Below are 288358 nucleotides of genomic sequence, written 5' to 3' on the forward strand. Positions count from 1 at the left end.
GATGGACTGAACCCCACTCTGATGAAAATAGATATAGGAGGGTTACCCACTCCTCTATTAGGACACCCCATTGTGAGTCAGTGATTTCAAGGGAGTAGGGGTGAAAGTTGGGAACGGATGTAAAATTTTAGGGATGTTTTAATTTCACTTTGAAATGCAAGGACAGAATCTGCTAATGGGATCACCCACATCAGAATGGAGAGAAGTCAAGAAAAAGGAAATGAATTTGTCTTGGACAGTGGTGAAAAACAGGTGATTGCATTGACTTCAATGTGGGAAAAAAAAAAATCAAGCTTGGTGTAAAATGGCCTGCTGATTCACTATCACCCATTTTGTGCTGTTACCCAAGACCCCCGAAAATCGCTACAATTTTTGTCATGACACATCATTTGTCCAATATAATGTTTAATATAATACACAGGTCAATGTATATTAGTGAGAGCAAGTGGTGGGGAATGAGCTTAAATGATCATTTTGAGGAAAGCCCATGAGGCCAATTCTTATTACTAGCCTTGACTTCAATTTCTGTAGCTGCCTTTTTCTGCAGTGATGTCCTTTGGATCTTCAGTGGCTGACTTTGTGAGCAGGGTTGGGCTGATATTTGTCTGTCTCATGCTGTAATATGGTGCATTGGAGAATGTTGCCAGTATGTGGGCAAGCAGTTGGTAATACAATGGGCCATGACTGGCAAGTCATTTATTTCATTGATTAGCCTGGTCAGTTTCACAAAACTTGGGCACATCCTCCGAATAAAATATTGCCACATGAATAATTGTTCCTAAGTTTATCTTGTGACACATACCTAAATGTTTATATTTATGAGAGGTTGCTTGACAACTGAGCTCATTTCAGATTTCAAAATGTGGGAACGCCTGTCCTTGACATCAAGGCAGAATTTAGCAAATTGTGGCATCAAGGACCCCGGCAAAATTGAAGTCAATGGGAATCAGGGAGAAGCCTCTCTACTGGTGGGAGTCATAACAGCAAAAAGGAAGAAGGTTATGGTTGTTGAAGGCCAATTATCTCAGTCCCAGGACATCTCTACAGGAGTTCCTCAAAGCAGTGTCAGAGATTGTGACCTTTAGACGAGAGGTTGGTAATACGAAAGGTTCAGCCTGTCTGATAAAATGATGTTAAAGCTGGGAAGATGGTATAGATGATATTCAGGAAGAATAGGAACAAGTGGGCTGAAAGGCCTTGTTCATCCAAACTGATTCTGTGATCTGGTGCTGTCTCTCTGGCCAGGTGGCACCTATGGAAGCCATAATTTACCATGAGCCCACAGGACAGAGGGAGAAATTGGAAAAGGAACAAAAAAAAAACTATTTATTAACTCATATTCCAGATACACCAGAAGCTGTCAGTTGGTAAACATTGCTGAGTGGCTTTCCATTATACACAGGTGTAGTTTTCCCTATTACACAAGGAGATGGGGATATTGTGAGCCAATTGGTAAGCCAATTGGGTATTTAGAATAATCCAACAGTTTCATGGTCACTGTTACTGTTGCCAGGTTTCTATTTCTAGATTTTTTTTTGAACTAAATTCAAATTCTCACATTGCCAAAGTGGGATTTGAGCTCAAAGTGGAGATAATTTTGATTTTAGGCAATACTGTCACTGGGCCATGACTGGTAGGTCATTTATTTCATTGATGACTTCTAATTGGCCTGCTCCGTTTCACAGACATTTTGGCACAGCCCCTCAAATAGTTGTTATCTTGTTTATGGAAATGAAGCTGAACTTGTGACACAACCCAAAATGTATATATTTACAAGCAGTTGCTTGACAGTTACGCTCATTTCAGATTTCAACATGTTCCAGTACCTGCTCTTGATTCTATGCCTCAGTAAGGATCGAACATGACTTGAACTTGCTTGTTTCTGCTTGTCTGCCAGCCTGAAATGCATTGACTATAAGGAATTAAAAGAAATGGCCAATCTTAAGGCAACCTTTATTTTATGTATTGAATGTTGCTGAAATAATATTTTTTGTTCTTTCCCTATTTTGTGTTTTTTTATCGACGTGTTAGGGGCTATCGCTGCGAGCCCACTCTCAGGACGTGTCATTTCTGGGCAGGAAGCAAACCCACACAGCTGGCCATGGCAGGTAAGGAGACTCCATTAATCCTTAGCTCACTGACTGCACACTATGGAGCAGTTGGAACACAGCAACTCTCTTCAAACCTTGTAGTTTGAGATTATAAAGTATGCAAGGTCTGCTATTCCATATAATATAGTATGCATTTGCTATTCTCTATGAAATATACTTTGCCATTCCCTGTAATATATATATGGCCTCTGCTGGTTGTACGACCCCAAATGCAAAATGCAGGTACAAATGGGCAGAGCTTAAGCCATGCATGCTCTGCTTAGTTGTGCCAGGCAATAAGCAGCCTAACCACAGAGTTTTAAAGGAAGGTCATTCAGTGAAGGCCTGGGAAATTATCAGCTTTTATTTTGCGAGGAATGCTTGGGCAGGGCCAAAAATATTCACCAGTTCACTGCTGTTGCATTTCAGGTAGCTTCCAGGATCCCCACCTCCCTCCCTGTCCCTCCTTCCATGTCTGATCTGCCAGCTGATTCAGCGTAGGAGCCTCCAAATTCCCACCCTCTGACCCGTGAGGGTCACGGGCACCAGTCGTGCAGCTGCAATTCGGCAGCAACATTTAACTGAGGCCCAAAACTGAATTTGGCTCAATTCCAATTTGTCAGTTCTGATGAAAGGTCATCGACCTGAAATATTGGACTGGATTTTCCCAGCCCCGTGGAGATGGGGTTGGGTGCGGTTGGGGGGTGGGGCACCAGGACAATAGTTGGGAGCCACATCGGGACAGCTCCCCGACGTGTGAACACCTCCCGGGGAATTTCCCAAGGACAAGCTGGAAACCGGGTAAGCTGCCCACTCTATGGAAGTAGCAGCCAAAATAGTCAAATTAAGGCCCCACTTCGAGGTCATTTTGAGCCGGCGCCAGTATCTTACCAACACCGGAGCAGGACCCCCGCCGTGTGCTGAAGTCACCTTCTTAATTGAGGTGGCTCCTGGTGGCAGGGCAGGGGGCCATCGCAGTCAGATCTTCCAGGCCCCAGTGACAAGTCACAGGGATGGAAGGCCCCAGCCCTGTAGTGAATATGCCTGCAGATGGTTTCCCCTGCAGCCTGATGGCCTTACTGTCATTGGGAGTCTTCAGTACAGCCGTTGACGAACAAGGGTGCCTCAATGTTGAGGTGCCCTCGTGATCCCCAACTTCAGTAGTGCCCACCTCTCCCAATGGGGCTGCCGATTCTCCACAGCCGTCAGTCCTCTGATTGCACCTGCAGCATTGGTGTCTGCCTGTCATCCTTAATAGGACAGCGAATTCAGAGGTGGACACTTCAGAAGCCGCGTCCAAGAAGATTGCACTACCAGTCACGTTGCTGGCAAGTGTGAGCTTGGAACTCCCATTTGGTCCCATTGTCAAGATCCTAAACCCTGCAGGAAAATCCAGTCCATTAACTTTGTTTCTGTCTCCACTGGGAGACAGGCGTGATGGGGGTTGGTGTAAAAGAAGAGGTGGCATTGCACGATTGATCAAGGAGTCAATTACTGCAGTAAGAAGGGATAATATAGAACAAAGAACAGTACAGCACAGGAACAGGCCATTCAGTCCTCCAAGGCTGCGCCGATCTTGATGCCTGCCTAAACTAAAACTTTCTGCACTTCCAGGGACCGTATCCCTCTATTCCCATCCTATTCATGTATTTGTCAAGATGCATCCTAAACGTCGCTATTGTACCTGCTTCCACCACCTCCACCGGCAGCAAGTTCCAGGCACTCACCAGCCTCTGTGTAAAGAACTTGCCTCACACATCCCCTCTAAACTTTGCCCCGCTCACCTAAAACATACGTCCCCTAGTAACTGACTCTTCCACCCTGAGAAAAAGCTTCTGACTATCCACTCTGTCCATGCCACTCATAACTTTGTAAACCTCTATCATGTCGCCCCTCCACCTCCGTCGTTCCAATGAAAACAATCCGAGTTTACGCAACTACACCCACTCTCACACTCATACAGATACACAAACACTCAAGCAAAGATTGCAATTATAAAAGTAGCATTCATCTAGGTTTTATGATTTCAAGAGTTCTCTGTTACACTTGCTTTTCCATCGGGGTGAAGACTGGAAACGATGCAGGCCTGTAATCCTTTCCTTTGCCCACTGAAGTAAAGCTCTGGAGATTTAGGGGGATAGATTTGCTGCTGTTTTCTGTTCACCGAGTTTATCCAACCTCTCCTCAGAGCTAATGCCCTCCAGACCAGGCAATATCCTGGAAAACCTCTTCTGTACCCTCTCCAAAGCCTCCAATTCCTTCTGGCAGTGTGGCGACCAGAATTGCACGCAATATTCTAAGTGTGGCCTAACTAAAATTCTGTACAGCTGCAGCATGACTTGCCAATTTTTATACTCTATGCCCCGACCAATGAAGTCAAGCATGCCATATGCCTTCTTGACTACCTTATCCACCTGCGTTGCCACTTTCAGTGAACTGTGGACTGTACGCCCAGATCTCTCTGCCTGTCAATACTCCTAAGGGTTCTGCCATTTACTGTATACTTCCCACCTGTATTAGATCTTCCAAAATGCATTACCTCACATTTGTCCAGATTAAACTCCAGCTGCCATTTCTCCGCCCAAGTCTCCAACCTATCTATAATCCTGCTGTATCCTCTGACAATCTTCATTATCCGCAACTCCTCCAACCTTTGTGTCGTCCGCAAACCTACTAATCAGACCAGCTACATTTTCCTTCAAAACACTTATATATATTACAAACAGCAAAGGTCCCAGTACTGATCCCTGCGGAACACCACTAGTCACATCCCTCCATTCAGAAAAGCACCCTTCCACAGCTACCCTCTGTCTTCTATGACAGAGCCAGTTCTGTATCCATCTTGCCAGCTCACCTCTGAGCCCGTGTGACTTCACCTTTTGTACCAGTCTGCCTTGTCAAAGGCTTTACTGAAGTCAATATAGATAACATCCACTGCCCTTCCTTCATCAATCAACTTCGTCACTTCCTCAAAAAACTCAATCAAGTTAGTGAGACATGACCTCCCCTTCACAAAACCATGCTGCCTATCGCTAATAAGTTTGTTTGTTTCCAAATGGGAGTAAATCCTGTCCCGAAGAATCCTCTGATAATTTCCCGACCACTGACGTAAGGCTCACCGGCCTATAATTTCCTGGATTATCTTTGCTACCCTTCTTAAACAAAGGAACAACATTGGCTATTCTCCAGTCCTCTGGGACCTCACCTGTAGCCAATGAGGATGCAAAGATTTCTGTCAAGGCCCCAGCAATTTCTTCCCTTGCCTCCCTCAGTATTCTGGGGTAGATCCCATCAGGCCCTGGGGACTTATCTACCTTAATGCTTTGCAAGACACCCAACACCTCCTCCTTTTTGACAATGAGATGACTGAGACTATCTGCACTCCCTTCCCTCGGCTCATCATCCACCAAGTCCTTCTCTTTGGTGAATACTGATGCAAAGTACTCATTTAGTACCTCGCCCATTTCCTTTGGCTCCACACATAGATTCCCTTCTCTTGAGTGGGCCAACCCTTTCCCTGGTTACCCTCTTGCTCTTTATTTACGTATAAAAAGCCTTGGGATTTTCCTTAATCCTGTTTGCCAATGACTTTTCATGCCCCTTTTAGCCCTCCTAACTCCTTGCTTAAGTTCCTTTCTTTATATTCCTCAAGGGATTCGTCTATTCCTAGCCTTCTAGCCCTTATGAATGCTTCCTTTTTCTTTTTGACTGGGCTCACAATATCCCACGTTATCCAAGGTTCCCGAAACTTGCCAAACTTATCCTTCTTCCTCACAGGAACATGCCAGTCCTGGATTCTAATCAACTGACGTTTGAAAGACTCCCACATGTCAGATGTTGATTTACCCTCAAACAGCCGCCCCCAATCTAAATTCTTCAGTTCCTGCCTAATATTGTGCTAATTAGCCTTCCCCAAATTTAGCACCTTCACCCGAGGACTACTCTTATCCTTATCCACAAGTACCTTAAAACTTATGGAATTATGGTCACTGTTCCCGAAATGCTCCCCTACTGAAACTTCGACCACCTGGCCGGGCTCATTCCCCAATACCAGGTCCATTATGGCCCCATCCCTAGTTCGACTATCTACATATTGTTTCAAGAAGCCCTCCTGGATGCTCCTTACAAATTCTGCCCCATCCAAGCCCCTAGCACTAAGTGAGTCCCAGTCAATATAGGGGAAGTTAAAATCACCCACCACTAAATCCTGTTACTTTTACATCTTTCCAAAATCTGTCTACATATCTGCTCCTCTACCTCCCGCTGGCTGTTGGGAGGCCTGTAGAAAACCCCCAACATCGTGACTGCACCCTTCCTATTCCTGAGCTGCACCCATATTGCCTCATTGCATGACCCCTCCGAGGTGTCCTCCCGCAGTACAGCTGTGATATTCTCCTTAACCAGTAATGCAACTCTCCCACCCCTTTTACATCCCCCTCTATCCCGCCTGAAGCTTCTAAATCCTGGAACATTTAGCTGCCAATCCTGTCTTTCCCTCAATCAAGTCTCTGTAATAGCAACAACATCATAGTTCCAAGTACTAATCCAAGCTCTAAGTTCATCTGCCTTACCTGTTATACTTCTTGCATTGAAACAAATGCACTTCAGACCACCAGTCCCGCTATGCTCCGCAACATCTCCCTGCCTGCTCTGCCTCTTAGTCTTACTGGCCTTATTTACTAGTTCCCCCTCATTTATTTCACCTGCTGTCCTACTGCTCTAGTTCCCACCCCCCTGCCACACTAGTTTAAACCCTCCCGAGTGACGCTAGCAAACCTCGCTGCCAGGATATTTGTGCTCCTCCAGTTTAGATGCAACCCGTCCTTCTTGTCCAGGTCCCATCTGTCCCTGAAGTGATCCCAATGGTCCAGATATCTGAAACCCTCCCTTCTACACCAGCTGTAGAGCCACGTGTTTAGCTGCACTATCTTCCTATTTCTAGCCTCGCTGGCATGTGGCACAGGGAGTAATCCCGAGATTACAACCCCAGAGGTCCTGTCTTTTAACTTTCTACCTAACTCCCTAAACTCCCCCTGCAGGACTTCCTGACTCTTCCTGCCTATGTTGTTGGTACCGATGTGTACCACAACGTCTGGCTGTTCACCCTCCCTCTTCAGAATGCCCCCTGTCCGTTCAGAGACATCCTTGACCCTGGCACTGGGGAGGCAACATACAATCCTGGAGTCTCTTTCACGTCCACAGAAGCCCCTATCTGTGCCCCTGACTATGTTCTTCTTCTTGGGCCTCCTTGTCTCGAGAGACAATGGGTAAGCACCTGGAGGTGGTCAGTGGTTTGTGGAGCAGCGCCTGGAGTGGCTATAAAGGCCAATACTAGAGTGACCGACTCTTCCACAGGTGCTGCAGATAAAATTGGTTGTCGATGCTGTTACACAGTTGGCTCTCCCCTTGCGCTTCTGTCTTTTTTCCTGCCAACTGCGAAGTCTCTTCGACTCGCCACACTTTAGCCCTGCCTTTATGGCTGCCTGCCAGCTCTGGCGATCACTGGCAACTGACTCCCACGACTTGTGATCAATGTCACAGGACTTCATGTCGCGTTTGCAGACGTCTTTAAAGCGGAGACATGGATGGCCGGTAGGTCTGATACCAGTGGCGAACTCGCTGTACAATGTGTCCTTGGGGATCCTGAGATCTTCCATGCGGCTCACATGGCCAAGCCATCTCAAGCGCCGCTGACTCAGTGGTGTGTATAAGCTGGGGATGTTGGCCGCCTCGAGGACTTCTGTGTTGGAGATGCGGTCCTGCCACCTGATGCCAAGGATTCTCCGGAGGCAGCGAAGATGGAGTGAATTGAGATGTCGCTCTTGGCTGCCATACGTTGTCTAGGCCTCGCTGCCGTCGAGCAAGGTATTGAGGACACTGACTATAGAGTCCCCTATAACTATTGCTCTTCTGTGCTTTGTCCCTCCCTGCTGAACAACAGTGCCAGCCGTGGTGCCACTGCTCTGGCTGCTGCTGTTTTCCCCTGATAGGCCATCCCTCCCAACAGTATCCAAAACGGTATACTTGTTCGAGAGGGGGATAGCCACAGGGGATTCCTGCACTGACTGCCTGCTCCTTCTAGCGGTCACCCATCTATCTGCCTGCACCTTGGGTGTAACCACTTCTCTAAAACTCCTGTCTATGACGCTTTCTGCCACCTGCATGCTCCTATGTGCATCCAGTTGCCGCTCCAACCGATCTATGTGGTCTGTGAGGAGCTGCAACTGTGTACACTTCCTGCAGATGTAGTTGTCTGGAAGCGTCACAGACCTCCCGCATCTCACAGGCGAAGTACTTCACCCCTCTAACTCACATTTCTAGCACTAATTAATAAATTAATTTCAAGTTGGCTCCTGGGCTGGAAGCTCCCTTGCTGTTCAACTCTATCCATGGCCATCTGCTCCCATCCCTAACGTTTTCTCCCCCAATCTGCCCTCTTAAACTGTTTAAATTCCCCTGGCTCTTTAAATCAGTTCATTTTAGCCCTATCTAAAAGTTAACAGTTAGTTTAGTGTATGTTACCTGGGCCCACTGCCCTCCCCCAGCCACACCTGCTCTTTGTTTTCTCAATGAAATTGATCCGGATGAAATTGACGAGAACAGCTGCCGATACTTCAATCTCCGATCCTGCTGTCTTCACAGTCCAGAGTGTCTGCAGCCACGGCATGCGGTAAGTCAATTGAGGTGAAGAAGGAGCTGCGGGACCCGAGAGAAGTCCTGTGAAAAGGTGCCCCGAACACCCAAAACATCCACGAACGGCCCCCCCGGCCGCAACTTCAAAGCGCCCGCGGGAGATGGCTCGGAGAGCATCTGCAGCGCACTGTCGGCAATGCTGCATGCCTTTATTTAAACCACTGCAAAAAAAAACCCTTAGCAAATGTAATCACCTCTAAGTCTGCCAAATGATGCTTCACCTCCCGAAGGACGTGGATGAGCTTTCCGGACGTCGATGGTGGGCACTGAGGAAATGGCTGATTTACCTGCACCAGATTCCACCCCCCCTCCCCCCCCCCTTTACCCCCCTTCCACCCCCCCCCACCCCCCGTCCCCTTCCCTGCTCCACCCTCTCAGCTCACCCCCTCACAACCCCGTCCCAGCCCGCCCCCCCCCCGCACCATCTTCACCCCGCACCCCCTTCCCCTGCACCCCCCCCACCCCCTCCCTCTACCCCTCCCCCTTGCATCCCCTCCTCCCACCGGCACCATCCTACACCTGTGTAGGGGCCCCAACAACCCCACTGCCTTGTGGGCGTCTCGGGAGAGACCAAGGCTAAGGGAGTAAACCCGAACAGAAAATCCGGAGCGGAACCCCGTAGGCGGTCATGTGTCACCTTTGGCATGTTTCCGGCAGTTCCTGCAGCCATACTGGTGCCAAACATCGTGTCCTGCACTCCTTTGGACCCCACCAGAAAGGCCGAGAGGGGGGTTTTGACGACTGGGCAACTCTCAACCTCCATAAATTTGCCCAGGCATGCGCCATGGAGAGGTCACTCCATAGTTGCCTCACAGCGACTGAAACAACACGGAAGGCAGCAGTTACGGGTTATAAGTCCAGATAAATTGGCGTAGAAACTGGGCGCCACGGGTTGCCTTTGTCGGTGGGAGAGGTCATTGCACCTCACTGGACAGCTACCGCCCGCCTCAAACCGGGCAGCCCCCGGTCAATAAGGTTCTGTCCCGCCACAGTCTGCCTGCTTCAATGGGTGCTTGGAGCTCAGGGTCATTGCCCGAAAGGTGGACTGATACACCGCACCAAACAACATGAAAAAAGGAAAGAAGGTACCAGCCCTTCGCTTTGCAAGCTGGAACGTCAGAACTATGTGTCCTGGCCTGTCGGAAGACCTTACACAAATCAACGATTCTCGGAAGACCGCCATCATTAACAACGAGCTCAGTAGACTCAATGTGGACATTGCAGCACTTCAGGAGACTCGCCTCCCCGCGAGTGGCTCTCTAGCAGAGCAAGACTACACCTTCTTCTGGCAGGGCAGGGATCCTGAAGAACCAAGACAGCATGGAGTGGGCTTCGCCATCAGAAACTCCTTGCTCAGCATGATAGAGCCTCCCTCAAATGGCTCGGAACGCATACTGTCCATCCGACTGCTCACCACCTCTGGTCCAGTACACCTACTCAGCATCTATGCTCCAACACTCTGTTCCGCACCTGAAGCTAAAGACCAGTTCTATGAACAACTCCATAACATCATTAGCAGCATCCCCAACACCGAACACCTATTCCTGCTGGGGGACTTTAATGCCAGGGTTGGGGCCGACCATGACTCATGGCCCTCCTGCCTTGGGCGCTATGGCGTTGGAAGGATGAATGAGAACGGGCAGAGACTGCTTGAGTTGTGTACCTATCATAACCTCTGCATCACCAACTCGTTCTTTCACACTAAACCCTGTCACCAGGTTTCATGGAGGCACCCAAGATCACGTCGTTGGCACCAGCTAGACCTCATTGTCACAAGGCGAGCCGCCTTAAACAGTGTTCAAATCACACGCAGCTTCCACAGTGCGGACTGCGACACCGACCACTCCCTGGTGTGCAGCAAGGTTAGACTCAGACCAAAGAAGTTGCATCATTCCAAGCAGAAGGGCCACCCGCGCATCAACACGAGCAGAATTTCTCACCCACAGCTGTTACAAAAATTTCTAAATTCACTTGTAACAGCCCTTCAAAACACTCCCACAGGGGATGCTGAGACCAAGTGGGCCCACATCAGAGACGCCATCTATGAGTCAGCTTTGACCACCTACGGCAAAAGTGCGAAGAGAAATGCAGACTGGTTTCAATCTCATAATGAAGAGCTGGAACCTGTCATAGCCGCTAAGCGCATTGCACTTTTGAACTACAAGAAAGCCCCCAGCGATTTAACATCCGCAGCACTTAAAGCAGCCAGAAGTACTGCACAAAGAACGGCTAGGCGTTGCGCAAACGACTACTGGCAACACCTATGCAGTCATATTCAGCTGGCCTCAGACACCGGAAACATCAGAGGAATGTATGATGGCATGAAGAGAGCTCTTGGGCCAACCATCAAGAAGATTACCCCCCTCAAATCTAAATCGGGGGACATAATCACTGACCAACGCAAACAGATGGACCGCTGGGTTGAGCACTACCTAGAACTGTACTCCAGGGAGAATGCTGTCACTGAGACTGCCCTCAATGCAGCCCAGCCTCTACCAGTCATGGATGAGCTGGACATACAGCCAACCAAATCGGAACTCAGTGATGCCATTGATTCCCTAGCCAGCGGAAAAGCCCCTGGGAAGGACAGCATTACCCCTGAAATAATCAAGAGTGCCAAGCCTGCTATACTCTCAGCACTACATGAACTGCTATGCCTGTGCTGGGACGAGGGAGCAGTACCCCAGGACATGCGCGATGCCAACATCATCACCCTCTATAAAAACAAAGGTGACCGCGGTGACTGCAACAACTACCGTGGAATCTCCCTGCTCAGCATAGTGGGGAAAGTCTTTGCTCGAGTCGCTCTGAACAGGCTCCAGAAGCTGGCCGAGCGCGTCTACCCTGAGGCACAGTGTGGCTTTCGTGCAGAGAGATCGACTATTGACATGCTGTTCTCCCTTCGTCAGATACAGGAGAAATGCCGTGAACAACAGATGCCCCTCTACATTGCTTTCATTGATCTCACCAAAGCCTTCGACCTCGTCAGCAGACGTGGTCTCTTCAGACTACTAGAAAAGATCGGATGTCCACCAAAGCTACTAAGTATCATCACCTCATTCCATGACAATATGAAAGGCACAATTCAACATGGTGGCTCCTCATCAGAGCCCTTTCCTATCCTGAGTGGTGTGAAACAGGGCTGTGTTCTCGCACCCACACTTTTTGGGATTTTCTTCTCCCTGCTGCTTTCACATGCGTTCAAATCCTCTGAAGAAGGAATTTTCCTCCACACAAGATCAGGGGGCAGGTTGTTGAACCTTGCCCGTCTAAGAGCGAAGACCAAAGTAAGGAAAGTCCTCATCAGAGAACTCCTCTTTGCTGACGATGCTGCTTTAACATCTCACACTGAAGAATGCCTGCAGAGTCTCATCGACAGGTTTGCGTCTGCCTGCAATGAATTTGGCCTAACCATCAGCCTCAAGAAAACGAACATCATGGGGCAGGATGTCAGAAATGCTCCATCCATCAATATTGGCGACCACGCTCTGGAAGTGGTTCAAGAGTTCACCTACCTAGGCTCAACTATCACCAGTAACCTGTCTCTAGATGCAGAAATCAACAAGCGCATGGGTAAGGCTTCCACTGCTATGTCCAGACTGGCCAAGAGAGTGTGGGAAAATGGCGCACTGACACGGAACACAAAAGTCCGAGTGTATCAGGCCTGTGTCCTCAGTACCTTGCTCTACGGCAGCGAGGCCTGGACAACGTATGCCAGCCAAGAGCGACGTCTCAATTCATTCCATCTTCGCTGCCTTCGGAGAATACTTGGCATCAGGTGGCAGGACTATATCTCCAACACAGAAGTCCTTGAAGCGGCCAACACCCCCAGCTTATACACACTACTGAGTCAGCGGCGCTTGAGATGGCTTGGCCATGTGAGCCGCATGGAAGATGGCAGGATCCCCAAAGACACATTGTACAGCGAGCTCGCCACTGGTATCAGACCCACCGGCCGTCCATGTCTCCGTTATAAAGACGTCTGCAAACGCGACATGAAATCGTGTGACATTGATCACAAGTCGTGGGAGTCAGTTGCCAGCATTCGCCAGAGCTGGCGGGCAGCCATAAAGACAGGGCTAAATTGTGGCGAGTCGAAGAGACTTAGTAGTTGGCAGGAAAAAAGACAGAGGCGCAAGGGGAGAGCCTACTGTGCAACAGCCCCAACAAACAAATTTCTCTGCAGCACCTGTGGAAGAGCCTGTCACTCCAGAATTGGCCTTTATAGCCACTCCAGGCGCTGCTTCACAAACCACTGACCACCTCCAGGCGCGTATCCACTGTCTCTCGAGATAAGGAGGCCCAAAAGAAAGAATTTAAAACAAATAAATACTTATTAAATCCTTACTAAATTGTTATTATTAACTATATGGTCCCTCATGCTAGATTCCTACTATAAATATTAAATGCTAACTAAATACAGTAATCTCCTCCTTCTGGTTTAGTTATTCTACTTATTAATTAATTAGGGTTTTAATCAATTTTTATCAATGTTTTATTTTCAAATTCAGTAAAAATTCGCTACTAGCCAATCAGGTCACAGCTTTCCTGTGACATCACTTTCAGTTTTTTTCTGGAACTCTGCCCTCCGAGTCTTCTCCCTGGATGCAGGCCACAAAACCCTGAGGTACGTTTTTTACACTTACCGATCCGGAACTCCGCCCTCCGAGTCTTCTCCCAGTCAGCTGTGCTCTTTGGAAGCTCTCGACTCCCCTCACTCTGAGGACAGGTCGGAAATGAATGGAGCTCCTCACTCCCGCCTCACCGAACTTCCTCAGTTACCAAACTTCCACTATAGCACTCCAGTGCAAACAAAGTCAGCACTGTAAGATGGCTCACTTTTATACTGACTGACTCTCGCCCCTGAAAACTGGTTTAAGCCAATTCTCTAATTAACAAGATGCAGCTGCAAGCAGAGCCTGAGTGAACCCTGTTTAAAGCTGGTCTGAAACTCACCTTCTCCAACCCTAACAGCAACTGTTAAGTTAATCTGCTAAATAAATGACATTAGATTTAAAATAAAATTAACCCTTAATTATCCTCAGTTACCAAACTTCCACTATAGCACACTAATGCAACCCAAGTCAGCACTCCAGATTCCTCTCATGAGGCCATATGGGCAGAACTTAACAACAAAAAGGAGGCAATCACTTTGCTGGGCGTGTAATACAGGCCTCCAAACATTCAGGGAGAGATGGAGGAGCAGATATGTAGGCAAATCTCAGAGAGGTGTAAAAATAATAAGGTAATAATAGTCAGGGATTTCAACTTCCCCAATATTAACTGGCATAGTCTTAGTGCAAAAGGCTTAAAGGGAGGAAAATTCTTGAAATGCATACAGCAGAGCTTTTTGAGCCAGCACATAGAAAATCCTACAAGAGAAGGGGCAGTACTGGACCTAATCTTAGGGAATGAAGCAGGACAAGTGGTCGAAGTGTCAGTGGGGGAGTATTTCAGGGATAGTGACCATAACTCTAAGATTTAAGGTAGTTATGGAAAAAGACAAAGATGGACTTGAAATAAAGGTTCTGAATTGGGGGAAGGCCAATTTCAATATGATAAATCAGGATCTGGCCAAAGTGGACTGGGAGCAGCTACTTGTAGGAAAGTCTGCATCAGACCAGTGGGAGTCATTCAAAAAGGAATTAGTGAGACTTCAAGGCCAACATGTTCCCGTAAAGGTGAAGAGTAGGAACAACAAGTCCAGGGAACCCTGGATGTCAAGAGATATAGAGGATTGGATAAGGAAAGAAAAAGGAGGCTTATGGCAGATTCAGAGGGCTGAAAACAGCAGAGGCCCCATAGAAAGTGTAGGGTGGTTCTTACAAAAGTAATTAGGAGAGTGAAGAGACAGCATGAAAAAACACTGGCGGACAAGATAAAGGAAAATCCCAAGGCATTTAATAAGTATATTAAGGGCAAGAGGATAAGCAGGGAAAGAGTAGGGCCCATTAGGGATCAAAGTGGCAATCTGTGTGTGGAGCCGGAGGACATAGATGAGGTTTTAAATGACTCTTTTCATCTGGGTTCACTATGGAAAAGGATGATGTAGGTGTAGAGATCAGGGAGGAGGAGTGTCATAGAGTCATAGATTTGTACAGCACAGATACAGGCCCTTTGGTCACCGTTATGATATACTTGAACAAATTAGCACTGAATGGGAGAAGGTATTAGCAGTTTTAGAGGGCTTAAAAGTGGATAAATCCCCAGGCCCAGATGAGATGTATCCCAGGCTGCTATGTGAGGCAAGGGAGGAGATTGCAGGGGCTCTGACACAAATTTTCAAATCCTCTCTGACCACATGAGAGGACTGGAGGACAGCGAATGTGGTACCATTATTCAAGAAGTGTAGTAGGGATAAACCAGGTAATTACAGGCCAGTGAGTCCAACATCAGTGGTAGGGAAACTATTGGAAAAAGTTCTGAGGGACAGGATTAATCTCCACTTGGAGAGGCAGTGATTAATCAACATTAGTCAGCATGGCTTTGTCAGGGGGAGATAGATCATGTCTAACAAATTTGATTGAATTTTTCGAGGAGGTGACTAAGTGTGTAGATGAGGTAAAGCAGTTGATGGACTTCAGTAAGGCTTTTGATAAGGTCCCGCATGGGAGATTGGTTAAGAAGGTAAGAGCCCATGGGATCTAGGGCAATTTGGCAAATTGGATCCAAAATTGCCTTAGTGGCAGGAGGCAGAGGGTGATGGTCAAGGATTGTTTTTGCGATTGGATGCCGTGACCAGTGGTGTACCGCAGGGATCGGTGCTGGGAACCTTGCTGTTTGGAATGTACAGTAATGATTTAGATGTGAATATAGGAGGTATGATCAGTAAGTTCACAGATGACATGAAAATTGGTGGTGTCGTAAATAGTGAGGAGGAAAGCCTTAGATTACAGGACAATATAGATGAGCTGGTAAGATGGGCAGAGCAGTGGCAAATGGAATTTAATCCAGAAAAGTGTGAGATGATGCATTTTGGGAGGACAAACAAGGCAAGGGAATATACAATGGATAGTAGGACCCTAGCAAGTACAGAATTTCAGAGGGACCTTGGTGTACTTGTCCATAGATCACTGAAGGCAGCAGCACAGGTAGATAAGGTGGTTAGGAAGACATATGGGATACTTGCCTTTGTTAGCCGAGACATAGAATATAAGAGCAGGGAGGTTATGATGGAGCTGTATAAGATACTGGTTAGGCCACAGCTGGAGTACTGTGTACAGTTCTGGGCACCACACTACAGGAAGGATGTGATTGCACTGGAGATGGTGCAGAGGAGATTCACCAGAATAGAAACATAGAAAATAGAAGCAGGAGTCGGCCATTCGGCCCTTCGAGCCTGCTCCACCATTCATTATGATCGTGGCTGATTATCCAACTCAGTAGCCTGTTCCTGCTTTCGCCCCATATCCTTAGATCCCTTTAGACCCAAGAGCTATATCTAACTCCTTTTTGAAAACATACAATGTTTTAGCCTCAACTGCTTTCTGTGGTAGTGAATTCCACAGGCTCACCACTCTCTGGTTGAAGAAATTTCTCCTCATCTCAGTCCTGAAAGGTTTACCCTGTATCCTTAGACTATGACCCCTGGTTCTGGACTCCCCCACCATCGGGAACATCTTTCCTGCATCTTTCTTGTCAAGTCCTGTTAGAATTTTATAGGTTTCTATGAGAACTCCCCTCACTCTTCTGAACTCCAACCAATATAATCCTAACCGACTCAATCTCTCCTCATAAGTCAGTCTTGCCATCCCAGGAATCAGTCTGGTAAACCTTCGCTGCACTCCCCCTATAGCAAGAACATCCTTCCTCAGATAAGGAGACCAAAACTGCACACAATATTCCAGGTGTGGCCTCACAAAGGCCCTGTATAATTGCAGCAAGACATCCCTGCTTCTGTACTCGAATCCTCTCGTGAAGGCCAACATATCATTTGCCTTTTTTACCGCCTGTTGCACCTGCATGCTTACCTTCAGCGACTGGTGTACGGGAACACCCAGGTCTCGCTGCATATTCCCCTCTCTCAGTTTATAGCCGTTCAGATAATAACCTGCCTTCCTGTTTTTGCTACCAAAGTGGATAACCTCACATTTATCCACATTATACTGCATCTGCCATGCATTAGCCCACTCACTCAACTTGTCCAAATCACCCTGAAGCCTCTCTGCATCCTCCTCACAACTCACCCTCCCACCCAGTTTTGTGTCATCTGCAAATTTGGAGATATTACATTTAGTTCCCTCATCTAAATCATTAATGTATATTGTGAATAACTGGGGTCCTAGCACCAATCCCTGCGATACCCCACTAGTCACTAAAATAAAAGCAAAATACTGCAGATGCTGGAAATCTGAAATAAAAACAAGAAATGCTGGAACCATTCAGCAGGTCTGGCAGTATCTGTGAAAAGAGAAGCAGAGTTAACGTTTCGGGTCAGAGACCCTTCTTCGGAACTGACAAATATTAGAAAAGTCACAGGTTATAAGCAAGTGAGGTGGGGGTGGGGCAAGAGATAACAAAGGAGGTCTAGATTGGACCAGGCGACATAGCTGACCAAAAGGTCACGGAGCAAAGGCAAACAATATATTAATGGTGTGTTGAAAGACAAAGATTAGGTGTTAATACACTGAATATTGAACAGCAGCAAGTGCAAACCTGAAAAAAAAAACAGTGGGTAAGCAAACTGAGCAAACTAAGATGAAATGAAATAAATGCAAAAAAAAGATTGTAAAAAATGTAAAAAAGAATGTAAAAAAAAGGAAGAAAAAATAACTAAAATTCTCTTTTCACAGATGCTGCCAGACCTGCTGAGTGGTTCCAGCATTTCTTGTTTTTACCCCACTGGTCACTGCCTGCCATTCAGAGAAAGACCCATTTATCTCTGCTCTTTGTTTCCTGTCCACCAACCAATTTTCTATCCACCGCAATACAAGTCCTGTTAGAATTTTATAGATTTCTATGAGATCCCCCCTCATGCTTCTGAACTCCAGCGAATATAATCCTAACCAACTCAATCTCTCCTCAGGATGTTGCCTGGGCTGGAGCATTTCAGCTATGAAGAGAGACTGGATAGGATAGGGTTGTTTTCCTTTGAGCAGAGAAGACTGAGGGGGCACCTGATTGAGTTATACAAAATCATAAGGGGCATAGATAGGGTAGATAGGAAGAAACTTTTTCCCTTAGTGGAGGTGTCATTAAACGGGGACATAGATAAGGCAGGGGGCAGGAGGTTTGGAGGGGATTTGAGGAAGAATTTTTTCACCCAGAGGGTGGTTGGAATCTGGAACACACTGTCTGAAGGGGTGGTAAAGGCAGGAACCCTCACAACATTTAAAAAGTATTTAGATGAGCACTTGAAATGCCATAGCATACACAGCCTCAGGCCAAGTGCTGGAAAATGGGATTAGAATAGGTAGGTGCTTAGTGGCAGGTGCAGACACGATAGGCCGAAGAGCCTGATCCTGTGCTGTATAATTCTATGATTATGACTCTATGATGCTGCCAGACCTGCTGAGTGTTTCCATCATTTCCTGTTTTCATTTCTAATATTTCTCAGTCTCAGTTTCACATACCTGCATTTGTTTTGCTTTTCCTTGATTTTTTCTGATGGCCACCATTACTGCCTGATCCATAACTCACACCAGCCACCCTTCTTCACTGTTTGGCCTCATATTACTTGGGGCATTTTTGGTGTTTATTGAGAGTGCATGTATCTCTGCCCTCCATATTGGATGCTCAGTGCCTTTTATGCACTGAAAATTGGGCAAGGTGCCATCAGATTTTTAAACCTTTGAGTCCATTTTGCACCCCAAAAAACATAATCGTTTTTGTTTTTTTTTGGGTTTTAGATCTCTCTACAGTTTGCTTATGACTTCGACCCTGATTTCTTCCAGCATATTTGTGGTGGATCCCTCATTTCTTCAAATTGGGTCATGACTGCTGCACATTGTATTATTAGGTAAGTGCATTGTTTTAAGCTACGCAATAGGCATTGTGCACAAGCACTTTTATATTGAGGGCATTCCCTTACAGTTTATAAAATAGAATTATAACCAATACAACATATCGGGCAAACATTGGAACATAGGAAATCTAGACAAATAACAATCAAGGTCCATCAAATTTGCCTTCTACCATCCTGGTAATTGTATTGATTTTATGGACTGGAGAGAGGTGATAGGGATTGCTTCCCCTTTTTCACCTCTTGACTGATCGCAGAATGCGTGTTTTAAAAAAGTGTTTTAGCTGCTACGTGCTTTAATTGTCGGGAACAGACAAATGACTGGTTTTGTTGTAAGTTATAAAAGAAAGATAAATGTTTATTGTTCAACCCTGAATGTACAAAGAACAAAGAACAATACAACGCAGGAACAGGCCATTCGACCATCCAAGCCTGCGCCGATCTTGATGCCTGCCTAAACTAAAACCTTCTGCACTTCCGGGGACCGTATCCCTCTATTCCCATCCTATTCATGTATTTGTCAAGATGCATCTTAAACATCGCTATTGTACCTGCTTCCACCACCTCCCCCAGCAGCAAGTTCCAGGCACTCACCACCCTCTGTGTAAAGAACTTGCCTCGCACATCCCCTCTAAACTTTGCCCCTCTCACCTTAAACCTATGTCCCCTAGTAAGTGACTCTTCCACCCTGGGAAAAAGCTTCTGACTATCCACTCTGTCCATGCCACTCATAACTTTGTAAACCTCTATCATGTCGCCCCTCCACCTCCGTCGTTCCAATGAAAACAATCCGAGTTTACGCAACTACATCCAATCTCACACTCCTACAGATACACAAACACTCAAGCAAAGATTGCAATTATAAAAGTAGCATTCATCTAGGTTTTAAGATTTCAAGAGTTCTCTGTTACACTTGCTTTTCTGTCGGGGTGAAGACTGGAAATGATGCAGGCCTGTAATCCTTTCCTTTGCCCACTGAAGAAAAGCTCTGGAGATTTAGGAGGATAAATTCGCTGCTGTTTTCTGTTCACCATAGCAGATTTCTCTTGTTATATTCCAGTCAAGATTCTATGACGAAGCCCTGGTACAGTTATTCAGGTGTCTCTGTCTGCTCAGAATGTTACTTATTAAAACCCATTATTAGAAACCTAGTTTCTGTCATGTGACCAAAGCATCTCTTTCCATTGTTCTCCAAATAGTTTCTGATGGTTAGGAGATTGACAGACAATGGAGTCCGGGTTTCACTCATCCACATACCGTCTTGATAAAGTAGAGCTTTTCACCCATTTTCTGGATTTCAATTTGGGAGTGGAAGAGTCTGCAACAGTATTGTGAACCCAGTTCCCTGATTAATTATCTGGAAAAATGCAACCATTACCACAGAAAGGATTGTTTGCATTTTAATGACATCTAAAAGGTATGTCCAGGAAGGTCATTTGAATTTTAATGACTTCGCCAAGACTTGCCTGGATATGAAAATTAGCATGGGGTTCTTGCAGTTCCATCTGTAGTGGCAGGAAAGAAAGGTCACCTGACCTCTCAACTCCATTTTGTTTTGCAAGAAAATGTCCATTTTGGGGTTCTACTTCATAAGTTCATTAGTTTGTATTGAATGAGCATAACAATGATAATCGAATTGTTGACTAATTATAGCAATCATCTCTATCAATTAGTCTACAACAGACCCAACTTGATGTGAAGAAAACCCAGTGGTGGAAATCATTTAGAACCATAGATCCAAAGTTATGTTCCTCCCAAGCTCACTACACTCATCGTATATCATGTCTCAAATTACTCGTATACTTTCTCACAAAATATTGTTTTCTGGAATAAATCTATCTAATTTGCATTTGAATCAATATTACTTGCTTCCACGACCTCCTTAGTGAGCCAGTTCGATAGATCGACCACCCGCTCTTTGAAATATAGTTAGCTTTGAACTTATTTCCCTTTGAGCACTGGCCATTCTACCATTCTGGACAAGGTGAAATAGCTTATCGTGGATTACATTATCAAGAACACTAAATGCAAAATGAAGGATAATTTGGCATATATTTGGCAGTTGCAGTTACTTTTTTATACCTTGTTTTTGGTCAAAGCCTACAAATTCTTGCAATTTGTTTTATTTCATTTTATTTCCCTTGCAACTTCTTCCTGTATGTAACAGCAGCCCATTAGCCTACTCTCAATCATCAGTAAAGTGATGGAAGGTGTCATCAACAGTGCCATCAAGCGGCACTTGCTTAGCAACAACCTGCTCAGTGATACTCAGTTTGGGTTCCGCCAGGGCCACTCAGCTCCTGACCTCATGACAGCCTTGGTTCAAACATGGACAAAAGAGCTGAACCCAAGAGGTGAGGTGAGAGTGACAGCCCTTGACATCAAGGCAGCATTTGACTGAGTATGGCATCAAGGAGTCCTAGCAAAACTGAAGTCAATGGAATCAGGGGGAAAACCCTCCGCTGGCTGGAGTCATACCTAGCGCAAAGGAAGATGGTTGTGGTTGTTGGAGGTTAATCATCTGAGCTCCAGGACATCACTGCAGGAGTACCTCAGGGTAGTGTCCTAGGCCCAACCATCTTCAGCTGCTTCATCAATGACCTTCCTTCAATCATAAGGTCAGAAGTGGGGATGTTCGCAGATGATTGCACAATGTTCAGCACCATTCGCAACTCCTCAGATACTGAAGCAGTCCGTGTAGAAATGCAGCAAGACCTGGACAATATCCAGGCTTGGGCTGATAAGTGGCAAGTAACATTCGCGCCACACAAGTGCCAGGCAATGACCATCTCCAACAAAAGAGAATCTAACCATCTCCCCTTGATATTCAACGGCATTTCCATCGCTGAATCCCCCACTATCAACATCCTAGGGGCTACCATTGACCGAAAACTGAACTGGAGTAGCCATATAAATACCGTGGCTACAAGAGCAGGTCAGAGGCTAGGAATCTTGAGGCGAGTAACTCACCTCCTGACTCTCCAAAGCCTGTCCACAATCTACAAGGCACAAGTCCACTTGCCTGGATGGGTGCAGCTCCAACAACACTCAAGAAGCTCGACACCATCCAGGACAAAGCAGCCCACTTGATTGGCACCTCCATCCACAGACATTCACTCCCTCCACCACCGACGCACAGTGGCAGCAGTGTGTACCATCTACAAAATGCACTGCAGCAATGCACCAAAGCTCCTTCGACAGCACCTTCCAAACCCGCGACCTCTACCAACTAGAAGGACAAGGAGGGCAAATACATGGGAATACCACCACCTGCAAGTTCCCCTCCAAGTCACACACCATCCTGACTTGGAACTATTTTGCCGTTCCTTCACTGTCGCTGGGTCAAAATCCTGGAACTCCCTTCCTAACAGCACTGTGGGTGTACCTACCCCACATGGACTGCAGCGGTTCAAGAAGGCAGCTCACCACCACCTTCTCAAGGGGAATTAGGGATGGGCAATAAATGCTGGCCTGGCCAGCGTCACCCACATCCCATGAATGAATTTAAAAAAAATTTTTTTAAAGGTGCAGCAAGCTTCATTCTCCTCCAGCATTAGTGCGATCCCTCTTGATAGTGACACACTGGCCAGGAACCTATCTGGCTTGCCAAATGTGCCTGGACTGAGCAAATTAGGTTGGGGTTAGGGCAGTTGTAGAGATGTAGGCAGAGGTCCTGCCTCACTATTCCATCTCAAAGAGATAATCTCCCCTATATTCTTTTGTGATTAAGGCAGGAATTTTATGACCCCCTTCTTCTCGCCTGTGCTTTTCCTCTTTACTGATGTTATCTGCTGCCGCTATATCACCTCTGTGTAATGGCAGGGGCTGCCGTGCCCATCACCTACCTGCCTCTGCTGGTATTCTACCAGCAGTGATTGAGGAGGCAGGTGCAGCCCCCCCCCCCCCCCCCACCCTTAGGTCAATTGAGGCCCTTAAGTGGCCAAATATTGGCCACTTAGTGGCTCCTGATTGGGTACCATGGAGGCCCCAACACCTCCCCCCCCCCCCCACCACCACCCCCGCTGGATGAACCCTCCACCCTCCCAATCAACTTCACCCCCCTCCCCACCCTACGCAGGGGCCTGGCTGATTGACCCCCGGCAATCCCCGAACCCACTTACCTTCTCCGGCTTCATCGCTGGCTAGGTCCAGGCAATGCTGCAGGCTCAGCAGTGTCCATCGCTCCCAGTGAAGTTGATGGGACTGAAGAGCTGCCGGCCCTCTTCCGCCTCAGAGGGACGGAGGCCACAACCTCAGGCAATTAAATGCCTGAGACACACAAATTAGCAATGTGGCTTCCAGAGCCAGTGGAGACGGGCTTCCCCTGGCTTTCCAGCCGGTGCGCGGGGCCACTACCTCCTCGTTAAATCCCAGCCTAAGTGTGGATTTTTATTCCATTTTTTGGGACAAAATATTAAACCAAGACCCTGTCTGTCCTTTCAGGTGGACATAAAAATTCCTATAGCACTGTTTCGAAGACGAACAGGGGAATTTTCCCCAGTGTTGACCAATAAGCAACATCACTAAAACAGATTATCTGGTCACTATCATATTGCTGCTTGTGACAGGGTGCTGTGCACAAATTGACTGCTGCATTTTCCATGTTACAACAATAACTACACTTCAGAAGTCCTTAATTGGCTGTAAAAGTGCTTTGGGACGTCCTTAGGTCGTGAAGGGAGCTATATAAATGCATGTTTTTCTTTCTATTTCTTTCAGCACCCCAGGAAGATTTGCTGTTGTTCTTGGAGAACATGATCTGCAGCAGAAAGGTGATGAATATTTGAGATATGTTCAATTCATCATCACTCATCCTGGATGGGATCCATCTTCCCTCGCAAATGGGTAATTCCGATCTACATTTCAAAATTTACCAGTTTCACCCACATTGAACTATTCTTAAACCCTCTCTCCAAAACAACCTTTTTTTAAAAAGATGTTTCAATGTGTCAGCCTTGGCTCAGTGGAGAGTAGAGGCCTGCTTTAGGTCAGGAGAAAGAACCCGACCGAATCACAGCGGGCCTGAAACTGACCCAGCCCGAGTCCCTCCAATTTTGCCCTGAGCCCGACCTGACCCGACCCGAACCCGCCACTAGTCGGCCCGACCCGAGCCCGACCCAACCATCCCTTTACTTATGTTCCTGGCATCGAACCAGTAAGAAGCTGCAGCGCATGCACGAGACATCATAGTGATGTCACTCACTCACTGTGCAGACACAGTTTCGTCCCTGACTCCCAGCTCAGGTAAGTTTTTTTTAGTTTTAATACTTACCAACAGAGCACTTACCACGTGTGTCCGGCCCGACACGTCCTGACTCGATCTGGACTCGGCCCGACCCGAGCCGAGCCCAAAAGCCCACACCGGAAGATGGGCCCACCCCGACCCAAACCCGGCACATGTCATCAGGTCCGGTCGGGTTTGGGTCGGGTAGCAGGCCTCTAGTGGAGAGCACCTTTACCTCTGATGCAGAAGACTGTGCGTCCAGCCCCACCCCAGAGATTTAATCATACATACAGTACTGGAGGCAATGCTGCCTTGTGAATGAGATATTAAACTGTGACTCTGTCTATCCTCTCAGGTGGACATAAAAGATCCCTTTGTACAATTTGAAGAAGAGCAGGGTGCTCTGGCCAATATTTATCTCTCCATCAAAATCAAAAAAAGATTAACACATTAGTGTTTGTGGGGTTTGCTGTATGCATAGTACCTGCCGCGTTTCCTACATTACATCAGTGATTACACTTCAAAAAGTACTTCATTGGCTATAAAGCGCTTTGGGTTGTCCGATGGTCATCAAAGGCACGATGTAAATGCAAGTCTTTCTTTTTTTAATGGTCTTATTAACCTGCATCACCAATTTTAATGATTTGTGTATCTGTACTCCTCTCTAATTCTCTCCCCCATTTAGACATTTATTTTCCAAGAAGTATGTCGTCCTATATTTTATTGCAGCCCTCCTCTGTATTAACTACGCTCCACAAATTTTGAAATTGTACTTCAGATTTTTAAATCCATATCATTTATGTAAATGGTGAACAACCATGATCCCAGCACAGGTCCTTATGAAACACCATTTCCCACCTTTTGCCAGGCTGAATAATTACCTTTAACCCTACTCTCTGTTTTATGTTGTATAGCCAGCTTGCTATCCATTTTGCTACTTATCCCCTGATTTCACATGTTCTGAACGTAGTCATGGATCTACTATCAAAAGCCTTTTGAAAATCCAAATATATTATGTCAACTGCATGTTTATCCCGCGAGTATCCTAACTTCTACATAACATCAAGCTGCATTTTAATTCCCTGAATGTTTTTGGCTTGAAACTGTTCCACCCATTAGATTATTCCAAACATTTACCACTGAGTAAAACAGATGACCTTAAAACATGTATTAAATTTATATTGATTTTTTTATTATTATTTGTTCCTGGGAAGTGAGTGACACTGGAATAGGCAGTGCCCTGAAGGCATTAACAGTCAACCACATATTGCAGGCCTGTAGTTACGCATAGGCCAGTGTAGGTTCCCATGGTGGCAACCTACAGTTATCAGATTTATTCAATTCAATTTCATAATTTACCATGGTATGTTTTGCATTTTTAACATCCAGGCTGCTAATTCACTATATTAACCAATGTTGTTTCCTTGGCCACTGGTCTGGCATGGGCAACATCAGAGGCAAGCCTGATTTTGTCCTTCCATTTTGGATTCTTTTTCAGTATGTATTAGCCTTGGCTCAGCGGTAGATCTCTTGCCTCTAAGTTAGAAGGTCTTGAGGTCTAGATTCATAAGTAAATAACCAATACTTCACTGCAGTACTGAGGGAGTGCTACATTATCAGAAGGTGGTGTCATTTGGATCAGATGATACACTGCGACACTGTCTGTAATCTCAGGTGGATATTAAAAAGTCCTACTGAATTATTGAAGGAAAAATAAGCAAATTCTCCCATTATCCTGTGCAATATCTTTCCCTCAACCAACCTCATTAAAACCTATTATCTGGTCATTTAATGCATTGGTGTTTGTGGAATCTTGCTGTGTGCAAGTTAGCTGCTGCATTTCCCTACAAAACAATAATGACTTAAAGTACTTTACAGGCTTCCAAGGACTTTGGGACATCTTGTGGTCATGAAAGTCGCTGTATAAATGCAAGTTCCATTTTATTCCATCCAATCAATATCCTACTTTTCAACAGGAGTAACTAAATAGTAACTATTTCCAAGATGGCTCCTGGGCTGGAAGCTCCCTAGGAAGCTCCCTTGCTGTTCAACTCTATCCATGGCCATCTGCTCCCATCCCTAACGTTTTCTCCCCCAATCTGCCCTCTTAAACTGTTTAAATTCCCCTGGCTCTTTAAATCAGTTCATTTTAGCCCTATCTAAAAGTTAACAGTTAGTTTAGTGTATGTTACCTGGGCCCACTGCCCTCCCCCAGCCACACCTGCTCTTTGTTTTCTCAATGAAATTGATCCGGATGAAATTGACGAGAACAGCTGCCGATACTTCAATCTCCGATCCTGCTGTCTTCACTGTCCAGAGTGTCTGCAGCCACGGCATGCGGTAAGTCCATTGAGGTGAAGAAGGAGCTGCGGGACCCGAGAGAAGTCCTGTGAAAAGGTGCCCCGAACACCCAAAACATCCACGAACGGCCCCCCCGGCCGCAACTTCAAAGCGCCCGCGGGAGATGGCTCGGAGAGCATCTGCAGCGCACTGTCGGCAATGCTGCATGCCTTTATTTAAACCACTGCAGAAAAAAAAACCCTTAGCAAATGTAATCACCTCTAAGTCTGCCAAATGATGCTTCACCTCCCGAAGGACATGGATGAGCTTTCCGGACGTCGATGGTGGGCACGGAGGAAATGGCTTATTACCTGCACCAGATTCCACCCCCCCTCCCCCCCCCTTTACCCCCCTTCCACCCCCCCCCCCCACCCCCGTCCCCTTCCCTGCTCCACCCTCTCAGCTCACCCCCTCACAACCCCGTCCCAGCCCGCCCCCCCCTCGCACCATCTTCACCCCGCACCCCCTTCCCCTGCACCCCCCCCACCCCCTCCCTCTACCCCTCCCCCTTGCATCCCCTCCTCCCACCGGCACCATCCTACACCTGTGTAGGGGCCCCAACAACCCCACTGCCTTGTGGGCGTCTCGGGAGAGACCAAGGCTAAGGGAGTAAACCCTAACAGAAAATCCGGAGCGGAACCCCGTAGGCGGTCATGTGTCACCTTTGGCATGTTTCCGGCAGTTCCTGCAGCCATACTGGTGCCAAACGTCGTGTCCTGCACTCCTTTGGACCCCACCAGAAAGGCCGAGAGGGGGGTTTTGACGACTGGGCAACTCTCAACCTCCATAAATTTGCCCAGGCATGCGCCATGGAGAGGTCACTCCATAGTTGCCTCACAGCGACTAAAACAACACGGAAGATACTTGGCATCAGGTGGCAGGACTATATCTCCAACACAGAAGTCCTTGAAGCGGCCAACACCCCCAGCTTATACACACTACTGAGTCAGCGGCGCTTGAGATGGCTTGGCCATGTGAGCCGCATGGAAGATGGCAGGATCCCCAAAGACACATTGTACAGCGAGCTCGCCACTGGTATCAGACCCACCGGCCGTCCATGTCTCCGTTATAAAGACGTCTGCAAACGTGACATGAAATCGTGTGACATTGATCACAAGTCGTGGGAGTCAGTTGCCAGCATTCGCCAGAGCTGGCGGGCAGCCATAACGACAGGGCTAAATTGTGGGGAGTCGAAGAGACTTAGTAGTTGGCAGGAAAAAAGACAGAGGCGCAAGGGGAGAGCCAACTGTGCAACAGCCCCAACAAACAAATTTCTCTGCAGCACCTGTGGAAGAGCCTGTCACTCCAGAATTGGCCTTTATAGCCACTCCAGGCGCTGCTTCACAAACCACTGACCACCTCCAGGCGCGTATCCATTGTCTCTCGAGATAAGGAGGCCCAAAAAGAAAGAAAAAAAAAAGAAAAGAAAAAAGAACTAAATAGTGCTCAAGCATCAGACCCTGACTGATTTTGTTTCCTCTCTCTTTGCCCAGGTGTAGCACTGCTCCTGAGGTCAGCTAACTCTGGATGTGGATCTTTTACCAATCTGATTCATGCATTTCCCTTCTATCCTGTGTTTTGTAGGAATGACATTAGCCTACTCCGACTCGCACAGCCTGCGTATGGTACGCCTGATGTGCAGCTAGCAACCTTACCAGCCAACAATCAGATCCTACCCAATGAGTATCCATGTTACCTTACTGGATGGGGATTAACTCAACGTAAGTCAGAAGAAGGAGGCATAAATATTAGATAACCACGAACAGATCTAATAAAGAATTTAGGAGGAATTTCTTTAGACAGATAACAATGAGAATGTGAAACTCTCAGCCACATGGAATGTTTATACCAGAAAGCAAACAAGAATTTTAAAGGGAGGCTTGATGCATACTTGAGGGGGAAAAAAATAGATGAATACAGGAGGCAGGGTGGAAAGAGATAAGTAGAGTGGGATAAAGTTATTGTGTAAAGTATAAACTAGTTATACTATAAACTAGACTAGTTGGGCCGAATGGCCTGTTTCTGTACTGCAGATTCTATGCAATGTCATAAAGTTTTAAGGGAATGTTCATGATTTTTTTTATATGGAATTCTGCTGGTGTCCATTGTTGGTCTCTCCCAGATTCTCAGGTAATTATTAAGAGTCCAATAGTTAATACTATTCAGGCTGGACAGCTTGGAGGTTATTTTGGTAAAAGTGTGAAAGCAGGTGCTACATGATGTTCACAAGAACACAAGAAATAGAAGCAGAAATAGACCATATGGTCCATTGAGCCTGCTCCGTCATACAATATGATCATGGCTGATCTTGGGCTTCATTTCCACTTTCCTGCCTGCTCCCCATATCCCTTGATTCCCTGTGAGACCAAAGATCTATCTATCCCAGCCTTAAATATAATCAATGATGGAGCATCCACAACCCTCTGGGGTAGAGAATTCAAAGTTTCACAACCCTTTGAGTGTAGTAATTTCTCCTCAACCCAGTCCTGAATGATTGGCCCCTTATCCTGTGACTGTGTCCCCGTGTTCCAGATTCCCTGACCAATGGGAACAATCTCTCAGCTTCCACCCTGTCAAGTCCTTTCAGAACCTTTTAGATACAGATTCAGAATCAATTAGATCACCTCTCATTCTTCTGAACTCCAGAGAATATAGACCCAATTTACTCAGCCTCTCATCATAGGACAACCTCCTCATCCCAGGAACCAATTTAGTAAATCGTTGCTGCACTGCCTCCAGTGCAAGTATATCCTTTCTTAAATGTGGAGGCCAAAACTGCACACAGTATTCCAGATGCGGTCTCACCAGAGCCCTATACAGTTTTAGTAAGACTTCTTTATTCATGTACTCCAATCCCCTTGCAATAAAGGACAACATGCCATTTGCCTTCCTAATAGCCTGCTGCATCTGCATGTTAACTTTATGCGTTCCTGGTACAAGTACCTCCAAGTCTCTCTGAACATTAACACTTAGCAGTTTCACACCTTTTAAAAAATATTCTGCTTTTCTATTTTTACGACCAAAGTGAACAACTTCACACTTCCCTACATTATACTCCATTTGCCATCTTGTTGCCCACTCACTTAGCTTGTCTATATCTCTTTGCAGCCTCTCCATGTCCTCGCCACAGCTTACCTTTCCATCGAGCTTTGTATCATCAACAAACTTAGATACATTATTCTCTGTCTCTTCATCCAAGTCATTAATATAGAGTGTAAATAGCTGAGGCACCAGCACTAATCCTTGCGGCACCCCACTATTCAATGCCTGCCAACTTGAAAATGCCCCATTTATGCCCATTCTCTCCTTCCTGTCTATTAACCAATCCTCTATCCAGGCTAATATATTACCCCCAACACCATGAGCCCTTACCTTGCCTATTAATCTTCTATATGGCACCTTATTGAATGCCTTTTGGAAATCCAAGTATACCATATCTACTGGTTCCCCCTTATCAACCCTATTAGTTCCATCCTCAAAAACCCTAATAAATTTGTCAAACAGGATCGCCCTTTAGTAAAACCATGCTGACTTGTTCTAATCATACTATGCTTTTCCGAGTGCAATGTTAAGACTTTAATAAGTGGGCAAATGCATGGCGGATGCAGTATAACATGGATAAATGTGAGGTTATCCACTTTGGTTGTAAAAACAGAAAGCCAAATTATTATCTGAATGGTGATAGATTGGGAAAGGGGGATGTGCAACAAGACCTGGGTGCCCTTGTACACCAGTTGCTGAAAGCAAGCATTCAGGTGCAACAAGCAGTTAGTAAGGAAAATGGTATGTTGACCTTCATTGCAAGAGGATTTGAGTACATGAGCAAGGATATCTTACGGTAATTATACAGGGCCTTGGTGAGACCACATCTGGAGTATTGTGTGCAGTTTTGGTCTCCTTATCCGAGGAAGGATGTTCTTGCCATGGAGGGAGTGCAAAGAAGATTTACTAGGCTATTCCTGGGATGACAGGATTGACGTATGAGGAGAGATTGGGTTGACTAGGCCTATATTCACAACAGTTTAGATGAATGAGAGGGGATCTCATAGAAACCTATAAAATTCTAACAGGACTGGACAGGCTAGATGCAGGGAGGATGTTCCCGATGGCTGGGGAGTCCAGAACCAGGGGTCACAGTCTCAAGATATGGGGTATGCCATTTAGAACCGAGATGAGGAGAAATTTCTTCACTCAGAGGGTGGTGAACCTGTGGAGTTCTCTCCCGCAGAAGGCAGTGGAGGCCAAGTCATTAAGTATATTCAAGAAGGAGACAGATATATTTCTTAATGCCAAAGGGATCAAGGGATATGGGGAGAAAGTGGGAACAGAGTACTGAATTAGACGATCAGGCATGATCTTTTTTGAATGGCGGAGCAGGCCCGAATGACCTATTCCTTCTTCTATTTTCTATGTTCATATGTAATAGTTTCCAGCAACTTCCCAATGACTGATGTTAGGCTAACTGGCCTGTAGTTCCCTGTTTTCTCTCTACCTCCTTTCCTGAAAAGCGGTGTAACATTTGCCAATGCCAACTTCCAATCTGATGGGACCATTGCTGAATCTAAGGAATTTTTTAAAATCGTAGCCAGCGCATCCACTATCTCTGTAGCTGTCTCTTTTAGAACCCTAGGATGTCGGCCATCTGGCCCCGGAGACTTGTCAGATTTTACTCCCTCAAGTTTCTCCAATATTTTTTCTCAGCTGATGTCAATATCCTTAATTTGCTCACTCTTTTTAGCCCCTAGGTTACTGTTTATTTCTGGTGTGGAACTCGTGTCTTCTACTGTGAAGACAGATACAAAATATTTGTTCAATGCCTCTGCCATTTCCTCATTCCCCATGATGATTTCTCCTGTCTCCGCCTCTAAGGGCCCAACATCTACTTTAGTTACTTGAGCTGTTATAATTGCAGGAGGCTAAAAAAGATAGGGAAAGGAGCCCCTCTTTCCCCCTCTGCACTGAATTCCCACGTGCACCAAATTTCCAAATTCACTCTGGCAATGTTTCATTTAGGCAGATTTCTCCTCTCACTGTGTCAGCTCACTGCATTCAGTTAAGAAACTATTCTGCTTTATATAGAGATACTGATGACTCACTAGCTCAACTTCCTGCTACAATAGTTAACGCCTATTGAACCTAACTACTTTCAATTGATTGACAGATAGTGTTCTGGGGGCAAGTGGGACCTGTACAAGATGGACAGGGTTGCATCTTAGCAGGACTGGGATGAATATCCTAGCCGGGAGATTTTCTATTGCTGTTGGGGAGGGTTTGAACGAAATTGCCAAGGGGATGGGAACCTGAGAGGGAACTCAGATTGGAGGGAAGCAAAACTGGTAGCTTGTCAGGGGTGTGGGAACCAGGAGCAAGTATCAGAGAGAAATACCAAAAGGTGCACAGAATACTGGGGGACGTAAATAGAACGAGAGTGAGGAATAGTAAGTTATTAGGTGGGGTCAGAGTCGGGGAGAAAGAAATTAAGTCTGAATCAGGGTTAATATGCATGTATGTGCAGAGTGTGGTTAATAAGACTGGTGAGGTACAGGTGCAGATTGCCATGTGGAAATTTTATGTTGTGGCTATAACAGAGACCTGCCTCAAAGAAGGGCAGGACTGGGTGTTAAATATTCCTGGGTACAAGGTGTTCAGAAAAGATAGGAAAGGGAAAAAAGGGGGCGAGGTGCCAGTATTGATTAAGGAGAGCATTGCAGTGCTGGAGAAAAAGGATGTCCCAGAGGGGTTGAGGACAGAATCAATTTGGCTAGAGCTAAGGAGCAAATAAGGTACGGTTACATTGCTCGGTGTTGTCTATAGGTCATCAGCTAGTGGGAAAGACGTGGAGGAACAAATTTGCAAGGAAATTACAGAGAGGTGCAAAAATTATAGGGTAGTTATAATGGGGGATTTTAATTATCCAAACATAGACTGGGATAATAGTAGTGTAAAGGGCAGTGAGGGGCAAGAGTTCCTAGACTTGTGTTCAGGAAAGTTTTCTACAATAGTATGTTGCTAGTCCAACAAAAAAGGAAGCACTGCTAGACCTGGTTCTTGGGAATGAGGTGGGCCAAGTGCATCAAGTATCAGTAGGAGAGCATTTAGGGGATAGTGATCATTGTATTATAAGGTTTAAGCTGAGTATGGAAAAGGACAAAGAGCATCCAGGGTAAGAATAATTAACTGGGGGATATACCAACTTCAATGGGTTAAGAATGGAGCTGGGGCGAATAAATTGGAGTCAAAAGCTGGCAAGAAAACCAGTAGATGAACAATGGCCTACTGTTATGACCAGGTGAAAAAGGGGTCATGGAGTCCCTCTCAGCCTTCACCCAGTCTTACTGTAAAAAGGTTTAATTTTTCAAACACCGTTTTTGTTTAGCTCCCCCTTGGTAAATCCTTGTTCACCGCTTTCCAATTATAAGGCAAAGAAATCAGCTCAAACAAGTTTTCTTAGGTTTAAAGAAGAAAAGTTGATATTTATTAAACTTAAACTCTAATGCGGTTGACACCTACGGATACACGACATACCCAGGCTGGCATGCATATGCAATACACGCACGCACATAGAGACAGAAAAGAGCAGGAAAAAAAATAAAGTGGAAAAGTTTGAGGCAATATCTGAAGAGGTTTTGTTACGGTTCTTCGAGCTCACTGTAGAGTCCTTGATGTTAGGTAGATCTTGCTTTTCGTTGGGGCCCAGTATTCTTCTTAAACCTTGTTCGCTGTAGGAGACATTTTTCTCTTGGGGTTCATGTGCCTCCAGTGGACTCAGAGCCTTGTGAGAAAGAAATGAAAGCAGACAGGAGAGATCTTCTCAGTCCAGGAGAATTCTGTCTTTCTGAGTTCAAACTCTCTGTGGCCAGTTCAAAAGAAAATTCTGGAACAGCCAGTTAGTCATATGACCAACTGGTCTAACCAGTCCTGGCCCTTGAGGATTATATCCTCCTTAGAAGGCCCTGGAATGAGCTTCCTCAATTTCAATTTCTGTTAATCTGTAAATGATTATTTCCAACTACGGCTGATCTGTTTGACAAGTCATTTCTTCACTCCAACAACAGTTAAAAATCAATGTTCATGTCAAAATTGATGTGCCTCATTCTTGGCAGATGGGGGCCGAGCATGACAGCTACCTTCAAAGAAGAGATAGTTCGGGCACAGTCAAGGTATGTTCCCTTGAAGGGGAAAAGTAGGGCAAACAAATCCAGAGCTCCCTGGATGACAAAAGAGGTCGAGATTAAGATAAAGAAGAAAAAGTGTGCTTATGACAGATGCCAGGTAGAAAACACTATTCAGAATTTGGCTGAATATAGAAAGTCCAGACGGGAAGTGAAAAAGCAAGCAAGAGAAGCAAAAAGAGAGCATGAAAAGAGACTGGGCTAGGATTAAAGGAAATCCCAAAGTTTTCTATAGGCATATAAATAGTAAAAGGAGGAGTGGGGCCAATTATGAACCAGAAAGGTGATTTACACATGGAGAGAGAGGGCATAGCTGAGGTATTAAATGAATACTTTGCATCTGTCTTTACCAAGGAAGAAGATGCAACCCAGGCAATGGTGAAAGAGGAGTTAAGTCAGACACAAGAGGAGTTTAAAATTGATAAAGAGGAAGTATTAGATAGGCTGTCTGTACTTAAAGTGGATAAAGCACCAGAATCAGATAAGATGCATCCAAAGATGCTGACGGAGATGAGGGTGGAAATCGCAGAGGCATTGGCCATAATTTTTCAGTCTTCCTTAGACTCAGGGGTGGTGCCAGAGGACTGGAGAATTGCAGACGTTACACCCTTGATCAAAAAAGGGTGTAAAGATAAGCCCAGCAATTACAGGCCAGTCAGTTTAACTTCAGTGGTGAGAAAACTTCTAGAAAAAATAATTCAGGACAAAATCAATCGTCACATGGACAAATGTGAGTTAATTAAAGAAAACCAGCATGGAATTCTTAAGGGAAAATCATGTTTAACTAACTTGCTGGAGTTTTTTGAAGAGGTAACAGAGAGGGTTGATAAGGGCAATGCTGTTGATATGGTGTACGTGGAGTTTCAAAAGATATTGTGAACTGTGAGGAAGATCGTGTAGAACTCCAAAAAGACGTAGACAAGTTGGTGGAATGGGCAGATAGGTGGCAGATGAAATTCAATGCAAAGAAATGCGAAGTGATTCATTTTGGTCTGAAGAACATGGAGAGACAATATAGAACAAAGGGTACAATTCTAAAGGGGGTTCAGAAGCAGATGGGACCTGGGTATAAATGTACATAAATCATTGAAGGTGGTAGGACAGGTTGAGAGAGCAGTTTAATAAAGTATACTGTGTCCTGGGTTTTATTAATAAGGGCATAGAGTACAAGAGCAAGCAAGTTATGTTGAACTTGTATGAGACATTAGTTTGGCCTCAGCTGGAGTATTGTGCCCACTTCTTGGCACCGCACTTGAGGAAAGACATGAGAGCATTGGAGAGAGTACAGAAAAGATTCACGACAATGGTTCCAGGGATGAGGAATTTCAGTCATGAAGATAGATTGGAGAAGTTAGAACTGTTTTCCTTGGAGAAGAGAAGGCTGAGAGGTGATTTGATAGAGGTATTCAAAAACATGAGGGGTCTGGACAGAGTAGGCAGAGACAAACTGTTCCCACTTGTGAAAAGATCGAAAACGAGAGGGCACAGATTTAAAGTATTTGGTAAGAGAAGCAAAAGAGACATGAGGAAAATCTTTTTCACGCAGCGAGTGTTTAAGGTCTGGAATGCGCTGCCTGACAGTGTGGCGGAGGCAGGTTCAATTGAAACATTCAAAAGGGAATTAGACAGTTATATGAAAAGGGAGAATAAGCAGGGGAATAGAACTGAGGGAATTGCTCTTTCAGAAAGCCGGTGCTGACACGATGGGCCAAATGGCCTCCTTCTGCACTGTAACGATTCTGTGATTCTGTGAATTGCCACTGCTGGCTGCTTCTTGTTTAACAAGATTGTTTACCTAACCAGGAGATTTAAAGCCTGATTCTTATTCTAAAATTTAAACTAGACAAAAACTTACCAGAACTTACCATGTTCACCAAATTTCCAGATTCATTCTTGCAATATCTCTCACTCAGGCAAATATCACTTTTCACAGCATCCCCTCACTGATGTTCGAATAAAACACATCTGTTTGAAAGTCTGGTTTTAGCACGCATTTTGGTCATAATTTCTGATTGCCATCATTGGAACTTACCTGAAGGTGCAATGAAGTGGTGTTTGGAAGAAATGGCTGGGATTTTATCTGGGCGACAGGAGTGTCGACCACCGGGAAAAGCACCGGCAAGAGCCCCATGTCATCTCCTCTGGGGAAGGCCTGCTGAAACAAGTGCCAATTAGACACTTAAGTAGGCAGTGGTGGGCCATCCCCTGGATCAAGGACCCCAGCGAATGAGAGCTGCCAGCCAATCAGAGGCCGGCAACTCTTTAACCGAACAGCGCCATCGCAGAGGCAGTGGCTGCTGCTGGTTAATAGAATCACTGGTAGCCATGGATCGCTGAGGGACCCAGGCCACAGGTAAGTCAGGGCAGGAGGGGATGTAGGTGGGTCGACAGCAAGGGAAGGGGTTGGCTCTCAGCAGTCCTCACTTCCAGATGCCTTTTAACCCCTTCCCACCCCGGAGTAGGCAAGCAATCCACACACGTTTGCTCAGCATGTTCACTGTGCGGCGACAGGCCCACCCGCCACTGGGCTAATTCCGGCGCAGGAGGGATGAGGCCCTTAATTGGGCATTAATTGCCCACTTAAGGACCTCAATTGGCCTTCCCGCACCAGACTTAATATGGTGTGAAAGTGGCAGAGACCCCCCGCCAACCCGTACCAAATTATACGCTCTCCCCGACTCCAAACCCGATGCAAGGGAGAGCATAAAATTCCCCTAATATTTGTGAAATGGTATGTGTGGCCTCCACTTCAACTGAAAGTGGGCTGGCTTACACAAAGCGGCCTGTTTCAGGATGGCTCAGGGACCAAGTGAGAGGGTACACAGTTTCTCCGGTGCAACATTGGAGGTCCTAATGGAGGAGGTGCAGAGAAAGAGGAATGTCTTTTACCCACAGGGGCGGAGGATTCCACCTCACCCTCTTGACATTCTCTCCTGCAGCAGCTGGTGCTGCTCTGCCTTAGCTTACGTCCTCCTCCCATTCCTGTTGCAGACCAAGGGCGGCCCCTCGCAAGATGCCAATGACCAAGCACTCCATTTCTCCTGGTGACTCCTATATGTTGTCCAATAAGGTAGGGTAGCATGGCACTTAGTCTTTTTAGGTTAAATCTAACTCCTTTGTGAAAACTTGTTTACTCCCAATCAGCTGGTCGCCATTAAGAGAGGGCGTGAGTTCAAGTGCTAACCACCAAAATGCTGTGCAGCCTCCTTAATGAGTGCTAGCAGAAGATTTAACTGGCAACCAGCCCCTTAATAATACTCCTCGGGGCCGCTCCTAGTGCAAGTTTCAGATCCTTTATGAAGATGGCAGCTTGCACTAAATGTGGACTAAATGGCGTTTCAACTTAAAACTCCACCCTGGTCGCCTCAAGTGCCTATAATAGCCAGAGAAAATTACACCCCTTATATGAGTAAAATTCAAGCAAATTTGTAACATGGGCACTTACCACTAGATGTCAATATATGCTTCATTATATTTGCAAAGCATGCCTGACATTTTAGGGCAGACATTCGATCAGATTTGCCTGTAGCTGCACACCATTCTACAACACAATGGCGCAAAAGGAAATTATGGAGTAAAAACAGAAAGTGCTGGAAATACTCAGCAGGTCAGGCAGCATTTGTGGAGAGAGAAGCAGAATTAACATTTCAGGTCTGTGACCCTTCAGCAGAACTTTTGGAAATTATGGGTGAAAATAATATAGCCAATAAATACGCCACTTCATTGCGAGACCATAAAACCGACATTGCAGGACTACAGGAATATCTGGGCCATAAAACTTAAAGAACAACAAAAAATTATTAAATAATACTGATACGCTCTTTTTTTCTTTCAGCTAATGGTTATCCCTCTACCACTCTGCAGCAAGCTCTGCTCCCAGTGGTGGATTATGCTACGTGCTCATCACCATACTGGTGGTCAACCACAGTAAATGAAAACATGATCTGTGCTGGGGGTGATGGTGTGACAGCTGGATGTCAGGTAATGGCCTCTGTCAGTCCTATATATTGTTGTTTTGGTGCAATCTCTGTATTTACTCCACATGAATAGTTGCAGACTAGTGGGTCCTTGAATCAGTATAAGATGGGTTTGTATTGTCGATTGATCAGACACATTTCTGTGTCCACAATTACTCATTTGATTGATTAGCCAATTGCATTTGGACTGCAATGACCAATGGCTCAGCAGGTTGTTGTAGGAAGGCCTTGTTTCAGGCAATAGTGGGTTGTGCGTCTGTATCCACATTTCCCCATTCAGCGATTTATCAATCTTACCCACCCTGAAGGTGAAGGTTTCCAGACAGCAGTGGTGGCAAATGGGTGGTAGTGAATTAGTTGCACAGGAAAATTGGGAGAGCTGTATAACTAGTGGCCACACCACTACCACCCTTATTCCACCAAGTGCCAAATGTACAAGTGCCTACCCCTACGCATTTCCCCAGAGCAAGAAGAAAAATAATGGAGAAGTTTCCTGGCCTCAACCAACATCACTGAGACAGATTACCTGGTCATTTATTTCATTACTGCCTGTTGATTCCTGCTGTGCTCGCATTGGCTGCTGCATTTCCTACATTACAACATTGACTATACTACAAAATTAATTGTTTGATTGTGAAGCACTTTGCAGAGGTTGTGAATGGTGCTATATAAATACAAGTTCTTCGTCATAATCTATTAGTTCAGTTTCCAACAATCAGTTTGAATGTGGCTTGAGTGAGCCATCTGTCTGCTTGCCTTGCTCGGAAACAGTGCAAGGTCTGAATGAAACTTAAAGGGAGGGTGCACGATGTCAATGGATCTTCGATGTGTTACATTGCACAATGATAGAAGACAAGTTTACACCTAAGTAAGCACCAGAGAGAGGCAAAAAGCCCCATCGAAAATCAAATCAAAACTAGACACTGTCCAGAAAGGGAGACAGAAGCTGATCACACAGCAGCATTGGCAGAGGAACTCAGTCTCCAGGCTAACCTCTCTGCTGGGGAAGAGAGCTGGTTAAACAGATAATGGGAGGAGAATAATAAGAGTTCATTGAAAAGATATGGTGACTAAAAATTCAAAAAATATATAAGTGTGAAATAGATCCAAATCATCAGAGTCCTTGATGTCACAGTGTTAATATCTGATATAAAACATGGAGTGGATCAATGCATTATAAACCCCAAAAAACAACACATTGTTTGCTTCATCATGAAATTCCCTTAATCTTCTGAGGGGCAGAAGTAGAAGACTTAGTTCCTCCTCCCCTCAGCCCATACATTCAACCTATAGGAAATTAGTGATGAAAATATGTTCGGCATTGTTCCATATCAACTAACATGTTTACCAAGCATAATTGCTGAAGCGAGTGCAGTTAGAGCTGATGCTGGTTGTCTTCCTATTTATTGAGAATCTGTATACTTCTGTTAAATGAACTGATTGTTTCAAAAAGGGAATAGATAAATATCTGGTTAGGAAGCTATGGGGATTTATATAGATGGAGAAGACCAAACATTCCATGGGGCACAATGGTCCTAGGAGAGAAGAATGCTATCCAGAGGGCAGCAACAAGACTGAATTTTGGAGATGTCAGAACAGGAGCATTTTGGAATTTTTCTTCATTGCTTTTGTGGTGCAGTTTGCATTTATAAATATCCTCAAGATAGGACAGCATCTAAAATAGGATTAATGTTATCTGGTTCATGCAAGAAGCTCATTTCAGCCTATGTTCTTATCTATTTTCTTGCTCACAGGGAGATTCTGGTGGCCCTCTGAACTGTAAGGCTGATGATGGAGTATGGATTGTCCAAGGTATTGCAAGTTTTGCACCAATAAATTGTGTGATTGAGAAGAAACCTACAGTTTTTACTCGGGTATCAGCATACACAGACTGGATTTTCCAGGTAGACCTTTTTGTTATATTACCTGATGAACGGTCACAGACCTGAAGTATTAACCCTGTTCTCTCTTGGCAGATGCTGATTGACCTGTTGAGTTTTTATGGCATTTTCATATTTCCAGCATCTGTAGTATTTTGCTTCTTTGTCATACTTATTATCTGTTCCTTTGTATTCCACAAGCTGCAAGCCCTTTCAATTCAAGAATAACAACAGCTATATAAGCTTTTATTGGGCTTCTGATGTAAAGGAAAACATCATAGAGCTCTTTACAAAATGGAGTAGAATGGCAGTGAGCAGGAAGGAAGGAGGGAAAATAGACAGGGGAGGGTGGAGAGAGGTCAAAAAGACAGGTGGTCCGTTGAGATTAGGAGGAAGAGAAATGGTGAGGCAAAATTATGGGACAGAATTCTAAAGGAAGAAGGTGTGATCACTCAAAGATCTGCCTACAGAATGAAATGGCAGGAACATTAACTAAGTGGCAGAGGAGCTTTACAGCATGTGGGGATGCTGAAGAAGATCTCTCAGAAAGGGTAGGGAATGAGGCCTTGAAGGATCTTTGGAAAGGATTTTTTCAATGAGCGTCTAAAGAATTTACTCTGGAAGAAATGCTTACAAGTCTCTTTTATTCGAATAAATGTTACTGTTGTATTCTATCAAATGCATGATAGGCTAATCCAGATGGATAGTTTTTTATTCCCAAATAACGATCCTGTTGACATCTGGGAGAAAAGAATTAATCATAGCCAGGCTTGCTGTAGATTTCACAAGACTAACCCAGCATTCATTCTTCTGTGCCCTCACTCACAACTGCCTTGCCACTGTCAATATTTTGATTCCAATGCTATGATACACATTCCCAACACTTAACTTTCTCAACTAAGTCCATTAAATTTTTAGGGAGCAATTTTCAGGTCGGCAATGCTCTCACTGCTCAACTTCAGAACCCAGCCTTTGCTGGATATGCCTTTGTCTGCTGGGTACCTGCAGGACTTCACCGAGAATGAAGATTGGGAGAGAAACATAATGGGCAGCTGAATCAATATCACCCATTTTACACTATGGCCCACATGACCCTTGGCCATTCTGCATTAACAGTCAGCCAATAGCAATTGACACTCAATCATCAGATTTTCAATATTAATCAACATATCTGTCCCTTACATGTGTTTTGTACTTTAGATGCTGCATCGACTCATCTAACAATAATCACAGATCATTTTTCTATCTGTGGTCGCCCCAGCCTACTAGTCCTTCAGTCGCAGTCATTATAGTCTTGAGTAACCAGCTACGTGTGTTTCAGCTAAAGCAGCCTCTATAAACTGAGCTATTAGATGATATTTTATATAAAATGTCTATCCTGAGTTCCCTATAATTAGCTGTTTTATGTAGACAGAGGAATGTCAATGAGAGATTGAAAAATGCTTATGAGGATATGGATATCGTTCCATATAATTTTGGATTAAGGGAGTAGCTGTACATGAGCTCCTATCATGACCCACATGCCTTGCCCACCACAACCCCACTTCCCAATTGGTGAGTCACTCATCTCTGCTTTGCAGCAGTACCTCAATATGCAGCTACTGAGTTGAGGTCAGGGTCCTCCTCAGTGAGGGGAATAATAGAGAGGGAGATTTATCATAGGCCTCCCTCAGACACCTTGTATTTTCAGGCTAGCGTAAGCAGATCTTTAGGAGCAGGCCAGCTTTAAGTTATTCTTTAAGCATGGACATTGAGTCATGAGGAAAAACGTTGAGATTGAGATAATGAGATTTATTTAAAAGAAAGTCAGAATCTCATGCTGATTACAAAAATATAACAGCAGGTTACCCAGAAGCTAGTAGGTAAAGGCATTACTGTCATAGAGACCAGAAGCTAAAGTCTCTAGTCGAATTGTGTTCTATGGATTGCGTCCTGCTGTCTTTCCTGTGGTCATTCTTCAGAATTAAGCCAAAGTAGTGAGTGTCGCCAGCCTATTCAACCATGAGGGCAATCCCTCATCATCCTATCTTACACCCTCCAAAAATCTAGGCTCATCCAAAACACTGCGGCCTCTATCCCAACTCACCAAAGTCCATCACCCCAGTGCTTGCTACCTACATTGTCTGACGATCCACTAACAACTCGATTTTAAAATTCTCACCCTTGTTGCCAAATCACTCCACAGCCTTTCCCCCTTATCTCTGCAACCTCCTCCAGTCATAAATCATTTTAAGAACTCTGCGTTCCTCCGACTCTGGCATCTGTGCATTGCTTACTTCCTTCATCCCACCATCGGCCGCTGTGCCCTAAGTTATTGAATTCCCGACCTAAACATCACCGTCTCGTCCCTTAAGAAATTCCCTGAAACCAACCTCATCAACCCAGCTGTTGGTCACCTGTCCTAATGTCTCCTTGTTTGGTTCAGTGTCAATTTTTGCCCGATTCTGCTCCTGTGAAGCACCTTGGGAGGTTTTACTGCAAGTAAATGCAAATACATATAGATGCAAATTGTTGATATTTTTGTTATCACAGCTGAGTCAATCGTGTCCTCCTTCAACATCAGTACAGATACTTTCTAGAAAAAGGCAGTAGGAGCCCTGACTGAATTTACTTTTTCTCTTCTCTATCATCCTTGGGAATTGTCGTATTCTGTCTGTGAACTCAGTACGTACTAGAATGCAATCAAATGTTCTCACAAATAATTTTATATTTGTTACTTTTTTTCAGACTATGGAACAAAATGGTGGCATGTAAGACAATTCCTGCATATTATCAACTGAGTGATGTCAAGCAGAGCCATTCACCTGTTGTGTTTTAACCAAAACTGTCAATAAATATAGAATGATCTGATTTAACCTGTGCTCGTTTCATTTTTCCTTTGCCACCATGTGATTTGCTTTTTTGATAATAAACAGAATTTTAAAAATTCCAACATTTGGGATTCTGCTCCAACTTTCCAGCACAGTTATGTAGAGAAGCGAGTTTCCCAGTATGTCCCACTTTCAGGCTAAATTACAGACAGGGTTCACTGTGACAAATTATAAATTGCCTCCTGACACCAGCTGCATAAAGCTAATGGAGTACAAAATGTAGATCAAATATCACTCCTTTTGTGTGTCTCACTATCACTCTGTGTAGTAATCGACCAATTAAACGGGGCGATCTCACTACTGGCTGCCAGCAAGTCCCCCCTCCCCACCCCCACCCCACCCCACCAGCTCTGAAATGGGCAACATATCTTTCCACTGTCCAGTATAAATAAGTACATTACAACAGTAAACTTGATTTAGAGAAAAGTAGCTGCAAAGTGAAAAGCTCCAAAGCCAGCATTAAATAACTGATCATCCAAACTCAGTACCTTGTTCCCGCTTTCTCCCCATATCCCTTGATCCTTTAGTCCTAAGAACTATATCTAACTCTTTCTTGACTATATTTAATGATTTGGCCTCAACTGCTTTCTGTGGTAGAGAATTCCACAGGTTCACCACTCTCCGGGTGAAGAAATCCCTCCTCATCTCAGTCCTAAATAGCTTATCCCTTACCCTTAGACTATGACCCCTGGTCCTGGACTCCTCTGCCATCGGGAACATCCTTCCTGCATCTGGTCTGTCCAGTCCTGTTACAATTTTGTAGGTTTCTATGAGATCCTCTTTCATTCTTCTAAACTCTAGTGAATACAAGCCTAATCGACCCAATCTCTCTTCATACATCAGTCCCGCCATCCCAGGATTCAATCTGGTAAACCTTCGCTGCACTCCCTCCATAGCAAGAGCATCCCTTTTCAGATAAGGAGACCAAAACTGCACACAATACTCCAGATGTGGTCTCACCATAATTGCAGCAAGACATCCTTGCTCCTGTACTCGACTCCTCTTGCTATGAAGGCCAACATACCATTTGCCTTCTTAACTGCCTGGTGCAATTGCATGCTTATTTTCAGCGACTGGTGCACAAAAACACCCAGGTCTCGCTGCACCTCCCTCTTTCCCAATCTATCGCCGTTCAGTAGATTTTTCCCTTTCGTAATCCATGTTGACGTTGTGCCCTGGATCTTCGTCTAGAATGGCTTAAGTGCAGCAGTTAAGAGTCAATCGTACTGATGCGGGACTGGAGACACATATCGGCCAGAATGGACATTACCGAACCATTTTGTATTTATAACGAAAAGAAAACTTGTAGTCCAGGATTTTATCTGGGCAACGGGGGTCCCTACATCCATAAAAAGCGATGCTGATAACCTCACATTGCCTCTTCTGTGGGAGTCTTCTGACGAATCTTGTGCCAATTCGGCACTTAACTGGACAGTGGTAGGCCTTCACGGGGATCGAGGACTCCAGCGACGGAAGTCCTGCTCTCTGAGAGCTGCCGACCAATCAGAGGACAACACCTCTTCTTCTGAGCAGCGCCACCGTGGAGGCAGTCGCTGATTTTGTTGGAACACCTACCCAAGGCCCAGGAGTGCACTGGAGCTAGGCCACAGGTAGGTCAGGACAGGAGATGTTCCGTGGGGGATGAAGTGGTAGTGAGGCCAGTAGCAGGAGCAGGGGAGTGGCTCTCAACGGGCCCCCTCCTTCCTGATGTTGGTCTCTTGTTCAGGCACTGTGTGTCTTTTAACGAGAACCCCCCCCCCCACCCCCGCACCCCCCCGCCCCACTCCACCCCGGATCCAGCAAGAAGGTCGCAGCCAGTCAACCGTAAAATTGGAGTGGGATGGCCGCCGTCGGAAGGTAAGTTAATTTGAATTTTATTACTGCTTATTTAAATATTTTAATGAAGGTCCCACTGCCTTCTCAACATCACAGGTCATGGCGGGCCACTCCTGCTAGCATTTTACAGGCCCCCCCCCCCCCCCCCCACCGCCACCACCCACAGCATCGAGGTGCTGGTAAGATTCAGCCCAATACCTCTGACAATGCAGAACTCCCTCAGTATTGCATTGGGATGTTATCCCTGACTTTTCTGCTCAAGTGGAAGTTAAGCCTTCTGATTCAGAGATGAGAGTGCTACCAACTGAGCCACGGCTGACCTCAAAAGTAAGGAGATGTCTCAGATTCCACCTTCCATAAGGATATAGAATATTATCCATGAACAGTGCTTCCGGATACGGCGGCACACAGCACAGGAAGGCACAGTGTCAAAGATGTGTAGGGAATGTTTAAAATGGATGCCAAGAAATATTTCTCTACACAGTGAATGATTAGGAGTTGGAATGGCATGTCAGGAAAGGTAGATGAAGCTAGGATACTGGACTCATCCAAAAATACTGCTCGAACTGCAATGGGAAGATGGTGGGTGCTTATTCTGGAAGGATATGATCAAATTGGCTGAGGTGCCTTCATCTGAACCTCAGTTTGTTGAAGAGTGCAGACAATGACCCTGATAAAGGTGCATAGATTGTGTATACTTACACCACATGCAAGGTAAAACTGTGCTTCTCCAGGCATCATGGATGTAAAGGAGATTGGGACAGAGATTGGTATTGTGGGAGTTTCCAGCACTCCAAACCTCCAGTACAACTGAAGAATGTCCCAGGAAACAAGAAACTGGGATGACCATTGGTGCAGATGGTATTTGGTGGGAAGAGAAAGACATGTGAAGGCCAAATTGCCTTGTTTTTCGCCCAGCTTCAGTTATAACAACAATATGGACTATGGTCAGTTAATCCACCTGTTTAAAGGATCAATGTCTCTATATATATTTCCTTACATTCTGAAACACCTTAAATACACTGGAAAAAGCAATGTGTTTTTACTTATATGCTAACAAGCAAAAAAGGGTTAGCCAAGTACATTCCATCAGATATAGCCCCTAACATTGAGGTTACTGAATTGCACCATGGTTTAGAATGCACAAGCATGTCAGCTAATGCTGAAGCCAACCATGGTGTCCCTGCTTGCCAATGCAGCTGAGCCTCGGGAACAAACATGCAATCTTCCTGAGCTTCTATTGATCAGTTCCACAATGGCAAGTTCATCATTTTTTTAACAAGTTTCCTGGAGGTTCATCCAGAAGGATTCAAGGTGGAACTCGAACCAAAACATGTGCAACAAAATGTCCCATGACCATTCCTTCCTACATAAGTCAGCCAAAGAACCAGCTGATTCAGAAAGATTTTGGGCTTAATAGATATGTTTTACTATTCTGAATTGATCTTGTCTGTCTGCTGCTTGAATAAAGGTAGAAATTGGAGCAACCAAAATAGATTTATCTATTAGACATCCCCAATACCTCCAGTGCCAATGGCATGTACCTGAACTGATTGAAAATTGTGATATTGCCTAGTTACACTGAGGGGAGGGTCAGGCCCATGGATCTAGTGCTGTCATAAGCTTTGTTGTACTTACATTCAGTTATTCCCCATTCAATGATATAGGGGAAATTATCAGAAAGCATTCAAACAGGTGAAGTAAGATTAGAAATCTACGCACATTGGGGTACAATAACTGGCACTAGCAGATAAAGCAAAGCAATATTGTTCCTGCAATAAGAGAAAGGACACAAAACAAAGCATTGGAGAGTCAGGTAGGTCCTTCCCTCACTTACTCACTAAGGGGTTTGTAGATACACTTGGACTAAGATGATCCATTAACTTACCAGCCACAACTTGCTGCTGGATTAAGGGATGTTTGCCTGAGGGCAAATAGTGGTGGTTCATTAATGAAGAATTAATAATTTTTTGTTCTTTCATGGGATGTGGGTGTCACTGGCTAGACCAGCCGTAATTGCCCTGATTGGCTTCCTAGACCATTTCAGAGGACAGTTAAGAGTCAATTACATTGCTGTGGGCCTGGAGTCACATATAGGCCAGACTGGATAAGGACAGCCATTTTCCTTCCCTAAAAGGGCATTTGTGAACCAGATGGGTTGTTACAACAATCAATGATAGTTTCATGGCACCATTACTGAGACCAGATACCATGATGGGATTTGAACCTGACCCAAGGGCATTAGTCTGGGACTCTGGATTATTGTTGATTGAAAGTACCACTATGCCACCATCTCCCTGCATTGATGGATACACTGGATTTTATCTTTGGCGTTTCATGGAGTAGTTAGGCAAAGAAAGATTTGTATTAATATAGGACTGATTTTAGTCTTTACCACCTGGTGTTGAGCATCACCTGGATGGAGCACAGAGAGAAAAATCTTATGGGGAAGATTGCATGTTCCTTACTGATCCCACAGGATTTTATATCCATTAATTTAAATTCTCCTGCACAAGACTTTCCTTTTTATGATCTGCCCAGGCAGTGCTTAAAACCCAGATGGAGAAATGGAGAAAAACTATCCCTCAAGGAGAAAAACTACTCTGTATCACTCAGAGACTTAAAGAACTTCATGTGTAATCAATTATTTTGAAGTGTAGTCGCCATAGTTATGAGAGGCTTTGTTAGGAATGTGAATTTTTACGATATTAAAGACAAAGGCTGCAGTCCTGTTCCTGAGAGCCAAGGATGAATTGGCATGCAGTCAAACGCTTGAAGCTTTATTCAGGGTTTAATTAACTTGAACATATTCATGATCAACACCTGAGGTTACATAAGGTGCTGTCATTTAAGCATAACCTGTTACAGCCAGCTGAGCCCAGCTTTACTCATTCTGAAATAAAAACAGGAAATGCTGGAACCACTCAGCAGGTCTGGCAGCATCCGTGAAAAGAGAACTCTGCTTCTCTTTTCACAGATGCTGCCAGACCTGCTGAGTGGTTCCAGCATTTCTTGTTTTTATTTCAGATTTCCAGCATCCGCAGTATTTTGCTTTTACTCATTCTGATCTCCTTCCCCTTTGTGATCATGATCTCACCTCTTTTATACTATTTCTAAGCTGTTCTAATTCATAGCCTTTTGCATGCATATCACGCTAACCACTTTTGTTACGCACCCATATCAAGATTTCAGCTCTGTATGCTCCCAAATCTGCCCACAAAGGGCTAATATTTCAGTTAGAAAGGCCTGAGGATAGAACTATATCTCTAGTTGGAGGTAATGAAATTAATCTAAATGTAAACATGTTCCAGCTGCTCTTTGAGACTTCAGTAATAAACTTTGGTATGGATTCATCGCCAATCTTTCAATGTTGTGGTTTTTAAACTACAGAAATAAACTAAGAAAATGGAATGTAAGTAATTATCTTGTGTAAAATGGTTTCCCTTACCACTTCTTTCAGAGGATTGGGTCTGTAGTGTGATCTGCAGTGGAGCATATTGAGTATGATGTCTAGAGGTAGCATGTGTGATGAGCTGAAGGGCACTTTCTTATTCCATACTTTTTCATATTATGATTCAAATGCTCCTGATATCCACATCATAGACTATTGTTAAGGAGCAAGACAAGCAAATCACTACTTCCTCTGAGAAGCAAACAACTAGGACAAAGCCTTAAATATCTTCAGATTAAAAATGAGTTCAGGTGGAAAAGGAACATTATCTCAATATATCTCTATACCTCTCTCACCTTATTTTAGGTTACTATAGACACCTAGGAAGGTATATGTTGCTCCTTTTGCAAAGAAAACAACTGGGGATTTTCAGTTATAACTTGAGTAACATTAGAACAATTGAAAAATAGGAACTATCTTGACTAACATTACAAAATGTGGTGCAATGTGTCACTAGAATGGACATAACATAAATGTTATTGGAAAATTCCATCAAACAAACGCCAAACTACTTTTGTTGTGGAAGATCCATCTGGACTCTTGAAAAGGGGAAGGGTTTCTTATGAAAGTAGTTATCTGATAGAGCTAAATAACTAAAAAATATTAAGATGATTTGACAAAAGGTCATTGATCTGAAAAGTAGTCTGTTTCTCTCTCCACAGACCTGCTGAATATTTCCATCAATTTTTTGTTTATGTTTTGGATTTTTAGCATCTGCAGTATTTGCTTTTGAATTCTGTATTTTATTTTTATATTTTATATTTATGCATTTTGTATTCTGTTTTTCCTATGTGACTATGACAAAGATAAACTTTCCCTCCCAAACCTTCTCAACCTGTCTGCAGCCTTTGACATGTTTGACCATACAATCCTCCTCCAAACTAACTCCACTGTTGTCCAGCTGAGTGGGACTACTCTCACCTGGTTCCATTCTTATCTATATAATTGTATCCAGAGTATAGCCTTGACTACCTTTAGAAAATGTGGTGTGATGTGTCACTAGAATGGACATAACCTAAATATTGTTGAGAATGTCTTCTCTTCCTGCTCCCACATCATTATCTCCAGTGTCCCCCAAGGATCTATCAATGACCCCCTCCTAATTCCCATCTCCAGGCTGCCCCTATGCAATAACGCCCAAAAGCACAGCACTAGTTTTCACACACATGCAAGCACAGAGTTAGTTTTCACATTGTTACGATCAGGTGAGGAAGGGGTCTCAGGCTCCCCTCTTGCCCCTTTCCTGGTTTGGCCATAACAGGGTTTAACTTTTAAAACACAGGGCTGAATTTTACGACGGGCAGACGGGAGCAGGCCACCGCTGTAAAAGTTGGTGGCGAACACTCATCGGCCCCGCCCGGAGAGCCGACCCACATTTTATGGGTCCCGGGGCTTTAACTGTTCAGAGGCGAGTCTTCCAGCTGCTTGAGGTAGGAAGTCCCACCTCATTGACCTGCCAGCCAATCATCAGGTCGGTAGCTCTCTGTCTCAGCAGTGCCACCAGGAGTGATGGTCACTGCTGGAACTGCATCCCAGCCAAGGACATGGAGCCAGGACCGAGATAAGTTTGGTTTGCCTCGCCAGTCAGATCGGTTGCAGCCCGGCTAGGCAAGGGTAGTCTTTGGGGGGGGGAAGTGAGGGTGGGGGGGGGCGCGTCTCGGGTCCTGGGGATGGTTGGGGAACCAGGGTCAGTCATCAATTGGGCACCCTGTGCCCGATTGTCAAGCTCCCTCCCCCCCACCGCCCCCCCCTGCTGGCACTGTAAGGCCACCAGGTATCTCTGGGCGGCCTTTCACGAATACCGGACGCCTGCTTGGCACAGGTAAAATGCATGTGGAGGTGAGCAAAGGCCCTTAAGTGGCCACATAAGGGCCTCGATTGGCCTGTGGCAGGCGGTCCGTTTCTCGACCCCCTCCCCAGCAGCCTGCATAAAATGGGGCGGAGGCAGGAGCAGGCCGGGAAGGCTCCTGCTCTATTTTACGCCACCCCTCCGTCACCATCCGGCTCGCTGGGGTAGTGTAATGGTCCGGCTACAGTGTTTTGAGTTTAACACCTCAGTGAGTTCTTGCTCACTGCTCTCTAATTTTTATGGTTAGTGAACCAACCAGGCAGGTTTTCTTAGATTTAAACAAGAAAGATATAAGTTTATTAGCCTTATTACTCTAATTAGTTTAAAATTACAAAAATATTTACCAAAGGGAAATCATGCTTGACAAATCTAATAGAATTCTTAGAGGATGTAACTAGTCGAGTTAATGAGGGGGAGCCAGTGGATGTGGTTTATTCGGACTTTCAAAAGTCTTTCGACAAAGTCCCACATAAGAGATTAGTGTGTAACATTAAAGCGCATGGGATTGGGGGAAATGTATTGCGATGGATAGAAAATTGGTTGGCAGACAGGAAACAGAGAGTAGGGATAAATGGGTCTTTTTCTGAATGGCAGGTAGTGACTAGTGGGGTACCGCAGGGATCGGTACTAGGACCCCAGCTATTCACAATATATATTAATGATTTAGACGTGGGAACTAAATGTAATATCTCCAAATTTGCAGATGACACAAAATTGGGTGGGAGGGTGAGTTATGAGGAGGATGCAGAGAGGCTTCAGGGTGATTTGGGCAAGTTAATTGAGTGGGCTAATGCATGGCAGATGCAGTATAATGTGGATAAATGTGAGGTTATCCACTTTGGTAGCAAAAACAGGAAGGCAGATTATTATCTGAACGGCTATAAACTGAAAGAGGGGAATATGCAACGAGACCTGGGTGTTCTCGTACACCAGTCGCTGAAGGTAAGCATGCAGGTCCAACAGGCAGTAAAAAAGGAAAATGGTATGTTGGCCTTCATAGCGAGATGATTCGAGTACAGGAGCAGGGATGTCTTACTACAGTTATACAAGGCCTTGGTGAGGCCACACCTGGAATATTGTGTGCAGTTTTGGTCTCCTTATCTGAGGAAGAATGTTCTTGCTATAGAGGGAGTGCAGCAAAGGTTTACCAGACTGATTCCTGGGATGACGGGACTGACGTATGAGGAGAGATTGAGTCGATTAGGATTATGTTCGCTGGAGTTCAGAAGTGTGAGGAGGGGGTCTCAAGAAACCAATAAAATTCTAACAGGACTTGGCAGGGTAGATGCAGTAAGGATGTTCCCAATGGTGGGGGAGTCCAGAACCAGGGGTCACAGCCAAAGGATACAGGGTAAACCTTTCAGGACTGAGATGAGGAGAAATTCCTTCACCCAGAGATTGGTGAGCCTGTGAAATTTGCTACCACAGAAAGCAGTTGAGGCCAAAACATTGTATGTTTTCGAGAAGGTGTTAGATATAGCTCTTGGGTCTCAAGGGATCAAAGGGTATGGGGTGAAAGCTGGAACAGGTTACTGAGTTGGATGATCAGCCATGATCATAATGAATGGCAGAGTAGGCTCGAAGGGCCGAATGGCCTACTACTGCTGCTATTTTCTATGTTTCTATGTAACCACGCTAGCATGCATACAAGACAAACACACACACAAATAGACACAGGGGCGAGAAAGGGAGGATTAAGTAGGGTTGGCAATAAATAGAATTCAGGTACTGTCTTTCGATTTGGATGTAAAGTCCTTGATTGGATTGCGGTCCTGCAGTTCTCGCTGGGGCCCAGTGCACACTTTCAACCTTGTTTATCTGGTGCCAGAAGGCTGAAGAGGTCCTCTGTCATGTGGTTTAAGCTGCTTCTGTGGGCCCTTGAGACTTTGCTCAAGAGAGAGAGAGATAGGGAGAGAGGGCTTCCTTCTCTTTGGTCTTCCAATTGCAGTCTTCCCCAAATCTTTCTGTGAGGCAATTCAAACAGTTCCTAGTCTGGCCAAAAGGTAAGTCATGTGACTAGCTCTTTGTTTGAAACAGCATCGTCTGCGCGGGTTGTTGATTTTCAAAGTTCTTCAGTCATACTTGGTGGGGTGTGAAGCTCTGGCTCTTACACAGACAAAAAAAGTTGATTATTGTGATTACCCAGACCAATCTTGTTAATTGAATCAGTGAGTATTCCCATTGACTCTCTATTCAACTGTCTCTCAAAATGCAAATATGAAGGCATGTTTCAGCTGTCCAACTCTGTGGTCTTTTTCAACTAGGTTCTGTGCAATGTCCAGCAAAATGATTCAAGTAGTGTTCCATCTAACAAAATTAATATGTTTCCATTTGGCCAGTGTTGTTTCCATCACTACATGTACACTGATGACATCCAGCTCAACCTCACCACCACCTCTCCCAACTGCTCTACTGTTGCTTAATTATTAGACTCCTTATCTGACACCCAGTACTGGATTGCAGAAATTTCCTCCAATTAAATATCAGGAAGACTGAAGCCATTATTTTCAGTCCCCACTCCAAAACTCTGTTCCTAAGTGTTATGAACTCCATGAGACTGTTAACATTAAATTATGAGATGTGAACCCCCACACCAATTTAAAGAATTACATGACAAGGTTTCACATTTTAGGACTTTTATTATAACAACTAAACTAAAAGAAATCCCCATTAACTAAATAGCACTTTGTAAGTAGCTGATATCCCAGATTTCAAAGAAAGGTATTTTCTTTACTTATTAAAATACTTGAAAACCTTACACCACACTTATTTGTTATATGGTCCTTTGTGATGTCAAAATCCTTTGTGGTTGAAAGTCCTAAACTCCTCCCAGTAGCAATGGGTTGGGTCTCCCAGACCTTTTCAAAACTCAATGTCCTCTTCGCTCACTTCTCCGAGCACTTCCAGCCTGGACGTGTATGAATAAGGTGATTCCTGGTGATCCCGCTGGCCTTCTTCTTCCCTGCAAGCTTGAACTTTCAAAACAGGTTGAGTCTTCGCAGCTATCTTAGAATTCTTCAGTGTCCCCTATGGCATAAGCAGCAGCTGCCAACGACAGATGATTTCTTTTTAAGATAAACAATTTTACAAGCCATTCATGTGCAGCCAGGAGGAGCAGGAGTGCTTCTCCTGGCTCCAAAGCTCAGCTGAGAGCTTCTGCTTACCTGCAATCACCACCACCCCTTCCTGCACTTAATTGAGGGCGAGGCAGGCAGTCCAAGATTGGAATGGGCAGAAGGAAAGTTGTCCATGGCAGCATGATGGGCGCAGCCAGCTCGCCCCATTGCTCTGTTGGGAGTCAGATCCTTGCTTGCAAAGTCCTTTATAGCCTTTCCCCTCGCTATCTCTGTAATCTCTCCAGAGATGGCTGCACTCCTCTAAACTGGCCTCTTGAGCATCCCCAATTTTGATTGCCCCACCTCCCTAAATCTTTCTGAGATAAATTTGCCAGCCCTCAGGTATGATGATGTCACCAACATGTATGCAATAATCTGTCCCATCAACTTAATCTTGGCTGTGTTCACCAAGAGCCACTGTGTAGAATGCTCCATCATCACTCGAGAAAGACTTAGCGAGAAGCATTATGACTTCTTAAAACCTGCTGTCCCCATAACAAATACATCTTGGATTCATCAAAAATTAGTTTGAGAAAGAAGAGAACAAGACTTGGAGGCTTGGACGATAGCAGAGAACTTTATTCTCTTCTCATCTTACATAAGCATCACCAAGTTAGCAACAGTGGGGCACTTGGTGGTTCACGAGTTGGGCCAGTCTGAACTGAGTATGTATAATGCATTTCTTTGCTACCTAGTCAGTTACTGAACTTAAATTTTTCTTGATCAATTTTTCTCTTATATGGCTCTACAGGAATACAATCAAGAAAATAGATATACAATGATGACTTAAGTCACAATATCTGTATGATGGCTTACAAGGTCATATTCCTGTGTATTGAGTCAAGTTAGTTGTACAATAAGAACAATTATAAGCAATAAGAAATATTTGACTGGCCAAAACTCCACAAAGATGTGGTGGAGAACTGCAGGAGTTGCCACATGAGCCAGGTTGAGGGGAAACCCCAACCTACAGTGAAATCTGCACCACTAAGTCCTGTATCGGTGTTTGGAGGACCCTCCAGCAGAGGGTTGATGAACTGTAAGGGACCGAGAACAAAAGAGGACAGGCAGGCACAAGGCTGGCAACAGGTTAGAGACGAAAGGGTGGAAAAGGACGAAGAGGACAGGTTAAAAGAGACCTGAGAGGAATCTCAAATGGAAACCTCTACTGTACGGTCAGCCAACCCCAAAATGTTTGGGCCAACTCTGGTGGGGTGATTCTGGTGTCTGCATTTACATAGAAGGCATAGGCCTTCTATGTAAATGCAGACACCAGAAGCACCCCACCAGAGTTGCTCACAGCATTTGCAGAAACCCACAGTGTCAAAGAAAGTCCTCAACAAGGCAGAGGAACCGTGCGGGTGATGCTTCACCTAGTCGAAGTGCTGCAGGGGAGTGTAATAGAATCTGGGCAATACCTGCAAGCAGGAGTGTCCCAGAGGACAAAGAGAAGATTAGCAAAGAATCCCTCCCTACAGTCGGGAGAAAAGGAAACCAACCATCCCATAAGGTGAAAACCCCTTGCATGACTCATCAAATCAATGAAAGAGAGTTCAGAATGGATCCACCCACTACTGACTCTCCTGATCAGAATTCCAAATTAGGGCTAATTAAATCTAAACCTCCCCCTTGCAGACCTCAACTGGAACAAAAACACTCGAGGCAGTCATAGACATGTGCTAACTGAAAAACTTCCCCAAAAGGTCATGTGTTCATTGGGATGCCAAAAAAGGCAGTTTAAAGCAGCACTGCTACCAAGAAAAGACAGGCTGTAAGAAATTTTCAGGATCTCTGAATGAATGAAAGAGATGCATGTGTGTTTTCCTGTACTTACTCTTTGCTCTAGTCTTTTTTAATGAAATGTTCTTCTAAAACTCACATTTCATTCCGTTGGGTGTGGAGGTGTCATGAAGACCCCAGCTGCCATGAATGAGGCATATTAATTTTGTCATATGAATATAATTTTAAACTATTGCTGGACTGAAAAGATAACTTGTTTAAAGAGATAACAGCAGTGGTTGGGAACATTTGCATGCTAAGAGACAGTTGCCTGGAGAGACAATGGAACTGCTCCCTGATCCACTTAACCCAAATGGATTTTGATCACCAGACATTGAATGGATAACAAGCCAGCATTCCATTCACCACTCCCCCACCACCCCACCCCCATCCCACTGCGGGTTTCTGCTTAGATGAAAGGAATCCACAAAAACACAGGATAGTTTGTTAAAAAAACAACTAGCCACATGATTAACCTGCTGGCCAGGTTTGGTTTTGAACTGTTCAGAGAACAGTTTGGGTCAGACTGAAACTGAACTTGAAGAAAAAACCTCTCTCCCTGGCTCTCTCTGTCTCTCTCTCTCTCTCTTTCATGAATTTCACTGCAGCCGCTTAAACCTCAAGAGAGGAGACTCCTACATCAAAACAAGTTTGAAAGCTTGAAAGTTTGAAAGGCCCCAACAAAATAGCACGGTTTAACTGCCATCAAAGACCCTACATCAAACTCAAAGGACAGTAAATGAACTCCAGCTATTGCTTCCAACTTTTCCCCTTTATTCTTTCTTCTTTTCTGTCTCTATCTGCATGTGTGTTTATCGTGTATGCATGCTGGCATGGTCGCGTCACGTATTCATAGTAATTTTAACTGAATTAGAGTTTTAAGGTTAATAAACTTACACCTTTCTTGTTTAATTCTAAGAAAATTTGTCTGGTTGATTTCTTTGCCTTACAATTGGAGAGCAGTGGTCAAGGATTCACCGAGAGGGAGCTAAACACAATGTGTTTTAAAAATTAAACCTTGTTATGGTCAAACCAGGCAAAGGCTGAGAGGGAACCCCTAGACCCCTTTTGCACCTGGTCATAACATTAATATTACCCCCAATATTGCTGTTTGCCTCCTACCAACAGAACAGGACTCACTCTGTACAACTGGACAATTATCTGAGGAGAAAAAATTGCAGGACTATGGGAAAAAGGAAGGGACTAGGTGAGTTGCTCTTGCAGAGAGCTGCCACGGACACAACAGGCGGAATGTCCTCTTCCTGTGCTGTAACAATTCTATGATTCATATTACAGGTACGTACAATTCACAACCATATAATATCTCCTAACTATACAGTTACCTTCACCATAGCTCAATCAGTTCTAAAAAAGGGGTCAAAAAAGACTCATTCCTGAAGGATGAATGGCGAAAGAGCAAAGAGGAGGAGAGGATTGGTCTGTCCTGAGCAGTTGTCAATCAAATCAAGAGCGACAACTGCCAACTACCAAAATGAATCAGCAAAGATTATTTTCTCTGGTCGAGTAGTCAGTGACAAGAAGTCATCAATTAAAAGAGTGAGGAGTAAATTAGGAGAAATGTCTTTATGTAGCGAGTTTTAGAGCATGGGAGATAGTTCAAACAGACACCATTGCATTTTTAAGGTTTAGAGGTAAATAAACATTTTGAGTACAGGAAGATCTAGCGGAAGGTCTGTAGAGAGACTGCTGGACAATAGGTTTAGTTTTGCATTGCTCTTGGAAAGAGTTGGAATCAATAGGCTAAATGACCTTCAACTTGCTGTAAACATCTGTAGGAATATAGTAACATGGAAACAGAAGTTGGCCATTCAGTACCTTGAGCTCATTTCACCATTTAATTAGATCATGGCTGATTGAACCTCAGCCCCGTTTACCCACCATTGCTCCTTACCCTTTTGATATCCTTATCTAACAAAAAAATATTGATCTCAATCTTGAAGATTTCAGTTAACCCAGCATCCATAGACTCTTGGGCAAGAAAGTTCCTGATTTTTTATAACAACTTATATAGCTCCTTTAATGTAATAAAACGTCCGAAGGCGCTTCATAGCAGCATTACAAAACAAAATATGACACTGAGCCACATAAGGAGATAATAGGTCAATGATCAAAAGCTTGGGCAAAGTAGCAGGTTTTAAAAATTGTCTTAAAGGAGCAAACAGGTAGAGAAATGAGGATGTGTAGGGAGGGCATTTCAGTGCTTGAGGCCTAGGCAATGGAAGGTGTGGCCACCAATGGTGGAGTGATCAATATCAGAGATACAAAAGAGGCTGGACAGAGAGGAGCACAGATATCTTAGAGGTTGTGGTGCTGGAGGAGATTCAGAGATGGGAGAGGTGAGGCCATGGAGGGATTTGAAAACAATGATGAGAATTTTGAAATCAAGACGTTGCTTGAATGGGTGCCAATGTAGTTCAGTGAGCATGGGGTGATGGGTGAATGGGACTTGGTGCGAATTAAGAAATGGGCAACAGAGTTTTGGATAACCTCAGGTTTACAGAGGGTAGATGTGGGAGACCAGCCAAGATTGCATTGGAATAGTCAAATCTAGAGGTAATGAAGGCATGAATGAGGTTTTCAGCAGCAGATCAGCTGAAAAAGGAGAGAAGTCAGGCGAAGTTACGGCGGTCTTAGTGATGACACAAATATATCGTTCGAAGCTCATCTCAGGGTCAAAATATGTCAATTGCGAACTGACTGGTTTAAACTCGGTCTGTTGCCAGGGAAAGTGATGGAGTTGGTAGCTATTGTTATGAACGCTGGACTTTGTAACATGATTATGTTTTTAAAATTATGATTTTTAAAAGTTTAAGATAGAGTCTGCAAGGTCAGGTGACCTCACATCAAATCTGCTAAAGGTCAAGACAGATCAAAGACTATTCTGAAAGAAAACAGACTGCGGGGGTAACACCTGATGAAGAATGGCTTTCACCCTCCCAGTCTTTCGGGCCATAAACATGGGGGTCAGTAATGCTGAAGATGCAAATGTATCAAGCAGCTGTTAACACCTGAGAACAATAGAAGGCCCTGGTGGCTCTGTGAAACCAGAGTTTTGGACATTGCATATTCGAAAAGGACAGTAAGCTATTGACTTTTGAGTCCAGATAAATTTAACAGATTTCCTGAAGGCTGACAGGTTGGAAGAGAAGAAACCAGCGGTTCTGGCCTCAAGGCGGGCTTTAAGAAGGGAACCCAGTGATTGCGCCTCAGAACAGACAATAAGGAAAACAACCAGCAGTTGCAACCTCAAGAGAGAGAGAGGGGCACATCTGCTCTCAGAAGCCTAATACAGCCTAACTCCTGGCCTGCGTATTGCAGACCAATTTGGTGCGGGAGCCTAGAGCACGTGTGAGACCCCTGATTTGTATATGTCAGGGACCTAATGCCCTTTTTAGGTGGTAATCAATGATGCTTGTAAAATGGATTGGATATTTTCAGGCGGCTTTGGGGTACAGGATGTTGGTCCCTGAAGTTGGGTCTCATTGTGCCTATTGAGGCCCATAAAATAGGCTTAATCAAATCCAATTTCAACTCAAATTTTTAAAAGCATTAGCTGATTTCCCAAGGAATTACTCAAAGACAAATTTCAAACCCTGGATCAATGAAGAGTGCAGGAGGGCATGCCAGGAGCAGCACCAGGCATTACTAAGAATGAGGTGTCAGCCTGGTGAAGCTACAACACAGGACTACTTGCATGACAAACAGCTGAAACAGCATGCAATAGACAGGGCTAAGTGATGCCATAACCAACTGATCAGATCTAAGCTCTGCAGTCTTGCCAGATCCAGTCATGAATGGTGATGGACAATGAAACAACTAACAGGAGGAGGAGGCTCCACAAGTTTCCCCATCCTCAACCATGGGGGATCCTAACACATACGAACATACGCAATGGGAGCAGGAATAGGCCACTCAGCCCCTTGAGCCTGCTCCACCATTCAATAAGATCACGGCTGATCTGTTTGTAACCTCAACTCCACATTCCTACCTACCCTCGATAACCTTTCACCCTCTTGCTTATTATGAATCTATCTACCTCTGCCTTAAAAATATTTATAAAGACTCTGCTTCCGCTGCCTTTTCAGGAAGAGAGTTCCAAAGACTCAGGACCCTCTGAGAGAAAATAATGTCTCCTTATCTCTACCTTAAATGGGCAACATCTTATTCTTATATAATGACCCCTAGTTCTAGATTCTTCCACAAGGAGAAACGTCCTTTCCAAATCCACCCTTTCAAGACCCCTCAGGATCTTATATGCTTCAAGTCACCTCTTACTCTTCTAAATTCCAGCAGATACAAGCCCAACCTTTCCTCATAAGCCAATCCACCCATTCCAGATATTAGTCTAGTAAACCTTCTCTGTACTGCCTCCAACACATTTACATCCTCCCTTAAATAAGGAGACCAATACTGTCCACAATACTCCAGATGTGGTCTCACCAATGCCCTGTATAAATGAAGCATTACCTCCCTACTTTTGTATTCAATTCCCCTCACAATAAATGATGACATTCTATTAGCTTTCCTAATTATTTGCTAAACCTGCATACTAACCTTTTACAATTCATGCACTAGGACACCCAGAACGCTCTGCATCTCAGAGCTCTGCAATCTCTCACCATCTAAATAATATGCTTCTTTTTTATTCTTCCTGCCATAATTTCACATTTTCCCACATTGTACTCCATTGGCCAGATTATTGCCCACACACTTAACCTGTCTATATCCCTTTGTAACCTGCTTATGTCCTCCTCACAACTTACTTTCCTACCTATCTTTGTGTCATCAGCAAATTTAGTAACCATACCTTCAGTCCCTTCATCCAAGTCATTTATAGAAATTGTAAAAAGTCGAGGCCTCAACATTGATCCCTGTGGCACACCACTTGTTACATCTTTCCAACCAGAAAAGGACCCATTTATGCCTACTCTCTATTTACTGTTAGCAAGTCAATCTTCTATCCATGCCAATATGTTACCCCCTAGACCATGAGCTTTTATTTTCCGCAATAAACTTTGATGCGGCACATTATCCAAATGCCTTCTGGAAACCTAAGTACAGTACATCCGCCAGTTTATCCCCTTTATCCACCGAACATGTTACTTCTTGAAAGAACTCCAAATAAATTGATTTTGCTTTCAAAAAACCATTTTGCCTCTGCCTGATTACCTTGAATGTTTCTAAGTACCTTGCTATAACGTCTTTAATAATAGCTTCTAACATTTTCCCTATGACCATCGTTAAAACTGTAGTTTCCTGATTTCTGTTTCCCTCCCTTTTTGAATAAAGGGGTTACATTTAAAGGCCTGCTCAATTAACAAAAAAAAACCCGACCTAAACCCAATGGAATCACATGGGACCCAAGCCCGACCCGGCCCAAGTCCCTCCATTTTCCCCCTGAGCCCCACACAACCCCAGCCCGACCCCGACCCGACCACCAAAATGTTCCCTTTACTTATCTTCCAACTCCCAATCTGCTGGAAGCTGCAGCATGAGCGTGATGTCGTCATAGAAACACTCACACGTTCACGGCGCAGACTCAGTTTTCCTGCTTGATGTCCCGGACCCACAGCTCAGGTAAATTTTTAACTTTTAACACTTACCTTGCTGTGTGTGTCCGACCTGGACCTGACCTGACCTGGACCCGGCCCGACTCAGACCCGGCCTGACCTCACCCGAGCCCGAAGACCAGACCCGGAAGAGTGGCCTGACCCGACACATGTCGTCGGGTCCCGTCGGGTTCAGGTCAGGTAGCAGGCCTTTAGCTCCATTCGCTATTTTCCAATCTAATGGAACCTTCTTGTATCTAGGGAATTTTGAAAAATTAAAACTAACGCATCAACTATCTCACTAGCCACTTCTTTTAACACCCTAGGATGAAGTCCATCAGGACCCAGGGACTTGTCAGCCCACAGTTCTAACATTTTCTTGAGTACCACTTCCCTGGTGATTGTAATTTTCTTGAGTTCCTCCCTCCCTTCCATATCCTGATTTACAGCTATTTCTGGAATGTTACTTGTATCCTCTATAGTGAACACCAATGCAAAATACCTGTTCAATTCATCTGCCATCTCCTTACATTCCATTACTAATTCCCCAGACTCACTTTCTATAGGACAAATGCTCATTTTGTTAACTCTTTTCTTTTTAAAATATCTATAGAAAGTTTACTGGCTATCTTTCTCTCATACTCTAATTTTTCCATCCATATTCATCTTTTAGTCAGTCACTCTTTGCTGTTTTTTATATTCTGTCCAATCTTCTGACCTGCCACCCTTTGCACAATTGTATGTTTTTTCTTTAAGTTTGATAGTATCTTTGACTTTTTTAGTTAGCTGCAGATGGTACACCCTTCCCCTGGAATTTTTCTTTCTCGTTGGAATTTATCTATTCTGTGTATTGTGAAATATTCCTTTAAATGTCTGCCACTGCATCTCTATTGACAAGAAAGAGAATCTAACCATTTCCCCTCGAAATTCAATGGCATCAAAATCGCTGAATGCCCCACCATCGGCTTCCTGTGGGGTTACCAGGACTAGAAACTTAACTGGACCAGCATATAAATACCGTGGCTAAAAGCGCAGGTCAGAGCCTGGAATTCTCCAGTGAGTTACTCACTTTCTGACTCAGTAAAGCTTTTCCACCATCTGCAAGACACAAGTGAGGAGTGTGATGAAATACTCTCCACTTGCCCAGATGAGTGAAACTCCAAGAACACTCAAGAAACCTGACACCATCCAGGATAAAGCAGCCCACTTGATCGGCACCCCATCCACCACTTTAAACATTCACTCCTTACACCACTGATGCACAGTGGCAGTACTGTGTCCCATCTACAAGATGCACTGCAGCAATTCCCCAAGCCTCCTTCGACATCATCTTCCAAACCCATGGGGGCTGGATTTTACTGTAGGCTGACAGGACTTCGCCACCAAAGTAAAAGTCGGTACCCCGTGCCCGACTGCCATGGCACCCTCCCGGCACGCGGAAAGGCCGACAGTTATCATTGAACACACCCCAGCATACCCGCTTGCCACGGGTAAAATACCCACGGAGGTGGGCAAGGGCCCTTAAGGTGCCATTAAGTGGTCACTTAAGGGCCTTGATTGACCTCGGGTGGCTGGGCCTCTCCCCACCAACCGCCGTAAAGTTGGCCGGAGGCAGAAGCGGGGCAGGAAGGCCTGCCGGAGCCTCCTGCTCACTTTTATGCCGCCCCACGCCACCATCCAACCCGCTGGGGCAGCGTAAAATTTAGCCGGTGATCTCAACCACAAGGGCAGCAAACGCGTGTAACACACGCATGTAAGTTCCCCTCCAAGCTATACACCATCCTAACTTGGCCCTACATTGCCATTTCTTCACTGTTGCTTGATCAAAATGGTGGAACTCCCTCCCTAACAGCACTGTGGGTGTACCTACACACCACATGGCCTGCAGTGGTCCAAGAAGGCAACTCACCATCACCTTCTCAAGGGCCAATGCAGATGTGCAACAAATTCTGGCCATGCCACTGATGTTCCTACACCATGAACAAATAAAAAAAAGCCAGCTTTCTCAGAGTCCTAAACAAAAACGTCACAATACATCATACTTACCAAGAAATGCCAGATTCAGCACGTATAACATTGTTGGACTTGAAGTGATATGAATGCAGAAATCCTGGATTATATAGAAATGAGTTGCACATGTGATCAGATAACTGATTAGTTTGAAAAATGAAAAATTATAGTTCTAAGAAATATTTAATTACTATTACAGCTCTGTGGTCCAAAATAATTTAGATTCATCCATTACTAATGTACTTTCAAAAGAATAAGATGAAGAATGAAAACAAGAGCTTGGAAGATTTTCAACATGTTTATGATGTTGCTGTAGAGTTGCTCAAATTACCACGTACGCATTTTAAATAGAAAATGCTGGTGTCTAGTTTAGTTTAGTTTAGAGATACAGCACTGAAACAGGCCCTTCGGCCCACCGAGTCTATGCCGACCATCAACCACCCATTTATACTAATCCCACACTAATTCCATATTCCTACCACATCCCCACCTGTCCCTATATTTCCCTACCACCTACCTATACTAGGGGCAATGTATAATGGCCAATTTACCTACCAACCTGCAAGTCTTTTGGCAGGAAACCGGAGCACCCGGAGAAAACCTACGCAGACACAGGGAGAACTTGCAAACTCCACACAGGCAGTACCCAGAATTGAACCCGGATCACTGGAGCTGTGAGGCTGCGGTGCGTGCCACAGCGCCACTGTGCCGTCTGCTGAAGCTTTACCCTATTATGAGCCTTGACTCAGTGGCAGCACTATAATCTCTGAGTCAGAATATCATGGGATCATGTCTGACTTCAGAGACTTCAGTACATAATCTGGGCTGGCACTCCCGTGCAGTATTGAGGGAATGCTGAACTGTTTGAGGTGCTGTTTCTCAGTGAAACATTAAACAAAGGCCCGCTCTGCCTTCTCAGGTGGATATAAAAGATCCCATACACTATTTGAAGAAGAGCAGCAGAGTCCTCCTGCTGTCATGCGCCACAGTCATGCCTCAACCAATACCTAAAATAGATAGTCTTGTCATTTATTTCATTGCTGTTTATGGGACTTTGTGCACAAATTGGCTGCTGTGTTTCCAATGTTATAACAGTGACTACACTTCAAAAGCACTGCATGTAAAGTGCTTGAGGATATCCTGAGTTTGGGAAATCAATGGGAATAACATTCTGAAGAGATATCAGACAGGCTGATGATTCTCTATCACCTGTTTTACCCTGTCATATAAAGTCAATATTATTCCCATTGAGTCTGCATTGGGTGGAAAGCAATCAGATTTTGTATGTCTGGATTTTGGGTACTTCCCCAAAATCCATATATATAACTTTCATTGCATTCCCTTTATTAATTTCCTTACAAGAATTAAGTAGCCAAACCTGTTCTTGTTGAGTCCTAGCTGTTCTAAGTGTTCACTAATTTCATCCCATATAATGGGATATGCAACCTTACCCACAGCTAAGGAAAGACTAATTAGCTTGAATTTTTATTTTTGAAAAGGAGCTGCATACTCAATAGGTTTTAAAAATTAGTTTATCTTGCAAACTAGGTAGCTAAATATTTACCCTATCATTCAGGTAAGGACTTAGTGGGGTGAATGGTATACTATCAAGCCATATGGATCAGGAAAGCCACAAGTTCAATCCCTGGTTTGTGCTTTAGTAGCAAATCTCAGCATGGACAGGGCTGGAGACTTTATATTCAGCCCTAAATATCAAGTTAAAGAGGATTTAAAAAAAGACAATAGGGGATCTAGCTTCAGAGTTCATTACAGTCTTGGTCCATAGATGGACAAAAGAGCTGAATTGCAGAAGTGAGCTGAGAGTGCCTGCCCTTGGCAATAAGGCACCATTGCCACAAGTGTGGCATCAAGGAGCCCAAGCAAAAGTGAAGTCAATGGGAATCAGGGGAAAACGCTTCGATGTTTCATCATGTGACCTCTCACCTCCAATCACCCAGTCCAGCCAAACTGCCCTTTTCACACGTTGCCCATATTTTTATGCTTAATTAATGGAAGTATTCAGAGAAAATGAAAAACTATTTTTAATGCCCTATAAATTTTTTCCAGGGTTGATCACCACAGTGTTGATTAATCTTTATCGTATGAGACTGGGTCGACTAGGCCTATATTCACTAGAGTTTAGAAGAATGAGAGAGAATCGCATAAAAACCTATAAAATTCAGACAGGATTAGACAGGTTAAATGCAGGGAGGATGTTCCCGATGGCTGGGGAATCCAGAACCGGGGGTCACAGTCTCAGGATACAGGGTATGCCATTTAGATCCGAGATGAGGAGAAATTTCTTCACTCAGAGGGTGGTGAACCTGTGGAATTCTCTACCGCAGAAGGCAGTGGAGGCCAAGTCGTTAAATATATTCAAGAAAGAGATAGATATATTTCTTAATGCCAAAGAGATCAAGGGATATGGGAGAAAGCGGGAACAGGATACCGAATTAGACGATCAGCCATGATCTTTTTTAATGGCAGAACAGGCCCGAAGGGCTGAATGGCCTACTCCTGCTCCTATTTTCTATGTTTCTATGTTTAATTCCTGGAGGATCCAGGATGATTGTGGAGGGTTGGTAGCCCTACCTGGCCTCAATTTGATTGAAAATGTTCCTTCCATAGATAGAATTCACTTCTGAGCTAACAAAGTTTGCAGTGGTCATGATCCAATTGGCGGTAACAATGGTGCCATGTGTGATAGAACGGACCAGGCTTTGACTGAAATCTGTATTGCAGAGAAGTCTGAAGAAGAACATGGGCGGCAGCAGTTTGTGCTAAACACCATGGTATTGTGTCAGTGCTGAGACTTCAATAAGAGCAGAAACATTTTAGGGACAGCTGTTTTTATTATTTTTCTCCTCCCTTCCAAAACAGGAATTGAAGAAAGCAGAAGATGAGAAAAGAATCAGCTATTTATATTGCTGGTCCAAAAACCTAATACCTCCCTATCATTCACTCCCTCAAAATTTTTATTTATTTCATCCTTGGATTTTTTTCCACACTATTCGAGGCCAAATGGCCTATGCCTGTTCCCAATTTCTTATGTTCTTATAGGCAGTTTTATTTCCGTTTCCACTTCCAAATCATTTCTCTACACTATGAACAGCATACTGATCCTTGCACTATCCCACTAGAGACAGCTTTATCGTGTCAACACAGTTCCAATCACAACCACCTTTTTGTTGGTTTAGCAAATTCTTAATTGACCTCAGAAGTCTGATTCCTATTTTGTGCTTTCCTACCTTGTGATCAAATTGCCTGTGTAGCATTATTAAAAATGAAATATTTCACACTCATAAATTTTCTTCAAAGAACTCCAGTAATTGTGTCAGGCAAAATGTCAGCATAAATCAACGCTGACTGCCTCTTATCATAACATATCAACCTAGTTATTTCATTATGCCTTCTTTCAGGACTCATTCCACTACTCCTGGTGTCTTGGAGCAGCTGGATGGTTTGCTTTGGAGGTGTTTAGGGTTAATCTTGTGGGTTAGGGTCTGTGTTGACATTAGGGTTAAAGTTACAATTCGGATTACGGTGAATTTTGGGATTGTTCCTTGTTATCTTTACCTTATTTTCTATTTTAGCTCTCCCAGCTAGATCTTCCTTCGCTGATTTTTACATTAGTTTTAGTTGACTGTGATACCCATACTTTCAGAGAATGCACAGGTAATGCTGAGGTCACATCCACCAGTGTCCTCAGTTCCCAATGACCCTACTGGAGTTTGCAGGGCCATTGGGCAGTGGCACCATTTGCATTGTGCTGATTGGTGCCTCTGTTACAATGGACACATCTTACCTGCCTCACCGTACTATAAACTCTGGCACCTGGCTGCCATCAAGTGGAGGACCCATCTGCCACCTCTGAGATTCTAGGCACTCCTGTGGTAAGGGGCCAATTCACATCATTGGGGATCCGGGTGCTTCCAGTCTAGGCTGCCCTCACCTGTGTTCTGGCGCCCCATTGTTCACTTCTGTCCTTCTGGTGTTTGATGTGCCTCATTTAACTTGGTCTACCTGCATCCAATTATATATTGTATTCATTATGATCCAGGGTGGTAGAAGGTTGCAGTGGGAAGGCACTTCCACCACTATTGTCCTTCTACATAAGTAGCCTGGTAAGTAGGAGCACCAGGACTCCACTCCTTACAATGTCAAGTGGAATTCCCCACACTAAGTTTGGACCCTAACACATTTGTGTCTAGTGTTTTTTCCGAGGTAATAAATGGAGTTAAATAATAATAAAATAATACTTTAAGCAATACTTTTATAATGAATAAATTTTTAAAAATGAAAAAAAAACACCATTGTTTTATGCCCTATGATGTTTCTCCCACTGTGTTCACAGGATCATCATGAAAAAAAGAAATAAAGACTTGGGACATCCCAAAACAGTTTACAGCCAATGAAATACCTTTTTGATGTGTAGTCACTGTTGTAATGTAGGAAACACAGCAGCTAATTTGCACACAGCAAGCTATCTCAAAGAGCAATGTGATAATGAGTAGATAATCTGCTATAGTGATGTTGATTGATGGATAAATATTGGCCAAGGCACTGGGGATAACATCCCTGCTCGTCTTCAAAATCATGTCATAGGATCTTTTATGTCCATCTGGTAGAGCAGATAGGGCCTTGGTTTAGTATCTTATCTGAAAGCATCTTCAACAGTGCAGCATTCCTTCAGTATCCCCTACTGGAGCATCAGCCTACATTTTTATGCTCAAGTCTCTGGAATAGATCCTGACACCACAGGTGAGTGTGCTACCAACTGAGCCATAGCTGAAACTTAAATTACTATGATTCCAGGACAATCCTGGAGGATTGGCAATCCTAGACTCCAGAAGGCTTCGTGACCTACACCTAGAAAGAAAAGACATTTATCTTGCGCCTTTCACAAACTCAAGATGAAGTACTTTTAAAGTATTGCCACTTTTGTAATGTACTATTCCTATGTTTCTAATTTTACCATATCTGATAATTACATTTAAGTCAGTTTATGATCATTTCAGACATGCCAACTCTCGCACATTTATCACAAGAGATGAGATTTCTATATAAAATTAAGCTATTCCCGCAATCTTGCAAGAGGGCTCTGAAATCTTTAGATTTTTTTTAAACCATGTTTATTTTGGGGTAAGATTGAAGTGAACATGATGTTTATGTCCTTGATGTGTGTCATTGCCCAAGCGGCAGTGCTAAAAGGTCAGAGGTAAGGCTGGCGATGGAGATGGGAAGAATTTATTTGGTGGTAAAACCTGCAGTTGCAGTGAATCAGCTCTGCTCTTGGGAATTCCCTCTCTCTACATCTCTTTCCAGTTTAAAAAACTATCTCTTCGGCCAAGTTTTCCAGTTCATTCCCTTGATTTGCGCTCATTTTCTAATCACTATCTGTAAAGCATCTTAGGATCTTTTTTTATCTTAAAGCTGCTATAGAAATTTAAGTTGTTGTTATTGCCTGTCCCAGGATAAACACAGTCCACGGTTTATTAAGGACTGAGTACAATAAAAGTCAGAGTTCACTAGACTTTGTATCATAGTTATAGCCTCCCACGTGTGTGTAACTTAGACCCCTTGAAACAAGGTTTAAAGCTTGCACAGCCACAATATCAATATTCAGTCCTTAAGAACACTGTGTGGTGTTGCATGGAGCCACACAGGTCAGGAATCTCCCATGTTCTTTTTAAAAAATTATTCATTCATTCAAGGGATGTGGACCTCACTGGGCTAGGCCAGGCATTTATTGCGCATCCCTAATAGCCCTTGAGAAGTTGATGGTGAGCTGCCTTCTTGAATCGCTGGAGTCCATGTGGGGTAAGTACACCCACAGTGCTGTTAGGAAGGGAGTTCCAGGATTTTGATCCAGTGACAGTGAAGGAACAGCGATATCGTTCCAAGTCAGGATGGGGTGTGGCTAGGAGGGGAACATGCAGGTGGTGGTGTTCCCATGCATTTGCTGCCCTGGTCCTTCTAGGTGGTAGAGGGCGCCCGTTTGGAAGTTGCTGTCTAAGGAGCCTTGATGCATTGCTGCAGTGCATCTTGTAGATGGTACACACTGCTGCCATTGTGTGTCGTTGGTGGAGGGAGTGAATGTTTGTAGATGGGGTGCCAATCAAGTGGGCTGCTTTGTTCTGGATGGTGTCAAGCTTCTTGAGTGTTGTTGGAGCTGCACCCATTCAGGCAAGTGGAGAGTATTCCATCACACTCCTGACTTGTGCCTTGTAGATGTGGACAGGATTTGGGAAGTCAGGAGATGAATTACTCCCCGCAAAATTCCTAGCCCCTGACTTGCTCTTGTAGCCACGGTATTTATATGGCTACTCCAGTTCAGTTTCTGGTCAAAGGTAACCCGCAGGATGTTAATAGTGGGGGATGCAGTGATCGTAATGCCATTGAATGTCAAGAGGAGATGGTTAGATTCTCTATTGTTGGAGATGGTCATTGCCTGGCACTTGTGTGGTGCAAATGTTACTTGCCACTTATCAGCCCAAGCCTTGATATTGTCCAAGTCTTGCTCCAGTTCTACACGAACTGCTTCAACATCTGAGGAGTCGCGAATGGTGCTGAACCCCATTGTGCAATCATCAGCGAACATCCCCACTTCTGACCTTATGATTGAAGGAAGGTCATTGATAAAGCAGCTGAAGATGGTTGGGCCTAGGACACTACCCTGAGGAACTCCTGCAGTGATGTCCTGGAGCTCAGATGATTGACTTCCAAGAACCACAACCATCTTCCTTTGTGCTAGGTATGACTCCAGCCAGCAGAGAGTTTTCCCCTTGATCCCTATTTACTCCAGTTTTGCTAGGGCTCCTTGATGCTAGACTTGGTCAAATGCTGCCTTGATGTCAAGGGCTGTCACACACACCTCACTTCCAGAGTTCAGTTCTTTTGTCCATGTTTGAACCAAGGCTGTAATGAGGTCAGGAACTGAGTGGCCCTGGCAGAATCCAAACTGAGCATCAGTGAGCAGGTTATTGCTAAGCAAGTGCCGCTTGATAGCACTGTCGATGACACTTTACTGATGATTGAGAGTTGAGTGATGGAGCGGTAATTGGCCGGGTTGGACTCGTCCTGCTTTTTGCGTACAGGACATACCTGGGCAATTTTCCACATGGCGAGGTAGATACCAGTGTTGTAGCTGTACTGGAACAGCTTGGCTAGGGGCGTGGCAAGTTCTGGAGCACAGGTCTTCAGTACTATTTCCAGAATGTTGTCAGGGTCCATAGCCTTTGCAGTGTACAGTGCCTTCAGTCGTTTCTTGCTATCACGCAGGGTGAATCGAATTGGCTGAACACTGGCATCTGTGATGCTGGGGATTTCAGGAAGAGGCCGAGATGGATCATCAACTCGGCACTTCTGGCTGAAGATTTTTGCAGATGCTTCTGCCTTACCTTTTGCACTGATGTGCTGGGCTCCCCCATCATTGTGGATGGGGATATTTGTGGAGCCATCTCCTCCAGTTAGTTGTTTAATTTTCCACCATCATTCACGACTGGATCTGACAGGACTGCAGAGCTTAGATCTGATCCTTTGGTTTTTGGGATTGCTTAGCTCTGTCCATCGCATGCTGTTTATGCTGTTAGGCACACAAGTAGTCCTGGATTGTAGCTTCAACAGGTTAACACCTCATTTTGAGGTATGCCTGGTGCTGCTCCTGGCATGCCCTCCTACACTCTTCATTCACTGTTCTGTGCTAGGTCTATCCCAGCTGAGCCTACACTAGGATTCATGTACCTGGCCTTAGTTGCCTCCCTGTGCTCGTGAACAGCATTTTAAAAAATCGGTCAAGGGTGTTGCCCTTCAGCTGGAGATTCTAGTGGATATCTTCCACCCCAATGTTGCAAGCGTGTACCAGGGTAGAGTGTCCAAGGCTCATTAAACCTTCAAGACAGGTGCAAATGAAAGTTACATTGAGTTATATAGAATCCACGGCACAGAAACAGGCCATTCAGTCCAACCAGTCTATGCACCATTTATGCTTCACATAAGCCTCAATCCAGTTTATTTCATCTTAGTGTAGCTTCAAGGAGCCCTGGTAAAATTGAAATCAATGGGAATCGGGAAAACTCTCCACTGGTTGGTGTCATATCCAGCACAAAGGTAGATGGTTGTGAATGTTGGTGACCAATCATCTTAGCCCCAGGACATCACTGCAGGAGTTCCTCAGGGTATTGTCCTAGGCCCAACCATCTTCAGCTGCTTCATCAATGACCTTCCCTACATCATAAGGTCAGAAGTGGAGATTTTCTCTGATGATTGCACAGTGTTCAGTACTATTCATGACTCCTCAGATACTGAAGCAGTCCGTCTCCGCACACACCAAGACCTGGACAACATCCGGGCTTGGGCTGATAAGTGGCAAACAACATTTGCACCACATAAATGCCAGGCAATGACCACCTACAACAATAGAGAATCTAAACATCACCCCTTGACATTTAACGGCATTACCATTGCTGAATGCCCCACCATCAACACCCTAGGGATTACCATTGACCAGAAACTGAACTGATCAGCTACAAGAGCAGGTCAGAGGCTGGAAATTCTGCAGTGAGTAACTCATCCCTTGACTTCCCAAAGCCTGTCCACCATCTACAAGGCACAAGCCATGACTGTGATGGAATACTCTACACTTGCCTAGATGAATACAATTCCAACCAACCTCAAAAATTTCAACACCATCCAGGACAAAGCAGCCCACATGATCAGGACCCACATTCACACCCTCCATCAGCAGCGCACAGTGGCAGCAGTGCATACCATCTACAAGATGCACTGCAGCATTTCACCAAGCCTCCTTCGACAGCACCTTCCAAACCTGCGATCTCTAGAGGGATAAGAGCAGCAGAAGCAATGGAATACCATCACCTGCAAGGTCCCCTCCAAGCCACACATCATTCTGACTTGGAACTATATTGCCGCTCCTTCACTGTTGTTGGGTCAAAAATCTGGAACTCCCTTCCAAACAGCACTGTGAGTGTACCTGCACTAGATGGACTGCAGCGGTTCAAGAAAGCAGCTCACCACCACCTTCTCAAGGGCAATTAGGGGTGGGCAACAAATGCTGGCCTTGCCAGCGATGCTCACATCCCAGAAACAGATAAAAAAAACTCTTTCAGCATGTCCTTCTATTCCTTTTGCATCTAAAATTATGATAATGATCTTGAATGCACTTCCTGAAAGGGTGGTAGAACTAGATGTAATACTAACCTTCAAAACGGAATTGTAGAAATACTTGAATGGAAAAAAAATTACAGGGCTACAGGGGAAGGAATAGCGGAGTGCGACTAATTGGAAAGCTCTACCAAGGAGCTGGCACAGGTACAATCTGCCCATTGGTCTCCTACTCAGCAAAATCATTCCACTGCAGTGGGAGTAGGGTGGCCACTAATGGAACACAAGAATACCAGACACTCCTCTGCCAACCTCATGCACACATGCAAAAAGGATTATATTAAGGCCAGGCCAATATAGATTAAAATGGGCATTGCAATTGCATGTCAGCCTGGGGGACGTGAATATATTGTACTTGCAGGCTGGGTGTCAAATTTGCAACAAATTAAAGCTACATTCCCTGTGTCTGCAAATCCCTTAATTTGCATCTATAATGTCTAATTTTATTAATATATATTGTCCATGCCCAGTAAAAACTTATCATATTACTACTTTTAAGAGACAAACTTTATCCAATGTGGACTCTTTGAAATTGACTTCTCTTTCTTAAAGGGAACAGTGTGCTGCAAAATTACCACTGAAGGGTTGATGACCTGGCCTGTGTATTCAAAAATTGCCTCACTGTCTTGAAAGGACAAAAAAGTACATTCCAGACTAAGAGGTGTCCATTACACCCATCCTGACACCATCAAGCGACATTCCTGAATTGAATGCATTTCTTCTGAGACACAGAAGGTGTGAACTAGACACATCAGGGGGTATTTTATGTTCGCGGTGGGGGTTTTGACGTCGGGTGAAACCAACGGCGAGATCCCCGCATTGCCTTTTTTTCCCAGAAGGCTTGCTGCATTTAGTGCCAATCAGCCACTTAAGTGGACAGCGGCGAGCCTTCCAGAGGAATTATGATTCTGTTGCCAGAAGTCCCGCCCTTGGAATGTTGCCAGCCAATCAGATGCTGGCAGTTGCAGCACCACTGCGGAGATAATGGCTGCTGCTGGAAATGACCATCCTGGAGGCCGAAAATCAAAACTGGACCCAGACCTCAGGGAGGTCAGGGTGGGACGGATCTCATGGGGTGGGGTCAAGGGAGAGAGCCCTCAGAGGGACCTGCCCCTTCCTGATGCCGGGTCCCCACTGTGAAACTAAGTGCCTTTGAATGAGGGAACCACCCCCCTTCCTCCCCAGAGCTGGGAAGCAGTCTGCATGGTTTTTCATGCTGTGCTTCCCATGCGGCGACAGGGCATAGGTAATTGCGGCTGTGATGGGAAGCATCCCTTAATTGGGGGCTAGTTACCCAGTTAATCGGTGGTGGGGCAGGAGGGCCTTTAACAGGCCTTCCCGCCCTGCGCTAAATTTCGGTGGAGGCAGGTTTGGTGGCGGGAACCACCACCCCAACATCATCCCACCCGGTTTCATGTTCTCCACACCTCCAAATCCGTCGTGGGGAGAGCATAAAATTCCACCCATCATAACAGAATGATATTATAATATATTATCCAATATGTTAATGGTTGGCCTCGGATTTCACATCCTGGTCCATTGTGTGGTCACACCAGGGGAGAAGACCACGTGTCAGGTACCAGAAATGCTAATATGATAAATTGTACCTTAAAAGGTAACCCTCTGGAGAAAGAGGAGAGATCACAGTCACATCACAGAAGGTCATCCAGCCAGGGGCTGTGGAAAGATACAGCCTTAACAAAAAAGACACCCTGCCAGTAATTCTACATTTCAACTTGGTGCAGCAGAGAACTGAAAATAACTGCCACCTCCAGTCTGAAATCTTAACCACCAGAAATCAACAACACCTCAACAAGTTAAAGACTGCAAACACCCAGGCCTGCATCTTTAAAAGAGACTGTTCTACTTGGAAGATTCAACAGATTCACCATAAACCATGAATACCGACCACACCTTGAACTTTTACCCTTTACCTTCTATCCATCTTCTCTTGAGAGTGCATGTGAGAGTGAATGAATGTGTGTGTGGTGTTGCGAACATTTCGGGGAACGAATATTGTTCAATAAATAGTTAAACTTCTGTTTTAATCCTACCCAAAGTGCAGATAATGTGCAGCACTGGGACACTGGTCTTATCCATGTACCAAGGCCACACCAATCAAATATAAATTGACAGCTAGTCCACTTTGCCTGGTCTCACAGCGACGTTGTGTCCCCTGTGATATTTTACAGTACATGTAGTTGTGTTTAATACCCTTAGAAACTATTGTTTTCTACCCCATAGCGTCCCCATTCAATCAGCTATATATTTACATTCGTAGGATCAATATAATTGCAATTTTAAATAAATAACATTAATATTAAGCAATGAAGATAAACAATTTAAAGATCAATTGTGGTTCTTAGAGGCTGGCCGTTTCAAAATAAGAATACCGGATCTAAACATGAACAGTAACCACACTGTAGGACGGGGTATAAAGGAAGAAATAATGGGATCTTGTCAGAAAGATACAGCATGGGGGATTTTAATCTACATACAGACTGGAAAAATCAGATAGGCAAAGGTAGCCTAGATGAGTTCACGGAATGTTTTCAGGATAGATTCTTTGGATAGCACATTCTGGAGTCAACCAGGCTATGTTAGATCTGTTATTGTGCAATGAGATAGGATTAATTAATGATGTCATAGTGAAGGTGCCCCGAGGCAGCAGCGATCTTAATATGATTGAATTTTACATTCAGTTTGAGGGAGAGAAGAGTGGGTCCAAGACTAATATTTTAAAATTAAATAAGGGAAATTATGAGGGCATGAAAGCAGAGCTAGCTAAAGTGAACTGGCAAAGTAGGTTAAGGGATCGATCAATAGAGATGCAGTGGCAGACATTTAAGGGGATATTTTAGAATACACAGAAAAGATTCATTCCAATGAGAATAAAAAAATCCAAGGGGAGGAGCTACCATCCATGGTTAACTAAAGAAGTTAGATAGCATCAAAATTAAAGAAAAAACATATAATTGTGCAAAGATGGATGGCAGGTCAGAAGGTTGGACAGAATATAAAAAGCAGCAAAGAATGACTAAAAGATTGATAAGGAGGGAAAAATTAGAGCACGAGAAAGCCAGCTAGAAATATAAAAAACACCTAGTAAATATAGATATTTAAAATAGAAAAAAGTTAACAAAGTGAGCGTTGGTCCTATAGAAAGCCAGTCTGGGGCAATTAATAATGGAAAATAAGGAGATGGCAGACGAATTTTGCATCAGTCTTCACTACAGAGGATACAAGTGACATCCCAGAAATAGCTGTAAATCAGGAAATGGAAGGGAAGGAGGAACTCAAGAAAATTCCAATCACCAGGGATGTGGTACTAAGAAAATTATTGGAGCTGCGGTATGAAAAGTCCCTGGGTCCTGATGGACTTCATCCTAGGGTCTTAAAAGAAGTGGCTAGTGATGCGTTGTTTTTTATTTTCCAAAATTCCCTAGATTTGGGGAAGGTTCCATTAGATTGTAAAATAGTCAATGTATAGAGTATAAAAATTGGCAAGTCATGCTGCAACTGTACAGAACTTTAGTCAGGCCACACTTAGAATATTGCGTGCAATTCTGGTCACCACACTACCAGAAGGACATGGAGGCTTTGGAGAGGGTACAGAAGAGGTTTACCAGGATGTTGCCTGGTCTGGAGGGCATTAGCTATGAGGAGAAGTTGGATAAACTCGGATTGTTTTCACTGGAACGATGGAGGTGGAGGGGTGACATGATGGAGGTTTACAAAGTTATGAGCAGCATGGACAGAGTGGATAGTCAGAAGCTTTTTCCCAGGGTGGAAGAGTCAGTTACTAGGGGACATAGGTTTAAGGTGAGAGGGGCAAAGTTTAGAGGGGATGTGCGAGGCAAGTTCTTTACACAGACGGTGGTGAGTGCCTGGAACTTGCTGCCGGGGGAGGTGGTGGAAGCAGGTACGATAGCGACGCTTAAGAGGCATCTTGACAAATACATGAATAGGATGGGAATAGAGGGATATGGTCCCCAGAAGTGCAGAAGGTTTTAGTTTAGGCAGGCATCAAGATCGGCGCAGGCTTGGAGGGCTGAATGGCCTGTTCCTGTGCTGTACTGTTTTTTGTTCTTTGTAACTCCTTTATTCAAAAAGGGAGACAAAAAGCAGGAAAAACAGACGAGTTAGCTTAACCTCTGTCATAGGGAAAATGTTAGAAGCTAGTATTAAAGACGTTATAGCAGAGCACTTAGAAAAAATCAAGGTAATCAGGCAGAGTCAACATGGTTTTATGAAAGGGAAATCATATTTAACCAACTTATTAGTTATTTGAGAAAATAACATCCTTACCACATCCACCCCGTCAAGACCCCTGAGGATATCATTTGTTTCAATCAAGTCACCTTTTACTCTTCTAAGCTCCAGTGGATACAAGCCTAGGTTGTCCAACCTTTCCTCATAAGACAACCTGCCCATTCCAAGTATTAGTCTCGTAAAGATGTGGGGACAGACCAGCTGAAAACCAGACTGTCTAGTATAAAACATACGCTCAACATGTGCGGTGATATCTGGGTAACATTTTTATAAGTTTTTTTTGCGTAAAGCATTTTCATACGCAGAAATGTAGTTTTGTAAAGAGCTCTGACCTGTTAGCCACTCATGAGGTTTGTAAGCCAAACGTTGCGCGATGCTAATATCATCACCCTCTATAAAAACAAAGGTGACCGCGGTGACTGCTACAACTACTGTGGAATCTCCCTGCTCAGCATAGTGGGGAAAGTCTTTGATCGAGTCGCTTTAAACAGGCTCCAGAAGCTGGCCGAGCGCGTCTACCCTGAGGCACAGTGTGGCTTTCGTGCAGAGAGATCGACCATTGACATGCTGTTCTCCCTTCGTCAGATACAGGAGAAATGCCATGAACAACAGATTCCCCTCTACATTGCTTTCATTGATCTCACCAAAGCCTTTGACCTCGTTAGCAGACGTGGTCTCTTCAGACTACTAGAAAAGATCGGATGTCCACCAAAGCTACTAAGTATCATCACCTCATTCCATGACAATATGAAAGGCACAATTCAGCATAGCGGCACCTCATCAGACCCCTTTCCTATCCTGAGTAGCGTGAAACAGGGCTGTGTTCTTGCACTCACACTGTTTGGGATTTTCTTCTCCCTGCTGCTCTCACATGCGTTCAAGTCTTCAGAAGAAGGAATTTTCCTCCACACAAGATCGGGGGGCAGGTTGTTCAACCTTGCCCATCTAAGAGCGAAGACCAAAGTAAGGAAAGTCCTCATCAGAGAACTCCTCTTTGCTGACGATGCTGCTTTAACATCTCACACTGAAGAGTGTCTGCAGAGTCTCATCGACAGGTTTGCGGCTGCCTGCAACGAATTTGGCCTAACTATCTGCCTCAAGAAAACGAACATCATGGGACAGGACGTCAGAAATGCTCCATCCATCAATATCGGTGACCACGCTCTGGAAGTGGTTCAAGAGTTCACCTACCTAGGCTCAACTATCACCAGTAACCTGTCTCTAGATGCAGAAATTAACAAGCGCACAGGAAGGGCTTCCACTGCTATGTCCAGACTGGCCAAGAGAGTGTGGGAAAATGGCACACTGACACGGAACACAAAAGTCCGAGTGTATCAAGCCTGTGTCCTCAGTACCTTGCTCTATGGCAGCGAGGCCTGGACAACGTATGTCAGCCAAGAGCGACGTCTCAATTCATTCCATCTTCGCTGCCTCCGGAGAATATTTGGCATCAGGTGGCAGGACCGTATCTCCAACACAGAAGTCCTCGAGGCGGCCAACATCCCCAGCTTATACACACTACTGAGTCAGCGGCGCTTGAGATGGCTTGGCCATGTGAGCCGCATGGAAGATGGCAGGATCCCCAAGGACACATTGTACAGTGAGCTCGCCACTGGTATCAGACCTACTGGCCGTCCATGTCTCCGCTTTAAAGACGTCTGCAAACGCGACATGAAGTCCTGTGACATTGATCACAAGTCGTGGGAGTCAGTTGCCAGCGATCGCCAGAGCTGGCGGGCAGCCATAAAGGCGGGGTTAAAGTGTGGTGAGTCGAAGAGACTTAGCAGTTGGCAGGAAAAAGGACAGAAGCGAAAGGGGAGAGCCAACTGTGTAACAGCCCCGACAACTGTGAGAATAAGAAATACTGAAATGTTGTTTCTGCAGCTTGTGGAAAATTACCGAGAAGTCATTTCTACACAACATAATGAAATCACTGAAAAAGAGAACTGATAAGGGTATGTAAGTAAAGACCTTGAGACAGTACAGCAGTTAAAAATTGTGCTTAGGCAGAGAAAAGAGAAACAGCAAGAGTTAGAACAAAGGATGTAGTGAATAAGAAACTGCCCCACTAAGATAAAGGCTGACAGCTGCAAGTTAAAACACACAATGGAGAGCCAAATAAGGTAAAACAAAAACAAGAGTCAGGGGCTAGAAAGTTAGAGTAGGGGGAGAAGTAAACAGAGGAGGAGACTGTAGCAACCATAGGATAGGTTAGTGTCATAATATGTTATAATCAATAATGTAAAATAAAGGCGTGGACAAATGGATTTGTATTGTATAAACATGAACTGAATATGTTGGTCGGTGTGCCTGCTTGTAGGACACCCGATCTTGCAAGAACGTTAAATAAACTTACTTCTTCAGAGCTTGACTTGGTGTAAATTATTATCAAGTGGGCTACGTTTCTCACAATTGGGGGCTCGTCCGGGATCTCTTCATCATTGCCGGGACCGCGGCCGACGACAGACGAGAAGACGCGTCCCGTTAATTTAAAAACGGTCTCGTTTCTCTCGTCGGTAGCGGACCCGAGTCATCGACTGAAAACGATCCTAGGGAAGTCACTCTGAACGAGTATTTAGTGCGGCAGGTACACACGTGAAGTCAGGCAACTCCGTGCACGGACCAAGGTAAGAAAAATGACTTTTAAGTATTATCTTGGTGACTTATGGTTAACTGTAGGATAAGACCTTCTAAGTACTAATTGTAAAGTCCTTGAGGAGTGAATTTTACAGTCCTGCAGTATAAGACCCTTCAGCTAGGAGGTGAGTACTGTATGGTATAAGACCCTTCAGTTAGGAGGTGAGTACCGTAAGGTATAAGACCCTTCAGCTAGGAGGTGAATACCGTAGGGTACAAGACCCTTCAGTTAGGAGGTGAATACTGTAGACCATGGGAAATAAATCGTATAAAAAGGAAGACGATGGGAGACAAGGAAAGTCTGCCGGCAACATCCCTCCAGAAAGTCCATTGGGACGGATGTTGGAGTATTGGGATTTAGAGTCAAAAACCAAGGAGAAAAAGACCCAAATATGATCTAAGGACAGCAAGAAGGACCACCCCTAAACCCGACGATAACGACGACGATAGAGACAGAGAGTCTCCTCAGACAATGATGCCCTTGAGAGAGGTACCAATAGGAAATAATGAAATTGGATTTGTTAGTGCACCATTAACGTCAGGAGAGGTAAGAGTGTTTAAAAAGGAAATGAAAGTCCTCGTAGAAGACCCCTGAAAATTTGGGAAAGGGAAAACCCTCCCGGGGTAGGGGGAAACGAACCAGCCGAACAAAAATACCCTAATCAAGACCCGCAGTGGCAGAACAATAACGTCGGCCATAGGGGCCAGATGAAAGACCTTAGAAATCTGATAGTAAAAGGCATTAGGGAATCTGTCCTGAAATCACAAAATTTGAATAAGGCCTTCGAAGTAAAACAGGAAAAGGATGAGACTCCCTCAAATTTCTTACAGAGATTACGGGACACAATGAGGAAATATTCAGGTTTAGATCCAGAAGACCCGGTTGCCCAAGGACTCCTTCGAGTCCATTTTGTAACAAAATCATGGCCAGACATCCAAAAGAAAATTCAAAAGATAGATGGATGGAGTGAAAAACAATTGGACGAACTGCTCAGAGAAGCGCAGAAAGTTTTCGTTAATAGAGATGAAGCCAGAGAAAAACAGTGAAGCTTAAATGAGATGGTAATTGTACAAGTGTTCCACACTTTTATGTTGTAAACAAGTAGTTGAAGCCCCTGCAAAACTTATGCCTTTACAGAGTTACCGCAGGCCCCTCTTATGGCACAAGCAGGCGACGTATTGAGTGCGACCCCTCTGGGTGTTGAAGGCTGTTTCCAGACAAATAGAGACCATTAAAGGCACCTAGGTGGGATCAAGGGATTGATTTTTTAAAATGTTTTGAAGAATCAAAGGGGGGACTGTGAGAACAGAATTTAGATTTTAGAATTTTTAAGAACAGAATTACATGGGAACATTTAAGATGAAACAATTAATCAGTCATGTATTGCTAACAAGCTAGCTTCAGTGCTGCAGGGAGGGACAGCTTATCAGAAATGACTTCATAACTTCAGGGCTGCAGAGGCAACTTGGCCTTGCAGCTGGTACAGCGAGAGAGAGAGAGAGAGACATTGTACTTCAACAGCACTCTTCTTATCACCCAGACATGACAATCCTAGGGGAAAGTTAGAATGAAAAACATACCGACCAGGCTAATACACGCCCCCTTGTTAGAGGGTGGCTCAGCCTACCCTTCTGATTCAGCAGTTGCTGAGTTTTTTATATTTGCTTTTATATTATACTGTTTAAATGTTATTTGAGTAAATAGATCCACATAATCCTAGTGAATATATATATAATCATATATAAGTTGATCAGTAGAGAGAAGGTTATCATCGAATGATAAAAGGGGGGAATGTGGAAGTGAGCAGAAAGGCATGGCACTGGTACTTGAAACAAGGTTACCCTGGACCAAATGTTTACCTATAGCGATACTCAGAATTCGGACAGCCCCTAGAAAAGATGTGGGACTGTCCCCTATGAAATGCTATTCGGATTACCCTATATGGGAACCAGGGGCGAGATGCCAACCTTAGAAACTAAAGATTTGTTTCTAAAGAACTATATACTGGCGTTGTCTTCCTCATTGTCATTCCTCAGGAAGCAAGGCCTGTTAGCACAGACCCCACCTCTCGAATTTGCAGTGCACAAGATCCAACCAGGAGATTGGGTTCTGGTGAAATCGTGGAAAGAGACTAAACTACAACCGAACTGGGAAGGACCATACCAGCAGACTCTCCTAACCACTGAAACAGCCATAAGAACGGCAGAAAGAGGTTGGACCCACTACACAAGAATCAAGGGGCCGGTACAACCCCCAGCCGAGGAAAGAACTTGGACAACCGAATTAACAGAAGAACCATTGAAAATAAGGCTAAAAAGACTTTGAGTAACGAACTTTTTTTTTATATAGCGGCGCGAGCGCGGAAATACTGTCTGTAATATTGTGTGCCTTTTCTCTCTCTCTCTTTCTTTTCAAAAGTAGCCAGGAAATAAAATGGGTTGGATGTTTTTGTATGCAGTATTAGTCATCCCAGTAATGGGAAAAATAACAATGTGGGACGGAACTGACGGGGACAACGGTACACGAATTGAAATCCCCAAGATCCAGGACCCTCAGGTGGTAGAAGTAGACTTATGTTTCCTAATCCCATGTGGGGGCATACATAACCAAAGAAATTATCATGTGGAGTCCCTCCATTATTATGGGGATGGACTACTAACAGGAGACCCACTCCCACCAATTATATCCATTCACCAGAGCCCAATAAAACCAGGTCCAGATTGTCCAGATAAGGAATGCAACCCTATATATATATTTGACAATAAAAAGAACCGAGTGGACAGAAACGACTGGTGGAATATCCATCCAACGCCATCGGAATGGCTCAATAACAGAAGAACGACAAATCAAAAATACCCACTTCCAATTAGACAACAAGGTGTTTGGAGTAAAAACAAGAAATGCTGGAATCACTCAGCAGGTCTGGCAGCATCTGTGGAAAGAGAAGCAGAGTTAACGTTTCGGGTCAGTGACCCTTCTTCGGAACTGACAAATATTAGAAAAGTCACAGATTATAAACAAGTGAGGTGGGGGTGGGGCAAGAGATAACAAAGGAGCAGGTGCAGATTGGACCAGAGCACATAGCTGACCATAAGGTCACGGAGCAAAGGCAAACAATATGTTAATGGTATGTTGAAAGACAAAGCATTAGTACAGATTAGGTGTGAATACACTGAATATTGAACAGCAGCAAGTGCAAACCTGAAGAAAAACAACCTGAAAAAAACAGTGGGTAAGCAAACTGAACAAACTAAGATGAAATGAAATAAATGCAAAAAAAGATTGTAAAAAATGTAAAAAGGAATGTTAAAAAAAGGAAGAAAAAATAACTAAAAATGAAAGTAAAATGGGGGGCTGTCATGCTCTGAAATTATTGAACTCAATGTTCAGTCCGGCAGGCAGTAGCGTGCCTAATCGGTAGAAGAGATGCTGTTCCTCGAGCTTGCGTTGATGTTCATTGGAACACTGCAGCAATCCCAGGACAGAGATGTGAGCATGAGAGCAGGGGGGAGTGTTGAAATGGCAAGCAACCGGAAGCTCAGGGTCCTGCTTGCGGACTGAGCGGAGATGTTCCGCAAAGCGGTCACCCAGTCTGCGCTTGGTCTCCCCAATGTAGAGGAGACCATACTGTGAGCAGCGAATACAGTATACTACATTGAAAGAAGTACAAGTAAATCGCTGCTTCACCTGAAAGGAGTGTTTGGGGCCTGGGATAGTGAGGAGAGAGGAGGTAAATGGTCAGGTATTACACCTCCTGCGATTGCAGGGGAAGGTGCCCTGGGACGGGGACGAGGTGGTGGGGGTAATGGAGGAGTGGACCAGGGTGTCGCGGAGGGAACGATCCCTTCGGAATGCTGACAGGGGAAGGGAGGGGAAGATGCGACTGGTAGTGGCATCACGCTGGAGGTGGTGAAAATGGCGGAGGATGATCCTTTGGATATGGAGGCTGGTGGGATGAAAAGTGAGGACAAGGGGAACCCTGTCACGGTTCTGGGAGGGAGGGGAAGGGGTGAGGGTAGTGGTGCGGGGAATGGGTCGGACACGGTTGAGGGCCCTGTCAACCACAGTGGGGGGAAATCCTCGGTTGAGGAAAAAGGAGGTCATATCAGAAGCACCGCCATGGAAGGTAGCATCATCACAGCAGTTGCGTCGGAGACGGAGAAACTGGGAGAATGGAATGGAGTCCTTACAGGAGGTAGGGTGTGAAGAAGTGTAGTCGAGGTAGCTGTGGGAGTCAGTGGGCTTATAATGGATATTGGTAGACAACCTATCCCCAGAGATGGAGACAGAGAAGTCGAGGAAGGGAAGGGAAGTGTCAGAGATGGACCATGTAAAGGTAAGAGAAGGGTGGAAATTGGAAGCAAAGTTGATAAAGTTTTCTAGTTCGGGGCGGGAGCAGGAAACGGCACCGATACAGTCATCAATGTACCGGAAAAAGAGTTGGGGGAGGGGGCCTGAGTAGGACCGGAACAAAGAATGCTCGACATATCCCACAAAAAGACAGGCATAACTAGGACCCATGCGGGTACCCATAGCGACACCTTTTACTTGAAGGAAGTGCATGGAGTTGAAGGAGAAGTTGTTCAATTTGAGAACAAGTTCAGTCAGGCGGAGGAGGGTGTTGGTGGATGGGGACTGTTTGGGCCTCTGTTCCAGGAAGAAGCGGAGAGCCCTCAAACCATCCTGGTGGGAGATGGAGGTGTAGAGCGATTGGACGTCCATAGTGAAGAGGAGGCGGTTGGGACCAGGAAACTGGAAATTGTCAAAATGACGTAGGGCGTCAGAAGAGTCACGGATGTAGGTGGGAAGAGACTGGACCAGCGGAGAAAAGATATAGTCTAGATAGGAAGAAATAAGTTCAGTGGGGCAGGAGCAGGCTGACACAATGGGTCTGCCGGGACAGTCCCGTTTGTAATCTGTGACTTTTCTAATATTTGTCAGTTCCGAAGAAGGGTCACTGACCCGAAACGTTAACTCTGCTTCTCTTTCCACAGATGCTGCCAGACCTGCTGAGTGATTCCAGCATTTCTTGTTTTTGTTTCAGATTTCCAGCATCCGCAGTATTTTGCTTTTATTAAGGTGTTTGGAGTAACAGCTAGAGAAGGGAAAAAGAAAGGTGAATTAAAATGTTGTTTTCAGGTAACAATAGATAAGACTGGTAAACCATCTAATAAACTAAAAGGGACCTCTCATAACGATCCTAACATAGTAAAAATAATAGAGGTAAAAGACTTGAGAAAGACAATTGAGATAGAAACCGGTTACGGGGACACAAATGCCTGGGTAGAATGGATAAAATATACTGTAAAAAGTTTGAACAAAAACAATTGCTATGCTTGTGCATCTGGTAGACCGATAGCTCAAGTAGTACCTTTCCCGCTGGGGTGGGAGCGTGACCGAAAGGGCATGGAATGCATGTTAGCCCTATATCAGGATAAGACGGCTTGGGGTATTCAAACTTGCATATCCTTGTCATTAATGTTCCCTCCCCTAGAGAAAAAAGATTCAAGGACTCCCCCTTCATTTTTAGCCACCAGTGTGAATCACACATCATGCGTAAGTCGACACGGTGCGGAGCTAACCAGAAATATGGGAGAGTTGAAGTCATGCATAGAGACTGAGGACGTAACTGGAAGAGTCAGGGGAGGGAACTACTCATCATTGAATGTCCCCAGAGCGGATTTATGGTGGTATTGCGGAGGAAAAATCCTGAGACAGACCCTACCCTCCCAGTGGAAGGGGACGTGCGCAATTGTTCAATTGGCAATACCATTCACCTTGGCATTTGAGAAACAAAAGATAATAACGAGGGAATGGGGTAAAAGGGAAGCGATAGCGAACTCTTTTGACGACCAGGTGTACTTGGATTCCATAGGGGTCCCAAGAAGGGTACCTGATGAATTCAAGGCCCGAAACCAAATGACAGAATGGATAGTATCAACGGGAGTACAGACATTGAGAAGGCGGCTGAAATAATGCTCAGAGGATTTGAGAGGACATATGAGACCCCTCCTCAGTATGTAGAAAACAACAAGGATTAAGTAAAAGAAAAGGGGGAATTGTGAGAATAAGAAATACTGAAATGTTGTTTCTACAGCTTGTGGAAAATTACCGAGAAGTCATTTCTACACAACATAATGAAATCACTGAAAAAGAGAACTGATAAGGGTATGTAAGTAAAGACCTTGAGACAGTACAGCAGTTAAAAATTGTGCTTAGGCAGAGAAAAGATTAACAGCAAGAGTTAGAACAAAGGATGTAGTGAATAAGAAACTGCCCCACTAAGATAAAGGCTGACAGCTGCAAGTTAAAACACACAATGGAGAGCCAAATAAGGTAAAACAACAACAAGAGTTAGGGGCTAGAAAGTTAGAGTAGGGGGAGAAGTAAACAGAGGAGGAGTATGTAGCAACTATAGGATAGGTTAGTGTCATATGTTATAACCAATAATGTAAACTAAAGGCGTGGAAAAATTGATTTGTATTGTATAAACATGAACTGAATATGTTGATCGGTGTGCCTGCTTGTAGGACACCCGATCTTGCAAGAACGTTAAATAAACTTACTTCTTCAGAGTTTGACTTGGTGTAAATTATCAAGTGGGCTACGTTTCTCACAACAACCAATTTTATCTGCAGCACCTGTGGAAGAGCCTGTCACTCTAGAACTGGCCTTTATAGCCACTCCAGGTGCTGCTTCACAAACCTCTGACCACCTCCAGGCGCTTACCCATTGTCTCCCGAGACAAGGAGGCCAAAGAAGAAGAAGCCAAACGTCAATTGAACATAGTTTATAATTGGAAAAAAAATGCGACTCTTGATTTTAAAAGTCTGTTAGTTGATTTGTGAGCGAGTGGGTTTGGCATGTTATCTATGCTCAATTTCAGTTTTAATATTCTGTTATGGTATCATAGAAGGCATCCCTTCCTTTCTGTGGGGTAAGAGGGAGGGGGCAGAATGGTGCTGAAGACAGAAGCTGCCAACAATCATTCCGCTGAGACAGAAGCTGCCAACAATCATTCCGCTGTCTTGGATGGACACTGCGGCTGGACTGCAAGTCCCAGAAAGCACAGCTCTCGCCCGTGATGTCACGTCCGTTTCTGGGAACATCACATCCATTGGTGAGAACCCAACATCCGGTTGGTCGTGGGCTGCGTCCTTTCAACATGGAGGCTGTGCCGCGGATGCCGATGATTTGGCTCGACTTGAAGGAAGCTGGGGAGTTTCCCTTCGCTAGCGCCGTCCGACAGGTGAATAACAACAATGGCGAGAACACATTCGGTATTCTCCATCCGGTTACGTGTTTTGAGCCCTACGAACCGGGTGAGAGGCAGAAGGCTTGTGTCATTCAGGCCCCAGAATGTTCCTGCTGAGTCCCAGAGACTCCAGCAACCCGACTGAAGCCCTGTGCCTCTCTTTTGCTCTCCTTCAACATAATGCAGGACTTTTTCAAACCATTACTTGTTTGAGCTACTATATATTCCATTTTTATGTAACATTTAAAAATCATACAATTTAAAAATTGATTTAGGTATTATTTTTGTTTTGTGTATCAGTTCCTAGCCACTACCCCCCCCCCCCCCCCCAGTCTCTCTTACTGCCAACTGTTTGAGGTTGAACCAGACTGTCTGCAACTCTTGTATTATATTTCATCTGAGGTGAGCTTCAAATTGCAATTGCGCCATCGCTAAGATGGCCTGTTTTCATCTCTGTTGTATTGACTGACTATGCCCTGCCTCAGCTCATCTGCTGAAACACCCATTTGTACTTTTAAAAAAATTCTTCCATGGGATGTGGATGTCGCTAGCAAAGCAAGCATTTGTTGCCCATCCCTAATTGCCCTTGGCAGATGCCAATTCAGAGGGCAGTTAAGAGTTAACCACATTTCTGTGGGTCTGGAGTCACATGTAGGCCAGACCAGGTAAGGCTGGCAGATTTCCTTTCCTGAAGAACATTAGTGAATGTCATGGCAGCATTACTGAGCCTAACTTTCAATTCTAGATTTTTATTAATTAATTGAATTTAAATTCCACCATCTGCTGTAGTGGGTTTTGAACCTGTGTCCCCAGAGCATTAGCCTGGGCCTCTGGATTACTTCAGTGACATTACCACTACGCCACCATCTTCCCCACCCCGCTGTTACCTCCAGATTTGACTATTCCAACATGCTGCTGCCTAACCTCCCATATCCTACGCTCTAAACCTGGGCAGCAGAGTTCAGGAAGTCCTTCTGATTTAACTCTCTCCAAGTCCCATTACCCTGTGCTAACTGACGATTAGCTCAGTTCAGCAATGTCTAGGTTTTAAGATTCTCATCCTTGTTTTCAAATTCCATCATGTTCATCCTCTTCCACATCTGTAATTTGCAACTGTATCACCTTCTGAGATTTCTACATACCTCTGGTGGCTAGTATGTCAGCTGTAGCTCAGTTGGGAGCACTCTGCCTCTGAATCAGAAGGTTGTGGGTTTCAATCCCACTCCAGGACTTGAAGGCAAAAATCAAGGATGACACTCCAGTGCAGCACTGAGGGAGTGTGGCCCTGTTGGAAGTGACATCTTTGGGATGAAATATTAAACCATGGCCCCACCTGCCTCTCAGGTGGATGGAAAGGATCTCATGGCACTATTTTGAAGAAGAGCTGGGGAGTTCTCCCCAATCTCACTGTCAATATTTATCCTTCAGTCAACATCACAAAAATGGCTTATTTGGTCATCACATTGCTGTTGAGTTTGTGTGTGAATTAACTGTTGCGTTCTGTACATTGCAACAGTGACTGCACTTAAGTACTTGATTGGCTGTAAAAAGCTTTGGGATGTCCTATGTTCATGAAAAAAGCTATGTAAATGCAAGTTTGTCTTTCCAGTTCTGGCCCTTGCGCATTCCCAATTTTATTTATTTCTTTATTTATAGAGTTATACAGCACAGAAACAGGTCCTTTGGCCCATCGTGTCTGTGCCGGCCATCAATCACCGAACTATTCTAATCCCATTTTCCAGCACTTGGCTCGTAGCCTTGTATGCTATGGTGTTTCAAGTGCTCATCTAAATACTCAAATGTTGTGAGGGTTCCTGCCTCTACCACCTCTTCAGGCAGTGCGTTCCAGATTCCAACCACCCTTCGGGTGAAAAAAAGTTTCCTCAAATTCCCTCTAAACCTCCTGCCCCTTACCTTAAATCTTTGCCTCCTGGTTATTGATCCCTCTGCTAAGGGAAAAAGTTTCTTCCTATCTAACTTATCAATGCCCCTCAGAATTTTGTATACCTCAATCATGTCCCCCCTCAGCCTTCTCTGTTCTAAGGAAAACATCCCTCGCCTTTTCAGTCTCTCTTCATAGCTAAAATGCTCCAGCCCAGGCAACATCCTGGTGAATCTCCTCTGCACACTCTCCAGTGCAGTCACATCCTTCCTATAATGTGGTGCCCAGAACTGTATACAGTACTCCAGCTGTGGCCTAACCAGCATTTTATACAGCTCCATCATAACCTCCCTGCTCTTATATTCTATGCCTCGGCTGATAAAGGCAAGTATCCCATATGCTTTCCTAACCACCTCATTTACCTGTACTTCTGCCTCCGGTGATCTGTGGACAAGTACACCAAGGTCACTCTGACCTTCTGTACTTCCTAGGATCTTGCCATCCATTGTATTTTCCCTTGCTTTGTTCGTTCTCCCAAAATGCATCACCTCATACTTCTCAGGATTAAATTCCATTTGCCACTGCTCCGCCCATCTTACCAGCCCATCTATATCGTCCTGTAATATAAGGCTTTCCTCCTCACTACGACACCACCAATTTTCGTGTCATCTGCGAACTTACTGATCATACCTCTTATATTCACGACTAAATTATTAATGTACACCACAAACAGCAAGGGTCCCAGCACCGATCCCTATGGTACCCACTGGTCACAGGTTTTCACTCGCAAAAACAACCCTCGACCATTGCCCTCTGCTTCCTGCCACTAAGGCAATTTTGGATCCAATTTGCCAAATTGCCCAGGATCTCTTGGGCTCTTACCTTCTTAACCAATCTCCCATGTGGGACTTTATCAAAAGCCTTACTGAAGTCCAACTGCTTTACCCTCATCTACACATTTAGTCACCTCCTTGAAAAATTCAATCAAGTTACTTAGACACGATCTCCCCCGACAAAGCCATGCTGATTATCCCTGATTAATCCTTGCCTCTCCAAGTGGAGACTAATCCTGTGTCTCAGAATTTTTTCCAATAGTTTCCCAACCATTGATGTTAAACTCACCAGCCTGTAATTACCTGGTTTATCCCTGCTATCCTTGAATAATAGTACCTTCACTGTCCTCCAGCCCTCTGTTACCTCTCCTGTGGCTGAGAGGATTTGAAAATTTGTGTCAGAGCCCCTGCTATCTCCTCCCTTGCCTCACATAACAGCCTGGGGCACATCTCATCTGGGCCTGGGGATTTAAAGAGAAAGCATTGCGAAAGTTTATTTCATTCATGTCAAACACCTGCCCATTCTTAACACATAGCAGTTCCAGGCAGGATGAAATTCCATTCAAATCTTGGAATTTCTGATGTAAAGGCATTAAAATACTAACCAATGCGATGACTGGGAATTGAACCCGGGTCAACTGCTTGGAAGGCAGCAATGCTCACACTGTACCACCATCGCCCACTGCATGTGCCTACTCCAGTCCTTTAGAATTTTAGTTGCTTCATCATTGATGGCCATTCCTTCAGCTGCTATACTCTAAACTCTGGAATTCCTGCCTCTCGCTTTCTTTTCTCCTTTAAGGTGTTCCTCAAAACCCAACCTCTTTGACCAAGCTGCCCTAATATATCCTTATGTGGCTTGGTTTTTGTTTGATAATATTCCTGTGAAGTGCCTTGGAACATTTTACAATTTTAAAGGTGCTATATAAATGTAATAAAACAAAGTGCTAGAAGTACTCAGCAGATCTGGTAGCACTTGCTGAGTGTTTCCAACACTTCCTGCTTTTATTTCAGATTTCCAGCATTTGCAGTATTTTGCCTATTTAAGTGAAAGTTGTTACATATTTTTAGTTTTATTATATCCAACTCATGTAATGTATATGTATATAATTTTAGGTTTATATTTTCCAGTTATAAAATTTTGGAAAATGTACTTTTCAATTGTTTTTCAAGAAGTCTCGTATCAATTTTCTGTTTGTCAAATTCCAGGTTTTGTGGATTTGGAGTGAATTTGTTAGGAGCTGTTGCACTGACCCTGATTTTGTTCTCAAGCCAGAAATTTTATTTTGAGAAGTTAGGCTGTCAAATTGGGTAATGTGTATATCCAGAGTTCTCTTTATTAACAGATATATCCACATTTGAAAAGACAAGTTAGAATTTAAGGTGTACCTCTTAGAGCTAGGGTCTGACTTCCAGTAGAGGGTCTGTAACCTGATGCATAAACCTGTCTTCTCTCCTTATGGATTTTGACAGTCCTGTCGTATTTCCAGCATTTTCAGTTGCCTTAAAAGCCTGCCAAGTGATAGCTTATTATAGATTAGTCATAGTCTAGGATAGTTACTAAATATTGTGATGTTTCATGATTTTTCCTCCTCCCCCCCCACCCCTCCACATACCTTACCACCCCTTCGGAAGAAGAAGGGTCACTGACCCGAAACGTTAACTCTGCTTCTCTTTCCACAGATGCTGCCAGACCTGCTGAGTGGTTCCAGCATTTCTTGTTTTTATTTTCTTTACACTGATTGTCGACTTGTAGTGATAAGAGCATGTTGCTGATGATGCGCTTTCATTGTAAACTGCCTGAAAACTGTAATTGACCCAACATGCAGATTCCCATTGTTCTTACGGTTCAGTTAAGCAGTGTTATAAGTTAATTAAACGTGTTAATGATTTGTGAAATGTGTTCATTTCATCTGTTCCCCAAACATAATGGGCAGGGCTGTTTGCTCATTAAGAATCTTTTTGAGTCATGCAGCAAAGGAGGTGAGAAATAGAATAGCAATGTGCAATTGGCTTTGTAGGAAATACTTAAGGCAGAACTGCTTCAATGCCCCTGTTGCTCTTTTGAAGAGCTGAATTTTGTCAGTGGTTTCGTTATAGTTGTTCAACCTACCTCTTGTAGGTGAACTATATAACGTTGTGCTGGATGCTCATGTATACTGAAAGATAGAAGAATGGAATTCGAAAGGCTGCGTTTGCTGACAATGCAACCACTAGGTGGTGCTGCAGTGACACATGCGCAAATACAGCCTGTGCCACTAAAACATCTGTCTGTGACGTCAGGCAGCTGCCAGGACTAAAGATGGCGCTGTTCAAATAATCACACAAAGGCAACGTAAACACATGGCAGCAAACAGTGGCCAGAGGGAGAGAGCGGGCGGGGTGGGTGGAGGAGGAGAGCGCACCCGCCACCACCAAGGTCTTCGGCCGCTCTCTCCCCGCTTCCCCCACCCCGACCTCTCCCCTCTGCCCGCTTCTGCCACCCCCGCCCTCTCCCCGCATTAAGCGATGACGTCATCTGCGCATGCGCCAACCAGTCCTGGGAACGCAGCGCATGCGCAGAGAGCAGGAGCCAATCTGCGCATGTGCGTAGATTGGCACAGCCTGATTAAGTCAGCTGCCAGCTGCGTTGTCAATAATCACTTTGAATTAGAAAAGACTAGATCATGCAAGGCATTACATTCATTTTAGAAGTTTGTCCTTCTAATGGTTGTAAACTGTAAGGTGGGCATTTAACCTCATTTCCTGCCCCCCTCTCCCCCCCCAAAACATCCTCCTCTTCTGTTTGCTCATCATAGACTTTTGAGGCCATTGAGAATGTACAGTGCAACTGTCATCATAGACTGAAGTTAAATACTGCTACATGTGGAACTTGTTATTGCATATGTTCTACAAACTTGTCCTTTAAGTTATTCTCTGTCTTGCTATAATTGTAGGTTTTAACAGTCTCCATGGCTAAACGTTCATCAGTCCTGTCCCTAATAGGCAGTGAACAACAATTTGGATTTAGTGTCTTCAGCATGTCCCAAGGCGCATCACGGAAGGTCAATCAGACAAAAAATGGCAGGTGGCAGCAGTTTGGGAGAATTACTGCTAATGCGGAAAGCTATACTAAAGTAAAGATCTAAAAAGAGGGCATCCTGGAAAACCCAAGAGATAACTTTGATGCATTTAAGGGGTGGCTTTGATCCCTACCTGAATATGATACAGGGACAGAATGGGAAGATGTAATTTATGTGGAGTATAAACACCGGTATAGACCACTTGGCTCAAATGGCCTTTTTCTGTGCTGTTCTATTTTTAAAAAAAAATGAAATGGAAGCCTCAAGCAGACAATAACAAAAAGCACCCTTCAGGTGGATTTGCAGATACTCCACAGCCACAAAGGAGAAAATGAGTAGTTTTGGAACTGTGATAGTATATAGAGAGCTGGATTTTGCTTTCAGCGGCGAATGAGCAGTGCCTACTATTCATTGCATTTGCACTTTCCCAAAGACTTTCTATGGCATTTGGCACAAGAACTTACTGTAGATTAGCGAGCCAAAATGGCACAGTGCCCTGTCCAGGGGATCTGGATTTGTGAACAGGGCAAGCAAACTGTGTTCTGCCTAACCAATCAGATTAAAGAATCATTAATGAGCAATGCGTTTTAACCAGGAAGTGTCAGTTAGAATATTCTGATTCAATACTAAATCAGGTACAGGAAGTGAAATAAAGTTGGAATTAAGAGAGTGATGAGACGTAAAGAAAAAGTGAAAAAAGTTATTAAATAATTTTATTTTTTAAAATCGCCAACGATAAATAAAATCTGAAGGAGCGAGATTACACATTAGTAAAAGTTAATTTTCAGTGTCAGATTGTTTGGCAGTAATTAGATTTATCACACGAGGACAGAGACAGGCTGGTGGAATGGGTGGATACGTGGCAGATGAAATTTAAGGCAGTGAAGTACAAAGTGATACATTTTTGTAGAAGGAACAAGGAGATATAAACTAGAGAGGGTGCGGAATGAGATTTACTACAATGGTTCCAGAAATAAGGCGTTTTATTTACATGGGTTTATTGGAGAAGCTGAGGTTATTCTCTTTAGAGCAGAGAAGGTTGAGAGGCAGTTTAATAGAAGTGTTCAAAATCTTGAGGGGTCTAGACAGAGTTGATAGGGAAACTGTTCCTTTTGGTAGGGTCAAGAACTAGAGGAGACAGATTTAAAGATTTGACAAAGAACCAAAGATGACATAAAAAAAGTTATGCAGCAGATGGTTATGATCTTGAATACATTACCTGAAAGGGTGGTGGAGGCAGATTCAATGGAAAGCTTTCAAAAGGGAATTAGCTAAGTACATGAAAGGGGAAAAATTTGCAGGGCCACAGGGAAAGGGTGGGGGAGTAGATTAACCAGGATGGGTGCAACAGACCAAATGGTCTGCTCCAGTTCTGTGACCATTCTATGGTTCTAATTTACTTGCACTGGAATGGACAAACCTGAACTTTTTCTTCTGTATTTAGTATCTATATATAGTGCCTAAGTACTGCAGCTTCACACAGTTTCATGTATTTCAGTGCTGAGTCAGATAGTGAGGTACTGGTATAACACAGCTTCTGGAGGAGCAGAGCATCTTGGACAGCAGCTTGCAGATTTCTGTGTTTAACTGTGCATGTGTGGGCATCGATAGTTGTCCCAATTTATACTTGAACAACAGTGGGCACTATTAGCCTCAGCATTATTTCTACAGTAAGATCCAGCCCATTCAATGAAGTAGTGCATATATACCAACAATTGAAAATGAATTTCTGGCCTGTACCTATGGTGTAAGCGCACTCCACTGTGGACAATGTGATAGCCAACACGTTTCAACATTTTTGGCTGCAAATTAATGGATGCTGCTTCCAGTACTTTAGCTCCTCTGGCTAAAGCCTGACTCGGGTATAAAATTAAAACCCAACCCAACAACAGTCATCCCAAACCCGACCCGGTCCTGAGTCCTTTAATTTATTTTCATGCCTGACCTGACCATATCGAACATGTTATTGAAACAGAAAAAAATTGTAGATTAAAAAGAAAACAATACCACCAGTTTATGGGAATGACAATTAGCAGTGCAATTGGGAAATCTACATCAGTAGTACTGTCAGAGTTCCCAAACTCTGCTAGGGTGCCTAAGGTAGACAAGATAAGTCAACAAGTGTGGGGATGAGCCACCACATTACTCTTGCATTAGCAGACAGTTCAGGAACCCAGACATGGTGCTGTCGGAGAGCATAACCAGCTTTTGCCTATTTTAGATCTTCTACTTACTTCGTCGTCTACAATATTGAGGAAGGAGGTACTTGTAGCATTTGTTGCATTCAGGCCCCTGTACAATTTGAGTAGACATAGAGGGAAATTTCTAGCTTACAAACTTATGGAAATGACACAGGAAGACTAGCTGGCCCATCAAGACAGCCTCACACCAAGATAGCTGGACCATCATGGCTAAACACTTCTTCCCTCTCCCTAACTCGCATCTAAATCTACTAGGAGTGGAAAAAAGCATAAAAACCCTGTGCCAATGCCAACTCAGTAAATTTCCTCTCCAATGCCCTGCTGCCCTGGCAGTTGGAAACCTGTCCAGGAGATTACATGGCCCACGTGTTACTTATAAAGAAACTTACCTTCTATATGATGCTGTCTTTCTCACAGTCAGGAACTGATCGAGCTCCCTCTTGAAGCCGCTGAGAAAGTCAGCACCCACTACACCAGCTGGCAATGTATTCCAGAGGTTCTACATTCTCTGGGAAAAGAACCACCTAACATTCTGTCTATTCCTACGCATATGTGGTTTGATGTAAATTGGAATCAAAGATGGGCTGCCTTTTAAAGAAGAGATGATTTGGGTACAGTCAAAATACATTCCCAGGAGGGGCAAGGTAGGACAAACAAAGCCAGAGCTCCCTGGTTCATGAAAGAGATAGAGAGTAAGATGAAGCAGAAAAAGGGGGCAGATGTCAGGTTGCTAATACATGTGAGGGCCTGGCTGACTATTAAAGTTTAGAGGGGAAGTAGAAAGGGAAATAAGGAAAAAAAAGAGACTGTCAGCTAACATAAAGGGGAAGGGAATCCAAAACATACAAATAATAAAATAGTGGTAAGAGGAGAGGTAGGTATCATTAGGGACCAAAATAGGAATTTACACTTGGAGGCAGAAAGGCATGGCTGAGGTACTAAAATACTTTGCATCTCTTTACCAAGGAAGAAGATGCTGCCAAAGTCATAGTGAAAGAAGAGACACTGGATGGGCTAAAGATTGATGGAGGAGGTATTAGGCTCGCTGTACTCAGTCTATAGGTCATCAGAACCAGATGAGGTGCTTCTGAGGACATGGAGGGAAGTAAGGGCATAATCTCCCAATCCTCCTTAGATACAGAGGGGTGGTGCTCGAGACTGCAGAATTGTAAATATTACACCCTTTTTTGAACAGGCTGTAAAGAATAGCCCAAAAACTACAGTCCACTCATTTTAACCTCGGTGGTGGGAAAGCTAGTAGAAACAATAATCCAAGACAAAATTAACAGTCACTTGGACAAACGTGGATTATTTAAGGATTTGTTAAAAGCAAATAGTGTTTAACTAACAATTGGATTTTTTGATGAGGTGACGTGGTGGTGAACTTAATGTGGTTGATGTGGTGTACATGGACTTCCAAAAGGTGTTTGATAAAGTGCCACACAACAGTCTGGACAGCAAAATTAAATCCCATGGATTAAAAGGGAAAGCAGCAGCATGGATACAAAGTTGGCTGAGTGACAGGAATCAGAGTAGTGGTGATAGTTCTTTCTTTGGACCTGAGGAAGGCATACAGTGGGGTTCCCCAGGGGTTAGTACTAGGACCACTGCTTTTCTTGATCTTTACTAATGACCTAGACTTAGGTGTGCAGAGCACAATTTCAACATTTTCAGATGTCACAAAACTTGGAAGTATTGTGAACTGTGGGGAGGATAGTGATAGACATCAACATAAAGCCTGGAATAAAAACAAGAAGTGCTGGAACCACTCAGCAGGTCTGGCAGCATCTGTGGAAAGAGAAGCAGAGTTAACGTTTCGGGTCAGTGACCCTTCTTCGGAACTTCTCTTTCCACAGATGCTGCCAGACCTGCTGAGTGATTCCAGCATTTCTTGTTTTTATTTCAGATTTCCAGCATCGGCAGTATTTTGCTTTTAACATAAAGCCTGGCTCTGGTATAAATTTAAAACCTGACCCGAGCACAGCCAACCCGACCCAGGCCCAAGTCCTTCAATTTTTTTTCATGCCTGACCCGACCCGAAAATATCAAACATGTTATTAGTACAGAAAAAAAATTGTCAAACGTAGATTAAAAAGATAACAATACAAAACAAAACCCGACTTGACCTGAGCTCGAATGTTGGACGCAGAAAATAGACCCGACCCGAACCCACATGTAGTCGGAAATAAAAACAAGAAATGCTGGAAATGCTCAGTAGGTGTGGCAGCATCTGTGGATAGAAAAACAGAGTTAACGTTTCAGGTCAGTGACCCCTCATCAGAACTTTTGCTTTTATTTTACCACATGTAGTAGCTTTGGTCGCGGTCGGTTTCGGGTCGGGTAGCCAGGCTTTACTTCAACAGGACATAGACAGGCTGGTGGAATGGGCAGACACATGGCACATGAAATTTAATGCAGAGAAGTGCGAAGTGTTACATTTTGTAGGAAGAATGAGGAAAGGCAATATAAAAGAACGAGTACAATTAAGGAGGTGCAGGACCAGAGGTACCTGGGGGTATATGTGCGCAAATCATGGAAGGCTGCAGAGCAGGTTGGGAAAGTGGTTAATAAGGTATATGGGTTCCTGGGCTTTATAATTAGTCAAAGTAGAAAAGCAAGGAAGTTATGGTGAACCTTTGTAAGTTTCGGTCTCAACAAACGAACATACAAATTAGGAGCAGGAGTAGGCCACTTAGCCCCTTGAGCCTGCTCTGCCATTCAATACGATCATGGCTGATCTGGTTGTAACCTCTTATTTTCTGTCTAACCCCAATAACTTTCCCTCCCCTCCTCCCACCCCCTCCCTTGCTTATCAAGAACCTATCTCCTCTGCCTTAAAAATATTCAAAGACTCTGCTTCCACTGCCTTTTGAAGAAGAGAGTTCTCAAGACTCAGCACCCTCAGAGAAAAGAAATTTCCTCATCTTTGTCTTAAATGGGTGATCCCTTATTTTTAAACAGTGACCATAAGTTCTACATTCTCCCACAAGGGGAAGCATCCTTTCCACATCCACCCTGTCAAAACCCCTCAGGATCTTAAATGAAAACAAAAAGTGCTGTAAATACTCCACGTCTGGCAGCATCTGTGGAGAGAGAAGCAGAGTTAACGTTTCAGGTCTGTGACCTTTCATCAGAACTGAGGATCTTACATGTTTCAATCAAGTCACCTCTTACTCTCCTAAACTCCAGCATATACAAGTCTAGCCTGTCCAACCTTTCCTCAAAAGACAACCCGCCCATTCCAGGTATGATTCTAGTAAACCTTCTCTGAACTGCTTCCAATGCATTTACATACTTCCTTAAATAAGGAGACCAATACAGTAAACAGTACTCCAGATGTGGTCTCACGAATGCCCTGTATAGCTGAAGCATAACCTACTTTTGTATTCAGTTCCCCTCGCAATAAATGATAACATTCTATTAGCTTTCCTAATTACTTGCTGTACCTGCATACTTTTGCGATTCATGCACAGAGGACACCCAGATCCCTTTGTGATCTCTCACCATTGAGATAATGCTTTTTTTAAATTCTTCCTGCCAAAATGGGCAATTTCACATTTTCCCATATTATACTCCATTTGCTATGTCCCTTTGTAGCTTCCTTATGTCCTCTTCACAACTTACTTTCCTACCTATCTTTGTGTCATCAGCAAATTTAGCAACCGTGCCTTTGGTCCCTTCATCCAAGTTATTCATATAAAATTGTAAAACGTCGAGGCTCCAGCACAGATCCCTGTGGCACACCACTCGTTACATCTTGCCAACCAAAAGAAATGACAGCTTTATGCCTACTCTCTGTTTCCTGTTAGCAAGCCAATCTTCTAACCATGCTAAAATGTTACTCCCTACACCATGAGCTTTTATTTTCCATAATATTTGATGTGGCACCTTATCAAATGCCTTCTGGAAATCTAAGTACAGTACATCCTGACCGGTTCCCCTTTATCCACAGCATGTGCCACTTTGTCTAAGAACTCCAATAAATTGGTTAAACATGATTTCCCTTTCACAAAACCATGTTGACTCTGCCTGATTACCTTGGATTTTTCTTAGTGCCCTGCTATAACATCTTTAATAATTGCTTCTGACATTTTCCCTGAAACAGATGTTAAGCTAACTAGTCTGTAGTTTCCAGCTTTCTGTCTCCCTCCCTTTTTGAATAACGGGGTTACATTGGCTATTTTCCAATCTAATGGAACCTTCACCGAATCTAGGGAAGTTTAGAAATACCAACCCATCAACTATCTCACTAGCCACTTTTTTTAAGACCCTAAGATGAAGTCCATCAGCAGCCGGGGACTTGTCAGCCGGCAGCTCCAACAATTTGTTCAGTGCCACTTCCCTGGTGATTGTAATTTTCTTGTGTTGCGCCCTCCCTTCCATTTCCTGACTTACAGCTAATACTGGAATGTTACTTGTATTCTCTATTGTGAAGACCAATGCAAAATATCTGTTCAATTCATCTGCCATCTCCTTATTTTTCATTATTAATTCCCCAGACTGACTTTCTATAGGACCAATGCTCACTTTGTTAACTTTTCTTTTTAAAATATCGATGGAAACTCTTACTATCTGTCTTTATATTTCTAGCTAGCTTTCTCTCGTACTCTAATTTTACCTTGCTTATCAATCTTTTAGTCATTCTTTGCTGTGTTTTTATATTCTGTTCAATCTTCTGACCTGCCTTCCATCTTTGCGCAATTATATGCTTTTTCTTTAATTTTGATACTATCTTTAACATTTTAGTTAACTACGGGTGATCGGCCCTCCCCTTGGAATTTTTCTTTCTCATCAGAATGTAACTGTTCTGTGTATTCTGAAATATCCCCTTAAATGTCTGCCACTGCCTCTCTATTGACCGATCCCTTAACCTAATTTGCCAGTTCACTTTAGCTAGCTCTGCTTTCATTCCCTCATTATTGCCTTAATTTAAGTTTAAAATATTAGTCTGAGCCCCACTGTTCCCTCACTCAAACTGAAATTCAATTATATTATGATCGCCGCTGCCTAGGGCGCACCTTCACTATGAGGTCATTAATCCTATCTCTTTGCACAATACCAAGTCTCGTAAAGCCTGCTCTCTGGCTCCAGAATGTGTTATTCTAAGAAACTATCCCGAAAAACATTCTATGAACTCATCATTTAGGCGACCTTTGCCTATCTCTTCCAATTCTAGGCGCCACTATTTAGGAAGCATGTGAAGGCACTAGAGAGGGTGCAGAAAAGATTTTCGAGAGTGGTTCCAGGGATGAAGCACTTAAGTTAGTTGGATAGGTTGGAGAGGTTGAGTGATTCTCCTTGGAGAAGAGAAAGTTGGGAGGAAATTTAATAGTGGTGTTTAAAATCATGAGTGGTCTAGACAGAGTCGATAGAAACTGTGCCCATTGACGGGAGGGTCAGGAATCAGAGGGCACGGATTTGAGGTGATTGACAAAAGAATCAACAGTGACATGAAAAACCTTTACGGAGGGGATGGTTAGGATCTGGAATACACTGCTTGAGAGTGTAATGGAGGCAGATTCAATTGTGGCTTTCAAAAAGGAATTGAATAATTAGTTGAAGAAAAAGAATTTACAAGGCTATGGGGAAAGGATGGGAGATTGGGACTAGCTGAATTGCTCTTAGAGCCGTTATGGTCATGACAAGCCGAATGGCCTCCCTCTGTGCGATTATCATTCTATTAAAGTAAAGGATCTATTACTTTCAATAAAAACAGAAAATGCTAGAAACATTCAGGTCAGACAGCATCTGTGGAGAAACAGTTAGCATTTCAGGTCGATGGCCTTTCATTAGAACACGCTAACTTTTGCTTCTCTCTCCGTAGATGCTCTGAGTGTTTGCAGAATTTTCAGTTTTTATTTCAGATTTCTAGCATTTGCGGTATTTTGCTTTTGTTTTATTACTTTTATACTGTCTTAGCAAGTCTTGATTATGATTTGGCTCTAGTGAATCTTGGAACTTATTTATTCTATGTGATTGATTTCAAAAGGGAATTGGATTTTTAATTAAGACCTGGGTGGTTGATTGACTTAAAAAAAAAGTCATGGGATGTGGACATTGCTGGCAAGACCAGCATTTATTGCTCATCCCTAGTTGCCCTTAGATGGTTGTGGTGAGCCAGTTTCCTGAATTGCTGCAGTCTGTGTGGTGAGGGGACACCCACAGAGTTATGTAAGAAGTTCCGAGTTTTTGACCCAGCGAGGATGAATGAACACCGATGTCCAAGTCACGATGGGGTTGCTTGGAGGGGAACTTGGAGATAGTGCTGTTTCCATGTGCACGCTGTTCTTGTCCTTATAGTTGGTAAGTGCTGAGAAGCTTTGACAAATTACTGCATTACATCATGTGGATGGTACACACTGTAGCCACAGTGTGCCAGTGATGGAGGGAATGAATGGTGATTGGGGTGTCAGTCAAGTGGGCTGCTTTATCCTGAAGGATGTCAAGCTTCTTGAGTGTTGTTGGAGCTGCGCGCAACCAAACAGGTGGCGAGTATTCCATCACGCTCCTGACTTGTGCCTTGTCGGTAGTAGAAAGGCTTTGGGGAGTCAGTAGGTGAGTCACTTGCTGCAACATGTCCTGCCTCTTGCAGCCATTGTTTTTATATGTGTAGTCCAATTAACTCCCTGATCTATGGTGGCACCCCAAGGTGTAAATGGTTATTACCCCACTCAGTTTGGGAGTATTTTGCTGGCTCCTATTGGCCCCCTAATTCTTGTGTTCTTGTCAGATGCTGTTTTGATATCAAGGGCAGTTGTTCTCGCCTCTGGAATTCAGCTTTATCTCCATGCCATTGTGAGAACATAACGTAAGAAATAGGAGCAGGAGTAGGCCATTCGGCCCCTCGAGCCTACTCTGCCATTCAATAAGATCATGGCTGATCTGATTGTGGCATTAACTCCACTTTTCTGCCTGCCCCCTCAAAGACTCTTGACTCCCTCGTAGATCAAAAAACTGTCTTAATTTAGCCTTGAGCATATTCAGTGATCCACCCTCCATTTCTCTCTGGGAAAGAGAATTCTAAAGATTAACGATCCTCTGAGAGAAGAAATTTCTCGTCATCTCTATTTTCAAAGGGAGACCCCCCATGTTTTGAAACTGTACCCTGAGTTCTTGGTTCTCCCACGAGAGGAGACGTCCTCTGAGCATAGTGGTAATGTCACTAGACTAGTAACCCATTGTGGTCCACATTCCTACCAATGATAGGTAGGAAGAGGGATGAGGTCCTGAAAGCAGATTTTAGGGAGTTAGGAAGGAAATTAAAAAGCAGGACCTCCAAAGCAGTTATCTTAGGGTTACTCCCAGTGTCACGTGCATCGGAATAGGAGAATTGATTGAACGTATGGCTGGAGAATTGGTGAAGGAGGGAGGGCATCAGATTTCTGAAGCATTGGGACTGGTTCTGCGACAGGTGGGACCTGTACAAGATGGACAGGCTACATCTTGACAGGAGTGGAACTAATATCCTTGCAGGGAGATATGCTAGTGCTGTTGGGGAGGCTTTAAACTAACCTGTCAGGGAGATGGGAACCTGAGGGGTAGCTCAAATTGGAAGGAAGTAAAGCTGGTAACAGGAGGTAGAAAAGTAGCAAGTGACATTAGAAGGCAGGCAAAACAAAGGTGAGCATCAACTAGGCTTAGAATGCAGAATAATGTCAAGAAGACAAGGTTAAGGGCACTCTACCTGAATGCACGCAGCATTCACAACAAGGTAAATGATTTAAAGGCCCAAATAGAAGTAAATGGGTATATCTAATTGCCGCAAAATAACGTGGCTACCGGGTGACCAAGACTGGGAACTGAATATTCAAGGATATTGGACATTTAGGAAAAGGACGTGGTGTTGCACATTAGTAAGGGAGGATCTCCGATAGGAAGAACTAAATGTGGAATCTGTTTGGGTGGAGCTAAGAAACAGCAAGGGGCAGGAAACATTGGTAGGAGTTTATAGGCCACCAAGCAGTGGTGGTAGTGTGGGGCATAGTATTAATCAGGAGAGTAGAGAAGCATGTGGCATGGGTGACATCAATCTGCGTATAGACTGGGTAAACATAATGAGCACTAATGCTGTGGAGGGCAAGTTTCTGGACTGTGTTAGGGATGATTTTCTAGAGCAGTATGTTGAGGAACCGACTATAGAACAGGCTATTTTAGATGTAGTTTTACGTAATGAGAAAGGGCTAATTAATCTTGTAAAAGAACCTTTAAGGATGTGACCATAATATGATAGAATTTTACATTATGTTTGAAAGTGAGGTAATTCAATCTGAAGCCAGGGTGTTAAATTTGAACAATGGAAATTTGAAGGTATGAGGGGCACATTGGCTGAGGTGGATTGGGAAAATACATTAAAAGGTATGATGGTCTTGAAAGAAATATTAGAGTTTACAGCAACTATACATTCCTTCAAGGTACAAAAATCCCAAAATTAAAGGCAGTCAACTGTGGATAGCAAAGGAAGTTGAGGATTGTATAAGGTTAAAAGAAAAGGCCTATAAAGTTGCTAGAAATAGTAAACCTGAGGATTGGGAGGATTTTAGAATACAGCAAAGGTGGACAAAGAAACTGAGTAAGAAAAGAATAGAATATGAATGTAAGCTAGCAAAAAATATAGAAACGGACTGCAAAAGCTTCTGCAGGTACATTAAAAAGGAAACGTTTGGCTAAGACAAATGTGGGTCCATTACAGGCAGAGTCAGGAGAATTTAGAATAGGGAACAGAGAAATGGCAGAGTAGCTAAATGATTACTTTGTGTCTGTCTTCATTGAGGAAGATGCAAGAAATCTCCCAGAATTAGAGATCCAAGGGATTGGGGGAATGAGGAATTAAAGGAAATTAGTATTAATAAGGCTGTATTGGAGAAATTAATGGGGCTGAAGGTTGATGAGTCCCTGGGACCTGATATTCGACATCCCAGAGTGTTGAATGAGGTAGCTATGGAGGTAGTGGATGCATTGGTGATCACTTTCCAAATTCTATAAATTCTGGAGCGGTTCCTGCAGATTAGAAGGTCGCAAATGTCACCCCACTATTTAAGAAGGGAGGGAGAGAGAAAACAGGGAATTGCAGACCTGTTAGCCTTAGATCAATCATTGGGAAAATGCTAAAATCCATTCTAAAGGATGTGATAAATAGAAACTTGGATGATAATGATCTGATTGGGCATAGTCATCATGGATTTATGAATGGGAAATCATGTTTGATTAACCTGTTGGAGTTTTCTGAGGATGTTACGAACAGAATTGATAAAGGGGAGTTGGTGGACATGGTATACTTGGATTTTCAGAAGGCTTTTGATAAAGTCCCCCACTGGAGGTTGGTTAGCAAAATTAAAGCACACGGGATAGGAGGTAATATACTGGCATGGATTAAGGATTGGTTAACAGGCAGAAAGCAGAGAGTAGGAATAAATGGGTCATTTTCACATTTGCAGTCTGTGACTAGTGGGGTACCGCAGGAATCAATGCTTGGGCCCCAGCTGTTCATATATATCAATGATTTGGATGTGGGGACCAAATGTAGTATTTCCAAGTTCACGGATGACACAAAACTAGGTGGGAAGGTATGTTGTGAGGAAGATGCAAAGCGGCTTCATGGGGGTTTGGACAGACTTAGTGAGTGGGCAAGCACATGGCAGATGGAATTTAATGTGGGAAAATGTGAGGTTATTCACTTGGTAGGAGGAATAGATGTGCAGAGTATTGCTTAAATGATAAAAGATTTGAAAGTGTAGATGTACAAAGGGACCTGGGTGTCCTTGTCAGTAAGTCACTGAAAGCTAACATGCCGGTGCAGCAAGCAATTAAGGTTGTACCATTGTATGTTCGCCTTTATCGCAAGAGAATTTGAGTACAGGAGTAGTGAAGTCTTGCTTCAATTGGATAGAAGCTTGGTTAGACCGCACTTGGAGTACTGTGTGCAGTTTTGGTCCCCTTACACAGAACATAGAACAGTACAGCACAGTACAGGCCCTTCGGCCCACGATTTTGTGCCGACCCTTTAACCTACTCTAAGATCAAACTACCTACATACCCTTCATTCTACTATTATCCATGTACCTATCCAAGAGTCGCTTAAATGTCCCTAATGTATCTGCTTCTACTACCACTGCTGGCATTGCATTCCACACACCTACCACTCTCTGTGTAAAGAACCTCCGTCTGACATCTCCCCTAAACCTTCCTCCATTCACCTTAAAATTATGCCCCTTGGTGATGGCCCTTTCCGCCCTGGGAAAAAGTCTCTGACTATCCACTCTATCTATGCCTCTTGTACACCTCTAACAAGTCACCTCTCATCCTTCTTCGCTCCAATGAGAAAAGCCCTAGCTCCCTCAACCTTTCTTCATAAGACATGTCCTCCATTCCAGGCAGCATCCTGGTAAATCTCCTCTGCACCCTCTCTAAAGCTTCCACATCCTTCCTATAATGAGGCGACCAGAACTGAACACAATATTCCAAGTGTGGTCTAACCAGGGCTTTAGAGAGCTGCAGCATAACCTCGCGGCTCTTAAACTCAATCCCCCTGTTAATGAAAGCCAACACCCCATACGCCTTCTTAACCCTATCAACTTGGGTGGCAACTTTGAGGGATCTATGGACGTGGACCCCAAGATCCCTCTGTTCCTCCACATTGCCAAGAATCCTGTCTTTAAGCCTGTATTCCGCATTCAAATTCGACCTTCCAAAATGAATCACTTCACACTTTTCCAGGTTGAACTCCATCTGCCACTTCTCAGCCCAGCTCTGCATCCTGTCAATGTCCCGTTGCAACCTACAACAGCCTTCCACACTATCCACAACTCCAGCAACCTTTGTGTCATCGGCAAACTTACTAACCCAGCCTCCCACTTCCTCATCCAAGTCATTTATAAAAATCACAAAGAGCAGAGGTCCCAGAACAGATCCCTGCGGAACACCACTGGTCACTGAGCTCCGGGCAGAATACTTTCCATCTACTACCACCCTCTGTCTTCTATGGGCCAGCCAATTCTGTATCCAGACAGCCAAATTTCCCTGTATCCCATGCCTCCTTACTTTCTGAATGAGCCTACCATGGGGAACCTTATCAAACACCTTGCTAAAATCCATATACACCACATCCACTACTCTTCCTTCATCAATGTGTTTTGTCACATTCTCAAAGAATTCAATAAGGCTTGTGAGGCATGACCTGCCCCTCACAAAGCCATGCTGACTATCTCTAATCAAACTATGCTTTTCCAAATAATCATAAATCCTGTCTCTCAGAATCCTCTCCAATAATTTGCCCACCACCGACGTAAAACTGACTGGTCTGTAATTCCCAGGGTTATCCCTATTCCCTTTCTTGAACAAGGGAATAACATTTGCCACCCTCCAATCATCTGGTACTACTCCAGTGGACAGTGAGGACGCAAAGATCATCGCCAAAGGCACGGCAATCTCTTCCCTCGCTTCCCGTAATAACCTTGGGTATATCCCGTCTGGCCCCGGGAACTTATCTATCCTCATGTCTTTCAAAATTTCCAGCACATCCTCCTCCTTAACATCAACCTGTTCGAGCATATCCGCCTGTTTCACACTGTCCTCACAAACGTCCAGGTCCCTCTCACTAGTGAATACTGAAGCAAAGTATTCATTAAGGACCTCCCCTACCTCCTCTGACTCCAGGCACAAGTTCCCTCCACTATCCCTGATCGGCCCTACCCTCACTCTGGCCATCCTCTTGTTCCTCACATAAGCGTAGAACGCCTTGGGATTTTCCTTAATCCTACCCGCCAAGACTTTTTCATGTCCCCTTCTAGCTCTCCTAAATCCATTCTTCAGTTCCTTCCTGGCTACCTTGTAACCCTCTAGAGCCCTGTCTGATCCTTGCTTCCTCAACCTGAAGTAAGCTTTCTTCTTCCTCTTGACTAGCTGTTCCACATCTCTTGTCATCCAAGATTCCTTCACCCTACCATCCCTTCCTTGCCTCATCGGGACAAACCTAGATTAGGGCCAATCAAGGATAGTAGTGGGAAGTTGTGTGTGGAATCAGAGGAGATAGGGGAAGTGTTAAATGAATATTTTGCGTCAGTATTTACAGTAGAGAAAGAAAATGCTGTCGAGGAGAATACTGAGATTCAGGCTACTAGACTAGATGGGATTGAGGTTCACAAGGAGGAGGTGTTATCAATTTTGGAAAGTGTGAAAATAGATAAGTCCCCTGGGCCAGATGGGATTTATCCTAGGATTCTCTGGGAAGCTAGGGAGGAGATTGCAGAGCCTTTGTCCTTGATCTTTATGTCGTCATTGTCGACAGGAATAGTGCCGGAAGACTGGAGGATAGCAAATGTTGTCCCCTTGTTCAAGAAGGGGAGTAGAGACAGCCCTGGTAATTATAGACCTGTGAGCCTTACTTCGGTTGTGGGTAAAATGTTGGAAAAGGTTATAAGAGATAGGATTTATAATCATCTTGAAAAGAATAAGTTCATTAGCGATAGTCAGCATGGTTTTGTGACTGGTAGGTCGTGCCTCACAAACCTTATTGAGTTTTTCGAGAAGGTGACCAAACAGGTGGATGAGGATAAAGCAGTGGATGTGGTGTATATGGATTTCAGTAAGGCGTTTGATAAGGTTCCCCATGGTAGGCTATTGCAGAAAATACGGAAGTATGGGGTTGAAGGTGATTTAGAGCTTTGGATCAGAAATTGGCTAGCTGAAAGAAGACAGAGGGTGGTGGTTGATGGCAAATGTTCATCCTGGAGTTTAGTTACTAGTGGTGTACCGCAAGGCTCTGTTTTGGGGCCACTGCTGTTTGTCATTTTTATAAATGACCTGGAAGAGGGTGTAGAAGGGTGGGTTAGTAAATTTGCGGATGACACTAAGGTCAGTGGAGTTGTGGATAGTGCCGAAGGATGTTGTCGGGTACAGAGGGACATAGATAGGCTGCAGAGCTGGGCTGAGAGATGGCAAATGGAGTTTAATGCGGAAAAGTGTGAAGTGATTCACTTTGGAAGGAGTTACAGGAATGCAGAGTACTGGGCTAATGGGAAGATTCTTGGTAGTGTAGATGAACAGAGAGATCTTGGTGTCCAGGTGCATAAATCCCTGAAGGTTGCTACCCAGGTTAATAGGGCTGTTAAGAAGGCATATGGTGTGTTAGCTTTTATTAGTAGGGGGATCGAGTTTCGGAGCCACGATGTCATGCTGCAGCTGTACAAAACTCTGGTGAGACCGCACCTGGAGTATTGCGTGCAGTTCTGGTCACCGCATTATAGGAAGGATGTGGAAGCTATGGAAAGGGTGCAGAGGAGATTTACTAGGATGTTGCCTGGTATGGAGGGAAGGTCTTACGAGGAAAGGCTGAGGGACTTGAGGTTGTTTTCGTTGGAGAGAAGGAGGAGGAGAGGTGACTTAATAGAGACATATAAGATAATCAGAGGGTTAGATAGGGTGGATAGTGAGAGTCTTTTTCCTCGGATGGTGATGGCAAACACGAGGGGACATAGCTTTAAGTTGAGGGGTGATATCGGACAGATGTCAGAGGTAGTTTCTTTACTCAGAGAGTAGTAGGGGTGTGGAACGCCCTGCCTGCAACAGTAGTAGACTCGCCAACTTTAAGGGCATTTAAGTGGTCATTGGATAGACATATGGATGAAAATGGAATAGTGTAGGTCAGATGGTTTCACAGGTCGGCGCAACATCGAGGGCCGAAGGGCCTGTACTGCGCTGTAATGTTCTTTAAAAAAAAAACCTGTCCAGCAGTCGCAGCAAGTGCTCCCTAAATAACCTCCACATTTCTGTCGTGCATTTCCCCGAGAACATCTGTTCCCAATTTAAACTCCCCAGTTCCTGCCTAAGAGCATTGTAATTCCCCCTCCCCCAATTAAATATTTTCCCATCCCGTCTGCTCCTATCCCTCTCCATGACTGTAGTAAAGGTCAGGGAGTTGTGATCACTATCACCGAAATGCCCTCCCACCGAGAGATCTGCCACCTGGCCTGGTTTGTTGCCAAGCACCAAATCCAATATAGCCTCCCCTCTAGTCGGCCTATCTACATATTGAGTCAGGAAACCTTCCTGGACATACCTGACAAAAACTGCTGCATCCAAACTATTTGCACTAAGGAGGTTCCAATCAATATTAGGGAAGTTGAAGTCACCCATGACAACAACCCTGTTACTTCTGCAACTTTCCAAACTCTGCCTCCCAATCTGTTCCTCCGTGTCTCTGTTGCTATTGGGGGGTCTATAGAAAACTCCCAATAAAGTGACTGCTCCTTTCCTGTTTCTGACAACACCCATACTGACTCAGTAGACAAACCCTCCTCGACGACTTCCCTTTCTGCAGCTGTGATACTATCCCTGATTAACAATGCCACTCCCCCACCTCTTTTACCTCCCTCCCTATTCCTTTTGAAACATCTAAACCCCGGAACATCCATCAACCATTCCTGCACCTGTGATATCCAAGTCTCCGTAATGGCCACAACATCGTAGCTCCAAGTACTGATCCATGCTCTAAGTTCATCACCCTTATTCCTGACACTTCTTGTGTTAAAATAGACACACTTCAACCCATCATACTGGCTGCAACTTTGCCCTGTCAACTGTCTAACCTTCCTCGCAGACTCTCTGCACTTTGTATCTGCCTGCTCAACAGCAACCCCATCCACTGATCCGTAGCTCCGATTCCCATCCCCCTGCCAAACTAGTTTAAACCCTCCCGAAGAGCTCTTGCAAACCTCCCGCGCAGAATATTGGTGCCCCTCCAGTTCAGATGCAACCCGTCCTTGTACAGGTCCCACCTTCCCCAGAAGGTATCCCAATGATCCACATATCTGAAGCCCTCCCTCCTACACCAGCTCTGGAGCCACGTGTTCAGCTGCACTCGCTCTCTGTTTCTAGCCTCACTAGCACGTGGCACCGGTATCAATCCTGAGCTTACTACTCTGCTCATCCTGCCTTTTAGCTTCCAACCAAACTCCCTATATTCGCTTTTCAGGTCCTCATCCCTTTTCCTAGCTATGTCATTGGTACCGATGTGTACCACGACTTCTGGCTGCTCCCACTCCCCCTTCAGAATCCTGTAGACTCGATCCGAGACATCCCTGACCCTGGCACCCGGGAGGCAACATGCCATCCGGGAGTCTCGTTCGCGACCACAGAATCTCCTGTCTTTTCCTCTAACCATTGAATCTCCTATCACTATCGCTCTCCTATTCTCCCCTCTTTCCTTCTGAGCCACAGAGCCAGGCTCAGTGCCAGAGACCTGGCCGCTGTGGCTTTTTCCTGGTAGGTTGACCCCCCCCCCCCCCCCCCCCCCAACCGTATCCAAAACGGTATACTTATTATTGAAGGGAACGGCCACAGGGGATCCCTGCACTAATTCCTTTCCTTCCCCTGACAGTCACCCAGCTACCTTTATCCTGTAACTTAGGTGTCACTACTTCCCTACAACTGCTCTCTATCACCCCCTCAGCAACCTGAATGATCCGAAGTTCATCCAGCTCCAGTTCCCTAACGGTCTGTGATGGGCTGGAGTTGGGTGCACTTCTCACAGGTGAAGTCAGCAGGAACACGAGTGGTGTTCCTTACCTCCCACATCCTGCAAGAGGAGCATGCAACTGCCCTAGCTTCCATCCCCTCTGCTCTAAATTGACAACAGAGAATAAAAAAAAATAAAGGAAAACCTTACCTTACCAAACCCTCCACACAAGAGTCCTTTTTTTTTGGTTAGAGGAGGAGGAGGATGGGTGGGTGGGAAACACTACACGTGTAATGTTTCGGGTTTAGCCACTGCCTGAATATATACGTTCACTTACCCAGCAGTCCCCTTGTCCGCCTAATCACGAGGTAAGTACTTTATAGCTCAACTTACTTTCCAGTTTCTGGCGCGTTTTTTGAAACCTCCGATCCTGCTGCTCCTCTGGCTGTTCTGGCTCCTCTCACTCTCTCCCTCACGGGTTTTGGCGCGCTTTTTGAAACCTCTGGTCCTGTTGCTCCTTGGGCTGTTCTGGCTCCTCTCACTCTCTCCCTCACTGGTTTTGGCGCGTTTTTTTTTTTTGAAACCTCCGGAAGGATATTATTGCCATGGAGGGAGTGCATCGAAGGTTCACCAGACTTGTTCCTGGGATGGCGGGACTGTCCTATGACGAGAGATTGGGGAAACTGGGCCTGTATTCTCTGGAGTTTTGAAGAATTAGAGGTGATCTCATTGAAACCTGCAAAATACTTAAAGGTAGATGTAGCTAAGATATTTTCCCTGGTTGGGGAGTCTGGAACCAGGGGATACAATTTCAAAATAAGGGGGAAGCCACTTAGGACAGAGATGAGGAGAAATTTCTTTACTCAGAGCGTTGTGATTCTTTGGAATTCTCTATCCCAGAGGGCTATGGAAGCTCAGTCATTGAGTATGTTTGAAGCAGAGATCGACAGGTTTCTAAATACAAGTGACATAAGGGAATATGAGGATATTGTGGAAAAAAGGCATTGAAGTGGATGATCAGCCATGATCATATTGAATGGCGGGGCAGGCTTGATTGGTTGAATGGTCTACTCCTGCTCTTATGTTCCTAACGCAGAGCCCCAAGCTTATGCTCTGGAGACATGGGTTCGAATCCCATGATGGTGGAATTTGAATTCAATTAATGAAAATCTAGAATTAATTAAAGGCATCACCAACTCGTTCTTTCATACTAAACCCTGTCACCAGGTTTCATGGAGGCACCCAAGATCACGTCGTTGGCACCAGCTGGACCTCATCGTCGCAAGCTGAGCCTCTATAAACGGTGTCCAAATAACACGCAGCTTCCACAGTGTGGACTGCGACACCGACTACTCCCTAGTGTGCAGCAAAGTTAGACTCAAACCACAGAAGCTACATCACTCCAAGCAGAAGGGCCACCCGCGCATCAACACGAACAGAATTTCTTATCCATAGCTGTTACATTAGTTTCTAAATTCACTTGAAAAAGCCCTTCAAAACACTCCTGCAGGCCATGCAGGGACCAAGTGGGCCCACATCAGAGATGCCATCTATGACTCAGCTATGACTATCTTTGGCAAATGTGAGAAGCAGAATGCAGACTGGTTTCAATCTGACTTTGAAGAGCTGGAACCTGTCATAGCCGCTAAGCGCACTCCACTGTTGAACTACAAAAAAGACCCCAGCGAGTTAACATCCGTATCACTTAAAGTAGCCAGAAGCGCTGCACAAAGAACAGCCAGGTGCTGTGCAAATGACTACTGGCAACACCTATGCAGTCTTATTCAGCTGGCTTCTGACATCGGAAATATCAGAGGAATGTATGATGGCATTAAGAGAGCTTTTGGGCCAACCATCAAGAAGATTGCCCCCCCCCCTCGAGTCTAAATCAGGGGACACGATCACTGACCAACGCAAGCAAATGTACTGCTGGGTGGAACACAACCTAGAACTGTACTCCAGGGAAAATGTCACTGATACCGCCCTTAATGCAGCCCAGTCTCTGCCAGTCATGGATGAGCTGGACGAAGAGCCAACAAAATCGGAACTCAGCGATGCCATTGATTCTCTAGCCAGTGGAAAAGCCCCTGGAAAGGACGGCATTACCCCTGAAATAATCAAGAGTGCCAAGCCTGCTAACTCTCAGCACTCCATGAACTGCTTTGCCTGTGCTGGGATGAGGAAGCAGTATCACAGGACATCGCAATGCCAATATCATCACCCTCTATGAGAACAAGGGTGATCGCGGTGACTCCAACAACTACTGTGGAATCTCCCTGCTCAGCATAGTGGAGAAAGTCTTCGCTCGAGTCGTTTTAAACAGACACCGGAAGCTGGCTGAGTGTGTCTACCCTGAGGCACAGTGCCGTTTGTGAGCAGAGAGATCCACCATTGACATGCTGTTCTCCCTTCGCCAGCTACAGGAGAAATGCTGCGAACAACAGATGCCTCTCTACGTTGTTTTCATAGATCTCACCAAAGCCTTTGACCTCGTCAGCAGACGTGGTCTCTTCAGACTACTAGTAAAGATCGGATGTCCACCAAAGCTACTAAGTATCATCACCTCATTCCATTACAATATGAAAGACACAATTCAACATAGCGGTGCCTCATCAGACCCCTTTCCTATACTGCGTGGCGTGGAACAGGGCGATGTTCTCGCACCTACACTGTTTGGGATCATCTCACTGCTGCTCTCACATGCGTTCAGGTCTTAAGCAGGAATTTTCCTCCACACAAGATCAGATGGCAGGTTGTTCAACCTTGACCGTCTTAGAGCGAAGACCAAAGTACGGAAGGCCCTCATCAGGGAACGCCTCTTTGCTGACGATGCTGCATTAACATCCCACACAGAAGAGTGTCTGCAGAGACTCATCGACAGGATTGCGGCTGCCTGCAATGAATTTGGCCTAACCATCAGCCTCAAGAAAACTAACATCATGGGACAGGATGTCAGAAATGCTCCATCCATCAATATCGATGACCATGCTCTGGAAGTGGTTTAAGAGTTCACCTACCCAGGCTCAACTATCACCAGTAACCTGTCTCTCGATGCAGAAATCAACAAGCACATGGGAAAGGCGTCCGCTGCTATGCCCAGACTGGCCACGAGGATGTGGGAAACTGGCTCACTGACACGGAACACAAAAGCCCAAGTGTATTGAGCCTGTGTCCTCCGTATCAAGCCTGCTCTCCGGCAGCGAGGCCTGGACAACGTATGTCAGCCAAGTGCGACGTCTCAGCTCATTCCATCTTCGCTGCCTCCGGAGAATCCTTGACATCAGGTGGCAGGACCGTATCTCTAACGCAGAAGTCCTCGAGGTGGCCAACATCCCCAGCATATACACCCTGCTGAGCCAGCGGTGCTTGAGATGGCTTGGCCACGTAAGCCGCATGGAAGATGGCAGGATCCCCAAGGACGCATTGTACAGCAAGCTCGTCACTGGTATCGGACCCACCGGCCGTCCATGTTTCCGCTTTAAAGACTCCTGCAAACGCGACATGCAGTCTGTGACATTGACCACAAGTTGTGGGAGTCAGTTGCCAGTGATTGCCAGAGCTGGCGGACAGCCATAAAGGCGGGGCTAAAGAGTGGTGAGTCGAAGAGACTTGGCAGTTGGCAGGAAAAAAGACAGCAGCTCAAGGAGTGACCAAACTGTGTAACAGCCCCGACAACCAATTTTATCTGCAGCGCCTGTGGAAGAGTCTGTCACTCTAGAATTGGCCTTTATGGCCACTCCAGGTGCCGCTTCACAAACCCCTGCCCACCTCCATGTCTCACGAGACAAGGAGGCCAAAGAGAGAGAGGAGTCCAGTGGTAACTGTGAAACTATTGTCGATTGTTGTAAAAAACCCATCTGGTTCACTGGTGTCCTTCAGGGAAGGAAATCTGCTGTCCTTACCTGGTCTGTCCTACATGTGTCTCCTAGACCCACAGCAATGTGGTTGACTCTTAAATGTCCTCTGAAATGGTCTAGCAAGCCACTCGGATGTAGTTGTATCAAACTGCTACAAAGTCTAAGAAAAGGAAGGAAACCTGATGGACTGCCCGGCGTCAACCCAGGCTCTGGAAACGATAACAGCAAACCTAGCCCTGTTGACCCTGCAAAGTCCTCCTTGCTAACATCTGGGGCTTGTGCCAAATTTGGGAGAGCTGTCCCACAGACTAGTCAAGCAACAGCCTGACCAGTGTTGTAGCTGTACTGGAACAGCTTGGTTAGAGGCACGGCTAGTTCTGGAGAACAAGTCTTCAGCACTACATCCAAGATGTTGTTGGGGCCCATAGCCTTTGCTCAGTCCATTGTATTCAACGGTTTCTTTATCATTGGAACGAATCAAATTGGCTGACGACTGGCATTAATTGTTGGGACCTCGGGAAAAGGCCAAGATGGATCATCCGCTCAGCATTTCTGGTTAAGTACAGTTGCGAGTGATACAGCCTTCTCTTTTGCACTCACACATGCAGGGCTCGGCCATCATTTGAGGAAGGGGATGTTCATGAAACCTCATCTTCCTATTGTTTAATTGTTCACCATTCATGACTGGATGTGGCAGGACTGCAGAGCTTTGGTCTGATCCATTGGTTGTGGCATCATTTATCTCTGTCAATAGCATGCTGCTTCTGATGGTTACCATGCCTGTAGTCCTGTGTTGTAGCTTCAGCAGGTTGGCATCTTGTTTTCAGGTACACCTAGTTCTATTTTTGGCATGCTCTTCTACACTTCTCATTCACCAAGGGTTGGTTGTATAACTTGATGGTAAAGGTAGAGGTACATGCCAAGCCATAAAGCTAGGCTTGAATGTAAGCTGTCAGGAGCACACAATGAGGCTGCAAAGAAATGTAGACAGGTTAAGTGGGCAACAAGGTGGTAGATGGAGTATAATGTGAGGAAGGTAGTAAGAACAGAAAAGCAGGATATTTTCTAAAGGTTTGAAACTTCTAAATGTTGATCCGAGAAACTTGGGTGTACTCTTAACAGGAACACTAAGTTAGCGTGCAGGTACAGCAAGCATTTAGGAAGGCTAATGGCATGTTGGCCTTTATTGCAAGGAGAGTGGAGTACAAGATTAAGTAAGTTTTCTAACAATGGACGGGGCTTTGGTGAGACCACACTTGGCGTACTGTATGCAGTTTTGGTCTTCTGACCTAAGGAAAGACATATCTCATGCAGGCCCCCACCTGCCAAGATTGAGGCATATTAATTTCACCACATGGACATTACATTTCAAATTGTGGCTGAGAAGAAAAGACCTGTTACAAGGGGTTGCCAGACCCCTGGCTACAAAGATCATTTTGCATATTAACTGTGTGTGGACAGAGGACCATTCCCTGACACACAATATACAGAGCCAAAAAGTGGTCAGACCAGTTAGTCACGACTATTGGAGTTTGAACTGAGAGTTTTAAATTGTAGAGACAGTGTTTGAACTGGCAGAAAGCTCTTTGCTGCCATACTGAAGAATGCCTGCCTGTCTGCCTGCTCCCATCTCTTTCTCAGAATACTGGATGCCAACGGAAAGCAAGATCTACCTACAGGCAAGGACTATACAGTGAGCTCGAAGACCTGTAAAAAAAACTCTTCAGATATTGCGTCAAACGTTTCCACTTTATTTTTTTTTTCTGTCCCTATCGGCATGTGTATGCATTGCTAGCGTGGGCACGTTGTGTATCCGTCGGCGTTAATCAGATTAGAGTATAAGTTTAATAAAATTTCACTTTTCTTTAAACCTAAGAAAACCTGTGTTTGCTGGTTTCTTTGCCTTATATTTGCAAAGTAGTGAACAAGGGTTCACCAAGGGGGCACTGAAACATGGTGTATTTAAAATTAAACCCTGTTACAGTAAGACCAAGTGATGGCTGAAAGGGAATCCTCGACCTCTTTCTCACCTGGTCGTAACACATACTTTCCCTTGGGTGTACAGTGAAGGTTCAGTAGACTGGTTCCTGGGATGAAGGGCTTGAGCTGTGAGGAGAGATTGAATGGAGTTCCTTGGATTTTAAAAGAATGAGGGGTGATCTAATTGAAACAAAATTTTTTTAAAGGGGTATGACAGGGTAGATGCTGAGAAAGTGCTTCCCCTGTCTGGAGAATCTAGAACATGGGGTCACAGTCTCAGAATAAGGGGTTGGCCATTTAGGACTGAGATGAGGAGAAATTTCTTATCTCAAAGGGTTGTGAATCTTGGACTCTGAGAGCTGTGGATGCTCAGTCGCTGTGTATCTTCAAGTCAGAAGGCGATAGATTTTCTTTATTGGTAGTAAGGGAATTAAGGAGTACGGAGATAATCCGGGAAGGTGAAGTTGAGGTAGATCAACCATGATCTTATTGAATGGCGGAGTGGGCTCGAAGGGCCAAATGACCTACTCCAGTTCTTATTTCTTATGAAATAAGAATGGATTTAGCACAAAAAAATTAGCATTGAGTTCAATAATTTCCGAGCATGACGGGGCCCCCCCATCTTACTTTTATTTTTAGTTATTTTTATCTTTTTCCTTCTATTTTTTTAATGCTTATTTTATTTCATCTTAGTTTGTTCAGTTTGCTTATCTACTGTTTTTTTTCATGTTTGTACTTGCGGCTGTTCAATTTTCAGTCCGTTAACACCCGTTTTGTACTGATGCTTTGTCTATCAACACACCATTAACATATCTTTGCTCTATGAACTTCTGGTCAGCTATTCTGTGACCTTGTCCTATCTACACCTTCTCCTCCTTTGTTATCTCTTGCCCCACCCCCACTTTACTGGCTTATAACCTTTTATATTTCTAATATTTGCCAGTTCTGAAGAAGGGTCACTGACCTGAAACATTAACTCTGCTTCTCTCTCTACAGATGCTGCCAGACCTGCTGAGTGTTTCCAGCATTTCTTGTTTTTATCTCAAAGTGCTTTACAGCCAGTGAAGTACTTTTTGAAGTGTAGTCACTGTTGTAGGAAACTGCAGTATTCCAAACAGTGCATCAGTTTAAGCATTAATTTGTTTTGTTTCTTGTGCTTGTTTGGGATTCATCTCAAGGAATCTGCAGTAGTTCAATGCAAAATTTTAATATTTTTTGCATCTTTCTTCCCGAGCCCTAGTTTGTTGGCATGGGTTTTAGGGGGAGAGAATCCAGCCTGCAGTCTCTTCAAAAACAGTAGCATTTATTCTGCTTAGATCAACCCCAATAGACAGGCAGTTTGCATTGTTGCATGGAGAAGTTTCTGCTTTCTTTATTTTCATTTTCTTTCCCTATATATTCACCACCCTCACCCCCTCCCCTCCCTGCAAAGTCACACTGTTGAAATTAATAACCCCAACCCCTTGGTAAAATGCCAGATGTTGGGATTACATAGCTAGCAGGCTGTCTTTTATATGATATTTTAATGTAGGTTTAAATCACTATAATTATTGTTCATTGTCTATTTCAGTGCAAAAATACCTGCATATGTTCATACTCTCACTATTTCAGGTTTTTTTTTCAAATGTGTACCATGCTTGGTTGCTGGAGCCTGAGTTTTTGATTCATTTTCTAATGATCACAAGCTACGTATTTTTCTGTGATCTTTAGAGGCATCTACGTTATTACTTCAAGGGCTAAGCATTGGTTATGTACTGTTTTCGGGACAGAGTCGCGATTCGCGAACTGCCCAAGCATATTGCCATTGAGCACTGAGGCAGGCAGCACACAAACTTGGTGCAGCCTACTCATTTACCTGGCATTGGTCTGATTGGGGCCCACACTGCCATTTAGAATTGCTGGTGGGGATCCTCTGCAGACCCATGGGGCGAGTGGGTCAAACATTTCTTGATGTAATGGATTGGATGACGATTTGTATCTGACTGTGGCTTAGCTAGAGATGCTAATAATTTTGCTCCAGGTCTTGCGGCATGATTGCTGTTTCTCCTAGGTTAAAATAAGCAGAAAATAGCCCATATGTGAGCAAATTAACCATGCAGATAAAAGTGTTGGTTAGGTTGAGCAGTTCATTGTTTATTATCTACCAGAACCTGGAGAAAACAGGTTGCTGAAGCTAATTGCATTGCTGAGATCTGACTACAATAAAACAAAATTCTAGAAGTATAGTGCTCCTCATAGTCATCACCTTAAAGAGGGAAAAATAAAAAAAAGTGTTGTGAAGTTGAAATCATTATTTTTTTTTCAGATGCTGGCTGATCTGGTAGTGTCAGCATTTTTTCCCCAGATTTCCAGTATTTGTACACTTTTTATCCAAAGATTGAAGAAATACAGACTCTCCAGTTCATTGCCATGTTAAATCCACATTAGAATAGGTAGTTGGAGTAGGGAAGCCCTAACTTCATCGTAGAATCTGCAGTAATTACAGTTCCATATCTAGTATTTCTGTCTTTGTGTTTACCTGCCAATGTGGCTTAGAGGCAAGATTGCAAGCTAGCAATGAGCCATAGTTGACGCTTGACAATGGTGCTATAATCTGTTAGTAGCTATTACAGTAAAAGCTTTTCCCCATCCCTTAGAACTCTGATAAAACTAGGATCAGTCCCTCAACGTGATGCAGATCATGGATGGAAACTTGCCACCTAGCATTTTGTGGCTTGGGCACTGATTTGTCAGTACAATGATCCACTGCATGTCAGCAACAGCTTACACTTTATATAATGCCTTTAATATGAGAAACATCATTTCACAAGTTGGGGTGAAGAAAATAAATGCTATGCTAGAAGAGAGAAATTAGGAGGAGTGACCAATAAATTGATCAGCGAGTTGAGATTTCAAAAGTAGAGAGAGATTGAGTGTTTTCATTTGGAGTTTCAAAGGAAGAAGGCTTGTACCTCAAATAGGTTACTTGGTAATTTCCCTCATTGTGCACAGCAAAATCTCACATACAGCAAACTGGCTGTTAAGTTTTCCTATGTTACAACACTGCACTTCAAAAAACAAACTTTGTTGGCTTGATCACACCTGGAGAGGTGTAGCCAGGGATAGAATCTTGGAACTCAGGAGATGATAGTGTGGGGGCGGGAAGAGAAACCATTACTGGAGATTAAAGCCTGGCTCGGGTATAAAATTAAAACCTGGCCCGGGCCTGAGTCCTTTAATTTCTTTTCATGCCCGACCGACCTGAAAATATCAAACATGTTATTGAATCAGAAAAAAATTGTAGATTAAAAAGAAAACAATACCACCAGCTAATGGGAATGGCAATTAGTAGTGCAATTGGGAAATCTACATCAGTAGGTACTGTGTCAGAGAGTTCCCAAACTCTGGCAGGGTGCCTAAGATAGATAAGATAAGTCAAGAAGTGCAAGGATGATCCACCCACTTTACTCTTGCATTAGCAGACAGTTCAGGAACCCAGACATGGTGCTGTCAGAGAGCATAACCAACTTTTGGTTATGCTCTCTGCTACTTATTTCTTCGTCTAAAATATTGAGGAAGGAGGTATTTGTAGCATTTGTTGCATTCAGGTCCCTATGCAATTTGAGTAGACATAGAGGGAAATTTCTAGCTTACAAACTTATGGAAATGGAGCAGGAAGACTAGCTGTCCCATCAAGACAGCCTCACGCCAAGATAGCTGGACCATCATGGCAAAACACTTCTTCCCTCTCCCTAACTCGCATCTGAAATCTACTAGGAGTTGCAAAAAACATAAAAACCCTGTGCCAATGTGGGGGAAAAAACTCAGTAAATTTCCTCTCCAATGCCCTGCTGCCCTGGCATTTGAAAACCTGAACAGATTATACGGGCCGTGTGTTGCCTATAAATAAACTTAGCTTCTATATGACACAATCTTTCTTGGTCAGGAACTGATTGAGCTCCCTCTTGAAGCTGCTGTGAAAGTCAGCACCCACTACACCAGCTGACAATGTATTCCAGAGGCTCTACATTCTCTGGGAAAAGAACCACCTAATGTCCTGTCTATTCCTACACGTATGTGGTTTGGTATACTTTTTTATAGTTAAGCTAATAGATGGTTTTCTCTGCAGTGTACTTGTCTGCTACTATGAAATAATCAATTGGCAAGTAATGGGGCAAAGGCTTGCTTTTGAAAATCAATCAACATTACTTCTACAGCCATGATAGCTTGTTTGAAATTATCTACATTTGATGGAAAAATATTGCATTAATAATACGCTGTTTAATGTCTTCAAAATGGTTTTGACATGAACTGAAAATTCTAGAGTTAGCCAATTCTATTCACTCCCATGGAACAGAACCCCAGCCCTTTGGGATCAGAGGAATATTTCATTCAAGGAACACAAGCTATTAGGTTGACTAATATAGACTGCAATGGCAGACTAAAATTCCAGGGTGTTTTAATTCATTACTGTGACTTAGAATTTATGCTTGGATGGCCAGTGGTGATTATTCAACCCCAATCACCACCCCATATATATGAAAAAAAAGTATGCACAATGTCAAAACTAAGATAATTTGAGTATAAGTTAGTCTCCCAGCCACTCCGTAATGAGAAATTAAGTAAATTGGATCCTGTGTTTTGGCTTATCTCATAATTCCTAGTGGATTTTGTCCACAAGATCCATTGATGTGGTCAGTGGCACTCACTTTTTCAATCATAATGTGGCAGCTTTCCAGATGCACGTCACACAATAGCTACAACATGACTTTCTACATAAACAATCCCGTCATAGAATTCTGTAGTAGACTTTTTTTTTGTCCTCTTTCAATAGATCTAATTCTTTAAAAAAATTTTTTTTAAGTTAAGACAAATCATCAACATGCTTACAACCAGAGTGGTCTGGGCGGGGCACTACAGCTATTTTTCCAGTCTACTTGCAATGTTACAACAAACAAGTTCATAAATTATATTTTAAGCACGTGTTATGTATAAAATGAGACACTAGTGTTCCTTTAGAGGCTAATTTTAACTCGCATGACTGTTACTCAAATTATCCAGTAAATTTCATACCATTTTGGCAGCCACTATAACTGAAATATGAATGGACCTTACAATCTACTCCTGGGTTTCCTTTGGGCAGAGAAGGCAGCCTCTAATTTGTGTTATTGAATTTTATACTCTAAAGTCATTTTAAATACAATTGTCTTAATGCCATTCGCAAAAATTTCCAGACTTAAAACTAGTCTGGAAAAATAAAGCATGTGTTCCTACATTTCAAAATGTTTTGCTTTAATTATAATAATGAAAAGTTTCATTTATAAATGTCACACTTAAGTTTTAATACATATGTATTTATATTGGGGTTTTCACATAAACGGACATGACAAGACAGCCAAAGCTAAACTGTACAGTCCAACCCGACCCGAGCCTGAACGCTGGTCACAGAATATAGACCCGTCCCAAACCTGACGCATGTAGTCGGGTTTGGTTGGCTTTGGGTTGGGTAGCCAGGCTTTACTGGAGATGCTTTTGCTGTGGTCAAAAGGATAGGAAAGGAAGCATTCCAAGTCAGCCCTATGGACCTGGAAAACAGGTGATCAATCTTTTCTTCTTTCTATTCATACTTAAGGGAGCATTAAAGGTTATGTAATGTGTGAAAGAAATCCTGTCGGACATAAGAGGTTCTGAAAGTTGGAATCTCTGTCTCAATTGTGTGCTAACATTGTATTATTGCAAAGTGAAGAAATAGTGGAAGAAAGATTATATTTGCCCTCAATTTTTTATCACTTTTTCAGTATATTTTGAAGCGTTATGGTGAAAATCCTGACAACTACAGTGAGGAGCTAAAGAAACTTGATCAACTTAGACAGGTAGGTGCTTAATAGCATATTGTTGCTGATGTTTTAGAGTGCTGCCTTTGACTGTTGTAGCTCGAAAAACCCTCATTTGTTTACTCAGGACATTTCTGCGTACTGTGGTCCTGCCTGTGTGACTGTATTTTAGTTTAACCCACATTATTGCTGGTACAATAAAACCTCAAATACACAAACATAAAATAACATGTTAAAAAAAATGCTGTGATCATATTTTCAACTATATTAGCATTCTACACTAAAGTCAATTAAAATAAATTCTGTTCTGATTGTGATACAATTTTTCATTCACTTTATTATACTGCCAGCCACTTTTGCTAGCAGTAAACAAGATGGCATTGATGCCTCTAGCAGGTACGACTCATACTAAAAGAGGTGTTAATTGTTTCAGAGCACCTTCAGAGGCAGTTCTGATGGAAGTAGTATCAACAGTGGTGGTAACTTGCCTGTTAAAAGCCACTGAAGGGGATATTGTACTCGCTGACCCCGTATATACTTCCCAGTCAATCTGGGAAAGCAGAACTGGCAGGGACATGAATCATAGTGTAGAAATAACTTGCGTTTTTCAGCTGCAGTGCTGCAGAATACATTGTGCCATATAAACAGATTGTTTTCCAGAGTCCATTTAAATCCATTGTAAGGTTCTGTCAGTTTCTTCACCGTTAAACTTGCAAAACACAGTGTGAATGGAAGCACTTGAAAGAATTAGCGACTGACCTAGAATAAGACATTCTAAGACATTGTAAAAAAGACTGCCGGGCTCGAGGCCCTCACTTTCCTGAAGATAGGAGTGGCGGCGGCTGGGGGACCTGGGCGGAAGCTGATCCGGAGCGGGAGCTATAAAAGAGAGCGCGGGGCTCGTGGCCCTCACTTACCTGAAGACGGGAGTGGCGGCGGCTGGCTGACCTGCTCTGTCTCTCGGCAAGTGCTGAGACTTGAAAGAAAAACTTAGTGACATCACGGGAAATCTGCAAGGTAATTTGTTGGGTGAGTAGCAGCTGTTAGTACATTTAAATAGCTTAAAATAAGGGCAAAGTTTTTTAGTTGGAAAAAATCCTCTAGTGATAAGGTGAGTACTACTGAAGTGTTTTTTAAATTCAGTGTAATTTATTAAGGACTTTAGATTGTAGTGGGTGCAACAAGGTCCCTAGTGTAATTAGTATTTTTTAATTCTGGGAGTAACTAATTAATCTAAAGGTAAGTCATGGCAGGAGAGCTCAGCCCCGTGGCATGCTCCTGCGCTACGTGGGAAATCAGGGATACTTTCAGTGTGAGGTGGTCACACTGCAGGTAATGGCTGCACAGGCAGAAAAGGTGACCACCAGGCGGAGTAGTAGGTGCAGGCATCCCCTGTGGTCATTTCCCCCCCCCCCCCCCCCCCCCCCCAAACAGATGTACCGCTTTGGATACTGTTGGAAGCAGCAACAGCCAAGTTCGAGACACCACGGAGGGCTCTGCTGCACAGCAGGGGAGAAAAAGGGGTGGAAGAACTATAGTGATAGGGGATTCTATTAAAAGGGGTGCAGATAAGCGTTTCTGTGGCCACAAACGAGACTCCAGGATGGTATGTTGCCTCCCTGGTGCTCTGGTCAAGGATGTCTCGGAGCAGTTGCAGGACATTCTGAAAGGGGAGGGTGAGCAGTCTGAGGTCGTGATACATATTGGTACCAACAACATAGGTAGAAAGAGGGATGAGGTCCGGCAACAAGAATTTAGGGAGCTAGGTAGCAGCTTATAAAGCAGGACCTCAAAGGTTGTAATCTCAGGATTACTCCCTATGCCACATGCTAGCGAGTATAGGAATAGGAGGATAGAGCAGATGAATGCGTGGCTGAGGGGATGGTGCAGGAGGGAGGGCTTTAGGTTCCTGGATCACTGGGTCTGTTTCTGGCAAAGGTGGGACCTGTACAAGTTGGACTAGTTGCACCTGAACTGGAATGGGACCAACATCCTTGCTGGGAGGTTTGCTAGTGCTGTTGGGGGGGGTTTAAACTAATTTGGCAGGGGGATGGGATACAGAGTGGAGGTACAGTAGGGGGTGAGGCACAGCCAAATATAGAAGAGAAACTGAGTCAGTCTGGAAGGCAGAGCAAATATAGACCTGTTGAGGCACAAGTGAAAAATGCAAAGCTGCAATGCAAGGAGTCTTACTAATAAGGCAGATGAATTGAGGGCATTGATTAGCACATGGGATTATGATATTGCTATCACAGGGACATGGCTGAGGGATGGGCAGGGGCAGGACAGGCAACTCAATATTCCAGGGTGTAGAATCTTCAGGTGTGATAGGGGAGGGGATAAAAGAGGAGGTGCACTGTTGATCAAGGAGTCAATTACAGTAGTAAGGAGGGATGATATCTTAGAAGGTTGCTCAAATGAGGCCATATGGGTAGAACTTAAGAACAAAAGGGGGGCAATCACTTGGCTGGGCATGTACTACAGGCCTCCAAACAGTCAGGGAGAGATAGAGGAACAGATATCTAGGCAAATCGCAGAGAGGTGTAAAAATAATCGGGTAATAATAGTAGGAGATTTCAACTTACCTAATATCAACTGGGACAGTCTTAGTGCAAAAGGCTTAAAGGGGGAGGAATTCTTAAAATGCATACAGGAGAGCTTTTTGAGCCAGTACGTAGAAAGTCCTACAAGAGAAGGGCAGTACTGGATCTAATCGTAGGGAATGAAGCTGGACAAGTGGTAGAAGTATCAGTGGGGGAGCATTTCGGGGATAGTGACCATAACTCTGGAAGATCTAAGGAAGTTATGGAAAAAGACAAAGACGGGCCAGAAATAAAGGTTCTGAATTGGGGGAAGGCCGATTTCAATTTGATAAAACAGGATCTGGCCAAAGTGGACTCGGAGCAGCTACTTGTAAGAAAGTCTACGACAGGCCAGTGGGAGTTATTCAAAGAGGAAATAGTGAGGGTTCAGAGCCAACAAGTACCCATTAGGGTAGGACCATCAAGCCCAGGGGACCCTGGATGTCGAGGGATATAGAATATTGGATCAGGAAAAAAAGGAGGCTTATGGCAGATTCAGAGCATTGAAAACAGCAGAGGCATTGGAGGAGTATAGAAAGTGTAGGGCAGTACTTAAAAAAGTAATCAGGAGAGCGAAGAGGGGACATGAAAAAACATTGGCGGTCAATATAAAGGAAAATCCTAAGGCGTTTTATAAGTATATTAAGGGTCAGAGGATAACCAGGGAAAGAGTAGGGCCCATTAGGGACCAAAGTGGCAATGTGTGTGTGGATCCGGAGGACGTAGGTGAGGTTTTAAATGATTACTTTTCATCTTTTCACTGTGGAGAATGATGGTGTAGGTGTAGAGATCAGGGAGGGGGATTACGATGTACTTGAATATATTAACATTGAAAGGGAGGAAGTATCAGATGTTTTAGCAGGCTCAAAAGTGGATAAATCCCCAGGCCCAGATGAGATGTATCTCAGGTTGTTGTGTGAGGCAAGGGAGGTGATATCAGGGCTTTGACACAAATTTTCAGATCCTCTTTGGCCGCGGGAGGTGCCAGAGGACTGCAGGACAGCGAATGTGGTACCATTATTCAAGAAGGGTAGCAAGGCTAAACCAGGTAATTACAGGCCAGTGAGTCTAACATCAGTGGTTGGGAAACTATTGGAAAAAATTCTGAGGGATAGGATTAATCTCCACTTGGAGAGGCAGGGAATAATCAGGGATAGTCAGCATGGCTTTGTCAGGGGGAGATCGTGTCTAACTAACTTGATTGAATTTTTCAAGGAGGTGACTAGATGTGCAGATGAGGGTAAAGCATTTGATGTAGTCTACGTGGAATTCAGAAAGGCTTTTGATAAGGTCCTGCATGGGAGATTGGTTAAGAGGTAAGAGCCTATGGGATCCAGGGCAATTTGACAAATTGGATCCAAAATTGGCTTGGTGGCAGGAAGCAGAGGTTAATGGTCGAGGGTTGTTTTTGCGAGTGGAAGCCTGTGACCAGTGGTGTACCACAGAGATCCGTGCTAGGACCCTTGCTGTTTGTCGTGTACATTAATGATTTAGATGTGAATATAGGAGGTATGATCAGTAAGTTTGCAGATAACATGAAAATTGGTCGTAAATAGTGAGGAGAAAAGCCTTAGATTATAGGACGATATAGATGGGCTGGTAAGATGGGCAGAGCAGTAGCAAATGAAATTTAATCCTGAGAAGTGTGAGGTGATGCATTTTGGGAGGACTAACAAGGGAAGGGAAAATACAATGGGTGGTAGGATCCTAGGAAGTACAGAAGGTCAGAGGGACCTTGGTGTACTTGTCCATAGATCACTGAAGGCAGCAGCACAGGTAGATAAGGTGGTTAGGAAGGCATATGGGATACTTGCCTTTATTAGCCGAGGCATAGAATGTAAGAGCAGGGAGGTGATGATGGAGCTGTATAAAACACTAGTTGGGCCACAGCTGGAGTACTGTGTACAGTTCTGGGCATCACACTTTAGAAAGGTTGTGATTGCACTGGAGAGGGTGCAGAGGAGATTCACCAGGATGTTGCCTGGGCTGGAGCATTCCAGCTGTGAAGCGATATTGAAAAGGCTAGGATTGTTTTCCTTAGAACAAAGAAGGATGAGAGGAGACATGATTGAGGTATACAAAATTATGAGGGGCATTGATAGGTTAGTTAGGAAGAGACTTTTTCCCTTAGCGGAGGGATCAATAACCAGGGGGCATAGATTTAAGGTAAGGGGCAGGAGGCTTAGAGGGGATTTGAGGAAAGATTTTTTTTCACCGAGAGGGTGGTTGGAATCTGGAATACACTGCCTGAAGTGGTGGTAGAGGCAGGAACCCTCACAACATTTAAGTAGTATTTATATGAGCACTTGAAACTCCATAGCATAGAAGGGTACGGGCTAATTGCTGGAAAATGGGACTAGGTGCTTGATGGCCGGCACAGACACGATGGGCCTGTTTCTGTGCTCTGTAACTCTATGAGCACGATGGAGGCCATTTGGCCTTTCTTGGCTGCACTGAATTTAGGACCTCTGTGGGTTGATCTGCACCCACCTATTTTTCCCCCCCCCCAAGTTAATCCTAGTTGTCCTTCTCCCCATTGTCATGGTCCTATAGTTTTTTTCCCAGGAATATGCAGTTTGTCTTTTAAGGATTGCCAAGGATCAGTATTGCTTCAAGAACCGGCAAGCCTCAGGAGTTATGGAAAGGTGCATTTTCGGTTGCTGTTAGAAATAGCTATTTGGAGACTACGATTCAAAGGGTGCATTCTCGTTACCATAGATACAGCCATTGGGAATGAGTAGCAAGTGATACATTTGTTACAATTCAATTTTGAACTGGCCTTTTAGTTGAAGACAGTTTGTTCTAACAGAACTCAGACACAGCTGTGGTGACAGCACCTGGAAAAAGAGCTCTCAACCATTAAAACTGAAGGAAGAGGATTTTAGTCTGTTTCTTAGAATTTTAAGAGATATAATAAGTCAATCCAAAACACAGGTCTCTGGTAATTTAGATTGAAGAAAGGGAAGTTAGACTGTGACAATCTTTTATCCCTCAAAAACTCTAAAGTCAACTTGGTTCTATTGAAAGTGTTTGCAAGTCGTTAATTGTTGAAATTTGTTGGAGAAGGAAAGCATCACCTACTGCTGAAGTTAGACTATGGACTGTTCTACTGTGGATGAAGCTTTTTTCCCGCATAGGACGACTGTGAGCCACATTGGACTGTAAATTTGCAAGACTAATTTTTTCTATTTTAAATGTTTATATCTTCATAGTGTTTAAGGATTTAGTTCTTCTAGTTAATGAGTTAATTTGTTGATTTAAGGACACCTGGTTTGGTTAGCCTCATTCGGGGATTAGCACAATTTGGCAGGGTCTTTCTTTACTTTGGAAAGTTTTAAATGATATGTTCGGTGATTTGTGGAGCGACGGGATTGAATAATCAGTGCATTTCTCCCACCACAATCAATCATATATTTTGATTGGGGGCTTTGATAGGACCAGTCGGTTGTAACACCATCTATAGATTTAAATTATACAGTACCTTTTTGAATGCTGTAATTGTTTTAGCCATTTGTGCCTTGCTTTCTACATTCCAAAAACTGCACAGAAAAGTTGCTTCTCATATGAACATACGAATTAGCAGCAGGAGTAGGCCACTAGTGTTAAATTCCAGAAAGCTTGTTATGGAAGGATGATGCTGGAGTCTATATTTACTCAGTTTCACATTTATTGTGCAGAATAAAAGGATTGCAAACATGTGGCTCCTCAGTCAAACCTGTTTTATTTTCTTAGCCTCCCAAGCCAAAGGACAACATTTTCCATTTTCACCCATCAGAAATATTATGAAGCCAGCTGCACTTGAATGCCCATCAGCAAGATTAGTATGTGAAGCATCACTACAATTATTGGCTGCTTGTTCTTTGGGTCACCTAAGGATGGAAACTTCAGGACACATTTCTCCAGATTTAGTTTTTTCGACCTTTTATTTGCCCTTAAAACATTTTCAACTTTTGAATGTTTCATCGTCGTGCTTAACTCCAGCACGTCAAAACTAGCATCAGGCCTTTTCTGAGAGCACAACCAGTTTAATTGACCCACCAGGCTTCTTAATTGCCCAATCTCTGCTTCAGGTCGATCATCAGCTTTCTGTGGTGATCTAACATGATTAACCGGGATGAGAGTAACACTCTAAATAGGATTGTTGGTTCAAACTTATTCCAGACTTAGTCTGCTTTATATCTAAACAATATATTTAAAGGCCCCAGAAGCCTGACTCCCAATCTTAAATTCTGCTTTAATCTTATTAACATATTTCTCAATCTTCAGTACCCGCCCCATAAGAAATCATCAACGTGCATCATGAAGATGCCTGAAAGTTTCTCTTTATGACACCAGTAAAACATAGCAGGATCTGCTTTTAGTTGAACACAACCAATTTTCAACAAAACAGATCTCACTGTGAAATACCGCACCCTGGAAGCATCATTAAGGCCAAAGACACGTTTGTTCAGTTTCCATAATTTTCTTTTTGTATCTGCTGCCTCTTTAGGTGGTTTCAGATACGCTCTCTGAAAAGTATCACCTTGCAGAAATGCACCTTTTATGTCAATGGATCTACACTCGCATGAATATGTGGTCAAAAGAGCCAAAATTATTTTCAAGATTACTTTTCCAGCTGTGGGAGAGTTCACTCTAACATCGGTATCACACAGTTGCTCTTCAAAACCCCTTGCAACTAGCCTTGCTTTAGCCTTAAGTACCATCGGAAAGGACTTTTTCAGTACAAATCTATGTGGCAAGGCTGGCTGTCCCCTATCCAGTACCTCAATAAACTCCAAACTCTCCCCAACTCTCTAATTCCTTATGTTTTGCTTCTCTTATTAGTTTATCCTCCAGTTTATTGGCAGCCACTAAAACGTCACGATCGTGAGGACTTCTGCTTCTAGTTCTATTCCAAGACTGCCCTCTAGCCTTTGTTTCATTGTGGAATCTGTTCAAACTACGGCCTCTATTCGCGCTTTTTGATGTCTTTTGGAACTACTGCTGGAAGATCTCCCTCGCACTTTATAGGAGGCGCTTTCTCGAGTACGTGATCGCTTCCCTATGCAAGAATCACTTCCAGACCTACTATCAAAGTTTGCACTGTGCTTTCTTACCCTCTACTCTTTCACCCCGTTCTGTCACTGCATGGCTGTGGCTTCTTGGCCATCATCTTGAACATTTAACCAATATTTAAACCTGCCTGTAGATTTTCCTGCATGCCCTACAATTGTTGCATCCCTCCATTTATTAGACACCTCTGGAATATATGTCAGCTGATTACCGACTGAGGGCAATTGGCCATTGGATGCGGTAGCTCTTTCCTCGGCATCATGATTGGTAACATTACTATCCAATTCTTGATCTACCATATTCAGTACCTCAGGACCTTCATCGCAAAGCACGAGTATTTGAGGTACGAGGCGCCTCTTTCCCTCTATCAGCTGCTCGGACTCTGAGATTTTGTAATCAAACCCACATAATTGTGAGGAATGAACCTTAACAGTTTGATTTCCATGCTTGATAACTACTGTCTTGCATCACGACCGATTACCTTACCAGGGCTCTTCCATTCCCTATGGCCCTTTTATGATGCACCAAATCTCCTGAACTAAATTCTGCCTCAGGTGGCCTTATACGACGCCTCAGAGTTCTGCAAATTTTCTCAGACCTCAGCCTTGATGAAAGCCCACCTCCCTGCATGTAAAGCATTCAAATGTGTAGAACAAAATGGAACTAATTGTAGTAGCTTCTAGAACAAGAGGACTGTTGCACAGTACAGAAGGCAATTTAGGATTCCGCTCATAGACCAATTGATAGGGATTATATCCCCCAACCACCTGAAGTGAATTCTTCACATGAACCGCCTATGCCAGGGCAGATGTCAACTTGCAGTTTGGCTGGTCATCTAAGATTTTATGTAACATTTCATCAACGGCTGCATGATTCCTTTCACAAAGCCCATTGCTAAAGGACTTTAAGCTGCAGTGTTCATAATTATAATCATGTTTTCACGTATCTCTGAACTTGTCATTGGCAAATTCCCCTCCAGTATCAGTCAAAACTTAGCTGGTGCCCCAAGCCCAGTCCCTATCCATTTCTCCATAACTTTGTCCAAAATCACCCTTTTGTCCTTCCTATTGTGGAATGACTAAATCTAGTTGCGAGGTCCATAAAATGTGGAATGAAAATACTCTTGTCTTTGTCCCATACCTTTAAACCCATGGCAACTACCTCATTAAAGTCATGGGTCTAAGAAGGCTGACAATAGGATGTGATAGTGTCCTCCGATACTTTTTGCAAATTGCACACTTCGCTAATCTCTTCTATTATCTTTGTATACTCCCCCCCCCCCCCCCCCCCCCCTCCCCACCTCGTACCCACTTCCCAGCTCCCCCTTCTTCGCACCATCTTCCCTCTACCCCTCCCTCTCGCACCCTCTCCTCCCACCGGCATCCACCTATCCCTGAGCAGGGGCTCTAACAGCCCCCACTGCCTTGTGGGCATCTCGGGTGGGTCCAAGGCTAAGGGAGTAAATCATAACAGAAAATCCGGAGTGGAACCCCATAGGCGGTCATGTGTCACCTTTGGCATGTTTCCGGCAGTTCCTGCAGCCATACCGGTGCCAAATGTCGTGCTCTGCACTCCTTTGGACCCAACCAGAAAGGCTGAGAGGGGGGTTTCGATGCTTGGGCAACTCACAACCTCCATACATTCGCCCAGGCATGCGCCAGGGAGAGGTCACTCCATAGTCCCCTCACAGTGACCGAAACAACATGGAAGGCAGCAGTTACGGGTTATATGTCCAGCTCATTTGGCGTAAAGATTGGGCGCCACGGATTGCCTTTGTCTGTGGGAGAAGTCATCGCATCTCACAGGACAGCTACCACCCGCCTCAAACCGGGCAGCCCCCGGTCAATAAGGTTCTGTCCCGCCACAGTCCATCTGCTTCAATGAGTGCTTGGAGCTCAGGGGCATTGCCCGAAAAGCGGACTGCAACACCGCACCAAACAGCACGACAAAAAAAGGAAAGAAGGTACCAGCCCTTCGTTTTGCAAGCTGGAACGTCAGAACTATGTGTCCTGGCCTGTCAGAAGACCTTACACAAATCAACGATTCTCGGAAGACTGCCATCATTAACAACTACCTCAGTAGACTCAATGTGGACATTGCAGCACTTCAGGAGACACGCCTCCCTGCAAGCGGATCTCTAAGAGAGCAAGACTACACCTTCTACTGGCAGGGGAGGGATCCAGAAGAAACAAGACAGCATGGAGTGGTCTTCGCCATCAGAAACACTTTGCTCAGCATGATAGAGCCACCCTCAAATGGCTCAGAACGCATACTGTCCATCCGACTGCTCACCGCCTCTGGTCCAGTACACCTACTCGGCATCTATGCTCCAAAACTCTGCTCCCCACCTACAGACCAGTTCTACGAGGAACTCTATAATATCATTAGTAGCATTCCTAATACCGAACATGTGTTCCTGCTGGGGGACTAATGCCAGGGTTGGGGCCGACAATGACTCATGGCCCTCCTGCCTTGGGCGCTATGGCATTGGAAGGATTTAGTTTAGTTTAGTTTAGAGATACAGCACTGAAACAGGCCCTTCGGCCCACCGAGTCTGTGCCGACCATCAACCACCCATTTATATACTAATCCTACACTAATTCCATATTCCTACCACATCCCCACCTATCCTGATCACCTACCTATACTAGGGGCAATTTATAATGGCCAATTTACCTATCAACCCGCAAGTCTTTGGCATGTGGGAGGAAACCGGAGCACCCGGAGGAAACCCACGCGGACACAGGGAGAACTTGCAAACTCCACACAGGCAGTACCCAGAATTGAACCCGAGTGGCTGGAGCTGTGAGGCTGCGATGCTAACCACTGCGCCACTGTGCCGCCCCAAATGAGAATGGACAGAGACTGCTTGAGTTGTGTCCCTATCATAATCTCTGCATCACCAACTCGTTCTTTCACACTAAACCCTGTCACCAGGTTTCTTGGAGTCACCCAAGATCACGTTGTTGGCATCAGCTGGACCTCATCGTCACAAGGCGAGCCTCCTTAAACAGCATTCAAATTGCTCACAGCTTCCAAAGTGCGGACTGCGACACCGACCACTCCCTGGTGTGCAGCAAGGTTCGACTCAAGCCAAAGAAGCTGCATCACTCCAAGCAGAAGGGCCGCCCCCACATCAACACGAGCCGAATTTCTTATCCACAGCTGTTGCATAAATTTCTAAATTCACTTGAAAAAGCTCTTCAAAACACTCCCACAGGGAGTGGGCCAACCATCAAGAAGATCGCCCCCCTCAAATCTAAACCAGGGGACACAATCACTGACCAATGCAAGCAAATGTACCGCTGGGTTGAGCACTACCTGGAACTATACTCCAGGGAAAACGTCACTGAGACAGCCCTCAATGCAGCCCAGTCTCTGCCAGTCATGGATGAGCTGGACATACAGCCAACAAAATCAGTGATGCCATTGATTCTCTAGCCAGCGGAAAAGCCCCTGGGAAGGACGGCATTACCCCTGAAATAATCAACAGTGCCAAGCCTGCTATACTCTCAGCACTCTACGAACTGCTTTGCCTGTGCTGGGACGAGAGAGCAGTACCACAGGACATGCGCGATGCCAATATCATCACCCTCTATAAAAACAAAGGTGACCGCGATGACTGCAACAACTACCGTGGAATCTCCCTGCTCAGCATAGTGGGGAAAGTCTTTGCCCGAGTCGCTTTAAACAGGCTCCAGAAGCTGGCCAAGCATGTCTACCCTGAGGCACAGTGTGGCTTTCCAGCAGAGAGATCGACCATTGACATGCTGTTCTCCCTTCATCAGCTACAGGAGAAATGCCACGAACAACAGATGCCCCTCTACATTGCTTTCATTGATCTCACCAAAGCCTTTGACCTCGTCAGCAGACGTGATCTCTTCAGACTGCTAGAAAAGATCGGATGTCCACCAAAGCTACTAAGTATCATCACTTCATTCCATGACAATATGAAAGGCACAATTCAGCATAGCGGCACCTCATCAGACCCCTTCCCTGTCCTGAGTGGTGTGAAACAGGGCTGTGTTCTCGCACCCACACTGTTAGGGATCTTCTCCCTGCTGCTCTCACATGCGTTCAAGTCTTCAGAAGAAGAAATTTTCCTCCACACAAGATCAGGTGGCAGGTTGTTCAACCTTGCCCGTCGAAGAGCGAAGACCAAAGTACAGCAAGTCCTCATCAGGGAACCCCTCTTTGCTGACAATGCTGCATTAACATCTCACACTGAAGAGTGTCAGCAGAGTCTCATCGACAGGTTTGCGGCTGCCTGCAATGAATTTGGCCTAACCATCAGCCTCAAGAAAACGAACATCATGGGACAGGATGTCAGAAATGCTCCATCCATCAATATCGGCGACCACGCTCGGGAAGTGGTTCAAGAGTTCACCTACCTAGGCTCTACTAACACCAGTAACCTGTCTCTCGATGCAGAAATCAACAAGCGCATGGGAAATGCTTCCACTGCTATGTCCAGACTGGCCAAGAGAGTGGGAAAATGGCGCACTGACACTGAACACAACAGTCCGAGTGTATCAAGCCTGTGTCCTCAGCACCTTGCTCTATTGCAGCAAGGCCTGGACAATATATGTCAGCCAAGGGCAACGTCTCAATTCATTCCATCTTCGCTGCCTCCGGAGAATCCTTGGCATCAGGTAGCAGGACTGTAGCTCCAACACAGAAGTCCTCGAGGCGGCCAACATCCCCAGCTTATTCACCCTACTGAGCCAGTGACGCTTGAGATGGCTTGGCCATGTGAGCCGCATGGAAGATGGCAGGATCCCCAAGGACACAGTGTACAGCGAGCTCGTCACTGGTATCAGGCCCACCGGCCGTCCATGTCTCCACTTTAAAGACGTCTGCAAACGTGACATGAAGTCCTGTGGCATTGATCACAAGTCGTGGGAGTCAGTTGCCAGTGATCGCCAGAGCTGGCAGGCAGCCCTAAAGGCGAGGCTAAAGTGTGGCGAGTCGAAGAGACTTCGCAGTTGGCAGGAAAAAAGACAGAAGCGAAAGGGGAGAGCCAGCTGTGTAACAGCCCCGACAACCAATTTTATCTGCAGCACCTGTGGAAGAGTCTGTCACTCTTGAATTGGCCTTTATAGCCACTCCAGGTGCTGCTCCACAAACCACTGACCACCTCCAGGCGCTTACCCGTTGTCTCTCGAGACAAGGAGGCCAAAGAAGGAGAAGAAGAGCTCTTCTTCATTCACACTTTCATCTTTACTAGGGTTTTTAACTTCTGACAAGAAGGGTGAGCAAATTGTGTGTCTATCTAACTTTAAGACAGTTTGCCTTTTATCTCTAATTCTTAACACCTGATGCCATCAATACTTTAACGCTGACTAAAAATATCAGGTTTTGTTAAGGGGATACACCAGTGCCCTGAATGGGTAAACTGCAAATTCACTGGCTTCCCAAAAACAATTGCCTTAGCATGCTCCACATCAAGTTTGCTATGTGCCTTTTTTATTCAAGGCTTACTCAACAGTAAAGGTATTTCACTGGAGACTACATCAGTACTGATAAAGTGGCTTACCCCAGCTATTTTACATAGGATTACTACTCTTTTCAGTGACTTCAATGTGTTGTCATCACCAAACCTAAAGCTGCTAATACTTTGATACTCAACCTTGCATCGATCCACACTACTGATTGGTTACAGTGCTATCTGGATTCAATCAGTTCCATGTACTGTCAACGTACAAGTACTATCCAGCGCAGCACAGTTGAACGCATCCGCAAGTAATGCATTCATCACAGGACTAAAACTCCTTGTGACTAGTACAATTCGTTGTGACCCATCAGTATCATCATCATCTTCCCCTCTGCATCGAGTGTTATTTGGAAGACTCTGCCCCTCTGCTTCGGGCAGTTCATTGCATAATGATACTTCGACTCACATCTGAAGCACCTATTATTCCTTGGGCATTCCTGGGATTCATTCGCCTATGATTGCTGTTCCAATTCTGTCTTCCACTGTAATATTCAGACCTGCTAAAGGTGTTTTCATCCTCATTGCTCCAGTCTTTAACTCTTCCATTGTACTTATGCCTGCTTCCAGTATCTGGATCATTTCTAAATCTAATAAACATTGAGTCCTCCATTCTTTGTGTCACCGCAGAGTGCACTGCTTGTTCTACCAGGACTGCAGGTAATGACTGTTTTCCCAGGAATTTCTTAAAGGCTGCAGACATTTGGTCCAACAAGGAGTCTTTGTCCAAGAACTGAACCCCAGTTAGAACCAGGAGCCTGTTCATATGCGACAATCGAGCAATTTAAAAGCTAGCACTGAACCAGGAATCTCCAAATTGAATTTCCTCAATCTTTTATACAGTCTGTTGAAATCCATGATGTATTCCTCCATTGAATAACCATCTGTTTTCTGAAATCTATCAAAGTCTGAGCATTCCTCATACGCATTCAATAGGTCTTGTAAATGTCATCCAAGAATTCTAACAGAAGATCCAACCCTTCATCAGTATCCAACTGACGAGCATCCAGTTCAGAAAACACTTCACTTCTGATTTTACTTTTGGTAGGAAGTGACAACGCCAAAGCTATACCTTGTTTCCTCTTTGGTAGCAATGTAACCCATGACAACATCCACTTCATTCGTTTCACTGCTCATATGGTTCAGTCTCCAAGAACACCAGAGGGTAATCATATCCTGACGATTTACACTTGCTTTCTGTCATGTTTTCCCCAATAGCCCTTCAGATTTTAGTTTTCTATCCAAAAACCTTTTTCCTATTTTCCAACCTTCAATTTTAGGCAACCATCCCCTGCTACCATGTTAAATTCCAGAAAGCTTGTTATGGAAGGATAATGCTGGAGCCTACATTTACTCGGTTTCACATTTATCATGCAGAGTAAAAGGATTACAAATATGTAGCTCCTCAATGAGTGTCTATTATATGCCATTTAGAACCGAGATGAGAAATTTCTTCACTCAGAGGGTGGTGAACCTGTGGAATTCTCTACCGCAGAAGGCAGTGGAGGCCAAGTCATTAAATATATTTCTTAATGCCAAAGGAACAAGGGATATGGGGAGAAAGCAGGAACAGGGTACTGAATTAGATGATCAGCCATGAAACCTTTTTTGAATGGCGGAGCAGGCCCAAAGGGCCAAATGGCCTCCTCCTATTTTCTGTGTATCTGTTGTATGATGGGGAAAAAAACTGCAGGCCAGGAATTCTCGGGGCCCAATTTTAACTCACTCAAAGCCCATTCACTTAAAGAATTAAAATTAGGCCTTTAGTCTCTTTATAATATCTTTATAATATGTTTGCTTTTGCTGACAACACAATCACTAGGTGGCACAGTACTAGCACATGCTCAAATGTGGCCCCTTCCACTGAAAGGTCACCTCTGCGAAATCTCAGGCAGTTGCCAGGATTAAAGATGGCGCTGCTCAATATATCTCAAAAACAAATTCAACCCGAAAATCCCCTCAATGGCTGCCATTGCTACCTCCATCCCACCTCCGACAGTCCCCTGCCCCCTCCTGCCGTTTCGCTTTTCTTTGCTCCCTGCTGCACCCGTTTTCTCGCCACTCGCTCCGGCCTTGCCATTCCCCCGCCCTCCGGCCGCTCGCTCGCTTCCTGCTCCCCCAACCCCACCCCGCTCTCCAGCTGCTAGCACCAGGCCGCACTGCTTCCCTCCTCTCGGCCACTTGTTCCCACGCTCGATCATTCCTCGCCACCCGAAGAAGCAAGGCGGGCAGCCAGGGGTGACAGGGCGACGTGAGAGCGAGTGGCTGAGAGGAGAGAAGCGGCGTGGCCTGGAGCTAGCGGTCGGAGAGCAGGGTGGCAACTGAGGAGAGGGGAACAATCCACCGGGGGGTGGGGGGGAGCAGTGGCGAGGTCTGCAGCGAGCTGCTGAGGGGTAAGAGCAGCCAGTGGGGCAGGAGTGAGCAGCTGAGGGGGGAGAATGGTGGGGGGAATCAGTGGCTGAGGGAAGGCAGCAGCGTGGCGGGGATCGAGCGGGGTGAAGCAGGGATCGAATCAGGTATGGTGGGAGGGAGCAGGGTGCTGTTCGTTAAATGGAGGAGGTTAATGAGGGATGAGGACGTCATTGCGTGGTGACATCATGCGCGCATTCATACTGGCAGGCTGGGCAAATGTTTGCACACATCGATGACATCCACTATCGCTCTGCGCATGCTCTGCGTTGTCAGGAGTCACTTTGTTATAATATACAGGGTCATCTGGAACTTAACCTTTCATATACAATAAGACCTAATGTTTCTAGGTACCAGCTGAGTTAAAAGAAATGCATATGGTGCTTGAAAGCAAAGTTTTATGTCTGTTTAAAATTGTCAGGTGGTAATTGAAACAATGCTACTGTGTTGCAGAGTGCTGTGAATGTAACAAGAGACTTTGAAGGATGCAGTACTTTGAGGAAGTACTTTGGCCAGCTTCACTACTTGCAGAGTCGCATTCCCATGGGTTTGGGAGAGGAGGCGGCTGTCCCGGTCACGTGGTAAGAACATTTTCTCCTCCCAGGATTTTTGTTTCTTACTGCTTTCTCCTCTCTTAAAGGAGATGTGTATATTTAAGAAATTATTTCAGCGCTCAAAAGATTAACCCAGAAACTATTGTATTTTAGTGCTGTTTTCACTTTGATGCTTGTCGACAGATTTAAGCTGGAATGGAGTTCCCTGGTTGTCAGCTGGCCTCCATTGCTTCATCTCAGATGCCATTTTTCTTTTGTAATGTCAGGCAGAGGGTATCAAAGAACAATACAGCACAGGAACAGGCCATTCGGCCCTCCAAGCCTGCGTCGATCTTGATGCCTGTCTAAACTAAAACCTTCTGCAATTCCGGGGACCGTATCCCTCTATTCCCATCCTATTCATGTATTTGTCAAGATGCCTCTTAAACGTCGCTATCGTACCTGCTTCCACCACCTTCCCCGGCAGCAAGTTCCAGGCACTCACCACCCTCTGTGTAAAGAACTTGCCTCGCACATCCCCTCTAAACTTTGCCCCTCGCACCTTAAACCTATGTCCCCTAGTAACTGACTCTTCCACCCTGGGAAAAAGCTTCTGACTATCCACTCTGTCCATGCCACTCATAACTTTATAAACCTCTATCATGTCGCCCCTCCACCTCCGTCGTTCCAGTGAAAACAATCCCAGTTTATCCAACTTCTCCTCATAGCTAATGCCCTCCAGACCAGGCAACATCCTGGTAAACCTCTTCTGTACCCGCTCCAAAGCCTCCACGTCCTTCTGGTAGTGTGGCGACCAGAATTGCCCACAATATTCTAAGTGTGGCTTAACCAAGGTCCTGGACAGCTGCAGCATGACTTGCCAATTTTTATACTCTATGCCCCGACCGATGAAGGCAAGCATGCCGTATCACAATACTTTGTTTAACTGGGGGTCCTCAAAGCCATGTCCAGTCCTAGACTCACTCACACTTTACAGCACAGGCCACTGGAAAAAGTTTGGAAGTGGTAACCCTATCTCACTTTTTTTTTTAAAAACCCTCTATAGCCCAAATTTGCTGAAGCCAATTTTTGCACTTTTGCTGCCTTATATAGCTATCAGCACAGACGTTTTATTCATTTTTGAGATGTGGAATTGCTGGCAAAACCAGCATTTATTGCTCATCCCTAATTTCCCTTGAGAAGATGGTGTTGAGTCACTTTCATAAACTGCTGGCGTCCATGTGATGGGTACACCCACAATGCTGTTAGGGAGGAGTTCCAGGATTTTGACCCTGCGACAGTGAAGGAATGGCAATATATTCCCAAGTCAGGATGGTGTGTGACTTGGCGGGGAACTTGCAGGAAGTTCTGTTCCGATGCACCCGTGTTCTTCTGGGTGGTAGAGGCTGCAGATTTGGAAGGTGCTGTCGAAGGAGCCTTGGCAAGATGCTTTAATGCATTTTGTAGATGGTACACACTGCTGCCAGAGTGCCAGTTTTGGAGGGAGTAAATGTTTAAGGTGGTGGATGGGGTGCCAGTCAAGCAGGCTGTTTTCTCCTGGATGGTATCAAGCTGCTTATGTTGTTGGAGCTGCACTCATCCAGGCAAGTGAGGGAGTATTCCATCACACTCCTGACTTGTGCCTTGCAGATGGTAGACAGACCTTGAAGTCAGGAGGTGAGTTATTTGCTGCAGAATTCCCACCCTCTGACCTGCTTTTGAAGCCACAGTATTTATATTGCTGATCCAGTTAGTTAACTTTCTGATCACTGGTAATCCCAATGGGGATGGGGAATTCAGCAATGGTAATACCAAGGGGAGATAATTAGATTTTCTCTTGTTGGAGATGGTCATTGCCTGGCACTTGTGATGTGAATTTTACTTGCCACTTAACGCCCAAGCCTGAATGTTGCTGAGGTCTTGCTGCATGCGGGCACGGACTGCTTCATTATCTGAGGTCTGTAATCATCAGCGAACATCCCCATTTCTGACCTTATGATGCAGGGAAGGTGGTTGGGCCAAGGACATTGCTCTGAGGAACTCCTGCAGCATTGTCCTTGGGCTTTGTTGATTGGCCTCCATCAAGCACAACCATCTTCCTTTATGGTAGCTATGACTCCAACCATTGGAGAGTTTTCCCCCTTATTCCCATTGACTTCAATTTTGCCAGGGCTCCTTGATACCATATTCAGTCCAACACTGCCTTTATGTCAAGGACAGACACTCGTTTTCATCTGTGGACTAAGGCTGTAATGAGGTCTGGAGCCAAGTAGTCCTGGCTGAATAGAAACAACATCGGGGAGCAAGTTTTGTTGAGTAAGTGCTGCTTGATAGCACTGCTGGTTACATCTTCCATCACTTTGCTGATGATTGAGAGTAGACTGATGGGGTGGTAATTGGCCAGATTGGATTTCTTCTTTTTATGGACAGCACATGCCTGTGCAATTTTCCACTGAATTGAATAGATGCCAGTATGGTAGCTGTATTGGAACAGCTTGGCTAGGGACACGGCTAGTTTTGGAGCTCATCTTCAGCACTACAGCTGAGATGTCTCTTCTTGATATCCTGTGGAGTGAATCAAATTGGCTGAAGGCTGGCATCTTTGTCGCTCGAGAATTCAGGAGGAGGTCGAGATGGATCATCCATAGGGTACTTCTGACTGACAGTGGTTGCAAATGCTTCAGCCTTGTCTTTTGCACTGATGTACGAGGCTCTGCCATCATTGTGGATGGAGATGTTCTTTTAACCCTCTCTTCTTGTTAGGTTAATTGTCCACTGAATGGGGTGGGCTGCAGAGCTTTAATCTGATCTGATGATTGTGGGATCGCTTAGCTGTCTATTGTTCTTTGGCCTCCTTATCTCGAGAGACAATGAGTAAGCGCCTGGAGGTGGTCAGTGGTGTGTGGAGCAGCGTCTGGAGTGGCTATAAAGGCCAATTCTAGAGTGACGGGCTCTTCCACAGGTGCTGCAGAAAAATTTGTTTGTCGGGGCTGTTACACAGTTGGCTCTCCCCTTGCGCTTCTGTCTTTTTTCCTGCCAACTGCTAAGTCTCTTCGACTCGCCACCCTTTAGCCCCGCCTTTATGGCTGCCCGCCAGCTCTGGCGAACGCTGGCAACTGACTCCCACGACTTGTGATCAGTGTTACAGGACTTCATGTCGCGTTTGCAGACGTCTTTAAAGCGGAGAAATGGATGGCCGGGGGGGTCTGATACCAGTGGCGAGCTCGCTGTACAATGTGTCTTTGGGGATCCTGCCATCTTCCATGCGGCTCACATGGCCAAGCCATCTCAAGCGTCGCTGACTCTGTAGTGTGTATAAGCTGGGGATGTTGGCCACCTCGAGGACTTCTGTGTTGGTGATACGGTCCTGCCACCTGATGCCAAGTATTCTCCGGAGGCAGCAAAGATGGAATGAATTGAGATGTCGCTCTTGGCTGACATACGTTGTCCAGGCCTCGCTGCCATAGAGCAAGGTGCTGAGGACACAGGCTTGATACACTCAAACTTTTGTGTTCCGTGTCAGTGCGCCATTTTCCCACACTCTCTCGCCCAGTCTGGACATAGCAGTGGAAGCATTTCCCATGCGCTTGTTGATTTCTGCATCTAGAGACAGGTTACTGGTGATAGTTGAGCCTAGGTAGGTGAACTCTTGAACCACTTCCAGAGCGTGGTTGTCAATATTGATGGATGGAGCATTTCTGACGTCCTGTCCCGTGATGTTGGTTTTCTTGAGGCTGATGGTTAGGCCAAATTCGTTGCAGGCAGCCGCAAACCTGTCGATGAGACTCTGCAGACACTCTTCAGAGTTGCTTTATTTTTCTGATCAGGCTTAAAATTCTTAACTGTTATCTGACATGCTAGTAGAGGGAGATCCTTAGCAAGAGCCAGTCATTTCCCTTAGTGAGAGAGGGAAACCTAAATGGTGAGGTGGTTTCACATAGTTTATCCAGCTGACCTGGGTGTAGGCCTCTCTCGGGCACAATATGTTTGTCTTGCTTTTGAGTACAAGAATTATCAGAGAAGAGATTGCATGCTCACGTAAGGTGCTACATATTAATGGGTGTTGGTGTACTGTATAATTTTACATGAAAGTGTTTGGACCTATCTAGTTTATTGAACATCTTGTGCATGGCTTGTTTAAGTCTGTTCAGTTCATGTTGGTCTTCAGGCTGATGGACCAAATAAATCCAGTGGGATAAATGGGATGTGTATACTGACAACCTGATATGCTTGCTGAAATTACAGGACAGAGATCTTTTCTGGCAAGACAGTAACTGTTGATGAGATCTGCTATGAACAGGCCTGCATTCTTTATAATCTGGGTAAGTAGGTATAATTATTGAGTTATGGACTTGTATGGAGGGAGGTCTTGGGCAGTAATCTATAGTTTTATTCTCAATCCCGAAAAAAGTTTTAGTAGCATTATTTCTTTCCCTCTATTTTCACTTGTTAAATAAGTGTCATTTTTAAATTGATGCTTCTTGCTTTTCTAATTTATTTTTAAAGTTCATTCTCAAAATATTGGCCACCTGCAAGCCTGGCATTTCTTGCCCTCCCTAGTTACCTTTGGGAAGGTGGTGTGGTTTGATAAAACTTCGGCATACTTTTGAGGGTAGTTAAGTCAATCACCTATGAGACTAGAATCACATATAGGCTAGACCTAAAGGGCATTGGTGAAGCAGTTTGGGTTTTACGACAGTCCAACAACTTTATGGTCACTTACTGGTTCTAGCTTTTTAAAAAATCTTTTTTTTTTCAACTAAATTCAAGTTCTCAAATTACAGTGGGGGGTTATTAGTCCAGGCACCTCTGAATTACTAGTCCAGTAATATAAGTACTTTGCTGCTATACCTGGAAACTAATATGAATTGTGGGTTACTAATCCAGTACTGTAAACATTAGGTTACCATATGTAGTCTTGCTAATCTACTTCACGCTTGTTGCCCCCTCTCTCCTCCGCCCGCCCCCGCCACCAGCATAAATAACTAATGCCGATTATTTTTAAAATCTAAAATAAGTTGGGCCTCCACAAAGTGTATACAAGAAATTTAGGCTAATCACCATGCATGTATTTCACACCTTTCATTTTGAGGAAGTTTACTGCATTTCGTCATTTGGTCTGATGCAGCCTTTTTCAAATTCCAACACGACGAGTCATTCTGTGGTTTCTGAGTGGGATTGTTATTTAAGGCTGAATTAGGATATTTTGATGCTTTTGGTTCCAAACATATACACTAGAAACTAGGTAAAGACTGACTAGACTCACTTCATAATGGGACTTGCAAAGCCGATTCTTTGCATTATGGTGTTGATTTGTTTTTCTCCCAGGAGCCCTTCACTCAATGCTCGGAGCTGTGGATAACAGAGTTACTGAGGAGGTGGGTAACATAATAGAGTAACTGCAAAGTGAGCTATTTTTACTGATTGTGCCTTTTGGTGATGCTTTGTTTAAAGACGTGCACAATAATTGAATTTCTGTTGCCTCCTTGCAGGGTATGAAAGTTTCCTGTACACACTTCCAGTGCTCAGCGGGAGCTTTCTCCTACCTACGGGATCACTTCAGCCACTCTTACAGTGTAGACATGAGCCACCAGATCCTCAACCTCAACATAAACCTCATGCTGGTAAGGACAAGACTCAAGATGAGGTTCAAAGTTTTGCAAATTGGCATTCTGCCACCTCCCCGTTGCTGAACTGGTAATACAACGTGTATCTGAGCCATGGAGTCCAGATTTTGGAGGTTTGTTTCCTCGTCTGTTTTGTGTTAGCTCATCTTAGTTGGCCCCTGTTAGGGAGATGAAAGCTATACAGATTTCCCGACCCTGATTGCTATTCTTTATTGGAAAGTGTGTGGCCATCATGAGAGGGCAGAAGTTGTTTTATTTGTGATGCCTGTTGCAGAAAACCTGCTGAATCTTGCTGCTTGTACTGATGTATAAGGAATGGTTATTTGGGAGAGGAGTCAGAGGACAACTGGTGCACTTGAATGGGTCATCTTTTGAGAGAAAGGATGAAAATTGAATGGCCATTAAAAAGTAAATCTTTTGGTGACTTTGTGTCACACTATTGTGATGTGTGAACACATTTTGTCTCCTACAATAATGTGATAGAATGAATATAGGATCTTAAATAATGATGCATTTTTCAGCCGGTGCTATTATATTTTGTCTGCCTATTGGTCCTGTAGAGCAGAGGAGCAGAGATTTTTGGACAGGAGAAGATGTGTTGATAGAAAGGGGCAGGTCATGCCTCACAAGCCTTATTGAATTCTTTGAAGATGTGACAAAACACATTGATGAAGGAAGAGCAGTGGATGTGCTGTATATGGATTTTAGCAAGGCGTTTGATAAGGTTCCCCATGGTAGGCTCATTCAGAAAGTAAGGAGTCATGGGATTCAGGGAAAGTTGGCTGTCTGGATACAAAATTGGCTGGCCCATAGAAGTCAGAGGGTGGTAGTAGATGGAAAGTATTCAGCATGGAGATCAGTGACCAGTGGTGTTCCACAAGGATCTGTTCTGGGACCTCTGCTCTTTGTGATTTTTATAAATGAGGAAGTGGAAGGCTGGGTTAGCAAGTTTGCCAATGACACAAAGGTTGCTGGAGTTGTGAATAGTGTGGAAGGCTGTTGTAGGTTGCAACGGGACATTGACAGGATGCAGAGCTGGGCTGAGAAGTGGCAGATGGAGTTCAACCTGGAAAAGTGTGAAGTGATTCATTTTGGAAGGTCGAATTTGAATGCGGAATACAGGCTTAAAGACAGGATTCTTGGTAGTGTGGAGGAACAGAGGGATCTTGGGGTCCATGTCCATAGATCGCTCAAAGTTGCCACCCAAGTTGATAGGGTTGTTAAGAAGGCGTATGGTGTGTTGGCTTTCATTAACAGGGGGATTGAGTTTAAGAGCCGCGAGGTTATGCTGCAGCTCTATAAGGCCCTGGTTCACCACACTTGGAATATTGTGTTCAGTTCTGGTCGCCTCATTTATAGGAAGGATGTGGAAGCTTTAGAGAGGGTGCAGAGGAGATTTACCAGGATGCTGCCTGGAATGGAGGGCATGTCCTACGAAGAAAGATTGAGGGAGCTAGGGCTTTTCTCATTGGAGCGAAGAAGGATGAGAGGTGACTTGATAGAGGGGTACAAGATGATGAGAGGCATTGATAGAGTGGATAGTCAGACACTTTTTCCCAGGGTGGAAAGGGCTATCACCAGGGGGCATAATTTTAAGGTTATTGGAGGAAGGTTTCGGGGAGATGTCAGTGGTAGGTTCTTGACAGAGAGAGTGGTGGGTGCGTGGAATGCGCTGCCAGCGGTGGTAGTAGAAGCAGATACGTTAGGGGCATTTAAGCGACTCTTGGATAGGTACATGGATGATAGTAGAATGAAGGGTAGGTAGTTAATTTGATCTTAGAGTAGGTTAAAGGCTCGGCACAACATCGTGGGTCGAAGGGCCTGTACTGTACTGTGCTGTACTGTTCTATGTTCTATGAAAGGAGCTAAGTACTCAGTTAGCTACAATAGCTGTGTAAATAGAGGTTTGATATATTCTTGCAGTGCAAATGTACATAAAGCATGCATCTTAATTGTATAAGTTTGGGCCTTAGAATAAACATATGTTAAGCAGTGACTTAACATAAAGAAAGAAAGAAGCAGTGACTGCAATGTCAGCATAAAAATGCTGACTCTGTTGGACATTCAACTTATTTTAATTGTCGATATGTTTAGAACAAATGGATTAATACTTTCTTCAAAATGTTGAAGGATCTCATGCAAATATATTAAACATTAGTACTCTAATATTTCTTTTGGGCCTCCTTATCTCGAGAGACAATGGATACGCGCCTGGAGGTGGTCAGTGGTTTGTGAAGCAGCGCCTGGAGTGGCTATAAAGGCCAATTCTGGAGTGACAGGCTCTTCCACAGGTGCTGCAGAGAAATTTGTTTGTTGGGGCTGTTGCACAGTTGGCTCTCCCCTTGCGCCTCTGTCTTTTTTCCTGCCAACTACTAAGTCTCTTCGACTCGCCACAATTTAGCCCTGTCTTTATGGCTGCCCGCCAGCTCTGGCGAATGCTGGCAACTGACTCCCACGACTTGTGATCAATGTCACACGATTTCATGTCGCGTTTGCAGACGTCTTATTAGCGGAGACATGGACGGCCGGTGGGTCTGATACCAGTGGCGAGCTCGCTGTACAATGTGTCTTTGGGGATCCTGCCATCTTCCATGCGGCTCACATGGCCAAGCCATCTCAAGCGCCGCTGACTCAGTAGTGTGTATAAGCTGGGGGTGTTGGCTGCTTCAAGGACTTCTGTGTTGGAGATATAGTCCTGCCACCTGATGCCAAGTATTCTCCGAAGGCAGCGAAGATGGAATGAATTGAGACGTCGCTCTTGGCTGGCATACGTTGTCCAGGCCTCGCTGCCGTAGAGCAAGGTACTGAGGACACAGGCCTGATACACTCGGACTTTTGTGTTCCGTGTCAGTGCGCCATTTTCCCACACTCTCTTGGCCAGTCTGGACATAGCAGTGGAAGCCTTACCCATGCGCTTGTTGATTTCTGCATCTAGAGACAGGTTACTGGTGATAGTTGAGCCTAGGTAGGTGAACTCTTGAACCACTTCCAGAGCGTGGTCGCCAATATTGATGGATGGAGCATTTCTGACATCCTGCCCCATGATGTTCGTTTTCTTGAGGCTGATGGTTAGGCCAAATTCATTGCAGGCAGACGCAAACCTGTCGATGAGACTCTGCAGGCATTCTTCAGTGTGAGATGTTAAAGCAGCATCGTCAGCAAAGAGGAGTTCTCTGATGAGAACTTTCCGTACTTTGGACTTCGCTCTTAGACGGGCAAGGTTGAACAACCTGCCCCCTGATCTTGTGTGGAGGAAAATTCCTTCTTCAGAGGATTTGAACGCATGTGAAAGCAGCAGGGAGAAGAAAATCCCAAAAAGTGTGGGTGCGAGAACACAGCCCTGTTTCACACCACTCAGGATAGGAAAGGGCTCTGATGAGGAGCCACCATGTTGAATTGTGCCTTTCATATTGTCATGGAATGAGGTGATGATACTTAGTAGCTTTGGTGGACATCCGATCTTTTCTAGTAGTCTGAAGAGACCACGTCTGCTGACGAGGTCAAAGGCTTTGGTGAGATCAATGAAAGCAATGTAGAGGGGCATCTGTTGTTCACGGCATTTCTCCTGTATCTGACGAAGGGAGAACAGCATGTCAATAGTCGATCTCTCTGCACGAAAGCCACACTGTGCCTCAGGGTAGACGCGCTCGGCCAGCTTCTGGAGCCTGTTCAGAGCGACTCGAGCAAAGACTTTCCCCACTATGCCGAGCAGGGAGATTCCACGGTAGTTGTTGCAGTCACCGCGGTCACCTTTGTTTTTATAGAGGGTGATGATGTTGGCATCGCGCATGTCCTGGGGTACTAATATTGCAGTGGGCATAATAAGTATATCTGTGGACGTGCCTCATCGGATTTTTATTTCTGTTAAAACAGTCTATGTTAAAGTTTGGAGATACAAGCCCAGAAAAAGAATTTATTCTGGAAAAATGAATGGAACTTGAGGTGGTTAATTCACGGAACCATGATGGTATATACCATAGCTGTTGAAGGAAGTCAAAAAGGAGCATTTATGTTATTGCAGATGCCAGCATTGGGAAGGAGTTAATAAAATGGCTAACCCATTAGCTGAATTTCATTGAGGTATTCCTGCAGCATTGGCAGTGTTAATGAGGCATAAGTTCAGGAGGGTCTTGCACTTAATCATTGAAGTTTTGTTTTGCAAGGGTGGAAAATATATCCAAGTTCACCCTGGTCAAGGTGTTTCAGCTGGTTCAATGGCAAAAAAAATTTCAGACAAGAGAACTAGATATCTTTTCAATTTTTACTTGTACATCAGCCCAAGATTTGAAAATTATGCAGCCCGTTAAGTAGAATAAAGTCACAGCTGACTTAAAATGTAGCTCAGCTACCATTAAAAAAAAAATCAGCAAAAAAGCTGCATGTGCAGGTTTTTGTTATCTTGGATGTGATTCAAGAGCAGCACAGTTTTAAGTGTCTTTCATGCAATGAATTGTCTTAAAAGGCCCCTTACAAGGGGATTGCTGGCCACTAAGCGGCAAGCAGAGAGTTTAGTTGAAGTGAACAAAAACAGTCAATATAGTAAGCTTTCAGAATGTAAAGACAGGTTCTAAAAAAGAACTCTTGAATGCAGGGGCATGGTGGTTTGAAGACTATGCCAAATGTGGTGTTGGCGAGAGAAGGAAGGCACACACATTATTAAGAGTAGAGAATGCATGAGTGGCAAAACAACTTGTATTTAAATAATGTCTTTAATGTCTAATAAAGTCCCAAGGCACATGGGTACAAACAAAAAAGGGCACTGAGCCAACAACGGAGATATAAGGTAAGGTAACCAGAAGCTTGGATCACAGCAGTGAGTGCAGCTGTCGAGGGCACAGAGTGTGAAGAAGGGAGTTTGGTAAGTAAGGGGATTTTAAGGGTTAATCTCGAGTCTAGTTTTTGTTTACATTTAGCAATTAACTAATTACTCTGTTAATTGGCAAATTAAGTTTGTTGGTTTTAAACAGGGTCAGGCTCTGAGAATAGCTGTAGCTAGTTAATTAGGCAGCTATTTAAACTGGTTTCTGAGCTCTAGCAAAGCTGACACATTCTTTTCAGTGTATAAATTCAGGGGATTCTCTGCTGCTTGTCTGCACTGAATACTGTTGGAGGGCACAGAGTGTGAAGAAGGGAGCTTGGTAAGTGAGGGAAATTATAAATTAATCAGGAAAAAATAAATTAATTTAATTAACACAATGTAGATGGCAGGACAGGTGATGTGTCGCGGCTGCAGTATGTGGGAGCTCCTGGATGCCACAGCAATCGATAGTAACCACGTCTGAAGTAAGTGTCTGCAGCTTGAGCCTCAGTTCAGAGTCATTAAGCTGGAGGCCGACATTGCAGACACTGCGATGCATCAGGGAGGGGAAAGTTACCTGGACACTTTGTTTCCGAAGGCAGTCACACCCCTTAGGATAGGGTCATCTACTTCAGTCAGTGGTCAGGACGGGAGGCATGACTGCGAGTCAGGCAGGTAAGAGGATCAAATAGGTGAGAGTGGAGGAGCCTCAGCCCTTGCTGTTCTCTGCAGCAAAGAGCAAGAGTCCAGAGGGCTGTGTTGCCTGCCCAGTGCCAGGGTTCGGGACATCTACTCAGGTGTGGAGAGGAACTTGCAGTAGGAGGATGAGGATCTAGTCGTCTTGGTCCATGTAGGTACCAACAACATAGGCAGGACAAGGAAAGAGGTTCAGCATAGTCAGTATGAGGAGCTCAGCACCAAATTTCAGAAGCAGAACTCTGTTTGAGGGAGAGGAGTGGGTCCAAGACTAGTATTTTAAACTTAAATAAGGGCATTTATGAGGGCATGAAACCAGAGCTAGCTAAAGTGAACTGGCAAATTAGGCTAAGGGATAGGTCAGTAGGGATGCAGTGGCAGACATTTAAGGGGATATTTCAGAATGCACAGGATACAATGATCTCTGGATTATTACCTGAGCCATGTGTGAATTGGAGTAGGGCAAATAAGATCAGAGAAATGAATGTGTTGGTCAAAGACTGGTGTGGTAGAAGTGGGTTCCAGTTCGTGGGGCACTGACACCAGTACTGGGAAAAGTGAGGATTGTAGTGTTGGGACTGTCTACACCTGAACTGTGCTGGGACCAATGTTCTAGCAAGCTGCATAACCAGGGAAGTAGAAAGGGATTAAATTTGGGAAGATGTGGTAAATCAAAGAGTAGAAACAAGGCAAGAGAGAAAGATATTAATATGGGAAAAGATAAACAGACTGAGACAGGAAGGAACAGAGTGTACAAATCTAAGAGTAAATCAGCAGCCAAGGCTAGAGTTGACAAAAATAATAAAAGGACAAAACTAAAGACTCTATCTGAATGCGTGTAACATTTAAAACAAAATAGATGGACTGATGGCGCAAAAAAAATAAATAATTACGATCTGATAGCCATTGCAGAGACATGGCTGCAGATGTCATCGATTGGGACCTGAATATTGATGGGTCCATGACATTTAAGAAAGACAGGAAGCTAGAAAAAGGTGGAGGGGTGGCCCTGTTAATTAATCGTATTAGCACAATAGAGAAGGGCGATCTAGGTTCAGGAAACCAGGATGTCGAAGCAGTTTGGGTTGAGATGAGAAATAACAAAGGCAAGATGTCGCTTGTGGGAGTGGTGTACAGGCCTCTTAACAGTAACCACAGGGTAGGATGGGGTATAAGGGAAGAAATAATGGGAGCTTGTCAGAAAGGTATGACGATAATCATGGGGAATTTTGATCTACATATCGACTGGAAAAATCAGATGGGCAAAGGTAGCCTAGATGAGTTCATAAAGTGTTTTCAGGATAGTTTCTTAGAACAGCATGTTCTGGAGTCAACCAGAGAGCAGGCTATACTAGACCTGGTATTGTGCAACAAGATAGGATTAATTAATGACCTCCCAGTGAAGGCGCCCCAAGGCAGCAGCGATCATATGATTGAATTTTACATTCAGTTTGAGGGAGAGAAAGGTGGGAACAGGACTAGTATTTTAAACTTAAATAAGGGCATTTATGAGGGCATGAAAACAGAGCTAGCTAAAGTGAACTGGGAGATTAGGTTAAGGGATAGGTCAATAGGGATGCAGTAGGAGACATTTAAGGGGATATTACAGAATACACAGGATACATTCCAACGAGAAAGAAAAATTCCAAGGGGAGGACCACCAACCGTGGTTAACTAAAACAGTTAAAGATAGCATCAAACTTAAAGAAAAAGCTATAATTGCGCAAAGATGGGTGGCAGGTCAGAAGATTGGACAGAATATAAAAAAACAGCAAAGAATGACTAAAAGATTAATGAGAAAAATTAGAGTACGCAAGGAAGCTAGCTAGAAATATAAAGACCAGATAGTAAGAGTTTCTATAGATATTTTAAAAAGAGTTAACAGTGAACATGGGTCCTATTGAAAGTGAGTCTGGGGAATTAATAATGGATAATGAGATGGCAGATGAATTGAGTAGGTGTTTTGCATCGGATTTCACCATAGAGGATACAAGCAACATCACAGAAATAGCTATAAATCAGGAAATGGAAGTGAGGGAGGAACTCGAAAATTGTAATCACCAGGGATGTGGTGCTGAGCAAATTGTTGGAGCTGCGGGCTGACAAGTCCCTGGGTGCTGATGGACTTCAACCTAGGGGCTTAAAAGAGCTAGTTGATGCATTGGTTTTAATTTTCCAAAATTTCCTAGATTCGGGGAAGGTTCCATTAGATTGGAAATAGCGAATGTAACTCCTTTATTCATAAAGGGAGGGAGACAGAAAGCAGGAAACTACAGTCCAGTTAGCTTAATATCTGTCTTAGAGAAAACGTTAGAAGCTGCTTTTAAAGACATTATAGCAGGGCACTTAGAAAAATTCAAGGTACTATGGCAGAGTGGACATGGGTTTGTGAAAGGGAAATCATGTTTAACCAATTTATTGGAGTGCTTTGAAGAAGTAGTTGTGGTAGTAGAAGCAGATACATTAGGGGCATTTAAGCTACTCTTGGATAGGTACATGGATGATAGTAGAATGAAGGGTAGGTAGTTAGTTTGATATTAGAGTAGGTTAAATGTTCGGCACAACATTGTGGGCCGAAGGGCCTGTACTGTGCTGTACTGTTCGATGTTCTAAGTAATGTGCTGTGGATACAGGGGAACCGGTGTATGTACTATACTTAGATTTCCAAAAGGCATTTGATAAGGTGCAACATCAAAGGTTATTGTGGAAAATTAATGCTCATGATGGAGAGGGTAACATATGGACATGGATAGAAAATTGGCTAGCTAACAGGAAACCGTAGGCACAAATAGGTCATTTTCTGGTTGGCAACATGTAACAAGTGGTGTGCCACAGGGATTGCTGTTGGGGCCTCAACTTTTTACAATTTATATAAATGACTGATGAAAGGACTGAAGGTATGGTTGCTAAATTTGCTGTTGATGCAAAGATAGCTAGGCAAGTATGTTGTGAAGACATGAGGTTACAAAGGGATATAGATAGGTTATATGAGTGGACAAAGATCTGGCAAATGGGATATAATGCGGGAAAATGTGAAATTGTCCAATTTGGCAGGAAGAATAAAAAAGAAGCATATTATCTCAATGTTGAGAGATTGCAGAGCTCTGAGATGCAGAGGGATCTGGGTGTCCTAGTGCATGAATCGCAAAAGGTTAGTATGCAGGTGTAGCAAGTAATTAGGAAAGCTAATAGAATGTTATCATTTATTGCGAGGGGAATTGAATGCAGAAGTAGGAAGGTTATGCTTCAGTTATACAGGGTATTGGTGAGACCACATCTGGAGGACTGTGTACAGTATTGGTCTCCTTATTTAAGGAAGGATGTAAATGCGTTGGAAGTAGTTCAGAGAAGGTTTACTGGACTAATACCTGGAAAGAGCAGGTTGTCTTATGAGGAAAGGTTGGATAGGCTAGGCTTGTATCTGCTGATGTTTAGAAGAGCAAGAGGCGACTTGATTGAAACATGTAAGATCCAGAGGGGTCTTGAGAGGGTGGATGTTTCCTCCTGCGGGAGAATCTGGAACTCTGGGTCGCTGTTTAAAATTATGGGCGGCGCAGTGGTTAGCACCGCAGCCTCACAGCTCCAGCGACCCGGGTTCAATTCTGCGTACTGCCTGTGTGGAGTTTGCAAGTTCTCCCTGTGTCTGCGTGGGTTTTCGCCGGGTACTCCGGTTTCCTCCCACCACCAAAGACTTGCAGGTTGATAGGTAAATTGGCCATTATAAATTGCCCCTAGTATTGGTAGGGGAATATAGGGACAGGTGGAGATGTGGTAGGAATATGTGATTAGTGTAGGATTAGTATAAATGGGTGGTTGATGGTCGGCACAGACTCGGTGGGCCGAAGGGCCTGTTTCAGTGCTGTATCTCTAAATAAATAAATTTAAGACAGAAATTTTTTCTGACTGTTGAGTCTTTGGAACTCTTTTCTTCAAAAGGCAGTGGAAGCAGAGTTTTTGAGTATTTTTAAGGCAGAGGTAGATAGATTCTTGATAAGTGCAAAGGGGTGAAAGTTAAGGGGGTAGGCGGGAATGTGGAGTTTAGGTTACAATCAGATCAGCCATGATTTTGAATAGCAGGCTTGAGGGGCCGAGTGGCCCCCCTCCTAATTTGTACATTCGTATGTATGTACTGAGGTGGTTTAAAAAGAAGATACATGGGGAAGTAGAAAGGGAACTCAAGAATGTGGGACCACCAGTGGTGGAGTGAAAGAGCAGGAAATGCACAAGGGGTCAGAGCCTGAGAAACTTTGAGTTCTAGGAGAGGGGAGTAAAGTTGTACTGCTGGAAAACATTGCACCACTTGGAGTGATGTCAACACAAAAATTGTAAATATGAGGCATTCAGGCAGGCAAGTATGGTTCTGTGGGGACTGTGGTGATGGGCGAGCAGGACTGGGTGCGAGATAGGATGCAGTAGCAGAGTTTGGGTGGGTTGAAGTTTATGGAGCGGATGGAACGTTGGTCGAGAAAGAATTGGAATAATAAGTCTGGAATTAGCAGGCATGAATGAGGGTTTTAGCAGCAGGTGTACTAAGTTGAGTTTAAAATAAGCAGTCTTAATAATGGGGACCGTGCAGGATTGGCGCTCAGCTAGAGGTTGAATAGGAAACTGCAGTTGCCATACGACTGGAGAAGACTACAGAGGTAGACTCAAACAATGAAATGGAGGGTTTCTTCCAAGATGGTAATGCTGCGGCTCAGGCAGCCAGTGAAGTTTGGCAAGGGTACTCATACTGTTGGAAGCAACCATGTCTCCCTGGTGTGGTTGAAAATTCATCTCATGCGATGCTGTAGTCCATATTCTTTAAGAGGCATAGCATTAATTGAATAAATTTCCACATCAACTGAATTCCCAATTGACAAGTTGCGAAGTGACCCTTTTTTTTTCTTGAATAAATAGGTTAGTCATTAATGAATCTCACAATGGTTTTTGCTGAAATATATGCTCTAAATTATTTTTCAGTGATCATACTTGTCTGCTGTCTCATTACTTTAGGGACAAGCTCAGGAGTGTCTGCTTGAAAAATCTATGCTGGACAACAGGAAGAGTTTTCTAGTAGCAAGAATCAGTGCTCAGGTAAGTGTATATAACATTATACATTAACATTGTCTACTTATTGGACTGAGTTAGTATCTTCACAAAAGAGTTAAGGTGAGAAATAATGCAAATTTCTAAGTTATTCCAAGAGTGAGGAGAATGCAAAACCCTGAGTAAAAAGCCTGTTAGATCTATAAAGTCCACTTCTCCTACGAACGAATATGCTTACCTGAATCTTAGATTCTTTCTCACCTTCCCGTTCCAACCAAAAATCTTTCTTTCAAATTTCTCTGTCTTTTTGACAATTTTTTTTGAAGAAGCCAGTTGCCTCGAAATTAATCAAGTTTTTATGTTAATTAATTCCACATCTCTTTTTGGTGGCCGGGGGGGGGGGGGAGGGCGCGCATGGGTGGTGGTGGGTAAATGCAAAAAATCTTCTAATCTGCTTTGAAAGGGAGGTGCCTTTGACTCTTGTCCCAAATTATCTTCTTTCCCAGTGCCTCTGATCCACAGCTTTCTTTTAATTATTGGGTTGAAAACTGCCTCTGGCACCTTCAGTGCAGACTTAAAGGAGGAAAAGAAAAATGAAAACATTGGCTGTGCTTGCTAATTTTTTTTCCTTTTATTGTTTAGAGCTGTGAAATTTTATTAGTTTCAAATTTGAAAAGTCAGGAAAAAGTTGCATCTTGAAATATAGTGATTGGGCTATACATTTATAATTTGCATTGTTGCCAGGTGGTTGATTATTATAAGGAAGCTTGTCGTGCCCTGGAAAACTCAGAAACTGCTTCACTTATTGGGAAATTTCAGAAAGACTGGAAGAAGCTGGTACAGATGAAGATTTATTACTATGCTGCAGTTGCACATGTAAGTAGCATCGTGTGGAAAATGTAGGACTCTGAATTTCAATCTGGGCTTCTGCAAGAACACATTTTCCTTCTCCAATCCCGCCCTCGCCTCTTAAATTTGCTCCTCTTTTCTGAAAGACCTGCCTCTTGGATACTAACTGCCATCCTGTACTTTATGGAAGTAGTAGTTCTTGAATAGTAGTTCTTGAAGGGAGCAGGTGATTCTAGATTTGGTATTGTGCAATGAGATGGGATTAATTAATCTTATAGTTAAGGATCCTCTAGGGAAGAGTGATCATAGGATGCTAGAATTTCAAATTCAGTTTGAGGGCGAGAAACTGGAGTCCAACACTAGTGTTCTGGAGTTAAACAAAGGTAATTACATAGGCAGGAGGACAGATTTGGCCCTAGTGGACTGGGCAGGAAGACTAAAAGGTAGGACAGTTGATGAGTGGTGGCAGATGTTTAAGGAGATATTCAATTCCACCCAACTAAAATATATTCCAGAGAGGAAGAAAGATTGTAAGAGGGGAAAAAACATCCATGGCTAAGCAAGGAAGTTAAGGATAACATGAAGACAAAAACTAAGGCATACCATATTGCAAAGGTCAGTGGCAGGCTGGAAGATTGGGAAACTTTTAAAGATCAACAAATGGTTGCTAAAAAAGTAATAAGAGCAAAGGTAAATTATGAAAGAAAACTAGCGCAAAGTATAAAACGGGTAGCAAAAGCTTCTATAAGTATATAAAAGGGAAAAGAGTAGCTAAAATGAATGTTGGTCCCTTGGAGGATGAGACTGGTGAGTTAATAGAGGGGAACATTGACATGGCGGAGACACTAAATCAGTGTTTTGCCTCAGTTTTCACAGTAGAGGACACTAGTACCATCCCAATAGTAACAGCTAATGCAGAGGTTATAGAAAGGGAGGAACTTAGAACAATCATCATCACTAGGGAAAAAGTACTGGGCAAACTATTGGGATTGAAGGTAGACAAGTCCCCAGGGCCTGATGGCCTACATCCTAGGATCTTTAAGGAAGTGGCAGTGGAGATAGTGGATCCATTGGTTATAATATTCCAAAATTCTTTGGATGTGGGAAAGGTTCCAATTGATTGTAAAAATGCTAATATAATGCCCTTATTCAAAAAGGGAGTGAGGCAGAAAGTAGGAAACTTTAGACCAGTTAGTTTAACATCTGTCATTGGGAAATTGTTAGAATCCATTATTAAGGAAGTAATAACAGGACATTTAGAAAGTCAAAACGCAATCCATCAGATTCAGCATGGTTTTATGAAGGGTAATTTGTGTTTAACTAATTTGCTTGTTACACATTCGAAGAACTCTAGCAAAGTAGATAATGGGGATCATGTAGATGTAGTATATCTGGACTTCCAGAAGGCATTTGATACGGTGCCGCACAAAAGGTTAATACACAAGCTAAGATCACATGGGGTTAGGGGCACTTTATTAGCTTGGATAGAGGATTGGCTAACCAACAGAAAACAGAGTAGGGATAAATGGGTCTTTTTCTGGTTGGCAAGATGTAACTAGTGGGGTGCCACAGGGTTCGGTCCTCGGGGCCCTAACTATTTACAGTCTATATTAATGAATTGGATGCAGGGATAGAAGGTACTGTAGCCAAATTTGCAGATGACACTGAAATAGGTGGGATAGTAAGTTGCAATAAAGAAATAAATTTACATATGGATATGGATAGGTTAGGTGGGCCAAAGTTTAGCAGATGGAGTTTAACGTGGATAAGTGAGGTTATTCATTTTGGTCGGAACAATAGAAAGGCAGATTGTTCTCTAAATGGGGAGAAATTTCAGAGTGCTTCAGTGCAGAGGGATCTGGATGTACTCGTGCATGAATCGCAGAAAACTAGTATGCAGGTACAGCAGGTAATAAGGAAGGCAAATGGAATTTTGGCATTTATTGCTAAAAGAATAGAGTATATAAGTAGGGAAATGTTGCTGCAACTGTACAAGGCATTAGTGAGACCGCACCTGGAGTATTGCGTACAGTTTTGGTCCCCTTACTTGAGGAGGGATGTAGTTGCATTGGAGGCAGTTCAGAGGAGGTTCACTAGATTGATTCCAGAGATGAGGGATTTGTCTTATGAAGAGAGATTGAGCAGTTTAGGCCTTTACTCTCTAGAGTTTAGAAGAATGAGAGGAGATCTAATTGAGGTATTTGAGGGGATTGACAAATTAGACGTAGAGAGGATGTTGCCTCTTGTGGGGCAATCTAGAAAGAGAGGTCATAGTTTTAGGATAAGGGGTAGCAGATTTAAAACAGATGAGAAATTACTACTCTCAAACGGTCATGAGTCTGTGGAATTTACTACCCCAGAGTGCAGTGGATGCTGGGTCATTGAGTAAATTTAAGGAGAAAATAGACAGATTTTTAATTAGTAATGGTTTGAAGGGTTATGGAGAGTGGGCAGGAAAGTGGAGTTGAGGTCGAGATTAGATCAGCCATGATTGTATTGAATGGCAGAGCAGGCTCGAGGGGCTGAATTGCCTGCTTCTGCTCCTAGTTCTTATGTTGAATAACAAGCTTGAGCAATAAATATTGTTGAGCTTTTCAGTCATGAAGTACATCATCTTGGCCAGCTGGAACCTTTTTTGGTCTGTGTGGATTAGCAGAACAATTAGTGCTTTACCCACACAGCAATTGGCAGAGCTCAAAAAATACTGTATTAAATGATTTCTGTGAAATGTAGTGTAATAAGCAAGTCAGATCCCTATTTTACAGTTGCTATTTTGAGATGAGCCCTACAATTTGCACACTTGTCAGGGTACAGAATTAGTTGGCTAGGTGCCATGGCGGGTTTTTTAACTGTCTTTTCTGGAACTTAGGACTGAATTCAGTTCAAACCTGATGTGTGGAATTCTGATCTTTCTGCTGGCTGTAAGGTTTCTTAGTGAAATCGCTTTTGAGCAATCTCTCTTGAATTCTTCTCAGGCACGGGTCCAGAAATTAAAACTGCCATTAGCTCAGTACAGTGCAGTACTGAACTGGCATTATCACTTCGATATTGTAAGAATGGCTCATTTAGGAAGTGAAAATATCCATCCTGATGGATTATGGTCTTCTTCTGGGACTGGGTTAAGCCACCTTGGTGGGTGTAGTAGGGTGAGCTTTACCTTGCTCCTAGTCTGCTTGATGCTGACAGGCAATGGAAAGATTTACACTCAAAGCTCATCTTAAATGACATGGGTTGGATTGTCCTGTGCTGCAAGTATTTACTTGAAAGAAGAAATAATTGATATTCTGATAGCTTAAAGTCACCTGGCCTCTTGGTTAGTAACTCTCTAAAGGAGGTATTTCTAGGGCCATATGCTTGTGGCAAATTGGAAAAGCAGTGGAGACCAGAGTAGGGCACTTGTTGCCTTCAGCACTGAGGTTTGTAGTTTGCTGTGATCTGTATGAGGAAAAATATAAATAGCCATGGCTTTGAAGTCTAAGGGGAAGAGAAATAACTTTTTTAAAAAAAAACAAAGACAATGGAGGTGGCTGTGATAGGGGCACAAAAGTGGTCCTTGGGTTATAGGCGGCCAAGTTTTTAATTTGTTGCTATCCTTTAAATCCTGTTGAGTATGAGTGAGAGTGTATTAGGTAAAGGGCTGGATTAAAATTAGTTGTGCCTTCTGTGATTCATGTGGACAAATAGACCATGAACACTCATTTTTTTAGATTTAAATATGTAAAGACTAGATAATTTGATGAAAGGTACCTTTGCCTGTTTGGCATATACACCAGAAAAGAGTTGGTGCCTATAGGAGATAAGCTGGAGTTGTTGGGGGTGGGGGGTGATGGAAGTGGGAGCAGAAATATATGTTGAAGGCAAGGAGAAAGTATCTTGTGAAAAGATATTCCTTTTAGGTGACACATACAAATGTGACCGTTTCTCTGCATGTCTGCTCAGCTGATCAAGATCCGAACTTGGGGCCGGAAGACCATGTTCAAATCCCAAAGGGGTTCACTCAGCCTTTCAGCCTCTGAGTTGTGTTAAATGAGTACCATGCCTCAGGACATGGGAGGAAGTAGAGGACTTCAGGAACTAAGGGCTTATTGCACTATTCAGTACTGCTTGGCTGTTTGCCAGTGAAGCAGGATCATTGTTGCACTCTTTGGGTGAAGATCAACCTTCATTCAAGTTAGACCTGTCTGACAGAACTAATGATGAAGATTACTGTGTTTGTCACATTTCTAATATTAAGAAAGCTTACTGTTAGAGGAGAGTTGGTCCTTGCTTATAATTTACTTCTGAAAATAATGGGGTTCACAGCATTGATAAATATTAAGAACTTATTAAGTGTACAGTAATAACCAATAATTAAACATAAACTGAACAGTAGCACTTTGTCAGAGGTTTGGAAATAAACAAAGTGGGTGTTGCAACAGATACTTCGGAATTTGATTAAGGCCTGAACAACCAAGTACACCGAGCTCTCAAAGGTAACATGTTTGGATTATCCAGCTAAAAAAATTCCTTATCAATAACTTTAGATTTACCATGTTCTTTTTCTATATGCTGATTTAATTGCTCCACTTATTTCACAAACAGATGCTTCTTCAAGGCCTTTCTTCTAATAAATGAACAAAGGGAGCTTTCCTGTCTGTGACCATTTCCTACCAATCTCCTCCTGATCAAGATGATGTAATCCTTTCTGTGGAAGTTATCAATTTGTTAAAGTTCTTTTCAGTATTCACCAGAATATTGATTAATTAGGTTTATTGTCTAAACTGACCACTCCTTTAAGGTCAAACTTAATTCAACAATTCATTGGTCATTGCATCTATATTAAGCATACATTCATGTAGGGAAAAAAAGTATGTTCGTCAATGTTAGACTAAAGACAGTCTGATTATCTCGATTCTTACTCCCCTTCGCTAACATTTAATATGTTAGACTGGCAGTAACTTTAAATGTAAATTACTGCTGGCTGTTTCAAAATACAGAAGATATACATTGTGGTCTGGTATACACAGGGGATTTTTAGAGATATTGGTCTTGTTAACAGCAATCAATCATTGCTCCTAAATGAGGCAGCATTTCTGTTTATTCGGAAATGAGGGGGTGATTAATTTGTTCCCAGGAAGAGGTCAGGTTTTTAAAAATGTTTGATCTCCAGGTCTATTTGAACTTGGGAGATGCATTTTTAGTTTTCATTCTGGCCTATCTTATTGGCTTATTTGCTGCTGAAACCTTCATTCATATCTTGTTCATTTTAGATTTGACTATTATGATGCTTTCCTGGATGGTGAAGTGTCGTCACTGTTATGAGAGAAATGTGGCAGCCAATTGCACATAACTTCCCACAAACAAAAATGTTATTATGACCTGATGATCTGTTTTAGTAATGTTGGTTGAGGAGTAAATACTGGCCAGGACACTGGGGTATACTCCCATGGTATCTGTTACATCCAACTGAGAGGGCAGACGAGGTCTTAGTTTAACTCATCATCCAAAAGACAACACTTCTGACAGTGCAGTACTACCTCAGTACCATACCGGAGTGTCAGCCTAGATTTTGATCTCAAGCCTCTGGAATAGGACTTGAACTCACAACCTTCTGACTCTGAGGTGAGAGTGATATCCACTGTCTCCTTCAGGTTAACTAACTACAGCAATCTGTAGTGAAAAACCCGCAGCAAGTTATAGTTGGGGACTGTGTTTTAAGTTCAGTTGTAAGTAATGCATCGAGTGTTAGTGTTATTTTTCTTCATTCTGCGGAGGAATGAATTAGTATTTTTAGTGCCTCTTACCTATTGAATTTGTCTATCCTTTGTAGCCCTAGCTGTACCTCATGCCGTTTCTTTCTTTCTGAAGTCATGGAGTTTACCTCTTCTGTGCGAACTATCCAACATGCCAAAATTTAGTGACAAGGACTGGCTCCAGTAACTTAGATATTGGGCAAGTGAAGGAACTCTCTGGGCAAGAAGTCACTATGCACTTTAGCACTGCATCTGAGCAGAATATCTGAGTTTAAATAAAAAGCCATAAACTCTGACTAACATTTTATTTTGTGTGGTTCACAGCAGTTCTGACAATTATTATTTCTTCCTAGTTGCTGGATTTTTCTAGCTCCTCTTGCTAATTATCAGTCTCAAGACCTTTCTGTGTACTTTATTGCAGCTTCATATGGGTAAGCAATCAGAAGAACAACAGAAATTTGGAGAAAGGGTGAGTAGAAATTATTCACCATTCTTTTCCCCTCACTGTTTGTGAAGTGGGTCTGTAGTTGGATTGAAATGTGTGTTTTTAAGAAGATGTGGCTTTTGTTCTATCACTGCAGCTTGCTTACTTTCAAAGCTCGTTGGACAAGTTGAACGAAGCGGTCAAGTATGCAAAGGTGAGCATTTTGAGTCCTTCAGTTTCTTTTGTCGCATGATAACTTTTGTACTACTAAAAAGTTTCCTGTTGCAGGATGTTTAAAGAGAGCATGTGCACAGAATTAAAAAGGATTGTGATTAAGGGTCACGGCTCAAACATTGAGTTTTCATAACATAAGAAATAGAGCAGGAGTAGACCATACGGCCCCTTGAGCCTGCTCCGCCATTCATTGCGATCATGGCTGATCTTCTGCCTCAACTCCACTTTACTGCCTGCTCCCCAAACACCTTGATCTCCTGAGGTTCTGTGTTTTAATTAATTCTACCTATGACGTTGGTTCCTACATGGACCACGACAACTGGATCCTCTCCCTCCCGCTCCAGATTCATCTCCAGCCATGAGGCAATGTCTTTAACCCTAGCACCAGGCAGGCAACGCAGCCTTCGAAACTCCCAGTTGCAGCTACAGAGAACAGTAGCGACCCCCTGACTATACTGTTTCCTACTACTATCACATTCCTTCCCCCTCCCCCGCTCTCTCTCCTTCCCCCTCCCGAGCTCGCTCTCTCCCCTTCCCCCACGCGCGCGCTCTCTCCCCTTCCCCCTCCCCCGCGCTCTCTCTCTCCCCTTCCCCCTCCCCCGCGCGCGCTCTCTCTCCCCTTCCCCCTCCCCTTCCCCCTCCCCCGCACGCTCGCTCTCCCTCCCCTTCCCCCTCCCCCGCGCTCTCGCTCTCCCTCCCCTTCCCCCTCCCCCGCGCTCTCTCTCTCCCTCCCCTTCCCCCTCCCCCGCGCTCTCTCTCTCCCTCCCCTTCCCCCTCCCCCGCGCTCTCTCTCTCCCTCCCCTTCCCCCTCCCCCGCGCTCTCTCTCTCCCTCCCCTTCCCCCTCCCCCGCGCGCTCTCTCTCTCTCCCCTTCCCCCTCCTTACCCACAATCATGAGTATATCTCAAGGCTACTTTTTGATAAAGGCTTCAGTCTTTCTCAGATCATGAGTGTGAAGAACTTATTGATTTCTCTGTCTCTATGACTGAGATAATCCACACAGCTTCTCTGCCACTACAACCCCTCTCCTGTACCTCTGCACTGTCCTACCCTGAATCTCCCACCTACTGTACCTTCCATCCTCTATCATTCTGCAGTTTTTTTACCATTCCCTTGGCCTCTACAAGTTTGCCATTTTCATGAGGCCTCTGCTGCTGCTCATTTGATCTTTTATCCATTCAACTTCTGATCACTCAGCTTCCTTTTCTGACATCTATTCTTACTAATGTTAATTGTTCCCTTTACTGAGGTATTATAAGTTATTTAGGTGCCATAGCCTATTATCCCATTGCAAATTTTCATGTCCCTCCTCCTCTTTTGTTCAGATCTGTGGAACTGCCCTCTTGTGGTCTTGTTGCTTCCTGTTCGAGTACAGCCACTGCAACGACAACAATAGTTTCTCCTCCTTCCTCAATTTTTAAAGCCTTTCTTCATTGTAATAACTGCTGATTCCTGCTATGGTTCTAGTGAATCTTCATTGTTCATCTTCTATGGCTTTAATATCCTTTCGATAATGGGCTACTCAGAACGGCGCACAAAACTCCAAATATTACTACTTTTATATTTAACTTTCCCCTTGGGTAAAATACAGAATCCTAAATGCCTTTTCTGCCTGTGATTTCACCTTTAAAGATCTACAAATCTGCACCCCTAGCTATCTCTCTCTCCATCTCGTTAACCATTAACTATTCAGGGTTTATTTATCATTGTTCTCCCTTCCAAAATAGACAAGTTTACATTTCACTGTATTGAACTGCAGCCCACACAGCCAATCTGCATTCTTCCATGTAATTTGCCATTCCTTAAAATCTGGTACCAGCAGATTTTGTAGTTGCTGCCAGTGCACATCCCTGGGCCGTAATACTACCCACATCCTTCTAGTCTGAAAAACTTGCATTTAACCAAATTTTTTTGAATCGTGTGTGCAATGATTCGTTTCCTAAATTTTTCTCTCCCGTCCTCTTCTGAAGGTGCTGCCTCTAAGTATCAACCACTCATCAGTTGTCAGTTCTTCATTGGGGAGCATTGACAGTGAGATTTGGCAGGCTATTAGACAGTATGGAGTATTAGGCCGAGCTCAAACTTTTCACCCAAAATCCACAAACATATTCTTTCCTGCCTTAAACTAGATAGTATTGAGGTCAGTTGCTTATTATCTGTAACTAATGTTAATTAACTTAGCATCTTTGACTTTCACTGGGAGTGCAACTGCCAAACACTTGGCCCTTAACTATACCTTCTAAGTAATCAGAAGAGGGAAAAAGAATTTAAATTTTCCCCCAGCATGATCAACTATTTCAGGGTCCTGGGTTGGTTCTTGCTGTGATAGAAAAGTTATACTTCGTGAAATTGAGAGGAGAATAGAGAATAATTGATTATTTGCCGTATTTTCTCTTCAGTCTAAAAAGTGGACATACTCTGAGATTAAACTTTTCTGATTTGGTAGATTTTACCACTCTGTTTCTTGGAAAATGGCTTTTACTGATACATCTTTGGGAAACAATACATGCATTTTCATAAATCCTGTAACATTTGCTGTCATTGTATATCACCTAAAGCATGCTTCAGGCATCTTGCAGTACTTAAAAAATAGTACTGATCTAAGCATAGAGTACTCTGGCGAACATCACTTTGAGTACTATGCTTGGTTTTAGCTGTCAAAGCATTAGAAAAACATTTGAGCCCTGATTGCAGTCTGGGAAAGAGAAACAGTAGGCTGATTTTGAGTGTCAGGCATGAGTTACTGAAATCGGGAAGTTCGACTTCTTTAAAGGATTGGTCAACATTTGGAAGGACTTCTGGATAGAGTAGTGAAAGCAAAAACTTTGCATTCATTAAAGGAACAGTTGGATATTGTGATGATGAGGGAGCAGTTTGCGCCTTTTTTGATCTATAAGTTAAGATCGATGCAAGTCCATAGTGGTGTCCCACAGGGTGATGTGCAATAGATGGAATACAATGTCAGTAAATGTGAGGTGGTAATTTTTATTTTTTTAATTACACTTTACGGAATGTTGGGGGATGTGGAAGAGCAGAACAATTTTTGTTTCCAGTTCCTGACAAAGTTAGCATCTCAAGGCCATTTCAAAAAAAAAAGCTAATGAATACTGAGTTTCATGACTACAGGTATGAAATCTAGAAGTTGAGAGGTAATGGTGAATCTGTGCAAAACATCAGTAAGACCAGAGTTACAGTATTGAGCTTCATACTATAGGAGGATGTTCAGGCAATAGAGAGGATAGATTCACTAGGCTACTGCCTGGTATGAGGAAATACAAATTTAAAGAAAGGTGAGTAAAAGTGACAACACTGAAAATGTGTTATTGGTAGGTGGAAGGGGAGGGAGTTGCCTATTACTTTACCAGTGCGTGAAGTATCCAGTACAAAAGTAGACTGTGGACTCGCCATTTTGTTTTTTAGGGTCAGCCTGAGACTGTACAAGAAGCTCTGCGATTTACTATGGATGTAATTGGAGGAAAGTAAGTAATTGAAAGAGATTTATCCATGAATGTGCTTTGTTTTAATCATTGTACTTTTGGCTTGAAATTGCATTAAGTGAAAGTAAGTTCCTTTTGAAGTGAAGTGTCTAGATTTTTGGATCGGTTTTATGCAGTGTGGCTGACATCACTGGGAATGGATTTTTTTTCCCCTTTTTGTGTCTTCAACATCATGGACTCCCAAGTCCAATATTCCATGGGTCAGATGCAGAGTTGTAAAAGAGTCCTGGCCTCAGAATTACGTGCAGCTATGCCTGTGATATTCTCATTTTGCCTTTTTGAACAAGGCTGATTTGCAGATTAAAACAAAATTGTCAGTCGTGCACTATAAACTTGTATTTGCCATGAGTTAGATTAGACTGTATACTCTGAGTGAAGTTTGAAGAGAGATTATATTCCATCATCTGGGCTGCATTCAATTCTGTGTCTTAGAGATAAAAAGTCAGTGTTATAGACCACTGCTTGACCTGGTCTTTGTCCATTTTCTTGATTTTTTAAAAATTAAGTTTCATTTCTTTTATACATTGGATTTTAATCAATCCACCTTTAATGGCTGTGTCTTCAGATGCCTGAGCCCTGAGCTCTGGAATTCCCTCCATAAACCTCTCTGCCCCTCTACCTCGCTTTCCTCCTTTAAGACACGCATTAACACAAGAACACAAGAAATAGGAGCCAGAGTTGATCATATGGTCCATTGAGCCTGCTGCACCATTCAAAACGATCATGGCTGATTTAAGGCTTCAACTCCACTTTCCTACCTGCTCGCCATATCCCTTGATTCCCTGAGGAACCAAAAGTCTCTCTATCCCAGTCTTAAATGGATTCAACGATGGAGCTTAAAACGTACCTCTTCAAGTTATTGGCTATCTGCTCTAATATCTCCTTGTGTCCTATTTATCTTGGTGCCATATTTTGTGAAGCACCTTGGGACATTTTATTACGTTAAAAGTGCTAAATAAATACAAGTTGTTGATTCTTGCGTTGTTGCTGATGCGATGTCCTGTGTTAGTAGATGCAGGTGAGATAACTCTACAGATATTTGGAAGAGCAGATGCCATCCACCAAGTGGGGTCAGAAATTAGATCTGGTCTTTCCAGTGGCACAACTAGGCAAACGTTCAGGTTTTGGAACACATGAATCTCTTAATAATGGACCCCTTATCCCCATCCTTCTGTCTCATAGGCAAGAGCCACCCTGCTGCAAATGTGACTTACAAAGGAACAGAGATAGGCCATTCAGCTCCTCTAACCTGTTCTACCATTCAGTTTGATCATTACTGATCTATACCTAAACTCCAGTTACCTGTCTTTGATCATATCCTTGCCTAATAAAAGATATGTCGATCTTGGTCTTGAAAAATTCACTTGAGCCAGGATCTGCAGCTTTTTGCGGGTGAAATTTCTACTATATATAAAGTCCTTCCTGATTTCGTTCCTGTAGGGTTTGACTGTAAGAACATAGCATAAGTAATAGGAGCAGGAGTAGACCATATGGCCATTCAAGCCTGCTCTGCCATTCAATATGATCACAGCTGATCTTGGGCTTCAACTCCACTTTCTCGCCTGCTCCATATCCCTTGATTCCCTAAGAGACCAAAAATCTGCCAATCCTAGCCTTAAATATATTCAATGGGGCATCCAGTACACTCGGGTAGCAAATTCAAAAGATTCACAATCCTTTGAGTGAAGAAATTTCTCCTTTTCTCCTCATCTCAGTCCTAAATCAGTCCCTTATCCTGGGACTGCCTCTTGTTTTGGCATTGTTTCTCCACCAGAGGGAGCAGTTTCTCTAGCAACTCAGTTACATAATACATAGAAACATAGCAAATAGAAGCAGGAGTAGGCCTTTCAGCCCTTTGGGCCTGCTCCGCCATTCAAAAAGATCATGGCTGATCATCTAATTCAATACCCTGTTTCCACTTACTCCCCTTATCTCTTGATCCCTTTGGCATTAAGAAATACATCTATCTCCTTCTTGAATATATTTAATGACTTGGCTTCCACTGCCTTCTGCGGTAGAGAATTCCACAGGTTCGCCACCCTCTGAGTGAAGAAATTTCTCCTCAACTCTAAATGGCATACCCTGTATCCTGAGACTGTGACCCCTGGTTCTGGACTCCCCAGCCATCGGGAACATCCTCCCTGCATCTAGCCTGTCTAGTCCTGTTAGAATTTTATGGGTTTCTATGAGATCCACTCTCATTCATCTAAACTGTTGTGAATATAGGCCTAATCGACCCAATCTCTCCTCATACGTCAATCCTGCAATCCCAGGAATCAGCCTAGTAAATCTTCTTTGCACTCCCTCCATGGCAAGAACATCCTTCCTCAGATAAGGAGACCAAAACTGCGCACAATACTCCAGATGTGGTCTCACCAAGGCTCTGTATAACTGCAGTAAGACATCCTTGCTCCTGTACTCAAATCCTCTTGCAATGAAGGCCAACATACCTAACTGCTTGCTGCACCTGAATGCTTGCTTTCACCGAGTGGTGTACAAGGATACCCAGGTCTCATTTTCCCAATCTATCACCATTCAAATAATCTGCTATTCTGTTTTTACAACCAAAGTGGATAACCTCACATTTACCTGTTATACTACATCTGCCATGCATTTGCCCACTCACCCAACTTGTCCAAATCACATTGAAGCCTTTTTGCATCCTCCTCACAGTTCACCCCCCCCCCCCCCCCCAACCCAGCTTTGTGTCGTCTGCAAACTTGGAAATGTTACATTTAGTTCACCCAAGTCATTAATATATATTGGGAATAGCTGGGGTCCAGCAGTGATCCCTGCAGTACCCCACTAGTCACTGCCTGCCAACCGGAAAAAGACAAGGTTATTCCTACTCTCTGTTTCCTGTCTGTCAACCAATTCTCAATCCATACCAGTGTATTACCCCCAATCCCATGTGCTTTAATTTTGCACGCTAACCTCTTATGTGGGACCTTATCAAAAGCCTTCTGAAAATCCAAATACACCGCATCCACTGGTTCTCCCTTATCTATTTTACTAGTTACATCCTCAAGAAACTCCAGTAGCATGATTTCCCTTTCGTAACCCATGCTGACTTTGTCCAATCCCTTTTATGCTATCACATCCTTTATAATAGACTCTAGAATAAAATTGAGAATTTATGGCACAGGAACAAGCCATTCAGCCCACCAAGTGTATGCCAGTGTTTATGCCCTACACAAACCTCCCACCCTATTTGATCTCACCCTATCACTGTATCCTTCTATTCCTTTCTCACTTGTACTTATCTAACTTCCCCTTAAATGCATCTATGCTAATTGCCTCACCTAGTCCATGTGGTAGCGCGATACGCATTCTCGTCACTGAGTAATTAGCATCCAATGTTGAGCACCCCAGATCGCTTGTACCAGGGATAGTTATGGTGTGTTGGTCCTGTTATTCTGACCCAACAATGTGAATTCACTCCAATCTCAGCAATTGTTTTAGTCTGACATACCCTTTTCACTTAATGGCCATTCATGCAACTGCTGAGAGCGATTGTTAATTTAATGCCAATTAGTGCTAAATTAAGAGGCAGTTTTTGTCTTGCATCCACAGCCACCAGCAGCTGGTATTGTCATAAAGGTGAAAGGGCACTGTGCTAACACAATGCAACCACTAATCCTTCTCCCTATTTAAAAAAAAACCTGTTGGAATAACTTTTATTCTAATAGTTTTCTTTCATTTTCTATGACACAATGGCATGCGCGCATCCCCAGTATGAAGGGACAATTAGTCCAGTTGCTTTTGAAACATCCACTGACCTTTTAACAGGATGCCACGAAATGTGCAGAGCTACCCCAGAATGACATGGCGAGCAAATTCTGCTGCCCCTCCTGATGGAACCTCCTTTTAGTGCATGTCTTGTGATGGAAGGCTGAAGAGCACAATCAGGAGCTCAGATACACAGCACACTGCTATCTACTTAATATTTTTTGAGGGTATGTGCACCTCTATAAAAGGCATAGATTTCCAAACCCCTATATTTTTACCTTGTCAGTTAGCTACTTGAATTAAACATCTCCTGAATCCGAGAGATGGTGGCGTAGTGGTACTGTCGCTGTACTAGTGATTCAGAGGCCCAGGCTAATATCTGGAGACAGAGGTTCAAATCCCACTACGGCAGCTGGTGGAATTTAAATTCAGTGAATAAAATCTGGAATTGGAAAGCTAGTCTCAGTAATGGTGCCATGAAACGATCATTGATTGTCATAAAAACCCATATTCACTAATGTCCATGAGGAAAGGAAATCTGCCCATCCTTACCTGGTCTGGCCTACATGTGACTTCACACCCACAGCAATGTGGTTAGCTCTTAAGTGCCTTCTGAAATGGCCTAGCAACATCAAGGAATACGGGGGTAGTGCAGGAAAATAGTATTGAAGTAGATGATCAGCCATGATTTCATTGAATGGTGGAGCATACCCGAAGGGCTGAATGGCCTACTCCTGCTCCTGTTTCTTATGTTCTTAGCCTCCCTGTTGTCAAGGGAAATTAGGGATGGGCAACAAATGCTGGCCTTGCCAGTGATGCCAATATCTCATGAAAGAATAAAAAAAGAAAGTGTAGGGAGCCTGATCCCAGATTTCAATCTGTATCTCTAACATTTATTTGATTGAGGGGCATGCTACAGCAACCCAGTGGAGTCGTCATCTCATCCTGTTCCCCTATGACTTACTCCTGTCCCTAATGAGGAAGAGCCTGGTATCTGCAGGTTGGCTGCCATAGCAATATAGCTGAGATCGTGAACTCAGTAGACTTGAAGTTTGAGCCTGTGCATCACCACTACTGGCTGTCACACAGATAGTTTAAGTCAAAGCCACTCCATATTGAAAATCACTGCTGAAAGCTTCTTTGAGTATATCTGCTCCAATAGCATCACACACTATTTTCAGCCCTATGAGACCAGCCCTCATCCAGCTAAACTCGTGTATACATGCCGCATTTATGCAGCCTATCCTCAGAATTTAACTCTTTAAGCCCTGGTATCATTCTAGTGAATCTGCATTGCACCCCTCCAAGGCCAATATATCCTTTCTCGCGTGGTGCTGAAAACTTAAAGCAGTTCTTCAGATGGGTTCTAGCCAAAGTGCTCTGTACAACTGAATCATCACTTCCTTCCTTTGTATTCTACCTTAGATCAGCCAACAGTTCAAACAGAACCACTGAGAAGCCCTGTTAAAATACTTACATACTGTGCCAGTGGAAGATTTCCTGATGACAATAGTTCAGTCCAGTTCCAGACTGAAAGTCCTTGCTTAGCTCGTACTATAAGCAGCTTTCACTAATTTTGGATGAGAAGAAAAATGGGAGAATATATATAGAAGAAAATTGAAATTTGAGTTTATTCTCTATAGTCTTGATCATCTTTCTTTCATTTAGGTACAGTGCTGCCAAGAAGGATAATGACTTCATCTACCATGAGGCTGTACCACCCCTAGATTCACTCTCATCCGTAAAAGGCAAGTTTTCTAAAACTATGCTCTATTAACTAGCATTTAAACTTTAAAATATTTTGAGCAGTTCTTCGATTAGTCTAATACTGTATTCTCTTATTGTAATGATATATAGGATATTGCGTACAACTAACACTGGCTCATAACCTAACTCATTCTTTCCAGGATTCAAATATCTGGAATCCTTGTTTCCTTCAGTTTTTTTCCTGTAGCCCACTACTTCCTAACCTCATCTCTCCTGCTCAATACAGCCTTGCAGTATCTAAGCACTGAGCATTGGTCCTTCAAGGCAGCTTAATTTAAAAAAAACAATAAACTTTGGAGCATTCTTGTGTGTGTTCAAGTTCATTAAATACAATTTTATTTCTGGAAAGAAGTGCACACCTTTTAACTCTTGTGGTAACCTATTTTTAATAGGCGCATCTCTGGTAAAAGCCCTTCCTGTCAACCCAACTGATCCAAATGTGACTGGTCCTGACATTTTTGCAAAATTGGTACCTATGGAAGCCCATGAGGCCTCGTCCCTGTACAGGTGAGCCTGAGGCTTGCAGCTTCTGTAGAGCTACGTTACTGAAAATTAAGCACAGAATTTTTGAAATGAGTCCTTTTAAATGCTAGTGCACCACAACTGGGGTTTTCTTGTTCAAAAAAAAAAAGAAAAGGGTTGTTTTCCTGGCTACATGCACTTCTTTGCAAATAGGGCGGCACAGTGGTGAAGTGGTTAGCACCGCAGCCTCACAGCTCCAGGGACCCTGGGTCGATTCTGGGTACTGCCTGTGCGGAGTTTGCAAGTTCTCCCTGTGTCTGCGTGGGTTTTCGCCGGGTGCTCCGGTTTCCCCCCTCATCTAAAAGACTTGCAGGTGATAGATAAATTGTTTGTTGTTAATTGCCCCTAGTGTAGGGAGGTGATAGGGAATATGGGATTACTGTAGGGTTAGTATAAATGGGTGGTTGTTGGTCAGCACAGACTCGGTGGGCCGAAGGGCCTGTTTCAGTGCTGTATCTCTAAATAAATCATGAGGCAAGTTCTAGGGGTTTGACTTTGTTCTCTGGAAAAGAGGAGACTTCGAGATGACTGAATTGAAGTTTTTAATACTTGTTTTATTCATTCTCGATAGGGATGCTGCTGGCAAGGCCAGTATTTATTATCCATCCCCAGTTGCCAGTGCACAGGTGGCAGTGAGCTGCTGCTGTGAAATGCTGCATGCCATAGAGTGTAAGTGCTCCCACAATGCTGTTAGATAGCGAGCTCCTGGATTTTGATCCATTGCCGATGAAGGAACAACAATATATGTCCAAGTCAGAATGGTGTGTGACTTGGAGGTGATGGTGTTCCCATGCATCTGCTGCCCTTCTCCTTCTAAATGGTAGAAATCACAGGCTTGAGGGGTTGAAGGGGGCTGACAAAGCTGATACGCTAGCTAAGGGATCAAATACCAGGGGTTAGAAGATTGAAACTGAGGTAGAAGGGGGGAAGCCTGGTAAAACTATTCTACATAGTGATAGCTGTTGAAAATATTATCAGAGAATTGATGTGAATAGAATATGAATGTATTCGAGATTCAATTAATTTGTTTTTGGAGAACAGAGAGGTTGACACCATGCAAACCTGTATCTCATGGAAAGAAAATGAATGATCAAAATGCCAGTGAACTGTTTACCATAACATTTTTATTAGCATTTGCATATCTAAAACATGGAAAGGACAAGTCAGATTTTCAGGTTTTTTCTGACAAAGGTCCCCATGAGGTGTTAACCTGTCTTTCTATCTCCTCTTTCAAGAAACTGATTAACCTGCTGTGCATATTGTCTATTTTCTATTTTTAGATAAATTTTTGATGCAGTCTGTTCTTTCTTCTGTTAATTTGAATTGCAGTTGTGCCAAAAAATGCTTGTGTGCTGTTTTCTGTTAATTACTAATTCAAATCATTGTGTAATCTAAATTTTGAACAAAATATATTTGAATTATCAAGAGTATACTGTAGTTGCTGATTTTTTTTTTCTTTTTGTCTCCATAACTTTGGAGGCACTTTGTTCTACCTTACCTGTTGTAGATTGACAGATAAAATGTTGTAAAGGTTTTAATATTTTGAAACATTATATCTTTGAAGCTGTATCCTGTGCCATGTCTTATATTTTTCCTATTTTTTTTCTAGTGAAGAAAAGGCAAAATTGTTACGAGAAGTGATGGCTAAAATAGACAGCAAAAATGAAGTATTAGAGTAGGTATTGTGACGATGATGAACTCTTGCGTTTACTTAACAGTCAGCATACCTCGGTGCAATTCATTGTGCAAAGAATTTTGCAAAGTTGTAATGTGTCACTATAAAAACATTAAATCTATTAAAGCTAAATTCTGATCAGCTGATAGGCTGGAATTTTCTCACGGCAGAAGGGGTCATTAAATGCATTGAAAGGGGAAGGATGAAATTCCTTTATGATACAGAAAAATGCCTTTTTTTTCATAAATCAAAAATAACCATGTTCATTTGCTTCTGTTGCAAAGAAACCTGGGGATTGTGCATTTGTACTGTTGAGATAAATTTTGGGGCACTAAAGAGAAAGACTAAGGACAAAATATGAACAGTTGAAGGTCAGTGAGTCAACTCGGAGCCCCACCAAGCAGCAATCTTCTTTATTGTGGCAAGATGCAGGGTTAACCTTCAAACACTGAAGTTTGCATTGGGTATCTTAGCATAGTGGCTATGTTATGGGACCAGTAATCCAGAAGCCTGGGCAAATGATAGAGGCATGAGTTCGTATCCCACTATCGCAGCTGGGGAATTTAAATTCAATTAAATAATTCTGAAATAAGCGACTATCAGTAATGGTGGCTGATAACTACTGACTTGTCGTAAAAACCCAGCTGATTCACTAATGTTCTTTAGGGAAGGAAATCTGCTCTCCTTACGCAATCTGTCCTATAGGTGACTCCAGACACAGAAATGTGGTTGTCGCTTGTTAACTGCTGTCTGAAGTGGCCTAGCAAGCTACTCAGCTGTATACAAGAAGGCAACTCACTACCACCTTCTCAAAGGCAATTATGTATGGGCAATAAATGCTGGCTTTGCCAGCAATGTCTCCATCTTGTGAATGAATAAATTGCATTTTGAGTTCCATGAAGGCATTGAGCAGATGTTGAACGGATATCTTGCAGAGAAGCCCCACACCAAGTCTTTGGTATGTCCTGGCATCTAGGCTGACACTGAAGTATGTTATCCAAGGTGCTTTCCTACAGGTGATAGGTTAAACTGAGGTCCTGTCTGCCTATTCAAATGGATGTTAAAGCTGTAGTGGAAAGATGTTAGAGTTGCTGTTCTGGAAGGAAGAGATCAATTGGGCTTCATCCCAATCCATCTTGTGATCACAGCTTGTTTCTTTTAAGTAAAACTGACGTTTCCCATCGCTTTTCAATTGGTAGTATATTGGTTGATATGGGAGAGAAGCATGTATTTGAGGGATGTTTGTGTACAAGTCTGGGGTGGTGAATCAGTATCTAAGACAGTTTTGCATTCCATTAAAAAAGATGACAAAATTCTTTTAATTCATGCCTGTTGGAGCCAAGTGAATTTCATGACTTAAAAGGAGTCATTGCATAAAGAGAATATGCAATCTAATTCTTTTGTATTTTGCTATACTTATCATACACTTCAACACATATTTTGATAGAATGTATCTTAATATTGTGAATTGAGCAGATTGTTTAAAGGGGAAGCAGAGAATTTAAAAGAAATGCTTATACCATTTGGATTGATTTGAAATCTGATTTATTATTTCCTTCTATTACAGGCAGTTCATGGATTCTTTGAGGATTGACCCAGAGTCGGTAGATAATTTAGACATGTATAATCATATCCCGCCAGTATTGATGGAAAAGTGTGCAGCGCTCAGTGTCCGACCAGATACTGTGAAAAATTTGGTTCAATCCATGCAAGGTATGTTACTATGAAAATGTAAACCCTTCCACCTCCAGTACAGTGATTGATGTGCTTTGTTAAGTGGATCTCAATGATGTTGAAATTTCTATGTTCTCAAAGTTCAGATTGTTTATTTTTCATTTTTTGTGACATAATGCTGTATGGGGTAATCTATTTTGTTTCTATGTTTATATGTATGTGTATTTTTATTGAAAAAATAGTGCATGTGATTAAAATGGTGTCACAACAGCCATATCTATAACTAGTCAGCAATATCTATTGGACAACTTTTACTTAACTGAGAACGGCCATCGCAGCACAGATTGTTGATTGCACCTGGGACCCATCTGGTCTCCACGGTTGTGCTTTGTGCATTGAAAGCTGGACCCCACATATTAATGGAAAAGATAGCATGGGTTGAGCTGCGTACTTGACTTCAGTACTTTTATCCCCCCCAGTACTGTCTGGAGTATACACTGATGTTGAAGCATCGCTGAGAGAGTTTCGGGATCTTACGGACCAGGATGAATTAATGGAACAGAAATTTCAAGAGGCCATTGGAAAAAGGACCGCACCAAGCGGAATATCTGATCTCAGCAAGGAGTGTTCCAAGTACATGGAAGTGCATGAGAAGGCCAGCTTCACCAATACTGAGCTGCACAAGGCAATGAATTTACACATCAGTAACTTACGGCTGTTGAGTGGACCCTTGGGAGATCTTCGTGCTGCTTTGCCAACTCCCACTGTCTCTGACGGTATTGAACTGTATTTTCTATTAGTTTCGGCATGTAATTGTGTGTAAAAAGCATATTTTTCTTGCCAATTTTATGCTCTGAGTCACTGACACCATTGCTGAGTTAATGGTTTCACTTGCCCTTCACCTTGCCCATCAGTATTAGTAGAGAAATGGTGTTGGGGAAATTGATGGGATTGAAGGCCGATAAATCCCCAGGGCCTGATTATCTACATCCCAGAGTATTTCAGGAAGTGGCCCTAGAAATAATTGATGCATTGGTGGTTATCTTCCAAGTTTCTATAGACTCTGGAACAGTTCCTACAGATTGGAGGGTAGCTAATGTAAACCCACTATTTAAAACGGGAGGTGGAGAGAAAGCAGGGAATTATAGACCAGTCAGCCTGACGTCGGTAGTGGGGAAAATTCTAGAGTCCATTATCAAAGATTTTATAGCGGAGCACTTGGAGAACAGTGGTAGAATCGGACAGAGTCAGCATGGATTTACAAAAGGGAAATCTTGCTTGACAAATCTACTAGAATTCTTCGAGGATGTAACTAGTAGAGTTGATGAGGGGGAGCCAGTGGATGTGGTTTATCTGGACTTTCAGAAGGCTTTTGACAAAGTCCCACATAAGAGATTAACGTGTAAAATTAAAGCACATGGGATTGGGGGTAGTGTATTGCGATGGATAGAAAATTGGTTGGCAGACAGGAAACAGAGTAGGAATAAATGGGTCTTTTTCCGAATGGCAGGCAGTGATGGGTGGGGTACCGCAGGGATCGGTGCTAGGACCCTAGCTATTCGCAATATATATTAATGATTTAGATGAGGGAACTAAATGTAATATCTCCAAATTTGCAGGTGACACAAAACTGGGTGGGAGGGTGAATTGTGAGGAGGATGCAGAGAGGCTTCAGGGTGATTTGGACAAGTTGAGTGAGTGGGCAAGTGCATGGCAGATGCAGTATAATGTGGATAAATGTGAGGTTATCCACTTTGGTAGCAAAAACAGGAAGGCAGATTATTATCTGAATGGCTATAAACAGAGAGGGGAATATGCAACGAGACCTGGGTGTTCTCGTACACCAGTCGTTGAAGGTAAGCACGCAGGTGCAACAGACAGTAAAAAAGGCAGATAAAAGCAAAAATACTGTGGATGCTGGAAATCTGAAATAAAAACAAGAAATGCTGGAAATACTCAGCAGGTCTGGCAGCATCCGCGGAGAGAGAAGCAGAGTTAACGTTTCAGGTCAGTGACCCTTCTTCAGTACTCTGCCTTCATAACGAGAAGATTCGAGTACAGGAGCAGGGATGTCTTGCTGCAGTTATACAGGGCCTTGGTGAGGCCACACCTGGAATATTGTGTGCAGTTTTGGTCCCTTTATCTGAGGAAGGATGTTCTTGCTATAGAGGGAGTGCAGCGAAGGTTTACCAGACTGATTCCTGGGATGGCAGGACTGACGTATGAAGAGAGATTGAGTCAGTTGGGATTATATTTGCTGGAGTTCGGAAGAATGAGGGGGGATCTCATAGAAACCTATAAAATTCTGACAGGGTAGATGCAGGAAGGATGTTGCCGATGGTGGGGGAGTCCAGAACCAGGGGTCATAGTCTAAGGAAATGGGGTAAACCTTTCAGGACTGAGATGAGGAGAAATTACTTCACCCAGAGAGTGGTGAGCCTGTGGAATTTGCTACCACAGAAAGCAGTTGAGGCCAAAGGATTGTATGTTTTCAAGAAGGAGTTAAATATAGCTCTTGGGGCGAAAGGGATCAAAGGATATGGGGAGAAAGCGGGAACAGGTTACCGAGTTGGATGATCAGCCATGATAATGAATGGCTGAGCAGGCTCGAAGGGCCGAATGGCCTACTCCTGCTCCTATTTTCTATGTTTCTATGTTGTAGTTCATAGGGTCATTTTTTTATGTGCTCTTTCACTGGCATGTTGGTTAGCTATTCAGCTGTAGGACTTCATAGGTCTGACCTTGTTTGGGCCTTATACACTCAGGATACTGAATACCTTCTGTACCCCACCTCCCACCACCTTTCTTAACCCAGGGCAATACATCTAATTCTTAAAACTGTTAAGAAATGGCAGCATGGGATGTTCTGCACATTTCACCTAGCTTTACTTATTTTTAGGTTAAGTAGCTTCCACATAATTTGTAAATTTCCCATTTACTCCACTCTTCCCTAGCAACCCAATCTCAGAAGAGCAATCCACACCGTATCCGTGACATTTATTTCCTATGTGTACACAGTAGTTGCCCTCATCTCTCTATCTTTCTTTGCGTCATCTGCAGTATGCAGCATTCAACAGTAAAATTGCTCCAGAGTAGGAGTGACCAATTTTCTGTTTCTTAGACACCTTTGATTCACACCAATCTCTGTTACTGTGAGGCTTGTCCTGTAATGTTCATTCCAGAGTTAAATTTTTGCCACCTGTTGGGATGCTGACAGTGACCAGTGCCCATGCATAGTTTTCAGCATCCTCATCTTGGGGTACAGTAATGCATAGTGTTTTTGGCCCTGTGTTTTCCAGAGGAAAAGGGCATTCTCCAGAACATGAAACGTATTCTGTTGAAGGTTGAGGAAATGAGAGATCAGCGCTCCTCGTTAATACAGCAGCTCCGAGATGCCATTCAGAAGGACGACATCACTACAACGCTAGTGACGACAGACCATTCAGAAATGAAGGTAGATAAACAACTACACCGCACTTGACGTGTAATGAATAAAGACTTCAGGCCTCTGCAGTTCAGGACAGTTCAAAAGCAATGTTATAAATAGCCTTCTCCGGTCCAGCTGATGCTAACTGGATGCTGCAGCTTACACTCTAACCCCTGACCAGATTGCTTGCATGTGTCAGATCAAAAACTGGGAGCAGCCAGATGAACTGTAATGGTGTTTTGCTGTCCGGTACAGTAGCCTCTTGGTCTAAATATTAACAACATTAATTATGTAATCGGGTTATTTTTTTTCTCATTTATTCTCTTGGCCCTTGCTCCTAAAGTAAGCAAAGACTTGCCTAAGAGAGCTTATTGTTACTTAATTCAGTTTTTCGGTTGTGTGAAGAGCATTTTTAGGATTGTTCGTTTGTCACTGGAAGATGATTTACTTTTGGTGATGAGGAAAGACAAATAAATAACGTTCGTGATGATGTAACCTGTACAATTTGTACCTTTTTTCTTTTCAAAAAAAATGTACTTACAGAAACTTTTCGAAGAACAGCTGAAGAAATATGACCAACTAAAAGTGTACATTGATCAAAATCTTGCTGCCCAAGAAAACATCTTGAAGGCATTGACAGATGCGAATGTCAAGTATGCTGCAGTTAGGAAAACTCTCGCTGAAGCAGAACATAAGTGAGTAGCTGATCTTGGGAGAGGTGTTTGATGTTTATTCAACCATTTTCTTTGCAAAATACACCATGTGGTGCGATCTATAAACTAGGAAAGTCTCATGTTTAATCCACAGTCTCTGTGTAATAATGGTGAACTTGGTTACAGTTTGTTTCTGGATTGCAACTCCTGTATATTAATGGATGTTTGGTGAGAGCAGGCTCGGATTACCTGGGATCCCCATCTCGGTTGAATAATCTTCTAGTGATCTGTTTGAGCTCGCTCTAGGGTTAGCCAGTTAGATAAAGCACTTGGAACCCTGGCAACCATAGCCCAGCAAGTGTGTCTTCATGAAAGGTGAAGAAAAGTCTCATGCTACTTCAGTTATAATCCGTTTCATTTTGTTTAAACATATCATCTACGTCCTGTATAGCATATCTATATAAGAGCATAGGTCATTCAGCTCCTCGAACCCGTTTCAGCATTCAATTAGATCATGCTGAACTGTACTTTTATTTTTATTTAGAGATACAGCACTGAAACAGGCCCTTCGGCCCACCGAGTCTGTGCCGACCAACAACCACCATTTCTCGTAATCCTACATTAACCCCATATTCTCTATCAAATCCCCACCATTCTCCTACCACCTACCTACACTAGGGGCAATTTACAATGGCCAATTTACCTATCAACCTGCAAGTCTTTGGCTGTGGGAGGAAACCAGTGCACCCGGCGGAAACCCACGCAGACACAGGGAGAACTTGCAAACTCCGCACAGGCAGAACTGAACCCGGGTCGTTGGAGCTGTGAGGCTGCGGCGTTAACCACTGCGCCACTGTGCTGCCCAGGAGCTAATGGAAGCTGGCATGTGTCTGTTGCACCTGAAAGGCTCTGTTGCACTGCATTGGATCAGCTCAGGTGTCCTTTTTAGTTATAGTAAATCACAGCTGACAGCTGGGGAGCTTATCAACAAAGATGTAGCAAAGAGAAAACAAAACTACCAATTAAGAGATGCCAAGGAGATTGTAAACTACCAACTGCAGATAAGTCAGTATTCTTTGGCCTCCTTATCTCGAGAGACAGTGGGTAAGCGCCTGGAGGTGGTCAGTGGTGTGTGGAGCAGCACCTGGAGTGGCTATATAGGCCAATTCGAGAATGACGGGCTCTTCCACAGGTGCTGCAGAAAAATTTGATTGTCGGGGCTGTTACACAGTTGGCTCTCGCCTTGCGCCTCTGTCTTTTTTTCCTGCCAACTGCTAAGTCTCTTCAACTCGCCACACTTTAGCCCCGCCTTTATGGCTGTCCACCAGCTCTGGCGAATGCTGGCAACTGACTCCCACGACTTGTGATCAATGTCACAGGATTTCATGTCGCGTTCGCAGACGTCTTTAAAGCGGAGACATGGACGGCTGATGGGTCTGATACCAGTGGCGAGCTCACTGTACAATGTGTCTTTGGGGATCCTGCCATCATCCATGCGGCTCACATGGCCAAGACATCTCAAGCGCCGCTGACTCTGTAGTGTGTATAAGCTGGGGATTGTTGGCCGCCTCGAGGACTTCTGTGTTGGAGATACGGTCCTGCCACCTGATGCCAAGTATTTTCCGGAGGCAGCGAAGATGGAATGAATTGAGATGTCGCTCTTGGCTGGCATACGTTGTCCAGGCCTCACTACCATAGAGCCAGGTACTGAGGACACAGGCTTGATACACTCGGACTTTTGTGTTCCGTGTCAGTGCGCCATTTTCCCACACTCTCTTGGCCAGTCTGGACATAGCAGTGGAAGCCTTTCCCATGCGCTTGTTGATTTCTGCATCGAGAGACAGGTTACTGGTGTATTTACTGGTATAGTTACCAGTAAAACAACTAATATAATATCAAAAGTGGGTCCTTTGTGACTTGTATTATGTATACAGTTGTGTCCATAAATGATTTATTTCATGAATGATATGAAAGCTAATAAATTGCTTTCATGTAGCACCTTTCAAGCAAGAAATATCTCTCGGCGCTTTGCAGAAGATCAGATGACATTGAGCAGCAAGTTACAGGGGCCGGGGGGGATGCAGCTGATTGAGATTGAGGTCAGAGATCGGTTTTAAGGAGACATTTGAAGGCGAGGAGAGAAATGGTAGAGTTCAAGAAAGAAATTCTGGACTTCGTGGGCATGCTTGCTGAAGGTTTTGCTATTGGTGAATTTGCCTCAAGAGGGAGGACACAAACTAGAGGTTGGTTACTGAGATAGAAGTCTGGGCAAGTTGTAGAGCCAAGTGACTGGAGAAATCGGAGAATAGAACAAAGATTTTAAAGTCTTTGTGCTAAGGGATTGTAGCTAATGGAGATGAGGATAGGGGTGATTTGTGTGCAACCATCATACTAGATAGTATGCAATTATGAGAGGGTTAATGTAAAGTGAAGACAACCGTCTTCTAGCTGCATAAATTCACTTGCCTATGTTCCAATCTAACACTCACCATCACTGAAACCCTCACATCTTCACCTTAATTTCTCCAAGGCTCTCCTCACTGCCCAGCTAAGTCGGCAGCAGGTTGCAAGTGTGGAGCCTCTATCCTTGTTGGGGAGAGTTCTTGTTCTTACATTAAGAGTCCACCAAAGCTCGTGTACACATGTTCTTTGTTTCTGTAATAATACATTAACAGGAATTGAAGTGATTGGCAAATGACCTTAGTCAGACTGCAGGATTTGTGTGTTTCATCTACTGTGAAATAACATGACCTATGAAGCAAATCAAACTACACTCTACCTTGTTAGCTCAGTCTGCCTTCAGAGAGATTAAAAGGGTTCATAAGCTTAAAACATGACAATCGGATTTAATTTACAATTGAGTTTCATTGTTGCACTTCCATATTCCACTGCCCAGACTTTTGTTATAAGGCAGACTGCCAGGCCACTTAATGGAGGGACTGACACCATTGATCCGGAGTAGATATGTGTGGCAGACCCAAATTTATAATAGCAGCATTTAGATGAAAAGGAGAGCTATTAAGCTTGTTGTTCCTTAAAAGATTATCACGCGGGGAGGGCGAAAAGGTTGTCGAAGTAGATGTACTCGGTATTTTGGGACAGAAAGGAATGGAACCATGATTGGGCGGTATCACAGAGCTCGACCATAGAAGAGAGGCAGTGGCAGAAGATGGAGTAATCAATTGTATTAAAGATCGTAGATGGAAAAAGAATGAGGAGGTGTAGCATGCAACTCAAATATTTTTTTATTTAAAAAAGGCAAATTAATGTTAATTGTTCAAAACCATTGGTGTAAAATAGGTGAAAGAAATGGAAAACCCTGTCTTATATTTACAATATCAGTGAAATAGTACATTATTTATTACTTAAGTCATATATAGTGGTGGGTAAGGCCAGGCCCTTTTTTGATATTGCAGAGGCTAGTTTTATTTCTGAGGAATTTTATTGAAGTGTTGCTTTCCTGAAAAGTTTTTGTTACTGATTTGAATAGAGAATGATAACTATATGAAATAAATCACGTATTGGAGTGGACACAGTCAAAATTAGCATTGTATCCCATTTCCTCATAGGCCAGAGCAATTGTAGAATACCATATTAGTTGAGGAACCAGTGGATTGATTCATTGTATTTGTCGAACATAGTAGCTTGCAGAGTTTTTTAAATCCATTTATGGAATGTGGGCATCGCTGGCAAAGCCAGCATTTATTGTGTATCCCTAATTTCCCTTGAGATGGTGAATACACCAAGTGCCCAGCCATTTCCGAGGGCAGTTAAAAGTTAACTACATTGCTGTGGGTCTGCAGTTACATAAAGCCAGACTGGGTAAGGACGGCAGATTTCCTTCCTTAAAGGACATTAGTGAACTAGATTGGTTTTTAATGACCGTCTCATGATCACTATTACTGATACTAGTTTTTTATTTTAGTTTTATTTAAATTTAAATTCCCCAGCTGCCAAGGTGGGATTTAAACACTCATCTCTGGAGTAGTAGGCCAGACCTTTGGATTACTAGTCCATTAATATAACCACTGTGCTCTCGTGCCCACTATGCAAATGAACCGACAAGTTGCATGTTTGATCAATTTTAGCACTGAGCCTGAAGTTGTGCTCTGTTATCCTTTGTACAAAAGCAAAATACTGTGAATGCTAGAAATCTGAAATAACAATGCTGGAAATACTTGGGTCAGGCAGAACTGATGAAAGGTCATTGACCTGAAATATTAACTTTATTTCTCTCTCTCCACAGATACAGCCTGACCTCCTGAGTATTTCCAGGCATTTTCTGTTTTTATCTGTTCTTGTTCAGTTTCATTAGTTCCCTGTTTCCTGAATTTTATGGATTTGGGTGATGCCACTTAAGATTCCATGTTAGCAGGGGAAAGGGGGTATTTCTTCTATTCCAAAAATAAAACTTAAAACATGTTTCTAAAGAATGGATTTATGATTTTGTATATATAATGCACAAAGGACATTTGCCCATTTTTCTGGAACTCTTCATTGTTTGGATTAACTAGACAAATTTAACATTTCTGTTAAAATTTCCACCCCTTCTCTGTAGGTGGAACATTACCATCCAGATGCTAGTAGCATCGTATGAAGCTTATGAAGACCTGATGAAGAAATCTCAGGAAGGAAAAGAGTTTTATGCAGATTTAGAAAATAAAGTAACAAAGTTGTTGGATAAAATGAAAGATGTTTGTAAATCTCAGGAAGACCAAAGACAACTAATACTGGAACAGTAAGCTTTTTTTGTTTTTAATTGAGGAACTGAATTGAAGACTGAAGGCCTGTAGTTACAAAGACATTATTGTGATATAAAAAGAATAGGAAGGTTAGGCTAATCAAGAAGGAGAAGTTACACCATACCTACCATATGCTTTTAAAACTATCAAATGAAGATGCATGCATAGTTTTGATTTCCTGGAAAAGAATGAATTAAAGTAGAAAGATTTTCTTTTGCCTTTTGCAACCTGAGGACATCCCAAAGTGATCTACAGCCAGTTTTGATGTAGTCATGCAGCAGCTAGTTTTGATCATAGAAATTAAATAAAGACCAAATAGTACATTTTAATGAATGTTGGTTGATGGATAAATAATGGCCAGGACACTGGGGAGAGCTCCTCTCTTCCTCCTCAAATAATCTTTTATTGTCACCTCCAAGAGCAGATGGGGCCTCAGTTTAATGTCTCATCTGAAAAAGGGCATCTCTGATAGTGCAGCACTCTATCAATGCTGCACTGAAGTATCAGCCTGGATTATGTACTCAAGTCTCTGGAGTGGGACTTGAAACCTTCTAATTCAGGTGAGAGTACTAGCAGCTGAGCCACAAATGTCATCAACCATTGAAGAATCACTTTTACATGGTAAATACAGGCGTGAGGTCGTTTGAGCCATCTTAAGCCTTTTATCCACAAAGACACCATAGTCCATTAACAAAGTGAGAAATATTTGGAGTAGTCTGCAAATAGAAGTCAACAAACTGCATATTTAAAATTCAGTCAGGTATAAGCTTCGAGAGACCAAACAATCTTTTCTCATCCTTTCCATTCTTGAAACAATATGTTCAATATTTTGTCAAGCAATGCAATTTTTGCATTGTAGTTTCTTGCAAGATTTGAGGTTTTGCCTCCACTATTTTTGGAAGTTCTTTCAATATTGATCATCCCCAGTGTGAGGAAGAACTTCCAGGCATCAGTCCTAAATTTTCATGGGTATAGTTTGATTTCTTGCCCTACTGTCACAGTTTAGTTAAAGGAGTACTTCAGATCTGTCTTTTCTATGCTGTTTACTACTCTACATGAGGCCCCCTCCCCTCTCCTTTGTCAACCTGATCTATTAATATTTTTGTTTGTCCTTTTATATTCTTAGTTGTGGGGTATCTGTTGGGAATGACTAAGGCACTTATACTTTGGAAAGATTCCAAAAGACAGACTAATATTCAGCATGAAACCATTGTTTACAGTGTGTAAACTATTGTGGCTGTTGCAAAGTCTCAAATATTGTGCAGTGCGGATTGACCATATTGCTCCAGACTTGAATAATCCAGTGTTCTGTGGGAATTAGATGACTGCAGTATAGATTTGGGTACCTCAGTGCAACCATGAACTAGTTTGTTAAAACACTGGTAAGCTTAGAATTTTAAGAATGCAAGACGAGCAAAGGTTAAAAAAGAAAATTCAGCTTCTCGAAGCTTATACCTCTAGTGCACTATCTCTCCAGTTGAGTTTTAAATATCCCTAATGTCTTGATCTTTCAGATATTAATCATGTTCTTTCGTTTAAAATGTATAACGTTTGATAAAGTAGCAAAATGTACATAGCGCAAGTACCTTGTTCCTTATTTTTAACCAATATTTTATTGTGTTCCATGTTGCATAACCATTGCTGTGGCTTGGGCTGAATTTGTAAGCCTCCCATGAGCTTTGTCTTAAGTAAAGTATCATGGTGCTGCTACCTACTCTATCTGCCATGTCTGTAAACAAGTCATGGAGGTTTGTTGGGCAGGATCTTCTCATACTATACCATGATGACTATTATTGCTAACTGGCCATCTTCCAGCCTACCCAAAGGATTATTTCCATCACTTGTTACAAATCGACTAATGGACCTGCAGCTGCCTGGATTGGATTTGTCATGGTTTTTCAGTATAAATCTCACAAGTTTGGTCCTCAGCCTATTTGATCCCACATTCCAGAATACTAGCCCTACCAATTCACGATTAGAATTTAATGCCCACTTAAATGGGTAAATGGGCCTTTGGTTTAAAGTATCATACAAAGGACAGCCAGCATCTCAATTGAAATGGGACTACATTTGGTTTTAGAGATACAGCACTGAAACAGGCCCTTCAGCCCACCGAGTCTGTGCCGCCCATCAACCACCCATTTATACTAACCCTATACTAATTCCATATACCACATCCCCACCTGTCCCTATATTTCCCTACCACTTACCTATACTAGGGGCAATTTATAATGACCAATTTACCTATCAACCTGCAAGTCTTTGGCATGTGGGAGGAAACCGGAGCACCCGGAGGAAACCCACGCAGACACAGGGAGAACTTGCAAACTCCACACAGGCAGTACCCAGAATTGAACCCGGGTCGCTGGAGCTGTGAGGCTGCGGTGCTAACCACTGTGCCGCCCAGTCTTGTGGAACCAACACTGATTCCAGTCTTGTGGAACCTAACCACTGCCGAAAAATATTTCCTGCATGAGAGTCGGCAGTGCCTTGCAAATTACAAATAAAATTAATTCCACTCAATAGAAGATTGTGAGTAATCTCTTCCGTGTTCAACTAAGTTCTACATTGCTTGCTGATTATTTTCCACTCATTGAAATCTACAGTGCCCCTTTGTGGCATGGTAATGTCATTACTTTAGATATGGCCAGAGCTACTTCAAAACCTTCCTCACTAAAGTACAGTGCAGTGCTCTGAGCATTTCCTCCAAGTCTGTCCAAACAATTTGCTACTCAAATTCTTCTGTAGGAATCAACTCCATACAGCTTCATTTCATTGGGCAATTACAATCTACGCCTACAGGGTCTCCACCCCAGAGTAAAATTTGTATATTTTCTATATTTCACCAAATACACAATCTGGTGTGCTTCTCATCCCTTTTAATACTGAGGCAACTTAAGTTGGTGGGCTTTTGCTTTTGACAGTTCTGCAGTGTTGCAAAGAAGGTTTGTTCAAAGCTTTGTGTATCCACAGAATTAATTGCTCATTATGGCCAGACTAATATTTATTGTTACAGTATTTATGTGTTGGTGGTTTCTGTGTCTATTGTGAAGAAAGGTTGATTAGTGATGAGTGAGGTACATAATGTACTTGGGAAAAACACAGCTTTCACTATAATGATGTAAAGTAGCACTTAATGTACTTCATATTTTTCAGGGAAATGAAAAAGAAGCCGCCGCCAAGGCCAACAGCACCAAAACCGCTGCAGAAGACTTCTGATGCAGACCTTGAATCTTTGTCAAGTATCGAAGATCTAGATATGCAAGCATTTAATGCAGCACTTGTTTTTAATGATCTTCCCAATGAATTGAAAAGCTTACCACCAAACACTTTAGCTGCACACATAAGTGGAATATCTGTAGATGGCATTAGACCATATCCCACGGAACCTGTTGGTTTTCCGAGGATGAGGCATTCAGAACCAGAGGTTTTCTTCGCTGCTAGGACTACCATTGCACCACTACGACCTCCATTGCACAGTCAGCAGTTCCTAGACCCTGCTTTGATATCTGGCCACGTACATCCATATTTTCATGGAGCAGTTCCACTACCACCAGGTTCAACTGCTGGTATTGCCCAAGGACCTTACGTGGGAAACAGCCATTCAGGGCCTCCTTCAGTTAGTGGTACATCCGGTTTACCTACTCATGGAATGGGTCCATCCGTATCCTGTCCAGTACTCCCTCAACACATCTCTGCCTCTTCACCTCCGCCATCGTATCCTGCTGTTACTATGATTAGAGATTGCAATCCAGGACAGCCCAAATTTGCACCTGGTCAGTTACCTCCAAGAGGAACTTCACCACGGCACATGCCAAATTCCATATCTGTTCCCTCTTCGGTAGGTCATCCAACCAGTGCTGCTGGTCCTAGTGCATCTTATGGAATGGGGCAACAAGTTTCCTCAACTGTGCCTGTACCAGTTAACACTGGTTTGCACACACCTGCTCCACTTGTTGGGCCTACACTTGCCTACCCTGGACAGTTCTGTGGTCAGATGCCAGGAGGAAATATTGTCCCACAGCCAAACACTTCAACCACAACAGTGGACAGTATACAGACACCAATTTCTAGCTTTACACCAGATCCTCACTTAGTAAGTGGGCAGATGAATAGACAGCCAATCTATGATGCAAGAATGAGACAGCAGTCCAGTGTTCCTTTGCCAGGTCAAGTTGGAGTTCCTCCTGGACCTGCAGTGAGTGCAGTTGGTCAGTATCCATATCATTCTGGTGGTCAACCAGCCAGCCAACCATCCCAGTCCCAGTTCACTAATGTGCCATCATTTGCTGGTCCTGCCCCAGGACCACAGCATATATTCCAGCATCCAAGCCAGGTGCATCCAAACCATGAACTTCAAATTAGACCTCAAATGCATACTCCACAGCCTTATCAAACTCAGTTTTTTCCCCAGACAAGACCACAGCTGCAGCCTCAGCCAAGACCTCAAACTCCAGCACAGATTCCACCCCATTCTCCAATCCTTCATCCAGTACAGCCTCAGCTTCAGGCTCAGCCTCAGATGCAACCACATTTAAGACCTCATCTGTATCAGCATCCTGCTCAAGATAAAGTTGCTCCACCAGGAATTCCAGCTCATTCAGGCAATGTTGTTCCAGGCACCCCAAGTAACATTCAACAACAAGGACAGAACATTCCTGCTGCAATGGTTCCACAATCTCAACAATGTCATACACTACCATCTGCCACAGAGTCACAACCGATGACCTTGCGACCTGGATCCTCCGCTCAAGGGGTGTCACCCATGCCATTCACACCTGCACCACCTCTGCATGCTGGGCCACAAACTGCACTTTTGCCGAATCAAATTGGAGCACCTCAGTCTGTCTCAACAGGTCATCTTGCTTCACACCCAATCCAACCTGTACCAAGTTCAGCTGTTGGCCAGATGCAATCCAGTGCAATTGTACCTAGATCTCCATTGCCACCTCCACCAGCGCCTTCCCCACAGCCTCCACAAGGGCAGGTCGGTAGTCTGCCTGCTGCGATGTTGCCAACTGCAATGCCTGGGTCCACTATCTTGCAGCAGAGACCACCACTGTCTCTGACACCTGGAGCAACTGCAGCAACCCAACCTCTCTCGGAAGTACCTTTTCAGAGACAAAACTCTTCAACTGATGACCTCTTGTCATCCAGTCCAGACAGCCAGCATGGAGGGCCCCAGACAGCTGTGAATCAGCCTCTTCTTCTGCCTACCAAGGTCAACTCAAAGGAAGGGCAAAAACCAAAGGGAATTCAAATCATAGAGAAAGATCCATATGAGAAACCAGAGCATGTGAAAAAGTTGTTGACTGAGTTAGAAAGTTTTAAGTCTACCGTTGAGTCCATGGACAGGCCATCATATGGAACCTTGACTGAGTTGGATTGTAAATGGAAGGACTTACAGGATGCTCAAGAGAAAGATGTCAGACAGTTGTCTATTGCCGTTGCCCGCTGTTACACCATGAAAAACCGTCACCAGGATATCATGCCTTATGACAAAAACAGGATTATAATCCAGTCAGGAAAAGATGACTACATCAATGCCAGTATGATTGAGGACTTGTCCTCTTACTGTCCAAGAATCATAGCTACTCAGGCTCCGCTGGTGGGAACTGCATCAGACTTCTGGCTAATGATTTACGAGCAAAAAGTGTCACTCATAGTTATGCTCGTCTCTGAACAAGAAGTGGAGAAGGTGTGTCATCATGACGTTAAATATTTGGTTAAACATTTAAGATTATTGAGTGCATTTGTAGTCATTGAGGAAAAAACATCAGTGTTTGGGGAAAGGAGTAACTTTTGCTTTTTGCACCTGTTGTAAGCATCCAACTAGCTGAGGCTCAATGTTAACTTTCCTTCACTTTCAGTATCCTCCACGTTGCTGCAGTGGGCCTGTAATGGTGTGTCCCAGAACTCTGTGGAGGACATTCCAGGGTTGGTAATCTTTCTGATTATTTGCCTGAGGCAAGTGCTCAAATGTACTTTTTCCTTCATGGGATGTGGGCGCTGCTGGCAAGGCCAGCATTTGTTGCCCATTACTAATTGCCCTTGAAGGTAGTGGTGAGCTGCCGTCTGACTGCTGCAGTCCATCTGGTGCAGGTACACCCACAGTGCTGTTAGGGAGGGAGTTCCATGATTTTAATCCAGCAATAGTGAAGGAATGGGGATACATTTCCAAGTCAGGATGGTGTGTAGCTTGGAAGGGAGCGTGCCTGCTGCCCGTGTCCTTCTAGTTGGTAGAAGTCACGGGTTTCGAAGTTGCTGTCAACGGAGGCGTGGTGAGTTGCTTGCAGATGGTACACACTGCTGCTACTGTGATGGAGGGAGTGAATGTTGAAATAGTGGATGGGGTGCTGATCAGGCAGGCTGCTTTGTCCTGAATGGTGTCGAACTTCCTGAGTGGTATTGGAGCTGCACTCATCCAGTCAAGTGGCGAGTATTCCATCACACTGCTGACTTGTTCCTTGTAGATGGTGGGTAGGCTTTGGAGAATCGGGGGGTGTGTTACTTGCTGTAGAATTCCCAGCCTCTAACCTGTTCTGGTAGCCACAGTATTTATGGCTGCTCTAGTTCAGTTTCTGGTTGATGCCCAGTTTTGAGCTGCAAGATCTGTTCTGAACCAAACCCATTTAGCACGATGGAGGGTATCCTTAGTGGGAAGACAGGACTTCGTTTTCACCAGGATTGTATGGTGGTCACATGTACTAATACTATCATGAACAGATGCATCTGCAACAGGTAGATTGGTGAGGGCAAGGTGTAATAGGTTTTTGCTTCTTGTTGGATCCCTCACCACCTGCTGCAGACTCAGTCTGGCAGATAGGTCCTTCAGGACTTGGCCAGTAGTGGTGCTACCGAGCCACTCTTGGTGATGGACATTTGTGTCTCCCACCCAGAGTACATTCTGTGCCCTTGTCACCCTCAGTGCTTCTTCAAAGTGGTGTTCAAAGTGGAATACATATTCGTCGGCTGAGGGAGGATGGTAGGTGGTGATCAGCAAGAGGTTTCCTTGCCCATGTTTGACATGATGCCATGGTGGTCCGTAGTCAATGTTGAGGACTTCCAGGGCGCTCCCTCTTGACTGTATACCATTGTGCTGCCACCTCTGGTTCATCTGTCCTGCCAGTGGGACAAGACATACCCAAGAATGATAATGGTGATGTCTGGGACATTGGATGTAAGGTTTCCATGAGTATGACTATGTCAGGTTGTTGCTTGACTAGTCTGTGGGTCAGCTCTCCCAATTTTGGCACAAGCCCCCAGATGTTGGTAAGGAGGACCTTGCAGGGTCAACAAGGCTGGATTTGCCTTTGTCATTTCCTGTGCCTGGGTCAATGCCGGGTGTTCTGTCTGGTTTTGTTCCATTTCAACTTTTGTGTAGTGGTTTTGTACAACTGAGTGGCTTGCTAAGTCATTTCAGAAGTCAGTTAAGATCCAACCACATTGCTGTGTGTCTGTAGGCCAGACCAGGTAAGGACAGCAAATTTTCTTCCCTAAAGGACATTAGCCTAAGTACCTATCTTAACTCTCAGCAGTAATTATTTCACAGTTTCCCCAGTTAGTGAAATTCCAGGGTTCAGAGTTGGCCTCCTGTCACAGCAGCACCTAATGGTCGGTAGTTTATGTACTTCAGTAATGCTGTAGGAGACCACAATTAAGAGCCACCTTATTATCCCTTCCATATGCTTTCACATTTAAATTTCTTTAGTTTTTCTTCATATCTTTAAATAGTTTAATCCCTCAGGTTTTTTTTAAAATCTGTAAATACCTAACCTATAAATCTGCACTATAAAATTCTTTGTGATATAGTTGGTAAGTACAATGAAGTCGTGATTCATTGCTTCCTTAAGCAGTACTTTTTTCAAACTTACTTAATTGTGTGGGCATGTTAGGTTCAAATTAGTCTTCTAAATATCTTTTTTTTTTTTAGTAACATTGATTGTCAAGAGATAAAGAAAGAAAAAGAAATACTTGCATTTATATAGCACTTTGCACGACCACCGGATGTCTCAGTGCTTTACAGCCAATCAAGTGAAGTAGTTACTGTTGTGATGTTGTAATGTAGGAAACGTGACAGCCAATCTGTGCACAGCAAACCCCCACAAACAGCAGTGTGACAATGACCAGATAATCTGTTTTTGTGATGTTGATTGAGTAATAAATATTGGCCAGAACACTGGAGAAACTCCCCTGCTCTTATTTGACTTGGTGCGATGGGATCTTTTATATCCACCCTAGCAGTCAATTGGGTCTGGGGTTAGTCTCTCATCCAAAAGATGGCACTTCTGACAGTGCAGTACTCCCATAGTACTGCTGTGGAGCGTCAGCCTTGACTTTTGTGCTCAAACCCTGGAGTAGGACTTAGAACCCAGAATCTTGTGACTCAGAAGTGAGAGTGCTACCAACTGAGCCACAGCTGACGCTAATGTCCAAGGTCTTTTTCTTATGTCTGAGTTATTTCATTCCCATTCAGTTGCTTGTGCTCTCCACACACCATGATATGCCAGACACATTCTTGTCCTGCTCTGCAGAAGTACTGTTGGGATTGGGGGTTATCTCTGGCTGTCCCCCACTCTATTATTGCATTGATGAAGGGTTTAATTCTGATGCAAGAAACTGCGATATCCTCGTTTCCCAAAAGATATTTCCTGCATGTTCTGCTAGAAGAGCAGAAGAGAGCAGTGCTGCTTCACTGAGCCGAATAAATCAGATAAGAAGGTTGGTTTGCTGTGTGTTTGCCAACACCATCAGGACATGTGGCCAATGGTACAGTATTAGCAAGTAGGACGGCAGTGCTGCTTTCACTCTTAAAGACTATGTCTTGACTGGGCATTTTCAGAAAAACTCCACTGTTTTAATGTGATGCTAATAGTATTCAAATAGCCAACCTTGTGGTCTTTCTGAACAATATAAATCATGGGCAGTGTTGTACTGTGGAGTCCAGCGCATTCAGAATGGTTTTGGTGTTCACCTGTAGGCTTCACAATTTAAGGAATAGGTTAGCCATGTGAACCAAATACAATGTGAGATTTGATCACTACTCCCTAGCTGATCTTCACTGGGTTAGTGTTAATGGGTTTTAAAATTGACATTAGTGTCTTTGGGTTAAGGATGAGAAATAGGTCCCCATTCCTACTCCTGATTCTTCTTTAGTAACCTCTTAAAACTAGATGCCATATAAGGAGAGAATCAGGCTTAGCTGTGATCAAATAGCTTTTGCCGTTCACAATCTGGGCTCACATGAAACACAGTCACTTGAGCAATCAAAACCTGCAGAACTATTGCCTCAGCAAGGAGGCAATGCATTCAGGCAGAGCAGGGGAGACCATTCTGACAGGTGGAGTTGTTTTATCCATACATTTCACTTTTGACTTCTAACAATGGGAAAAGTCTGGACAGGGTTCAATGCCAGAAATGAGAGTTGAAAGGACAGTTTGAGTCCTTTAAGGTGGATGTTGAAATTTGGGAACATTTGCTGAAAATTGTAAGAAAGTCAGCAGCTGGTATCCTTAAGTGATCATAATCTGTCAGAAGGTTGCAAAACCCAACTGGTTTGCTCATGCCGAAGGAATGAAGAAGCAAAGCTGATCTTAACTGGTCTGGCCTATATGTGACTCCAGTCACACACCAACATGATTGCCTCTTGACTCCTTTTGATCGGCCTAGCAATTGACTCAGTTCTATCAAAAGTCGATTCACCACCATCACAGTCTCTGGTCAAATAGGAATGGGTAACAAGTGCTATCCTTTACAGTGGCACCCAGATCCACTGAAAGAGTGGAGAACTATTTGATAAAACTATCGGGAGTCCTTCAGTTTTCCCCCTATTCTTTCTTTGGTTAACTATCTGGGATCTCCTCAGGGGAGGCGGTGGCTTATTGGTAATGTTACTGAACTAGTAATCCAGAGCCCAGGCTAATGCTCTGGGGACACTGATTCGCATCCCACTTTGACAGATGGTGAAATTTGAATTCAGTTAATAAATCTGGAATTAAAAGCTAGTCTAATGGTGACAATGAAACCATTGTCAATTGTTGTAAAAACCCAACTGGTCCACTAATGTCCTTTAGGGAAGGAAATCTGTTGTTCTTACCTGGACTGGCCTACATGTGACTCCAGGCCCACAGCCATGTTTTTTAAAATTTATTTGTAGAATGTGCGCATCGCTGGCTCGGACAGCATTTATTGCCCATCACTAATTGCCCTTAAGAAGGTGGTGGTGAACTGCCTTCTTGAACTGCTGCAGTTCATATGGGGTAGGTTCACCCATACTACTGTTAGGAAGGGAGTTCCAGCATTTTGACCCAGCAACAGTGAAAGAACGGTGATAAAGTTCCAAGTCAGGATGGTGTGTGGCTTGGAGGGGAACTTGAAGGTGGTGGTGTTCCCATGCAACTACTGCCCTTGTCCTTCTAGTTGGTCGAGGTCGTGGGTTTGGAAGGTGCTGTCCAAGGAGCCTTGGTGCGTTGCTGCAGTGCATCTTGTAGATGGTACACACTGCTGCCACTGTGCGTCAGTGGTGGAGGGAGTGAATGTTTGTGGATGGGGTGCCAATCTAGCAGGCTGCTTTGTCCTGGATGGTGTCAGGCTTCTTGTGTGTTATTGGAGCTGCACCCATCCAGGCAAGTGGAGAGTATTCCATCACACTCCTGACTTGCGCCTTGTGGACAGGCTTTGAGGAGTCGGGGTGAATTACTTGCTGCAGGATTCCTAGCAGCTGCCCTGCTCTTGTCGTCACAATATTTACATGGCTACTCCAGTTCAGTTTCTGGTCAATGGTAACTCCCAGGATGCTGATAGTGGGGATTTCAGCGATTGTAATGCAATTGAATGTCAAGGGGAGATGGTTAGTTTCTGTCTTGTTTGAGATAGTCATTGCCCGGCGCTTGTGTGACACGAATGTTAAATGCCACTTATCAGCCCAAACCTGGATATTGTCCAGGTCTTGCTGCATTTCTACACTGTTGATTGTTAAATGTCCTCTGAAATGGCTTAGCCAACCACTCAGTTCAAGGGCTATTAGTGATGGCCTAGCCGGCGAAGCCCGCATCCCACAAGCTAATAAAAAAAAAGCTATCTGGAATGGCATGATTGAAATCAAGAGCTCACAGTGGGTAATTGGATCCAGAGCTACATCTCTGGAATCTGTGGGTACAGTGTCACGGAACATTTTTCAGAGAAGTCCTTGGCCAAAACGTCAGATTGTGGTCCTCAACAAAGAAATACTGAGTAGCAGTGCTAGAAAAATGGTTGCCACTGGAGGCTTGGTGCAAGAAATTTATTTTGAGCAGGGCGACATGACTCACTGTCCATTATTTAATCTTCTCCTGTTACAGCAAAAGGTAATCCGTTACTTCCCAACAGAGCGGGGCCAACAGGTAGTGCATGGACCAATCACCCTGACCCTGACAACACAGAAGATAACGCAGACTCATGTGGAGCGGATGATTGGGCTGCAATATCGAGATCAGAGCCTGAAGCGAACAATCATTCACTTGCAGTTTACATCATGGCCTGAGCTGTAAGTTGGCTATTTGTTTTTTCATGCTTTAAACATACGATTAACATATAGAGTATCTAGAATGAGCTAAGTGTGGCAGGGGGGTGGGAACCAGAGCAGGAGGACAGCAAGTGAAATAAATGAGGGGGAACTAGTAAATAAGGCCAGTAAGACTGAGAGGAAGAGCAGGCAGGGAGATGTTGCGGAGCACAGTGGGACTGGTGGTCTGAAGTGCATTTGTTTCAATGCGAAAAGTATAACAGGTAAGGCAGATGAACTTAGAGCTTGGATTAGTACTTGGAACTATGATGTTGTTGCTATTACAGAGACTTGGTTGAGGGAAGGACAGGATTGGCAGCTAAATGTTCCAGGATTTAGAAGTTTCAGGCGGGATAGAGGGGGATGTAAAAGGGGTGGGGGCGTTGCATTACTTGTTAAGGTGAATATCATAGCTGTACTGCGGGAGGACACCTCGGAGGGGTCGTGCAGCCAGGCAATATGGGTGCAGCTCAGGAATAGGAAGGGTGCAGTCACGATGTTGGGGGTTTTCTACAGGCCTCCCAACAGCCAGCAGGAGGTACAGGAGCAGATATGTAGAAAGATGTTGGAAAGATGTAAAGGTAACAGGGTTGTAGTGGTGGGTGATTTTAACTTCCCCTATATTGACTGGGACTCACAGTGCTCGGGGCTTGGATGGGGCAGAATTTGTAAGGAGCATCCAGGAGGGCTTCTTGAAACAATATGTAGATAGTCCAACTAGGGATGGGGCCATACTGGACCTGGTATTGGGGAATGAGCCCGGCCAGGTGGTTGAAGTTTCAGTATGGGAGCATTTTGGGAACAGTGACCATAATTCCATAAGTTTTAAGGTACTTGTGGATAAGAGTAGTCCTCGGGTGAAGGTGCTAAATTGGGGGAAGGAAAATTATAACAATATTAGGTAGGAACTGAAGAATTTAGATTGGGGGCGGCTGTTTGAGGGTAAATGAACATCTGACATGTGGGAGTCTTTCAGACGTCAGTTGATTAGACTCCAGGACCAGCATATTCCTGTGAGGAAGAAGGATAGGTTTGGCAAGTTTCGGGAACCTTGGATAACGCGGGATATTGTGAGCCTAGTCAAAAAGAAAAAGGAAGCATTCGTAAGGGCTGGAAGGCTAGGAACAGATGAATCCCTTGAATATAAAGACAGTAGAAAGGAACTTAAGCAAGGAGTCAGGAGGGCTAAAAGGGGTAATGAAAAGTCATTGGCAAACAGGAGTAAGGAAAATCCCAAGGCTTTTTATACGTATATAAAGAGCAAGAGGGTAACCAGGGAAAGGGTTGGCCCACTCAAGGACAGAGAAGGGAATCTACGTGTGGAGCCAGAGGAAATGGGCGAGGTACTTAATGAGTACTTTGCATCAGTATTTACCAAAGATAAAGACTTGGTGGATGATGAGCCTAGGGAAGGGAGTGTAGATAGTCTCAGTCATCTCATTATCAAAAAGGAGGAGGTGTTGGGTGTCTTGCAAAGCATTGAGGTAGATAAGTCCCCAGGACCTGATGGGATCTACCCCAGAATACTGAGGGAGGCAAGGGAAGAAATTGCTGGAGCCTTGACATAAATCTTTGCATCCTCATTGGCTACAGGTGAGGTCCCAGAGGACTGGAGAATAGCCAATGTTGTGCCTTTGTTTAAGAAGGGTAGCAAGGATAATCCAGGAAATTATAGGCCGGTGTGCCTTACGTCAGTGGTAGGGAAATTATTAGAGAGGATTTTTCGGGACAGGATTTACTCCCATTTGGAAACAAATGAACTTATTAGCGAGAGGCAGCATGGTTTTGTGAAGGGGAGGTCGTGTCTCACTAATTTGATTGAGTTTTTTGAGGAAGTGACAAAGATGATTGATGAAGGAAGGGCAGTGGATGTTATCTATATGGACTTCAGTAAAGCCTTTGACCAGGTCCCTCATGGCAAACTGGAACAAAAGGTGAAGTCACACGGGATCAGAGGTGAGCTGGCAAGGTGGATATAGAACTGGCTCAGTCATAGAAGACAGAGGGTAGCAGTGGAAGGGTGCTTTTCTGAATGGAGGGATGTTACTAGTGGTCTTCAGAGATCAGTGCTGGGACCTTTGCTGTTTGTAGTATATATAAATGATTTGGATGAAAATGTAGCTGGTCTGATTAGTACGTTTGCGGACGACATAAAGGTTGGTGGAGTTGCGGATAGTGTTGAGGATTGTCAGAGGATACAGCAGGATATAGATCGGTTGGAGACTTGGGCGGAGAAATGGCAGATGGAGTTTAATCTGGACAAATGTGAGGTAATGCATTTTGGAAGGTCCAATGCAGGTGGGAAGTATACAATAAATGGCAGAACCCTTAGGAGTATTGACAGGCAGAGAGATCTGGGCGTACAGGTCCACAGGTCACTGAAAGTGGCAACGCAGGTGGATAAGGTAGTCAAGAAGGCATACGGCATGCTTGCCTTCATCGGTCGGGGCATAGAGTATAAGAATTGGCAAGTCATGCTGCAGCTGTACAGAACTTTAGTTAGGCCACACTTAGAATATTGCATGCAATTCTGGTCGCCACACTACCAGAAGGACGTGGAGGCTTTGGAGAGGGTACAGAAGAGGTTTACCAGGATGTTGCCTGGTCTGGAGGGCATTAGCTATGAGGAGAGGTTGGATAAACTGGGATTGTTTTCACTGGAACGACGGAGGTGGAGGGGCGACATGATAGAGGTTTACAAAGTTATGAGCGGCATGGACAGAGTGGAATAGTCAGAAGCTTTTTCCCAGGGTGGAAGAGTCAGTTACTAGGGGACATAGGTTTAAGGTGAGGGGCAAAGTTTAGAGGGGATGTGCAAGGCAAGTTCTTTACACAGAGGGTGGTGAGTGCCTGGAACTTGCTGCTGGGGGAGGTGGTGGAAGCAGGTACGACAGCGACGTTTAAGAGGCATCTTGACAAATACATGAATAGGATGTGAATAGAGGGATACGGTCCCCGGAAGTGCAGAAGGTTTTAGTTTAGGCATGCATCAAGATCGGCGCAGGCTTGGAGGGCCGAATGGCCTGTTCCTGTACTGTACTGTTCTTTGTTCTAAGTCTGCTACACCATGCAGACAGGGCAAGTCCCAGGTTTGATTCCCAGTCAGTGGTTACTTGTTTGCTGCAGTTGTCCACATCATCTCTCCCTTCCTGAGCTATTATTGGAAAATCAAGCAGCTTTTGATCATATACTGCTGGAAAATATGCACTTGGGGATGCCAGATTTAGCTGTGCTACAGTACCTACAGCCAAATGGACTGCCAGTGCTCACTATCATGGCTTGGAACTTGGGTAATATACTGGAGGGCTGCTGGCATCAATGGAATTGGGCCTCGCCTACATTGTACCATTTTTTGATACAGTAAATTGAGTTGTAACATGCTACACTGGTTTGTTAACTTATTGAGGGCTTTTTTATGTTTCTGATGCATATTTTGAATAAAATATCTGAATTTAAAGTAGAGATAATAACTTGAAATTGTTTTAATTTTCTCTGTAGGGGTTTGCCAGACAGTAAAAGTAACTTGCTGCGTTTTATTCAGGAGGTACATGGACACTATCTGCACCAGCGTCCACTTCATACACCCATCGTTGTCCACTGCAGGTAACTCTGTTTTCTGACCTTTTAGAGGCAGAGAATGACTGTGTGGAATATTATGTTAAGGAATTTCAAGTGCCTCAGCTTAATTTTTTTCAAATTGACAAGCCATGATGAATCCTTGGGTTTTGCTGCATAGATGGAGCCCATTCAGCCTGTAGATTCTTTGCCAGTTCTCTGAAAGAATGGTCAAGTTAATCCTATTTCCCTACCTTTTTAAAATAGTTTGGCACACGAAGGAAGTTGAAAAAAGACCGAAATCAGTTAATCAGAAGGCTAGGTGCCAAACTTGGATTTTTGTAAAACAAAGGAAAGTCTGAAACAGAGTAAGAAGTTCTACCATGTTGAGGCATTACCATCACTGAATGCTGTGCAATCAACATCCTGGAGGTCATCAATGGCCAGAAACTTAACTGGAGTAACCATATAAATACTGTGTTTACAAGAGCATGTCAGAGACTAGGAATTCTGGAACGAGTAACTTCCCTTCTGACTCTACGAAGCCTTTCCACCATCTTCAAGACACAAGTGAGGAGTGTGATGGAGTGCCTGGATCAGTGCAACTCCCAACAACTCAAAAAGCTTGACATCATCCAGGACAAAGCAGTCCACTTGGTGCCCCATCCACCACCTTAAACATTAACTCCCTCCACCACTGGTACATGCCTTTACCATTGTGTATTATCTACAAGATGCACTGCAGCAACTTGCCAGCGCTCGTCTGACAGCACCTTCCAGACCTGCGACCTCTACCACCTAGAAGAACAGACACATGAAAACATCACCACCTGCAAGTTGCGCACCATCCTCCTGACTTGGAACTATATCACTGTTCCTTCACTATCGTTGAGTCAAAGTCCTGGAACTCCCTGGAACTGTAGCAGTTCAAGAACGCAGCTCACCGCCACCTTCTCAAGGGCAGTTAGGGATGGGCAATAAATGTTGGCCTTGCCAGTGACTCTCATCCCATGAATGCATAAAAAACGGTTTGCGTAAACTTAGTTTGTATTCCTGTGAGTTTAAAAGGTTGAGGGGTGATCTAATTGAGGTGTTTAAAATGGTAGAATTTGCTGGAATAGATACAAAGAGAAACTATTTCCTCTGATAAAGGAACCCAGAACTAGAGGGCATGATCTTAAAATTAGAGCTCGGCCATTTAGGAGTAAAATCTGGTAGCACACTCTTACCAAAAGAATAATGGAAATCACTCCCCCAAAAAGCTGTGGATTAAAATTTTGAAGAGCTAAGATCAATTTTTGTTGGGTATGGGTATCAAAGAATGTGTCACAAGGGCAAGGAAATTAAATTGAGATAGAGATCGTATAATTAGATGGCTTGAGGGGGCTGCCTGAAATATGGAGGTCCACAATACTCCCAGATACTGTGGATAATTGGATGGGCAGTCTGTGCGGTTAGACTTGTCCTGATAGCTGGAATTCTTCTCATTTGGTTCCAGTTAACCCCACAAGCCAATGCCTCAACAGCCATGAAAGCCCTAACTGAACAGGCAACTGAAAACTACTCCAATGTGTTGTGCAATTTTGATTAAACTCCACCCATGCCCCTGCATCCACTTTGGATATGGGTCCGAGGATCTCTCAACCTTGGCTGGACCTATGTCTGTGTCCCCTGCATGGAGAAAGGGTGCATTCCACATTAGGCAAATAAAAATTTGTAGTTGGGTGTAGTTGTCTTAGACCTTTAAATGTGGTACTGTCTTTCCATGTGTTTCAGACAACTGAGTCACCAAAAATAAGTGTTGGTCTGATATTGATTCTTTCAGCTCCGGAGTTAGAAGAACTGGTGCTTTCTGTCTTGTCTATGCAGCTGTACAGGAAGTGGAGGCTGGTAATGGGATCCCTGATGTGTCTCAGATTGTGCGGAAAATGAGACAGCAGAGGAAGCACATGCTTCAAGACAAGGTGAGGTGGTGAGGAGCATTTTCCTGTGACTCAAGCATCCTGAGGGGAGAATACAAAAGTGTTTCATGTTGTGTCAAAAAATGAAATGTCTTCTCTTGAACATCTAAAGTTAAAGGAGAATGCTACATATTGGAGAGTTTGTTACACCTACATCTAGATTGTGACCTTTTATAAAGTCCCCGTTCCTTTATTTTATCTCCACACCCTTCCCCCTCATTTTCCCCTTTTTTCCATTCCTCTTAAGGAGTTGACTCTTGCTGAATTGCAGTAGCCTTCTGATATCTTGCCCAAGTAGCCATTCCTTTGAGAGCCTTACCATCACCATCAAGTTAACTCAGCATAAAACAGAGATCATGTCTGGGATCTAGTGATCCGTATGACTTAGTATTACACCCGTTGGAAACACTACCTTCTGACTTTACTCAAGCTGTTCGGATGCTGTTGTAGTGACAGCCAAAAGAAAGTGTCATCAGCAGAACAGTAACCTTTCCACTATGAAAGGTGGCATTCCAGGGAACTGAGGTTGAAGATATGATTGCAAATCACGTGCATATTTTGATTTTCCAAGCTCGCAAGACAAAACCATAAACTAAGATTTTGCAAGTAATTGATTTGGAACTAGTATATACTAGAGATGTAATTTGTTAGATGTAGAACTAGCTAATCACAACATCCAAGACTCAAGATCCTAGCATATTTTGCTTTGTCCTTGTTGCATACTTGTTAAACAGATGAAGATCCATGGTTTGATTCCTGGTCTATACTAAGTTCGCTGATTGCTGACTGGTACATGGAATAGAGCTATAATATTGGTCTTAGTGCTCTGAGCTCTGAAACTAGGAATGGCAATTTGGGCAAGATGTCAGTGGGCTGTTGATGTGTATTTACCTGTATGCAACAGTGTTGTGCCTTCAGGGATGGTGGAAATGAATTGTAAGGGCATATGCTGCAGATATGGTGAGCTAAGTTAAATATTGGGAAGTTCCTAATTTTCTCATTTTTAGTGATGTTTATTCCTTCCAGTTTTTGGGTGGATTCCCAATGTGTAAGTTACCAGCTTTGGGAAAATATATGTGTGACCACTTCAAATGGCAGTGTTCAGAATTTTCAGATCAGGTGTAGCCTTAGTGTTGTAACTACAAACTCTGGAGGCCCAAAACTTCTCTAGTGTGAAGGTTTTTTTCTGATGTTCCAACACTCCAGCCAGCTTAGTGCCATAATCACTTCATGACTAAACTGTTGCAAACTCAATCTCCTCGAAATCAGCTGGAGGCTTAACTCATTATTTTTGAGGGCTTTCATCACTTTGAAAGAGTGACACCAACCTTGCCAAAATACCCCAATCCACAGCATGTATTTTTGTCCTTATCGGACTTGTATGTCATTTGTAAAATGTGTCTAGGTGTAATTTATTTGCCAAAAATATTCATTATGCATGTCACACCCTGCAAATTATATCAATTTCTCATATTAGAAAAATGCAACCCTTGGAGACAGCTGCTTTTATGATGTACATTGTCTTTTATGGTTTGTAGCTCCACCTGAAGTTCTGCTATGAAGCCATCCTCAATCATGTGGAGCTGGTTCTACTGAGGCATGGAGTTATCACTAGCTTTTCCAGCAAAGCAACGAGCAGTTCATCTCAAAAGGTACGCAAGTATACTTGAATTTATAGTGCTTTACTGTGTTGTTGAAACTACTACAGTGGCAACTTGCATTTATATATTGTCTTTAACAACCTATGTTTATAAAGCGCCTTTGACGTAATTAAAATATTCCAAGGCATTTTACAGGAGCATTGTAAAACAAAATGACTGAGTCACATAAGGAGATATTGGATCAGATGACCAAAAGCTTGATCAAAGCTAACTAGGTTTTAAGAAGCCTCTTAAAGGAGGAAAGCGAGGTAGAGAAACGGAGGGGTGTAGGGAGGAATTCCAGACCTTAGGGTCTAGACAGCTGAAAGCATGGCTACCAATGGTAATGCAGTAAAATATCCCAAGGTACTTAACAGGTATGTTCGCAAACAAATTTTGCACTGAACTACATAAGCTATTAGGATGGGGGGCAAAAAGCTTGATCAGAAGTAGGTTTGGAGGAGCGTCAAAAGGAAAGATTGGCAGAGAAGGTAAGAGAGGAAATTTCAGAGCTTAAGGGACTCGGCAACTGAAGGCATGGCTGGTAACATGGAGCATTGAAAATCTGGGATGTGCAAGAGGCCAGAATTGGAGCAGTGCAGTGTTCTCGGTGGGGGTGGGGGGTTTTAGGGCTGAAGGAGGTTATCAAGGTGGGCGGAGGGATAAATTTTAACACACAAAAATGAGTGGGTTGGCACCTGGTCAGATAGAATTTTAAAAATCTGAAACTTGATCCCAACCTACCTCGGACTGCTCACTTCAAGCTTTAATAGAGGAGGGCCAAGGGACAATTAACCACCCCACTTCCAGTAGGTAGTTTGGCAATTTAACTATTTTAATAAACCTGACAGTCTATGATTTAACCTGCTTTGCAGATTTAATAGTGGCTGGCTGGGTTTCTTAGGCCTTGGGGAAACCTGGCAGTTGAAGGGAGGCAAAGACAGCTTTCTGAGAAGTTAATTCTATTACAGCACTGCTTGTAGGCCAGGAGGATTGCTTTCTCAGCACCCCCAAAAGCACCTTCCTCACCATTTTCTCCTCCGCCTTCCCAATGGAAAGAACCCGGGGTCAGGGATTGGACCGCAGTACTGTGAATCCAATCTGCCTGCTCCGCAGTCCTCCACCCAACTGAAAGCTGAGTCTGTGAATCAGGCTGACTTCTGGGCAGTGAACTTTTCAAGGGCAAAAGAGACAGCCTGTGGAGTTAAAACTGTATGGCATGTTAGGGGAACTCAGGCTTCCAAGTTTCCCATCTGAATCTCTGCCCCCATCCCATTAATATCCAGGGCAGGGTGGGGTGGGGCTATGGAGGGATTGGAAACCAAAGATGAGAATTTTAAGATTAAGGCTTTGATGGCCCAGGAGCTAACGTAGGTTAACGAACACAGGAGCGATGGTTCGACTGGTAGCACACTCATCTCTGGGTTTGAAGTTGGAGGGTTCAAGCTCTGCTCCAGGGCTAGAGTTCATATTGTAGGCAGGCACGTTAATGCAGTACAAAAGGAGTGTTGCAATATAAGAAGGTCTTACCTTCGGATAAGACAGTAAATCAAGACGGTCTGCCTACAAAAGGTTTCGATGCCAAACAGGAAGGTAGTCCAGTATCCCAGCCAATATTCATCTTTCAATCCACATCACCAGAGGGGATTAACTGGTTATTTTTGCTCTTCTATATTTTCCCCTCTTGTTCTTTTTTCAAATGCATAGTCATATGTAGTCTTCCTGCTCTCTCTCCTTTAAGTTACACTACCTGCAGCACTTACATTCATTTCCTGAATCTTAAAACTGAACTCTATACATCCTCTCTTTTCCTCCCACAATCTTCAGGTTTCTTAAACCCAAGTTTGGTGTCACCGAATCACTGCTTTCTGTTTTGCCTCCCTCTAATCTTAATTTAGTGGTCAGCATTGTAGATCATCAGGGCTTCTGTGGGGGAAAGATCATAACATTGTGTGTATGTGAAGAGTGCATTTGTTCAATTAAAAAGTGGGCTGTTTTCTTTGTAGTTCATTCAAGTTTCTTTTCTGCCTTGCAGGTTTATACCCGCCAGGAATCTCAGGATTTGGTACTTGGAGGCGATTTGCCAATTAGTTCCATCCAAGCCACCATTGCAAAGCTCAGCATCAAGACGCCCACTGGGATCATGGGAGACAGCAAACGGAACTCGCTGCCTTCAATTGACCCAAGTTTTGATATGTGGTCTGATTCTCAGACCTCTACCTTACCACTATCTACTGATCTGCAACAGCAAGACCTCCTGGCTACGGTTACCAGTGCAGTGACAGAACCGACTGCACCGTCTCAGATGACCCCATCAAGTCGATCATTGACCATAGAAACAAACAATGTGAGCTCGGATAGTTGTGATTCAACCCAAGAGCTAGATAAAATGAAAGTGAGCCTAGGGAATCACCCAGTCGCTTCTCAACCAGCTGCCACCAACCACTCAGCAAGCGCAGACAACAAGGTCACTTCACTGGATCTTTTGGCATCCTTGACCGCAGAGGCCTTCACCCTGGACACTAATCCCCGGAACAGGCAGAAAATCAGTAAACACAACTTTCTGCAGCCCCAGGATGGCCAGGGCCTTCAGGCCACACACACCGGCGAAGACCCCCTGAGCCTCCTGGATCCGCTTTGGACTTTAAACAAAACGTGATCAATTGGTCTGAGAAAAGCTTCTCCCGGGCTGATGGACCACAGTCCTTGGGATTTGGAGGATGCTTTTTTTTTGAAGAAGGGCAGGGTAATTAAAAAACTTGATCAGCCTTCGTTTGAAAGTCTGCACAATAGGGACAGAGTAAAATTAACTGCAAGCTAGTTGCATGTAAACTGGAAAGAGCCCTGCCCAGTCCTTTACCATAACCATGTTCTGAATGTACAAAGATTAGGAATTGCCAGTTCCTTTCAAACCTAGTATTGGCACAGATGTTAGTGAATTCTTGCTTACATGCTTGTATTTAAACCACTGCTTCCTCCCTTGGGGTCAAAATCTATTTCCAAATGTCAACATTTTTGCCTGGTCCATTGACCCGGGAGGAGAGGTTTGGTATGTTGAGACTCACTCCTGCTGAGGATGTGCTTCAGAAATCCCACCCAGAAATTTTTAAAAATTCATAAAAGGTAATAACCTGGAAAGTTTGCATGTCCTCCTTTTTGGCCTTTGAAGGTTGTTCCTCCTTTGTGCTATTCCCGGTGTTTGTGTAGTCTCTGTTTGGACCATAGCCCTAATGTAGATGCACTTTGACATCTTTGCCCATTATCCCCTGGATTTGGTCCTTGGTGATGCAGGTCTCTTTTCAAGCATCATACATATTGAGTCTTCATGCTTCATGTCCTCCCCATTACTTGGAAGGGTTGCTTTCTCTACAGTGCCAGTAGACACTCTCTTCCAGTAGATCGTCAATGACTGGATTTATTTAGGGGGTTTGTTAGATGACACAGTTTCATTTATTTTCCTCTAATTTTCTCAAATACTGTTCCTGAAAGCACTGACCCGTACTCTGATGTGGTTTATAGATACAGGCCATCCTACAGTACCTTGCCCAATTTGTATCCTTCCTATGTTGAGTCTAGATGGCAAGTGTCTGTGGTCTGCTTAACTGAGGGGGGTCGGGTGGGACTGTTTCTGCTGGAGTGGTGCCTCCCAAACAAACGGACAGTTTTATACCCCCTTCGTGTTACTGGGTCAGCAATTGCGCTGCTTCCTACTGTCGCCAGGTCTACCCCATTTATACACCAAGGCAGAATTGCCAATTGTGGATTAACTGATCAAAGGCCAGAAACAATTTTAGCTCAACTCCATATGCACTACTAGTGCTAAGTCACGATTCTGTTTTGAAAATCTACCAGAGGCATTCCCCGATAATGGGTAGCGATCCATGCTGACCAGCAACGTCAGAATTCAGTGTTGACTTGTGTAGGTGGTCGAAGGGATCAGCTGTTACAGATGAGTAGAATATTTGTTCCAACACCATTGGAAAGTACACAATCTTCCAATGCCCAGGCGGGTAATGTGTCTTTTCGCAGATAATTGTTTAATAGCGATGTTTGTCGCTGCCAGGGGTCTCTTGTAGCTCCAACTCCCAAAGCCTCAGCCTCAGTTCCACTTTCAGGATTTGTGTCAACAGGTCACTCAATCACGGTGCCACTGCCAAGCTTGCATACACTGCTAGTCCAGGGATTGCTGAGCATTTGTCGATCCTGCCACCCATGTAAGGAGGCTCACTGACTGCTGAGCTTCTACTCTTTTGTTCTTTTTTAACCCACCAAAATATGGTAGATGCATTACAGTGCCAGTTAGTATGGAATGCTGCTTAAATGTAGTGCAGCTATCTTTCTCATTGGAAACAAATTTATTTCTATCGTTTAAAAAAATAACATCCAGTGTATTGTGCTACAAAAATTCTATGAATTTAAAGTGAGAATAGCGGCCAGAGTTTTAAAATGCAACATTGAGTGTCATTAGGAAGTCTGGAGTAATGCACATGAATGGGTTACACTTGTCAGAAGCCTGGTACGTTGCTCTGTCCATAACTGGAACTGAGAGTTGGCTATCAGCTGAGAAGGGAGGAGGAAGAGTTTTGTAGGGAGATGGGCAAATGTGGTTTGGGTAGTTGTTTAGCACTTGGATGCTGTTAAACATCATTTCATTTGGCAGCAGAGCTTGTACATAACTGCTTCCACTGCCCCAAACAATGAATTTATGGGGTTATCCAAAACTAGAACAGCAGATGGCAGTGTGTGAGCACAGCTTTCATCCTCCCCTTTTGATGGACATTAAAACCTTTTTTCAAGAAGTTACATTTACAACAATTTTAAGATTTGTTTTTTTCTTCCTCTTTGGACCATTGTGCACTATCTCAGACTTAATACAGTGGACAGGCTCTTTATGGTCTCAGTTCTACCTCTGTCACAGGTTTGTATATTCTGTCATATCCATCATCCCATCCCAACTTGTGCCTCCCTGTTGGAATAGTGCAGGGACTGTGGGGATCCTGCCTCAGTGAAGAGACGTGTCGGCCACATGTAACACTGCTTTACCTTGGTGATTACAGACTTTTACTGTATTGGTGAGTTTCTGCTTGTGTGATCACTGTTCTAGTAGACAAATAGCAGTACCCCAGACCCTATACAATTGCAGTGCAAACGTTGAAACAAACTAAATTTGTGTTAATAATTTCATAGGTGAAAACTGGAAGGGGAATGGATAGTAATCAGAGTACCTTACCTTTGGCCAATGTCCCATTTAAATGTGGACAGCAAACTTTTTGATTTGTAAAAAGCATTGCAGAAATAAAATATTGAAAATCGCATTTTGTACACCAACACCCAGATCTCTAGAATTTGGTTTAAAAATGAAAAAAAAAAATTATCTCGCACCTCAAGAAAATGACCCAAAGAGTTTGGTCTACAATGAATTACACTGCAAAATGTACTGAAACAAAAACAGAAAACGCTGATACACTCCGCAGGTCAGCCAGCATCCATGGAGAGAAGAGTCTGAAATATTAACTTCTCTGATCTCTGTACAGATACTGTCTGGTGTTTATTGTTTCAGATTTCAAGGATCTGCAGCTTTTAAATTTTTAATCTGCAGTTTCTGTGGCCAAATTAGCCATGTTGTGCATTATATAAATTCCATTTAATCATATCACAAGCAAATCCTAACTACAGAGAATTACAGCAGGAGGCAGGTGCAATAAATTTGAGTCACACTGTTTTATCGGTTGGACTAGAAATATTGTTGCAAAGACCTAAATCAGTAGCTTAATAATGTGCAATTCTTTATAAAATCAAAGCAAGTTGAGCTTACTGTTTTCAGTGCCTGCATTGGTCCATACCATGAGCCTCAGGGCTGTGGAAAGTTTAAATCCGCGCGCAGTGATTTGTATCCCTCTCAACTTGCTGATATTAACAGATCTTAATTTTCTGATTTCACCAGTAAGCCTGTGCCAAGAACGGCTTGTTCCAAACCTCCTGGCCTATGAAGTTCATGCAAGAGCAACTCCTGAGTCAGACATACAAGGGCAAATAGGATTGAATACCTAGAAATGAAGGACCAGATTCCCAGACCTCTCAGCTATCTGCTCAGTCAGTGCATTCCCCAGTCGCGCCCCCCCCGCCCCCAACTACCCCAAACTTCATCTTTTTCATTTTTCTAAACTAGTCTCATGTAATTGAAATATTTTAACAGCCAAAGATTTCAGGTACCAAGTTTGCCCAGCTTTTCAGTAAAATGGCACTTTTATTTCAGAAGTGCTTTGTCTTTCAAAAACTGCCAAACTACTGAAAGAGCAAAGGATCGTGATGTCTTAAATAGGCTTTTCCAACTCCGCAACCGAGTTAAACTCTTATGGACGGTAGAGTCTGAGAGAGGGGGATGGGGAGAAGAAACCTACACTGCTATCTGTAGCTGAGTATAGAACCAACCTTGGAACAACACTGTGACAAGATTGCCAGACTGCAGACTGACCGAAATTGATTCTGGTCTTTTACTTTCCATCCTGTTAGCCCTCAATTAGCCTCGAGAGAGAACTCAGGAGGGGATCACAATCATAGAACAGATTGAAAAACCGTTATACTAGTATGTATGAGGTTAAGGAAGGAGGAGAAGTTGCCTTATTGGATTGTCTACGTTCATATCTCAGATGGGACACAATAATCTAGATGTTGATTTTTGTTTTTATTGCCTTGTTTCAATGAGTAAAGAGAACTGTGGGAGATTATAATTCTATGGGATGAACTGACTTGATGACTGCAAGTGATTTACAAATGGAATTTCTTTTGTGTCTAAGGATGGCGCAGTGGTTAGCACCGCAGCCTCACAGCTCCAGCAACCCAGGTTCAGTTCTGGGTACTGCCTGTGCAGAGTTTGCAAGTTCTCCCTATGACCGCGTGGGTTTATTCTGGGTGCTCCGGTTTCCTCCCACAGCCAAAGACTTGCAGGTTGATAGGTAAATTGGCCATTGTAAATTGCCCTTAGTATAGGTAGGAGAATTGAGGGAAGGTGGGGATGTGGTAGGGAATATGGGATTGATGTAGGATTAGTATAAATGGGTGGTTGATGGTCGGCACAGACTCGGCCTGAAAGGTCTGTTTCAGTGCTGTAGCTCTCTATTACTCTAAAGGCTCCTTATGCATTCTATCTGGAATGGTTGAGTTGCAATGAAGTCTGATGGTGGTTGAGGGGAGAGCTTGGAGAGGCGGTGAACTGAGCCCTTTTCAAGTGTGAACAAACATCCTCAGGGCAATTAGAGATTTTGTCCTTTTGAAATGAGGTTGCATCTGCAGAGAATATTTTCAACTATAACCTGAATGGACGCAGGTCTGTTATTAGTGGTAGCACTGGGAATAATCTGATGTATCGTGCAAGAAGTGTTTTAGTGCAGCATCTAACATTTAGATCGTCAAAATTTTCCTTTAGGGAGTTGGTATGGATGCAGTAAAGCCTCGTTTTAAAACACAACAGATAAAGGTCTTTTCCTATGGGGCTGATGGCTTCATTTGGGGACAGTACACTTGTGTCTTTAAATTAATCGGCGAGTATGTTAAAATGACATTGGATGCAAGAATATTGGATGCAATTGAATTGTGCTAACTGGTTATGCAATGTGATTACAACATTGCTTCCAACTCAATTTGTGCCAAGGATAAATGTTAATTCCAACTGTCTAAAACAGTCTGGGAGTGAGTGATGGGGAGAAGAAACCTACAGTGCTGTTTGCAACTAAGTATAGAACCTACTCTGGAACCACACTATCTTGAGATTGCTGAACTGCAGACTGACAGAAATTGATTCTGGCCATATACTTTCCTCCTTCCCCCTGTTAGCCCTCAATTAGCCTCTGCATCTGGAGAACAATCAGAAGGGGAGCACAATAATGGGAAGCCCCTGACATTTCACCCTCTTTTCCCCAAAACTTGAAAATCTGTTTTATGTTTCTTGAAACATGCCATTATTTTGTTGGCAAACAATTAGAATTCGATCTCATTTTCAAAGATTGGAGGAAAAGCTGCAAATTTGGATGAGTCAATTTGCACTAACTGCTGGCCTGATTTCAGTAGCTTAGATCCAAGTTTCAGTTCAGTGAGATTGGTGCCTGGCCAGACCAGTCAAGCCCAGTCCTCTTCGCATCTTAGTGAATTTTAGGTCTTTTGTGGGTGCACAGTTCCAAATGTTGGAATGGATGTTGTAGGGAGGAAGCTCACACCCTAACCCTGAATCTGAAGACCAAACTGTTCTTTTATTATTTTTAAATTGCTCTTCAACCTTGCAAACTTTGTCATTATGGATCGTGCACCTCAGCTCTATGCAAAGAAACCTGCATCATTACGCAGAGAATTACTAACAAATCGGAGGAAGCTTTATTTTAATTTTAGTTTGTAAAAGATATTGCTCTGCTATCCTGAAAATGTGTTTCCAATCCTTTGTTTACAGTTCTTAACTATTTTCCTTTAATCCTAGTTCTTTTGTACACAGTAATGCTCATTACCTTTTGAAGTCTGGAATTCTGTGTAATCAGCACAACGATGAGTGGCAGTTGTGTGATTCACTGTCTTAGTTTAGCATATTGTGAATGGGGATGGGGTGGAGTGGTTAGGTCTTTAATGAGTGATCAATCTCTTGCATGTGTACATTGTCCAGTAACCAACACTAAATTTCAATGGTACATTCCACTGTAATATAATTGTACTATAAATAACTATTTGATTACCTTGTGTCTGTTTATTTCGACCACACATGCATACACAAACCAGAAGCCCCTGTGTTGCTGACAGGCAGCCATGGACACTTTCTGGCCTCTTCATTTGTGAATATCAGCAATTTTGAAGAGCACTGCACCCTAACGCCAATCCTGACAGCTAAATCTTTGCAGTTTCTAGCAGTGATTGTTTGGGTTATTATATAATTCAGTCTGTCATTTATAGTGCTTCTGTTGCTGGCTTTACTGAGAACAGCTAACTTAATTGTGTATCAAACCTGATACCTGGTCTATGGTGCTTTAGAAGGTAGCTTGGGCCATGTATTAGGTTACAGAAGTGTATTGACTATCTCAGCTCTCTGTCCACCCTAGATTTGAACTGGTGTAGCATCTGTTGTCTTTGTAGTGGTCATCTAATGCCTTTACCCTGATGTGCAGTGTCTACAAGGTGAGTGTGCGAGATCACAAGAAATAGGAGCAGCAGTAGACCATATGGCCCATTGAGCCTGCTACACCATTCAATACGATAATGGCTGATCTTGGGATTCAATTCCATTTTCTTGCCCGCTCCCCATATCCCTTGATTCCCTGCGAGACCAAAAACCTATGTATCCAAGCCTTAAATGTATTCAATGATGGAGCATCCACAACCACCTTGGTAGAGAATTCCAAAGCTTCACAACCCTTTGAATGAAGTAATTTTTCCTCGTCTCAGTCCTGAATGATTGACCCCTTATCCTGAGACTGTGGTTCCAGTCTTCTAGATTCCCTGACCAGTGGGAACAATCTCTCAGCTTCTACCCTATCAAGCCCTTTCAGAATTTTGTATGTCTCAATTAGATCGCCTCTCATTCTTCTAAACTCCAGAGAATATAGGTCCAATTTACTCAGCCTCTCACCACAGGATAATGCCCTCATCCGGGACCAATTTAGTGAATCTTCACTGCACTGCCTCCAGTGAAAGTATATCCTTCCTTAAATGTCGAGACCAAAACTGCACACACTATTTCAGATGCGGTGTCACCAAAGCCCTATACTATTTAGTAAGACTTCTTTATTCCTGTACTCCAATCCCCTTGCAATAAAGGCCAACATCTATTTGCCTTCCTAATAGCCTGCTGCACTTCCATGTTAACTTTGTGCATTCCTTGTACGAGTACCCCCCAAGTCTCTCTGAACATCAACACTTAGCAGTTTCACAACTTTTAAAAAGTATTCTGCTTTTCTATTTTTACGACTAAAGTGAACAACTTCACACTTCCCTACATTATACTCCATTTGCCATCTTGTTGCCCACTCACTTAACCTGTCTATATCTCTTTACAGCTTCTCTACATGCTCCCTGCAGCTTACCTTTCCACCGAGCTTTGTCTCATCAAACTTAGATACATTACTCTCTGTCTCTTCATCCAAGTCATTAATATAGATAAATGTATAAATAGCTGAGGCCTCAGCACTGATCCTTGTGGCACCCCATTATTCACTGCCAACTTGAAAATGTCCCATTTATGCTCATTCTTTGCTTCTTGTCGCCATGCTAATGTATTACCCCCAACACCATGAGCCCTTATCTTACCTATTAATCTTTTATGTGGCACTTTATCGAATACCTTTTTGGAAATCCAGGTATACTGCATCTACTAGTTCCCCTTTACCTTACTAGTTACATCCTCAAAAAAACTCAATTTGTCAAACAGGATTTCCCTTTAGTAAAACCATGCTGACTTGGTTCTAACCATATTATGCTTTTCCAAGTGCAATGTTAAGACTTCCTTAATAATAGTTTCCAGCATCTTCCCAATGACTGATAGGCTAACTGGTCTGTAGTTCCCTATTTTCTTTCTACCTCCTTTCTTGAAAAGCGCCGTAAACGTTTGCCAACTTCCAGTCTGATGGGACCATCCCTGAAAAGGAATTTTGGAAAATCATAGCCAGCGTATCCACTATCCCTGCAGCTATCTCTTTTAGAACCCTAGGATGTAGGCCATCTGGTCCTGGGGACTTGTCAGATTTTAGTCCCTCAACTTTCTCCAATATTTTTTCTTGACTCATATCAACATTCTTAATTTCCCCACTCTTTAGCCCCTAGGTTACCACCTATTTCTGGAATGTAACGTGTCTTCTACTGTGAAGACAGACACAAAATATTTGTCCAATGCCTCTGCCCTTTCCTCATTCCCCATGATGATTTTTCCTGCCTTTGCCTCTAGGGGATCAACGTCTACTTTAGCTACACTCTTCCTTTTTATGTACTTATAAAAGTTCTTACAATTTTTTTTTATATTGCTGGCTAGTTTACTCATTCTTTTTTTCCCTTTTTATCAACTTTTTGGTGGCCCTTTGCTGGTTTCTAAAACACTCCCAATCCTCAGACTTGCTACTATTTTTTGCAACATTGTAAGCCTCTTCTTTTAGTCTAATACTCTCCTTAACTTCCTGAGTGAGCCACGGATGGGTCTTTCTGGATGAGTTTTTGGTTTTGAACGGAATATACTTTTGTTCAACCCTTTGAATTGTTTCTTTAAATTTTTCCCACTGTTCATTTACCGCCATACCTTCCAATCTATTTACTCAATTAACCTTAGCCAGTTCTCCTCTCGTACCTTCGTAATTGGCTTTCAGTTTAAGATTCTTGTTTGTGATTGAAATGTCATTTTCAAACTTAACATGAAATTCAATGGTATTATAATCACTATTTCCCAGTGGATCTTTTACTATGACATTGCTTATTAACCCTGCTTCATTACACAAGATCTAAGATCGCTTTATCCCTAGTTGGTTCTACAATGTATTGCTCCAAGAAACTGTCACTAAAGCAAATTCACCTCCTAGACCCTATTGCCAATTTGATTGTCCCAGTCTATATGCAGATGAAAGTCCCCCACAATTAATACATTACCTTTTTTACATGCACCAATAATTTCCCATTTAATGTTCTGTCCAATAATATAACTACTGTTAGGGGGCCTGTAAATTACTTCCACCAATGTTTTCTGACTCCTGCTAGTCCTAATTTCCACCTAAACCAATTCTACTTCATGATCTTCTGAGGCCAGATCCCTTCTTAATGTCCTTATGCCATCCTTTGTTATCCTTTGCCATTCTGTCTGTCTGAAATATTATGTACCCTGGAATATTTATTTCCCAACCTTGATCTCCTTGTAACCATGTCTTGGTAATGGTAATTAGATCTAGATCATTTACCTCTATTCGTGCCACTAGTTCATCTATCTTATTACAGATGCTTTGTGCATTCAGGTAAAGGAACTTCAATTTTATTTTATTTTTTACCTCTATTCCCTGCAATGATCTTATTTGTCAATGTACAATTTTTGTTAAACTCTGTCCCTTTCTGTTGGGAGTTACCCTCATCACTATCCTACTCTGGTGCCCAAACCCTCCCCATGCCCCTGTCCCCCCTCTGTTTAAAGCCATGTTCACAACCCTAGTTATGTGATTGGCCAGGATACTGGTCCCAGCCCGGATGAAGTGAAGCCCATCCTAATGCAAAACTCCCTCTTCTCTGAGTACTGATGCTAGTACCCCAGGAATAGAAACCCCTTCTTCCCACACCACTCTTTGAGCCATGTGTTTAGTTCTCTAATCTGATTGACTCTGTGCCAATTTGTGTGGGCTTAAATAATCAAGAGATGATTACCTTTGATGATCTGCGTTTTAGTTTGGAACCTAACTCCTCAAATTCTCTAAGCAGAACATAATTTCTGGTTCCCATATGGACCATGACAACTGGATCCTCCCCCTCCCAGTCCAGGTTCCTCTCCAGTCTTCAGAACTGTTCTGAAGAAGGGTCACTGACCTGAAACGTTAACTCTGCTTCTCTCTCCACAGATGCTGGCAGACCTGCTGAGTATTTCCAGCATTTCTTGTTTTTATTTGAGTTTTCCTTACCTGGTCTTGCCTACATGTGACTTCAGATCCACAGCACCTTGGCTGGCTCTTAACTGCATATGGACTTTCAAAAGGCAATTGATAAAGTGCTACATAACTGCCTTGTCAGCAAAGTTGAAGCCTATGCAATAAAAGGGACAATGGCAGCACAGGTATGAAGTTGGCTGAGTGAAGGAAACAGAGAAGTGGTGAAGGAAGTTATACAGTAGGGTTGCCTAAGGGTCAGTACTAGGGCCACTATTTTTTCTTGATATATATTAACTAGACTTTGTTAGGTAGGGAGATCCAGGATTTTAACCCAGTGATGTGAAGGAATGGTGATGTATGTTCCAGTCAGGATGGCTTATGATTTGCAGGAGAACTTATGGGTGATAGTGCTCCTATTTAGCTGCTGCCCTTGTCCTTCAAGTTGGTAGAGAACATGGGTTTGGGAGGTGCTTCTGAAGATTCATTTAAATGTCAAAAGCAAAAGGAAACCGGTTTACATTTTTTGAAGATCTAACCAGCAGTGTAGATAGAGGGGAATCAGTGGATATAGTGTTTGGATTTTCAAAAAGCATTCAATAAGGTGCCACACAAATGTTTCTTACACAAGGTGGGTGGGGGCAATATGTTAACATGGAGAGACAATTGGTTAAAGAACAGAAACCATTACTTATAAAAGGGTCATTTTCATGTGGCAGGCTGTTACTAGTGGGGCACCACAAGGATTAGCTGATAGGACCTCCGATTTACAATTTATATCAATGACAGGTGAAGGGACTGAGGAATATATTTAAATTTGTTGATGAGATAGAGCTAGGTGAGAAAGTAAGCTGTGAAAAGGACACAAAGGGCTGCATTTTATCGCTGGCTTCAGAACCCCAAAGTCAGAGCAAGAAACAGCTCCTGAGCCTGCACTTGCTGGCAATTTTTACAGCAGGCAGCCGCCTAATTGGTTGCCTGTAGGCCTGCTGTCCAAGTCTCAAGTCTCAACAGCACCACCAGTAGAGGGGGTACTGCTAAGGCAGGGATGAGACCTCAGCAAGGCTCCAGGTAAGTAAATTAAAAATAAAATTCGGGACTGATGGTCAGAGAGGAAGCCCCTCAGGGGAGCAGGGGACGGGAAGAGGGGGAAAATCATTGACGGTGTGGGAGCAGCAGCCCCCTCTTTGGACCGTGAAGCCTCTGGCTCCCTGGGCTGCCGCAGAGAGGCTGCCTCCCCACATAGCGAGATGCTGTTCCCACCGTCAGCAAAATGACAATAGCCCGAAATAGGGCCCTTAATTATGCAAATTGGCTGCCTACCTCCTTGGACTGCAGCTTACCACTGGGAAAATAGGGGCCTGTATGCTTTGGCGTTTAGAAGAATGAAAGATATCTTATTGACACATGTAAGGGCTTGACAGGGTTGATGCTGAGATGGTGTTTCTCGTGGCTGGAGCGTTTAGAACTAGAGGGTTTTTTTATTCGTTAATGGCATGTGGTGTCGCTGGCTAGGCCAGCATTTATTTGTCCATCCCTAATTGCCCGCGAGAAGGTGGTGAACTGCTGCAGCCCATCTGAAGAAGGTAAACCAACAGTGCTGTTAGGAAGGGAGTTCCAGGGTTTTGACCCAGTGGCAGTGAAGGAGCGATATAATTCCAAGTCAGGATGGTGTGTGGCTTGCAGGTGGTCATGCATCTGCTGCCCTTGTCCTTCTCGGTGGTAGAGGTCACGGGTTTGGAAGGTGCTGTCTAAGGAGCTTTGGTGTGTTTGCAGTGTTATCTTGTAGATGGTACACACTGCTGCCACTGTGCAGCGGTGATGGAGGGGGTGAATGTTTGTGGATGGTATTTATATAGCTGCTCCAGTTCAGTTTCTGGTCAGTGGTAACCCCCCAGAATGTTGATATGGTTAGATTCTCTCTTGTTTGAGATGGTTACTGCCTGGCACTTGTGTGGCACAAATGTTACTTTCCATTTATCAGCCCAAGTCTGGATATTGTCCAGGTCTTGCTGCATTTCCACATGGACTGCTTCAGTATCTGGGGAGGTGCTGAATATTGTGCAATCATCAGTGAACATCCCCACGTCTAGCCTTATGATTGAAGGAAGGTCATTGATGAAGCAGCTGAAGATGGTTGGCCTAGGACACTTCTCTGAGGAACTCCTGCAACGTTGTCTTGGAGCTGAGACGATTGACCTCCAACAACCACAACCATCTTCCTTTGCGCTCGGTACAACTCCAACCAGTGGAGAGTTTTCCCCCTGATCCTGATTGACTCCAGTTTTGCTAGGGCTCCTTGATGTCAATACTATCAGGATAAGGGAATGGTAGACTCGGAGGGCAGAGTTCCAGAGCAGTAAGGTACCTCGGGTGGGGAAAAAAAACTGAAAAAGTGACGTCGCAGGAAAGCTGTGACCTGATTGGCTGGTAGGGAATCTGTACCGAATTTGAAAATAAAACTGATAAAAATTGATTAAAACACTAATTAACGAATTAATAAGTAGAGTAAACCAGAGGGAGGAGATTACTATATTTAGTTAGCATTTAGTATTCATTGTAGAAATCTAGCACCAGGGACCATATAGTTAAGTGTATCATAATTTAGTAAGGATTTAATCAGTATTTATTTTAAATTGATTAACTAATTAGTGCTAGAAATGACAGTTAGAGGGGTGAGATGTGGGAAGTCCGTGACGCTTCCAGCGTTCCGGGCGACTACATCTGCAGGAAGTGTACCCAGTTGCAGCTCCTCACAGACCACATGGATCGGTTGGAGCGGCAATTGGATGCACTTAGGAGCATGCAGATGGTGGAAAGCGTCATAGACAGGAGTTTTAGAGAAGTGGTTACACCCAAGGTGCAGGCAGATAGATGGGTGACTGCTAGAAGGGTCAGGCAGTCAGTGCAGGAATCCCCTGTGGCTATCCCCCTCTCTAACAAGTATACTGTTTTGGATACTGTTGGCGGGGATGGCCTATCAGGGGAAAACAACAGCAGCAGCCAGAGCAGTGGCACCACGGCTGGCACTGTTGTTCAGCAGAGAGGGACAAAGCGCAGAAGAGCAATAGTTATAGGGGACTCTATAGTCAGGGGCACAGATAGGCACTTCTGTAGACGTGTAAGAGACTCCAGGATGGTATGTTGCCTCCCTGGTGCCAGGGGCGAGGATGTCTCGGAACGGACAGGGGGCATTCTGAAGGGAGAGGGTGAACAGACAGAGGTTGTGGTACACATCGGTACCAATGACATAGGCAGGAAGAGTGATGAGGTCCTGCAGGGGGAGCTTAGGGAGTAAGTTTAAAAAAAACAGGACCTCTAGGGTTGTAATCTCGGGATTACTCCCTGTGCCACATGCCAGTGAGGCTAGAAATAGGAAGATAGTGCAGCTTAACATGTGGCTGAGCAGCTGGTGTAGAAGGGAGGGTTTCAGATATCTGGACCATTGGGCTCTCTTCAGGGACAGATGGAACCTGTACAAGAAGGACGGGTTGCATCTAAACTGGAAGTGCACTAATATCCTGGCTGCAAGGTTTGCTAGTGTCACTCGGGAGGGTTTAAACTAGTGTGGCAGGGGGGTGGGAACCAGAGCAGTAGGACAGCTAGTGAAATAAATGAGGAGGACATAGTAAATAAGGCCAGTAGGACTAAGAGGAAGAGCAGGCAGGGAGATGTTGCTTAGCACAGCGGGACTGGTGGTCTGAAGTGCATTTGTTTCAATGTGAGAAGTATAACAGGTAAGGCAGATGAACTTAGAGCTTGGATTAGTACTTGGAAATATGATGTTGCTATTACAGAGACTTGATTGAGGGAAGGACAGATTGGCAGCTAAATGATCCAGGCTTTAGAAGCTTCAGGCGGGATAGAGGGGGATGTAAAAGGGGTGGGGGAGTTGCATTACTGGTTAAGGAGAATATCACAGCTGTACTGCGGGAGGACACCTCAGAGGGGTCATGCTGTGAGGCAATATGGGTGGAGCTCAGGAATAGGAAGGGTGCAGTCACGATGTTGGGGGTTTACTACAGGCCTCCCAACAGCCAGCAGGAGGTAGAGGAGCAGATATGTAGACAGATTTTAGAACGATGTAAAGGTAACAGGGTTGTAGTGGTGGGTGATTTTAACTTCCCCTATATTGACTGGGACTCACTTAGTGCTAGGGGCTTGGATGGGGCAGAATTTGTAAGGAGCATCCAGGAGGCCTTCTTGAAACAGTATGTGGATAGTCCAACTAGGGATGGGGCCATTCTGGACCTGGTATTGGGGAATGAGCCTGGACAGGTGGTCGAAGTTTCAGTGGGGGTGCATTTCGGGAGCAGTGACCATAATTTTTAAGGTACTTGTGGATAAGGATAAGAGTAGTCCTCGGGTGAAGGTGCTAAATTGGGGGAAGGCTAATTATAACAATATTAGGCAGGAACTGAAGAATTTAGATTGGGGGCAGCTGTTTGAGGGTAAATCAACATCTGACGTGGGAGTCTTTCAAACGTCAGCTGATTAGAATCCAGGACCAGCATGTTCCTGTGAGGAAGAAAGACAAGTTTGGCAAGTTTCGGGAAGTTTGGATAACGCGGGATATTGTGAGCCTAGTCAAAAAGAAAAAGGAAGCATTTGTAAGGGCTGGAAGGCTAGGAACAGATGAAGCACTTGAGGAATATAAAGACAGTAGGAAGGAACTTAAGCAAGGAGTTAGGAGGGCTAAAAGGGGTCATGAAAAGTCATTGGCAAACAGGATTAAGGAAAATCCCAAGACTTTTTATACATATATGAAGAGCAAGAGGGTAACCAGGGAAAGGGTTGGCCCACTGAAGCACAGAGATGGGAATCTATGTTTGGAGCCAGAGGAAATGGGTGAGGTGCTAAATGAGTACTTTGCATCAGTATTCACCAAAAAGAAGGACTTGGTGGATGATGAGCCTAGGGAAGGGAGTGTAGATAGTCTCAGTCATCTCATTATCAAAAAGGAGGAGGTGTTGGGTGTCTTGCAAAGCATTAAGGTAGATAAGTCCCCAGGGCCTGATGGGATCTACCCTAGAATACTGAGGGAGGCAAGGGAAGAAATTGCTGGGGCCTTGACATAAATCTTTGCATCCTCATTGGCTACAGGTGAGGTCCCAGAGGACTGGAGAATAGCCAATGTTGTTCCTTTGTTTAAGAAGGGTGGCAAGGATAATCCAGGAAATTATAGGCTGGTGAGCCTTACATCAGTGGTAGGGAAACTATTAGAGGGTTATTCGGGACAGGATTTACTCCCATTTGGAAACAAACCAACTTATTAGCGAGAGGCAGCATGGTTTTGTGAAGGGGAGGTAGTGTCTTACTAATTTGATTGAGTTTTTTGAGGAAGTGACGAAGATGATTGATGAAGGAAGGGCAGTGGATGTTATCTATATGGACTTCAGTAAAGCCTTTGACAAGGTCCCGCATGGCAGACTGGTACAAAAGGTGAAGTCACACGGGATCAGAGGTGAGCTGGCATGATGGATACAGAACTGGCTCGGACACAGAAGACAGAGGGTATCAGTGGATGGGTGTTTTTCTGAATGGAGGGATGTGACTAGTGGTGTTCCGCAGGGATCAGTGCTGGGACCTTTGCCGTTTGTAGATATGAATGGTTTGGAGGAAAATGTAGCTGGTCTGATTAGTAAGTTTGCGGACGACACAAAGGTTGGTGGAGTTGCGGATAATGATGAGGATTGTCAGAGGATACAGCAGGATATAGATCGGTTGGAGACTTGGGCGGAGAAATGGCAGATGGAGTTTAATCCGGACAAATGTGAGGTAATGCATTTTGGAAGGTCTAATGCAGGTGAGAGGTATACAGTAAATGGCAGAACCCTTAGGAGTATTGACGGGCAGAGAGATCTGGGCATACAGGTCACTGAAAGTGGCAACGCAGGTGGATAAGGTAGTCAAGAAGGCATACGGCATGCTTGCCTTCATCGGTCGGGGCATAGAGTACAAAAATTGGCAAGTCATGTTGCAGCTGTACAGAACCTTAGTTAGGCCCTTTTGGGCCTCCTTATCTCGAGAGACAATGGATACGCGCCTGGAGGTGGTCAGTGGTTTGTGAAGCAGCGCCTGGAGTGGCTATAAAGGCCAATTCTGGAGTGACAGGCTCTTCCACAGGTGCTGCAGAGAAATTTGTTTGTTGGGGCTGTTGCACAGTTGGCTCTCCCCTTGCGCCTCTGTCTTTTTTCCTGCCAACTACTAAGTCTCTTCGACTCGCCACAATTTAGCCCTGTCTTTATGGCTGCCCGCCAGCTCTGGCGAATGCTGGCAACTGACTCCCACGACTTGTGATCAATGTCAGGCCACACTTAGAATATTGCGTGCAATTCTGGTCGCCACACTACCAGAAGGACGTGGAGGCTTTGGAGAGGGTACAGAGGAGGTTTACCAGGATGTTGCCTGGTCTGGAGGGCATTAGCTATGAGGAGAGGTTGGAAAAACTCGGATTGTTTTCACTGGAACGACGGAGGTGGAGGGGCGACATGATAGAGGTTTACAAAGTTATGAGCGGCATGGACAGAGTGGATAATCAGAAGCTTTTTCCCAGGGTAGAAGAGTCAGTTACTCGGGGACATAGGTTTAAGGTGCGAGGGGTAAAGTTTAGAGGGGATGTGCGAGGCAAGTATTTTACACAGAGGGTGGTGAGTGCCTGGAACATGCTGCCAGGGGAGGTGGTGGAAGCAGATACGATAGCGACGTTTAAGAGACATCTTGACAAATATATGAATAGGAAGGGAATAGAGGGATATGTGCCCCGTAAGTGCAGAAGGTGTTAGTTTAGGTAGGCATCAAGATCAGCGCAGGCTTGGAGGGCCGAATGGCCTGTTCCTGTGCTGTACTGTTCTTTGTTGTTATTTAGGACTGAGATGAAGAAAATGTCTTCACTCAGAGGGTTGTGAATCTTTGGAATTCTCTACCCCAGCTGGCTGTGGATGTTCAGGTCTTGAGTATATTCAAGGCTGAGATAGATTTTTAGATTATAGGGGAAAGCGGGGTACAGGGAGATCAGGTGTGAAAGAAGTTGCGGTCGAGGATCAACCATGATCTTATGTAATGGTGGAGCAGGCTTGAGGCCTGTATGGCCCACTCCCCTCCTAAGGCCTACTCACCCAAAAATCCAATAATTCTGCTTTGCCAAATCAGAAAATCCATCCTAGTGTAAGAATGTTTCTCAGATGCAACAAGTTCAATAATAATTGTGTGTATTTATAAAATGAAAGGTCATTATAGCTTGGGTGATGTTATGTTGCTTCTTTACACCCAGTGAGCTTTGAGCACCATGTGGAATAAACACACAAAATGGATGGGCAGGGAAAGACCAAATGGTCCATCAAACCTGATCCACACCATCATAATTAGACACTTCCTACTCTCCACAGCCATGTTATCTCCTGGAAGGGGCAAAAAAAAAAGTACCAATAAGGAAAAAATATTCTGGAAAATTCTTCTCCAACCTCCTCAGGCAATTGAAACCAATTTCCATATAGTTTAACGCTTCTTGTGATAAAATATTAACACAAAAATAGCACAGACTTTACTTTGTTAATACACATTATGATGCCATCTGACTATGGGTAAGTTATTACATTAACTCTACCAAACACTCTCCCAACACATGTACAAAAAAAGAAAACCTTTTTAAAAAAAAAAATCTGCTTGCATGTCTGAAGAGAAATATAAATAAAATAAAAGACATCAAAAGGGGCTATCTTACCCAATTTTTAGTATGTGTGGTTTTAAAACTTCGCTTCCTTTTCTCCCTGTTCCCAGCTGGGCGATCTCATCACCTTGATTGTTTGCAGGCTTTTTTTTTAAAAGCAATAATCTCCGGGTTACGGTGAATCAACAAGGTATTGATATTTGGGGAGAGTGCCTACTCTAGAGAACTAAAGATTAAATCACTTAAAGCAAGGAACCATGTCAGCAACGTTGTTTCTCCTGCTCGAAAACCACATTTCAGAACGAACTGAATGAATTATGAACCATTTTTGTACATTTAGCATTTTCTTATTTTATTCATGTCTCCAGTAATCTAAGTCGTGTCAATACGGCACAATTTTCGGCAACTTAAAGAGATCAGGGGGAGTTTCCCAGATAGTTTCCCCCTAATTGCTGAGAGTTTTTTTTAGTCTGTATTGCGCTTCTCCCAGTAGTTTAAATGGCTCTGGGTGTGTAGAATGTATCTATATCAAAGGTATAATGACTGTATGACAGGCTAGATGGACCAGTTAGTTAGTCTTTTCCTGTCCTACATTTTTGCTCATCTTAACCACACAAGGACTTTTGCCATCCCTACAGACATGATTTTTTATTCTGTCTTATAGTCACTTAAGGCACAGAAGGAGGCCCATTGTGTCCATTTCTCTGTGGAGAAATCCAGTCAGTCCCATTTCCCTGCTCAATCCCAGAAGCCCTGCAAGTATATTTCCTTCAAGTGCTCATCAATTTCCTTTCGAAATCATTGGTCTCTGCTTCCACCACCCTCGTGTGCAGAGTTCCAGGTCATTACCACTCGCTATATAAAACAGTTCCCCCTGTATTTCTTTCCCAAAACCTTCAATCTGTGTTCCCTAGTCTTTTTACTATTAGTTAATGGTAACAGTTTTTTTTCCCCAGTTCTGATGAAAGGTCAACTCTGCTTCTGTCTCTACAGATGCTGCCAGACCAGCTGATTATTTCCAGCACTTTGTTTTTATTTCTTTTCTTGTCTACCTTATTTAAGCCTGTCATAATCTTGTACACCTCTATCACATCTCCCCTCAATCTCCTTTGCTCCAAGGATAACAACCCCAGATTTTCCAACCTAACCTTGTAACTAAAATCCCCCATCCTTGGAATCATTCTGGTAAATCTCAGCTCCACTCTCTCAAGGACCCTCACATCTTTCATAAAGTGTGGTGACCAGAGCTGGGAGCAATACTCCAGTTGGGGCCTTAGCAGAGCTTCATAAAGATTCAGTATAACTTAGCTGCTTTTGTACTCAATGCCTCTATTTATGAAGTCCAAGATCCCATATGCTTGCTAACTACTCTCACTATGTCCTGCCACCTTCAAAGATCGATGCACATGCACCCCCAGGTCCCTGCATTCCTGCACACTCTTTAGAACTGTACCATGAAGTCTAATATTGCCTCACCCTATCCCTTCTGCCAAAATGCATGATTTCCCACTTCTCTGTATTAAATTCCATCTGCCGCTTGTCTGCCCATTCTGCTGGCCTATCTCTGTCCTGTTGCAGGCAATTCATACCATCCTCATTGTTCGCCACTCCTCCAAGTTTGGTATCATTGCCAAGTTTTGAAATTCTACTTTGTATTCGAAGATCCAAGTCATTTATATACAGCAAACAAAAAACAGTGGGGGGCCTCCAACAACCACAACCATCTTCCTTTGTGCTAGGTATGACTCCAAACACTGGAGAATTTTCTCCCTGATTCCATTCACTCCGATTTTGCTAGGGCTCCTTGATGGCACACTTGGTCAAATGCTGCCTTGATATCCAGGGCAATCACTCTTATCTCACCTCTTTAGTTCAGCTCTTTTTTCCATGTTTGGACCAAGGCTGTAATGAGGTCAGGAGCTGCGTGGAGCTCGAGGAACCCAAACTGCGCATCAGTGAGCAGGTTGTTGCTGTTTCAGTGCTGCTTGATAGCACTGTCGATGACACCTTCCATCACTTTGCTGATGATCGAGAGTAGACTGATGGGGTGGTAATTGCTGGATTGGATTTGTCCTGCTTTTTGTGAATAGGACATACCTGGGTAATTTTCCACATTGCCAGCAGATGCCAGTGTTGTAGCAGTATTGGAACAGCTTGGCTAGGGGTGCAGCTAATTCGGTAGTACAAGTCTTCAGTACTACAGCCGAGATGTTGTCAGGGCCCATAGCCTTCAGTGCCTTCAGCTGTTTCTTGATATCACATGGAGTGAATCGAATTGGTTGAAGACTGGCATCTGTGATGCTGGGGACCTCAGGCGGAGGCTGAGTTGGCTCATCCACTTGGCACTTCTGGTTGAAGATGGTTGTGAATGCTTCAGCCTTTTCTTTTGCACTGTGTTGGGCTCCCCCATCATAGAGGATGGGGATATTTGTGGAGCTTTCTTCTCCTGTTAGTTGTTTAATTGTCCACCAACATTCACGATTGGATATGGCAGGACTGCAGAGCTTTGATCTGATCCGGCGGTTGCGGGACTGCTTGACTAGTCTGTGGGACAGCTCTCCCAATTTTGGCACAAGCTCCCAGATATTAGTAAGTAGGACTTTGCAGGTCGCAGGGTTGTGTTTGCCATTGTCGTTTCCGATGCCTTGGTCAATGCCAGGTGTTCTGTCCAGTTTTATTCCTTTTCAACTTTTGTGTAGTGATTTTGTACAACTGAATGGCTTGCTAGGCCATTTCAGAGGGCAGTTAAGAGTCAAACACATTGCTGTGGGTCTGGAGCCACATGTAAGCCAGACCAGGTAAGGATGTTAGTGAAACCAGATGGGTTTTTACGACAATTGATGGTAGTTTCATGGTCAACATTGCTGACTAACTTTCAATTCCAGATTTTCATTAATCAATTGATTTATTAATTAATTGAATTTTAAATTCCAACAGCTGCCGTGGTGGGATTTGAAATTATGACGCCAGAGTATTAGCCTGGGTCTCTGGATTACTCATCCAGTGACATTACCACTACACCACTGTCTCCCCATCTGCATCTCTTAAAGGGGAGATGCATTTAAACTGGAGCTGGTGCTGGGAATAATTATAGCAGTGTGTTTCCCCTGAGAAAGAGACAAGAATGGCACAGCAAGGTAGAGAGTGGGCTCCAAGGTTCTCTGACGCAGCTTTGGAGGTCCTGGTGCAGGAGACGGACAGGACAAGATAGGTCCTCTAATCCATACGGGCCCTTCAGACAGGCACTGGGAGAAGACAACCATCACGATTAATGCTATCAGTCTAGCTCCAAGAACCTGGATGCATTGTCTTAACAAGTTCAATGGCCTCACACGAGTGGTCATGGTGAGTGAATTCATCTTCAAATGCTATATCCCTACAACTGAACCACTAGCCTCACAGATTGTTCAATACATCACCTCTCCTCCTTCACTTACCTCCAACAGTCTCTATCAATATCAACCACGATTCATACTTCACCTCACCCTCACACACTTCGCATTGTTGCAAGCCTCAAACCCACATCACAACTTGTATACCATGGCAGCTATTCAACCACAACAGGCACATCAAAACAGATTGTACCAACCACACTGACACTTCCCTCTCTTGAAGGACAAGGTAGTGCAAAACAGCAGGCTGCAGCACATAACTGCAATACTACAATAACAACTTATATTTATATAGTGCCTTTAATGTAATAAAACATCCTAAGGCACTTTACAGGAGCATTATAAATCAAAGTATGACAGTGAGCCACAAATTGAGATATTGAGTCAGATGACCAAAAGATTGGTCAAAGAGGTAGGCTTTAAGGAGTATCTTAAAGGAGGAAAGCGAGGTGGAGAGGCAGAGAGGTGTAGGGAGGATATTCCAGAGCTTGAGGCCTAGGCAACTGAAGGTGCGGCCACCAATGGTGCAGCAATTAAAATTAGGGATGCAGAAGAGGCCAGAATGTCTTGGAGGGATGTGGGGCCTGAGGAGATTACAGAGAAAGGGAAGTGCGAGGCGATGGAGGGATTTGAAAACAGGGATGAGAATTTTAAAATCAAGACATTGCTTGACCGTGAGCCAATGTAGGTCAGCAAGCACAGGGTTGAGAGGGGAATAGGACTTAGAGCCATGCAGTTATACAGCACAGAAACAGGCCCTTTGGCCAAAAGCGTCTGTGCCGACCATCAAGCACCCTTCCAACCTAATCACATTTTCCCGCACTTGGCCCATAGCCTTGTATGCTATTGCATTTCAAATGCTCACCTAAATACTACTTAAATGTTGTGAGGGTTCCTGTCTCTACCACCCCTTCAGGCAGTGTGTTCCAGATTCCAACCACCCTCTGGGTGAAAAAACTTTCCCTCAACTCCCCTCTAAACTTCCTAATCCTTACCTTAAATCTATGCCCCCTGGTTATTGACCCCTCCGCTAAGGGAATTTTTTTTTTCCTATCTATGCTATCAATGCCCCACATATTTTGCATACCTCAATCAGGTCCCCCTTCAGCCTTCTCTGCTCCAAGGAAAACAACCCCACCCTATCCAGTCTCTCTTCGTTGCTGAAATGCTCCAGCCCAGGCAACATCCCTGTGGATCTCCTCTGCACTCTCTAGTGCAATCACATCTTTCCTATAATGTGGTGACTAGAACTGTACACAGTACTCCAGCTGTAGCCTAACTAGCATTTTATACAGCTCTAACATAACCCCCCACCCCGCTCTTATATTCTATGCCTCGGCAAATAAAGGCAAGTATCCCGTATGCCTTCCTAACCACATTAACTACCTGTGTTGCTGTCTTCAGTGATCTATGGACAAGTACACCAAGGTCCGTCTGACCCTCTGTACTTCCTAGGGTCCCACCATCCATTGTATATTCCATTGCCTTGTTAGTCCTCCCAAAATGCATCACCTCACATTTCTCAGGATTAAATTCCATTTGCCACTGCTCTGCCCATTTTACCAGCCCATCTATATCATCCTGTAATCTAAGGCTTTCCTCCTCACTACTAATTTTCGTGTCGTCTGTGAACTTACTGATCATACCTCCTATATTCGTGTCTAAATCATTAATGTACACTACAAACAGTAAGGGTCCCAGTGGTACACCACTGGTCATAGTCCTCCATTCGCAAAAACAACCCTCGACCATCACCCTCTGCCCTAAGCCAATTTTGGATCCAATTTGCCAAATTACCCTGGATCCCATGGGCTCTTACCTTCTTAATCAATCTCCCATGTGGGACCTTATCAAAAGCCTTACTGAAATCCATGTAGACGACATCAACTGCTTTACCCTCATCTACACATCTAGTCACCTTCTCAAAAAATTCAATAAAATTTCTTAGACACGATCTCCCCCTGACAAAGCCATGCTGACTATCCCTGATTAATCCCTGCCTCTCCAAGTGGAGATTAATCCTATCTCTCAGAATTATTTCCAATAGTTTCCCTACCACTGACATTAGACTCGCCAACCTGTAATTACCTGGTTTATCCCTGCTACCTTTCTTGAATAATGGTACCACATTCACTGCCCTCCAGTCCTCTGGTACCTCTCCTGTGCCCAGAGAGGATTTGAAAATTTGTGTCAGAGCCTCTGCTATCTCCTCCCATGCCTCACATAGCAGCCTGAAACTTGTTGCAAGTTAAAACACGGAGTTACGAGTGCTTACTTCTTTTGTTAAATTATGAGGATTTGTGTTTTAAAACTGAAAATAGATTCCATAGATGCTAGAATTTGTGTTTTTTTAAAAAAGGTTACCAGAAGGTCTATTGGACTTGGCTCGTAAACAGCAGTTAGACTCATAGAGTCGTACAGCATAGAAACAGGCCCTTCGGCCCACCGCATCCATGCCGACCATAATGCCTATCTATACTAATCTCACCTGCCTGCATTAATTCCATATCCCTCTATGCCTTGCTCATTTAAGTACCTATCCAGATGCCTCTTAAATGTCGCTACTGTTCCTGCCTCCACCACCTCCTCAGACAGCTCATTCCAGACACCCACTATTCTTTGTGTGAAAATTTACCCCTTTGTTCCCCATTAAACCTCCTCCCTCTCATCTTAAATCTATGCCCTCTAGTTTTAGTCACTCCTACCATGGGAAACAGACTCTGGCTATCTACCCTATCTATGCCTCTCATAATTTTATATACCTCTATCATGTCCCCTCTCAGCCCCCTTCACTCCAGGGAAAACAGACCCAGCCTATCCAATCTCTCTTTATAACTCAAGCCCTCCAAACCAGGCAACATCCTTGTGAATCTTTTCTGCACCCTCTCTAGCTTAATCACATCTTTCCTGTAGTGCGGCGACCAGAACTGCGCACAGTACTCCAAATGCGGCCTAACCAACGTTATGTACAACTGTAACATGACGTCCCAACTCTTGTACTCAATGTCTTGGCCAATGAAGGCAAGCATGCCATACGCCTTCTTCACTAGCTGTGTTACCACTTTCAAGGAACTATGTACTTGCAACCCATTGTCTCTCTGCTCAACAACAATCCCCAGGGCCCTGCCATTCACTGTATATGTCCTGCCCTGGTTTAACTTCCCAAAAATGCATCACTTCACACTTGTCTGCGTTAAATACCATTTGCCACTCCCTTGCCCACTTTCCCAGTTGATCTATATCCTGTTGTAACCTTAGACAACCTTCTTCACTGTCCACTATACCATCAATTTTGGTGTCATATGCAAACTTACTAATCATGCCCCTTATATTCACATCCAAGTCATTAATATATATGACAAATAACAGAGGGCCCAGCACCAATCCCTGCGGCACACCACTGGTCACCGGCCTCCAATCTGCAAAACAACCCTCCACTACCACCCTCTGCCTCCTATCACCAAGCCAATTTTGTATCCAATTTGCTAGCTCACCCTGGATCCCATGTGTTCGAACCTTCTGGACCAGCCTATCATGCGGGACTTTGTCAAAGGCCTTGCTAAAGTCCATGTAGACAACGTCCATCGCCCTGCCCTCATCAATCCTCTTGGTCACCTCCTCAAAAAACTCAATCAAATTCATGAGACATGACTTAACACTCACAAAGCCATGCTGACTATTCCTAATCAGACCATGCCTTTCCAGATGCATATAAATCCTGTCTCTCAGAATCCCTTCCAATAACCTTCTCACCACTGATGTAAGGCTCACCGGCCTGTAGTTCCCTGGCTTATCCCTGCTGCCCTTCTTAAATAAAGGCACAACATTAACTATACTCCAGTCTTCCAGTACCTCACCAGTGGCTAACGATGATATAAAAATCTCTGTCAGGGCCCCAGCAACCTCCTCCCTTGCTTCCCATAGCATCCTGGGATACACCTGGTCAGGCCCTGGGGATTTTTCCACCTTAATGCGCTTCAAAACCTCCAACACCTCCTCCTTTGTAATGTTGATACGCTCCAGGATATCTGTGTCCCTCCTTTGAACTCACTAGCTTCCATGACCTTCTCCACGGTAAATACGGACAAGAAATATTCATTTAAAACCTCGCCCATTTCCCATGGCTCCACACATAGATTGCCACACTGATCCTTAAGGGGACCTACTCTCTCCCTAGCTACCCTTTTACTCTTAATATACTTATAGAATCTTTTAGGATTCTCCTTTATCTTGTCTGCCAGGGAAATCTCATGGCCCCCTTTCGCCCTCCTATTTTCCTTCTTAAGTGTAGTCCGACATCCCCTATACTCCTCGAGGGACTCGCTCAATCCCAGCTGCCTATATCTGACATATGCCTCCTCCTTTGTCCTGACCAGACCCTCAATATCCCTGGTCAACCAAGGTTCCCTAAACATACCAGCCTTGCCCTTCCATCTAACAGAACATGCCGGCCCAGAACTCTTCCTATCTCACTTTTAAAAGCCTCCCACTTGCCAGACGTTCCTTTTCCTGTAAACAGCCTCTCCCATCCAACTTTTGAGAGTTCCTGTCTGATGCCATCGAAATTAGCCTTCCCCCAATTTAGGACTTCAACCTGAGGACCAGTCCTATCCTTTTCCATAACTATCTTGAAGCTAACAGAGTTATGATCACTGGTCCCAAAGTGTTCCCCCAATGACACATCAACCACCTGCCCATCCTCATTTCCTAAGAGGAGGTCGAGTGTAGCCCCTTCTCTAGTAGGGCCATTCACATACTGCTTCAGAAAACTATCCTGGACACACTTAACAAATTCTTCCCCATCTGATCCCTTAGCACTAAGGCAGTCCCAGTCAATATTAGGGAAGTTAAAATCACCTACTATTACAACCCTATACTTCCTTCACCTGTCTGTGATTTCCCTACATATATGCTTCTCCACTTCCCTCTGACTATTGGGGGGCCTATAGTATAATCCCATCAAAGTGATCACCCCTTTCTTATTTCTAAGTTCTACCCATATGGCCTCGCTGGATGTTCCCCCCAGGATATCCTCTCTATGTACTGCCGTGATGTCCTCCCTAATCAATAGTGCAACTCCCCCTCCTCTCTTACCTCCACATCTGTCACGCCGGAAGGATTGGTACCCCAGAACATTGAGCTGCCAGTCCTGCCCATCCCTCAACCAAGTTTCCGTAATAGCTATAATATTACAATTCCATGTTCCGATCCATGCTCTGAGTTCATCTGCCTTACCTGTAAGGCTTCTTGCATTAAAGTAAATGCAGTTTAGCCTACAAGACCTTCCACGCTCCCTGCCCGGCCTGCCTACTGGACTTGCTTTAACCTCTACATTTGCCTCAACTATCTCATCTGAGAGACTACTACTTTGGGTCCCACCCCCCTGCAAGACTAGTTTAAACCCTCCCGAGTAGTACTAGCAAACCTCCTTGCAAGGATATTGGTCCCCCTCCAGTTTAGATGCAACCCGTCCTTGTACAGGTCACCTCTGCACCAGAAGAGATCCCAATGATCCAAGTAGCTGAAGCTCTCCTGCCTACACCAGCTCTTCAGCCACGCATTAATTTGCCTAATCCTCCTATTCCTACCCTAACTAGCACGTGGCACAGGGAGTAGTCCTGAGATTACAGCCCTAGAGGTTCTGCTTTTTAACCTTCTACCTATATTCACTTTGCAGGACCTCATCTCTCTTCATACCTATGTCGTTAGTACCAATATGGGCCACGACCTCTGGCTGCTCACCCTCCCCTTTCAGAATGTCCTGCTCAGAGACATCCTTGACCCCAGCACCAGGGAGGCAACATACCATCCTGGAGTCTCGTTTGTGGCCACAGAAACGCCTATCTGCACCCCTTACGATAGAATCCCTGATCACTATAGCTCTTCCAACCCTTTTCCTCCCCTGTTGTGCAGGAGAGCCCTCTGTGGTGCCACGAACTTGGCTGTTGCTGCTTTCCCCTGGGAGGTCATCCCTAACAGTATCCAAAGCGATATATCTGTTTGAGAGGGGGATGGCCACAGGGGACTCCTGCACAACCTGCCTGCGTCTACTACTCTGTCTAGTGGTCACCCATCTCTTTTCTGCCTGTGCAGCCATTGCCTGCAGTGTAACCACCTGACTAAACGTGCTATCCATGACATCCTCCGCATCGCGGATGCTCCACAGTGAATCCACCCACAGCTCCAGCTCTGTAATGTGGGTAGCCAGTAGCTGCAGCTGGATACACTTCCTGCACACATGGTCGTCAGGGGTACTGGAAGCGTCCCTGATTTTCCACATAGCGCAGGAGGAGCATATCACGGGGCTAAGCTCTCCTGCCATGACTTACCCTTAGGTTAATTAGTTACTTCCTTAATTAAAAAATACTAATTTTACTAGGGGCCTTGTTCTACCCACTTCAATCTAAAGTCCTTTAAAAAAAAACACTTTAGTAGTACTCATCCTATCTCCAGAGACTTTTTCCAACAAAAAAAACTTACCCCTTTTTTTGTTAAGATATTCTAACAGCTGCTACTCACCAACAATCACCTTGCAGCTCTCCTCTGATGTCACCGTTTGCCTTTTTTTTTTCAAAACTCCGGCACGCTGGAACAGCTCTGACTGCTCTCTCATAGGTCCGCTCCGCTCCTCTCCCAGAAGATAAGAGACTGGGCCTCGATCCTCGGGGTCAATTTATAGGCTCCGCCCCCAGCGTTCTCCCCACAGGTCCGCTCCGCTCCTGGAAGGTAAGAGACTGGGCCTCGATCCTCGGGGTCGATTTAAAGGCTCAGCACTTGGCGTTCTCCCCACAGGTCCGCTCCCGGAAGGTAAGAGCAGTTAATGGAAGGCACCTGTTTTCAGATAAATACTCAACAGGGGGCTTTTCTGACTTGAAAGATATTTATAGAGAAGTGACAGGTCAAGATTTATAGGGGTCAGGAGGCTTGACTCCTGAGATGTTATTGGTCTTGCTTTGAATAGGCAGTTGGGGTATGGACAGTATTTTGAAAAGGAGTTGAAGAATCAATCTGCCAAGAACAAACCCCAACTCAGCCTGTTCCAGCTCTTTGAAACTGATGCGGCATTCCTCCTGCAAGGCCTGCCTGTGGCCCCTGTTGTTGCTCCTGGAATGCCTACCCAAACTGATCTGCAGCATCGCCTGAAAAGAACAGTTCTAGGAAGATCCCAGTGACAGCCACCTAAGTGTATTTAGGGCACCTAACCAAAAAAGGGACAGCTTACATCATTCCATATCTTCTCTTTTTTTCTTCAAGAATTAACAATGCACATAAAATACTTTTATGTCTTGTTTTTTGTAATAGCGCTAAACAGAGAAAATCCCTTTATTTTTCGGTTAACCAGCGTACATGTGTGCGTGTGAGGGACGAAGCTAAAAAGGAAACTTTTATATTTCAATCTGTCTGTTAATGTTTTTCATCGTTACTGGTTAACATTTGTTTTATATTAAACTGATAATTTTGTTTATTAAAAAAACCTGGTTGGTGTTTATTTCATTCTGGGATAAAAGTATAGTCTATGATTCACCTTATCAGTAACTGGAAAAAATGTAAAGATATATTGTGAGCTGTGGAGAAGTGGAACTAGAAAAACAGTGCACTCCTCCTGCCTCGGTCGTAACAATGGGCAGCAGAGTTTTGGATGACCTCAAGTTTACGGAAAGTAGAATGCGGGAGACAAGCCAGGAGTGCATTGGAATAGTCAAGTCTGGAGGTTACAAAGGTATGAAAGATGGTTTCAGCAACAGGTGAGCTGAGACAGGGGTGAAGTTGGTAGGTAAAGGCCTGCACCCGACCAGAACCTGACAACATGTTGGGTTCGGGCCGGGTCGGGTCGCACTTACTGGTCCGGCATTCGGGCCGGATCAGACACGCTCTAAAACCACCTCAGGTAAGTGACTTTAATGTTAATTTAGTTTTTGGACTTTGAAGGTGGTTTTGCTACAGTTACTTTAAGCTTGTAAGGAACAAAGTGAAAAACAGAAGGTAGGTTAACTGATGGTCGGGCGGGCGTCAGAAAAAATGGAAGGACTTGGGCCGGGTCGGGCCCGGGGTTGTTTGGGGTTCCGGTCGGGTCTCAATTGCAGACCTGAGCAGGCCTTTACTGTTAAGGGGGTGGAAATAGGCAGTCTTAGCGATGGCATGAATGCAAGGTCAGAAGCTCATCTCAGGAACAAATGTGACACCAAGGTTGCAAACAGACTGACAATCTCAGACTGTAGCCAGGGAGAGTGATGGAGTCAGTAGCTAGGGAACAAAGTTTGGAGTGCAGACTGAAAACAATGGCTTCAGTCTTCCCAACATTTAATTGGAGGAAATTTCTGCTCATCCAGTACTAGATGTCGGATAAGCAATCTGATAATTTAGTAACAGTAGAGACGTCGAGAGAGGAAGACACATGCTCGCTCTGCCTGTTTGTTACTGCAAAGAGAAAATGCAGTGTATTCCCCTCTCTTTGTATACAAAGCATCAGTGACAGTCAGGATAAAAGTGAGTCATCTTACAGTGCTGACTTTGTTTGCACTGAAGTGCTGACTTGGGTTGCAATAGAGTGCGACAGTGGAAGTTTGGTAAGTGAGGATAATTAAGGGTAAATTTTATCTTAAATCTAATCTGTCTTTTATTTAGCAGATCAACTTAACAGTTGCTGTTAGGGTCGGGGAAGGTGAGTTTTAGACCAGTTTTAAACAGGGTTCACTCAGGCTCTGCTTGCTGCTGCACCTTGTTAATTAGAGAATTGGTTTAAACCAGTTTTCAGGGGGCGAGAGTGAGTCATTATAAAAGTGAGCCATTTTAGAGTGCTGACTTGGGTTGCAATAGAGTGCTACAGTGGAAGTTTGGTAAGTGAGGAAGTTCGGTAAGGAGGGAGTGAGGAGCTCCTTTTATTTCCTACCTGTCCTCAGGGTGAGGGGAGCCGAGATCTTCCAAAGAGCTGACTGGGAGAAGACTCGGAGGGCAGAGTTCCGGACCGGTAAGTATAAAAAACTTACCTCTGGTAATAAAAACTGAAAGTGACGTCACAGGAAAGCTGTGACCTGATTGGCTGGTAGGGAATTTATTTTTAAACTGAATTTGAAAATAAAACATTGATAAAAATTGATTAAAACCCTAATTAACTAATTAAGTAGAGTAACTAAACCAGAGGGAGGAGATTACTGTATTGAGTTAGCATTTAATATTTATAGTAGGAATCTAGCACTAGGGACCATATAGTTATAACAATTTAGTAAGGATTTAGTAAGTATTTATTTATTTTAAATTCATTTAATTAGTGCGAGAAATGTCAGTTAGAGGGGTGAAGTGCTTCACCTGTGAGATGTGGGAGGTCCGTGACGCTTCCAGCGTTCCGGACCACTACATCTGTAGGAAATGTACCCAGTTGCAGCTCCTCACAGACCGCATGGATCGGTGGGAGCGGCAACTGGATGCACTTAGGAACATGCAGGTGGCAGAAAGGGTCATAGACAGGAGTTTGAGAGAAGTGGTTACACCCAAGGTGCAGGCAGATAGATGGGTGACCGCTAGAAGGGGCAGGCAGTCAATGCAGGAATCCCCTGTGGCTATCCCCTCTCTAACAAGTATACCGTTTTGGATACTGTTGGGGGTTTTGGCCTATCGGGAAAAGAGCAGCAGCCAGAGCAGGGAGGGGCAAAGCGCAGAAGAGCAATAGTTATAGGGGACTCTATAGTCGGGGGCACAGATAGGCGCTTCTGTGGACATGAAAGAGACTCCAGGATGGTATGTTGCCTCCCTGGTGCCAGGGTCAAGGATGTCTCTTAACGGACAGGGGGCATTCTGAAGGGGGAGGGTGAAGAGCCAGAGGTTGTGGTACACATCGGTACCAATGACATAGGCAGGAAGAGTGAAGAGGTCCTGCAGGGGGAGTTTAGGGAGTTAGGTAGAAAGTTAAAAGGCAGGAACTCTAAGGTTGTAATCTCGGGATTACTCCCTGTGCCAGGTGCTAGTGAGGCTGGAATAGGAAGATAGTGCAGCTAAACACATGGCTGAACAGCTGTGTAGAAGGGAGGGTTTCAGATATCTGGACCATTGGGATCTCTTCAGGGACAGCTGGGACCTGTACAAGAAGGACGGGTTGCATCTAAACTGGAGGGGCTCAAATATCCTGGCTGCGAGGTTTCCTAGTGTCACTCAGGAGGGTTTAAACTAGTGTGGCAGGGGGGTGGGAACCAGAGCAGGAGGACAGCAAGTGAAATAAATAAGGGGGAATTAGTAAATAAGGCCAGTAAGACTAAGAGGAAGAGCAGGCAGGGAGATGTTGCGGAGCACAGCGGGACTGGTGGTCTGAAGTGCATTTGTTTCAATGTGAGAAGTATAACAGGTAAGGCAGATGAACTTAGAGCTTGGATTAATACTTGGAAATATGATGTTGTTGCTATTACAGAGACTTGGTTGAGGGAAGGACAGGATTGGCAGCTAAATGTTCCAGGATTTAGAAGCTTCAGGCGGGATAGAGGGGGATGTAAAAGGGGTGGGGGAGTTGCATTACTTGTTAAGGAGAATATCACAGCTGTACTGCGGGAGGACACCTCAGAGGGGACATGCTGCGAGGCAATATGGGTGGAGCTCAGGAATAGGAAGGGTGCAGTCACGATGTTGGGGGTTTTCTACAGGCCTCCCAACAGCCAGCAGGAGGTACAGGAGCAGATATGTAGACAGATTTTGGAAAGATGTACATGTAACCGGGTTATAGCGGTGGGTGATTTTAACTTCCCCTATATTTACTGGGACTCACTTAGTGCTAGGGGCTTGGATGGGGCAGAATTTGTAAGGAGCATCGAGGAGGGCTTCTTGAAACAATATGTAGATAGTCCAACTAGAGATGGGACCATACTGGACCTGGTGTTGGGGAATGAGCCCAGTCAGGTGGTCGAAGTTTCAGTAGGGGAGCATTTTGGAAACAGTGACCATAATTCCATAAGTTTTAAGGTACTTGTGGATAAGGATGAGTAGTTCTCGGGTGAAGGTGCTAAATTGGGGGAAGGCTAATTATAACAATATTAGGCCGGAACTGAAGAATTTAGATTGGGGGCGGCTATTTGAGGGTAAATCAACATCTGACATGTGGGAGTCTTTCAAATGTCAGTTGATTAGAATCCAGGACCAGCATGTTCCTGTGAGGAAGAAGGATACGTTTGGCAAGTTTCGGGAACCTTGGATAACGCGGGATATTGTGAGCCTAGTCAAAAAGAAAAAGGAAGCATTTGTAAAGGCTGGAAGGCTCGGAATAGACGAATCCCTTGAGCAATATAAAGACAGTAGAAAGGAACTTAAGCAAGGAGTCAGGAGGGCTAAAAGGGGTCATGAAAAGTCATTGGCAAACAGGATTGAGGATAATCCCAAGGTTTTTTATACATATATAAAGAGCAAGAGGGTAACTAGGGAAAGGGTTGGCCCGCTCAAGGACAGTGAAGAGAATCTATGTGTGGAGTCAGAGGAAATGGGCGAGGTACTAAATGAGTACTTTGCATCAGTATTCACCAAAGAGAAGGACTTGGTGGATGATGAGCCTAGGGAAGGGAGTGCAGATAGTCTCAGTCATCTCATTATCAAAAAGGAGGAGGTGTTGGGTGTCTTGCAAAGCATTAAGGTAGATAGGTCCCCAGGTCTGATGGGATCTAACGCAGAATACTAAGGGAGGCAAGGGAAGAAATTGCTGGGGCCTTGACAGAAATCTTTGCATCCTCATTGGCTACAGGTGAGGTCCCAGAGGACTGGAGAATAACCAATGTTGTTCCTTTGTTTAAGAAGGGTAGCAAGGATAATTCAGGAAATTATAGGCCGGTGATCCTTACATCAGTGGTAGGGAAATTATTAGAGAGGATTCTTCGGGACAGGATTTACTCCCATTTGGAAACAAATTAACTTATTAGAGAGAGGCAGCATGGTTTTGTGAAGGGGAGGTCATGTCTCACTAATTTGATTGAGTTTTTTGAGGAAGTGACAAAGATGATTGATGAAGGAAGGGCAGTGGATGTTATCTATATGGACTTCAGTAAAGCCTTTGACAAGGTCCCTCATGGCAGACTGGTACAAAGGGGGGGGGGGGTTTCTGCTGCTGAGCACATGTTCAGCTGTGCGAGGTTGAGAGGACGTCAGCTGGAGCGTTGAGGTTGAAAATGGCACTGCTCGAACCAAATCAGCAGTACATGCTGACTGATGTCACAATCCTGCGTGCTCCCAGCAGAATGGCTTGCTCAAAATGTCGTCTGGAACAGCCAACACCAGAATTATGTTTGTGTGGCAGAGACGTCATTTTGGATGCAAAACAGCAGCTGTAATGCCAAAAACACTGGTGCAATGTAATTGAATTTTGTGGCCTAGATTTTCCTTCCCCGTCACAGGATAGTGGAACAAATTTCCAAGAATGTCGTTCATTTTGGGTAATTGGCAGTAAAAGAATTCAAGATGAAAGGTTATTGACCTGAAATGTTAAATTTGTTTCTCGCTCCAGAGATGCTGCCTGACCTGCTGAGTATTTCCAGCACCTGCAGTATTTTGCTTTAGAATTGGTTTGAGATCTATTGATCAGCAGGATTGAGAACTGTTCGGGCATTTAATAATACTATAGTTTCTCCTCAGCAAAGTATTAACTATCCTCCTTGGGGAACGGGGTAACTCCAATATGACCCAAAAATAGTTGGTTGGGAATTGTGTGGTAATCCAAAAGCGGCCAGCTAGAACTTCAGCACACCTAGGTTTTACTGCTCAACCAGTCAGCCGTGGGAGGTAATACTCTGCACCTAATTTCTTCCCATTCAGCTCTAACTCTGCTTGGCCAATACCCCAATGGCTACAACAGCAGTTCTTTCTTTTGGGCCTCCTTATCTCGAGAGACAATGGATACGCGCCTGGAGGTGGTCAGTGGTTTGTGAAGCAGCGCCTGGAGTGGCTATAAAGGCCAATTCTGGAGTGACAGGCTCTTCCACAGGTGCTGCAGAGAAATTTGTTTGTTGGGGCTGTTGCACAGTTGGCTCTCCCCTTGCGCCTCTGTCTTTTTTCCTGCCAACTACTAAGTCTCTTCGACTCGCCACAATTTAGCCCTGTCTTTATGGCTGCCCGCCAGCTCTGGCGAATGCTGGCAACTGACTCCCACGACTTGTGATCAATGTCACACGATTTCATGTCGCGTTTGCAGACGTCTTTATAACGGAGACATGGACGGCCGGTGGGTCTGATACCAGTGGCGAGCTCGCTGTACAATGTGTCTTTGGGGATCCTGCCATCTTCCATGCGGCTCACATGGCCAAGCCATCTCAAGCGCCGCTGACTCAGTAGTGTGTATAAGCTGGGGGTGTTGGCCGCTTCAAGGACTTCTGTGTTGGAGATATAGTCCTGCCACCTGATGCCAAGTATTCTCCGAAGGCAGCGAAGATGGAATGAATTGAGACGTCGCTCTTGGCTGGCATACGTTGTCCAGGCCTCGCTGCCGTAGAGCAAGGTACTGAGGACACAGGCCTGATACACTCGGACTTTTGTGTTCCGTGTCAGTGCGCCATTTTCCCACACTCTCTTGGCCAGTCTGGACATAGCAGTGGAAGCCTTACCCATGCGCTTGTTGATTTCTGCATCTAGAGACAGGTTACTGGTGATAGTTGAGCCTAGGTAGGTGAACTCTTGAACCACTTCCAGAGCGTGGTCGCCAATATTGATGGATGGAGCATTTCTGACATCCTGCCCCATGATGTTCGTTTTCTTGAGGCTGATGGTTAGGCCAAATTCATTGCAGGCAGACGCAAACCTGTCGATGAGACTCTGCAGGCATTCTTCAGTGTGAGATGTTAAAGCAGCATCGTCAGCAAAGAGGAGTTCTCTGATGAGGACTTTCCGTACTTTGGACTTCGCTCTTAGACGGGCAAGGTTGAACAACCTGCCCCCTGATCTTGTGTGGAGGAAAATTCCTTCTTCAGAGGATTTGAACGCATGTGAAAGCAGCAGGGAGAAGAAAATCCCAAAAAGTGTGGGTGCGAGAACACAGCCCTGTTTCACACCACTCAGGATAGGAAAGGGCTCTGATGAGGAGCCACCATGTTGAATTGTGCCTTTCATATTGTCATGGAATGAGGTGATGATACTTAGTAGCTTTGGTGGACATCCGATCTTTTCTAGTAGTCTGAAGAGACCACGTCTGCTGACGAGGTCAAAGGCTTTGGTGAGATCAATGAAAGCAATGTAGAGGGGCATCTGTTGTTCACGGCATTTCTCCTGTATCTGACGAAGGGAGAACAGCATGTCAATAGTCGATCTCTCTGCACGAAAGCCACACTGTGCCTCAGGGTAGACGCGCTCGGCCAGCTTCTGGAGCCTGTTCAGAGCGACTCGAGCAAAGACTTTCCCCACTATGCTGAGCAGGGAGATTCCACGGTAGTTGTTGCAGTCACCGCGGTCACCACAGCAGTAACTGTGAAGTTATACAGCTTCGTTAACATAGGAAAACGTCCCAAAGCATTTAAAAGGAGCATACTCAGAAAAAAAATGACACCAAGGCAAAGACATTAGGAGGGATAATAAAAGCAGTCAGAAATAGGTTTTGAGGAGGATTTCAAAGGTGGAGGATTAGAGAGGGAATTCCAGAGCTCAGATGGGTAAAGACACAGGTGCCAATGGCCAGTGAAGGGTTTAAGAAATTCATGACAGCCAGAGTTGGAGGAACACACAAGTTCATGTTGAACTCGTCAGGTTGCAGAATGCAACACAGATGGGAAAGAGGAGGCCATGGAAGAATCTGAACATTCGGATGATAATTTTATATCTGAGGCATTGGTGGACAGGGAGCCAATGCAAGTCAGTGTGCACATGAGTGGGTGAATGGTTTGTGGTGTGGGTTATGGTATGGGCAACATAGCTTTTAAATGATCTTGTTTATGGAGGGTGGAAGATGGCTAGAAGAGCACTGGACTAGTCAACTCTGGAGGCAACAAAAGCATGAAGGTTTCAGCATAAGATTGGTTGAGGCAGAGGCGGGTGATGTTAGAGGTGGAATTAGCTGGCGTTTATGATAGAGATATGAGGTTGAAAGCTCAGCTCAGGGTTAAACAGGAATTCAAGGTTATGAACAGTCTAATTCAGCCTGAGACAGCGGTCAAGGCAGTGGAGGGGTACAATTGGTGGTGAGGAATGGAGTGTATGGTAGGGGCTGAAGACCCATGGTCTTTTCAATTGGAGGAAAATGTGGCTCATTAAAGATCACATACAGAGATGGAGGGGCCGAGGAAGGAAAAGTCAGCAAGAGAGTATGCACTGCACACTTATTAAACAGAAACGCTACTGCTAAATGTAGCTTTTTCAGAAACAAATTTGAGATTCTTGAACATGAACATGAGTTTCCACTTGGCTAACAAAAAAAAGAAAAGAATGTTCTCCTTATAGCAAGGGATTAACAGGTGGTGGTGGTTGGGCAATAATTAGTCATATGATTTGAATGGAGGGGGTTTGATGGGTTGAATGGTCTGGATATATAGATATTTACAGCATAGGAGGCTGCCATTCGGCCCATCGAGTCCATGTTGGCTCTCCGCAAGGCAATTTTGTCAGTCATACTTTCCTGCTCGATCCCCATAGTTCAAAATTTATTTCCTTCAAGTGCCCATCCAATTTCCTTTTGAAATCATTGATTGTCCCTGCTTCCACCACCCTTATGGGCAGTGAGTTCCCGGTCACTAACACTTGCTGCATAAAAAAATTCCTCCTCACATTCCCCCTGCATCTCTTGCCAAAACCTTCAATCTGTGTTCCCTAGTCCTTGTACCACCAGTTAATGGGAACAGGTTTCCCATGTCTACCTTATCTAGGTATATCATAATCTTGTACACCTCTATCAAATTTCCTCTCAATCTCCTTTGCTCCATGGAAAATAACCCCAGCTTTTCCAACTTAACCTTGTAACAAAAATCCCCCTTTCCCTGGAACCATTCTGTTAAATATCCTCTGCACCCTCTCAAGGGCCCTCAAATCTTTCCTAAATTGTGACGACCAGAACTGAACGCAATATCCTAGTTGTAGTCTAACCAGCGCTTGTTAAAGGTTCAGTATAACTTCCCTGCTTTTGTACTCTATGCCTCTATTTATGAAGCCCAAGATCCCATATGCTTTGCTAACCACTCTCTCTCAATATGTCCTGCCACCTTCAAAGATCGATGCACATGCACCTCCAGGACTCTCTGTTCCTGCACACTCTTTAGAACTGCAGATTAAGTCTAAATTGCCTCACTTCACACTTGTCCGCATTAAATCCCATCTGCCACTTGTTTGCCCATTCTGCTAGCCTATCTATGTCCTGTTGCAGGCAATTCATATCATCCTCACTGTTTGCGATTCCTCCAAATTTGGTATCATTGGCAAATTTTGAAATTCTACTCTGTATTCCAAGATCCAAGTTATTTATATATAACTAAAAAAGCAGTGGTCTTCGCACTGACCCTTGGGAAACACCACTGTCTACCTCCTCCAGTCTGAAAAACAACAATTTACCATGACTCGCGGTTTTCTATCCTTAAGACAATTTTTTTTATCCAATTGGATACTGACCCTCCTATTCTATAGCCTCAATTTGTTAACCAGCCTTTTATGTGGTACTTTATCAAACTTGAAAAGGAAACATTTGCAGGGCAATGAGGAAAGAGTGGGGGAAGTGGGACTAATTAGAAAGCTCTTTCAAAGAGCTGGCACAGGCACAATAGGCCACATGATCTCCTTCTCTGCTCTAAGCTTCTATGATTCACCAGACTTTATGCTCTAAACTCGGGTCCACTCATGCCTGTCCAAAACTGGCTGCATGAGACCTTTTCTTCTGACATTCCCTTCTGTGGTTTGCATTTGATGTTGGCCAATAGGGCTGAGATTAACTTATCACATTGCAGTTCAATCTTTAAATCTCAATGGTTAAGAAGATACGTTGTTGGTCTCACTTTCACCAAGGTCCCAGATGTCCCATTGTGCTCACCTCGCCATTATAAGTTCACATTTCCAACAAGTTACAGAAGAAAAATTGTTTGAGTTGTAGGGTGCAGGAAAAAGTCTAACTCATGTCTTTCACCGTGAGATGCCTGCTCTAGCACGGCCCTCTCACTCCCAAACCCCCATGTCTCAATGCTTTAGGAGTCCAATGTTCCGTGTCTTTGACTAAAGACTGTAACTTTTTATATTATGGAAATTGTGGGTAAAATTAATGCATAAATGAGCTGCTCAACATAGGTGACATGGGCTTGATCTTGCTGTAAATCAACCAGCAAGTTCTAGAGATTTGCAACTCTTGTCCCTTTAATCTCCTGATCTTGCTGGCCGATCTGCACATTGATAACAGCGTGTGTCATTAACCCGATGTTATTTTTTCCAGCAAGATCAGGCTCAGTATCATCCCATATCATCTGGACCAATTTTGGAAGGCCCTGACTGACAGCTGTACAGCATACTGCCTGAGGGGACAGTAAACCTTACAGATTGCATCCATAAACTTTGGTGAGCTGGCTGATCTCAAGTTGGCAGTGGTAGGGCACTATACTTGGCCTCAGTGCCCTGGGCTATACAGATGGGGAACAAAAATCTTGTTTCTTGTTCTTAGTCACTGCCCTTCCCCAATGGAAAGTAGGTATCAGGCGAGAACAGGAAAGGACTCAGTGCAACACCCTGCACAAAACCAAACCAAACAGTGAAGTGAGGTAGAGGAGGGAAGCTTGAATCATACCTCAGACACAGTCAGTGCCTTAGGGAGGGGAGAAAAGTGGAGCAGAACGCGAAATAAACCTAAAAGTGAACGATTTTGCATACTTTAGCATCAAAACAAAATAATACTTGCATTTCTTTTTATTAAAAGCTTATTGCAAAAAATGATAGATTAACAAATGTTCTTTGGTTCTGTACATTTCTCTAATTTTGTTTTTCAAATATCCTCTAACACTTTAAAAAAATTACAAAAAAGATTGCAGATTTTTTTTTTTATGTTCAAAAGAGCTATCACGATGGAAACCTGAAAACAAAATCTTCTCAGTAATCAAAGGGAGACCAGGGTTTGTTTAGAGCTCTCTCAGCTGTGTGTTTTCAAACACCGGCAGTGTGCACAGAATCCAGCCAGAACTTAATCACAATAAACTAATACATTTCATATTTCTTTTTAAAAACTCTACACACAATTATTTTGCTTTTAAATATTAAACGACCTCTGTTTTGAATAAAAAGAGTCTGTATTCAGAAAAAAGCATATGCTCAACACAGCAATATTTTGGGGGCCACAGATTTAATTTCCCAACTTGGCTCCGAGTTCCTGATCTCACTGGCACTGCTGTGGTAAGGTGCAAAGCGGAGGCTAGAGGGACAAAGGTAGAAAGGGAGGGAAAGACATAGTTGGGAGAAGAACAGGAAGAGAGAAAGATACACAGAGGGAATAGAAACAGAAATAGATGAGATATTAATATATATGAGAGAGACAGACCACGGCACACATAGGAGAGCAAACAGAGCAGAGATTGCAAGAATAGAGAGAAGGGGAAAATAAGAGATGGAAGATAAGGAGTCAAAGGAGATAAGAAGACAAGAGTCAGCGAGATAAGAAAATTGGAGAGCAAGATGTCTCAGCAGCCAGCTAGGAGTAGGACTCCTCCAGTCTCCTGACCACAGTTGGCTGCAGCTGGTGAGTTGGCCCTCACCCCCCAAAAAAAGACATTGACCAACATCCTATCAGTAGTGTGACATGAGGCCAAATTTCCAGTGCTGAGCATCACCTTTTACAGTTACTCCCCATAACTAAGTGACACTAACCTGACCTTACAACACCCTGTATTACAATATATCCTTCAAAAATACATGCGCAATAAATATTTATTTTTAAATTAAGCACAGTAGGTGACTAAAGAGTGCTGTTTGAGATCTCATTAGTACAGAATTTAACCACTAACTCTGCAATTCTTCTCCTTTCACTAACTTAATAATTTGTCTTTACACATTTGAAAATTAACAATTTAAAAAAAAAAATTCCCAAGAAATTAAATGTGCAACAAAGCTGAGTAACAATGGACTGCATCTATAATTAGATGGGGAAAACGGAGGACAAACAGATCAATGTGAAGGACAGTACAGGATTCATCCCTTATTATTGTTTAATCACAGTTTAGGCTGTCTGAGCTACCCACCCTTAGCTTCGTGAATCTTTTGTAGTCTCTGAGAAATTGATGACTGGAAAGCAGGGGAGGCTGAAAGGGGACATTTGTTCAGCACAATACTCTTCTATTTTAAATAGTATTCTAAACTAGGTCTGACCATCTTCAGCTGCATAATAAGAATGTTGTGTTTTATGACGATACCGTTCAGTATCTCATTAAAGCGAGATTCATCTGTAGCACGTACCCATCAACTTTATATATGGTAGCAAAAAGAAAATGCACATCAATAGTCTCTTTAGTGAGGCTTGCTGTCCAAGACGATATTTCCTTCATTAAATAACTGGCAATTCAGGTCGAGTGTAATCTTTTTATAGTGATCACTCTCCCTAATAACAATCACAGTTAGCTTTCCAAAATGACATCCCATCTGATAATTTTGCAACTATTAAAATTATTACAATTGTTTATAATAATCACCAGAATAGAGACGGTGAAGAGGAGATCTGGCAGAGGTTTCAAATTATGAAGGTTTTGGCTAAGGTAAATAGAGAACTATTTGTACTGGTGAGTGAGTCAGTAACTTGGGCGCATAAATTTAAGATTGCCATCAAATGAACCAAGAGAGAGCTTAGGAAAATGCTTTTTTTTTTTTACATGCAAGATGGAATGCCTGACCAGAAAGAGTGGGGGAGGTAGAATCCATAATAATTTTTATTTTAAAGAAAATGGATAAAATATTTGAAAATACAAAAATTGAGACACTATGGGGAATGGGACTAAATGGACAGCTCTATCAGAAAGCCCAGCACAGGCATGATGGACCAAACAGGCTCTGTAATGTAAAATTCTGATTCTATCAGTGCAGGTCAGTTGCGGTGAGCATTTTAGCAGCAGTTCTTATTGTTGAAAAGCAATTGCTTCAGTTTTAATATTTAGCATAAAAACAGGTAATATTATCAATGGGGCATCTATTTGGCTTTAGCTGTGAAGGATGCCAAGGTTGACATAAAATGGTAGAAATCGTGAGACTCAATGTCAGCAAGTTAGACATGAGTGTGGCCATAGCTGCGGGGCTACAATACTACAGCCTTTTATTGGCCCTGTATTTGCATCTCTGTGAAGGGAGTGCAACCTTGCAGTTTCTACCCTGAAGACTGAACTCTTGACTGATTTAAATGGCTGACCACTGCTTCATTCAGAATGCTGCTTTACGGTCAAAAGCGAAAATGGAACAAAATAAAGATCGTAACGTTCGTTTTATAGCAATAACCTGAGGAGCTGAGCAGGGCAAGGGTGAAGGGAAGCCGAGTAGTCCAGGGGTGAAGGGAAGCCGAGTAGTCCAGGGGTGAAGGGAAGCCGAGAACAGCACGGGTGAAGGGAAGTCGAGTAGTCCGGGGGTGAAGGGAAGCTGAGCACGACAAGGGCGATGGGAAGACAAACAGTTATTTAATCAGCTGTTTAATAACGCTGGTGAGTGCTGAGCAGCACAGCTAACTATAACAGGATTCCACTATACTTAACATGGTAACAGAGTGTACTGAAATACACACAGGTCATCAGCACATGCAAAGAAGTTAATATTTCAGCTGCGGCTCATCAACATTTAACACGTGTCTCAGTCTCAAGTGTTGGGCTCTGAATAAGATCTCTCCTGCTGTACTTTAACACATTCCAATTTATCTTTTGAGAAGAAAAGCATTTAGTGAACAGTTACAATGACAGCTGATTTGACGGAATTTAAAAAAACATTGTATCTTTTTTTCTTTACAGATGTTGACACAGCTACTATCCACTTCCACAGTTTTCTCTTTTTAATTTGCAATTCCAGCCTTCTCTGTACTTTTCTTTCCAACTATAAAAATTGTTCATGGTCTGCAAGACTGCATATGCAATTTAATCTCTCTTGTACAGCCCTAGGCTGTTTTAAACTTGCTTCTTTAATGCATCTTTTAAAAAAATCAACTCATTACAAAAAAAATTAATTCTGTTAATTTAAAAAAATACCTCTGCACTATCTTCTTTGCACCACAGTTTACCTCTATTTCACATGAAGCTATGTTGCTAAACCGAATAAAATCAGGCTTGATTACTAATATTTAACCTGCTTGATAAGTCAACGTAGTGCTTTAGGACAGATTTATTGTATCTGCACCATGCAGTGCACAGTTCCGAAGCTTTGTTATATAAATTATAAAATTATAATTTTGTTTTGTTTCTGTTCACTGACATAGTAATAGATCCCTAACAACTTGAGCAGATTTTTTCCCAAGCATTACAGAACTTCTAACCATCCAGTGTACCACATCCCTAGTTACACAAAAACTCAGGATCATGATTGCAATTTTGCATCCATTCTTCAAATTTGAGGCAGAGACTTGTTAGCATAAGACACTCTCTCTCAGTCCAACTTCTCAAGCACTGATGGGAAGTAAACAAGGCTAAGCTCACTGCCAAAGTCACACACGATGGCGGCATTGTCCAGGACCAGCAACTGTCGAACAAGCTGCAACTCATTACTTTTGCCCAGGTAGACGGTCTGAAGTAAGTCCCCGTAGCCAATGTCCCAGAGGCTGACACAGCCTTGACCCCCAGTCACTAGCAGGTTGTCGGATATCACCCCTAGACTGGCTCCGCAACCCACGTCCTGCAAGAAAAGTTTAAGATGTAAATAATGCAGTAAGAGAAAGGACAGGAAAATCCATTTGAGGCAGATGACTGAATTTTAATGACTCAAGATGGTTTTTTCCCTTAGTGCTCCATTGTATTAGGTCATCAGTAAGAACCTTCTCTAAAAGTCTCTCCCCTTTTAGTGAGCTTATTTTATCTTAAACATTTCTTTTTATAGAAACGTATGCAGCAGTGAATGGTCTTTCATCCTGGGCTCAAAGTTCAAAGCTAGTCCAGAGTGATGTGATGAGATTCTTCTAACTGCTGGCTGTAGGGGTTCTTATGTGAATTGAGTTTGGCAATCTCAGTTCAGTCCCAAGTAGGTACAGAATCAGAAGGCAAAACTGCCCCTCATAGGCAGAGAGGATACTGGTTTGTAAAGTTGAAAACTGTCACTGATTTGGGCCAATGCACATCATTGAGTAGAATACAGGAAGATTTACTCTGAATCTACACTGTGCCAAACTTGAATTGAGAAAGACTGGCAGTGACATTGGTGCCTGAATTGTAGATCCTTTCTGTCAGTCACCTCTAAGAGCATAAAATTTACAAAAATGTAAAACAAAGTTAGTGGAGGCTGAATCTGGGACTTCCCTATACCACACCTGACATTGCAGCTGCCCCCCAGTGCTCTGTGAACATTTATGTAATGGGGTGTACCTGCAGGATATACTTTATACATCACTTGCATAAGCTGACTATTAACTAATGGGCAACACAAAGTTCTTTTATATAATTCACACTGCTGTCTTGCACAGTGCAGCAAGTTTAAGTTGGTCACTGGCTAAATGCCAGTCTTTATAAGCTCGGTAAATGTAATCTTCTTAAGGTAGTGTGATTCATGGCAGTGACGTCATGCCACCAGAGCTTTGCACGTGCGCACTGACCGTAAATCGGGATTCAAGCTGCATAATTTGGGTGTAATTACACACAAGACCAGAACACTTCTGTCAGTCTCCTGACCATTCTCCCATGCAACATTATAAAAGCTGAAGATGAGAATTTAAACAAAAAATTGTTCATGGGACGTGTGGTACGCTGGCAAAAGTGCATTTATTACCTGCCCCTAGATGCCCTGCGAAGGCAGTAGTGAGTCTTCTCCATAAACCACAGCAGTCCTTGTGCTCGCAATTTGTTGATAAATAGGGAATTCCAGGATTTTGGACTAGCAACAAAGGGACAGTGACAGATGTCCAAGCTGGTGTTTGTTTTTGATGAAAATATTCCTGTTCTGAGTAGCAGAAGTCAAGGGAATGGGAAGTACTGTCAAAATAAACTTGTTGAGCTGCCTTCAGCACTATTGTTCTCCGTAACTTATTCTGTTTATCCCAAACATTATAACTTACGTGTGTGAAACCAACATAATGAATCAATCAGTCATAAAAGCCAGCACTATGTCTCTTTGTGTTTTGTTCCCAGTGCAGCTGGAAACAATATTAGTGTAACTGCGTGGTGTGAATTTTAAATGTTTCTACTTTAAACAGTTTCTGCAAACATTATCCAGTGACTGTGACACTGCTGGAAAATGCAAGTGTGGTACGAGGAAAGGTTTGGCTTGGTTACAATGCCCTTCACATTTGATCAGCCTACCAATATTCTCTGTCTAGGCTCATGCATTATGAATTGCTATTTGGATGAAATACAGCACTGCTATCCAGCACATGCCTGCACAGCTGAGAGAGGCAAAAGAGAAATCTTTGATAGAGAAACATCTGTAATAATCTGTAATAATTTAAAAGCTGTTCAATGGGACAAAGCACAATGTTGCTGTTTATAGGGAGCATCAAAGCACCAACATGTACTACAGAACATTCGAAGAATAAGAATTGCTGGATGTCCAAACTCTAGTTCACCTTCTACCATCTTGGTAGTCGCATGATACAAAGGTAATGAAATTGTTGACTAATCATAGCAATCAATCTCCATCAATTAGTCTACAACAGGCCCAGACATGATGTGAGGAAAACCCCCAGTGCTGGAGAGTTTTCAGTTCCATAGGAACAGCAGGAGGACATTCAGCCCATTGAGTCCGTGCCGATTCACTGCTGAGCAATCCAATCAGTCCCATCCCACACTCCATCCCCACAGCCCTGTAAGCTTATTTCCCTCAAGTTCCCATCCAATATCCTTTTGAAATCATTCATCGTTTCTGCTTCCACCACCCATGTAGGCAGCAAGTTCCAGGTCATTACCACTCGCTGTGTAAAAAAAAATTCTTCCTCACATCCCCCTGAATCTCTTGCCCAGAATCGTAAATCTGTGTCCCCTAGTCCTGGTACCAGCAGCTAATGGGAACAGCTTTGCTTTGTTCACCTTATCTAAACCTGTCAGAGTCTTGTACACCTCTATCAAATCTCCCCTTAACTTCCTTTGCTCCAAGGAGAACAACCCCAGCTTCTCCAATCCAGCATTGCAGCTAAAAACCCTAATCCCTGTAACCATTCGAGTAAATCTCCTCTGCACCCTCTCAAGGACTCTCACATTCTTCCTTGTGACAACAGCGCTGATATACATCTGAGATTAGCCTATGCATCATCACAGCTCTGGATGGTATGAGACCAATTTAGAAAAAGGGAAGATATTTTCTAAAGTTTTACTCTTAGCAAAAAAAAAAATATGGGTAACTTTATCTATATATAAATTCTAGTTTACAGTCTGCATTTCCTGTAATTGTCATTTAGTCCCCGTCACATTTACCATGTCACACTTTAGATATCATATCACTGTGAGCAACACCATGAGATCTGCTAGGAAAATGAAAAATAGGTCATTATTTTCAGTCTTTGCTACAAACTGTTCTCTAGCCACCGACTTCATCCCTCTCTATAGTCACAGTGCGAGCTTGAAACAGACTGTTTGCAACCTTGGTGCCTATTTTACCCTAAGTCGAGCTTCCACCTAGTCTTATCCTTTTTATCACCAAGAGCATCTACTTCCACCTCCATAACCTCACCCGTTTCTGTCGTTGCCTCAGCTCATCTGCTGCTGAAACCCTCATCCGTGCTTTTGTTAGGATATAGACAGTCCTGAGAATGCCTCATTGATTGCCCATTGTCATTAAAAGTCAAACGCATGGAAGAGACTGAAGCCATGTGGAGGTCAGACCAGGCAGAAGTGACAAGCTCCCCAAGAAATCAGTCCGGTTTTTATGACAATCTGGCAACTTTTATAATCATTATTTTTGATTTCTTTAATCCAGTCCCAATTTGCTGTCTTGGGATTTCAACTCTCAACCTTTGGGTTGGTAGTCTAGGACCAGACCACTATAATTCTGTATCTTATCCTGCTGAATCTGCCTGGTCTCTTCAATTTAAGTTTCTCATGAGATAAAAACAACTAGTTTTGGTTCATGGTTGTCCATCAACACAAAAAAACCCCACAAGGGAACAAAGGCTACTGTGCCTACCTGTTGAATGGAATAGAGTTTGATACCAGAGCTGCGATCCCATATACAGATCATGTCATCCAGTCCACCACTGATCACACAGCTTGAGGTGCAGTTGAGAGAAACGACGTCACCACGATGACCATGCATGTGACTCACACGACTTCCAGTTAATACATCCCAGAGGCAAATAGCTCCATCTTGCCCTCCACTAGCCAGCCCCATTGTCTGAGGGAGAAAGATGACATTTCAAGTAATGTAAATACTAAGTTGATAAAGCTAACGGACAACCCTACAGTCAGCGCTACTACCCCGATTACCTCATGCTGAACTTATTCTACCCTTAAATCAGTCCTTTGGGAGTCGAAGGAAAGTACCATAGCCTTGCCAATGCTCATGATTCATTAACAGAATATGTGACATAGAATACATGACTGAAGTGACACAAGGAAACTAAAGGAGGGGTATGATGACCAACTCTCACAAGATGGTACCAATTTCACCAGTAGTCAACAGTTTTTATTAAATGTTTGCAATTCACCAGAAAAAACTGAACATGTAGAAAGCTACATTTTAAATTTATTATGTGAATCACATGCACAGATTAAACTTTCATAACGTGCAAATGTTGGCAACCATCTTAGGAGGGTAGGTTAGTATCATCCCTATTTTGTTCCCTTGGGTCATGTAGAATTGAGCCCCCTTAAGGTGTTGATACTGTTCCTGGCTGGTTGCCTGGACACATTGGAACATAGGAAATAGCGAGCAGGAGTAAGCCATTCGGCCCCTTGAGCCTGCTCCGGCATTCAGCTAGAACATGGCTGACCTTCTACCTCAACGCCATTTTCCCGTACTTTCCCCATATCCCTTGGTATCTTTAATATCTAGAACTCTATCGATCTCTGTCTTGAACATACTCAATGACTGAGCTCCACAGCCCTCTGGGGTAGAGAATTCTGAAGATTCACCAACCTGTGTGTGAAGAAATTTCTCCTCATCTCAGTCCTAAATGGCCAACCTCTTATTCTGAGACTGTGTGCCCTGCTTCTAGATCTCCTCAACCAGGGGAAACCTCCTTCCTGCATCAACCCTGTTGAGCCCTGAAAGAATTTTGTCTGCTGCACTAGATCACCTCACACAAGCAAGAGCAGGCTGTTCATGACTCATTTTCTCACATAATCTACAAAGCAGATGGTCTAAGACTCCATTGCTGTACTGAATGAGTGCTGTCCTTCTGGCTGTCCTGGTGGAGCTTAAAAACTCAAGCCTCTTGATTAGGAAGCTGTCCTGGACAACATCTCTTCCACAATGTCATCAGAAAAAGATTAATTAGCCACTCCTCTTATTGTCTATGGGGTCGTATTTTGTGCGAAATAGCTGGTGTGTTTGCCTGCATAACAACAGTCACTGCACTTTTAAGAAATTCACTATACGTGAAGGGCATGGAGATGTTTTTGGCACACAATAATCTACTACATAAATTCAAGTCTTTGTTTTCTCCTCTCCCACCCCTGCAACACGGCGATAATTTCAGGCACTGAGCAAAGTTCAACCATATTGCGCCACTGTATGAGAGTTTGACTGGTAAGAGGGTAAGTCAGTACTGGGCCTCTCATTCTTCTCCTGGTTTCCAGCTCATGAGTGTACTGATAGAAATCAGGGAACTCAGAAGCATAACCCAGGAGGAGCATAAGGATTTTTTACAAAATGGCAATTCAGTCATGCCTACCTTGTCTATATTTCAATACATTTTGCAATTCTCTACATGTGCATACTGTTACCTAGGTAAATGTATGTACACACAGAAAGGAAGAACTTGTTTTTAAATAATATTTCTTACTCCTCATGATGTACCACATTACTTCACAACCAAATAGTTATTTTGAAGTATAGTCATTATTGTTTTGTACAGCAGTTTGCACAAAGCAAGCTGAGGATGTGATAAAGGTCAAGATGCAAGGAGAACACTTCTTTGATTAGTGCTATGGAATCTATTACATCAACAAGAAGCGCAGATGGTGCCTCGGTTTAACATATCTTTGAAAGATGGCATTTTTGACATTGCAGAATTCCCTCAATACGACAGTGAAATGATCGCTTAGATAATGTGTTCTATGTAGTGTTGAACCCAGGGTTTTCTGATTTAGTGACAAGATTCACGAAACAGATATTTAAGCAAGAGAAACTGTGTTGAGTTTGCCAACTGCTGGATTCATTTCTCTACCAAATGAAAATATTTGCAACCATTGTAAAAATATGCCTGTACAAACTGTGTAGGGCCTTTAATCACATAACTATGTTATAATTTTATACAGCGTAAACTGAATTAGAAACAGACTCTATCTGGGTCACTAATGTAACTGTTGTCCTTAGCAAAGTATTTTGGTTACATATGACAGTACCTGGTCTATATAAACTGCTGTGATCCCTCCTGAGTGACCTTGTAACGTATAAAGACAACAGGAATCCTCAAGCCGATATATCTGCAAAAGGAAAAGCTCAATAAACAACGCATTGCAACAAGCAATTCTTCCAATTTTTGATGAAATGTTAATTCTGTTTCGCTCTGCACAGATGCTGCCAGACCTGCTGAGTATTTCCAGCATTTTGCTCTTGCTTCCAATTTCAAAGTTGCTTAGTTCAACTTATCTCATTTTACCTAAATGTTATCTCCTTGGTTTCCTCCTATCTCCGTGCTGCCCCTCGGCAACACTGAATAATCATACTGAATGGCGGAGCAGGCTCAAGGGCTATATGGCTTACTCCTGCTCTTATTTCTTATGTTCTTATGATATCATCTGAAAATACAGCATTAGTTTCCAGATGTATGCTGACAACACCCAGCTCTACCTCACCACCACCTCTGTCAACCTTTCCACTGTCCCAAAATTGCCAGACACATTGTCCAAAATCCAGTACTGGATGAGCAGAAATTTCCTCCAAATAAAAATTGGAAAGACAAAGGCGATTATCTTTGGTCCGCACAACAAACTCCATTCCCTAGGCACAGACTCTATTCCTCTTACTGGCAACGGTCTGATGCCGAACCAGGTAAGTCACAGTTCTGATGTCACATTTGACCCTGAAATGAGCTTCAGACCACGTATCCACGCCATTACTAAGACAGCTTATTCCATCTTCATAGCATCATCTGACTCTGCCCCTGCTTCAGCTCATCTGCCGCTGAAATCCTCATCCATGCCTTTGTTACTTCTAGGCTTTTTTATTCCAGCACACACATGGCTAGTCTCCCATGTTTTACCTTCCATTAGCTGAGGTCATCTAAATTTCTGCTGCCCGTGTCCTAACTTGCACCAAGTTCCATTCACCACCCAACCCGACACTTTCTCCTGGTCAAGAAACCTCGGTTTTTAAAATTCTCATCCTTGTTTTCAAATCCGCCCATGGCTTCACCCCTCCCTATCTCTCTAATCTCCTCCAGCCCTAGAATCCTCCAAGATATCTGTGCTCCTCAATTTCTGGCCTCTTGAGCATCCCCAATCTGTTCCCCATTGGTGGCCATGTCTTCAGCTGCTAAGGCCCTAAGTTCTGGAATTCTCTCCCTAAAGCTCTCCGCCCCTCTACCTCTCTTTCCTTCTCTAAGATGCTCCTTAAAACCTACCTTTTTGACCAAGCTTTTGGTGATCCGCCCCAATATCCTCATTGGTGACTCAGAGTCAAATGTTGTTTTATAACTTTATGAAGCGCATAAAGGCACTATATAAATGCAAATTGTTGTTGTTTTAATACTAAATTCTCACTTTGTTGTGTGATTTACATTATCTAATTCAAATCACTGGATAATTAACATTTCCTAGCTCATAGGAACAACAGTAGGCCATTCAGCCTCCCGTGTTTGTTCTGCCATTCAATTAGATTATGGCTGATCTGTACACCTTGGCTCCATTTGCTGCGTATCCTTCGATAACCCCATAACATTTAATTATTAGTAGACTGTCATGGCCAAATGCACTAATTTCTTTCATTTGGCTGGAGTAAAGAGCTAATGCTTAAAATAAACAGCCCCAGTTTATCCAAGCTTGGAGAGGGTACAATATCGCTGACCTCCGATCTCACCAATAGAAAACAGAACATTAGAACTTGTCCTGTTCATTTAAAGATTCAAACATGCCCATGGTCAGGTGAGAAGAAATGTTATACAATCCCCAAATTCATTTTCTATTTATGAGACTGTTTACATGCTGCAGCAAATCAAGATGTAGCCAGTACAGCACTGGATTAAAAACACAATGGGAGTTAAATTGGCTAAACACTGCTGAAATTAATCTGCGCATGTTCATTGCGATGGAGGCAGCATGGTAAATTTGTGCTGCCTGTTGTTTTAAATCATTGCTACATGCTAGCGCTACCTGGCTGCATGCATCAGCATTGGCTAGTACTTCTTAAAGGCAGCCTGTACTTCTTAAAGTGCAGGTGCATTGTGGCTTCAAAAAGTGGTGGGAGTCTTTTGAAAGTTAATCTGGGCTGTGATACTTTGAAGAATAGCTGAACATGCGAGAGACTGAGCACCAAAGTTTTATGACAACGTACTGGAGGTCTCGGTGCAAGATGTAAAGAGATAGATAGATGCTGTATCTGCATGGGGACAGGAGGCGCTCTAGACATATGCTCAGAAAGTAGTGGGAAGAAGTAGCAGTGGAGGTCAATGCCAGGAGTGTTGTTACAAGAACATGGATGCAATGCAAAAAATTGTTTAACGATCCGATACGAGGTTTTATGGTTTGAGAGTTCATCTACAAACGGCATTTCCTACCAACGGCACCAATAGTCTCATGCGCTGCTTAATTCATGACACTCCCATCACCAACCAACAATCTCTATCAATTCATATGCTTCACCTCACCCTCACACATTTAGCTCTGTTGAAAGCTTCGTATCCACTGACAGCTATTGCACCACCAGATTACCCAAACATATTGCAGGACACTCACTGACATACTTCCCACTTCCTTGCAAGAGAAGGTGGCACATAACAAAAGGCAGCAGGAAAGAACTGGAGGAGGACAAGACCAGTTGTACGTTTTAAACACCTTGGACACATTGTGGGAAGGGGCATATCTGATGTTTTGGCTACTGGCGAAGCTGGAGGGATCAACGATGAGGGCATCTGCATACCTAATCACCCTTCTCTCTTCCCAGTTCTCCCTCATTCCAAATCTTTTCTGACTCACAAGCTGCAGTAAGTGTAGGAATTAACTTCTTACTTTGTCCTCTCCCCTCACTATAATCCAACCCTTGGTCCTTTTTCATTTCAGATACCTAAGAATTGGAACCTCCCCAGTTAGGGGAGGAAGATGACAGTGAAGACGACACACTCAATTTTACACTCGCAGCCACCAGCTCAGACTGACACTGTGTGCATTTTAGAGGCTAAAACAGAGGAGGGATCTACATGTGGTGAGACCATAGAATAACAAAATCACAGAAAAAATTACGGCATAGAAAGAAGCCATTCAGCCCGTCATGTTTGGGCCGGCCGGAAAAAAAACTCGCTGCCCAATCTAGTCACCTTCCAGCATTTGGTCCACAGCCTTGCAGGTTACAGCAATTCAGGTGCATGCCCAGGTACCTTTTAAAAGAGTTGAGGATTTCTGCCTCCACCACCATTCCTGGCAGCGAATTCCAGACACCTTCTGGGTGAAAAGTTTTTCCTCATGTCCCCTCTATTCCTTCTATCAATCACCTTAAATCTATGCCCCCTGGTAATTGACCTCTCCGCTAGGGGAAACAGGTCCTTCCTGTCCACTGTATCTAGGCCACTCATAATTTTGTACCCTCAGCCTCCTCTGTTCTAAGGATAACAACCCTAGCCTATCCAATCTTTCCTCATAGCTGCAACTTTCAAGCCCTGGCAACATTCTTGTAAATCTCCTTTGTACTCTCTCCAGAGGAATTATGTCCTTTCTGTAATGTGGTGACCAGAACTGTATGCAATACTCCAGCTGTGGCCTAAGCAGCATTACATCCCTGATTTTGTATTCTATACCTCGGCCAATAAAGGAAAGCATTCCATATGCCTTCTTCACCACTCTATCTACCTGTCCTGCCACCTGCAGGGACCTATGAACATGCACTCCAAGATCTCTCACTTCTTCTAGCCCTCTCAATATCCTCCTGTTTATTGTGTATTCCCTCACTTTATGTGCCCTCCCCAAATGCATTACCTCACACTTATCTGGATTGAATTCCATTTGCCACTTTTCCGCCCAGTCAACAAAACCATCGATATAATTCTGGAGTCTACGGCTATCCTCTTCACTATCTACACGGCCAATTTTTGTGTCATCAGCAAATATCCCAATCATGCCTTCTACATTTAAGTCCAAATCATTAATACATACCACAAACAGCAAGGGACACAACACCGAGCCCTGTGGAACGCCAGTGAAAACAGCTTTCCATTCGCAAAAACATCAGTCGACAACTACTCTTTGCTTCCTGTCCCTGAGCCAATCCTGATTCCAACCTGCCACATTCCCCTGTATCCCATGGGCTTTCATTTTACTGACCAGTCTGCCATGCAAGACCTTGTCAAATGCCTTACTAAAATCCATGCAGACCACATTCACTGCACTACCCTCATCAATCCTCCTTGTTACTTCCTCAAAAAACTCAATTAAGCTAGTGAGACACCAAACACAAGTGCGCAGAAGCCAGGGTTGGGGGGAAAGCATAACACTGGTGCATTCTCTTCGGAGGGTGAGGTCATACACTAGTTCTGCTGCAGAAGAGTCAGATTAGTACTTCAACAGGCCAGGCTACAGAAAAAGGCTGACTGGTGTACATAACCAAATGCTTGGTGCACCAGAATGCCTGCCAGAGACTCTGCACACAATGAGCATGGAGGAGTCCAGCACCAACTTGGCAGAGGGTTTTTCGCAGAGTTTGGAGCCAATCCTTTCCAACATGGAACAGGTGGTCACCCCCATCAACACATCTGCAGAACCTACCATGATGCAGTGTCTGATAGCCGATATCACAGTTTGCATTGTAGCACAAACAGCTTCCTCCCTGAAGCCAGGCCCTCTACACCCAGTGGTAATGTTACTGGACCAGAAAACCAGAGGCCCGGACTAATGGTCTGGAGATGCAGGTTCAAATCCCACCAAGGCAGCTAGTGGAATTTAAATTCAATTAATTAATAAATCTGGAATAAAAAGTTAGTCTCAGTTATGGTGACCATGAAACTACCAGATTATTGGAAAAACCCATCTGGTTCACTAATGCCCTCAGGGAAAGAAATCTCATCGGTCTGGCTTACCTGTGACTCCAGATCCACAGCAAATTTTAACTGCCCTCTCAAATGGCTTAGCAAGCCATTCAGTGGTATCAAACCACTACAGAAAAGTCAAAAAGGAATAAGACCACATGGACCATCCGACATCAACATAAGCAAGGGAAACAACAAAGGCACACCCTGCCCAGTCGACCCTACTAAGTCCTCCTCACAAACATCTGGTGACTTGTGCCACAATTGGGAGAGCTGTCCCACAGACTAGTCAAGCAACAGCCTGACAGAGGTATTGTTTGGTGAGGATGACTCACAGCCAATGTCCCAGACTCCACCAGCACCATCCCTGGTTATGTCCTGTTCCACTGGCAGGATAGATTCACCGGGGTGGCAGCACAGTTGTATAGTCAGGAGAGTGCAGCTCTGGGAGTCCTCAACAATGACTTCAGACCCCATAAAGTCTCATGGCATCAGGTCAAACATGGGCAAGGAAATTTCCTGCTACTGCCCTCCCTTAGCTGATGAATCAGTACTCTTCCATGTTGAACATCACTTGCAAGAAGTACTGAGGACAGCAAGGGCACAGAATATACTCTGTACAACAGCAGCTCAGTACCACCACTATGGACCAAGCTGGCCGAGACCTGAAGAGCATATCTGCCAGACCGGGCCTGCGGCAGGTAGTAGGAGAACCAACAAGAGGGAAAAACTTTTTTGACCTTACCCTCACCAATCTACTTGATGCAGACAGTATTGGTAAATGTGACCACCGCACAGTCCTTGTGGAGACAAAGTCCCATCATCATTCGAAGGATACCGTCCATTGTGTGGCACTACCATTGCGCTAAATCGACAGGAGGTGACCAAACAGGTGGATGAGGGTAAAGCCGTGGATGTGGTGTATATGGATTTCAGTAAGGCGTTTGATAAGGTTCCCCACGGTAGGCTATGGCAGAAAATACGGAAGTATGGGATTGAAGGTGATTTAGTGCTTTGGATCAGAAATTGGCTATCTGAAAGAAGACAGAGGGTGGTGGTTGATGGAAAATGTTCATCCCGGAGTTTAGTTACTAGTGGTGTACCGCAAGGATATGTTTTGGGGCCACTGCTGTTTGTCATTTTTATAAATGACCTGGATGAGGGTGTAGAAGGGTGGGTTAGTAAATTTGCGGATGACACGAAGGTCGGTGGAGTTGTGGATAGTGCCAAAGGATGTTGTAGGTTACAGAGGGACATAGATAGGCTGCAGAGCTGGGCTGAGAGATGGCAAATGGAGTTTAATACGGAGAAGTGTGAGGTGATTCACTTTGGAAGGAGTAACAGGAATGCAGAGTACTGGGGTAATGGGAAGATTCTTGGTAGTGTAGATGAGCAGAGAGATCTTGGTGTCCAGGTACATAAATCCCTGAAAGTTGCCACCCAGGTTAATAGGGCTGTTAAGAAGGCATATGGTGTGTTAGCTTTTATTAGTAGGGGGATCGAGTTTCGGAGCCACGAGGTCATGCTGCAGCTGTACAAAACTCTGGTGCGGCCGCACCTGGAGTATTGCGTGCAGTTCTGGTCACCGCATTATAGGAAGGATGTGGAAGCTTTGGAAAGGGTGCAGAGGAGATTTACTAGGATGTTGCCTGGTATGGAGGGAAGGTCTTACGAGGAAAGGCTGAGGGACTTGAGGTTGTTTTCGTTAGAGAGAAGGAGGAGGAGAGGTGACTTAATAGAGACATATAAGATAATCAGAGGATTAGATAGGGTGGATAGTGAGAGTCTAGGGTGGATAGTGAGAGTCTTTTTCCTCAGATGGTGATGGCAAACACGAGGGGACATAGCTTTAAGTTGAGGGGTGAGAGATATAGGACAGATGTCAGAGGTAGTTTCTTTACTCAGAGAGTAGTAGGGGCGTGGAACGCCCTGCTTGCAACAGTAGTAGACTCGCCAACTTTAAGGGCATTTAAGTGGTCATTGGATAGACATTTGGATGAAAATGGAACAGTTTAGGTCAGATGGTTTCACAGGTCGGTGCAACATCGAGGGCCGAAGGGCCTGTACTGCGCTGTAATGTTCTATGTTCTAAATCGAACAGATTCAGACAGATCTAGCAGCTCAAAACTGGGCATCTATGAGGCGCTGTGGGCCATCAGTAGCAGAATTGTATTCAACCATAATCATTAATCTCATGGCCTGGCATTTCTCTCACTCTACCATTACTATCAAGAAAGGGGATCAACCCTGGTTCAATGAGTTGTGCGGGAGAATGTGCCAGGAGTAGCACTAGGCATACCTAAAAATGAGGTGCCAACCTGATGAAGCTACAAGACAGGACTACATGCTTGCTAAACAATGAAAGCAGCATGTGATAGAGCTAAATGATCCCATAACCACTGAATCAGATCTAAGCTCTGTCGTCCTGCCACATCCAGTTGTGAATGGTGATGAACAATTAAACAACTAACCGGAGGAGGAGGTTCCACAAACATCTCCTCCTCAATGACATTCAGATCAGCTGCAAAAGACAAACATTTGGAACCATCTTCAGCTAGAAGAGCCAAGTGGATGATCCATCTCAGACTTCTCCTGAGGTCCCAAGTATCACAGATGCCAGTCTTCAGCCAATTCAATTCACTCCATATGACATCAAGAAACGGCTGAAGGTACTGGATATTACAAAGGCTTTGAGCCCTGACAACATCTTGGCTATAGTACTCAACACTTGTGCTCCAGAACTATCTGTGCCTCAAGCCAAGCTGTTCCAATACAGCTGCAACATCTAGCCAACAATGTGGAAAACTGCTCAATTACTGCCCCAGCAGCCTATTCTCAATTATCGGTAAAGTGATGGAAAGTGTCATCGACAATGCTATCAAGTGGCACTTACTCAGTAATAAGCTGCACACCAATGCACAATTTGGGTTCCACCAGGGGCACTTGGCTGCAGAGCTCATTGCAGCCTTGGTCCAAACATGGACAAAATGGCTGAATTCCAGAGGGAGGCGCGAGGGACTGCCCTTGACATCAAAGCTGCTTTTGACCAAGTGTGGCTATAAGGAGCCCTAGCAAAACTGAACTCAATGGGAATCAGGGGGAAAACTCTCAACTGGTTGGAGTCATACCTAGTACAAGAGACGATTTTTTTTGGTTGTGGAGGCCAATCATTTCAATCCCAGAACAACGCTGCAGGAGTTCCGCAGGTCCTAGGCCCAACCATCTTCATCCGCTTCATCAATGACCTTCTTTCCATCATAAAGTCAGCGGTCGGGATGTTGGCTGATGATTGAAGAGTGTTCAGTACCATTCACAAGTCCTCAGATACTGAAGTAGTCCATGCTCGCATGCAGCAAGACCTGGATACCATTCAGGCTTGGACTGATAGGTGGCAAGTAAAATTCACGCCATACAAGTGCCAGGCAATGACCATCTCCAACAAGCGAGAATCTAACCATCTTCCCTTGATGTTCAATGCATCTGCAGTCCTTGTCCTTCCAGGTAGTAGAGAGTGCAGGTTTGGAAGGTACTGTTGAAGGAAGCCTGGCGAGTTGCTGCGGGGCATCTTGCAGATGGTACACATTAAGAGTAGGGAATCTCCTACCATCAACATCCTGGGGATTACCATTGACTAGAAACTAAACTGGACCAACCATATAAATGCAGTAGCAACAACAGCAGGTCAGAAGCTGGGAATTCTACGGCGAGTAGCTCATCTCCTGACTCCTCAAAGCCTGTCCACCATTTATAAGGCACAAGTGAGGAGTGTAATGGAATACTCTTCACTTGCCTGGATGAGTGCAGCTCCAACAACACAAGAATCTCAACACCAGTCCACACTTGAGGAAGGATGTCAGGGTCCTTGAGAGGGAGCAGAGGGGGTTTACCAGACTGGTTCCAGGGATGAGAGATTTTAGCTACAAGGGTTAGGTTGTAGAAGCTGGGGTTGTTCTCCTTCGAGCAAAGGAGATTAGATTAGATTAGAGATACAGCACTGAAACAGGCCCTTCGGCCCACCGAGTCTGTGCCGACCATCAACCCCCCATTTATACTAATCCTACACTAATCCCATATTCCTACCAAACATCCCCACCTGTCCCTATATTTCCCTACCACCTACCTATACTAGTGACAATTTATAATGGCCAATTTACCTATCAACCTGCAAGTCTTTTGGCTTGTGGGAGGAAACCAGAGCACCCGGAGAAAACCCACGCAGACACAGGGAGAACTTGCAAACTCCACACAGGTAGTACCCAGAATCGAACCCAGGTCCCTGGAGCTGTGAGGCTGCTGTGCTAACCACTGCGCCACTGTGCCTGATTGAGGCAAGATTTGATAGAAGTGTACAAGATTATGACAGGTTTAGATAAGGTAGACAAAGAAAAACTGTTCCCGTTAGCTGATGGTGCAAGGTCACAGATTTAAGGTTTTGGGCAACAGATACAGGGGGAACGTGAGGCAGAACTTTTTTATGCAGCGAGTGGTAAAGACCTGGAATTCGCTGCCTATGAGGGTGGTGGACGTGGAAACGATTAATGATTTCAAAGGGAAATGATGCATGGGAACAGCACCCCACGAACGTTCCCCTCCAAGCCACACATCACCCCGACTTGGAAGTATATCACCGTTCCTTCACTGTCGCTGAGTCAAAAACCTGGAACTCCCTTTCTGACTGCACGGTGGATGATTTCTACACCACATGGACTGCAGCAGTTCAAGGCGGCAGGTCACCACTACATTCTCAAGGGCAATTAGGGATAGGTAACAAGTGCCTTGCCAATGATGCACACATCCCATGAACGCACAAAAAAAGGCTACCTTCCATGGCCATCTGGAGTCTCCTTAATTGCAGCTTTCGACCATGCATACTTCAGCCACTGGCGAAGCCCCTCGTTTCTTTCATGGTATGTGGACATCACTGGCAAGGCCAACATTTGTTGCCCATCTCTAATTGACCTTGGCAACTGAATGGATTGCTCGATCAGTTCAGAGGGCAGTTAAGAGTCAACTGCATTGCTGTGGGTCTGGAATCACATGTAGGCCAAACCAGGTTAAGGACAGCAGATTTCCTTCCCTAAAGGACATTAGTTTTTACAATGATAATTTCATGGCACCATTACTGAGACTGCCTTTCAATGCCAGATTTTTTAATCAATTGAAATTATTAATTTAATTTCCATCAGCTGCCATGGTGGGATTTGTACCAGTGCCCCAAGACATTAGCCTGGGCCTGTGGATCACTGATTCAGTGACATTACCACTACGCCACCCTCTCCCCTAAGACAGGTAAAGGGAAGACAGGTACTAAGGGAATGCACAAGTGTAATGAATTCATTTTTATACGCATTATGTAATGACTGAATTTATTAAAATTGGATTGGATTGTGCATTTGTATCTGCGTGTGATATCAGAAGATATAGCAATGTGATGGCCAGTGATACAGGACAGGCACGAGCGTGGGACTGTTGGTGAATGGGGAGGTGTGATTGAGGTTACTGGCATTTATCATAAATTATTTGGTCATGTAAAAACCAGGCAGAAAGGGCTGTCTATGTTCCAGCCACCCTTCCTCTTCTTGTATTTCCACTCCCTATTGTACTTTTTTTTTTTAACTCATTCATGGGATGTGGGCGTTGCTGGCTAGGCCAGCATTCATTGCCCACCCCTAATTGCCCTTGTGAAGGTGGCGGTGAGCTGCCTTCTTGAACTGCTGCAGTCCATGTGGGGTTGCTGCACCTACAGTGCTGTTAGGGAGTTCCAGGATTTTGACACTCATCTTTTTCTTGTACTTCTGATCCTCAGTTTCTCCCCTGATCAGTGGTGGAAAGGGCTTTTTTTCAATTCTTTCATGGGACGTGGGCATTGCTGACAAGGCCAGCATTTGTTGCCCATCCCTAACTGCCCTTGGCAACTGAGTGACTTGCTAGGCCATTTCAGAGGGCAGTTAACAGGCAACTACATTGCTGTGGGTCTGGAGTCACATGTAGGCCAGAGCAGGTAAGCACAGCAGAATTCCTTCCCTAAATGATATTAGTGAACCTGTTGGGATTTTACGACGATCGATGATAGCAATGGTGTCATGAAACTGAGACAAGCTTTCAATTCCAGATTTTTAAGATTAATTATATTTAAATTACACCAACTGCTGTGGTGGGATTTGAACCCGTGCCCCCAAGGCATTAGCCTGGTCCTCTGGATTACTAGTTCAGTGACATTACACTGCGCCACCCATTGCCCACTGTTCCCTTATAATGACATTGGGTGTTGGTATTTCTGATGGGTCTCTTTATTCGAACTGGCACTTAAAATATTAACGCGTTCCTTCTTCATGATGTTGACAGGATACATTTCTTCCAGCTATATTTAATTTACATTACCAATAAGATCACAAGATACATTTACATTAATTTACATTACCAATAAGATCAGCAAATACATGGGAACACCACCACCTGCCAGTTCCCCTCCAAGTCACACACCACCCTGACTTGGAACTGTATCGCCGTTCCTTCACTGTCGCTGGGTCAAAATCCTGGAACTCCCTTCCTAACAGCACTGTGGGCGCACTTACCCCACATGGACTGCAGCAGTTCAAGAAGGAAGCTCACCACCACCTTCTCAAGGGCAATTAGGGATGGGCAATAAATGCTGGTCTGGCCAGCGACGCCCACATGCCGTGAATTAATTAAAAAAAAAATACAAAAGCAAAATACTGCACTGGAAATCTGAAATAAAAACAGAAATGCTGGAAATACTCAGCAGGGCAGGCAACATCTATGGAGCGAGAGAAACAGAGTTAATGTTCCAAGTCTAGGACCATTCACCAGAACTCTTTATTGTTCACAAAAAATGCTTGGATAAAGGCACCCCTTCAACAATGTCGACCTGAATGGGCAGACAGGAGTGTCATCCAAAGCACGAGACATCCCACAATGCAGCACTTTGTCAGTGAAGTGTCAGCCCAAGTTATGCACTCATGTCCTGTAAATAGGCATGAAACCTTCACCCAAATGTGAGAGTGTCACCAAGATAACACCATCATTATTTTAAACGTAATTAAATTATACTCACTCGGAGTGTGTGGTCCTGACTCCCTGTCACCACTCGGCCAACAGCTGCTTTCAGTACTGTGATGGGCTTCTGGTGTGCACAAGGAACCATGTGAGTTAACTGACAAACTATGATATCATCATTGTTGAAAACTGGTGATGATGGGATGCTGGACCTGTTGGGTGTTCCTGAACAAAAAGTCAAACTACAGAGTTACTGTTTCAAGTATGGAACAAGAAGCAATTTAACAACTTGCATGTACATCGCAACTTCAACAGAGCAAAATGTCTCAAATTCCTTTGGAAACTAGTTGGGTGAAGAATTTAATCATCAAGCAGCAGTTTGACAGAGGAAGTGGCTGAAGGCACATTTCATAGGTAGGTTTAATGAGACTTTTAAAAGTGTAGAGAGACGTGTCAAGGCATAGAGATTTAGAAAGGGAATTCCAGGGCCCTGCAGTGGAATAATTGACGGCTCTGCCACCACTGACAGAACTGGAGGATGGAAAGACAAACAGACGAACAGGTTTTACATGAAAGAGTGCCAGTTGGGATACAGAGTTAGAGCAGATTTCAGGGAAATCACTGTTCAGTTTTTTTTGCAATTTTTTATCATTTATATTTAACAAAATGTACATTTATTACTGATCAGGCTTATTGCATGTTTAATATGGAGATTTTGTGTTGATAGCTATTTACAACACAGGCGGTAAAAAAGGCAAATGGTATGTTGGCCTTCACAGTGAAACGATTCGAGTACAGGAGCAGGGATGTCTTGATGCAATTATACAGGGCCTTGGTGAGACCTCACCTGGAATACTGTGTGCAGTTTTAGTCTCCTTATCTGAGGAAGGATGTTCTCACTATAGAGGGAGCGTAGCAAAGGTTTACCAGACTGATTCCGGGGATGGCGGGTCTGATGTATGAGGAGAGATCGAGTTGGTTGGGCTTATATTCAGTGGAGTTAGAACAGTGAGGGGGATCTCATAGAAACCTATAAAATTCGAACAGGACTTGACAGGGTAGATGCAGGAAGGATGTTCCCGATGGTGGGGGAGTCCAGAACCAGGGGTCATAGTCTAAGGATACGGGGTAAACCTTTCAGGACTGAGATGAGGAGAAATTTCTTCACTCAGAGTGGTGAGTCTGTGGAATTCGCTACCACAGAAAGCAGCTGAGGCCAAAACATTGTATGTTTTCAAGAAGGAGTTAGATATAGCTTCTTTTTGCGAGGAGCAGCTTTGACAGAAGGAGGTGCGGAGCGAACTTACAGCTGAGCGGTCAATTTCAGTGTAAGTTACAAGTTAATCCCCTTTTGTTTCGGAGGACCAGGGGACTGCTGGGTAAGGGAAAACTATTTATTTGGGCAGTTTTAAAATCATTTTCTTTTTGCGAGGAGCAGCTTTGACAGAAGGAGGTGCGGAGCGAACTTACAGCTGAGCGGTCAATTTCAGTGTAAGTTACAAGTTAATCCCCTTTTGTTTCGGAGGACCAGGGGACTGCTGGGTAAGGGAAAACTATTTATTTGGGCAGTTTTAAAATCATTTTCTTTTTGCGAGGAGCAGCTTTGACAGAAGGAGGTGCGGAGCGAACTTACAGCTGAGCGGTCAATTTCAGTGTAAGTTACAAGTTAATCCCCTTTTGTTTCGGAGGACCAGGGGACTGCTGGGTAAGGGAAAACTATTTATTTGGGCAGTGGCAGTACCCGAGACACCACACATGTAGTGTCTCCCACCCACCCTCCCCCTCTAACCAAAAAAAAGGACTCTGGTGTGTTGATAAGGTAAGCTTTTTATTTAAAAAGTTCAGTCCGTCGGATTGCTCAGCGAACAAGTTTTGACTTTTTTTTGTTTCGTTTTTCAGTAGACTTGTTGGGAATCTAGAATAGTGGGAATGGAGGTTAAGGCAGTTGTATGTTCCTCCTGCAGAATGTGGGAGGTAAGGGTCGCCAAGAGTGTCCCTGCTGACTGCATCTGTGGGAAGTGCACCCAACTCCAGCTCCTCGCAGACCGCATTAGGGAACTGGAGCTGGATGAACTTCGGATCATTCGGGAGGCGGAGGGGATTATTGACAGGAGTTATAGGGAGGCAGTCACACCTCAGGTAAAAGAAGTAGGTAGATGGGTTACCGTCAGGGGAAGGAGAGGGAACCAGCAGGCAGTGCAGGGATCCCCTGTGGCCGTTTCCCTCAACAACAGGTATACCGTTTTGGATACTGTTGCGGGGGACGACTTACCAGGGGTAAGCAATGGGGTGCAGGTCTCTGGCACAGAGTCTGTCCCTGTTGCTCAGAAGGGAAAGGGGAAGAGGAGCAGAGCATTAGTCATTGGGGACTCCATAGTTAGGGGAACAGATAGGAGGTTCTGTGGGAACGAGAGAGACTCACGGTTGGTGTGTTGCCTCCCAGGTGCCAGGGTACATGATGTCTCGGATCGTGTTTTTGGGATCCTTAAGGGGGAGGGGGAGCAGCCCCAAGTCGTGGTCCACATAGGCACCAACGACATAGGTAGGAAGAGAGATGGGGATTTAAGGCAGAAATTCAGGGAGCTAGGGTGGAAGCTTAGAGCGAGAACAACCAGAGTTGTTATCTCTGGGTTGTTGCCCGTGCCACGTGCTAGCGAAGAGAGGAATAGGGAGAGAGAGGAGTTGAACACGTGGCTGCAGGGATGGTGTAGGAGGGAGGGTTTTGGTTTCCTGGATAATTGGGGCTCTTTCTGGGGTAGGTGGGACCTCTACAAACAGGATGGTCTTCACCTGAACCAGAGGGGTACCAATATCCTGGGGGGGGGGGAGATTTGTTAGTGCTCTTCGGGGGGGTTTAAACTAATTCAGCAGGGGAATGGGAACCTAAATTGTAGTTCCAGTGTACAGGCTGTTGAGAGTAGTGAGGTAGGGGATAAGGTTACAGGGACGCAAGAGGGCACTGGCAAGCAAGAACTTGGTTCAAAGTGTGTCTACTTCAACGCCAGGAGTATCCGGAATAATGTGGGTGAGCTTGCAGCATGGGTTGGTACCTGGGATCCTGATGTTGTGGCCATTTCGGAGACATGGGTAGAGCAGGGGCAGGAATGGATGTTGCAGGTTCCGGGATTTAGATGTTTCAGTAAGAACAGAGAAGAGGGTAAAAGAGGGGGGGGGTGTGGCATTGTTAATCAAGGAAAGTATTACAGCGGCAGAAAGGATGTTTGAGGACTCGTCTACTGAGGTAGTATGGGCCGAGGTTAGAAACAGGAGAGGAGAGGTCACCCTGTTGGGAGTTTTCTATAGACCTCCGAATAGTTCCAGATATGTAGAGGAAAGGATAGCGAAGATGATTCTCGACAGGAGCGAGAGTAACAGGGTAGTGGTTATGGGGGACTTTAACTTTCCAAATATTGACTGGAAATACTATAGTTCGAGTACTTTAGATGGGTCTGTTTTTGTCCAGTGTGTGCAGGAGGGTTTTCTGACACAGTACGTTGACAGGCCAACCAGGGGCGATGCCACATTGGATTTGGTACTGGGTAATGAACCCGGCCAGGTGTTCCATTTAGATGTAGGTGAGCACTTTGGCGATAGTGATCACAATTCGGTTAGGTTTACCTTAGCGATGGGCAGGGACAGGTATATATCGCAGGGCAAGAATTATAGCTGGGGGAAAGGAAATTATGACGCGATTAGGCAAGATTTAGGATGTGTAGGATGGGGAAGGAAACTGCAGGGGATGGGCACAAACGAAATGTGGAGCTTATTCAAGGAGCAGCTAATGCGTGTCCTTGATAAGTATGTACCTGTCAGGCAGGGAGGAAGTTGTCGAGCGAGGGAGCCGTGGTTTACTAAAGAAGTTGAAGCGCTTGTCAAGAGGAAGAAGGCGGCTTATGTTAGGATGAGACGTGAAGGCTCAGTTAGGGCGCTTGAGAGTTACAAGCTAGCCAGGAAGGATCTAAAGGGAGAGATAAGAAGAGCAAGGAGAGGACACGAGAAGTCACTGGCGGATAGGATCAAAGAAAACCCTAAGGCTTTCTATAGGTATATCAGGAATAAAAGAATGACTAGAGTTAGAATAGGGCCAATCAAGGATAGTAGTGGGAAGTTGTGTGTGGAATCAGAGGAGATAGGGGAAGCGTTAAATGAATATTTTACGTCAGTATTTACAGTAGAGAAAGAAAATGTTGTCGAAGAGATTACTGAGATACAGCCTACTAGGCTAGATGGGATTGAGATTCACAAGGAGGAGGTGTTAGCAATTTTGAAAAGTGTGAAAATAGATTAGTCCCCTGGGCCAGATGGGATTTATCCTAGGATTCTCTGGGAAGCCAGGGAGGAGATTGCAGAGCCGTTGTTGTTGATCTTTATGTCGTCATTGTCGACAGGTGTAGTGCCGGAAGACTGGAGGATAGCAAATGTTGTCCCCTTGTAGAAGAAGGGGAGTAGAGACAGCCCTGGTAATTATAGACCTGTGAGCCTTACTTCGGTTGTGGGTAAAATGTTGGAAAAGGTTATAAGAGATAGGATTTATAATCATCTTGAAAAGAATAAGTTCATTTGCGATAGTCAGCACGGTTTTGTGAAAGGTAGGTCGTGCCTCACAAACCTTATTGAGTTTTTCGAGAAGGTGACCAAACAGGTGGATGAGGGTAAAGCCGTGGATGTGGTCCATATGGATTTCAGTAAGGCGTTTGATAAGGTTCCCCACGGTAGGCTATTGCAGAAAATACGGAAGTATGGGGTTGAAGGTGATTTAGAGCTTTGGATCAGAAATTGGCTAGCTGAAAGAAGACAGAGGGTGGTGGTTGATGGCAAATATTCATCCTGGAGTTTAGTTACTAGTGGTGTACCGCAAGGTTCTGTTTTGGGGCCACTGCTGTTTATCATTTTTATAAATGACCTGGATGAGGGTGTAGAAGGGTGGGTTAGTAAATTTGCGGATGACACGAAGGTCGGTGGAGTTGTGGATAGTGTCGAAGGGTGTTGTAGGGTACAGAGGGACATAGATAGGCTGCAGAGCTGGGCTGAGAGATGGCAAATGGAGTTTAATGCGGAGAAGTGTGAGGTGATTCACTTTGGAAGGAGTAAAAGCAATGCAGAGTACTGGGCTAATGGGAAGATTCTTGGTAGTGTAGATGAGCAGAGAGATCTTGGTGTCCAGGTACATAAATCCCTGAAAGTTGCTACCCAGGTTAATAGGGCTGTTAAGAAGGCATATGGTGTGTTAGCTTTTATTAGTAGGGGGATCGAGTTTCGGAGCCACGAGGTCATGATGCAGCTGTACAAAACTCTGGTGAGGCCGCACCTTCAGTATTGCGTGCAGTTCTGGTCACCGCATTATAGGAAGGATGTGGAAGCTTTGGAAAGGGTGCAGAGGAGATTTACTAGGATGTTGCCTGGTATGGAGGGAAGGTCTTACGAGGAAAGGCTGAGGGACTTGGGGTTGTTTTCGTTAGAGAGAAGGAGGAGGAGAGGTGACTTAATAGAGACATACAAGATAATCAGAGGGTTAGATAGGGTGGATAGTGAGAGTTTTTTTACTCGGATGATGATGGCAAAAACGAGGGGACATAGCTTTAAGTTGAGGGGTGAAAGATATAGGACAGATGTCAGAGGTAGTTTCTTTACGCAGAGAGTAGTAGGGGCGTGGAACGCCCTGCCTGCAACAGTAGTAGACTCGCCAACTTTAAGGGCATTTAAGTGGTCATTGGATAGACATATGGATGAAAATGGAATAGTGTAGGTCAGATGGTTTCACAGGTCGGCGCAACATCGAGGGCCGAAGGGCCTGTACTGCGCTGTAATGTTCTAATTCTAATAGCTCTTGGGTCTAAAGGGATCAAAGGGTATGGGGCAAAAGCAGGAACAGGTTACTGAGTTGGATGATCAGTCATGATCATAATGAATGGCGGAGCAGGCTCATGTTTCTATGATTTAAAAAATACTGAAAGGACTATGAGTTTAAAGGATGTGATTTTGAAAATGTGTTCGATGTTAATGAGCTATTGGTAGCATTTAGTAAAGAATGGAATAACCGGCCCATTTTTATTAATTTTCTCCTAAGCATCTGCCTGTAATCTCCTATTTGTGTGTTTTATCAGATGACAACATTCTCAGGAATAGCTGAGGTTCTCTCAACCAATACTTAACATTAGGGTCATAGAGTCGGACAGCATAGAAACAAGCCCTTCGGCCCACCGTGTCCATGCCGACCATAATGCCTATCTATACTAATCCCACCTGCCTGCATTAATTCCACATCCCTCTATGCCTTGCTCATTCAAGTACCTGTCCAGATGCCTCTTAAATGTTGCTACTGTTCCTGCCTCCACCACCTCTTTTGGCAGCTCATTCCAAATACCCACTATTTTTGTGCGAAAAATTTACCCCTTTGTTCCCCTTTAAACCTCCTCCCTCTCACCTTTAAATCTATGCCCTATAGTTCTAGTCACCCCGACCATGGGAAACAGACTCAGGCTATCTACCCTATCTATGCCTCTCAATTTTATATACCTCTATCATGTCCCCTCTCAGCCTCCTTCGCTCCAGGGAAAACAGAACCAGCCTATCCAATCTCTCAATATAACTCAAGCCCTCCAAACCAGGCAACATCCTTGTGAACCTTTTCTGCACCCTCTCTAACTTAACCACATCTTTCCTGTAGTGCGGCGACCAGAACTACACACAGTACTCCAAATGCGGCCTAACCAACGTTATGTACAACTGTAACATGACGTCCCAACTCTTGTACTCAATGCCTCGGCTGATGAAGGCAAGCATGCCATACACCTTCTTCACCACCCTGTCTACCTGTGTTGCCACATTAAGGGAACTATGTACTTGCACCCCAAGGTCTCTCTGCTCAACAACACACCCCAGGGCCCTGCCACTCACTGTATATGTCCTGTCCTGGTTTAACTTCCCAAAATGCATCAATTCACACTTGTCTGTGTTAAATTCCATTTGCCAATCCCTTGCCCACTTTCCCAGTTGATCTATATCCTGTTGTAACCTTAGATAACCTTCTTCACTATCCACTATACCACCAATTTTGGTGTCATCTGCAAACTTACTAATCATGCCCACTACATTCACATCCAAGTCATTAATATATATGACAAATAACAGAGGGCCCAGCAACGATCCCTACGGCACACCACTGGTCACTGGCCTCCAATCTGAAAAACAACCCCCACTACTACCCTCTACCTACTATCACCAAGCCAATTTTGTATCCAATTGGCTAGCTCACCCTGGATCCCATGTGTTCGAACCTTCCGGACCAGCCTACCATGCAGGACCTTGTCAAAGTCCATGTAGACAACGTCCACCGCCTTGCCCTTGTCAATCCTCTTGGTCACCTTCTCAAAAAACTCAATCAAATTCGTGAGACATGATTTCCCATGCACAAAACCATGCTGACTATCCCTAATCAGACCTTGCCTTTCCAAATGCATATAAATCCTGTCTCTCAGAATGCCTTCCAATAACTTTCTCACCACTGATGTAAGGCTCACCGTCCTGTAGTTCCCTGGCTTATCCCTGCTGCCCTTCTTAAATAAAGGCACAACATTAGCTATCCTCCAGTCTTCCGGTACCTCACCCGTGGCCAATGATGATACAAAAATCTCTGCCAGGGCCCCAGCAATCTCCTCCCTTGCTTCCCATAGCATCCTAGGATAAACCTGGTCAGGCCCTGGGGATTTATCCACCTTAATGCGCTTCAAAACTTCCAACACTTCCTCATTTGTAATGTTGATATGCTCCAGGATATTGCTGTTCCCTCCTTTGAACTCACTAGCTTCCATGATCTTCTCCACGGTAAATACAGACGAGAAGTATTGATTTAAGGCCTTGCCCATTTCCCGTGGCTCCACACATAGATTACCACACTGATCCTTAAGGGACCTACTCTCTCCCTAGCTATCCTTTTTGTGAAATACCCTTGTTGGACAAGGTACAGAGCCATATTAACTTCAGGAGAGTAGGGTCAGAAACAGGAGAGAAATATCCATTTCAAATAAAAATCTTTGACGTACCTCGGTACTGCAGCTGGTTAAAGGTTTTATTGGTGTCTAAACAATAGAAATCTAAGGACCCATTCAATCTTGCAGCAACAATTCTGTAAGAGAAAGCGAAATTAGTTTATTGAACACAAAACAAATAACTTAGCTATGTTCTGGTGTGGTAGCATCAAGTCAATGTCTGCATGCTGGCGCATCTGATTACATGATACATCATACAAGTTAATTCCCATCCACCTCATTCTGATGTGCGATGTAACTAACATAGTTGATTTAACAGGGTTGGTGAGCATTAAAGTCTGTAAATACTCTGAAGTAGCCTGTAAGCACTTTGAAGTTAAAAAAAATAACCACAGCTATTTATATAAAACAGCAGTTGTTAGACACGGCTAACAATATCAGTGGAAGGTAGCTGAATTTAGCCAAGACACCATCTTGGTAAAGGGGTTGAAGCTAGCGCCAGGAGGTTTATTAGCCAGCTGATTGCCACTTAAAATGCCTGCAAGCACTTAATAAAGATGGTGCACGGCATTTTGGTGGCTAGTGCTTCAACTAACGCCCTCTCTTAACAGCGACCTGTTGTTTGGAAGTAAACACACCGCTGATGTCTATTTCAAGTTGACCTATAGGGGTCAGTCTACTCTCAATCATCAGTAAAGTGAGGAAGGTATTGTTAGCAGTGCCATCAAGCGGCACTTGCTTAGTAATAACCTGCTCAGTGATGCTCAGTTTGGATTCTGCCAGGGCCAGTCAACTCCTGACCTCATTACAGCCTTAGTTCAAACATGGACAAAAGAGCTGAACTCAAGAGGTGAGGTGAGAGTGACTGCCCTTGACATCAAGGCAGCATTTGACCGAGTATGGCATTAAGGAGCCCGAGCAAAACTTGAGTCAATGGGAATCAGGGGGAAAACTCCCTGCTGGTTGGAGTCATACATAGCGCAAAGGAAGATGGTGGTTGTCGTTGAAGGTCAATCATCTCAGCTCCAGGAAATAACTGCAGGAGTTGCTCAGGGTAGTGTCCGAGGCCCAACCATCTTCAGCTGCTTCATCAATGACTTTCCTTCAATCATAAGGTCATAAGTGGGGATGTTCGCTGATGATTGCACAATGTTCAACACCATTATCGACTCCCCAGATACTGAAGCAATCAGTGCAGAAATACAGCAAGACCTGGACAATATCCAGGCTTGGGCTGATAAGTGGCAAGTAATATTCACACCACACAAAGACGACCTCCAACAAGAGAGAATCTAACCATCTTGCCATGACATTCAATGGCATTATCATCGCTGAATCCCCCACTAGCAACATCCTGGGGGTTACCAATGACCAGAAACTGAACTGGAGTAGCCATATAAATACCGTGGTTACAAGAGCAGGTCAGAGGCTAGGAATCCTGCAGCAAGTAACTCATCTCCTGACCCACCAGAGTCTGTCCACCATCTACGAGGCACAAGTCAGGAGTGTGATGGAATACTCTCAACTTGCCTGGATGGGTGCAGCTCCAACAACACTCAGGAAGCTCGAACCCATCCAGATCAAAACAGCCACTTGATTGGCACCCCATCTACAAACATTCACTCCCTCCACCACCGAGACACAGTGGCAGCAGCGTGTACCATCTACAAGATGCACTGCAGCAACGCACCTTGACAGCACCTTGCAAACCCGCGACATCTACCACCTTGAAGGTCAAGGGCAGCAGATGCATGGAAACATCACCACCTGCACGTTCCCCTCCAAGGCACACACCATCCTGACTTGGAACTATATTGCCCTTCCTTCACTGTCGCTAGGTCAAGATCCTGGAACTCCCTTCCTAACAGCACCGTTGGTGTACCTGCCCTGCATGGCTGCAGCAGTTCAATAAGGCAGCTCACCACCACCTTCTCAAGGGCAATTAGGCAATAAATGCTGGCCTAGCCAGCAATGCCCACATCCCATGAATAAATAAAAAGCTCATCATTTCATGTTCTTTGCTGCTGGAGCTGTGAGGAGGACCTCTAAAACATATTGGGAGACTTTCTGGGACACTTTGTCAAGACATCATCAACACTTAAACAACATTTATTCCTGAAACTAAGGATTTCACCCAGAAAGAGTAAATACTGTGCTACTCCACCTTATTGGACATCTTATAGGAGTCACCAGGAGAAAAGGAGCTTCCCCTTGGTCTGGAAGAGGAAATGGACAGAGCAGCTGAAGCCAGACAGAGCAGCACACACTGCTGTAGGAGAGGGGGACAGGAGTGCGAGGTGGCATCCTTTCCCTCACTTCCCCCACAACGCTTAGGTACAGGAGTTCCTCCTCTTCTAAACCTCCTCCACAAGGACCTCCAGTACTGCATCTGAGAACCTATGTGTTGTTTGTTATATATTTAAATAAGTATATTTAACATACTGTTTATGCTAATATGTATATCATTACAGGAAGTGATACAATATCACGTGATTCAATTCTCTTGCACAGTCAGCACATGCAAGCTGAAGCAACAAGTCTCCATTAAAGCTCTGTGTTCAACCTCTATGCCTGCTGTCACACATATAAGAAGTGCGATGATAAAAAATTATGGACTAAATCTGAAGAGTTATAAAAATTGACTTTGTCTTTTAAAAAAGACTTTTCTTTTAAAAAGTGAATGTACTCCAAAATGGCACCATAAGTTAAAAGACTTGGGGTTTGTATATTCAAACTGTCTTGACAGGGACAAAGGAACACCTTCAAAGCTAAGAAGTGTCAACTGCACCCATCCAGAAATCTTCCTGAATTGCATGGGTTCTTCTGAAACAAAGAAGGTGTGATATAGCCACATCCTCGACCACTGTCGGTCACTACAGGGAAGAAAATACCTGTCTTCCAGCAGAGGCGAGATGCAACAAATGTTTACCTTAAAAGGCAGTCCTAGAGAGAGAGCCAGACAGACAGACAAACATCCAGCAAAAGCATCCAAGAAACCTGTTTCCAGCCAAGGGGCTGAGAGAAACCAAACAAGAAGGGAAGTGCCTTGCTGTAGAGTTCTACATCTATACTTATACAGCAGTGAATTAGAAGTGATCCACTGTCTTCAACTGAACTTGCAACCAAGAGATAAACCTACAAACACCTCAGGCCTGCAACCAGTGAGAACTTGACTTCTGAGAGAATTCAACAGGTTTACCGTGATCCCCAATTAAACCTACTTACCCCTTTTCCTCTCTATCTTTTCTTGTGTGTGTGTGCGAGAGAATGCGTGAGAGGATGCAGTTATGACAATTTCAGGTTAAGGCATTGGTTTTGATCAAGAAATAATTGATTTTTTGTTTTAAACCTGCAAGAAAACCTGTCGCTGTCTGTTTATTTGACAAATAAAACATAGTTGCTTTGGTCAGGGGGGAGTTGAACAGTGGAAACACTCAAACCCCTCACCACATGGCTGTAACACTGCCCTTCAGCTTTGTTTGTATTAATCTGAAAGAGATAATACAACATTGTGCAACCTCCCCCTTGGTCCCTGAGCCATCCTGCAACACGCTGCTGTGTGTAAGCAAGAGCCCTCCACATCTTCAGCTGAAGTGAGTGTGAGGAGTCCACATATACTACTCTATGAAAATTGTGTCTAATCAGCAGTTGAGTGCTATACCTGCAGGTTTCTGGTTTAGCATCTCCAGGCAAGTTCAAATTATGATAATCAACAATTAGGACCAATTTTCCCTTTAAGTTGCGCAATCGCACCGAAATTGGCAATGTGCTGAACATAGAACAAATAGACCGCGCACAAGCAACGCTCCCTTTAAGTTGTGTGCATGCTTGGCTGTAGGTCAATCTTACAGGGACTGCACAACATAACAAGCCAGCCACGCACAGCAAACAGAAGTACGAGGGAACATTAATTAGGACCAAAATTGTGCGCTAAAACCAGACTTTCGAATGGCAAGTCTTACTCGCACTGCACCCATTTAGCAACTGTTTTTACCCTTTGGCTAAAGTAACCAAAGGTTTTTTTTCCAAAGTCCTCCTGACTCGAGAACAGCTTTACACTTATTTCATCAGTGAGTACTTTATCAAAAATATTTCATTGACCCTGAAGCACTTTGGGATGACAAAAAGGTGTGAAAGGTTCTATTTAAATTCAAGTTTCTTCATTTTAACACAACCAAATTCAACCACTTTGCACAGACCTTTACGATGGGTGATTAATCTATCAAGTAGGGAAAACATACAAGAACCGGATTGTAAGCTTTGCGGCAGTCAGACTATCGTGGCTCATACTCCATGATGCACCATCACATCTTGAACTTAGGTCATGAATAATGTCGTAAGACACCATAACACTCAATTCTATGTAATAGAACCTGTCTGTGCTGGAGAATGGATTGGGTTACACACTGCTATTAGAGCACACTACTAGGACAAACATCGAATGTTATCTAAAGATTCAGAGGGTAAATTCATGACATATATGCAGTTTATTACCTGTTTGTGATAAAAGCCAGCGCTGTTATCCCAGATGAACCCTCATCATTACTGCAGCGCAGTGTTCCATCTGCAGCGTCCCACACCTGAAATGAGCCAAACCCAGTTTAAACAGCAAGACTGGTCAAGGTTTAAATAGGTCCGTTTCACTTTTGTTAGGAAATAGACCCAAGGTTTTCTCTAGGTGCAGACACACACTGGGGGTAGAGATCCACTGACATTGGACACACTCTTATATCTCACCCAACTGGTCATTTTCAGGTTTCAAGCTGAAGCAGTAAGCATAGCAAGATATTCATGTATGGTAGAACATTTCAGCTCGGCCCAACTCTCTTCTTCTGAACATTCACACGAGCATATTCCAGAAGTCACTTCACAGTTATTGGCTCCGACCGATTTTCCTTTTCCTAGCTGTGGGGCGCTGAAACTAATGGTTACCTTGACTGCTATTCCAATTGAAATCAGCTAGCTCAGCACAAGACTAGGGATCAAATCCCAGACTTTCCTTTTCTGTGTGTCTCAGTTTCATGCCGATTGGTGCACTTATCAAATGAGTAATTAGGGGAGCTCATCAGTACTGTGTGTGTTTCCTTTTTGTAGGTAAGGCATTGGTAGAGGGACGGTAACATGTTAATCGGAGCATAGGAAAGAGGAGCAGCAGTAGGTCATCTGGCCCCTTGAGCCTACTCCGCCATTCAAATAGATTTTGGCTGATGATTTACCTCAACACCATTTTCTGGCACTATCCCCATATCCCTTGATGCCAGTTGCTTGGATGGGTGCGGCTCCAACAACACTTAAGAATCTCGACATCAACCAGGATAAAGCAGCCCGCTTGATTGGCACCCCACCCAAAACCTTCAACATTCACTCTCTTCACCACCGACACACTGGCAGCAGTGTGTGCCATCCACAAGATGCACTGCAGCAACTCACCAAGGCTCCCTCGACAGCACCTTCCAAACCCACGACATCTACCAGCTAGAAGAACAAGGGCAGCAGATGCATGGGAACACCACCACCTGCAAGTACCCCTCCTGGCCACACACCATCCTGACTTGGAACTATATTACCGTTCCTTCACCGTCACTGGGTCAAAAACCTGGAACTCCTTTCCCAACAGCACTGTTGTTGGACCTATACTTCAAGAACTGCAGCGGTTCAAGAAAGCAGCTCACCACTTCCTTCTCAAGGGCAACTGGGGATGGGTAATAAATCCTGGCCTAGACACAGACCATAAACAAAAAAAAAAATCTAGAAATCTATTGATTTCTGTCTTGAATATACTCAATGACTGAGCCTCCAGCGCCCTCTGGGGTGGAGAATTCCAAAGATTCACCACCCTCTGAGTAAAGAAATTCCTCCTCATCTTAGTCCTAAAAGGCCTACCTCTTGTTCTCAGTCTGTGTCCCCTGGTTCTAGACCCTCCAGTACAAGCACTGATTTTTGCAGTACCTCACTAGTCATAGCCTGCCAACCTGAGAATGACCCATTTATTTCTACACTCTTGCTTTCTGTCTGTTAACCAATTCTCAATCCATATATTAACCCCAAACCCATGTGTTCTCATTTTGCTTACTAACCTCTTGTGTAGGACCTTATCGAAAGCCTTCTGAAAATCCAAATACATCACATCCATGGTTCCCCTTATCTATTCTGCTAGTTACATCCCCAAAAAACTCCCAATAGCTTTGTCAAACATCATTTCCCTTTCATAAATCATGTCGACTCCGCCCAGTCTTACCATTATTTTCTAACTGTCCAGTTATCACATCCTTTATAATAGATTCCAACATTTCTCTATTACTGGTGTCAGACTAACAGGTCTGTAGTTCCCCGTTTTCTCTCTCCCTCTTTTCTTAAATAGTGGTTTGCTACCTTCTAATCTGTAGCAATTTGCTACCTTCCAATCTGTAGCAACCATTCCAGAATCTATAGAATTTTGGAAGATGACCACCAAAACATCCACAATCTCTGCAGCCACCTCTTTCAATGTTACTTGACTGGCAATGCAGAGGCCCAGACTAATGCTCCCAGGAAACAAATTCAAATCAGCTAGCGGGCATTTAAAATTTAGTTAGTTAATAAATCTGGAATAAAATGCTGATCTCCGTAATGATGATCATGAAAGTACTGTATTGTTGTCACTAATGTTCTTCAGGGGAGGAAATCTGTCATCCTTACCCGGTCTGGCCTACATGTGATTCCAGACCTGGACCAATATGGTTGACTCTTAACTGCCCTCTGAAATCGCCTAGCAAGCCACTCAGCAAGAGCAATTAGGGATAGCCAGATTGCTAGTGATGCTCGCATCCCAAGGAAGAATTTAAAAAAAGCATGTTAGCTGCCAGGGTACAAGACACCTCAATTGTAAGATTTGAATATGGTGTCAGCTGTACTCAATGCTATTTCAAAGCAAAACAATACATACAAACCAGATATTGCTTCACAGCATTAAACTTGTTCTATGCCTGAGTTTGGTACTGTTAGTACCACAGTTATTAGTATTGACTACACTGCCAAAATCAAACTCAATACATTGTACCAGATAGTGGAAGCACAGTTTTGTAATGAAGTATCTCACTGGCGAACTCCAACGCCTAACAATATAATTGCACTTCCCTAACAGACCCGTGTCAAAATGCTCACCTATACACACTAACATAGGCTTTCTCTCTTTTAATAGTTATTTATTTTAGTTATTAAAACTGAACAAGGAAAAATAAAACAATAGATTGTTAATGCTACTTCCAATCGTTCAATTAGTGTTATGTACTTGGTGGGGTCACATTTCAACATTATTTCTGTTCTCAGTTGGTTAATATTCAGGTGCAAACGTATAAAATTGTGAGCACTGTCAATATTTGTACTCGTACTATAGCCTGAGGCCATTAAAATAGTTCTGGGAATAACAATCAATATAAAATAAAGGGTACAACTCTAAAGGGTGTGCAGGAGCAGAAGGACCTAGATGTACATGTGCATAAGTCATTAAAAAAGTGGCAGGACAGGTTGAGAGAGCAGTTAATAAAGCATAGCCTAGGCTTTATTAATAATAGCACAGAGTACAAGAGCAAGGAGGTTATTTTAAACTTGTACAAAACACTGGTTTGACCTCAACTGGAATACTGCATCTAATTCTGGGCGCTGCATTTAAGGAAAGATATGAAGGCATTGGCGAGAGTGCAGAAAAGATTCAGGAGAATGGTTCCAGGGATAAGGAACTTCATTTACGAAGATAGATTGGAGAAGCGGGGACTGTTTTCCTTGGAGAAGAGAAGGCTGAGAAAAGATTTGATAGAGGTATGCAAAACCATGAGGGGTCTAGACAGAGATGATCATGAAAGGATCAAGAACGAGACAGCACAAATTGAAGGTAATTGGCAAAAGAAGCAATGTCGACATGAGAAAAAGCCTTTTCACGCAGCGAGTGGTTAGGATCTGGAATGTACTGCCGGAGAGTGTGGTGGAAGCAGGTTCAATCGAGGAATTCAAAAGGGAATTAGATAGTTATCTGAAAAGGAAGAATATGCAGGTTAAGGAGAGAAGGCAGGGGAATGAAACTAAGTGAATTGCTCACTCACTGGAGAGCCGGTGCTGACACTATGAGCCAAATGGCCTCTTTCTGTGCTGTAACAATACTGTGATTCTGTGATCTGATTAAAATAATTCTATATGGTACCGACAAGGGAAATTGGTCTTATTACTTCAAAATATGCCAAAATAACTTCAGGGCTGGAGACAAAATAGAAATTAAGAAAAATTAAAAGGTCTGTATAATCCACCAGATTAGCAAAGAGACAAAAACAACCAAGGAGTGGAAGGAGCATGTTCAAACTGGCAAAAGGCAAAGATCAGGCTGATGTGAGGGAGTTCCTGTTCACACAGGAACTTATTGATGGATTTTCAGACAGGATAGTGCAGCCAAAATCTTTGGAATCATTTAAGAAACAGCTACATGCTGTATTCAGACTGGGAGGGGTGAGCTATAGTCCTTTCTGGATAGATGATGGGACATTGGGATTCTACCTTGGTTTATGTGTTGTGATCAGACAGTTAGTAATATACCAGAGAGAAGAGTTTTGATGGACTGTTAGTATTTTCTCTGTTTACATTTTTAATACTTGTTTTAAGAACTTCCAAAAGTACTTATGAGTTGAAGTGAAAATTCTGAAAAAGTTGAGAATACAGTTTTTACCTCAAGTCGTCCACTGCTTCTTCCGGCTACAATCAGGTTACCCTGTATGCCAAGACTCCATACAGAGCTTTCGCAGTCTCCACCCCACATAGGAATGGGGGAGGTCTTCTCAAACACAGGAAATGGCTCATCTCCTAAACTCCGTCTCCTATGGTTGCAGCCACCATCCCAGCCAGGTGACTTGAGATTCACTGATGTTTGAGAACACCTCAAAAGTGCTGGGGGAGATGGGTAATTCCTGAAGTTCTGTACATTCAGCATTTTGTGATCCTCATATGCTTTATCATATGCTCTACCAAAGTCATAGCCGGTGTCTTGCAAAGTTCTGGAAGTAATCCGCTTTCTGGGAACCGTATCCTCCTCTTTAATTTGCTCTGCAAAGTTGGTGTCTATTAAACCGGATAAGTCTGGCTGATCGGTGAACAGAATGGGTTGGGTCGGGGTCAGTCTCCTCTGGAAGTTGTGCCCATTCTCGTATAAGTCATCTGCTCCATTCTCTGGATCTGATATATACTCCCAGCTCTCCTGCCGTTCATAGTAACTGCTGCTATCCCTCCATTGCCTAAAAATGGATGGAAAAGATAAAGTAAACTGTAAAGTATTTTCTAATACGCCTGCATTTCAGAATTCCAAAGTCTGAAGAAGCTGGCTACGTAGAATGTAAAGTTTGCATACAGAATACTTCAATAATTTTCATGTCTTTATTTCAAAATCATGAGATGTAAACATAATTCAGTCATTAAACATTTTAATCTGTATTTTGTGGCAGGTCATATTGTCCATGAATTATTTTTTTTTAAATTGCTATAACTTTTATTATTCTAGTCTGTTGAACTCTCATAAAAAGTTGGAAGGAGTGTCTAACGGCAGGTCAAAGTATTGCCTTCACCCTCAATACTGCAACACATGAAAAACATTACAATTATAAAAACAGTTGTTACAGCTCTTGCACAGTCTCAACTGGTAAAGACAGTGTGTGACTTAAGGAACCATATTGACCAGGTGCAATTCCAGATCTTCTGAGTTATCAGTTTGTAGTTGCAGGAGTAGTTTAGGCCCAACAACTGATCTCAGCACCACAGGTCTGAGAAAAGAAAAATCAAGCAACTCCTACAAATGTCAAGCGATCATCACAGAAAACGTGCTCATTTGGGCATTACATAGAATGTATCGTACAGAGACAAACCATTCAGCCCAAATGTTCCATGCCGGTGTTAATGGTCCACAGGAGCCTCCTCCCAGCCCTCTTCATCTCACCCTATTACGAACTTCCTGATTTTTAACTTGTTTCCTCTTGCATTTGAACTCTTCACCACACTAAGAAATTTGGTTGGACTAAATCTAACAAAAAAAATTATATTATCTTGTACCTAGTTTAGCTGTTACAGAACACAGAGCACAGGACTGCCTGAATACAAGAAAATTCAGAAGAAAAATTGAAGGATATTGTTCCAGAGATGAAATAAACTACTGGAATAAATGAATTTTTTACCCTGGGTTAGGTATGACAGTCAGACAATCACCAGTCTGTGCGTCCCACACTCTGATCTGTCCAGACAAGCAGCAGCTAATCAACAACATCCCATCACTGGCCAAGCATTCAATATCCTAGGAAAAAAATGTATTGAAGAAAATTCTATATTAATATGTGCACCAAGATTTTTTCATACTTCAGTCTTTGTTGCACCAACACTGGAATAAATAAATTGCAATAAATAGCACATCAGACTACAGTGGAATGTGCATTGCTGACTCGATGTAGTATTAGGCAAGAATGGTTCTCTTCTTTAAAGGCTCTTTAGCAGATATCAACTTAAAACAAAAGCAAAATACAGCAGATACTGGAAATCTGAAATAGAAACAGAAACTGCTGGAAATACTCAGCAAGTTAAGCAGCATCTGTGGAGAGAGAAACAGAGTTAACACTTCAGGTCGATGACTTTTCATCAAAACCAGAAAGGTCATCGACCTGAAACATCAACTCTGTTTATTTCACCACAGATTCTGCCTGACGTGCTGAGCATTTCCAGCATTTTCTGCTTTTACTTCAGTTTAATAGCCAGTTCTAAAATTGTAATGACAGTCATTAAGACTGTGCCATTATAATTGTAGTAACAGAAACTAAAACCTGAGAAACTGAACACATGAAATTAGGTCAATGGGTTGAAGTGTCACTATTTAAAGTTCCCACCTGCCCAAAGGGCTGATTTATTTATATAGAAATTGTTTAAAATAATTCCAGTGGCTTTGGCTGAGCATACTCAGTGTTGCGGTTAGGGTACTAATCTGGCAACTCAGAAGTCATGAAATCAAATGCCACCATAACAAGTTGAGAAACTGAATTCGAAAAACCTGGTCATTTGTGTGCACTGGAATATGAAAATTGGCCATGAAATTTGCCAGATTGTTATAAAAACCCAAATGGTTCATCATTGTCATCCAGAGAAGCAAATTTTCTACCTCTGCTTAGTCTGGCCTACACAAGAACACATTACATGATTGACTCTTAATGCCCTCTTAAGTGACTTGGCAAAGTAATATACAGAAATTAATTGCTTTTTCAGGGCTGGGCAATAAATGTGCCCTTAAGAGAATTCGAAACAAATAAAAAATAATAGCAAGGATGACGCAGACGCATTATCACTGTTGATCACAACATTTGATCTGATGTATATGTGCACCATGCACAGGAAGGAAGTATAAATGATAAGAGGCTGCTTTTGGAGCAATTCGTGTATTATGTTTTAGGGGGAGTATTTGCTAGAGTGGTTGGGGAGGGTTGAAACTAAAATGGCAGGGGGATGGGAACCTTTGCAAGGAGTCAGAGGAGGGGGAATCAAAGACAAGAACAAAAGACAGTAAAGGGAATAAGAAAAAAGTGATAGGCATCGAAATCAAGGGCCAGAATCAAACAGGGCCACAGTGAAAAATAGTGGGAAGGCGACAAGTAATGTTAAAAAGACAAGCCTGAAGGCTTTGTGCCTTAACGTGTGGAGCATTTGCAATAAAGTGGATGCATTAATCGCACAAATAGATATAAACGGGTATGATATAGTCGGGATTACGGAGACATGGCTGCAGGGTGACCAGGGATGGGAAATGAACATCCAGGGGTATTTAGTATTTAGGAAGGACAGACAAAAAGCAAAAGGCGGTGGAGTTGCATTGCTGGTTAAAGAGGAAATTAACGCAATAGTGAGGAAGGAGATTAGCTCTGACGATATGAAATCTGTATGGGTAGAGCTGAGAAACACTAATGCGCAAAAAAGGGGTTGTATATAGACCCCCAAACTGTAGTGGTGATGTTGGGAATGGCATTAAACAGGAAATTAGAGATGTATGCGATAAAGGAACATCTGTAATTATGAGTGAATTTAATCTGCATATAGATTAGGCAAATCAAATTAGTCACAATACCGTAGAGGAGGAATTCATGGAGTGCATACGGGATGGTTTTCTGGACTAATATGTTGAGGAACCAACTAGAGAACAGGCCATCCAAGACTGGGTATTGTGTAATTAGAGGGGAATAATTGACAATCTAGTTGTGCGAGACCCCTTGGGGATGAGCGACCATAGTATGATAGAATTCTTCATCAAGATGGAGAGTGACGTAGTTGATTCTGAGACTAGGGTCCTGAATGTTAATAAAGGAAACTACGAAGGTATGAAGCGCGAGTTGGCTATGATAGATTGGGAAACGTTACTTAAAGGGATGACAGTGGATAGGCAATGGCAAACATTCAAATAGTGCATGGATGAACTGCAACAATTGTTTATTCCTGTCTGGCACAAAAGTAAAACGGGAAAGGTAGACAAACCAAGGATTAGAAGGGAAATTAGAGATAGCATTAGATCCAAGGAAGAGGCATATAAATTCGCCAGAATAAACAACAGACCTGAGGATTGGGAGCAGTTTAGAATTCAGCAAAGGAGGGCCAAGGGATTGATTAAGAAGGGGAAAATAGAGTACGAGAGCAAGCTTGTGGGGAACATAAAAACTGACTGTAAAAGTTTTTACAGGTAGGTGAAGACAAATGTAGATCCCATAGAGTCAGAAACAAGGTATTTTATTATGGGGAACAAAGAAATGGCTCACCAACTAAATGCATACTTTGGTTCTGTCTTCACACAGGACACAAATATCATACCAGAAATGTTGGGGAACACAGGGTTTAGTTAGAGGGAGGAACTGAAGGAAACCAGTATTAATAGAGAAATGGTGTTGGGGAAATTGATGGGATTGAAGGCCGATAAATCCTCAGGGCCTGATAATATACATCCCAGAGTACTTCAGGAAGTTCTTTCTTTTGGGCCTCCTTATCTCGAGAGACAATGGATACGCGCCTGGAGGTGGTCAGTGGTTTGTGAAGCAGCGCCTGGAGTGGCTATAAAGGCCAATTCTAGAGTGACAGGCTCTTCCACAGGTGCTGCAGAGAAATTTGTTTGTCGGGGCTGTTGCACAGTTGGCTCTCCCCTTGCGCCTCTGTCTTTTTTCCTGCCAACTACTAAGTCTCTTCGACTCGCCACATTTTAGCCCAGTCTTTATGGCTGCCCTAGAAATAGTGGATATATTGGTGGTCATCTTACAAGATTCTATTGACTCTGGAACAGTTCCAACAGATTGGAGGGTAGCTAATGTAACCCCACTATTTAAAAAGAGAAGCAAAATACTGCGGATGCTGGAAATCTAAAAAAAAAACAAGAAATGCTGGAACCACTCAGGAGGTCTGGCAACATCTGTGGAAATAGAAGCAGAGTTAACGTTTCGGGTCAGTGACCCTTCTTTGGAACTGAAGGGTCACTGACCCGAAACGTTAACTCTGCTTCTCTTTCCACAGATGCTGCCAGACCTGCTGAGTGGTTCCAGCATTTCTTGTTTTTATTTAAAAAGGGAGGTAGAGAGAAAACAGCGAATTCTTGATCAGTCAGCCTGACGTCAGTGGTGGGGAAAATTCTAGAGTCCATTATCAAGGATTTTATAGCAGAGCACTTGGAGAACTTAAAATCAGAAAGAGTCAGCATGGATTTATGAAAGGTAAATCATGCTTGACAAATCTACTAGAATTCTTTGAGGATGTAACTAGTAGAGTTGATGAGGGGGAGCCAGTGGATGTGGTTTATTTGGACTTTCAAAAGGCTTTCGACAAAGTCCCACGTAAGAGATTAGCATGTAAAATTAAAGCGCATGAGATTGGGGGTAGTGTATTGCGATGGATAGAAAATTGGTTGGCGAACAGGAAACAAAGAGAATGAAGAAACGGGTCTTTTTCCGAACGGCAGCTAGCGACAAGTGCGGTACTGCAGGGATCGGTGCTAGGACCCCAGCTATTCACAATATATGTTAATGATTTAGATGAGGGAACTAAATGTAATATGTCAAAATTTGCAGATGACACAAAATTGGGTGGGAGGGTGAGTTGTTAGGAGGATGCAGAGAGGCTTCAGGGTGATTTGGACAAGTTAAGTGAGTGGGCAAGTGCATGGCAGATGCAGTATAATGTGGATAAATGTGAGGTTATCCACTTTGGTAGCAAAAACAAGGCGGCAGATGATTATCTGAACGGCTATAAACTGAGAGAGGGGAACAGGCAACGAGTCCTGGGTGTTCTCGTACACCAGTCGCTGAAGGTAAGCATGCAGGTGCAACAGGCGGAAAAAAGGCAAATGGTATGTTGGCCTTCATAGAGAGAGGATTCGAGTACAGGAGCAGGGATGTCTTGCTGTAATTATACAGGGTCTTGGTGAGGCCACACCTGGAATATTGTATGCAGTTTTGGTCTCCTTATCTGAGGAAGGATGTTCTTGCTATCGAGGGAGTGTAGCGAAAGTTTACCAGACTAATTCCTGGGATGGCGGGATGGACGAATGAGGAGAGATCGAGTTGGTTAGGATTATATTCGCTGGAGTTCAGAAGAGTGAGGGGGGATCTCATAGAAACCTATAAAATTCTAACAGGACTTGACAGGGTAGATGCAGGAAGGATGTTCCCTATGGTGGGGGAGTCCGGAACCAGGGGTCATAAAGTACAGAAACAGGCCTTTCGGCCCATCGTGTCTGTGCCGGCCATCAAGCACCTACCTATTCTAATCCCATTTTCCAGCACTTGGCCGATAGCCTTGTATGCTAAGGTGTGTCAAGTGCTCATCTAAATACTTCTTACATGTTGTGATAGTTCTTGCCTCTACCACCTCTTCAGGCCGTGCGTTCCAGATTCCAACCACCCTCTGAGTGAAAATATTTTTCCTTAAATCCCCTGAGAACCTCCTGCCTCTCACCTTAAATCTATGCCCCCTGGTTATTGACACCTCCACTAAGGGAAAAAGTTTCTTCCGATCTAATCTATCAATGCCCCTCATAATTTTGTAGACCTCAATCATGTCCCCCCTCAGCCTTCTCTGCTCGAAGGAAAACAACTCTAGCCTTTTCAGTCTCTTTTCATAGCTGAAATGCTCCAACCCAGGCAACATCCTGGTGAATCTCCTCTGCACCCTCTCCAGTGCAATCACAGCCTTTCTATAGTGTAATGCCCTGAACTGTACACAGTACTCCAGCTGTGGCCTAACAAGCGTTTCTACAGCTCCATCATAACCTCCCTGCTCTTATATTCTATGCCTCGGCTAATAAAGGCAAGTATCCCATTATGCCTTCCTAACCACCTTATCCACCTGTGCTGCTGCCTTCAGTGATCTATGGACAAGTACACCAAGGTCCCTCTGAACTTCTGTACTTCCTAGTGTTCTACCATCCTTTGTATATTCCCTTGCCTTGTTCGTCCTCCCAAAATGCATCACCTCTCACTTCTCAGGATTAAATTCCATTTGCCACTGCTCCACCCATCTTACCAGCCCATCTATATCGTCCTGTAATCTAAGGCTTTCCTCCTTACTATTGACGACACCATCAATTTTCGTGTCATCTGCGAACTTACTGATCATACCTCCTATATTTACGTCTAAATCATTAATGCATGCTACAAACAGCAAGGGTCCCAGCATCGATCCCTGTGGTACACCAATGGTCACAGGCTTCCACTCGCAGAAACAACCCTCGACCATCACCCTTTGCCTCCTGGCACTAAGCCAATTTTGGATCCAATTTTCCAAATTACCCTGGATCCCATGGGCTCTTACCTTCTTGACCACTCTCTCATGCGGGATCTTATCAAAAGCCTTACGGAAGTCCATGTAGACTACATCAACTGCTTTACTCTCATCTACACATCTAGTCACCTCCTTGAAAAATTCAATCAAAGTAGTTAGACATGATCTCCCCCTGACAAAGCCATGCTGACTATCCTTGATTAATCCCTGCCTCTCCAAGTGGAGATTAATCCTGTCCCTCAGAATTTTTTTCAATAGTTTCATACCACTGATGTTAGACTCACTGGCCTGTAATTGCCTGGTTTATCCTTGCTACCCTTCTTGAATAATGGCACCACATTCACTGTCCTCCAATCCTCTGGTACCTCTCCTGTGGCCAGAGAGGATTTGAAAATTTGTGTCAGAGCCCCTGCTATCTCCTCCCTTGCCTCACATAACAGCCTGGGATACATCTCATCTGGGCCTGGGAATTTATCCACTTTTAAGCCTGCTAAAACAGCTAATACTTCCTCCCTTTCAATACTAATATGTTCAAGTATATCTCAATCCCCCTCCCTGATCTCTACACCTATATCGTCCTTTTCCATAGTGAACACTTTTGAAAAGTAACCATTTAAAACCTCACCTATATCCTCCGGCTCTACACACAGATTGCCACTTTGGTCCCTCATGGGCCCTACTCTTTCCCTGCTTATCCTCTGGCCCTTAATATACTTATAAAAAGCCTTAGGGTTTTCCTTTATCTTGCCCGCCAGTGTTTTTTCATGTCCCCTTTTAGCTCTCCTAATTACTTTTTTTAAGTACCCGCTTTCTATACTCCTCTAGTGCCTCCGCTGTTTTCCGTGCTCCGAATCTGCCATAAGCATCCTTTTTTTTCCTAATCCAATCCTCTATATCCCTTGACATCCTGGGTTCCCTGGACTTGCTGGTCCTACCCTTCACCAATTCAATTTATTTCCGGTCCGTCTTTGTCCTTTTCCATAACTACCTTAAATCTTAGAGCTATGATCACGATCCCCGAAATGCTCCCCCACTGACACTTCTACCACTTGTCCAGCTTCATTCCCTAGGATTAGGTCCAGTACTGCCCCCTCTCTTGTAGAACCTTCTACATACTGGCTCTCCTGTATGCATTTTTAAGAATTCCGCCCCCTTTAAGCCTTTTGCACTAAGACTATCCCAGTTGATATTGGGGAAGTTGAAATCCCTTACTATTATTACCCTATTATTTTTACACCTCTCTGAGATTTGCCTACATATCTGCTCCTCTATCTCTCCCTGACTGTTTTGGAGGCCTGTAGTACACTCTCAGTCAAGTGATTGCCCCCTTTTTGTTTTTAAGCTCTTCCCATATGGTCTCATTTGAGGAACCTTTTGAGATATCATCCCTCCTTACTGCAGTAATTGACTCCCTGATCAACAGTGCAATACCACCTCCTCTTTT

The 288358-nt window shown here is 43.9% G+C and overlaps 3 protein-coding genes across 5 annotated transcripts in view; 2 read left to right on the forward strand and 1 right to left on the reverse strand.

Annotated features, from left to right (window-relative positions):
* Positions 1-23033: 23033 nt before the first annotated feature.
* Positions 23034-42145, forward strand: LOC137370255 (chymotrypsin-like elastase family member 1). Its single transcript, XM_068032633.1, has 6 exons — positions 23034-23083; positions 23464-23589; positions 27893-28029; positions 37316-37461; positions 39212-39361; positions 42065-42145. Exons 1-6 carry the CDS (start codon positions 23034-23036, stop codon positions 42089-42091), a joined length of 636 nt encoding a protein of 211 aa, XP_067888734.1. The 3' UTR covers positions 42092-42145.
* Positions 42146-85060: 42915 nt separating this feature from the next.
* ptpn23a (protein tyrosine phosphatase, non-receptor type 23, a) lies at positions 85061-208799 on the forward strand. The gene is made up of 25 exons (XM_068031443.1): positions 85061-85160; positions 120210-120284; positions 136233-136360; positions 140558-140634; positions 141641-141690; positions 141805-141936; positions 152429-152509; positions 153206-153337; positions 159464-159511; positions 159624-159680; positions 163120-163178; positions 168594-168673; positions 169085-169199; positions 170824-170889; positions 172457-172602; positions 173043-173339; positions 175863-176017; positions 176534-176685; positions 181202-181381; positions 184542-187083; positions 192725-192909; positions 196426-196530; positions 198308-198446; positions 199982-200095; positions 202119-208799. The coding sequence occupies exons 1-25, from the start codon at positions 85077-85079 to the stop codon at positions 202740-202742; spliced, it is 5823 nt and encodes a 1940-aa protein (XP_067887544.1). The 5' UTR covers positions 85061-85076; the 3' UTR covers positions 202743-208799.
* A 32725-nt stretch (positions 208800-241524) lies between these two features.
* The window catches only part of scap (SREBF chaperone), a 306453-nt gene continuing 259619 nt past the window's right edge, over positions 241525-288358 (reverse strand). For all 3 annotated transcript variants that reach the window (XM_068031444.1, XM_068031446.1, XM_068031447.1), the window contains 8 exons: positions 281304-281419; positions 279812-280373; positions 275614-275699; positions 271174-271256; positions 263190-263356; positions 251286-251366; positions 248905-249111; positions 241525-245475 (listed from right to left, as the gene is read on the reverse strand). In XM_068031444.1, coding sequence (XP_067887545.1) covers positions 245230-245475; positions 248905-249111; positions 251286-251366; positions 263190-263356; positions 271174-271256; positions 275614-275699; positions 279812-280373; positions 281304-281419 — 1548 coding nt within the window. In that variant the 3' untranslated portion in view covers positions 241525-245229. The remainder of the gene's footprint in view (positions 245476-248904; positions 249112-251285; positions 251367-263189; positions 263357-271173; positions 271257-275613; positions 275700-279811; positions 280374-281303; positions 281420-288358) is intronic.

This window comes from Heterodontus francisci, chromosome 5 (genome assembly GCF_036365525.1).
Source record: "Heterodontus francisci isolate sHetFra1 chromosome 5, sHetFra1.hap1, whole genome shotgun sequence".
In the NCBI taxonomy this organism is placed as follows: domain Eukaryota; kingdom Metazoa; phylum Chordata; class Chondrichthyes; order Heterodontiformes; family Heterodontidae; genus Heterodontus; species Heterodontus francisci.

What these genes read in the sequence shown, in the direction of transcription:
- ptpn23a (XM_068031443.1), top strand. Translation starts at nt 85,077, where the DNA reads ATGGAGGCTGTGCCGCGGATGCCGATGATTTGGCTCGACTTGAAGGAA. An exon ending in AAGCGGTCAAGTATGCAAAG is followed by an intron (nt 159,681 to 163,119) that starts GTGAGCATTTTG and finishes TTTGTTTTTTAG; the next exon opens with GGTCAGCCTGAGACTGTACA. An exon ending in GAGGCCTCGTCCCTGTACAG is followed by an intron (nt 169,200 to 170,823) that starts GTGAGCCTGAGG and finishes TTTTTTTTCTAG; the next exon opens with TGAAGAAAAGGCAAAATTGT.
- LOC137370255 (XM_068032633.1), top strand. Translation starts at nt 23,034, where the DNA reads ATGTGGCTTCCAGAGCCAGTGGAGACGGGCTTCCCCTGGCTTTCCAGC. An exon ending in TTCCCCTGGCTTTCCAGCCG is followed by an intron (nt 23,084 to 23,463) that starts GTGCGCGGGGCC and finishes TATTTCTTTCAG; the next exon opens with CACCCCAGGAAGATTTGCTG. An exon ending in CCATCTTCCCTCGCAAATGG is followed by an intron (nt 23,590 to 27,892) that starts GTAATTCCGATC and finishes TGTGTTTTGTAG; the next exon opens with GAATGACATTAGCCTACTCC.